General features: G+C 38.9%; 3 protein-coding genes across 4 annotated transcripts; 2 read left to right on the top strand and 1 right to left on the bottom strand.

Moving 5' to 3' along the window:
- Positions 1–105,097: 105,097 nt before the first annotated feature.
- Positions 105,098–215,531, top strand: ppargc1b (peroxisome proliferator-activated receptor gamma, coactivator 1 beta). The gene is made up of 12 exons (XM_047353847.1): positions 105,098–105,359; positions 176,317–176,502; positions 183,037–183,237; positions 195,090–195,215; positions 198,508–199,570; positions 200,157–200,202; positions 202,041–202,105; positions 204,202–204,847; positions 207,168–207,225; positions 207,519–207,637; positions 208,062–208,189; positions 209,252–215,531. Exons 1-12 carry the CDS (start codon positions 105,279–105,281, stop codon positions 209,341–209,343), a joined length of 2,811 nt encoding a protein of 936 aa, XP_047209803.1. The 5' UTR covers positions 105,098–105,278; the 3' UTR covers positions 209,344–215,531.
- A 12,253-nt stretch (positions 215,532–227,784) lies between these two features.
- pde6a (phosphodiesterase 6A, cGMP-specific, rod, alpha) lies at positions 227,785–270,266 on the bottom strand. 2 transcript variants are annotated; one of them, XM_047352769.1, is made up of 24 exons: positions 270,204–270,266; positions 268,625–268,958; positions 268,035–268,176; positions 264,116–264,268; positions 263,798–263,887; positions 263,433–263,573; positions 262,143–262,217; positions 260,824–260,888; positions 259,474–259,540; positions 257,928–257,975; positions 255,337–255,486; positions 254,251–254,394; positions 253,525–253,590; positions 252,261–252,407; positions 251,002–251,109; positions 250,364–250,473; positions 248,329–248,416; positions 247,974–248,074; positions 243,996–244,103; positions 243,857–243,920; positions 238,867–238,941; positions 230,842–230,925; positions 228,846–229,014; positions 227,785–228,701 (listed from the first exon to the last, which is right to left on the bottom strand). In XM_047352769.1, the coding sequence occupies exons 2-24, from the start codon at positions 268,951–268,953 to the stop codon at positions 228,661–228,663; spliced, it is 2,565 nt and encodes an 854-aa protein (XP_047208725.1). In that variant the 5' UTR covers positions 268,954–268,958; positions 270,204–270,266; the 3' UTR covers positions 227,785–228,660. The 2 variants fall into 2 exon arrangements, with proteins under 2 accessions (XP_047208725.1, XP_047208726.1); XM_047352770.1 differs by having other exon boundaries at positions 268,625–268,961; positions 270,204–270,260.
- A 4,382-nt stretch (positions 270,267–274,648) lies between these two features.
- slc26a2 (solute carrier family 26 member 2) lies at positions 274,649–286,942 on the top strand. Its single transcript, XM_047352605.1, has 5 exons — positions 274,649–274,784; positions 275,488–276,108; positions 276,288–276,578; positions 280,774–281,222; positions 283,766–286,942. Exons 2-5 carry the CDS (start codon positions 275,503–275,505, stop codon positions 284,595–284,597), a joined length of 2,178 nt encoding a protein of 725 aa, XP_047208561.1. The 5' UTR covers positions 274,649–274,784; positions 275,488–275,502; the 3' UTR covers positions 284,598–286,942.
- Positions 286,943–288,358: the final 1,416 nt, after the last annotated feature.

Raw genomic sequence — 288,358 nt, 5'->3', positions numbered from 1 at the left:
GGCACGTCCCAGTATCAGGAGACCCCAGAAAAAACCCAGAACTCACTGGAGGGTCTAGAGTTCCCGCTGGCCACGGAACACCTTGGGATCCCAAAGAGTAAGCTGGAGGGTGTCGCCAGGAAGACAATGGATGGATGAGGCAATTGAGGCTTTGAGCCACAGTTGCCTCATCCATATAATACTACTCCTAGGAAGAGTAGTCAACTTGCAATCTGAAAGTTGTGGGTTCGACTCCAGCTTCCTCCTGCCAACTGTCGATGTGCCCCTGGGCAATGCACTTAACCTCATGCTGCCTACTGATCTGTGTATTGGTGCATGAATGTGTTCGCGTTTGTGAGTGCGATAGGGTGAATGTGGCTCTAATGTAAAGCGCTTTGAGTGGTCGGTATGACTGGAAAGGTGCTACATAAGGTTCAGTCCATTTACCATTTACAAAATTTGGTTAAAAATGATTTAAACTTAAAACTTTAATGAAGCAAACATATACAGGGGTTGGACAGTGAAACTGAAACACCTGGTTTTAGACCACAATAATTTAGTGTGAATTTGTCTTGGGAATGACATATACAAGTCATGCACAGTGGTCAGAGGGATTTTAAGCCATTCTTCTTGCAGGATAGAGGCCAGGTCACTGTGTGATACTGGTGGAGGAAAACGTTTCCTGACTCACTCCTCCAAAACACCCCAAAGTGGCTCAATAATATTTAGATCTGGTGACTGTGCAGGCCATGGGAGATGTTCAACTTCACTTTCATGTTCATCAAACCAATCTTTCACCAGTCTTGCTGTGTGTATTGGTGCATTGTCATCCTGCTACATGGCACCGCCTTCAGGATACAATATTTGAACCATTGGATGCACATGGTCCTCAAGAATGGTTCGGTAGTCCTTGGCAGTGACGCGTCCATCTAGCACAAGTATTGGGCCAAGGGAATGCCATGATATGGCAGCCCAAACCATCACTGATCCACCCCCATGCTTCACTCTGGGCATGCAACAGTCTGGGTGGTACGCTTCTTTGGGGCTTCTCCACACCGTAACTCTCCCGGATGTGGGGAAAACAGTAAAGGTGGACTCATCAGAGAACAATACATGTTTCACATTGTCCACAGCCCAAGATTTGCGCTCCTTGTACCATTGAAACCGACATTTGGCATTGGCATGAGTGATCAAAGGTTTGGCTATAGCAGCCCGGCCGTGTATATTGACCCTGTGGAGCTCCCGACGGACAGTTCTGGTGGAAACAGGACAGTTGAGGTGCACATTTAATTCTGCCGTGATTTGGGCAGCCGTAGTTTTATGTTTTTTGGATACAATCCGGGTTAGCACCCGAACATCCCTTTTAGATGTCCTGTTGGATGTGGTTCGTCCTTCTTGGTGGTATGCTGACATTACCTAGGATACCGTGGCTCTTGATACATCACAAAGACTTGCTGTCTTGGTCACAGATGCACCAGCAAGACGTGCACCAACAATTTGTCCTCTTTTGAACTCTGGTATGTCACCCATAATGTTGTGTGCATTTCAATATTTTGAGCAAAACTGTGCTCTTACCCTGCTAATTGAACCTTCACATTCTGCTCTTACTGGTGCAATGTGCAATCAATGAAGACTGGCAACCAGGCTGGTCCAATTTAGCCATGAAACCTCCCACACTAAAATGACAGGTGTTTCAGTTTCATTGTCCAACCCCTGTAGATGAGTGTTGTAACTGCTAAACGTTTCACAGGTAAGGAAGGAGATTATAAAGATTACAAAGAAAGTAAAAATGAGCAAATTGTGCTATTCATTTTAGTACAGAAGGCCAAAAATGCCTTGACCAATAAAAATAATTGCTCCGTTAATTTTAATTCATCAATATTCTAGATAAATAGCTTTATGGAGTGCAGTCTTCCTTAACCGCTGCTAACAAGAAGTTATTTTAATCCTACAGTGCTCATATTTAGCATTAAAAATCCAGAGATTTAAACATTCTATTTAAATGTGGAAATGCTGTGCATGCTGCCCTATTTTCCAGTAAATCAATGCAGGAAATTTAACTTTAGGGCTTTCTAGCTCAACTGTAGTGATCATTTTGGATAAATATGCATCTATTTACCAATGGAAACAAGCTGTTTTTACATTGTGCCAGTCTGCTTTGTACATGTTTGTTTTGACATGTATGCATCTCTTTAAAATGTTTACAGTAGTTATATTAATTCCTGCACTTTATTGCACATTTAAAGCTCACTGTACTGGGATATGTCTTTATCTATGTTTTATGTCATAAATGCACCATCCCCTACCTGCATGATACATATGGATTTTCACTGATATTGTGTGAAATTGTTCTTTTTGCAGCAACACTGCAAATAATTTTATATTAATGCTTTGATACCCAGCGATCCATTGGTATATTTTCTCAGTTATGCCAAATATATGTTATGAAGCATAAGATTTCATATTAAATAGATTTTGTCTTATGAAAATAGATTCTGTCAGTAATAATTATGCTGGCCTTGGCCTGTGTTCGCTGCCGCTCTTACTTTCTTTATTAATCCCTTTTCTGTGGTCAGTAAAAAGTCATGTAAACATTTTTAAAACAGCCTATGGGGTGCAGAAGAAGGTGCCTTGCCCTTGCTCTGACTAAGACACGGAAATAAAATAAAAGAAAGAATAAAAAAGTGTGAAAGCTAGTGTCTTGTTGTATAACTTGTTGACAATAAAACTGTAGGGTTGATGATGGGTGACACATTTGGGGTCAAAGGTGGCAGTGAGTGACAGCCTGGGCCCAGCGTCTGGGCAGCCTACGGTCTGACAGCCGTAACAGACAGGCAGGACTGGTGGGCTCAGGGCAGATAAAAGACTGACAAACTGGGAAACAGTGGTCTGTGGTATAGGCCTGCTCTGCCAGTGTGATTATGACACATATAGCTTGGAGAAGGTCCTTGTGAATAAACCACACCCTATTTACCCATTAAAAATATAAATTTGTAACAGTAATGAAGAAAGAAACAGCCTTAATCACATTAAAGTAATTACTGATCAGTGTTCAGGGTCAGCATAAAGATAAAAAAGCACAGATAGAGAATGAACAATTAACCAAATATTCATATTTCTGAACCATGGTAGAAAATCGACAGCTCCTGAACACCGATGCATCAGTGTCAAACACCAGAACACCATGAAGTCCAGATCTAAGATAGGTAAGGTGGAATATGTTTTTTACATGCACAGCATCCACTTAAGCCATAACTAGAGCAAAAAGCTCATGATATATGGTGCCAATAACAATGCTAAAGGTGGATCTTAAAAACGGACAAAAAGTGGGCTGTAAATATTACAGCATAATTTAATCATCCTCCATTGGTACATACAGAGAGCAGACATTGCAGCACTATAAACTGCTTCAAACCCGCATAGATTGCATTCATTTTGCTAGTATATACAATTGCAATACACTAAGAATGTATAGCCACATAGGAATAGATATAGACACATAGGAAGTCTGAACTAAGCCCTTCCTTACTTCATGCAATAATTAAAGAGATAACATGAATTGGTAAGTCTTCATCAAAAGAGTCCCATTTGAATGTGTATAAGATGTTTTTCCAGAAGATAACCTATCTACCCTATGTTTTAATGATGTGGGAATAAATACTGCTGTGGACTATCACTGAAGCAGCACCAATATAGAGAAAGTGAGATGAGAGTCACAAGGGTGAGTAGCCCGAAGCCAGGAGCAATGAGTCAAGATGATTATTAAACTAATATTTTGTGACAGCCATTTTTCTGGCAAAAAGAGACAGCAATATCTATGCAATGCCTTCAAATAGTAAAAAACACTTTCTATGATTTGTTTCATGACACGAAAATTTGCTGCGTCAATGATGAGGACAAAAATTGCACAGACTCACTTAAATTGGTGAGGAAGAATTCTAATAAACTAACTAAAGAGTACAACAATTCAGCATCTGATTGAATCAAAATTTATTTAGCAGCTGGGAACAAAGTATACAGAATACATGATACAGAAAATGATTAGATTGTGAAAAATCAGCTGGGTCAACATTCTCATGTTAGAATTAGGGACATGAAGTTATGTACACTGCTCAATAAAAATAAAGGGAACACTCAAATAACACATTCTAGATCTGAATGAATTAAATATTCTCATTGAATACTTTGTTCTGTACAAAGTTGAATGTGCTGACAACAAAATCACACAAAAATCATCAATGAAAATCAAATTTATTAACCAATGGAGGCCTGGATTTGGAGTCATACACAAAATTAAAGTGGAAAAACACACTACAGGCTGATCCAACTTTGATGTAATGTCCTTAAAACAAGTCAAAATGAGGCTCAGTATTGTGTGTGGCCTCCACGTGCCTGTATGACCTCCTACAATGCCTGGGCATGCTCCTGATGAGACGGTGGATGGTCTCCTGAGGGATCTCCTCCCCGACCTGGACTAAACCATCCGCCAACTCCTGGACAGTCTGTGGTGCAACGTGACGTTGGTGGATGGAGCGAGACATGATGTCCCAGATGTGCTCAATCGGATTCAGGTCTGGGGAACGGGCGGGCCAGTTCATAGCTTCAATGTCTTCATCTTGCAGGAACTGCTGACACACTCCAGCTACATGAGGTCTAGCATTGTCCTGCATTAGGAGGAACCCAGGGCCAACCGCACCAGCATATGGTCTCACAAGGGGTCTGAGGATCTCATCTTGATACCTCATGGCAGTCAGGCTACCGCTGGCGAGCAAATGGAGTGCCGTGCAGCCCTCCAAAGAAATGCCACCCCACACCATTACTGACCCACTGCCAAACCTGTCATGCTGAAGGATGTTGCAGGCAGCAGATCGCTCTCCACGGTGTCTCCAGACTCTGTCACGTCTGTCACATGTGCTCAGTGTGAACCTGCTTTTATCTGTGAAGACCACAGGGCGCCAGTGGCGAATTTGCCAATCCTGGTGTTCTCTGGCAAATGCCAAGCATCCTGCACGGTGTTGGGCTGTGAGCACAACCCCCATTTGGGGACGTCGGGCCCTCATTCCATCCTCATGGAGTCGGTTTCTAACCGTTTGTGCAGACACATGCACATTGCACACTGGTCTGTCTCCTGGTAGCGCCTCCAGGCTCTGGACACTACGCTGACAGACACAGCAAACCTTCTTGCCGCAGAGCTGCACTACCTGAGCCACTTGTGTGGGTTCTAGAGTCCGTCTCATGCTACCACGAGTGTGAAAGCACTGCCAACATTCAAAAGTGACCAAAACATCAGCCAGAAAGCATAGGTACTGAGAAGTGGTCTGAGGTCCCCACCTGCAGAACCACTCCTTTATTGAGTGTGTCTTGCTAATCGCCAAAGATTTCCCCTTGTTGTCTATTCCAATTGCACAACAGGATGTGAAATTGGTTATCAATCAGTGTTGCTTCCTAAGTGGACAGTTTGATTTCACAGAAGTTTGATTTACTTGGAGTAATATTGTGTTGTTTAAGTGTTCCGTTTATTGTTTTGAGCAGTGTATTTTAAATGAGAGCATTACCTTTTTTTAACCCGATCATTTAGCTTTTTTCCACAGTCTAAACAAATAGTAACTGAATCCAAAAAAGAAACAAATGAACAAATGAAAAATATGTGAATATTACAGACACCATGTCCTTAAAACATGGAACAGTGGTAAACCTTCCAAAGAGTGGCTGTTCTACCAAGAACACAGTGACAACTAATCCAGGAGGTCAAAGAAGTACCTCATACCTCACTTTTCTCAGTTAAGGTCACTGTTCATGATTCAACAATTAAAAAGAGGCTGGGCAAACATGACATCATTGGGAGAGGTCAAAACCATTGCTAACCAAAAGGACACAAAAGGCAAATTTACAAAAACATCCTAATGATCCCCAAAACCTTTGGAAAAATATCTGTTGACATATGAGATAAAATTGTAACTTTTTGTAAGGTGGGCTTCTAGTTACACCTGACCTATCCCAGCATTTCAGAAAAAAACAAAACAAACAAAAAACATCATATTGAGTGTCAAAAATGACAGTAAATTTTGGTCTCTAGTTGAAGATCCTGAAGAAGGTCTTGCCATTGGTCTATGACTTTAAGCTTATGCAAACACGGTTGTGGGTTGTGTAGTAAGACAGTGATTTGAAGCACACTAGAAGACAGGAATGTTATCGGGCCCAGTTAAATTGTTTTTTAATCTGTTCAAGACGTGTGATCAGTCTTCGTCCAAAAATGGAAGATTTTGTACATAGCTGATACATCCTTCTACATCCTTTGTACAATTGTGGTTGCACTCCCAATTTTCTTAGATTCTTTCAGCAATATGATTATGTTTTTAGGTATGTCTGATAGATTTTTGTACTTGCAAATGATTGCAACTGTCAATCTCTGTTTTTGGTTATCTGTTTAAATTAAAGTATGTACAGGAATATAAGTATAATATAATAAGTATGGTCATGTGGGAGATTCAAAACCATGGAAACAGTTTTCAGATAATATTTGTTTTCTTAGCGGTACAATTTCGCATAACTTGTGATATTAATGGTGGTTGTAGTAAATGCAAACAAAGGAGATAGTTTGTCAGTCAGTTAATCTGCAGCTGTCGGATGATGAACTTTCTGACCTTTATAGCTGGATAAGGACACTGTAATCCCCACCCACACACACACGCACACACACACGCACCCATATTTATGAATAAATCTCTTTTTGGACAAACCTGAATGACTTTTTACTCTAACCCACACAGCTAAATACATCGTTCCAAAATCTAAGGCAAAATCTGAACACCCTGTTTATGAAAGCTAAATAACTTCTTTGAAGCTTGTCAAAAAAAAAGAAACTGACAAGTAAGGATAAATGTCCTGTCTCTCCCTCTTATTCACATTTTTTCCTGGACCTCACAATTGTAGATATCCAAATACACATTTTCCTGCACATGCACAGAGTAGCAATGCATCACTTCATAAATTAGTGCTGGTATGATAGTGAAACAATCACAAACAGAGGAGGAACATTTGGAGTAAACTGAAATTTACTATGAAATATTTGTGGATAAAAGTGAAACGTGTAAGGAATGTTAACCTGAATGCTGTTATGTTTATGTATCAAAAATTCCTATCGGTGTCATGAAATAAAATTGATAGGTTTCGATTCAAAAATCAAGCTAAGGGTAAATTCATCCTCAGCAGTGCAATGGTTTTTGCAGAAGCAGTAATTTGGGTTTCTTTCCAACTTTGGAGGAGAGAAAAAGATTTCTGAAAAGGATCCATCAGTTTCTAACCAGAATCGGCACAATCCTAGAACAGGATAAGAAAACAACTTTGGCTTCGGATTGGGGATCTGTCAGCTCTCTGCATTCTCGCTTTCTGGGCTGGAGGGTTTATCAGCCTTGGATCCAGCAGCCGTTTTGAAAGGATTTTCTTTAGTATTTTTTGCGGTTAGTTTTTGTGGTTTGTTTCCTTAGTTTTTTTTTCATGTGTTTTTGGTTCATTTCTTTACTATAAATGTTCTTGCTAATAAGAATTATTTTACGTACTTTTTTTTAAAGTTTGTTTTTGACAGATGTGTATGATTGATTTAATAATAAACCAGTAATCTGTCTCTCTCCAACTTGCTGCTGACCTCTGTGACAGCTCCCCTGTTCGCCCTTTGCTGTGGTGTCTCTCGCCCATCCTGCTGCTGATATGCTTACTGCAGCACTCTGCTTCCTCAAAGGCAAACCATTAACAGCAACACTACTGAATGACACTGTGGTGTCCTGATAATCATGCTACATCTTGTTAAACTCTCAACAAATACACACCCAGAGAGAAAGAAAGGAACAGCTTTGTTAAAAGATTAAATGGTTTAAGATAAGGAGATCCAATTGACCTGAGTCCTTTTTAAGAAAGGATCAAAGTCACGCAGAAGGGGCTAAAAAAGATTCTGTTTTTTGCATGGTTGTGCCAAATAATCTTTTTTTGTCCTTCACTTATCTGATTTATTATTTGTAAGTGCTTCCTGAAACATTTTAAAGCCTACATACAGACAGACATTTGCATACACTCATCATTTGCATGATTCTTCAAGGTTCTTTTTCCAGGGTGGATCATAGAACATCCACTTGTGAAAAAAAAAAAGAAAAAAAGAATTTGATCCAGAAAGTTTAATTTATAGAGGGCTTTGTATTATTAAAAGGATACATATATTCAGGTTCTTATTACTCTCATACCCCTATGTAAAATCCAGTCCAACAAATTGCCTTCAGAAGTCCCCTTAAGACTCCACATGTATTTAGATTCATCTCAGGATAAATCCAACTGGGCTGGGAAGACCTCAAATGTTGTTAGAGAACATAGTGAACATACAGCACCATGAAGACCAAGGAATACAGCAAACAGGTCACAGTTAAAGTTAGAAGAATGTTAAAGCAGGTTTAAATTTTTAAAAGCAATATTTTCAACTTTGAACACATTGCAGATTTATTTAATCCAACATCTACTTGGAAAGTATATGACAGAACTTGCAAACCTACCGAGATGTGGCTGTTCACCTTAGCTGACATTTTTACAGAATAATCACTAATATGGTGTTGTTAGCAAAGAGCTGAGACTGGGCTGGAAGTTACATTATAGCTAGACCACAACACTGAAAAAGACAATCAGAGCCTCAATGTAATAGTTTAGATCAAAGCACCTTTGTGGGTTAGAAGGACAAAGTCCAGACTTAAATCCAATTGGGAATCTGGAATTGGGCTGGCAGAGACACACCCCAGCTTTGCACCGACATGATATTTCAGACAGGATCTATGAAGGAAGAAACCTCTATCAGAACCAGGAAGAATACTAGATGGACTAAGTTAATGGTAGTCAACATGCTAATATTAGTAATTTAGCTAATATTAGCAAGTTTATTTTAGCTAGTATTTATGCTGCTCTTAGTGTACTAAATAAACTTTTAGCTGACCTTTGTACTCCATATTTTATTTTCTGCAGCTGACAAGTTTGCTTTTCCTTTTAAGAAATTTCTAATACTTCTTCAGATGTCAGTTTTGCTGAAATACAATTGCAGATTCCATCTAAGATGTTATATATGTCACTCATTTTTCTTCAGTTTGAAATCATTCTGCTATTGTTACCTTCATCATTTTCTGCATCTTCAAAGCATTTAACTGTTGTCCACCATTTTCACGTTCAGCTTACTTCTCACATTTTATTGTGTTCTTCAGCTAATTGTTGCTAATTGTTGTTAAATTTTTGTAAAATTCTTTTCCAGTTTCTTGAGAATCTTCTGCTGCTTTCATTCATTATATCAGCACTCTAACGGCTGTTTTGCAGGAACATCAGATTTCTAGTTTGTAATAAGCTTTTCCTTTGTGGTTTAGCCTTAATATTAGTTACATGTCTATCCTCTCAAATTCTTCAAATACAAGCTAAAGCTTTGATTTCTGTGTTTCATTTAGATGAGGGGTAGCTAATACCACGTTTCCACCACTGGATCAGATTCACGTATGTGTTTATCATGTGTGATGGTCCAGTGGCTACTAGCAGAGTTATTGATGTTCGTGACCTTGAGGCCCTAAAATAACAGCATCTACTCAATAATAGATTGCACTGCTCCTATGCGGGAAAACTGAGACCGAGTGCCCAAGTTAGTCTACGTCTGTATGAGCAAGTGAGAGGGGTGAAAAATGACATATATATGCTATGTTATAAACACTTTTGTGGACGAGAATTTCTCTGAGTCTATATGTTTATCTGAGAGCATCTGCAGCATGAAAGAGGAGATACAGAGGGAATTCACCATTACTAAAAACATGTTTTTCTCTCCACAAGGTGTGGGAAACAACTGAGGAGACACAGGAGAGAATGGCTTTGTCAAGACATGTCTAAAGAGAAAGATACAAAAAAGTCATCATGACAAAATGAAACAAAAAGAGCAGTCATCATAAGCAGAAAAAAGGGGATACATATTGAAAAGGATGGAGCTCTGATCAAAAGTATGAAATCTTATTTAGACCGTTTGTGTTTGGGTGTCAATCAGTTATTTAATAGTATTTAATGTTGTAAGAAATAATATCTGTAAAGTTGTGTGGTTATTGAGGACCCAAGCGCAGCCATTTGCCAATGGCAGACACATGAGATGTTTTAATAATTAAAAAGAGAAGGCTTGTAGATAAGGCAGGAGGAATAAAGAACACGGGACCAGCGTGGGATGAGTCGGGTCTACATGTGACATAAACAGACTGCTGTTCACTGATTTGCCATGGGACAAGGAGAAATGACAAGGTATTCGCTGAGGTAGTGCAGAGAAAAGTTAATAAAAGTCAAGAGCTAGTACAATAATATTAAGGACCACAATGGCTGGAACGAGTCAAATCGAAATATAATTTTACTGTTTACAAGTCCTAAACAATTTCGTAAAGCTGAAAGAAAAGAAAAAAAGGCAAATCAGCTTTCTGAATTATATGCAGGAAGGTTGCGTTACATGTAATAACATCCTGAATCAGCTGATCACACATAAAACCAGCTGTTCAGATGCACAAACATTCCCCCAAATCACACAAAACAATACCACCATGAAACAACGTGTTTGGTTCGGAAATTTATTGACAGTCCCCCTCACATCGAACAGTTATTGCCTTATTTTAGAAGTTCTGGCTGGGTTATGTTCCAGATAATTATCCCAGTTAATCATTTTATACAAACAAATATAAGACATATATAAAACATTCTTGCATGTAGAATAATACAAACATTTGTATTTCATTTATTTATGTTTTTATTTTGAATGTACAGTACAGACCAAAAGTTTGGACACACCTTCTCATTCAAAGAGTTTTCTTTATTTTCATGACTATGAATATTGTAGCTTCACACTGAAGGCATCAAAACTATGAATTAACACATGTGGAATTATATGCTGAACAAAAAAGTGTGAAACAATATGTTTCACACAATATGAAACAATATGAAACTACATGTCTTATATTCTAGGTTCTTCAAAGTAGCCACCTTTTGCTTTGATTACTGCTCCGCACACTCTTGGCATTCTGTTGATGAGCTTCAAGAGGTAGTCACCTGAAATCAGAATCAGAATCAGAATCAGCTTTATTGCCAAGTTCGTACATACAAACAAGGAATTTGACTCCGGTACACTTTGCTCTTTTGTTTTGTTTTTGCATTACAGAATATACATATTTACAATGTACAATATACACATATATAATAAAAAGGTGCATTTGCAACATCTGTATGCTGTTGTTTTGTACTCTATTGAATGTTCAATAGAGAAACAACCTGGGGGAAGAAACTGTCTCTGTGGCGGCTGGTTTTAGTGAACAGTGCTCTGTAGCGGCGGCCTGAAGGTAAAACTCTGAACAGTTTATGTGCAGGGTGTGTGGGGTCTGCAGAGATTTTAGCAGCTCTTTTCCTGACCTTAGACCTGTATAAGTCCTGGATGGAGGGAAGGTCAGCCCTGATTATTCTCTCTGCAGTCCTGATTATTCGTTGCAGTCTGGACCTGTCCTGTTTTGTGGATGAGCCAAACCACACTGAGATGGATGAAGACAGGACAGATTGAATGATGGCAGTGTAGAAGATGACCAGCAGCTCCTGTGGAAGGTTGAACGTCTTGAGTTGCCTGAGGAAGTACAGTCTCTGCTGGGCCTTCTTTCGAACAGTGTCTATGTGTGAAGACCATCTCAGGTCCTCAGAGATGGTGGTTCCTAAGAACCTGAAGTGGTCCAAGGCCGATACAGTGTTGTGGAGGATGGTGAGGGGGGTGTATGGGGCTGGTGTTCTCCGAAGGTCCACCACCATTTCCACAGTCTTGAGTGGGTTCAGTTCAAGGTAGTTCTGACTGCACCAGTGTACCAGCCGATCCACCTGCTGTCTGTATGCAGACTCATCACCGTCCTGGATCAGTCCAATGACAGTGGTGTCATCTGCAAACTTAAGGAGTTTCACGGACGAGTCCGATGAGGTGCAGTCATTTGTGTACAGGGAGAAGAGTAGTGGGGATAGAACACACCCCTGGGGGGCACCAGTACTTATTGATCTGGTCTCACCTGCTGCTGTCGGTCCATCAGGAAGCTGTTGATCCACTGACAGGTGGAGGCTCGGACGTTGAGCTGGGTGAGCTTCTGGTGGTGGATGTCTTGTATGATGTTGCTGAAGGCCGAGCTGAAGTCTACAAACAGGATCCTGGCGTACGTCCCTGGATGGTTGAGGTGTTGCAGGATGAAGTGTAGACCTAAGTTAACAGCATCATCTGCCGACCTGTTTGCTCGGTAAGCAAATTGCAGGGGGTCCAGCAGGGGGCCTGTGATGTCTTTCAGGTGCTTCAGCACCAGCCGCTCAAAGGATTTCATGACCACAGACGTCAGGGCTACAGGCCTGTAGTCATTTAATCCTAGGATGGTGGGTTTTTTAGGAACCGGGATGATGGTGGATCATTTGAGGCAGGAGGGGACCTCACATTTCTCCAGTGATTTGTTGAAGATCTTTGTGAAGATTGGAGCGAGTTGATTTGCACAGGCTTTCAGGCATGACGGGGAGACGTTATCAGGTCCTCCAGCTTTCTTTGCTTTCATGCACTGAAAGAGCCTGTTTACATCTTCCTCGGAGATCTTTAGTGCAGGCAGAGGATCTGAAGGTAGGAGGTTGGTTGTTTTACGGGTCAAATTTGTTCCTGAATGGGATGTGGAGGGGATCATTTGAGGTGTGAATGGCTTCTTGTCATGTCTGCAGTAGAAGCCATTCAGACGGTTGGCCAGGAGATGACTCTGTTCAGGAAGAGTGGGGGGGCTCCTATAGGCAGTCAGGTTTCTCAGACTGGTCCATACAGCTGAAGTGTCACCAGTAGAAAGGCTGTTCTTAAGCTTCTCACTGTAGCTTCTCTTGGCTGCTTTGATCTCCTTTGTTAGTTTGTTCCTGGCCTGCTTGTACCGCGCCCGATCTCCACTGCTGTGAGCTTCTTCCTTTTCCCTGCGCAGATTCCTGAGGTGTGGAGTAAACCATGGCTTATTGTTCCCAAAGGTGCAGAAGGTCTTGGTCTGCACACACATGTCCTCACAGAAACTGATGTATGATGTCACCACATCAGTTAGTTGGTTTAAGTCAGTGGCTGAAGTTTCAAAAACAGTCCAGTCTGTGCATTCAAAGCAGGCCTGTAGCATCTGCTTTGATTCCTCAGTCCATTTCTTAACAGTGTTAACCTTGGGTTTGGAAGCTCTTAGTCTCTGTCTGTAGGTTGGGATGAGGTGGTAAACTCACAGGTGTGCCCTGTCAGGTTTAATAAGTGGGATTTCAAGCCTTATAAATTCGGTTGGGACCATCAGTTGTGTTGTGCAGGAGGTGGATACAGTACACAGCTGATAGTCCTACTGAATAGACTGTTAGAATTTGTATTATGGCAAGAAAAAAGCAGCTAAGTAAATAAAAACGAGTGGACATCATTACTTTAAGAAATGAAGGTCAGTCAGTCCGAACAATTGGGAAAACTTTGAAAGTGTTCCCAAATGCACTCACAAAAACCATCAAGCGCTACAAAGAAACTGGCTCACATGAGGACCACCCCAAGAAAGGAAGACCAAAAGTCACTTCTGCTGCGGACGATAAGTTCATCCGAATCACTAGCCTCAGAAATTGCAGGTTAACAGCAGCTCAGATTAGAGAACAGGTCAATGCCACACAGAGTTCTAGCAGCAGACACATCTCTAGAACAACTGTTAAGAGAAGACTGTGTGAATCAGGCCTTCATGGTAAAATAGCTGCTAGGAAACCACTGCTGAGGACAGGCAACAAGCAGAAGAGACTTGTTTGGGCTAAAGAACACAAGGAATGGACATTAGACCAGTGGAAATCTGTGGTTTGGTCTGATGAGTCCAAGTTTGAGATCTTTGGTTCCAACCACCGTGTCTTTGTGCGGCGCAGAAGAGGTGAACAGATGGACTCTACATGCCTGGTTCCCACTGTGAAGCATGGAGGAGGAGGTGTGATGGTGTGGGGGTGCTTTGCTGGTGACACTGTTGGGGATTTATTCAAAATTGAAGACATACTGAACCAGCATGGCTACCACAGCATCTTGCAGCGGCATGCTATTCCATCCGGTTTGCGTTTAGTTTGACCATCATTTATTTTTCAACAGGATAATGACCCCAAACACACCTCCAGGCTGTGTAAGGGCTATTTGACCAAGAAGGAGAGTGATGGGGTGCTGCGCCAGATGACCTGGCCTCCACAGTCACCGGACCTGAACCCAATCGAGATGGTTTGGGGTGAGCTGGACCGCAGAGTGAAGGCAAAAGGGCCAACAAATGCTAAGCATCTCTGGGAACTCCTTCAAGACTGTTGGAAAACCATTTCAGGTGACTACCTCTTGAAGCTCACCAACAGAATGCCAAGAGTGTGCGGAGCATTAATCCAAGCAAAAGGTGGCTACATTGAAGAACCTAGAATATAAGACATATTTTCAGTTATTTCACACTTTTTTGTTCAGTATATAATTCCACATGTGTTAATTCATAGTTTTGATGCCTTCAGTGTGAAGCTACAATATTCATAGTCATGAAAATAAAGAAAACTCTTTGAATGAGAAGGTGTTTCCAAACTTTTGGTCTGTACTGTATTTATTTTTCATTTCCTTTTGCTGCCTCTAACATATTTTCATTCAGGATTGTCCCTAAAGAGGTTCCCTGTACCTACTGAGGAAAAACATAGACATCATGATGCTGCCACTATAATACACTGTTGGTGATGGTGTATTCAGGGTCTTGCAAGTAGGCCAAAAAGGTTACTCTGATCTGACCTGTGCACCCTCTTCCTTAAGAATGCTGTCTTCCTTACATGGCTTGTGGCAATTGGGACTATCAATAGCTTTTTGTCAACAACAGCTTTCTTCTTACTCTTCCATAAAGGCCATATTTAATTAATACAAAATTAATAGCTGACCTCCGAACAGGTTCTCCCATCTAAGCAGTGGATTTCTGCAGCTCCTCCACAGTTACCATGTGCCTTATGGGGGCTTTTTAATTTAAGCTCTCCTTGCCATGGGCAGCCATGTCTTTTCCAGATTGCAACTGTAACATACTCTATTTTTGGATGATGGCCTGAATATGTTCAATGCTCACAGTCTTGGATTTATACATTTGTTTCACTAAACTTGCTTTAATCTTCTCAAAACTTCATCCCTGACCAGTCATGTGTTCCTTGGTCTTTATGATGCTGTTTGTGTGGTAATGCTAGTGAACAAACATCTGAAATCTTCACATAACACCTTTGCATATACTGAAATTAAATTTCTCACAGGTCCACTGTATTTGCTGATTATTGGTAATGTATCCTGTTTGTTTTATGTCAAGTTTAAAGAGGGTCCATATTTTGACAAGGCACTGTAGATAAACAGAGTAGTGAGGCACTTTGTGCATTGGTTGTGGCTGTCTTTTAGATATATCTCTGAGGAACCACTTTATTGCAGTCACATCAAGCTGGGAGGACACCCTGGGGCACCCTACTGGAAAAATTATATCTTCAGCTGCCAAGGGAGTGCCAGATAGGGCATCTATTTTTTATTTTTTATGCCCCTACACATGGTCAGGGGTGTGTGAAAGTCACCACAGTTGTTTGTAATTTGCATGTAGTCATGCAACACATAGCATAATTTGGGGTTATTTAACCTAACAACATCCTTATCTTTTTTACCCTTATTTTTGTAGACATGTTAGTTGAAAAATAGAATGGCACCTTTCAGGGGAAAACAATCAAATTTCTTGCCTATGTCGTTATTTGTAAATGTCAGGATGAATTAAAGGTTGAGGGAGGGAAAAGAGAAAAAGCAGGTAATGTAGAGTTGAGTTGATAAAAAAGGGATGCTGTGTATGTGGTCACAATTTACCAAGAAATTCATAATATGAGTCATGCAGTACCCATCTGTGAACAAACTAGAACACTCTGGAAGACAACCTAGGACAGCTGTAAAAAGCAACATCCCAACAGCTGGTAAAATCTCAAGAGTGATTTAAGAATAAAATATTTAGTCAGATAAAATTAATTTCTCAAAAATATAACTATTTTCACACACAAATTAAGGAAGACATTTAAGTAAAAACAGTGACGCAAATCTTGAACAAGTGTCAGTTAAAAACATATTAAATCTTGTTCTTCAAATTCTCCAAATACCATACAGCAACAGTTTTATTGCGACACGGTAGTTGTCTCTATCTGCAGTTATGATTTTGACGAGTTCTCAGCAAAACCAAAATGTTTTATAAATTGCTGCCAAGCAGACAGGCTCTCTATTTATATTTTAAAGTGATCTTGAACAACAGTTCTTCAGATTAGAATACTCTTTAAACTTCTTGGGGCAGATTTTCCACTTAAAGTGCATGTTTCATTATATTTCCCCCATGGTATCCACTGCGATATCTGTTCCAAAAAAATATGTCTGCAGTGTTTGTCTATTTATTGAAATAAACTAAATAAACAGTAAAAAGTCAAGTAAAAATCTGTACATTTTTATTTGAACGAGTGAATAATAGCTTCATCTGTCATGATCCGCACCTGTTTGTGTTTTTGTTCATTTCACCCACCTGCCGTCTATGTTCTTCATTTCACCTCAGTTTTGTTTTCTGTCCCTTTGTTGTTGGGTCGTCTGGTGTAGTCCCTTTTGTCATCACTGTTGTTACTGTCTCCATGTTTCCTGTGTTTCTTTCATGTCCTGTAAGTTCATTATCCTTTTATTAAAATATTTCCATCCACCATGCATGCCCTGTTGCTGCTTTGGTCCTTCACCGCAAACCATCACATCAACAGGTTGCAATATGTCATTTTCAAATGCAAAAGTATAATAATGGAAACCTTTAAAAGAGTGTTTCCTCTCTGAATTTTGCATGGAGGCAAACTTGTACCATTGTTGTTATCCCATAGACATGAATTTCTCAGAGATCTATTTATCAGAATTTTGTGTTAATCTTTACAATTTAATGGAGATAATTTTTAAATAAATGCAAGCCAGACAAACACATATAAATTAACATTGCATTGCACTTTGGCTGCCATATTTGCTTATCATTTTATAAAGCCTTCCACTATTTATAAAATGAACCCAGGTTCATTCTATATCCCTTTAAATATAAAAATAAGAATCAGATCCAAGATGGCGCCGGTGATGGCAGCCTCAGAGCTTTGGTCTCGTTTTCTGCACACAAACTGTTTAGACTTTTACCTTCAGGTCGGCGGTACAGAGCGCTGACTGCTAAAACCAGGCGCCACAGTGACAGTTTCTTCCCCCAGGCTGTTTCTCTGAAGAACACTTGACAGTCAAAGTTTCAGAACAACACCATGAAAACTTGGACTGATTTCACATTATATTCTATTGTAAAATCAGTTGTGTATATATGTACATTTAAAAAGATATTTTCTATTTCCATTATTATATATATCTTAAAAAAAATTTAAATTCGGATTCGGATTCGGATAAGAGGGTAAAAATCACACTTTCTGTAATCTATGCCCTTATCCTCATCTTGATTCTCATTCTCAAGGTTTTCCTGTCAAGAATTCTTGCAGCTCATCTTCACAACTACTTAAATCCAATATGTTAAACTCGAAGTGTGCTTTCTACCCTGTAGACTGTAACAGTAGACTCCAGCCTATAGAATATAGCACCGACTTTACAGCAAACAGCATCAAACTGTAAAGATTAAAACATAATTATGATGATTTGTGTGCCTGCAAACACTATATATACCTCAGCACACAGCATGAAAATTTCATGCTGCCATGGTTACGCCTGAACAGTTCACTTTTGCCTCAAGGCAGCATGCAATTTTTCAAAAATGGTAAGTTGCTGTCTCAGGGAAACAGTTAAACTTTTTGAAGTTTTCCTTATTTAATTAGCAAAGACATGCATTAAAATGGGTGTGTCCAACTCCAGTCCTCAAGATCCACTGTCCTTCATCATGTGTCCGAACATAAGTGATTGAAATGGCTAAATTATTTCCTCAGCATGTCAGCAGCTAATGAAACATTCATTTGATTCAGGTTTGTTGCAGGACACTGGCGGGTAGGGGTAGAGTTATTTCCCCTTCCCCCACCAACTTCCACATACAAGTAAGGTTTACTCACCTTTCAGATCTATCTATCTATCTATCTATCTATCTATCTATCTATCTATCTATCTATCTATCTATCTATCTATCTATCTATCTATCTATCTATCTATCTATCTATCTATCTATCTATCTATCTATCTATCTATCTATCTATCTATCTATCTATCTATCTATCTATCTATCTATCTATCTATCTATCTATCTATCTATCTATCTATCTATCTATCTATCTATCTATCTATCTATCTATCTATCTATCTATCTATCTATCTATCTATCTATCTATCTATCTATCTATCTATCTATCTATCTATCTATCTATCTATCTATCTATCTATCTATCTATCTATCTATCTATCTATCTATCTATCTATCTATCTATCTATCTATCTATCTATCTATCTATCTATCTATCTATCTATCTATCTATCTATCTATCTAAGCCAGAGGCATCCAACTGGTCAGCTAACTTTAGTGTCAACAGGCATGTCTGGTGTGGGTACCATACCAAGAGTGTGGTAAAATACCAAGAGTTGCACGTTTTTCCAATCAAGTCAGTTTTACAAGAAGGTAATGGTGATTGCTAGTTAAGAAGACAAATGGCTGGAGGGCAGGCTGGTTAACAGAGTAAAAAACTCCCTGTTTTCTTTTTCCGTTGGCATCTTTGTAGATTTTACAGTTTAGTTTCTGTACAAATATACCTAACATGTTTTCACATAAAATTACATAAGATACAGGCTGAAGCTGGAATTGGACATTAATGTCAGTGCAATCCACCCCATTTGGATTCAAAGACTACCTAAAAAGGAGTATGGTACAGGTTTCACAACCACAATCCTGGGGTAAACATTAAAACCATCTATAGACATACATGATTGCAGTCAGTCATGTTTTTACTAGCCTTAAAAGCAGAAAAATGTAAATGCTCTGGAAAGGGTAGTGCTATACACATAATTCAGGACATTATTCTGTTGTGCACACAATGCAAGTATCTCCCCTTTCAAAACGTGCTCCTCCAGGAGGTGTAAATGCTATGGGAAGAAACTTGTGCCATCAGAAACTAAATTTGAATTTCTCAGACTGAATCTGTATTTGTTTAATTTGAAATTAAATGCATTGATTTGAAACTGAATTTAATGGTTTGAAACTGAATTTATTGGTTTGAAACTGAATTTATTGGTTTGAAACTGAATTAATTTGCTCTGAAAATGTATTTCGTTGTTTTGAAAATTCAGTTTGCCTACTTTCACTTTCAGTTCTAAAATTCAATTTCAGTTCTTACATTCAATTTCAGTTATAAAATTAAGTTTTTTGTGTCACACATCCGGGTCCTTGAAGATAGCCTCAGATTAATCAAACACAGATTCATGGATTTACGTTTCACATCAGGTTAAACTTCCTTTATGGCATTTTGAGCTGGAGCAGTGCAGCATACATGAGCTTAGCAGATGTCCATCACCAAGTCAAATGAGTATCTATAAGAAGTCATGTAAACAAATGATGGTCCAACATTGACACTTATGCTACCTGTAGCTATTAGCTAAACATGCCAGATCAGCATGGTGCGGCCGGTGTTATATCGGTCTGCGTTTCCCTGCCTTTACCTCAGCGTAATTTATGTTGCCTAGCAACAGTGATAGCGTTGCAAACCTGTTGTGAGGATGTCAAGGAAGTGGAGCAGTGAGGCTGTGGAGAATCTCCAGGCGTGTTTAGGCTGTACAGACTGGGATGTGTTCAGGACTACTACCAACAGTCTGGACGAGTACACAGAGGCTGTGACTTCCTACATCAGCTTCTGTGAGGACAGCTGTGTACCATCATGCACCAGGGTGAGTTACAACAACGACAAACCCTGGTTCACAGCCAAACTCAGAAGGTTAAGACTGGATAAGGAAGAGGCCTTCAGGAGTGGGGACAAAGACATATACAGAGAGGCGAAGTACAAGTTTGGCAAGGCAGTGAAAGAGGCCAAATGACTGTACTCTGAGAAGCTCCAAAACCAGTTCTCAGCCAACGACTCTGCGTCTGTCTGGAAAGGGCTCAGGCAGATCACCAACGACAAGCCGAAAGCCCCCCACTCCATCAACGACCGACGCCTCGCCAACGACCTGAACAAGTTCTACTGCCGCTTTGAAAGACAAAGGGACAGTCCTGCAACCATCCCTCACGACACCCCCCAACAGCTGCAGCCACAACCCACCACCCTCACCTCCCCAACCTCAAGAGGGGCCTTGGCACCTCCAACCCCCACCCTGAAGTTCCCCCCCACCAGCCCCCTACCCACGCCGAGGACGGCTCTTTCCATCCAGGAGAGGGACGTAAACAAACTCTTCAGGAGACAGAACCCCCGAAAAGCTGCTGGACCGGATTCTGTCTCGCCAGCCAGCCTGAAGCACTGCGCTGATCAGCTGTCTCCAGTCTTCATAGGCATTTTTAACACCTCACTGGAGACATGTCATGTGCCAGCCTGCTTCAAGTCCCCCACCATCGTCCCTGTTCCCGAGAAGCCAAGGACCACAGGGCTTAATGACTTCAGACCCGTCGCCCTGACCTCTGTGGTGATGAAGTCCTTTGAGCGCGTTGTGCTCTCACACCTAAAAGCCATCACCGACCCCCTCCTGGACCCCCTGCAGTTTGCCTACAGAGCCAACAGGTCTGTAGATGATGCAGTCAACTTAGCCCTTCACTTCATCCTCCGGCACCTGGACTCCACAGGAACCTACGCCAGGATCCTGTTTGTGGATTTCAGTTCTGCCTTCAACACCATCGTCCCAGCTCTACTCCAGGAGAAGCTCTCCCAACTGAGTGTGCCCGACTCCACCTGTAGGTGGATCACTGACTTCCTGTCTGACAGGAAGCAGCGCGTGAGGCTGGGGAAGCACATCTCTGACTCCCTGACCATCAGCACCGGTTCCCCCCAAGGCTGTGTTCTCTCTCCTCTGTTCTTCTCCCTGTACACCAACAACTGCACCTCCAGTCACCAGTCTGTCAAGCTTCTGAAGTTTGCGGATGACACCACCCTGATCGGACTCATCTCTGATGGTGACGAGTCTGCGTACAGATGGGAGGTGGACCATCTGTTGGACTGGTGCAGCCAGAACAACCTTGAGCTCAACACTCTAAAGACAGTGGAGATGGTTGTGGACTTCAGGCAGAACCCAGCACCACCTGCCCCCATCACCCTCTGTGACTCCACAATTGACACTGTGGAATCTTTCCGCTTCCTGGGAACCATCATCTCCCAGGATCTCAAGTGGGAGCCAAACATCAGCTCCCTCATCAAGAAAGCCCGGCAGAGGATGTTCTTCCTGCGGCAGCTGAAGAAATTCAACCTGCCAAAGACTATGATGGTGCACTTCTACACAGCCATCATTGAGTCCATCCTCAGCTCCTCCATCACCATCTGGTACGCCGCTGCTACAGCCAAGGATAAGGGCAGGTTGCAGCGTTTCATTTGGTGTGCTGAGAAGGTGATTGGCTGCAGTCTACTGTCGCTCCAGGAACTGTACACCTCCAGGACCCTGAAGCGGGCAGGGAAGATTCTGGCTGATCCCTCCCACCCGGTCACAGACTCTTTGAGACTCTCCCCTCTGGCAGGAGGCTGTGGTCCATCCGGACCAAAACCTCACACCACAAGAACAGTTTTTTCCCATCTGCCACCAGCCTGGTTAACAAAGCCCGGAAACCACCTTGACACTCTCCCTTTCCCCCACACCCCCCCTTTTTTGCTGACAGGACACCTGTAACCTGCAACTCTATGCATTACATTAACGCTCAGCTTGGACTCCTGCTTTACCTGCACTGCCAGAATTGCACAATGATCACCTGCACTGTTGTACTGCTCTCGAATCTTATACTGCTCTACATTTATTAGCACTCACTTAAAACTGTGCACATAAATTTATATTATATTGTAGATATGTTTATACTGTTTAATTTGTATTGTATTGCACCGACTACGCCAAAACAAATTCCTTGTATGTCCAAAAACGTACTTGGCAATAAAGCTTTTCTGATTCTGATTCTGATTCTGATTAAGCTGTGCAGCCGAACAAATGGAGCCCTAATGGTTTATTTTCTTGTTTTATAATCTTGTTCATTATTCAGCCATTTAAATTGTTAAAGTTTTGTGTTCATAGATAAAAAAATATGTAAAAGTCTATTTGTAAATCTATTTGTAAAAATTTTACAATTTAAACACTAACATATTAACTTTAGGAACAACGTTTAAATCAGTTTATTTGTAGAGCATAAAAATAAAAGAACCAAACATCGACATTAGATATCATCTGACTGAATTATATCTGTGTTTAACTTCCATCCATTGGGGAAAACCAAGAAGGAGCTTGAAAACAACGTGCCCGGGAGTCAGTTGTTCTCTCGGGGTTCATCGCACCTTAACCCCATGGTCAGCTGTGCGCTGGTGAGGCGAGCCGGCTGTGAGCCCGGTGTCAGGGCAGCAGAAGCGGACGTCTCCGAACACGTCGGAGCACGTGTGGAATTAAGTGAAATCTTGATAAACCGGTTTACACAGCTACATTCTAGTCTAAAAACAAGTTCATTTTGTTTCACAGAAAGTGCAATATATCCAACTTTATTCACAGCTTTTCCCTCTCCTCCAGGCTTTGCTAATTCCGTTAGCACAATGTACTTTGACCCGCAATGAATCATAGGATAGGGTGGCCCACGAAGGATACACCGGACCCATCCTTCATATCTGGGGAAAAGAAGGACGCATTTGTCGGCCCTATTTGGAGGAGCCTGCGAAGTTGTAGACTTCATTACCTCACAATGACGTAATCAGCTAACAAATGCGTCCTTCAAAAAAATGCAGCCCCTCAATTTGGACACAGCAATAGTGAATGACAACCGTGAATCGGTGAATCTGTGTTTAATTAATCTGTGGCTTCAAGGACCCGGATGTGTGACACAAAAAACTGAATTTTAGAACTGAAAGTAAAAGTTGTGAAACTGAATTTTCAGTTCGACAAAATACATTTTCAGAGCAAATGAATTTAGTTTCAAAACATTAAATTCAGTTTCAATTAAGTGAAATTCATTTTTCAAACCAATGCATTTAATTTCAAATTACACAAATACAGATTCAGTCTGAGAAATTCAAATTCAGTTTTTGATGGCACAAATTTCTTCCCATAAAATGCTGCAAGTCAATGCAAAACAGTTTCTTAAGACAGAAAAGTGGTTTTTTTTACCAATTTTAATAATAAACAGAATTTTTGTTTTTTTTACAGCATCGTTTGATAACTAGAATCAAACTGGAATTGACTTGGAATCTGTCTGGATGATTGGATTTCATTAACTTTTTTTGTAAAGTGGCTTGAAACTATATTTGTTGTAATTTGGTGTTAAATAAATAAACTGAATTTAATTGAATTATGTTCTTTAACTCAGTTGTAAACCTAGGTGAATTGAGATTAAAACATTGGTGAAAGGGATGCTGAAAGTATGGGAAAAATTAATTATATGCCATGCCCTGACATCTTTTTTACTGTACAGAATAAAATCATCACATACAGTATGTCAAACAAATACAGGTCCTTCTCAAAATATTAGCATATTGTGATAAAGTTCATTATTTTCCATAATGTAATGATGAAAATTTAACATTCATATATTTTAGATTCATTGCACACTAACTGAAATATTTCAGGTCTTTTATTGTCTTAATACGGATGATTTTGGCATACAGCTCATGAAAACCCAAAATTCCTATCTCACAAAATTAGCATATCATTAAAAGGGTCTCTAAACGAGCTATGAACCTAATCATCTGAATCAACGAGTTAACTCTAAACACCTGCAAAAGATTCCTGAGGTCTTTAAAACTCCCAGCCTAGTTCATCACTCAAAACCCCAATCATGGGTAAGACTGCCGACCTGACTGCTGTCCAGAAGGCCACTATTGACACCCTCAAGCAAGAGGGTAAGACACAGAAAGAAATTTCTGAACGAATAGGCTGTTCCCAGAGTGCTGTATCAAGGCACCTCAGTGGGAAGTCTGTGGGAAGGAAAAAGTGTGGCAGAAAACGCTGCACAACGAGAAGAGGTGACCGGACCCTGAGGAAGATTGTGGAGAAGGGCCAATTCCAGACCTTGGGGGACCTGCGGAAGCAGTGGACTGAGTCTGGAGTAGAAACATCCAGAGCCACCGTGCACAGGCGTGTGCAGGAAATGGGCTACAGGTGCCGCATTCCCCAGTCCCCAGACCTGGGCTACAGAGAAGCAGCACTGGACTGTTGCTCAGTGGTCCAAAGTACTTTTTTCGGATGAAAGCAAATTCTGCATGTCATTCAGAAATCAAGGTGCCAGAGTCTGGAGGAAGACTGGGGAGAAGGAAATGCCAAAATGCCAGAAGTCCAGTGTCAAGTACCCACAGTCAGTAATGGTGTGCCGTGTCAGCTGCTGGTGTTGGTCCACTGTGTTTTATCAAGGGCAGGGTCAATGCAGCTAGCTATCAGGAGATTTTGGAGCACTTCATGCTTCCAGCTGCTGAAAAGCTTTATGGAGATGAAGATTTCATTTTTCAGCATGACCTGGTACCAGCTCACAGTGCCAAAACCACTGGTAAATGGTTTACTGACCATGGTATCACTGTGCTCAATTGGCCTGCCAACTCTCCTGACCTGAACCCCATAGAGAATCTGTGGGATATTGTGAAGAGAACGTTGAGAGACTCAAGACCCAACACTCTGGATGAGCTAAAGGCCGCTATCGAAGCATCCTGGGCCTCCATAAGACCTCAGCAGTGCCACAGGCTGATTGCCTCCATGCCACGCCGCATTGAAGCAGTCATTTCTGCAAAAGGATTCCCGACCAAGTATTGAGTGCATAACTGTGCATGATTATTTGAAGGTTGACGTTTTTTGTATTAAAAACACTTTTCTTTTATTGGTCGGATGAAATATGCTAATTTTGTGAGATAGGAATTTTGGGTTTTCATGAGCTGTATGCCAAAATCATCCGTATTAAGACAATAAAAGACCTGAAATATTTCAGTTAGTGTGCAATGAATCTAAAATATATGAATGTTAAATTTTCATCATTACATTATAGAAAATAATGAACTTTATCACAATATGCTAATTTGTTTAGAAGGACCTGTATATAAATAAATAAATAAATAAAGAACGGGAGAAAAGTGAGCCAGTAAATACAATCAATACAAGCCAAGAAAACATGTAGGCGTTCAGACAACAATCTTACAGACAGAACAGGGCCAGTATCTTCATTTATTACTATTACAAAGTAAATTGATTCCTGAATTCAGCTAAGAAAATTTTTCTGCTTGCATTGTAAGTAGTTCCAGTAAAACCCAATGAATTGAAGACAGTATGATCAGCTAGATGAAATTAAGGCAAAATTGTCATCCGTAAAGATAGTCAACTACAGTAAAATAAAAGAAAAAGATTTGACTCCTGAAAGTATTTAGGCTCATGAGTTTGACTTTTAACAAGGCTCTCTCCAATCAGAGGTCAACCAAAATATTTTACCAAGCTATCAAATGATACTATTTTGTTTTTCTCACTGTCTGACATTTTTCTATATTAGGTCAGTTGGAACTGTTATGAATGCTAAGCACCAGATTGAAAAGCAAAATTAATTTTATTTTCTTCAAAGTCAGAGGTTTTCATACATTTTCTTAGTGTTTGGCAACATTGCTTTTTAGTGGTGTGACTTGAGTTAGACATTTTGGCCACCCTTCAATAATCTTGTAGTTTGCTGAAATTTTGTCCATTCCCTCTTGAAGCAAAACATGATGCTGCCACCCGTATACTCCATAGCTAGGAAGGTGTTCTCAGACTTGCAGGCTTCCTTCTTTTTCTTCAAAATGTAACTGGTCATTATGGCCAAACACTTTTTCTTTTTTATTTTGCATTTTGAAGTATAGCTTCTTGCTTTTTTTAATAGACGTTTGAGCTTATATGGATATATGCCTCTCACTTTTTGATGATGTTATGCAAAGTAGCAGTGTGTTTGAGGTGCTGCCTTAATATACATTAACAGGTGTGCCTCCATTTACTGAATTGTTTTGAATTAATCAGAACCCTACAAACCCTAGAAAGTTTAAAGGCATATTAATCTTGGCTTGTTATTCTGGCATTAGCAAATATAAATAATTTTGGTAATCCAAACAGACCTAAAATAGGAAACGTTTAGTGTGGTTTATTGCCAGACAGTGTTTCAGGTTTCATCCATTAATACAAACTAGCTCAGAGTCCCAATCAATGCTTTTTTTAAATAACCGATAATGTAGCGTAACACTCTCATTACTCATTACCTGTTGTGCCCTTACAGTTTATGATTTTATGTGAGCTGTACCTAATATAACGGCTGCCATACAACTTTATGATGGAATGTACCAACTAGTGTTGCTATGATGTCTGCAGTTTGGGAATATTTTCAAACTGAAAATGAAAGTAGTTCAGTCAGCATTTGCAAAGAGTTTACCAAGCAAACTCTGAACATGAGTAAGGTGAAATTCAGCTCTTTACAGAAAACAGAAAAGATTCCAAGCAACAGGTATAATGCAAAAAGGATTATAAAATATATGACTGATTTTATTCCTCTAGATGAAAAAACAATCGCTGTGTTAGAGAAATACAGTTTTTGGTGTCTCTTGCACCTGCTGAAGCCACAGTGTGTCTGTCTCCAAAGTACATAGCTGACGCAGTGCTTCGGCAGCTGGACAAAAAAGGTCACCGTCACTTACTGTATGAACGTCTGTTAATGCAAACATCAGTAGCTGCCAGTGGCCTTCACCATCATATTTGGAGACACACACTCTCTGCTTCATGTTGTTGCTGAAAGGGTGAAATGTCCATTGACATCTCTGGCTCCAGATGCTGTTGGCGGTCTTCTTCTGTTTGGCAGTTAATATAGGTGATAATTGATTCAGGGAGCAAATCTATTCTTGTCTTCCACCTCCTCTTGGTCAGAATAATCCAAAGTCTTCACTTTCAGCATCCTTACCTTTTTTAATCTCAAGGTCTTATTCATTCTTTTGTGTCTTTTTTGTTACTCTTTTTTTCTTAAAAATTCTTTCAACACAATCTTGCATTTTTTCTTCTTCTTTCCTCTGTTTGTTTCATTATTACTCTAGGTGATTGGTTGCATGTGTTGTATTACTATCATACCACAGGGAACATCCGCAGTGTCCGCTCCTTTTGAGGCCCATTGCTATTTACAGAGTGTATCACATGAGCACAATGACAAACACACACACACACAGACACAATGACCTTCACACACATGTGCATACACACAATTCCCAATTTGAACACACACATGCTGACACTGAAATTTGCAGACACTTATGCAGTCAAACACAAGCTACATGCTCCAGTTACAAACACAGGTATTCAAAGCACATCCACATTGGTCCATGCATAACTTGTTTGAACCATACACAAATGCCACCAGCATATATAACACCCTCTTGTCTTGTGGGACTCACCACTCCCACACTAGTCTACTCTGCTTCTCTTTTTTCCATTTCTTTCATTCCTCTTTTTCTGTTTCTTTCATTCCTCCCTCATGAAGAGGTTGATCCAAATTTACTTGAATTTACTCAGATCAATTTGAGACCTGATGCAGTTATAAAGTGATAACTCAATTCTATGTGTAAAGATATGTCATGGCATATGCTGGGTGGTCGTTGTTAAGAAGTAGCACATTCTCTGTAGTTTCACATTAAAACAAAGCTGATGGAAAACTAGGAAGTAAATCTCTCCGCCCATCTGTTCTCCCAACCTCCTCTGCAATAATTCAATTTCAAACTGCTTCCTGTTCTTACTATATCCATTCCTTTCATTATGATAACAGTCGCACATTTTGCCGTGCTATAATCACAGACTCTAGTGTAATATATTGGTATTTTATGTGATAGGTTTGTTGAACCAGAGAACCATAACATGTAGGGCACAGACTCTTTAGGTCTGGTTTTGGCCACCTCTGACCTTAACTGACAGTTTAGGTAAGATGATGAATAATCAGAGAAGCAATCAAGAGGCCCATGCTATAACTGGATGAGCTGCAGAGATCCATAGCTCAGGTGGAAGAATCCGTTGACATGAGAACTATTAGTTTTGCAATCCACAAGTCTAGCTTTTATGGAGGAACAGAAAGAAGAAAGCCATTTTGAAAGAAAGCCAGAAGATGCCCTGCTTGCAATTTGACACAGGCATTCACATTACACATGTAGAGGACAACATGGAATGAGTTTGTCTGGTCTGATAGGGTTAAGGGCAGGGTTAGGGTTAACTTTACCTCCTTGGAACTCTGCACCTCACCTTGAGCTCATCATGCCCATGATGAAACATTGTGGAGGCAGGATGATGGTGTGTGAAGGTTTCTCCTTCACACACCAACAGGGAATGGTGTGACAGGGAATCTGGTGAAAGTTGATGTGAAAATTCATGGAACTAAATAGGAGAAATCCTGGAAGCAAACATATTAAAAGAGACTGAGGCAAAGGTTTACCTTCCAGAAGGACATCAACCATAAACATACAGCCAAATCTACAATTTGCTTTAGATTTAAGCATATTTATTGATTAGAATGGTCGAGTCAAAGAATCCGATTGAAATTCTGTTGCAAGACCTGAAAACTGATGCGCAAAGAGGCTCTCCATCTAATCGTACTTGACTGGCGCTATTTTGCAAAAAAGAATGGTCAAAGATGTAATCTGTAGATGTCCAAATATGATAGACATATACCTGAATTATTGGTCTATCACATAAAATCCAATAATGTATATTGACATTTGTGTTTGAATTGCAACAAAATGTGTAAATGGTAAGTGATTTAAATACTTTTGCAAACCCTATATTCTGTATGTCTGAGTAATTTCTGAAGCTTTTAGTGAATAGTAAGACGTAAAACCGAGTTATACTATTGTGAGTTTATTTGCTTAAACAGTCGTATCTTTCTCCATGCTGCATGTGGCGTGTGTATGTATTGTTTAGTGTTGTACTGCCTGCTAGCTAGCTTCAGGCTGAATCAGATCTGGCTGGCCTCACCTCATGCTGTGAGAGACAGCAATGGAGACAAGGCACAAGGGACTTAGGAAAATGTCACATTTATTAAGAGGAATGCAATATAAATAGAAAAACACATCACGATGAAAGCACAAAAAAGAGGGATATCCAATTAAAAAAAAGATTTTAGGAACAATCAAGAATGTTATTCTTTTTAATTGTATTGCTGTAAATTTCCTAACTTTGAACATGGAATGACATCAAAACTCTAGGTTTGTTTTCTTTCTTTTTGAGTAATATGATCCTTTTGACCTTCATCCTGGTGATGTCTGGCCCTTGCCTGGGGGTTTCTACCACGTGTGAAGCCTATCAGCCCCTGGATCCAAGCATCCACCCACAGCCCCTCCTCTTACACCTGCCAGGAGCAAAGGTAAGTATTTGGCCTTTTTTGTTTTTCTCCACTTCGGCCGCAGTGTCCATTAGTGTGTGTTCACGTTAAACAAGCAGAATCAGACTTAGCCTTTACACCCTGTTATGAAAACATAAGGGGTGGGGGCTGAGCTGTGCTTGTGTCTGTTATTTTGCACGTCTATGTGACGATAACATGTCTCAGTGTGTGTGTGTATCTGTATAGAAAAGGGCTTATGCAGGCACAAATTCGAGTGTGTGTTAAGAAGGTTGGCTGTCCATGGGGCTCGTGTTTTGAATTCCTTCAAGCCAACTGTCATAATAGAGTTGTAAAAAAAAATAGCTGAGTTTGAGAAGTGAGGGGAGAAAAGCTATTACACCATTATAGCAATTTTTCTTTGTCAATGAATTAAGAGATTTTTACCGCACAAATTTGAAACAAAACACACATGCACACACTAAACACTTAAATGCATTTTGAAGAAAATTTATATTTTTTACATTTCTGCCCCTCACAAGCTAACCCCTACCATTTTGACAGGAAAGACACTCCAAAAATGTGTCATTTTGTTTGTAGCCAATCTGACCCACATGCAGAAAACACTCAGAGAGATTATGAAGTTTAAAGTATTTATTTTATCACAGGTCCGATGAAGGCGGGATCTAGGACAGGAACCTCTCGCCTACATGGAAGGGTAACAGGTACGTAGAGGATGGGGACAATTAGGATTTGCAGTGTTTGGTATCTTACAGTTTGTAGGTGAAGCTGGTTCGCCGGATGAATGTGATTCCGGGTCTGGTAAGCTTGGTTGGCCTGGTTACTTTGATCAACTGATCCTTCCCACGGATCGGAACTTTGATTCGGTGTTTCCTTACAGACGAGGTCCAGAGGTGCCGCTCACAGGAGGGTGGACAGGTTTCTCTTGGGGAAGCTGGGAGTATGGAGTCCAATGGCTGCCAGCAAAGCCAAACTGGAAATCTTGGCAAAGAAGGCGAAGTCGGGTAGGTACTTTCAAAAGAGCTTGAACTGGGTCCAAAGCTGAACCTGGAAATAAGCAAGGACAAGACTGATAAGTCGAAGCTTAGCAAAACATGAATGTCTTAAACTTGGCCGGTTGAATGTTACCACAGAGGCAAAACACTCAGGTGTCGAAGTGCTGGCAGCATGCTCTTTTTAAACCTCCCAGCTTGATCACGGAGATGAAAAACACCTGTCCTAACCCAACAGAGCACAAGCGACACGTAGGGGCGAAGCGTAGTTAATAGCAGGCACAAAAATACAAGCAGCAACTCCCAGGACCTGACAAAATCTGCTGGTGGACACTGGTTTGAGCTGGGATACGTGAAAGGTGGGGTGGATCCGGAACAGCGGTAGGGCTAATAACAGATATTATCTCATAAGGACTAATGAATCTAGGAGAAAGTTTCCTGGAGAGAGACTTAAGTGGGATGTAATGGGAGGATAGCCAGACCTTTTGACCAGTTTGATACAGAGGCGCTGGCAGGCGCCGTCTATCAGCAAACTGTTTGTTTTAGAGTGCAGTACTTTGAAGTGCCTGAACAGTGGAATCCCACACCTGCTTACAGCGGCAAATGTGATGTTTTACAGAAGGGTAGCTATTTCTTTCTAGTCAGTGGGGAACAATGGTGGTTGATAGCCCAACGAGACCTCAAACGGAGAACAACCAGTAGCAGATAAGATGTGGGCATTATGGGAATATTCCACCCAAGGTAAATAATTACTCCAATCTATGGGGTTAGTGGAGGTCAAACATCTGAGGATGCTTTCATGCTCCTGATTCAAATGCTCGGTTTAACCGTTGGACTGAGGGTGGTACCCTGAAGTCAGGGAAACCTTGGCTTCTAAAGCTGAACAAAACTGTCTCCACAGTTGGGAGGTAAATTGGGGACCACGGTCAGAGAGAATTTCAAGTGGTATCCCATGAAGCCGAAAAACATGTTTCACCAGTAAATTGGCTGTTTGGAAAGCGGAAGGCAGTTTCTTAGGGGCTTGTGTAACAATGGCCACCAGAATCTCCTGGAGATTAAACCCCCCGTCCAACTGGCACCTGGGTGAGCAGAGAACTTGGTCGAATTAAACCAGTGGATGAGTCATGCCCTGAAAGAGGTAGGAACATAAGTACGGTTAGGGGACCCAGTAGGATTAGGTTCATGGAGTAAAGTTTATTGAACTAAATTTTCAATTTCCCAGGTTAGGGGGAAAGATGGGAGCTGGTTTCTTCTCAGAGTCGTCGGAAGAAAACTGACGGGAAAGGGCATCTGGTTTTTGATTCTTAGAGCCTGGTCTGTAAGAGATGCAGAGGTTAAACTGGGAAAAGAAAAGGGACCAACGGGATTGGCAATAATTTAGCTGTTTAGCTGATTGCAGGTAAGACACATTTTTGTGATCAGTCCATACCAAAATGGGATGATCAGCACCCTCCAGCCAATGTCGCCACTCCTCCAGCGCTAGCTTGATGGCTAGCAGTTCTCTGTCCCCCACATCACATTTTTGTTCCGCGTTAGTTAATCTGTGGGAAAAAAAAGCACAAGGATGAAGCAGGTCATCAAGGTCAGAGTTTTGTGAGAGTACAGCCCCAACTGCCATGTCTGAGGTATCAACCTCCAACGTGAATTGTTTAGCTGGGTTAGGATGGACCAAGATGGGTGCTTGAGAGAACATTCGTTTTAACAGGTGAAAAGCGCAATCTGCTTCTGGATTCCACTTAAACTGCATCTTAGAAGAAGTTAGTGCAGTTAGGGGAGCAGCAGTTTGGCTGTAGTTGCGGATAAACCTCCGATAGAAATTTGCAAATCCAATGAATCTCTGGAGCTGTTTGTGTGAATCAGGAAGTGGCCAGTCCAAGACGGCTTTGATCTTGTCCGGGTTGGAGCGAACCTGTCCACCCTCTAGAATAAATCCCAGGAATGTGACGGAATCTTTATGGAACTCGCACTTCTCTGCTTTAATGAAAAGTCGGTTCTTCAGAAGACGTTGTAGAACTTGACGGACATGGTGGCGATGTTCGGTGATGTCCTTAGAATAAATGAGAATGTCATCTAAATACACAAACACAAAAATTTTCAAACAATCTCTCAAAAAACGTAATTTACTAGTGCCGGAAACATTGCTGGCGCATTGCTGAGTCCAAAAGGCATAACTAGATACTCAAAGTGCCCTAAAGGCGTCTTAAATGCAGTCTTCCACTCGTCACCCATGCGAATTTGGACGAGGTGGTAAGCATTGCATAAGTCCAATTTGGTGAACACAGTGGAACCATGTACCAGTTCAAAAGCAGAAGAGAGTAATGGTAATGGATATTTATTTTTAACAGTGATTTGATGAAGTCCATGGTAGTCAATACAAGGACGTAATGATCCATCCTTCTTCCCGACGAAGAAAAAACCAGCACCAAGAGGGGAGAATAATGGACGGATGATACCAGCTGCCAGGGACTCAGAAATATATTTTTCCATTGTGGCTCGTTCAGGATTAGAAATATTGTACAGGTGACTTGAAGGTAAAGGTGCTCCAGGGAGAAGATCAATTGCGCAGTCATAGGGCCGGTGAGGAGGCAGAGATAGGGCCTTTGATTTGCTGAACACCATTTTAAGATCACGATATTCGGTGGGGACTTGAGTGAGATCAGAAGGTTCCTCCTCCTTATGGTCCACAACTGGGATGTTTGGTGAAACAGCCGACTGTAAACAAAAAGATAAGCATTTAGAAGACCAGGATTCAACACGGACTTCAGTCCAATTAAGATGCGGGTTATGAATCTGCAGCCATGGAAGGCCTAGAACCACAGAACTTTGTGAAATGGGAAAAACAAGGAGCGTGATGAATTATCTGTGATTACCTGATAACACCAATTCGAGCGGATTGGTCTGATGAGTAATGGAATGGAGGGAACTACCATCCAGAGCCTGGACTTGGCGTGACACAGGGAGAAGTTCAGTCTCAATCTGGTATTTGCTGACCAGAGCCTGATCAATTCAATTCTGATCGCTACCAGAATCAATCAAGGCCGAAAAGCTGATAAGTTCACTATTATACAACAAAGTGGAAGGCAAGGGGAATCTAGGGGTCTTGGAGCTACAATGTTGGTTCGGCAGCTCCCCCTTTACAGTTGACGAACCCCCCCTTTTGGCCGAAGTGGGAATGAGCAGACAAAATGATCAGGTGAACCACAAAAAAAGCATTGATTTGCTTCCCTTTGATGCTGTCGCTCATCTGGAGTAAGCCTGGTCCTACCTAATTGCATGGGTTCGGATTCTGATGGACTGAACGGCTAAGGACGCTGCGGAAGTGGATATAGATCTAGAGAGTAATTGTGACTTATTCATTAATCACCCAGAGCAGATTCTTCTCCTTTCTCTCATACGTGAATTGATTCGTATTGCTAAGGCAATAAAGTCATTTAATTCTTTAGGTTCGTCTATCAGGGCTCACTCATCTTTTACAGCCTCATCCAGTGATTGGAAAAATGCAGCTTTAAGTGCCTGCTGGTTCCAGCCTGAAGCTGCTGCCAATGTATAGAAAACTCAGTTCGAAGTTTGTCTTGTTGTAGCATCCACAAGCAGTGTGCGATATGTGTCTGATCAGTCTCCTGAGTGAATGTTTGTTTGAATTCCTTAATAAATTCATCATAGGTGCAACCAAACTGATTACAGTCCGTGAACCTGGATTCAGCCCATCGAAGAGCCTTTCCTGTTAATAATCCTAATACATAAGAAATCTTGACATCGTCATGAGGGAATGATTGAGGTGACCGGTTGAACACCAGCTTACACTACAGCAGAAATCCTCCACAGTCTCTGATCTCCCCAGAAAATTTCTCCGGGTTAGGGAAAGTTACGTGATGTCCGGAAGGTAGCTGTTGAGACAGCGGGGGTTCAGTAGCGCCACCAGCTGAAGGGGAGTCCTTGGTACTGAGAACATGCTGTAAGAGAGAGGAAATCTGTTCAAACTGTTGGTTAGTTTGTCTTTGTTGTTCATGGAGAGAGCAGAGAGATGAACCTTGAACCTGAATTTGGTGACTATGTTCAGATAGAGTTCCTTTTAGTGTTTCTGCTGGGTCGGCTTGGCCTGAGGGTTCTGTCATTTTGTTTGTAGCCAATCTGACCCACATGCAGAAAGCACTAAGAGAGATTATGAAGTGTAAAGTGTTTATTTTATCACAGGTCCAATGAAGGCGGGATCTGGGACTGGAACCTCTCGGCTGCATGGAAGGGTAACAGGTAAGTAGAGGATGGGGACAAACATTGTTTGGTATCTTACAGTTTGTAGGTGAAACTGGTTCACCAGAGGAATTAGGGACCCTTACCGGGTCTGGTAAGCTTGGTTGGCCTGGTTACTTTGATTAACTGATCACGGATCAGAACTTTGATTCGGTGTTTCTTTACAGATGGAGTCCAGAGGTGCCGCTCGCTGGAGGGTGGACAGGTTTCTCTCGGGGAAGCTGAGAGTATGGAGTCCAATGGCTGCCAGCAAATCCTGACTGGAAATCTTGGCAAAGAAGATGAAGTCGGGTAGGTACTTTCAAAGGAGCTGGAACCTGGTCCAAAGCTGAACCTGGAAATAAGCAAGGACTAGACTGATAAGTCGAAGCTTAGCAAAACATGAATGTCTTAAACTTGGCCGGTTGAATGTTACCACATAGGCAAAACACTCAGGCGTCGAAGTGCTGGCAGCATGCTCCTTTTAAACCTTACAACTTGATCACGGAGATGGAAAACACCTGTCCTAACCCAACAGAGTTAGGGGCGAAGCGTAGTTAATAGCAGGCACAAAAATACAAGCAGCAACTCCCAGGATCCGAGAAAATGTTAAGATATTGAATCAGCACTTTGTAATGTTCTTGTGATTTGTTTTATTTATTTATTTTTATTTATTTGTTTTAATGTGTGTTTTTCACCGTTTTCTATTATAATAAAGAGACATACCTGAAACTGAGTTTGGCTGCAGAGATGAGCCCCTCCTCAGGCTGCTTTCGGCTGTTCATAAATCATCAGTTGAAATGGCCATGTCCTTTAATGATGTGAGCTCTCATAAAAAAAGCTCATTGCCAAATCAAAGCAGGCATTGAGTGCTGTGGAACTTGAGTAGTTATGCTCCACTATGTATAAAATGTGTGTCTCATTTTAAATCTCTTGACCGATTAGTTGCATGGATACTCTTTCATCACCGCATCATACTATCAAGTAGCAAAAATAGATTACCCTTACAAATAAGCAGCCTTTGCTTCTCTAAAATCAAATTGAGATTTCTGCAACTTTTATGATATAGATTGCTCATGGGTAAAGTCTGCTGAAGAACACTTTAGTCCTCCATGATCATCTTTTTATTCTTGAAGGGAATGCTCATCTGTTTTTATTGGCTAGTGAATGGAGCTAGGACAGACCATTATGAAGGTACTTTTTAAAGCTCCAGGACGTCAAAGACCAACTTGCTTGTTCAAAATCAGCATTGAGAAAAGATTTTATGCTTCAGTGAGTGTGTCAATAAAACAAAGCAGTTAAATACCACATCAGAGATTTATTAATCCCACAAAATAAGCATCAGCAGCTGGCAATTTCTATACCTGTTAGTGTCCTGCCAGATGAGTGATAGGGTTCAACATTTTCATTAGTTTGTTTTTCACTAATTTTGAGAGCATTATAATATTGTTTAAAATAAAAAAAAAGAAACCAAGTATTTTGCAACAGTAACTTCAAACCGGCAAGTGTAACTTTGCAGCTCAAGTAGACTTGGTTAAACTACCACTAGCCCAGGGAACTCTGACACAACTCCAAAACCTTCATGGAGCCTGGCTTTAGACTCATTGATGAGACTAATTAGGTCGTCCTTTTTCTCTTTAGTCAAAAAAGACAATCCCCTTTTACACAACCTCTTCAAACAAAGCCTAAGATGACTCTTTCCAGGATTTGCATTATGTGTTGAATGTTTGCCTGCAGAATGGAACGTTGACAATAAATTCACCGTTGTTGGGTCTCTGAGCAATCAATGAAACCAGAATATGTTCAGAATATAGTTGTGTCCATGCTAGACATGCATCATGGTGGGACTTGACTCACTAAACTCTAAACAATTGTGTGAATGACCAGAGGTCTTAACATGACCCTGTTGGTGCTGCCAGGCACCCGAATCACCGAGTAAACAGGGCTCAAGTTTCCACTTTGTGATGTTCTTCCCCAAATGCCTCAAACCCAGAGAAGCTGACCACAGCTTTGGTTAAGGTTAACATTAATATACAGCAACAATAAATTAAGTAAATAACAACTGTGATAATATCTTCAACTGTAACATGGATATTCTTGATGTAGTGCCATTCTAGGCTCTCACTCATATCTGTCAGATTATTATTTAAGATTCCTTTAATAGTTTTATAATGCTATGTGCTGAAGATGAAAAATATAATTGACAGAACATACCGACTATGTCGAAATCAAGGTAATAACATATTTTCATCTTCTACATCTCCCACATAGATAATTAAATGAACTAAATAAAACAGTCCTCTTCTCTGATGTCATCTCTGCGGGGAGAATAACGTTTTAGTGTTTTATCTGCTTTCCAAAACTTCATTCACATTTTATCCTGCTCAATGCTATTACTTATTGAATATCCTTACCAATATATTCCCTATCATTAAATTCCCTCCTGGTTGTGGGCATTCATACTGACTCATAATTTAAAGCCTCTGAGGGGAGTGTTGGCCTCCTAGTGACCCTTGTTATGCATGATAGAATAAAAACCAAAACCCCCATATCAACTCAATTACATGTGATGCACCTCTGCAAGCAAAAGGTCAAAGGGAAGTCAGAATGTGAATCAACAGTTTGTGGGGAATCCATTTTGATCTAAGATGCAAAAAATAAAAGCTGTACCAACAAATTTGTCTTGCTTGGTAATAATGATAATAATGACCTCTCATTTTAATTTCAAAACCATCACCTAGCTAAAATAGGCTTGCTTCTCTTGTGTTACTCTATGAAAAGCGGAGCAACAAAAATTTATAATATTTTGTGTAATAAGTTCTTATATATTACTGCTAAATTTAGTGGCTGTTTCTTGTATATTTTTGTCAAAATCAACACACCAAAATCAAGATGAATAAACGTTTTCAATATGTAAACATTCAGTATGTAGTTAATATGTTACATTATTTAGCAGCAGTTGTAAGAACTGCTGCTTTTCTTTATAAAATAAAACACAATATAAACTAATTGCTCTACACATATTTGATTAGCATTTGTTTAGAAACATTGTGAAATTGTGATATTTTTATTAGACTTAATTGCGCCATAATAATCTTAGATGTGACCATGTGTTTATGAGCAAAGAAGCTACTTGTAGCCATTTTTACCTTTTCCAGCCATTTCGGTTTCAGCAGTGCGGGATCATGTCTGAATATTCTCAGAAAAAAATTCTGGTAAAATACGTACTTTTGATTCATGTTAATTTGCAATAGTTCTAACAAAATCAAATGTTCAATTTCATTGAAACTACTTAATTCACCCTATGCAAATTATAACTATTTTATTAGGTTAGTTACACTAAATGTTTTCTGATTTTTCACAGACATGCACAAAAATAACCTGTTTTACACAAGAAGAAAATTGCTTTTGCTACAAAAATCTGAGGAATGCCTGCTCATTACAAGAGATTTTGTGAAGAATTTGTAAAATTGAAGAATGTGAGAAAACAATTTTCCGAACACTTCATTACCACAAATATCGCCAGACTGCAGTAGACCCAGCTAAAATAATTTGTGCTGTCGGTGTCTGTGACCACAGTTTTCTGTAAGAGCATTGATCTACCAGGAAACACTCCAGAGGAAACTGATGTGCCTTTGAGATGGCCTTGGTAGAGGCAGAATTAGATGGAGGCTTATTATCTTAACCCTGTCATCCACACACACACACACACACACACACACACACACACACACACACACACACACACACTATATGTTCAGCATGCATACAAATGTTAAAATGTTGGCAGGCTCAGAATCAGCTACACCTACCGAAGTGTACATCTGTAATAACACAACATTGATCAAAATCTGAGCTAATGGGAACTCATGACCAGCTATGGGATCAAAGTGGACACAAATGAGCATATGCTTTTTCATATGGACATACACACACACATACACACACACACACACACACACACACACACCTATACACACTTTCTGAGAAAAAGGACCTTCAAAGTCAGCCATGCTCATGCTGTGGTAAAATGCAAATGTAGCCTGGAGGTCAACTGGTCCAGACTCGGGCACACACATACACACGGCTGAGTGCAGGGCTCCAGTGGAAAGCCGGTCACTTGTGTGGAACCAGTTGACCTTTGACTGTTGATACTTGTCCTTGAGTCCCACGAGAAGGATTGGAAAGAAGTTAAAAATTACTTTACATGTAGATGTGAAAGCAAACCTGCTGAGCATTACATAACTGTTCAGACAATGACTGCATAACAAGTTTTTACTGATACAACCTGTATTTAGCCTGTATTGGTCATGTGTTAGCTTGTGTTACTGTAACAGTATTTTTAGACTATTTGTCTGAAAGGACAGCAACAACTGAAAAATAAAATTTTCAAATTACAAATATAATTATTTTTTATCACTCTAACTGTTGTCAAAAGCTGATTTCTAAACCATCATCTTTTCCAAACTTTATGAAACTGAGAGAACCGAACTGAACAACAAAGATAAATTATGTTCAGACACTTCAACTTCAGATTCCAATAAATCAAAAACAACTTTATACATTAAGGGCTTGAGCCATGTCTCCTTTTACTTCCCGTTTTTTGACCTGATAATTAGGCCTCTGCTGATAAAGTGTTGAGTAATGCATGATTTTCTGTCTTTGTCAAATCCTTTTGCATTCATAACTCCACATTCAGTAAATGAAATGCTGTAGGAATAGTTCAGATTTCAATTACATCTACAGTGCTCATCATACGATTGCATACATTCATCACTGGTATGTGTGTCTTTCTAAAACATCTTGAAATTATGGAATTTCACATTAATTTCAATGATGCTGAAAAATTCAAGGACTATAAATAAACAAAACAAATACATTTCTGGTAAGGAATATCTTAAGACACCTCCACATTTATTTAAACATATAATGGCTAAAATCACACACAGGCATGTGTCTTAAGGTGCACATGATTAGAACTTAATTACTTAGCATTTTGTAGAAAGGTGTATCCTGTTTAAAGTGTGGAGTTTAAGGTCGGTATGCTCCTGACTGTTTAAGTGAGAGTCAACATCATAGTAAGATTAAAAGAGCTGTCTGAGGACTTCGAATAGCCAAAAACCTTACACTGTGATCAAGGGACTTCAGGAGACCTTTGCAACTGTTGATATGAAATTAAATGCCTTTACAATAAGAAAGAGATTGTACAAGTTTCAATTTCAGGGGTTGTGTTCAAGGAGGAAACCCACTCTAAGAAAAACATGAAGATCAGACTGAACTTTGACAGAGAGAATGTAGACAAAGAACATATATGGCATAAACCAAAAACAGAATTCCAGGATTATAACCTCATACCAACTATGAAGCATGGAGTCGAAAGTGTCATGGTTTGATGATACTTTGCTGCTGCAGGACCTGAGGCAGAAATGGACCCTGCAACGCAACAGTGACCAAAAAATTTTAGTGAATCCACAAAGGACTGATTGAGATTTAAAAATGGAAAGTTCCAAGCTTAGACATCGGCCAGTTCTTGGTCTCATTGAGATGTAACGAGGTGACTTTAATAGGGCTGTAAATGCAAGAAACCCCTCAAACATCTCACAGCTGTCAGTAAGGAGTGGGGCGAACTTTCATCAGACCAATGTCCGAAGGTAGATGTCCGAAGGTAGATGATTACAAGAAGGTTCTCACTGAAGGTTTTCAACAAAGGAGTTAGGACTATATATCAGGGGGTGAAGTGCTCTTACTTTTCCTGAGTTCGAATACAACCAGTTGTTTACACCTTTTGTTTAATGTGTAAAATTATAATATTTCTTTTTGGTGTTTAATTAAATGTAATAACAATAAACTGTAATTAAATTATTTTCTTTTCCTGGGATAAAAAAGGATTAGACACTGATATGTAAATATTTCTTAATAAATGCAGCATCCAAATTTGTTTAGATAACTGTATGTGTGGCTCTGCTATGAGATCTTTTCCATACTGTTCACTAAAAGCCCTGGTCTCTGATTGTCTGAACTTAGATTAATTGAGGCCTGATCAAGCAATTCAGGATAGACGTAAATAATAAAATGGCTCTTCTCATCCACTTTCTTGTTCTTTCTCATTTCATCTTATTTTACAAAATTTTACCTCTTTTTCCCTGAGCATCTCGACATTTTTGCACATCTTCAAATTCTGCTCTCCTCATTTTCCACCTAACCGATTTTATATTTGTTTCCCCCTTTTTACACAATTTCATGCTGGTGATTCAACATCAGGACCCAGCTTTCTACCTTCAGCACATTTTAACTGATCTCTTTCCTTTTGTTTATTCTGGTTTGTAGACACAATGCTGCTGCATAAGTTTCTCGTCATTTCCTTCATTGCTCATGAGATCAATCAAATAAAACATTTTGTACAAGATAAAAAAAAACAGATGAAGATAAAATTGCTGATCCAAAATAATAATGTAATCAGCCATTGACAGTTGAACAGATAATATCTGAATAAATCATGGCATTAAGTGTGCTTGAGATATATTTTTGAATTTGTTGGTTTTTGCAGATTTTAAATGCCTAAGTCTTATGTGCTTTGGGTTTTTGTTACCATCACAGTGGTTTTATATCACTTTAATAGCTTGTTATAAAGGTGCAGAAAGATAGAAAATCAATTCAGCTTTCTCGGTTGTTGCCTCTCCCTCCTTTAGTACCCAAACACACCAGCATTACTTGGCTCTGTGTTTTTGCTCTTAGAAAGTCCAGACAGTCAGATTCAGGTCATTTCTGTTATGTTATATTGCACCAGTTCATGGCAGAGCTTTTTCTCTGGCAACATTCAGAGAAAGTACATAAAGAAGCTTACCTGAAACCAAAGAAAATGCTACTATGGAGATTCTGCAAATGGTTGATACAATGCCTAGCAAATGTATTCATACACCTAAATACTTTGTACATTTTGTCACATTAAAACTATTGCATTTTATTTTGGTTTTATGCGTTAGATGAACACGGTGTGACATATAATTGTGATTTGAAAGCAATAGGATACATGGCTTTCAAAGCTGCTATGCTTTTGTAATCAGACCCACATGGTTTACTTTGTAGAACCAGTTCTGCTTCAATTACAGCTTCAGTGTTTTGGAGTGTGTTTATATGTACTTGGCACATCCAGAGACTGAATTATTTGCTCATTTTTCTTTTGCAAAGTAATTCTGTTAGGTATTAATTAGTCAACTCAGAGGAAAGAAGTATGACACAGGGTCTCTGTTCTTCTTGCGTAAGAGGCAGCTCACACTCTTCAGTGCAAATCTACAAAGTGTTGGCACCCCTCTCTCTTTATTTATACATGCTGGTTCACACACATTCAGGGTGTGTGTGTGTGTGTGTGTGTGGGGTCAGAAAGGTTAGGGTTCATGTGTCTTGATTTTAAACAGAGAGGGAGTGAGGACTTGGTACGAGCAGCCCCTAGATGTTGCTGATAGTAGCATAACTCACTCCTGTCCCCCATCTCCCTTTCTATAGCATGTGGGAGGGAAAAGCACTTTGTCCAGACATGAGTGATAAACAATACAAAAGTTTTCAAACCCTAACAAATTCAAACACACTCAGATTGGATGGAGATAATCTGTGAGCATCAACAATCAAGACTTGCAACAACTTGTGCGACTTCAGTCCTCAAGGATTGGTGTCTTGTAGTTTTAGATACATCATTGCTCCAACATCATTGATTTAAATGGCTGAATTAGCTCGTCAACATGTCTTCGTGTTCCCCAAAAGACTGGTAATAAAGAAACCACTGGATTCAGGTGTTTTAAGCCATGACAACGTCTTAAAAATGAATGCAGATCCTCAGTCCTCAAGGATTGAGTTTGGTCACAACTGATTTAAACATTTCCATTGCTCAGGTTGTTTGTTTAGTGTGGTTGTCCTGCTGGAATGTAAGCCTTTGCCCCTTGAGTCTATTGCAGGTTGTCTTCCTGTATTGCCATGTTTTTAGCTCCATACAACTTCCCATCAACCATGACATCTTCATTGTCCCTGCTAATGGAAAGCATCCTGACTACACAATGCTGCCACCACAAAGTTTAACTCTGGGGATGGTTTCCTTGGTGAAGCACAATGTTAGTTTTCTTTCACACATATTGCTACTGTTTTTTCTTAAGGTCTTGCTATCTTATGTTAATTCCCCTATACTTATTATTGTTTTGTGTTTTCCTTAATTGTTCATTCTTTTGCTGCTTTATTGTAGCGTTCTTTTTACATCTAGAGTTTTAACTGTTTTCGTTAGATACTACCCTGATATTCTTTATGTTTTTGTTAAGTTCTGCTCTAGTTACTTAGTTTCCCTCCTTCAGCTTCTCTGCCTTCACTCTGCCTCAGCTGCTCCTCATTTACTTTGATTAGCTCTTCTGGTTCATTGGCCATCTTCCACCCCTACCTCAGTATATTAGTTCACTGGTCTTCATTGTTCTCTGCTGGATTCTCCTGTTTGCCTGCAAAAAATTCCAATGAAATACAATAAACATTGTATTAGTAATGCAGCAAAATGTGGAAAAGTGGGTCTGAATAGTTTTGCAAGGTGCAGAATCTCCATCCTTAAAGTGTGCTTTTAAAGGAATAAAAAATAAATAAAGGAAACTCCATCCATCATCCATACCTGCTTGTCCTTGCGAGAGGCCCATGAGACACCCTGGACAGTTTGCCAGTCCATCACAGGGCAACACAGAGACAAACAAGCATGGACACACACACTCACAGTCATGTTTTGGACTGTAGGAGGACAATGGAGTACCCAAGGAAATGCAAACAGCATGCAAAAAGACCCCAGGTAGGGATAGAATCCAGGACCTTCTTGCTTAACGTCCAATCAAATGAATTGAGGATGCTCATTTTAGCCGTTTGTACTGTGGCATCTGCACCGATCCCTCTGTCGATCTCTCACTCCATTCTCCCCTCACTCATGAACAAGACCCCGAGATACTTAAAATCCTGCACTTGATGCAGGATCTCCCTTCCAACCTTTTCCCTTTTCCAATCGACAACCATGGACTCTGGACTTGGAGAATCTGATCCTCAGCCCCACCACTTCACACTCGGCTGAGCACCAACCTAATGTACAACCTCTGTATGTCTTGGCTGGAGGGATCAAGCAGAACCGCAAAAAGTAGAGACAAAATCAGCCGGTCCCCAAACCAGACCGCTCCAGCCTTTGGCTGTGCCTTAGAATCCTGTCCATGAAAGTTATGAATAGGACTGGTGACAAAGGGCAGCCCTGCCGGAGTCCAACATGCACTGGAAACAGGTCCGACTTAACAGCGGTGATGACAACTAGACTACTGCTCCGCTTGTACAGAGACCGAGGGCTTCATACTCCTGGAGCAAACCCCACAGGACATCACGAGGGACACAGTCAAATGCCTTCTCCAACTCCGCAAAGCCCATGTGGACCGGTTGGGCAAACTCCCATGAACCCTTGAGCACCATGCAAAGTGTGTAGAGCTGGTCAGGTGTTCCATGGCCAGGAGGAAAACCATACTGCTCCTCTTGAAGCCGAGGTTTGACTGTTGGGCAGACTGTCCTCTCCAACACCCTGACATAGGCCTTCCCAGGGAGGCTGAAGCATGTGATGCCCCCATAATTGGAACACACCCTCCGGTCACCTTTTTTTTGTTGTTGTTTTTAACATGACCTGTCCGGCAGAGTAGCACTCAGAATTGTTGTCTGAGTGCCAAGAAGAAGACCAACCGATTTTCTTTAACAAGTGGAGCATTACAGCTTTCGCTAAAATGCTCTGGTTAATATTTATAAAAAACTTTATTAGAAATTGCTTTGGGATTATATCAAATGCAAGGGACACAGAAATGAAAATGAATGGGAAAAAAGAAGAAAGACAGTTAAAAGGGAGAGGATATAAGAATAGAGGAAAAAAAGAATTATAAAGACAGTACAAGATAACACCCTAGAAGTATGCTTCAGTAGAGAGTACATCTGTATAACTGTGTATCTGTAAACCCCTGAATCCAAACACCTGTGGGTGTATATGTGAGCCTTCCTGTGTATATAAGGTTTCTCCATGAGAATATTTAATAGCTGGCGTTAATAGCCACAGACTTGCCAACCAGGACCCAAGGCAGACACAGATGAGATCAGAGCCAAGGACATCCAAAGGTTCCCCAGAGACCCTGGAGGACCCCCCACCCATCACCCACAGTGCTGAAGTCCCCGGGAGCTGCGGTGATGAGCCCACAGGCCCCACTGGCAGCCAGCTATGCCAGAGCAGATCCTCCCGTGGACCCAGAGACCCAAGGGCACACCACCACCCAGCAGAGGACCGAGAGAGCTAGGGGGCCCAGGCCCCACCAAACTGCCACCAGGAGTGAGGCCGATACACACCTGAGCACCCAACCCTGGACACCGAGAACCACCAGCACACCGGTGGGCAGAGACACCAGCCACCGGGAGTGTGGCAGTGGGGAAATAAGCTCCACATTTGATTGTGGGCCTAAGATCATCTAGGAGCGGGGCAGCCCAAGACCCAACCAGACAGAAAAACGCACACACAGTCACAATCACACATTCTAACCCTCATGCATGCATACATACATATATGTGTATGTGTATGCATGAGGGTGGTGGTCCCCTTCATAAGAAGGCGAACCACAACTTCGGTTTGCCAGTCTAGGAGCATTTACCTTGACCACTACGTGACATCGAAGAGGTGCATCAGCCACAACAGCCCCACAACATCCAGAGACCTAAAGTACTCCAGAATAAAACCAAATAATTGGTTGGGTCACCTTTGGCATGTTTAGGTTTACAGCATCTCAATTGGATTAAACTGCAAGTTTAGAGTGAATTTGGTAGGCCTGACACTCCTGGGAAGGTTCGCCATTGTTCAATGTCTTACTTTCGATTGTGATAGATGTCAGTGAGTTTGTTTTCAATGTGTCTTTAATTTCATTAGATCGGGGAAATTGTGATTTTTTTTGTTTTAATTTAGCCTCCATCATGTTGAGAGATAGGTTCAAATTCAGCTATTTAATTTCACAGGCCTGACGGTAATCAGGCAAAATCATAATTTGGAAACTGCATTTTGTATTTACTCAGGTTATCTTGGATATAAAAATATATTCTGAAAATAAATGTTACAAAAATGAAAAACAGAAGAGTAAGGGCAAATAGTTTTTCACATCAATGCACATTTTTAAACTTTAAAGAAGATATCTTGGTGTGTTTTTTCTTCTTATCTATCTGCTTATCATAAATACACTTTCTCTTTTGTACTCAGGTTGTACTCAGTGACTCTTGCTGTGTAAGTCTGAGGGACAAAGGGACACAGCAGCTGATAAATAGATCATGAGAGGAATAACTGGAGCTGAATGTGTAAAACAGCAGCCAACTTACATTCAAAACACATAGCATTTTACCTTTACAGTCACTTCCTAATTATCTTCAGACTGCTGTGTAAAGAGCTTCTGCTTCCACACATAACCTTCTCCAAAAATAGTTAAAAGTCAAAGGTTAGGGCCAATGCAGGCTACACATTCTCCCTAAATGTCAGTGTCATGGTATTGTCAGGGTGTTGTTGCTCTATAGTGTAACATTCTTGTGCTTCTCTGTTTGTAAAGGATGTTTTTTTTCATTTAATAACACCCACATATTCTCTAATCAACTGGTTTGCAGGCATTTCAGTGAAAACCGCAGGCTAAAAACTGAACTGAAACTGAGCCCCAGCCAAGTCTATATGAAGCATGACTCATAACAGTAGCTTCATTTATGGTTTGATTTATTCATTTTTGTGTAGTTAGTGTCATGCATGTCATAAAAGGAAGATAACCTGATGACTGAGTGAGAGAAAAATATAAAACAAAACTGGAATGTTATTTTATCTAACCATGGTATGATGTAAAGATATGATTTGAGTTTATCTAAATAAAATCAGTATGACATTTGTTTAGGGTAATACATTTTACCAGTAAAATACTATGAAATCTGAAGAAATGTGGTGAAAATGATCTACTTGTTCTTTAGATCTAAATGCAGTTATATAATGAAAGTGTCATGATCCTGAATTGGTTGGGTTTTGATTTTCTTTTGTTTATGTATTTCAATCATTTATTTGCTGTTTACTATGTTCTTTAGGTCTTGCTTTCTAAAGCTCTTTTCCCTATGCTTGTTTTTGTTTGGTATTTTTCTTTTAGTTTATTATTTTGTGTTTTATTTTAGTCTTCTTTAGACATCTATTGTTTTTTCCTCTTAGATTGCTGTTAGATTCTTCCCTAGGTTTCTTTGTACATATATTTCTGTTCAGCTCCTTCCTGGTTAATTAGTCTCCCTCTTTCAGCTGACCTGCCTTTCTCTGCCTCAGCTACAACTTATTTCCTTTGATTAACTAAATCAAGTCTGCTTGTCATTTCTCCACCCTGTCACAGTATATAGGATCACTGCTTCTGATTGTTCTATGCTGGATTCTTGTGCTTCACTGCCTTTCCACTTCCGGTCCACTTTCTGAGCCTCATGTCTGTTCTCCATATGCAAGACCACTCTTGTAATTTCTCTTCATTTTTGTTATTAAAGCATTCTGCTTTAACTGAGTTCTACTTGAGTCTTTCATAAAACTAAAACATGCCAGAAAAGGCCTTTATTTCTGCTCCCAGTTTTTGCTGTTGAGGTAGACAAATGGTCTACCTTTTAAGAATAGGCTTAACATTTTCCTTTTTTATTAATCCTGTAAGTGTGGCAAAAGGCAATCCTAAGCTATCGTACTGCTATAGGCTTAGGCTGTTGGTGGATATATTGGCAACTTTCCAGCACTCTGCTATTTTCTCCTACTACTCTCCATTTATGCATTATCTGCAATTATAGTTCTCTCTCTCTCTCTCTCTCTTTCTCTCTCTCTCTCTCTCTCTCTCTCTCTCTCTCTCTCAGAGAATATCAGTTTGTTTGTATTTCCTGAACAAATGCATGCGGTCTAAATTCTAAGGGTCAGTCATATCATAAACACATAACCTAGATGATTAATACTAAACCTATTATTCAATTCAGTTTAATTCAATTCAGTTTTATTTATATAGTGCCAATTCACAACACATGTTGTCTCAAGGCACTTCACAACAGTCAATGAGAGTACTTTTGAACACAGACTTGAAATGAAAAGGAACCCCCGGGGGTCCCCTCATTTGAGAACTTTGGAATCAGGAACGTGAGATGGAGGTAACATGGGTGTTGTACAAATACACACCATACTCAGATTTTGATTTGTTAAAAAGCTTGAAAACCATGTATCATTTTCTTTCCACTTGATAATTATGTTTATGTTGTGTTAGTCTGTCACATAAAATCTCAATAAAATACAATGATGTTTTTCCCACTCCTCCAGCAAACAAGCACCAACACGTAAACACTTTTTGCATGTGCACTTTTTTCACGGGACGCCATTTGTGATGACAGAAGCAGTAGGTATAAAACATGTGATGAGGTCCACTCAATTTTGAAGCCTGTATAATGTAAATTTCGTCACTTGGGTCTGCTAGAAGTCTCTACAGATGTCCATATGCAGTCCCAACAAGCAAATTTGCACACTAAAAAGTACAATAAATCTACCATTGAAAGGGCTTTGCCAAACATCCAGTAGATAAAGAAAACAACGGGTGAGATCATAGGCAGAAGAAGAGAAACAATAATGACCCTTATTGTAAGAGATACAGTGTAAGGAGACTTGCTGTTAATATTTTGCAATTATTACCAACTGTGAATTTATTAGTTGAAAAGCATTTTTGCACATTATCTTAAGGCACTTTGTTGGTTTGGTTTAATTCAATTCAGTTTATTTATATAGCTCCAATTCACAACAATTCACAACCAATATTGTATTAAGGTACCTTACAAAGTATCACGCTAAACCCTGTAATGTGTTGTAAAAGTGTCCAGCATGTTGCATGTGTGATAAACATGTAGAAGAGGAATAACATGAAATTTTATGGTGCAAAATTGATTTTTTTATGCAAAGAAGAGCTAAAGTCAAACACACACATTAACAACATGTGCAAAAAACAAACATGCAAAACAGTCTGTCATTTTCTACTGCTTCTTCCATAGTGGGTGCCAGGGAAGCTGGTGCCTATCTCCAGTCTATGGGCAGGAGGTGGGGTACACCCTGGACATGTTGCCAGTCCATCGCAGGGCAACACAGATACACACAGGACAAACAACAATGCACACAACCATTCAAGGTGTGATTTAGAGTGATCAGTTTACCTAAGAGTCATGTTTTTGGACTGTGGGAGGAAGCTGGAGTACCCAGAGAGAACAAACACATGCATGGGGAGAACATGCAAACTCCATGCAGAAAGACCCCCATCTGGGAGTCAAACTGAGACCCTTCTTGCTGCAAGGCAACAGTGCTACCAACTGTGCCACCATGCAGCCCACATGCAAAACAACACATGAAAAATATAGAAGAATGTAATGCTGTTATGTATATCAGATTTATTTAATCTTATTTAAACTATTCTTTGTCTTTTTCCACTCTCTACTTATTCTGTTTTCCCATGACTTGTTCTTTTCTTTTTATGTCCTTATCCCTTCAAAGATGACTCATCCCTATCTCTGTTTGCCACCCCCTACTCTTTCTGTTTTCATCTTCGCTCTCATCCTTTAACTCCCCTCATATACCTTCCTCGTTTTTGCTCTCTGCTCTTCCGTCCACATCTTTACCTCTTTCTCCCCCTCTCTTTCCAATCTTTCTTTCCTCCCCCTCAGCCAGATTAAGTAGATATTTTGGTGACAGACCAACAACAGCTGTTTATATTGGTCGGAAAAGGTTTGGGATGTGAGTGTATGTGTGTGTCTCTGTGTTCATTGACTCTACAAATCAGTTTCTCATTTGTTCACCCACTTGCACATCCTCTCAGCTCAAATCAGACAGGCTTCAGTTACATGATTTCTTTGTAACCACCGTAGAATTTATGCACATTCTGCCTCTTACTGAGACTAAGACATGTGTGTGTGTGTGTGGACCTCATGAATCCAGTGATATATTTCAGAAATGCTCTCCCTTAGCCACACGTGACTCAGGGATTATATCTCTCCTCTAGAATAAAGCTGAGAGAGACAGAAAAGCTAAAAGAGAAGAGGCAGAGAGCGAGTAAAGCAAAAATACAGTAAAATAAAAAAGAACACCAAAGAGCTGCAGTATTAGTCAGAGAGTGAACCTTGAATAAAAAAAGCAAAAGCAACATATGATATTGCAGGATAGAGAGTAAAACAGAAATTAGGATAAAAATAAATAAAAAGAATTGGAAAGATTCAAATTCATCAGACAAGATGTTTCTTGTGCCAGTGCTTGACCCAAACTTGTAATGATCTCATGGACTTGAGTTTGATTCTGAGTTCTGTGTCTGTTCTGTGTGAAAAACTATTTTCAGTTGTGAAAACCTGAAAACCTAAGTGTTTTTGTATTGGGTCAATATCTTAAGTCAGTTCAGTAAACCAAGGTAGTTGTAAATTGTAGGTCATTACAATAGGTGAAAGTTCTGCTAACTTTCATACTTAAAATGTTAAATTTTGACAATAAAAATACTGCGAAAGAAATGCCGCCAAACAAAATTCTGTGGTACTTTCTGTACAATGACAATACAACTTCTTATTTATTCAAGTTACTACGATTTATAGTTAAGTTACTAATAATCAGGTTTCATAAGTTAGATGTTGCCCTACTGGTTAAAGAGCAGGGTATTCACATTCTGGAGACTGCAATGGTCACTGGTTCAAAACCCAGACCATCACTACAGATTGTTGTCCAAGTCCCTGAAAGCAGAATGCTTCCCAGGTGCCACTAGTGTATGCAGCCCACTCTCCTTGAGGAAAAACAAGGATTGGTTAGAATGCTGAAGACAAATTTTAAGTGAGAAATTTGAGATTTAAATTGTCCAACATAAAATTTTAAGTCACTACTACATTTAAATGAACTTGAACTGGAAAAAATCAGCATTCAAAGTTCTTACAGCCTAAACTTTTAAGTGTCTACAACTTTTGGTTGAGTTACAAAAACGAATAATTGAAAGTAGGGCAAACTCAAAAGCAAAACTTAAGTAGTTAAGTTGAAGTCCTAAACTTAAAAATGTCCTGAAGTTTGTTGCCTTAGAATTTTGATTTCTGCCAAATTTTGTTTTTTTTAAGTGTTGTGGTTCAGTAAATTCTGTAGTTAGTTCTTCTTTTATTGGTGTTTATTAGTGTTTGGTTGTAGTTCTAGTTATTTCATCTTTAGTGGTTATCCCTCTGTGCCTGCTGGAATTGTCTTTATTGCTCTGTCATTTGCCAGTTTCCCCCAGCCTCTCAGTCCAGCTCTCCGCACAGCTGACATGCATTTCAGTAATTATCTCGCCTGTGAAGAATTCCAGTAATCACTCCTCAGTATTTTACCATTTAGTTTTCTGTCATTCCTCGCTGGATTCTCTGATGTTCATCCATTATTCCTGATGATTCAACACTAGTGAGACTACCTAAATTTTGGGCTTTTCACCACCAACACATTTAACCCTTTGTTTGCCTTTGTGCACAAAATGTCCGCATGTAAGACATTTAGTGCTCTTAAGTTCTCTACGCAGCTCTAAATACTGTCAATCTCGCAACTCTACATTCCTTTTCTATTAGTCCTAAAATAAGAACGTGTTATATATAAACAACCATCAGTGGCAGTTTTCAAAATGGTCGTATGAGCAATTGCCCAGTGTAACATTAGAGAAATACAGACAAGCAGCAGATTAATGAATTCCAATTTACCTTACAGTTGCATCTTGAACAACTCAATGCTTTTATGCCTGTGCAGCCAATGCCACCTCCTTGATGCTAAGAAAAGGAAGACTCCCCCCCCCCCCCCCCCCCCCTTTAAGTACAAGATGCCTAAATTCAAAAGCTGCAGGATATGACAGTGAGGTGAAGGTTTTGAGCTTTTGCAAGCAGGAGAATGTGTGAAATCTTTTTGATGCAGCAATAGCATCACAGCGTGTAACATCATGGTGCACAGCAAGCTCCCTGCAGTCACTCTGTATTCCATGACTCACACCAAAACTGCTAAATAAAGCACAAGGAATTGCACGGCAACACAAAGACATACAATACTAAAGACCATCACACACACACACATAAACACACACACACACACACACACACACACACACACTCCAGTTTAGGGATACTACTGGCTTCCAGTATTCATGTTTCTGGACAGTCAGAGTTCCTGGAGAAAACCCACACATGCATGGAGAGACCATAGAAGCTGCATGCAAAAAGACCCATGGCCAGGACTTGAGGCCTATGACCTTCTTGCTGTAAGGTAACGGTGCTAAAAAAACTCTACCGCCATACAATCCATGGACAGGAATGCAAGGTAAAAATTAAGAAAAAAAAAAAAAAGAATCCAAGAATCTTAACCAACTAACCACAAACCAGCCCCAAAACCCACACATTATGACTGCTAACCTTTCTTTTGGTTTATATCACATATTTGGCAAGCTGGTAATTTACTTATCCTAGGTTACTCCTTTTATTATATGATTTAATGTTATGAGACACTTTACAAATAAGACAAGTTATATATAAATTCATGATATTTCCCTCAGATAATGGACTTGTGTCTGTACTTATTCCGTTAGATCTCAGTGCTGCATTTGATACAGTCGATCACAATGTTCTCTTGAAAAAGCTTGAAGATGACATAGGGATCAAGGGATTAGAACCTGGTTTACTTTATTTTTTCTGCTTTTAAATTTAGACAAGACAGACATTGTCATCTTTGAACCAGAGTCTTTAAAACAGAAACTGCTTAGTCAATCAACTAATCTGGATGGCATTAAATTGGTCTCCGGCAATGAAGTAAAAAACCTTGGTGTTATTTTTGACCAGGAGATGCCATTTAAATCCCATAATAAACAAGTTTCTAGAATTTCCTTTGTTCACTTCCGGAACATTGCCAAAATTAGAAATATCCTATCCAGGAGTGACGCTGAAAAACTAGTCCATGCATTTTTTACTTCATGGCTGGACTATTGTAATTCGTTACTATCAGGATGTCCACAAAATGCAGTTAAAAGCCTTCAGCTGATTCAAAATGCTGCAGCAAGAGTTCTGATGAAAATTAAAAAGAGAGATCATATTTCTCCTACTTTAGCTTCCCTTCATTGGCTCCCTGTTAAATCCAGAATAGAATTTAAAATTCTCTTCCTCACATATAAAGTCCTTAATGATCTAGCTCCATCATATGTCAGAGATCTTATTGGTCCAAATATTCCTAACAGAGCACATTGTTCTCAGACTGCAGATTTACTGATGGTTCCTAGAGTCTCTAGAAGTAGAATGGGAGGCAGATCCTCTTCTCCAGGGGAACCAGATCCCAGTTTTAGTCTGTGAGGCAGACACCCTGTCTACTTTTAAAGCTAGGCTTAAAACTTTCCTTTTTAATATTTGCTATCTTTCATCCTCTAGACTTGAAAACTGGCTCAGAGCTAACCTGCTTAGTTGTGTTTCTCTGCTAGATGAAGCCACTAAATGAGTGACTACTGCCTTTAACTTTTTACCTTTCTTTAACATATAAAGTACTCCTGCATTAGTGCTTCTGTGTTTTGTTGCGTGTATGCTCTCAAACCCCAAATCAGTTGTGGCAGATGGTGCCTCACGCTGTGCAAGGTTCTGCTGGAGGTTTCCTTCCAATAAAGGGTAGTTTTTCTTTCCACTGTCAATGCATGCATGCTTAGTATTCGGGATTGCTGAAAAGTCAACAATACAATGCAAGCGACCATCATTTCATGCTCATCCATGCTAAGTGAATGCTGCAAGGTACTGACTCAATGCAGTCTACTGGGTTTCCATAGATAGAAAATGTTTTAACCAATTTTAATACTAAACTGAAACTCTTACCCATAGCTCTTCCAAAACAGCACAACAAGAGACACGTGCGTAAGCAACTAAATGCCCCAATCTCACTGGCTGAGTAAAGGACAACTTATAGGATCCAAAAGCTAAGTACAGTCCGATGACTGTAAAGTGGCAGAAATTGAGACTAGCTGTCTGAAAAAGTTCTATCTGAGAAAAATAATCTAAAGCAGAGATTCCCCAAGAAAACACTATGTCTCTAATCATGCTGCCAGCACTCATACGTAGATTACTATTTGTATTAATGGTTTTTAAAAGTACATGTGGAACTTAAAGGGTTGCTACATAAATATTTCCTTTGTGTTAGCTGAACTGCTAACTCTGGATGTGACATCATCAACTATGTCCATTCATTCACCTATATCCACCTAAAGCTGCAATTTTAGTAGTCCATAACTCCCTGTGAAGGCTTTTAGCCAAATAATTCTAAAAATATTATTTTATTAAAATTATTTTATCTTCTTATTTGCATTGTGAATTGCTTGTTGAACACATACAAATTGTTTCAATTAGTTTTAAAGCTAATTTAACCTCTCTCCAAACTCCTCAAACTCCTGTGATATCCTTGCATCATTTTATGTGTTTATTATTTTGTTCCCTTTTTTATGGTTTATTAGTTTTCTTCATTCCTTTCATTTTCCCTTAGTGGTCTAGTTGAAAATAATTAGCCTAGTTAAAGAGCTTGTTGATAAAAGTATTTTAAATTGAAATTAAATTATTTGGTTAATAAATTCTTATTTTGGAAAGTCATTGTTTGTGTTCATTCTATATGTGTGTGCAGGGCTTGCTGTTTGAGAAAACCAGTGCTCAAATTTAATTTGTCATTTATCGTTCAATAATAGCACCACATTGGGCAGGTATTTACAGGACAATCCCTAGCAGATTGAGAGTTGTTTGGTTAAAATTAAATATTACACTTTGGTAATGATTTTGTTAATAATTATTAATTACAAATATTAATAGTTGCTAAAAGCCATACCAACCTATTGTTTCTCAACAGTGGTAGACATGTAGACTAATAGAGGTAATAGGTTCATATAATTTTCATGTCTCGTTCAAGCTTGTCTAGATGGCAAAACATTCGACATGGTTCCCAACATTAGTCAATGGTCCTGGGATAGAAGTAAATTTCATTATTTAAATCCTGTAAACCTATAAAGCCTGAAAGAAATCCTAGCAACCTACAAAAGAATATTCAGACAACAGACATTCAAAACTGGACAGAAATCATGTTTCTTGATATTTTTACATACCTCATTGTTTGCTCCACAAATTCACAGAACAACAACTGATAACTGAATGCCTACATTGTAGGTTGAACTTGAAAACAGATCAGATTTTAGATAAAAGGACGTTATGTTGGAAATTTTGTATTGTGTTCTGGTGAAGGATTTTGGAAAAAAGAATTTACTTAAACATTCATTTCTGATTCTGGATTCTATCGTCTTTAGAGGCTGCACACATTTTTTGGGTCTTTAAATTTTTTCCTTACAGTCTTCCTTTTGTTCAATCTGTTTTTAGCCTATTGCACTGTAGCTCTACTCCAATCTTAGTCCTTTAGTTCTTTTTTTCTATGCTTTTAAGCAGCACAGTCTCTGGTGGAATGTCATGTTGAGGAGTAATTAATGACACATCATGCATGACCTCTTTAAGTTTTGAAGTGTTTCAGAGCCTGATATAGACAGATATAGACACGGGAAGACTACCCTGAATGTGTTTGACCTATCAAATAGAACAGAAACAAGCAGGCCTGAGGTTTTGCAGGCGTTCAAACACCCTATCCCTGATCTAAACTGGCAGTGAATCTTACCTCCATGTTAAAAAGTGAGAGTAAGCTAGCCCCAACTTGTTGAAATCTAATGCGGAAAGACTGAATCTTATTTTGCGACACTTAATTCACAAAGATGCTGCATTTTTAGGGAGCTAAATTTTGACTGAGTTGATCTGAAGATGATTGGGCTTGATAACTAGCTGACCTTTCCGCCCCATCCTGTTTTCTGCCAGGCTTGTTGGGCAAGTTTCCAGCCTTGGCAAGCTAATGTCCAACTGGGGCATTAGCTGATGCTGTAGGTTACACAGAATATGAATTGTTATGTATGTCAAATGGATACTGATCTCCACTCAGTGGCCTAATAATTTCCTTCACTGCCTTAGGTTGGTTAAATCAGCCAGTAATTGACCTCCACAGGCTTCTCAGTAGTCTCAGCTTCCCTGTGCCATAATCTCCGTAAAGGGATGGAACCTACTGTTGATAGGATAGCAGTATATTACTTTAACTCTCATTGAATTTACAAATCAATACCTCTGTCACAATCATATATTATTAAATAAAGATAGAAAACCTGCACACACATGATTGTAGGAGGCTTCCATGTTTCTCTGTGGGTATGTACACATTATTTTTATAACCATGTTCATTTGTCTGGGTCCTGCTCTCTCTCTCTCCCATGAGTCATGTTCTATTTCTGTGTTTCATGGCAGTAAACCTCATGTAAAAAATATACAGGTGTCCTCACATAACCAGCTGCTTCAGAGGGTCAGTCTGATAGCACAAGAGCATCAACCAGGCAAAGGCAACTAATTATTTTTAAAAATACCCATTGCCTACATATGTATTACGCCGAGGAGATCTAGAGCATAATCTTTAGTTACACAGAAATTAGTAGTCCTTACCTACTACCTTTAATAAAACACCTAATTGAATCTATTTTTACCAAGCAACATCAGTCTGCATACTGAGTGTTTAGAGAATTTATCATATTTTTAATAAGTTTTCTGCTTTCATTTCTTTGAAGAGCACATACTCCAGCGCCATAGGTGATTAGTGTGGTATAAATCTTGTTTTTTCACTTTCTGTAAGTTGTTAAATGTCTTTCTTTCATTGTAACTTTTTCCCTTCCTCAGTTACTCCAGTGATTCATCTGTTTCTTATTGAGCTTAAATGTTAATGATTTCCCTTTTTATCTGACCTCTCTCATTCCTGCAACTTGATTCTCTGAATTGTCCCACTTTAACATTTAGCTGTGTCTTTATGTTTTTACACAGCATTTTTCCCAAGCCTTGTATCTCTTGACATTGCCAGTTTTTGTGCATGGATACACATAACTATTGCATGTACAACATGCAACTACTCTTATGATAACCCCTCAGGAAGATGTAAAAAAGGCTTTGAAATTAATCTTTTATTGCAATAGCATAAGCAAGCATGAAACATTTCAGAACAATATATTTATTATAAATACATTTATTCAGTAGGTAAAATCCTACATTTCTGCTGTTAATACTTCCTTTCGCTCATAGGACTGCCCTTACTCTTTAACATTTCACAAATTTGCGGAAGGAGCATTTTGACCATCTTTCTTTGCACAATCCCTCTCTCTGGAGTCATGGGTTCTTTCTTATGTTTTCTTTTCTTCAGCTTACCTCAAAGGTTTTCTAAAAGATTTGGGTCTGTAGAAAACCTCCTAGACACAGTTTGATTTTTGTCTTGGCAAACTGCGTGTTGATGTGGCCACAACAAAACGGCCCAGTAGCAAACAATTTTTCAGTTTTCTCTCAGAGGCCAGAGATGCGCTCAGAGATTTATATCTGAAATACTTTGAGTTCATAATGTCATTTGCTCTCACAAGGTTCCAAGTGGGTTTGTAAGAAAAATGGGCCCCTCAGGATCACAGGTCTTCCGCCATATTTGGTACTCACTCCAAACCCCACTGGAGTGTTTGTTGCTGAAAAGATGATTTGACCAAAGCACTCGGTTCCAGCTTAAGTCCTGGTAGAGTTTAGCAAATTACACACTTGTGTAATTTGTGACAATAACAGACTAACAGACTTCCCAAACATATTATGTAGAAGATTACCAGTTGTTGCTAGTGATCCCATGATGTAACTTATTGCTGCCATTGTCTATCAATGATATTTGGACATTTTTACCTTCACTACCACTGTGCAAGGTGCACAATAAAACTTAATCCAGGCCCAACCCTGTTTATAACTGTTTCAGTTGTTCAAACTTTAAACCTTGAATCATTGCTCTGACTGGAGAGATAGGCAAGTTTAAAAAATGGCTTTTTCTTGTAGTTTTTTCCTGAACTCTGACAATCAACACACATCTGTTTTCTTATCTTTGTCATTTTGATGAGAAAAGGGCTGTAAGTGATGAGCTATTTATCCCCCAGGGAGATTTACTCATTAAAGGTTCACAAACACTAATAAACTTAAAAAGAAAACAGAGAAGTCCTGGCTAAGCTCTCGTACAGTGCGAGGCAGATGCCACGTAAGGCATCAGAAAGACCTGCGCACAGAGTCGCTCTGACCACCAAAACACAAAAAACATCTAGGCCAATGGTCGGACATGTGATGCGGAGGGCTGTCCGCCGCCCAGCATGTGAGAAAACCAAAGAGACAGGGGAAAACTGGGTGCACCCCGGGGGCCATGCGACCCCTCCGGGACTGCGGGAGGGATTCTTTAGCTATGTTTACTTTATAGGATTTTTTAGAATTGCATAGAAGTGTGATACTACTCACACTAGGAAAAACATTTTTTAAATTGATCTCTTCATTCAATGTGCTTAAATTAATTGAGTGATTTTTCCGAAATTTTAAGTGAGATTATGCTACTACAATGAAAGATTGTTGTTTATTTTAAGGTTATTTGAACATTTTTACCAGTAGGTCCAACTTGCGTGGAGGGCACTGTGTAGCAAAGTGCATCTAACATCTGTCAGTGTGCCGAGTTCAACACAGTTGACTTGGATGCTCTCCAAGGAAATTTCAAGGAAGTACAATGAAACATTTAAGATGGCGTTGTGTAATGATCTACATGGATTCAGATTGCAGGTTCCTCCTCATGAAGAGGAATGTGAGCTTATCTGTAAAAATACAGAGTGCATGATAACGTACAGTTCTGATATGATAACAGATTACTGTGGACTCACACTGACTTGCATCAGAAAAAGCAGGTTGACAGTGAAATTCTTTCACAACTAAAAACTAACACTATTATTCTTGTCAGAATATCTGTAAATATGATATATCACTACTCTACAATATTTAACATTCAAACTCATTCTTAATAAATGCTTATTCTGGAGTGTTGGTGATTTTGCAGTTCAAAATGAAATTGGACAACTAATTTTACTTTCAGTTTTAAAATCCTAAGCAAAAACAATCATATCAAGATCTACAAGATTATACTCAGATGCAAAGTTGGGCTAGGCTGCTTTTAAGGAAAATTTGTAAGCTTGATATTCGTGGTAAGACATTAATGTCATACCTTTTGCAAAGATAATTATTATTAACAATCAAGTTTAAAGCAGATGGACCACAGCCGTCTGCAAAACACACTGAAGAAAACTTTCCAGATTTTCTAGAGCTGGACTTCAGTATTAATGCAACATTTTCTTATCGTGTTTGCTGTTTGTTTTTGTTCTCTTCTAACTGCAGACCTACGAGAATGTTGATATTAAGTGCTATGTATTGTATTACTTTCAGTGACCAGTCTGACACTGACAGACAATGTGTCATTCCTATCCTTTGAGTTCCTGTTCGGGAAAGAGAAATAAGAAGTTTTGAAATTCAAGAATTTCAGAAACATTGTTTTAGTAGTTTGTCATCTGAAATCTTTTGTAACCTCATTATTTGTCTTCCAATATTCTTATAGTGACGAAAATTAAGAAATCAAAAGTCCCCAATTTCTCCCATGTTGTTTAGCAGCACATAACTCCTATAGGTCTTCCATTTTTATGAGATTATTTTGCAGCGAAAAATTAACAATTCCCCTGACTGAGTACTTCTGCTGCGAGATTTTCCTGAGGAAACACGTAATGATTGAATGAGGCAGATGGTGGCTTACCAAGTACATACGATTTAAACAACAGTCCAGATTGCATGCTGTGGGGCGGAACTATGGACCAACAGCTGCATGCTCTTAAAAGTATTCAACATATTTGTGGAAGGAATTTCAGATGCTCGGACAAAGTGAGTTTAGCTCCTCAAGTTTTTTGAGAACATGTGCTTCTTGGCTGCTGCTGCTAAGCACACCGCTAGAGTTCAGTCATATTTTCTGAAGATGTTTGACACTACAAAGATGAACTTATAAGTGTTTTATAATTCATCTACCTATAAGGCTTATGAATATAGGAACGCTTTAAAAGGTTATTTTTATAGTATTGTAAAGCCAGAATAACCCCTAAAGGCATGAAACATATATAAATCATGATTGGCCTTTCGATGTTTCCAAAACAGCTAAGCAATTAACCCGCCAGCGGGTTGAGGTGTGTGTGGCGTGTTTAATTGCTTTTTGTTTGATCACACATAGATCAGACATAGTGACAATTGCAATAAGATCATTTGGAGCCATGCCTTTCTAAAACAGAATCACCATTACCATAAATGTATCATGACATCATCTATGCAACAACTGAGCATTCAACCACTTGTTTAAACACAATAAATATTTTTCAAGTGGGAATATTTTCAATGAATGTGTAGCTGCTTACTGATAACACTGCAAAGGACAGGACAGCATTCTTATTTTGTCCAAAATTCTTGATGCGCTTTATCAAATAAATTATTAGGTGCTTTTTGCAAGCCTTCCTCCTGCATCTTTACAAAAGATAATAAGCTTTATCAGCTGTTGTGTAATTCTGGTGATCTAAAATAAACATTATGAGAGCTGCATTACTGTCGTGCAGCTAAATACTCACCAGAAAACATCGATTGTGCATTGAAAATTGAGACTTTCAAATGCTTCCATTCACTACTGCTATCACTGGACAGTTGAATTGTGAATGCTTGCGTCCCTGTGGATCTATATGAAAGAGAGAATAATCAGGGCTGACCTTCCCTCCATCCAGGACTTATACAGGTCTAGGGTCAGGAAAAGAGCTGCTAAAATCTCTGCAGACCCCACACACCCTGCACATAAACTGTTCAGAGTTTTACCTTCAGGCCGCCGCTACAGAGCACTGTTCACTAAAACCAGCCGCCACAGAGACAGTTTCTTCCCCCAGGTTGTTTCTCTATTGAACATTCAATAGAGTACAGAACAACAGCATACAGATGTTGCAAATGCACCTTTTTATTATATATGTGTATATTGTACATTGTAAATATGTATATTATGTAATCCAAAAACAAAACCAAAGAGCAAAGTGTACCAGAGTCAAATTCCTTGTTTGTATGTACGAACTTGGCAAGAAAGCTGATTCTGATTCTGATTCTGAAACAATGCTTATCTGAACCACACTAGTCATTGACTAAATATGCGCTACAACGCGCTCAACCTTTGTTCAGAATCAGCTTCTTATCACTGCTAACGACACAGTTTTCCTTTCACTCATTCCCGCAGCTTCACAGTGCTTTATACAGTGAGTTCAATAGCAAAGCAAAATGAAATGAGCGAATCAGCGATCTTGAAATTGAGCTTCCCCTCCTTGAAAGACCAGCATCCGCCACTGGGACTAAGGTATGAATTGAATTTAGTTAGGTCTAGGGTATGGTATATACTGGCAAGGTTTAGATTTAGGGTAATAGTTAGGATTAGGCTATAGCACTGAATGGAAGCCAATACAAGATCCCTGTAAGGATAGCAAGAGACTACGTGTGTGTGTGTGTGTGTGTGTGTGTGTGTGTGTGTGCTGTTTGAGTGCTGAAAAGCAGAAATTGCCCTGAACAGATACCAGAAGATTGAAACATCATTGACAAGAATGCAACACATCCAACACAGAGTACACACTCGTTGCTCACACTGTCACACAGGTTGGACCCCTACACATTAAAATGCACACACATCTAAATACAATGTGCTTAAATCCTCACAGAGTGTGGATGAATCAGTGTTTTCACATGATTTCCCGGAAAGACTATGGTATACCATTGTGTTCTGTCATGCGTAAACCACAAACTGGACTTTTGATCTGAACACAGAAATTCCTTAGTTGAACTCAGACACACTCTTAGCCAATACAGTAACACCCTGGTCAAATTCACACACTCCCACAAACACCCTCTGACATCAGAGGTCAGTAAAACGATCAAAATGCTTCTGATAAAAATGTTTGTTAATAATCTCAATTTGCGTCATATTTTACCTGGTGTTTGGCTGAAGTATTAATGCCCCTTTATAACCTCAACTTTATGTGATACACCAACACAAAGTGCTGGATAATTGTGAAGTGGACTATAAATGATAGATGATTTTTACATTCCAATATTTCACATATTCTTTCTTTGCCATATGGTTCAAGCTTCTTCAGATTGAATGGATAGTGTCTGTGCACAGCTGTTATCTACAGAGTCTTAATTTGATTTAAATTGGACTTTGGCTTGGCTGTTCTAGTACACAGATATGCTCTGATCTAAACTATTCCATTGGATGACTGGACAGGTGAACCTCTGTCCCAGTTTCAGTTTTTTTCCAGACTCTAGCAAGTTTTCTTCCAGGAGTATCCAATATTTAGCTCCTTCTATCTTACCATCAACTTTGACTGGCTTCCCTGACTCAGTTTAAGAAAAGGATCCCCAGCATTATGCTGCTACTAGCATGCTTAACTGTGGGGATGGTAGGTTTAAGATGATTTGCTGTGTTGGTGTTTCACCAACAACAGCAGATTGTATGTAGATTTTTGCATGTAGTCCAAAAGGTTTTCTTTTAGTTTTATATAACCTGAAAATATAACTTGGCTTGGTTGTGGCAACAACCTATAGTTGTCCTGTCAACAGATTTTCTTACCTAACTGTGAATCTGCAGCTCCTCTAGAGGTGCCATGGGCCTCTTGGCGGCTTCTCTGATTAATGGTCTCTTTGCAGGTCTGTCAGTGGACAACCATGTTTTGCAATTGTGCCATATTCTCTTTATTTTCTTTTGATGGGTGGAACAGTTCTGTGTAAGATGCATAATATATTGTTCTGAAACCTAACTAGGCTTTAAACATCTTAATTAAACTTTATTATCTAACCTTTCTGCTGTGTTCCTTGGTCCTCGTTATGCTGTTTGTTTACTGATGGACAGCCAATGGTATGAAGATCAAGGGACATTGGTTCCAGGTCTTAGCTAATAAACCTCTTAGGCTTTTACAGAACAGCTGTAAAAAGTAATAAAACAACTAGTTTCTCTTTGCAGGCTTTAATAATGAATAAAAGGCAGCAGAGAGTTAGCCTTTCACACCAGAAACCAACTTTGTGAAACAAATGAATATGCTGCACTGCAAGAACTGGAAGTCAGAAAAGGCAGCGTTTTTTAAGTCCATGCAAGGACTACAGCTTCTGCTGCTTCTGTGCTTATAACTTGATAATGAGGATTTGTTTGATTGCTTTTTGACATCAGCACTGCAGAGCTGCTCACATCAAATGTCTGCAAAATGACAGGAATACGGAAAAGAAGATGTTTTAAAAGGAAGGTTTAATGAGTATAGCTCAGGCTGAAATGTTCTTGGCACTATTACATTTACTAACAGATGACTCGGTTATGATCCTTAGATGTTTCAGCTTTGAGTTTCGTTCATATCTCTGTTTCATTCACTTCCTTGTTTTTCATATTATCTAATTATTGCTATTTTTAATTCCCTTATATAAGAATTCATTAGTTCCTTCTTGTGTTCTCTGTACATTCAGATTTTCTCTGTTAGACTTTCCTAGGGGTTTATTCATCTCTTTTCTGCTCCTCTGTGTCAATCATTCTCCCTCTCTCCTCAGCTCCCTGCTTCACTCTCCGCTGTTTCACATATTCTCTGATTGCTCACACCTGCATTCCATGCCTTCTCTCCACACTTCCCTCAGCATATAAGCTCTGTGTTTGATGATTACATACAGGTGAAAGAGACAACTTTAAGGAAGACCGATCTAATTTTCTGTATGTAAAATTAGATAGGAGGAAAACAACACTATTTACTTGAGTTTAAAATGTTGTTTAGTAAAAGTCATCTCTTGAAGTGATATGCTGGTCAATAAGAATAATACACAATGTCAAAGACAGAAATCCAACTTGGGAAGTTAGACGTCACTCTTCAGCCCCCAGTTTGAAGTCAATATGGCTACCACACATATTTTAAGTCTTGAATCAGTTACACACATGCTTTACAATATTTATTTTTGAATTTTGCCTTTGCCGTTTGACAACAATTTCTGTCAAGCTTTGCCCAGAACTAAAGTTTTAACATTTACTAAATCTTTAAGTTTCAAGTGTCTTAATAGGCAGACTGTTGTCTTTTTCATCTATATTATGTACAATTTTTATTGTGCTTTTTATACAACATGCAGATGTTTGGTGGTGGTCACTTAATGTCGCTCAGACGTCTATACAATACGAAATATATAAGATAATTTAACAGTAACACATTTTAAGTGGACAGCACGGTGGTGCAGTTGATAGCACTGTTGTCTTGCATCAAGGAGGTCCAGGGTTCAACTCCTGGCTGGGGGTCTTTCTGCATGGAGTTTGCATGTTCTCCACATGCATGTCTTGGTTCTCTCTGGGTACTTCGGCTTCTTCCCACAGTCCAAAGACGTTCCTGTTAGGTTAATTTGTCTCTCTAAATTGCCCTTAGGAGTGTGTGCATGGTTGTTTGTGTGTTGCCCTGCAATGGACTGGCGACCTGTCCAGGGTGTACCCTGCCTGCTGTGCATAGACTGCTGGAGATAGGCATCAGCTTCCCCATGGTATAGAAAATGACTGACTGAAATGACATTTTAAGTGGAAGACTATTTTACATTCGTTCGAAACTGCAATGCTTTCACACATTTTTCATTTTATGTACTCTGTATGAATGCCAATGATTTGTTCTTGTGGCCATTTTAAAAAGAGCTCTATAAGTTTCTTTTTTTAACTTTTGCCTTTTTACACATTTTCATTCGGTACCTGTACCTCACCATAGCAGCATATTCTATAGCATGTCCCTACTAAAATGAGAAATGAGCTGGATGATAGACAAGGTTAAGGCTTAAAACTGCAGAGTTGAGCAGGATTTGAAAGTTGTGTCTTTTTAGAAATAAAAGATGATACTATAGATGAGCACGGGGACGAAGTATTGCAAGATCCTTAATTGCTCTACTGTATGGCAAATTTTAGGTTAACAGTTCGTTAAAGACTCATATTAATATAGATAACATTTTTATTTGGTTTGTGTCAGACTATGTTATTTTTGGTATTTGGAAGAATTTCTACAACTGATTATAGTTCTGTGACCGTTTTCTTGTAATAAATTGCCTTAAAATGAATTTGTCTCTTGTCTGTGTTCACTTGTTTATTTGTTGCAGTTGGAATGCTGCCGATCTTATATATTAAGTTGGTAACATGCAAGGTACATTTTTAGCATGTCACCAGTCTATCACCAGGCCCACAAATATTACAAACAACCTAATCAGACTAAAGCCCCAGACATCAACACCTGCCACTAGACTAAACCCCCCAGGCTTCACAAAAGCCACTAGGCCCAGTATCAGATAAATGAAAATCATATTAGAGGTATTTGGAATACATTAAATAGTATCATTAAACCTAACAGAAGGTGATTAAATTGCCCACATTATTTACTAATCAATAATCAAAACAACCTGTACATAACATGGCTGAGGTGTTTTTGTTTTCTTGTTTTTTTACAATATTGGACCAGATCTGGCAAACAAAATCTCAAACAAAGGGTTGCCAGCAGAAAAGGTAGATGAACTAGTTAAAATAAATCCTAATTTCACAGTACAGAAGAAGGAAATTATAGACATGGTAAGAAAGTGTAAAAGCCCAACCCCCACTGATTGGAATGAAATTGACTTGGTCATTATCACAAAGGTTACTGATGGGATTTCCAAGCTGCTTACATACATCTGCAACCTGTCATTTCAGTCTGGTACATTTCCAAATGAAATGAAAATAGCTAAAATCATACCATTATACAAATGTGGAGATAAGATACAGGCAAGTTTCTCTTCTTTCTCAGTTTCTCAGGAATAATAGAAAACCGTTCACTGCCAGAATAGATACATTTATTAACAAACACGACATATTAGCAGAAAGCCAGTATAGTTCTAGAGCAAACACATCAACAACTATGGCATTGACCGATTTGATTGAGGAAATAACAAATTATATTTGTCAGGATCTGGGTTTGTGTTTTTGTGCTGCCAGCACTTCATTGCGAGAGTGTTTTGCCAGAGTGGTATAAACTCTTTCCACACTCTAAGTTATGCTTCGTACTTCGACCTCGTTTAACTTTGTTTTTTGCTCCTCTGCAGATTTTGAAAGCCTAAGCTTTGGATCTATGTCACTGAGTTTTCTGGACTACGTTTCTAAAAGTTACTCTGGATGATCAAACCTGTCTTTGTTCTGAGGATTCCTATCCTGTGATCTACCTTCGTTTGGATTTGCATCAAGCTAGCTGCTTCCTGTCCTCTTCGTCTCCTGAGCCAAGCCACAAGCGTACCCTGTCCACCCTCCAACGTAAGCCACCACACATCAAACTTGTTTACTGTAACCTGAGCTCCACAGAACAGCACCAAGTGAACTTTCTACAGATTAATCTGCTTAAGACCTGGATCCTGAATCTCAATCCCCCTGGCGACCTGACCATCATAGCTCAGTAAGCCGATCTCAGTATCAAGATAACTATTTGCTCTTAGTTTCGTTTTTCCCTCTGTACCCGTACTCATCCATTCTCTTCACTTCTCTCCTTACAGTGAGATATTTCGTCCGTTCCACTCTTGACTATATCTTCAATAAACAATCTTTATTTTACTTCCTCCTCCTGAGTGTTCTGTGTATGTGGGTCCGAGCTATTTCGAACACAATGTCAGAACACTCTCGCCAACAAGACCCAGCAGAAGCACTCAGGAGGACTCTCTCTGAACAGGCTAACCAGATCCAGTTTCATGATTCCTCTCTTCGTTCCCTTACAGAACAGCAACGCCAAACCAACCAACAGATAGAACAGATCGCCACCATGTTACAGCAAACGCTAGGTACTTTATCCACCACTCCAGATGGTGCTTCTGCGTTTCCAGAATCCTTTCAGTCACCCCATTTTCGTGACGTCACATCCCCTAGTCTGGAGAAATTCTCTGGTGAGGTGGGAAATTGTGGGGGTTTTTTGCTTCAATGTTCTTTGGTGTTTAACCGGTCCACCCACTCTTTTCCTCATGATAATGTAAAGATATCATATATAATTGGATTACTGACCGGCAAAGCTTTGCAGTGGGCTGAAGCCCATTTCCCTGATTGCAGGGAGTTTGGTTGTACTTTTGATGACTTTGTTAAAGAATTTAGAAAAACGTTTTCACCTGTATTAGACAAATCCAGTGCTGGCTGACATTTAAGGGCCTTCAAACAACATCACAGACCCATTACTGAGTTTTTTTATTGAATTCCGTACATTGGCAGCTACATCTGGCTGGAATAATAAGGCTCTAAAAACTACCTTTTTGCACACCTTAGACGATCCTCTAAAGGATGAATTAACCATGGTAGAGGAGCCTCCTACTTTAGATGAGGTTATTTCATAAGCAACCAGGATAGACAGCAGAATAAGAGAAAGAAGAAGAGCCTGAGCAGAAAGGTCATATTTTCACCCCCAGTTAAGGAGTAATTCTCCATCCGTTGTCAAGGCCTCATCACAACAATCAGCTACCGAGCCCATGCTGTTAGGAGGAACCCGCTTATCTTTTGAAGAAAGAATTTCTAGGCAGTGTTTTTACTGTGGTTCCGCAGATCATTTCATAGCAACCTGTCCTGCCTGCCCTGGACCGTTAAAAGACAGGGTCAACCGGGGGGGTTGGTTGACCAAGCTCAGAATAGTAAAGCCCACAGATTCAGCTTACCTGTGACTCTTTTAGTGGGTCAGCGTACATTGACTGTATCTGCACTTATAGACTCCGGCTGCGAACAGAATCTCATAGATCTGGATTTGGTATACCAGGCAGGAATACAAATGAAGTCCCTTGAATCACCACGTTCAGTTTTAGCTTTAGATAGGAAGAGACTACAACAGATAACACAATGAACCAAGCCAGTGGAACTGTTATCTGGCAATCATAGGGGAAAAAAAACATCTTTTTTTTTATTTCCAGTATCTCAAGGTTCTCTGGTTTTAGGATTCCCCTGGTTACAACAACATAATCCACATCTAGACTGGTCAAGGTGTCATATAGAGTACTGGTCTGCTAACTGCCATTCATCTTGTCTAAGATCAGCGTTCACACCCAATCTACCCCCACAGGCTAGCAGTGAGGATGAAGGAATCGATTTGACTCATGTACCTCAAGAATACCATGACCTGAAGGGAAGGTTTAGCAAGAATAAGGCTCTATCATTACCTCATCACACACCCTATGATTGTGCAATTAACCTTCTCCTTGGCGCACCTTTGCCCTCTAGCAGACTCTACAACATTTCACGTCTTGAGCAGAAATCAATGGAAGACTATATCAATGATTCTTTATCAGCAGGAATTATTCGTCCTTCCTCATCACCACTAATGGCGGGTTTCTTTTTTGTAGGGAAGAAGGATGGTTCATTGCGTCCCTGTATAGACTATAGGGGTTTAAATCGGATCACCATTAAGAATAAGTACCCACTTCCCCTCATCACTTCTGCTTTTGATCCCGTTTATGGTGCCACGGTTTTTTCGAAATTAGATCTTCGTAACGCTTACCACTTGGTCAGGATCCGCCAGGGGGATGAGTGGAAGACGGCGTTGGGTCATTTCGAGTATTTGGTCATGCCTTTTGGGCTGTGTAATGCTCCTGCAGTTTTTCAAGCTTTGGTCAACGACATTCTCAGGGATGTTTTTTGAACATTTTCGTCTTCGTATATTTAGATGATATTCTGATTTACTCTAAGAATATGCAGGAGCATCGCAAACACGTTCGCCAAGTTCTTCAACATCTCCTGGAGAACCGCCTGTTTGTAAAAGCCGAACAGGCTTTTACGAACAGGTGGTTCGTAAAAGGTTACACCTCAAGGATGTAACCTTCCTGGGGTACATCCTTGAGGGTGGACAGGTACGTTTTGATCCAGAGAAAATAAGAGCTGTACTAGAATGGCCGGTGCCGGACTCACGTAAATCTTTGCAGCGTTTTTGGGATTCGCCAATTTTTATAGACGTTTCATCAAGGACTATAGTCTCATTGCTGCACCTCCAACAGCTCTAACTTCTTCTAAGATCTCCTTTTACTGGTTATCCGAAGCCAAAGCCAAAGTTCTCTCGCGCCACCATCTTGGTACATCTGGATTCTGCAAGACAATTCATCCTGGAAGTTGACGCATCGGACATCGGGGTCGGAGCAGTGCTGTCGCAAAACTCTGAAGATGGAAGACTTCATCCTGTGCTTTCTTTTATCGCAGGTTCATCAATACAGAGAGGAACTACGACGTGGGTGACAGAACTCCTGGGGATAAAGTTGGCCCTTGAGGAGTGGCAGCACTGGCTTGAGGGGGCCAAACATCCCATCCAAGTCTGGACTGATCACAAGAATTTGGCCTACCTACAGTCAGCCCAAAGGCTAAACCCACGTCAGTCTCGATGGTCCTTATTTTTCTCTTGTTTCGACTTATGTATTTCTTTAAGGCCCGGACCTAAGAATACTAAGCCTGATGCCCTCTCCAGACAATTCGCCACAGACGATTCGGTGAGGGAACCTGCACCCATCATACCGCCCAGTTGGACAGTCGGGGCACTTAGATGGGAGATTGAGGACACAGTGTTAAAAGCTCAACAACAGGAGCCTGATCCTGGCAATGGGCCACCTAACCGTATCTACGTCCCATCTACAGTACAAGCTCGATTAATTAACTGGCTGCACACAGCAAGGTTTTCGGCTCATCCAGGTGTTAGTAGAACTATCGCATTGGTTCAAAGGAGGTTTTGGTGGCCAACATTACATAAAGATGTGAAGGAATTTGTTCAGTCTTGTGCTACTTGTGATAGGAATAAGTCTTGTAACCAGTTCTGGTTACACAAAGTTCTGGTCAGGCTTTAAACCGATGACTTTCTTAGAGCAGGAACATAGCACAAACATCTGCAATACCTCCTTGCATAAAGCCTGCTTAAAGACCCAATGTCAGATTGGCTTTTTGTGATGACTCAACAGACATTTATCCTTTGAATTTTGGCATAGTTTTATATCTGTGAATGATATCTGTGAATGATTAATAGGTCACACTTAGGTTGCTTGAAATCAAAAGAGAAATATGAATTTCTCTGCAAATGGTAAGGTTATGGACTGAAAAATAGCAGCTAATGACCAAAGGAAGGGAAACAGAAAATTTTAATATCTGGAATGACTCAGGAGATTTTCTGTATATTTTCTGAGTATTTCATTGTGTGTAGGTTTTAGTGTTGAATGAACTAGAAAATGTTGTATAAATATTAAGTTTTTTCCACATGGGACTGCAGCTTCTCTGACTACCTTTTACACACATATCCTTTCACTCTGTCATGCTTGTCTACCTTGTGTGGGAGACCCTGCCTTTATATGGGCTGTTGACATGTGTGTGCATGCATGTGCATGAGTTTGCAGGAATGCAAGTGTGAATATTCCTTTTAATATTCTTTCTGTGGCCCAAACAAGCAGTACAATTTTCCTCACGTTCCTCCCCTTTGACAGCCGTGAAATGAAAACAAGAGAATATGGATCAGCACAGCTGCTGTTTACCTGCAGGATGTGTTGTGATGACCGAAAAGCCTATATGTGAGAAACTGTTCTTTATGCTTGTTTTGTCCTGTACACACCACAACAGGGGTCACGGATTGATTTTTAGTAAACGTGCTGCCATCTTAGGTTCTCCTCATGCATAAACCAAAAGGAACCATGAGACTCGAACGATTAATTAGCATAGCAAAAAGTTTCATCTGACAAGAAGCCGCTTCGTCTGTTTGTGCAAATGTGAAGGAAAAGAAAAATTATTTTGGAATACCCATTGCTAATAAGTTTCCCCATCCTGAACATGAAGTAGAATTTGTCTTCCTGACATGTTTTTCTAGGTCATGAAATGTTGTGAACCCTTTTAAATGATTGCACTAACCTAAAGGATGGGTAGACTGAGTCTCAGATATGACATCAAACTAAAAAAAAAAAAAAAACCATAAGCAAGGCATGCTGTTCATTTTTTAGATTGGATTGTAAGAGTAGGGTCCATTGTGGTACTCCTGTGCTGCCGACCACCTGGACAGACAAATGACCCTTCAGTTTCACGAATTATGATCTGTTTGTCAGATAGTCATTGGTCTAGGAGATTGTGGAGACATCCACCTGTGTATTATATAGTTTTCTGATTTACTTTGTAAGAAACTCCAAAACACAAAGGTGGATGCTACCACAACTACTTACATCTATCTTTTTTTTAGGGTCTGACTTTTTTCTTGGTCTCTGACAGCTACATATATAACTTCCTTTGTCTGATATATCCACTACTCCTCCTCTGCACATGCCCAAACTCAGCCTTGCTTCTAACCCTTTGCCTCCAAACTGATGTACCTATGATATACTTTTAACCTTATTTCTGATCTGGGGTCATTCTCCAAACTCTTGGGTTGCATAGAAAGACAGGCTACAAATTTACTTCTTACTAATTTTCCAATCATTATTTTAATTCTGAACAGACATAAATAACAAGCAGCACATAGCACTCACCAGAGCTGACACACTCTCACTAGCTAGAAAAAGGGTCAGGTAGGAAGCAAAATCCTCAGCTGCTTCAACTAAAAATTGAGCATCATTCAAAATTTAATGAATGATGCTTAATTTGTGCTACCAGCAGCCCGGTGGCGCAGTTGGTAGCACTGTTGCCTTGCAGCAAGAAGGTCCTCAGTTCTTCTCCTGGCTAGTGGTCTTTCTGCATGGAGTTTGCATGTTCTCCCGTGCATGTGTGGGTTGTCTCTGGGTACTCCAGCTTCCTCCCAAAGTCCAAAGACATGAGTGTTAGGTTAACTGGTCTCTATACATTACCCTCGGGTGTGAAGGAGTGTGTGCATAGTTGTTTGTCCAATGTGCTGCCCTGCGATGGACTGGCGACCCATGCTGCCCGTAGACTGCTGGTTGCTCCCCCACAACCCTGTTAGGGAGAAGTGGGTATAAAAAATGGATGGGTTTAATTGAAGTCCCAAAAATGTTGTTTATCAAAATACTTGCTGCAAAAATTAAAAACCAAGCAAAATATCAGTTGTATAAATTACCTGAGATAGGATACTAATTTATTTTCCTTTGTATTTTGGTCGTGCCCAGTTTCAAAAGCTCTTTTTGTTAAAGCCTCTGTCTCCAAACCATACATCACAGGAGGTCACACTAACATCCTGTTAACCTGTTTGTCTATAAGAAATTACCTCTGATGCTTGTCTCAGCTTGAGACAAGCAGACAAGTTGCTAGAAAATACCAGCAGGATGAATGTAATAGCTGGGGTCAAACCTTCTGGTATTTTTAGGATTTGTGCACACTGCCTAGGAAAACTGTAGGCTAGCAAAAAAGTAAGTTTATCTTACAGTATGATGATAGCACATAGGTATAATTGATGCATATTTATTTTTTGCACAAGTGGTCTGATGCATTGGCCATTTAGTTTGTCTAAACAAACTAACTAAACCTCAACAATCTCCTGGATCAAAGACTACCTGACAAACAGACCACAGTTTGTGAGACTGAAGGGTTATGAGTCTAACCAGTCAGCAGCACAGGAGCACCACAGGGGACTGTACTCTCACCATTCCTTTTCACTCTGTACACCTCAGACTTCCAGTACAAGACAGACTCCTGCAGAAATACTCAGATGATTCTGCAGTCGTGGGGTGGATCAGAGATGGACAAGAAGCTGAGTACAGGAAGGTAGTGGACCGCTTTGTGGCATGGTGGGGAAACAATCATCTCAATTTGAATGTGACTAAAACAAAGGAGATGATCGTAGTTTTTAATAGAAACAGGAATAAGTCAAAAACTATTTCCATCATGGGAGAAGAAGTGGAGGTGGTGGAGGAGTATAAATACCTCGGTGTTCACCTGGACAACAGACTAGAGTGGAGATGCAACTGTGAAGCCATCTACAAGAAGGGACAGAGCAGACTGTACTTCTTGGGGAAGCTTAGGTCCTTTGGTGTTTGCAGCAAGATGCTGCATATCTTCTATAAGTCTGTTGCGGAAAGTGTAATCTCTTCTGCCATCATCTGCTGGGGAAGCAGCATCAGAGCCAGGAACTTAAAAAAGCTCAACAAGCTGATAAAGGCTGGCTCTGTTCTGGGGACTCCTCTGGAACCTCTGAAGATCATTGTGGAAAGAAGGATTTTTTATAAAATGAAGAACATTATGGAGAACCCTGAGCATCCTCTTCGTGAGACTGTCCTACAACAACAGTGTCTTCAGTCAGAGGCTTCTTCAGATCTGCTGTAAGACGGAGCGCTACAGGAGATCCTTCCTGCCCACAGCCATCAGCATCTACAACGGCTCTTTGATGAAACCTTCATAATGAGTTACAACAACATTTAATTTCCCTTTGGGATTAATAAAGTATTTTTGAATTGAATTGAATTGAATTAAAGGGTCAGAGCGGAAAACCCCGGCAAACTTAACTGCCAGGCGGATTTAGCAGGTGACTGACTGAGTGATTGCATCACGGAGAAATATGGAAGGAGAACCTGAGAGGATAAAAAAAGAAAGGTGGGGGTGGGACAAAACTGATTATTGGAGACAACTGTGAAAAACACCAAGCTTTGTCATTGGCATGTCACCCAAACAGATAATAATTACAAGTTTTCTGAAGCACAGAGAACAAACATTAAGCATATGAGGATGTAAGGCATTGCCTCTAGGTTCATCATTCTGTTTCTGTAGCTTTCATTTGTTGGTTTCTGCTTTGCTTCATGGAGGGAGGATAAAGAGGTTGAGAGGATAAGAAAGTATGAAGGGAGATGGACAGAAAGAAAGTGGGATATATAATGCAGGAAGAGTGAGGAATGTGGACAGATGAGAGAAAATGGAGCACAGCAGAGAGGAGAGCGTGGAAAAAGCCCAAGCGAGGGAAAAAGTTCAGCACTGAGAGTCATGTGACACAGCAGCACGTGTCGGCCGGTAGTGTCAGCTCACCCTCCTCTTCCTCACTTTCCTTCTTTCACTCAGATACAAGAGGTTATCCCCAGCCAATCAGGACACAGCAATTCTGTTTTGCTCAGTTTATGTGTCTCTGGGTCTCTGTGTGATTCTGTCGTACTTTTTGTGCGAGAATATTTGATGAAGGCTCATTTGAGATTTTAATGTTCAGAGTCATGAATTCATGGAAACATCAAAGGCAACACAACCTAAACTCAGAACATGACCAGAGTGCACACAAATATGAACAAAATTAAGAGTCTGAAAAACACTTACATAAAGGAGAGCTTTATAACAAAGAGTGTTGTCAGAGACGAGAAAAACTAACTTAAACGTTACTCCAGCTGTAACATGCAGGCTTTTTTCTTCTTCTAAACCAAATAATTATGGAACTCAACATACAAAAGTGCCTATTCCTATATAGCAGATAAACTTCAAGCGCATTTGAAATTCTCCCATTCAATAATTTTCTTGCTTCTATATTATAGGTTTCTTACTTTTTTTCTTGAAAAGCTACTTTTATTTAAGACTTTACAACTTAGCAGCAGTTAAAGCAATACAATTGTTCTGTCAACTTTACTGTCCAGTGTGTCAGTCTCACTTCCATGAAATCTGCAGCTTTTTATAGTTGAATGCATTGTTGTTAATTTAGCTGAAAAAACAAGATTTTCCAGTGCTTAATAAAACAAAGGAGAGGAGTGTCCGTCTATTTCCTGCTAAAAGGTTAAGTTGCAATCAGGCTCCTGGCTTTGATCAGAGACGCAAACATTTACATAAATCTGGTATAAACAGTCTGAAGTCATGCAAAGAAAATTCATATATAAATTTTTTATCTTATTTTTATCTCTGGAAAACAAAGTTATTTGGCTACCATTAAACAATAATTCACCCGTTAAACATAATATACCAACAAAATGCATTTTCTGACTGAGGGAAAGTTAGAACTCCCTCCCCATAACAGAAAGTTTTATCCCCTTTGGCTGAAATAACTTCAGTTAGCTTCTTCTTGTAGCCAACCAGTGTCTGACATCGGTCTGAGGAAGGTTTCCCCCAATCCTCCCCTCTAGTTGTGAGATCTTTCAGGGATTTCTTGCATGTACAGCCTGTTATAAGTCGGCCCACATGATCTCAACAACCCACGTTTCATTTCACAGTCATTCCTTGGTTGGATTTTCTGGAATGTTTTTGGTCACTGCAATGTTGCAGGGTCTGGTTCTGCTTAAGGTTTAATTTTTATAATCTCACACAAGGTCTCACGTTTTCCTCTGATACACAGTAGAATTCATGGTGGATTCTGTAATGGTGAGCCGCTACTGCTGCAGCGAAGGAGCTTTCCTAGGGGTCACAACCTACTCACACTGAAATTTATGCCATAGAGTGCCAAATGGAACAAAAATCAAATGTTTACCAAAGTTTATTCTTATAAGCCATGAAATAAAATTGAAAAAGATACTTTATTGCCTTATCATTATGTTTGTTTCACCACTGCTTAGCCAAATGTGAAGGATGAATTTTGGCTAGAGATGTGGCAGCTCCCAGCTTGCCCTTCTTTTATTAGTATTTATTGTTGGCTGTTTTTAACCTAGAAATAGAAACAATCACCTATATTCCCTCATTAATATTAATGTTTTACCACATTGTATCTTATGAATTGGAAAGAAACTGGTGATATCACAGTATTATTTCAATTAAAAGCCATTGTGCCTCCAAAGTAAATGCTGGTGTGTGCTCCAAACATGCAAATTGACAAAACCCCTGATTTTATAGAGGTTGAAACCTACTGATGATCATCATCAAATTACATAATATTACCACAATGGTACCAAATAAATTCACCTACAAGAGGAAATCACATAGTCTAGTGCACACAAACACCTCAGATTTGACCTTTCACCCTTTTAACTGCTTTTCTCCAAGAAACTTTGAAACGTCTTTGCCAAACTTTCAGATTTTGTGAAAGTACTTTCCAATTCCTGCTTTTCTCAAAAATAAAAGAAGATATAAAAACAACCTGGCTTATTGTTAGTGTACTTTTTTATTTTTATGAAAACTGCCCACAGAAAAGTGAATAATGACTTTTATTCAAAAGAATTGTTACATTTATACAACATTAAATCCAAAAACAGTCCCAGACCCATTTTTCTTTTTATCAATCTAGAGAAAATGGTTTAGAAAAGACAATAAGTTTTATTTTCAATTTTCTCTCCAATGTGACATAATGCTAATGTTACCCTAAGTCCACCTCTGATTAGTTGATCAGCCCCTTGTGAGGCCACTTGACCTGGAAGAGGACACAGCAGAGGAGCTGAGTTGAGTCTGAGATTTAAGAAAGACTGAATATTCAAAAGTACCAGGAAGGTTATGCCCTATCAAGTCAGAGGAAGCTCTTAACCTGTCTGATTCAGATGCATCAAATGTTTTTGTTTGGATCATACTTGTTTTATTTTTGGTTTGCAAGGTTTGTTTTTTTGTTGTTGTGTAAGATCACAGTTTTTCTCTCTTAATACTTTGGATCTGACGTAACTTCCTTTTAAGAGCATCTCCCATTATATCCAACCTGGTTCAGAATCCAAAGTAAAAAAAAACCCAGACACACCTGTACCCCAACTGACCACCTGCCAATCTCTGAGTGACCTCTATGCTATCAGAATCAACTGTTTTTCACGTGACCCTTCAAGCCAGGAGATGGCGAAACCCCACATTAAGAGATCCATGCAGGGTCCATGAGAGAGGTAGTAGAGCATCCCATAACTGACCAAAAGAAAATATTATTTTCAGTTCTTTGGTGACAGTTTTGGTATTGAAAGCTGAAAGGTTCAGGTAGCTCAGAGATTTTAAATTCTAACCATCCATCCATTTTCCAGACCCATTAAATCCTTGCGGGGCTGGTTCTCATTGTCATTTGTTAATAAGTGAAAGGTATGGTACAGCCTGTGTAGGTCACCATTCCATCACAGGACTACGAATTCATTTCCCTTTCCCCATTAGAGCTCAGAATCAGGCCATAGAAATTATTTTAGGCTACAAAAAACCCACTAAACTCAAAAAGATGTCTGATTTTTAATAATCATTTAAAATAATTTAAATTTTTTTATTCCCTTATCACAAAACTTCTCTGTCAATAGTAGAATTAGTGAATTTTTTGTTTAGTCTTAATAAGGTAATTTTGCTTACATAAATCACTAGTAAGTATACGAATAAATACAATTCTTGATTTCATTTCATCAATCTAATTGATTCTTCTTGTAATAGTTCTTCTGTTGAGTCATGGGGCATGAAGAAATGAGAGCTGTTTTGTGTATGGACCCTCAGTTATATTAAAGTTTGTGTGTACATTGCTGTTTATCTCAGATGATAGTGTAAAATGAGCACATAGCTGTTTGGGTGTATTTTAAGTTCCTGTTCATTTAATCAGATTGCTGATGTGCAAAAGCTTTATATGAGGTAAACATTTCTCTTGGACATTTTTTTCTTCTGTTCATTCTCTCTATCCTCAGCATTACTCGCTGTTTAAATCTGCATAGATATTTCCATCTGTCTTTCTGTCTGCTGTTGAGATTTGTGCAGCCTGCTCAGTCGTGGATAAACAGCTGACGCACACTCGAACACACTGGGATGACTTGGTTGAATGTGGTGTGCCCTAAGCCTCCATGTCACTATGTGGCAGATGGAAGAAGAGACTGAGCGTGAGTGAGAGAGATAGTTGAACAAACCAAGGTATTTGCCTCATAAGACCATGTACAACTGATCTGCTTGTTTACAGTTAATTGTTTCTGTCCATAAGTGTGCATGTTTGTAGTTGAATGGCCATTACCATGCAAGCAGATCAACACACGAGTTTGATTTATTGAGTTAACATTATGTAACATACTGAGAGAAGCTCATGCCTGGTGATGGTGTGTGTGTGTGTGTGTGTTCCTGTCTTGGCATCAGAGTGAGAACCATTTTCCCGATTTCACCATCAAATTGAGGACCATTTGTACCAAAGTGAGGACATTTTGCTGGTCCTCACGACCTATTTTGCTAACGGTTAGGTTTAGGACTAAGATGTGAATTAAGTTTAGGTTAAGGTTAGGGTTAGGCATGCACTGGTAATGGTTAGGTTTAGGGTTATTGTCAGGGTTAGGGCATAGAAAGGGTTGAAAATGACTGATAATCAATGGAAGTCAATGGGAGTCAACACATGGTCCTCACTACATATAGCAAAACAAGAGTGTGTGTGTGTGTGTGTGTGTGTGTGTGGCAGATGTGCAATGGGATCATTATATTGAATGTAAATACCACATGCCCCTACAGAGATTATAAATCACGGAGAGTTAAATCATTTCAATCAGCTTTTCTTTTTAAAAATAATATTTTTGTGTTTGAGCAGCAAATAAATGTTTAAGTTGAATTAGCGGTGTCTTTGTTAGTACTTGGTATGTTTATAAAAACACTTTGAAAAAGCTCTGCTAAGAACAGTTCAGACATTCTTTCAGAGATGTTCAAAATCAGGTGTGAGGAAGGTACGTTTTAGCCTTCAAATTGTACATTTTTGCACATTTATTCTATCATAAAGTAAAGTGAAGTGAATCGTAAAGTGAATAAATGTTTATATAAAAGGCAATTAAACAGCCGTCTTTTATTCCTATTTCACTGGGTTACTTCTTTAACTTAAATATGGCGCTTTAAAACCTGGGGTAAACAACAGTTCCCTACTTGAAGTTAAATAAATAAAGAATTGATCAGTTTATGAACATTAAAGTAACATAGCGTCATCACACCACACGTCACACATCAATTCTGATGCTAAGAAGATGACTTACATGTCCGCCCATGTTTATCTAACATACTATATTTATGCATAAAAGGGTAATCCAAGATCTAAAACGTTAAATAAACTTTATTGATCTACCAAACTGTTTAATATAATAATTTTTGATAACTGACATTGTAGTTTGCACATCTGTAATTTATGCATCATTTGCTGCTCATCCTCCTAGACGCACCTTGCACATCTGTGACTTTGCTGTCAGCTGCTAAGTCTCTTGATGCCATGCAGGAAGAATTTGTTTTGTCTCTGAGGATAAAACTTGTGACTTCCACATATGGAACCTTACGGATGTTTTTCTGTTTTCCTTGAAACAAAATAGGACATTGTTTCAAAGTCTGTTGTCACTCTGGTTAAAAAGATTGTAACATCACATTTAGCCTAAAATCTCTTCTGGTCCGTTAAGATGCAAAGCAAAAGTTAAGAATCAGTTTGTGTTTTAGAGAAGGCCTAAAGTTAGTGCACAGTTTATTTTTTCATCAGATTACATGTGAACTAAACAAAGACAATAGGTTACTGGAACAGATGAGACATCCCATGTGATTTAGGGACACCATAGGATCCTTTGGGATTCACCAGAAAGACCTTGTGTTGGAGGGAATTAAACATCACTTCTACCTATCCTGTAATCTAACCATAACTTCACCTTTTTAAATGGAAAAAACAGGATTGATGCACGTTGGCAGGCTGTACTGGAAGATGAATTGACATGTATGCACACTGTTATTGGCTCAGCTGCTGCTTAATGAAACTAAAGATTAGTTCACCTCTTAGAAAGACACAGATTTGAGCCTCTGATTTTAAATACGTATATTTAAAACTTGGTATAAAGTAGATAACAATCCATCTCATCTTCTAGGATTAAGATATGAGATTTGGTGCTGCTATACAAGATGATGAAGAAAAAAACCTCCGGAAAATAAAAAATTGTGTGTACTTAAACCCAGAGTTAGGGTCAGAAATACCTTTTTATTTAACCAGGAAGTTGGTTTCTGATTGAAACATCTTCAAAAAATATAATAAAACATTTAACAAAGGGTATACATAAAAAGAATAAAAATAAAATCCTGTTTTTATATAAATAAAAAATTGCAAGTTAAAAATTGCATTCGAATTGGGACTCTGGGTGGGCAACACCAAATGTTGATATTAATTTCAGTCAGAAGAAACATGTTGGTTACATTAAAAGAATACCTTAAATCTGTGAGTGAAAATAATAATTTTGATCCTAACTGATGATGCACAGCCTCAGTCCAAACAATGTTTACTATGAGTATTGAAATAATATTTTGTTGTCACACACAAAGTCAGTTTTAAGTTATGTACATTGACAAGAAAAAGAAATTACACCCTCTTCATCAAAACATAATGAAAGTGATCTCAACCAGATTTGCTACACCTAACCACAAGTGTCAAAAACCTTGCTGAGTGAAAACATCTTTACTCTGGCCTCATCTCTTCAAAGGATGTTTTTACTTAAAAAAAAAAAAAAAAAAAAAAAAAAAGCGGTTCACTCAGATGCCATTTTGCAAACTAAAGTCATTCTACCATATTCCTTTTAGAGAGGACAGAAATTCTTCTTTACAATATCCCTTGGAGGTAATTTGCTTGGACATCTGCTCCTGGGAAGACTGGTGACTGCCTCTGTGGTTTTCCATGTGTGAATAATCTTTCGGACTGTAGATTGTTAGGAAATGTCCTCACAACCCTTTCCAGTTTGATGGACAGCCTAACTCCCTCCTAAATCAAATGTAAGCAGCAAGGGTTTATTTGTATTTGTTGGTTCTATTTTGTGTTCTTGTATATTTGAACTTAGTTTTTCTCATCCAGATATTTTGCTTTTTTAATGAAAGGAGTGTGCATTTTTGGTGGTCCATGTTGTGGTCACCATAAAAGCACTATGAAGGTTGGTGTTCCTCTTTATTAAAATCCTGATCAATGACCAGTTGTGAAATACTTTACTCAAATAATTTAAAGATATATGTGGATATATGTGCTGCTATTTTGGTTATATTTACCTTTAGCCCCAACCTGTGCTAAGCTAAGAAGAGCAAATAAGTTATAGTATACATTGTGTAATTCCTGTGCATATCTCCACTGTTCCTATAGCCTACAGCTGGTTTTACTCCTTGGCTAGAGACCCCAAATCACCACACAATAACAGACATAACTTTACATTATCTAAAAGTTTAGATGGTTAGAGTTTGAGCATATGGAGTTGAAATGAAAATTCAGAATGAAAGACTCACCTTCACCGCCTCCACCTTCCAATGACTCTTCTGTGCGTCTCCCGGCCTTCCAATCAGCATCCTGTCCGTCTGATTCTCCATCCAATCACCTTCCGATGCCTTGTTTTTAAAAGACCTTCAGCTGTGTTCCTCCTCGCTTGTCAGCTGAGCTCATCCCTCCTCCACCCCACCTCCACCATCTTCCTTCACATCTACTCCTGGCTTCCTCGCTCCCTGGCGCCAATCCACCACCAGTGTCGGATCAGGGGGAAGACATCTCTAAATCTAAGCCTTACAAATGTTCATCTTAGCTAATGTCATTCTCAGCATTCATGTCTTCCTCCCAGGTCCGAGCACCAAAGAAATAACCATGTCATTTCTCATCATTAAAACTTTTCTAATTGCCATCCCTTTCTTTGTGAGTCTTTTCAGATTGAATTAGTTTATGTCAAATTTAAAAGGGAGTAGAGAACTACTAGTAAGAGGTTTCTATAATCAATATGAACAGGTATAATTAAATTATTTTTTTTTAAAGTTAAAAGTTGGCACTCATGACTTGTTGTCTTTGAACATTGTCATGCACAACACTTCCCCTAATAAACAAAAACTAAAGGCTCATACCTTGATCATCAAAAAACTTGGAGGACTGGATTATGCTGACATGTTGTTTCATGCCCGATGACTAGATTAACAACGTTCAAGGTAACAAATCCACAGTTAATCCATTTTGAGTAATTGGACATGTGGTTTCCAAATGGGGGCAAGGTTCAGATCCCCCTGTTCTGTTCATTTGTATCACTCTCAGCAGGGGTTATTGTTTCAAAGACCATTAAATTGGAGCTGCCTTTCATGGCCAATGGCTGAGCTAGTAAAGGCACCTCACCTTAATTAAACATCAGAAGAGTCACATCTGTGCTGTTTTTTGTCAGCAATGGCAAACTAAAGCATGAGGTTATTCAAGTGCCTTTATACAGGCAAAGAAAAAATGAAACGGAATAAAAACTGAAAGAAAAACTGAAGACACAAACACATTGCAAAATGTTTCAAAAAGGCACTTTCATATGGTTCCTTCTGTTGATGCATATTCTGAAAGAAATCCAACAACTCCCAATTTCCATCTGAAACAAGGAACACACCTCATCTCAAAGAAATGAGGTAGCACAAGAAATGTGTCCTGTCCGTTTGTATAATGACTTTTACTGAAAGGGTGAACTCTTTTATTTCTATATTAAGATGATTGTCAAAAGAAGTTTGTCTTGTGATCCAACAGTTGCTTTCCTGCTCATGCAAGATTGGAAAATTTTGGCCTAAAGGAGGAAACAATGTCACAATAAGCAGATACAGTTGGATGTTTCACCGGCTGCAGTGAGTGATATCCTAACCCACAGTAACTGTTACATTTTACCAAATAGATGGCGACATGAATAAAGATCATTACACTGAAATATTAAAAAGCATGGGTGCCAATAGTTGTTCAAAATATACAGTGGCCATAAGCATGCCTCCAAATTAGTTACTAAGTGGCTTAAGGACAACAAAGTCAAAGATCTTTGGTTTTGTCAGGAGAAATGACCCAAAATTCAGTAAACGTTGTGGAAAGCTTTTGAAAGGATATCCAAAATGTTTGACCCAACTCATCCATTTTAAAAGGCAAAATACAAATGAAATTTATGTGCACTTATGAATTTAAAGAGAGTTTAAAAAATATCCCTTAAATGCTCTCGCTCATTATTCTTACATTTAGCAGATACAAATTACTTTGGTAATCCTAAGTGACATAAAGCAGTTAAGTTTATTCTGATTTAATGTCAGACAGTGGGGTAAAAGGTTATGTGCCTTTTTATACCGTGTATGTCAATATCTTGTGTCAACTGTAGTTGTAGGTCGAATAAATGAATAGATAAAATGTGTAAAATTATAGCCAGTAAACAAAAAAAGAGAAGCCAAGAAGCCTAATAAGTTAGGGAAAAACAAGCGAGTGAGCAAACCGAAGTGGAACGTAGAAATAACGGGAAGATGATACTTATAAGAAGAAAAAGACAAAACGAGCTTTGGGGAATAGAGGGAAAAAGATGAATGATGGTTGTTGGACAGGCGATAAAAAGGAACAAGAGATAAGAGAAGAGGAGGTATGGGAATATATATACAATGCAAAGAAGTGGAAGTAAATGTTCATGTGAAATGATTTTACTAGATTCAAAACATGAGCCAGAAGGCCAAAAGTGAATGATCTATTATGACACATGGGAGTTGAACACGGATTCCTAAAGTTACTGATATTTGTAAAGATCAACTTTTGATTGTTATTTAAACAGTTCTAAACTAATTTTAATGTTGGTGCATAGTGTGGTCTTCTGCTGCTGTGGTCCAGCTGCTTCACAGTTGGGCTTGTTGCGCATTCAGAGATGGTATTTTGCGTAACTTGGTTGTAACGAGTTGCTTTTTTTATTTTATTGAACCAATGTGTCCCTTCTCTTCAGACATCTGACATTAACAAGGCCTTTACAGCAAATCAGCTGCTGCTCACTGGAAATGTTCTCTTTCTTTGGGCCATTCTCTGTTAACCTGAGGGATGGATGTGGATGAAACATTCCAACAGATCAGCAGTTTTTGAAATACTCCAACCAGCCTATATGATTCCAACAACCATAACACTTCCAAAGTCGCTTAAATCCTCTTTCCTGCCCATTCTGGTACTCATTTTGAACTTCAAGTCGTCTTCACCAGGTCTAGATGCGTAAATACACTGAGTTGCTGCCATGTGATTGGCTGATGCACTTTGGTATTTGGGTGTATCTACTGAAGTGAGTGTACATTTCAGATAGAAATCTCTCACTGAAGCTAGTTCATACATTTCATAAATAGGCTGTTTCCAAAACTTGTAAAAAGGTATTTTCCAGTGTCAAAACTTTATCAAGGGCACACATGAAACTTTGTCAATAAGTCAGCCAATCAATTTGCAATGCTTTTAAACAAGACACCTACATTCAAGCCCTCATACCCTGAACAGATTAGTATGTAAAAGTACACCAACATCCAGTGTTTTTGTTCATTTGTGTAGATTAATCATTGGTTGAGAAGTCCTTCTAAACTTAGAAAATAATTTGACTAACAGAAAAAGACAAACGTTATGACACAAAAGAGTTTTGATTAAACCTTTCTTGACTTAAAAATGTCAAATCTGTATGTGAGTTTTATTGATTTTCTGCTTTTAAACACAGGCTAACTTTGTCCCTTCTCCCTGCTGATTAGTTAATCTTCCGTAAAACCCATTCTTTGCACTGAACCAACCAATATATAGATAATGATTCCTGGTTATTACTGTGATGTTCTGTATTAAGTTTGACTGAAATTGTATTTGATCAACATACATTTTATACACACGTTTAAAATGTAGCATGTAACACACAGGCTTCATATATGTCGCAGGATTTGATCTTTCACGGAATGTGTTTCATTTCATATTTAGAACAATATAAAAATGTTTCTTATCTTCCCAAATATGTTGGCTTATATATAAACAGTGCCACACCAGTCTAACCCCATAGATATAAGCTCATTCACCTTAATTGGAGGAGTTGTAGGAGATAACACTATCTAAGAAAAAGGTTGTTCGTACTAAAACTAAAGACATGCCAAGGCACAATGTCAGGGACAAATGAAATCAAAAATATAATCACTGTAAGGATATCAATAAAACGGACTACTTTACCACTAGGACAATGACCTTAGAATATGGCACACCACTCCCTTTACTCACTGAAGTGGCATGATACCATATTAAGTTCTTTGGCACAGATGCACATAGGCCACTTGTTCTCTGGTTATTAAAGGTGACCTATCAACATTGTGAAAATGTGCAATTTAAAGCTTTTCCAGAGCTGAAGGATATCCATACATGTAGCCATGTAAACACAGAGAGATACATATTTAGTATAAATGTATTCTATTGTTGTAGAATTGTGCAAAAAATATTTAACATGTGGTGAATTCATGTAAAAATATCTGCTTGAATTTAAAATGAGTCTTTACTGTGGATTAAAGGCCAAGCCCAAAAGCTAAACAAAAACTTTAAATGTCTTAATCTTACAAATTCACATTAGTTTGATTAAAACCCTTTCCTTACATTGTAGTACAACATAGAGCTCCATGTTGTGTTGTAAAACCCTTCATGTGATATGCTTCTTAAAGCTGTTTAAGCATTGTGTGCAAAACATTTACTTTGTCAAGTCAGCACATTTGCTATCCCATTCTAGGGCTTCCTCTGTGTGTCGGCGTATTTATGCTTCATTTCACTACAAAAGTTTTGAAATTATTCACGTGAGTTCCTTCTTGACCTGGCCTGTGTATTTTACTAACCAATCAGATGACAGAAAACATATTGAATCAGTATTCTTTATTTGGTTTTATAAAACAACAACTACAAGTTACACTGTTGCTTTACTGATGTAGCTGGGAAAATAGATTTTTTAAGGGAAACCGCGTGTGTGAATAGCTCAGGGCAGTCTGCAGCTGACGTGAATTATGTACAACTGGGAAATAAACAATGACAGAGGAGTGGCCAGAGAGAATGGGATTGAAGGTCAGACTATTGTTGTTTTTATACCACCCTCAGGTGCTATGAAGAAAACTCTTACTGGCTTCTGTTCTTTAAAATATTACTGGCAGTTTATTATGCAAGCGTTCTTAATAGCTGGTTTGGCAATATGTAATTTTAAAAAAAACTTGTTTTGCTCCCCCTGACTTTTTGTCATTTCATTGTTTTTCATGTAAACTACTATTAAATTATATAGGCTAGACAACACTAGACATCCGTTTGGACAGCTGGAATTGATTTATTCAATTTAAAAAAAGCAGGAATCAAAAGCAAGATTACTATTGAATGTCCATCCATTCATCCAGTCTATACCCCCTAATTCTTGGAGGGGGGCAGGAGACCTGGTGTATTTCTCCAGAAATCATTAAGCAAATAATGGGATACACTCTGGACATTTCGCTGGGCTACTATAGGATAATACAGAGACAAACAAAACAAACAATCATGCATGCCCACACATCCTTAGTGCACATGTGTATTAATGTCAATTGATTATTTGTTTGGAGTATTAACAGAGAGATTAGCAAACTTGTTGATAACATAAATGATGTATCTGCTGAGATAACCTTTTATTAATGGTAGAAAACCTTTACAAATTGTTATTTTACATCCACTAATTGCAAAATAATCACAACTCAGGCTGTGAAAATTATGCTGGACATTTATAGTAATAATAACCGAAAATATGTTGAAGCGCTATAGAGGAGTAACAAGAAGATTGAGCAGCAACAAGATCAGATAAAATATTATTTTAATAAAATAATGTTTTAAATAATGATCTGCTGAATAAAACCAACCTTCTGGATGACCATTTCTCAACGGTGTCTCATTAGCTGCCTTTATTAAAATAATATTTGAAGAAACATTAAGGGAATATTTTGGAATGAGCCAAATCTTTCTGGAGAAATGGGGCTTAAGGTAAGGTAAGTTTATTTATATAGCGCTTTTCAGCAATGAGACACTCAAAGCGCTGTACAAACTATTAAAATACAATCACAAAGAAAATAAACACAGATACAGACACAGAAAAACAAATCAAATGATAAAATCAAACAACAGAGGTAATTTAAAAAAGTAAAATAAAATAAGGAGAATAGAATGATGGACAAGAAAATGAAAGGAAAATTGGACTGAAAACGCAACTAATCATGCCTAGATGGCACAGTCAAAGGCCACTCTAAACAAATACGTTTTTAATCTTGATTTTAAAGCAACTTAGGGTTTCTACGCTTTTACAGTTTTCTGGCAGTTTATTCCAGATTAGTGGAGCATAAGAACTAAAAGCTGCTTCTCCATGTTTGGTTCTGGTTTTGGGTACGCAGAGTAGATTTGAGCGAGATGACCTGAGAGGTCTGGATGGTTGATACACTGACAACAAGTCTGTAATGTATTTTGGTGCTGAGCCATTCAGTGATTTATAGACTAACAGAAGTATTTTAAACTCTATTCTCTGAGCTACAGGGAGCCAGTGTAGGGACTTTAGAACTGGGGTGATGTGCTCCACTTTCTTAGTTCTAGTGAACTAAGGCTTAATGGTGTTTACTTAGTTATCAAATTTAGTAAAATGATGTTAGGGACATATTATGTACTGGATTGAAAACTAAACCTTTCTGGGTAAATATTATTTAGCAGCAAGCACGTGTCCTTAGCTGTTAGCAGTTAAGCTAACAAAGAAGCTGCTAGCTTAGCACCAGATTCAAACACACACCTTTAAAAATACCATTAATAAAAGGGTTAAAATGCATAAGCTCAGACGGCGCGTTATGATCAATCTTCTGTTTAATATCACCCTTTAATAAAGTTTGTCTTAACTTTAAAAATACACAAAGAACTCAACCTGAGCATGTGTGCTGCAGATAGTCTGCTACCACCAAGATAGCTGAGTTCAACACAAACAAAACTTCATAAAATGAAAAACATTTAGATCATTTCAATCTAAATCACTTCTATATTATTCTGCTCTGCCCAAACCTAACCTCTGACCATGCTGAGGAAAAGCTCTCCGGGCGACGATGATGTTTGAAGCTCTGTGAACAGAGGGTTAGCTTCCAGCTAACCTCCGTAGCTCTGGCTGGAAGACGGCTCATTCTGTCTGCTGACCACACTGCACATTGACTGCCGTAATGCGGCTACTTGTTTGTCCTCCTCTCAGGCAAGGAAAACCGCTTCACTCAGCTTGAAGAGACAGTGTCTCTGCAGGGACTTCTCTGGGGCACCGTTTACTTCTGCAGGCCTCAGAGAGAAAGTCAAGCCAGGCGTGTACCTTAATTCCCGTTTTTATGAATGAATACTGGGTACACAAACAGTTATTCACTCATACTTAACTTGTGTATATGATCAATGATCGTATGACATCCTTGGATCCAGTTGAAGAGTTTATGGCTGTTTGCCAGCAAAGAAACATCAGCACGCTTGTCTCCCCTATCCGGTCCCTTTCGAAGGCTGTGTGGAAGAGGGTGGATGTAGCAACAGCTGTGCTTTTATTTGGGCAGTGGCGTCACAGGAAGTTCGCAGTTATCCCGTTTCCTGGCTGTGCCAGAAGAAGGTTAATGCACTTTATTTTGAAAAGTTCCAGAAGAGTTCATACCGGAGTTTTAATGTTGAAATCCATGGCTGGGTCCCAACACCAACATTCATGATCACATCACAGGAAATGCCATGGACTGGCCTGATTTACCCATACAACACAAACATCCCACAATGCTGGGTCACCAGTAATGCACAGGTATTTTTTCTTATGCTGAACAGTTACTATGACCTTGATACATCTGTGGAATTTCCCCGTAAGTGAGAGGTGTCTGAATCTCCAACATAAGTTACAACCTGGCTGTTGATGAGGGGATATCAAGAGAGTTTCAAAGAGCTTGTCACCAACATGGGAGTTAAAGTGTTCATGTGCATGCTGCACCCAAGTTAATTGTTAAAACAATTTTAAACTGGGCACAGCACTCTGTACACATTCCTTGGTGGGTGCGGTCAGAAGGAATCATGCACATAGAATCTAAAATATTTCTGTTTGTGCACCAATCACTGTGATTCAACCATGAAGAGTCTTAGAAGATGAAAATGTTTTTTTTTTCTCGGTCATGCTTCAGCTTTTGTAAACTTGTGTGACAAACCCAGTTAGCTACTGCTGATGCTTTTTCCTCATTATTGTCATTGGTCAGTAAACCTTATGCTATGGCTTTTTGACAACTAGAAAGCTATGTACTGCATTCTAACTGCAGCCTGAAAAACTCACAACTTCGTTTGGTCTCCCAGCAACTAGCACCACCAAGTCTATAAACAGCTTGGAGGCGTGTGCTCCACTGTCCATTTGGGAGCCCTACAAAAGTAATCTAAAGTCGGTGCATACTGATTTTTATGTGAAGGAGGTCTAAGGATTCCATGGTGTCTATTAGTCTGGAGACTGGGGGTTGTTTATTGCAGCTGTTTGTTAAAATCCTTTTGGTTAAAACAAGAACATTGGTCGTTATCAACACAAATTGCAGTTGTGCCACCTACAACATTGCAACAACATAGAGTCCTACAAGATTCCAGAATGGTGTGGGTATGATGAGGCTGTTGCCAGCTTTAAATTCTCTATGACCAGGCCACTGTGGTGTTTGTGGGTCCCACATAATTGATACAATGCCACTACTGCTAACACACTCCCAAAGCTCTCTGGTGCTCTGTCCAGGACCCGATATGCTGCCAACACAAAACTCAATCAAAATAATATCACCATGGGTGTTCTGTGCATGCTCAACACAGTCAGGGGAAATGTAATATCTTTAATGTTCATTAGAGAGCTAACTTTGTATACCATTTGTCCAGATGAATAAAATTAAAAGTCATTCCAGTTAACCCACTCTTTTTCTCAGGGTCACATTTACTGTTATCTCAGTCACAACTTACTTGCCTGCTGCATTCTTTAACAAAACGACCCCAGTCAGGTTTGAACCCAGGACCTTTTTGGCACCCGGAAATACTGTAAATGAATAAAAAAAATACATCAATCCATGCTTAAGCAGGGTTATTCACAGTTCAGATCTCCAACAAAGATTTAAATGTTGTCACTGCTCGGGCAAATTTGATTTAGGGGTTAATCCAGTCCAAGGCGTAGGTGCAACAATTAAATTGTGTGATCCCTTGGATTTAAAATCAGTTCTAAAAGAAAGATGTATGCCCTAAAGAACAGGCTGTAACTAGAGAGATTATTTACTTGTACAGTTTACACTGGTCTCAAACACCAGTTCCCAGGTGTCATCCTTCCGAAATATGTTATTGAAATAAGAGATGTACCTTCTCAGCAGGTGTGCAGAAAGCAGGAAAACATCTAAAACTATTATAGCTTTAAGTTTAAGTTATAGCTTTTATATATTCCACTTTAACAGCAGCCTAACTGAGTAGCTGCTGGTCTAAAATAGTAAGCTGGAAAACAGAGAAGAAATAAATACTACAGAAATTGTCAAAGTTTTTCTTTTTTTTTTAAATAAAAAATGCTTTGGACGTCATGTAGGGAAAAAAGCTGTTACATGCTCAGGAATTTTAGCCAAGCCAAAGCAATTTGTTTGGGTGTGTTTTTGCAACACCTGGCTACAAGACACTCCTTAAGTAACCCACTTTGACATTAAATAGTGTCAACAAACACACACACACAGGGAGTAGGTTATGGGGTGTTGGGGTGCACACACAGTAATATAAGTGGCAAACATTGCATGAAGAGTCATTAATATAGCCACAGCCTGGTATAGGTCACCGTGAGGACAGTCGTAAAGGAAATCTATTTACAGCATGTCTACACATGAACGCAGGCTCTTGTGTAAAGGGTAATCATGGTGGTATAATAATTCCACCTCAGAAAAAGAACAATTCAAATGAATTATTAAAAATCCCCAAACAAGATACGATTCATAAATGTATTCAGTTGTAGAAGAAAATAGCTTCTAGTCATCAATGGGTTCGCGTCATTTCACTCCCTTCAAAATTTGTACCCTTGGAGATTTGGCAATTTTACTCTCCAGTTCTCACAAGTACGAAATGGACCATGTGCCATGGGATATTTCATATCAACCACTGTCATAGTAAAAGCCAAAGGAATGGTTCCAGAGTAGCCATCGATTGGCTCGTGTGGAGCGAATTTGGTGGTTTTCGCCACCTGCTTTTTTCCATGTATTTAACACCATGTTTTTTGCATTGCTCTTGAAAGGCAGGTTGTAAAATCTGAATGCTGTTCTCGCTGTTCTCCTGTCGAAATGGCCCTAACCAGGCATTTGACACCCAGTGAGATGTTGGTTTTATGTCATTTTTATATTAGTTGTTTTTAGTTGACCTTTAGGCTGTTTTTCTGTTGTTATGTGTTTTGTTTTTTGTTTTGTGTTTTAGATTATTTAATTGTACAGTACTTTGGCCCTGTGGTGGTTGTTAAAAGTGCTTTACATACAAAGTTGGACTGGATTGGATTGGAAATTGTGAACCTGCCACTGTGGTCAGTGGGTTGATCAAATATACCCACTACTTTACACATTTACCCAGATTTGGCCAGTGGCTGCTGCTAGTTTCCTACCTTGCAGAACTATATGTCGAAGGGATGTGATGGATGTGATGCAGAGAATATGTGACAATCAGAAATGGGGGCTAGGTGTGTGAGGAGAGCAGAAACCAAGACCAATAACAAGGAACCAAACAAAAAAAATAGAGGCACATATAGATAAAGAACGTAGCTACAACTAAACCAAAAGACAAGGTCCACCTCTGAACATAAAACCGACGGACTCTGGCAGACTATTGCAACTCAGTTGGTTGTTTACCTGTTTATTTGTAGGACTACCGCAAAAAACTAATTGGAGTAAAAAGAATGAGAAGTAAACAAAAGAAAATATTTCATTGTATTCCTTAATTTTGGGGATTTTTTCTTCACAGTTACAAAATGTAGTGGTGACAGTGGTCCTGGATGCATTGTTTCTATATTTCTGCTAATTAGTACCTTTTAAAAAGTAAGTTAAGCAGTAGTCACTTATGTTAAATAAAAAGTGTCTTATAATTCAAAAAAGGGCAGCTGCATTTTTATTTTTCTTGGAGATTAAAATATTACCATGACATTATACACGCTTTGATTTTTGGATTTATTTTTAGTAAATCTTTAAAGGTCAAAACACTACTAAGCATGCATTTAAAAAAAACCTGATAAGGGATTTTGTTGCAGTAATTGCAAAGTAAAAAATCATTAGTAAGAGCATCTAACTTTTTCAGTTTTAAACAGGAAAACCACATTCTTTGGCGATATTTAAAGCATACTGCATGTTGAGAGGGATGTAAGAAAAGCAAGGCTTTGCTGTGGTCAACAGCTGTAGTGTAACTATTTGGATGCAATGGCATTTAGCTGGACATACATATGATCTGTCAGCCGCGCTATGATAACTAGTGCAAAAGTCAAGGTCAGCCTGGTAGAGAAAGAGAGAGACTGATGAGGAGCATAAGAGGAGCATAAGTGAGTGAGTAAAAGTGTGGACAAGCATGTGCACTGAAGAATAACGCACAGCACAAGATAAATTAAAACCTATGTCACTCAGATTCATAACACACACCAATTTTCTAGCAGCTCTTCACCAGATTGGCCAAGCAAGTAATGAGATTCCCTGGTTAGATGTGAATGATGCAGGCTGCCTTAAATTACATACACCTATAAATCAGGATGCTCTTCATTCAGATATGTACTTTTAGGATGAAGAAAGGAAATGGATTTATGCTGAAAATACATCCAGTGATGTATAAGGGAATAGAACTGCAAAACAATCAGCGCTTAGGAAAAAAGCAGAGGCTGACCTGTTCCCGATGTTCATCTTCATCAAGCGGTTGTCATCCTGTAGTACTGATGTCCTAGAGAGCAGTGATGTTCTTGCTGTGCGGCTTACCCACCTGCAGGGTCTCACTACACTAAGCCACAGTGTAGAAGGACCAGTAGGATTCCCATCTAGGGTCAGATTGTCCATGTTGGATGTAGCACTCTAATCCTTCTTCTCAATGTGGTGAGATTGAAAATCTTACTTACTTCTTGTTTCCTTGAATCCTAGACTCACCCAACTGGACCTAACCTGGTGCCTCCTAGATAGCATCAACTTAATCCTCTGGTTACTTTCTGGTTGAATGTAGTACCCCCCTAAAATACTTGGTAACCTCCATGAGAACTGGCTACTGGTCCTACAATACAGATAAGACTCACATGCTTATTCTCCCTCTTCAACAACGCCAACTGGAGATCAGTCAGTATAGTTGGAGAAACAACTACCAGTCACCCTCTATCAGGTACCTGTCCTTCATCTAGTTCAGGCATCCATGGATCAATGGTACGTCCCCAATGTCACTAATCACTTGACAAGTTAAATGCTTTAATCAAATTTAGTCAGTCATTGTTTCTCCAGAGCTGCACTTAATCTTGCACTCCTCTTGTTCAGATCATTTGCCAGGCTGCTGGTTGAACGCTGTCATTCACCCACTTTTAAAGAAACCCAAGCTTGACCCTTCTATTTTCAACAGTTATAGACCAATTTCAAAATTACCCTTTTTATCTAAGATTCTGGAAAAGATTGTATCTATGCAGCTGATAGCCTTCATGGACAAACACAATATCCTTGACAAATATCAGTCTGGTTTTTGTAAGTTTCATTCCACAGAAACAGCTCTTGTTAGAGTTTCTAGCAATATCTTGTTGCGTAGTGATGCAGGAGAGTGTTCTGCTGTGCTGATGTTGGACCTTACTTCTGCCTTCGATACTGTTGACCATCATATCTTGCTCGATAGGCTGAGACATTGGGTGGGTGTATCTGGTTCTGCTTTAGAGTGGTTCACTTCATATCTATCTGAACGATGCTTCTGTGTGGCTGCCTCTAGGTACAGGTCCTCTCCGGCCTCCCTTTCTTGTGGTGTCCCCCAAGGTTCTGTCCTAGGGCCCTTGTTATTTTTATTGTATTTGCTTCCTTTACAGCATATCCTGAGCACTTTTGAGGGCATTTCTTATCACTGTTATGCTGACAATATTCAGTTGTATATTTCCTTTAAGCCTGAACATGTTTTTAAGTTACAGTTGCTGATTGTATGTTTTGAATCTATCAAAAGTTGGATGGCTGATAACTTTCTCCAACTTAATGATGAAAAAACTGAAGTCCTTGTTTGTGCCCCTGATAGATTTATACCCAGGATAATGGAAGCTCTTGGTCCTCTTGGCAAATTTGCTAAATCTTCCATCAGGAACCTTGGTGTAACCTTTGACTCTGCTTTCTCCTTAGATACCCACATCAAATCTCTGGTTCACTCTTGTTTTTATCATTTACGTAACCTTGCTAAGTTAAGTCCCATTGTGTCATGTTCTGAACTTGAGATTACTATCCATGCATTCATTTCCTCACGTTTGGATTACTGTAATGCTTTATTTACCTGTCTTAGCAAAAACTCCCTGGAACGTCTTCAGGTTGTTCAGAATGCTGCTGCTAGACTTCTGACAAAATCTTCTAAGTATTCCCACTCCACACCGTTACTCATCCAGCTGCACTGGCTCCCCATTAAATTCAGAGCTCAGTTTAAGATTCTGGTCCTGACTTATAGAGGTCTTCATGGTCAAGCCCCAACTTATATCAGTGAACTCTTATATCCGTACAATCCCCCCAGGTCTCTGAGGTCATGCGATAAAGTCCTACTGGCTGTACATCACACAAGGCTGAAAACTAAGGGTGATAGAGCTTTTGCAACAGTAGCTCCCCGACTCTGGAACTCTATCCCCTTGTGTATAAGGACTGCGGATTCGGTGGTGTCTTTTAAAAAACAGCTAAAAACTCATTTTTTTAGGCTTGCGTTTGGTTAGTTTATTTTTGATTTTATCTTATCTTCTATTTTACATTTATAAATATATTATTCCAATTGTACTTTGTATTAGTGTTGTGAAGCACTTTGTGATCTGTGTCTTGAGAGGTGCTATATAAATAAAATTTTACTTACTTACTTACTTACTTGAGACCACAGGTGTCTTTGGAGAAACATGTGTAGCTCTTACTTTATGTACAGTCAAAAACTGTACAGTATGTCCTTTAAGCATGGCTGGCCCAAGGTTGTATGCAACCCTACACAGAATTTTAGCTGAGGCCCCTCTACTGGGGAGTGGTAGTTAGAGCAGCACATTCTGCTCTAAGGAGGCTGCAAGTATCTGGTTTGAATCCCAGTTTGAACCGGGTACTTGCAACTCTTGATCTATGGGTGCTATGGGATTGGTTAAATGCAGAGGACACATTTCATTGGAGTGTACAATTGCAATAACAAATAAAAATAAAGGTTATTCCAGCTCAGGTCTGATTCAAACTCTGCAACCTGAGAAAGACATCTGTCATAAGGTTATTCACCGTATGTACAGCGAAGCTCTGACTGATCAGTAATGACCCCAAAAATGGTTTAAGTAATTTATAGCTATTATTCACATTGTTATAGCCCATTCTGTAGATGTCTGCAGTCAATGTTTCTGTGACCTACAACTAGCTCAGTGGATGCAAACCTAAAGGTTGATCTGGACGGCTGCTTTTTGATGTGAAGTGTACTAGAGCTTGAATTCTTTATTTGCTGCAAGCTGCAATTACAGGGCAGCAATGGAACAAGGCAACACACTGTGCCTGTTTTAGATTTGTCTGATGTCAGATTGAGGGGTTTAAAGAATTCAGCTTTGTGAGTTTGGATGTTCACTCTAACCTTTACAATCCACATAATCGTGATAATGGAATAAGATTATCAGCATCCTTGGTTCTTAATTTTGTGAACAGTGTTTCACCTCATTCCTGCGGAAACTAAATCTGTGTTGCCGAGGTGGGAATGCAGTGTAAGAGAGTGTGACATTCTGGCTATTGGCTGCCTCATGGACTGCAGGCAGTCTGTTTAGAATGAGCCAATTAATTCATATATCTTGGATGGTTATATTTGGAACATCCTTCTTACATGACGGGATTCTTTACAGCTCCTCACTGACTGTATTTGATCTCAAAGTCATAAAACAGTCAACGCAAACAGTTGGGCTTCTTTTTTCTGTTGTGGGTGTTTTTTTGGTTGTGGGCTCTTGTACTTCCCGAAAAGACCATAATGACTTGTTTTCTGCATGTGCAACAGATTTGAGGGCTGGCAGAACCATTGTTATTGTAAAACGGAATCACGGCTCATACTGACAAGGGATACTGCGCATGTAGAGTTATGTAGGGTTCCAATGCAGTACTCTACTCTTTGGACTGCTTTGAATCATTCACTTTAAAAAAGACTTGCAGTCATTGGCCACTTCTGCTTTAACCTCCACTTGTTACTGCAGATACCTACATGTGGATAAAAAAGAGAAAATCTTAGAATGACCTTTTTGATTCTGTCAAGATGTAATTTACATTTCCCCGTTCTACCTAACTAAATAAATCTCTACAAATTATCCATTATGTCATTTTGCTCACACAATATTCTATTTTTGAACCTTTAATAAAGCTCAGATGACACAGCTGTAGATTTGTCTGTAAAGAAATCCAAACATATCAGAATTATTTGGGTGATTTAGGTTGACAGTTCCTCATTTACTTTTATCCATCAAGTCAGGGGTGCATGCTGAAATTACATGTCCCCAGGACACAATGTGACTATTGATCATTGTGCCATGAAATTTAGACATAACACTAATGCTTGTCAGAACTCTTTGTAGACTCATCGAGTTTTATTCAAAATATATAATTTTAAAATCTGTAATACAATATTAATAGACTAAAATCTCATGCTTGCATTCCCACCTTTTCCATCCTTAGCTCTTTTCCAGTAATGATCAGAAGAGCTATTTCTAATAATAAATTAACATCACCAATGGGAAGTTTAATAGATAATTTTCCATTTTTCATACATTTTCTAATAATTCCAATAGTTCCAAAAATCCTGGGTTCTCAAGCAGTTTTTGATTTAATTTTAGTGCATTTTGGGCTCACACATGCGAAAAGCTGTAAGTTATTTCTGTGTTAAATTGAAAATAATTGATGAATGAGATCATAAGAAAGTTTTACAAAGTTGCATTTTTGACATGACAACCTTTTTTTTTTACTGCAACAATGTTTTCTTATTCCTCAGTTTTATCAAATTGTCTATATTATAAGTAGCTTTAATGTAATGTAAATGTTCAATTACACCATAAAATACTTTCAGAGTAAGAATAACTCAAACAACTTGCTTTTCTTTTTCTTTAAAAGCTCTTGGGTTCAAGCACATGAAATACCCTGAATGTCATGACATGGTGATGGAGGAACCTAATGCAAGCAGGAAGTAGGCAGAATCAGAATCAATGGATGGATGGATGGATGGACGGACGGACAAATGAAAAGAGTGTACAGGCATACACAATTTCGTGAGTTCAAAAATGGGGAAACACATCAAATTGTGTTTGCATGCATTATTTAATAGAAATAAAAAAATCATTATAATAAGATCCCTTTTGAGCTTTTGTTCCTTCTTAGTAGGAAAGTGTAGCTCCTGGAATGTCCTTTTAAACCTGAAGCTATCTGAGGTCAGCCTGAACCATTGCAGTAACATTAGAGAGTTCAGGAGTTTACATTTTTTTTCTAATTTGCACATTAAGGTACAGAAGCAGCTAACAACATTAGCTTGAGTGCAGCTAAAAAGTCTACTTAAAGGAAATACAGCAGTTATGTTGAGGACCACGTCACACAAACCAGTCTGGCTCAATGATAGCCTGACCTGAGATCATGAGCTTAGACTGGGAATGCATGACCTGAGGATAAAAATCTGTGAAATGTCTATTTAAATAGTCTGGATATGAGTGAGACACACACAGCGTTTATATTTCAGTGGTATTGATTGTTTTTGGTGTTTGCTGTGCTGGGTCACAGCTTAGTGTAAAATAGGAAGGCAATAATGTTGTCCTGGTTACTGTAGCTTATTGCCTGTTTGTCATCGTGAGCAGAGATTTTTTTTGGCTACAAGATACTTTTGTAAAGATCCTCTAGGTTTCATGTTCTCACAACATATTTTATTTCCCTTCTTTGCTGTTTAGCTCATATGTTTTGTACACAGAAAACTTTTAAAAACAAAGAAATAGTCCACAGTTATTTTTGGAACATTTTATGAAAGTAAGTACAAGAGATCTTTCTGCGCTGTTTAGTTCCTCTGTCTTCTTCTCCATCTTTATAGATTCCCCAATTAAATTGTGCTGCTGTAATTCCTTCTTGTGTTATAGATGTTTTGAAGTTGAAGGTTATGAGGTCTGTGGTTGACCTCACTGACTGTGTTTTAGGTTCAGGGAGTTAACAGGGGGCCTGCTCTTTAAAGACACTTAAATGCAGTATTATTAGATCAGGACATCACCAGAAAGTGACTGGGAGGACTTTGATGGCATTTCAGCTATGCTGGCTTCTTCTTCTAAACACTACTGACAAAACACCGTGAAGAAGAAATTCTTCAGTTGTTTTTCACTTGTTCTGACTTATATCATTAGTTTAGTGCTCCTGAAGCATACCTAAAACATTAGGTCCAACATGACCTCATCACAGTTTGTATTTTCATATTTACATTGTTGTTGTTGTCATTACCATCATTATTTCCTAAAGCCTTTTCATGCCCACAAGAAACGTAATAATATGTTGTGTAATGTGTCAGCCAGTGGGTGGTGAAATCCGCATGAGGAATGAATAATGTTGTACATCAAGATAAAATTGCCATTGAGTCTTTTAGTTATACAACAACATAAAGATTAGAATATGTAACTCACAAAATGTCCCCCTGCTCTCACAGTCGATCTGTCATACCTTCACTTTGTTACACCTCCAGGTGTTAAGACTGCCCAAGACCTAACGGGATAACAGTGGCACATTTAGACCCATGTTTCTTTAAAGGCATATATATCATCACCTTTAGTAATAGTACATACATGAACCACGCAATCCCCTCCGACCCAAAAACCCCATGGGACTCACATGTTGACAAAGCTTAACAGACCAGTACTGTGAAAAGAATTCTCTATCTTAAGTTTCTATTTCCATATGGATCAAAGATTAATGCAGTGAAATTTATTTTTGTTTATGGAGCCCAAATTCACAACAAACACATTTTTGAGACATTTTAAGGAAAAAATAGGTCCAGCCTATTTCCAAATACAGTAAAGCATTTGCCCCTTACAGATTTTTTATGTTATACCTTTCTTGTCACACTTAAATGTTTTGGATTATCAAATGAGTTAAACATAGAAGACAAATACAAAGTAAATTAAAGTAATAATTCATAATATATATATTTTTATTTACTATATCACTGTGTAAAACTATATTATATTTTTAACTACTAAAATAAATAAATGTGCATGAGTTTCTCATTCATGATGAGGACATTAATGAGGCAGCAGTTTCTTTCAGCAACACAGCTAAGACCCTTGCTTGTATATCAGATACACTGTGCGGGGAAAAAATGGCAATTGTGATTCCCTGTGCACGAGGAGAAGGTACTATTTCCTGCTCCCATGGTTGTAAAACATGATCCCAGTGCCCGCTCTCATGGTGGTTGATAAGTCCTTAGTCATTCACTGTCTTCACCAAGTGATTTAATGACCTAAAAACATGCAAAACTGAACTAGCTATTAAAAAATTTCATTTGGTTCCACATTTCTGCTCAGGATAAAACTAAAATAGCTAAGCATCAAAGTAAAAGACAAAGAATGTTATTTTTACAACTGTGTTGATGTAACAGGAAGTTAAGAGGTTTTGCTGTGTGCCACTTGACTCAACTTGTAAAGTCTTGGCCAGTTATTTAACTGATGTTGTAATACAGTTAAATAATGTGGCAAGTGGAGACAAATCCTATTTGTTTAAGTCTGTTTCCTTTGTTTTTATAAGCTGCGTTTTAAAAACTACCACCATTAGTAGATATGTTGTTTCTGCAATAAGTTGAGAGGAGTTGTTCTAATATATACTGTGTGTATGAAACCCATCAGCCTCTTGTTAATGGCATTTTCTTGAAACAAAATGCACACAGGTTGAAACTGTTTATTTGGTTAATTAACAATTCAACCTGTGAAGACTCACAATAAGACATAAGATGGCGATTAGAGAAGTTTATTGTTAAAAGTTAATATCTTTGGCGCTCTGACCCCGGAGGAAGACATGCATGCTGAGAATGACATGAGCTTGAATTAACATCTTAGGCTTAGAATTAGATGAGTCTTCCCCACTTGGGATCCAAGACTGGAGGCCTAAGAAGGTAAGGGAGCCGGGAGGAGTATGGAAGGGAGATGGTGGAGGTGGGGCGGAGGAGGGTCGAAGCTCAGCTGAAGAGCGGGGAATCCATGACTGGAGATCCTTAAAAGCGAAGCCTCGGAGGATGATTGATTGAAGACACATGTGGATCTGACGCTTATTGGATGGAGGAGAGACGCACGGTGGAGTCATAGAACGGCCGGGGGGTGGACGTGAGCCTTTCTATGTAATCTGTGCTGATCATCAATTCACAAAATAATAGACTGCATAGGATGGAAACAGTAGACAGAGTATTTATTAAGATACTATCCAGTTGTGTATTTGTTTGTTTCACTAACAAATGTGCAGACAAAAAAAGCAGAGCTGGATAATGAAATGTGTTTATCCACAGCAGGATTTCACTAGAAAACAAAAGTGCTCATTTTGCTTTGTGTATGTTTGGGCCAATGACATCACAGGAGGCACAAAAACACCTGATCAGCTTGCATTAATAAACACTATGGCAAATGAGATATATGGGAGATTTCAATGCAGAGTCTGAGGTATTTAAGATGTATTTGAGTTGTTTAAAACTTACTTGTCTGAACCAGAGTCAGTGTGACTGCTCTATGTGTATACTTGTAAAATAAGTACTTGTTGTATTGTGCTTCTATTTCCTTAAATAGTCATGTGATCTACCAGTGACTGTGGTTTTAACTGAACTGAAAGTGATGGTACAGGTTTTACTGCAAATACATGGTGGGGTTACGTGATGGGACTCATAAGGACTCATAGGTCTGTCTGCCAGGTGATCGTTTCGTCAGACGTAGTGGTTGATTCAATTCAATTCAATTCAGTTTTATTTATATAGCGCCAATTCACAACACATGTTGTCTCAAGGCACTTCACAACAGTCAGGTACATACATTCCAATTAATCCTAACCATTGAACAGTGCAGTCAAAGTTAGTTATTTATTCAAAGATGCAGCAGCTACTTTTAACTGAGCTGCTCCCCATTATTCTTCAGGGTCAAATTTGTTGACAACCTTTTTCTTTATAAAAATTGGATTCTGCAAAACACCTTTTTTATAAAGGAATTACTGTCCAATGTGACTATTTTACCTGGAACATTTTAAGGAAAACTACTTTGTGTTGTTAGTTTTTTTCCCTGACTAATAACAAAACACAAACTTGCCTTTAAAGAAAACTACTTACTGCTGCACAGCAATAACATACGGTTAGTGGTGCCAGCAAGCGAATGCTGAGGTATATTTTCCACTCTGCTCTGCATCTGGATCTGACACAATTCCAGAAACTCATAGTAAAAATATCCCACTAAAGAGCGTGTAGTGGGAGTGTACAATTGTGGATTGTTGACTGTATCGAAGGAGCTGGCCTAGTTTAGGTAATTGCTTTTACTGGTTCTAATAAGGCAACACGTGTTTTTTTTCTAGTTTCTTCATCTTAATGCAGATAACTTTGTGTTTTTTGTGGTATAATCAACATATTTGCGTCAGCTCTGGTAATAAATTGCCATTACAGATACTGATGTAAAATACAAGGCTGTTATGTGTTCAGGGACATCGGAAAAACAACAAGCAGAGCATAACCTGGATGTTACCATTATTAAGTAAAGAGAAACAGCTCTGGATCAATTTAAGGCATGTGCTGCAATGAACTCATCCACTGATTATATAACTATAAAGGATTAAGATGTAGGCTTGCCTCTGATCACAAAGGATAGAATCTGTTTTCAACCCATATTTCTTTGTGTGTGCAGACGCTTGTCAACAAACTGCCAGATGAAACTGCAAAGAATTAAGTCATCAATTTCAACCAACTGTTTGTATTCAAGGTGCGATTTACTCGAACATGCTGTTTTGCTTCAGGCTAGGTGTCAGGTTGAAAGCTAAGTTGGTTAATTCAGGCCAAAAACATTGCTTTCATTATCAAATCATAAACAATTACATGAAAACAAAAGGCAATGACAAAACTAAAATTACTGTGACATTGCATTTAAAAAATTGTATTTTAGTTTCTTGCTAACTTTCTCACCTTTAATTACGTTACAACCCCATCTACAATGTACAATGTATTTCATCTGGATTTTAAATGATAGAGCGACACAAATCAGCACATAATTGTGAAGTAGAAAGATAGTTAAATGGTTTTCCAAATCTTTTTACAAATATAAATTGGAAATGTGTGACATGAATTTATATTCAGCTGCTATTGCTTTTACTTTGATAGCCCTGAATAAAATCCAGTGCAACCAACTGCTTTCAGAGATCATCTAATTATTGAATAGAGTCCACCTGAGTGTAATTTAATCTTAGCATAAATACAGGTGTTCTGTGAAGGCCATAAAGGTTTGTTAGAAGAGTGATGAGAAGAAAGCTATTGTTAAAAGTAAATTATGAAACAATGTAGCCATATGGGGCACAACAAACTCTCCTCTCCTCAGATAAAGACAAAATGACATATTTTGGCTTACATACGAAATGGAAGAAAACGAACACTACATGCTTAGAACAGTTTCACAGAACGTCAGCTGTGCTGGAATAAATGACTGACAGGCGTCGATGTTGCTGTTTCCCAGCAACAGAAAGAGGATTTTGTCACTTAAAGCTGTGGATCGGAGACAAAAGCAGACTGTTTGAAGAGTTTTCAACTGTACAATCCATGTCTTTACTGATCAGCTCCTCGTTTTTCTGTGTGAGAACAAGACAATGCCCTTAATAAAAGCACCTTATTGCTTCGGTTGCACATTATAGTTTGGTGTTAATTTGCTGTTTTTTTAGTTTCAATGGTAAGACTACAAATCAAATTCATGTTTCAAGTAATTTATTAACTAATTAGGCATAGAATTCTGAATACTGACAGTTAAAGTAAGCTGATTATCTTTTCATTATGGTACTGGTTAGTGGGTATAGTATTTTGGAAGCAAGGGGAGGTTACGTCCTATAAGTTAATGTTTTACTTGCAGTAAAAATTGGAGAGCCTAAGGATTTGAATGATTTTGACAAGGAAACACATCACTCCTGTTTTAGCATCACTACAATGGCTTCCATTGTGTTTCTGGATTGATTTTAAAGTTCATTTATTTGTTTTGAAATGTTTACATGGTCTGTCTGACCAGATCCAGCTCTATGCTCCCTCACGCTCACTGAGCTCGCCAGATCGGTCACTGTTGGTCATCCAACAGTGTCAAAAGTCAAAGTCAAAGAGGAGATGCAGAGGTGACCGCGTATACGTAGCTGTCCCCAAACTGTGGAAGGAGCTGCTGTTGCATGTCAGACAGGCCAACTCACTTCCTGTTTTTAAATCTAACACATTTTTTCTCTTTTGCTTTTAACTCAGTTTGAGATGTTGGCTGTTATTGTTTTATTAACTGTTATTGTTTTTTTAACTGGTCAATATTGTTACTGTTTTAATGATTTTAATATTTTTATGCTTGTTAGAACATTTAAGTCTTTGTATTTTTGTGCTTTATTTTATGCTTTTACAAGAATTGGTACAGGAAATTGGTCATCAATGTTATTTTTAAAGTCCTTTATAAATTAAGTTGTATTTTAGTGTTTGTATTGCATTGTATTGTATTGTATAAGTGTGAGGGGTCAAAGTTACAACAAAAAATAACTCGAAATGAGCTGATAATGTGAAATACTGAACATGGTAAAACTGAGTGCTGTAAAAAACAAACGTGATTATTTTCCGCCTCTGTGAAAAGTAGAATCCGTGAATTTGGAGGTCATTAAAATGATAACATGGTAAATATAAATGTTATAAATATTAAGGTTATCAAATTTAACATTGCCTGTTTTCATTCACTGCCTTGATTTTAGCGCCTCCATTTTTACCACTTCAGTTTTATCATTCATCGCGTTCAGAGTGTAATTTCTGTTACTTCCGGTAGATCATAATATGCCAGCTGTTAAAGAGAGACTGAGGTGGAGTGTCTGGAGACTCAACCTGGCGCTCTTCGCTTGTGAGTCCCCCCTGTGACCAATGATATCGCTGCCGTACTATTGAAAATGCTTGAGAATGGCTATGGACTACAAGTACTGCGCTGCCGTGTCATACTTGTATATCAGATACACTGTGTGGGGAAAAAAATTGTGATGGCTAAATTATCAGAGTATCTCCACAACTACAGCCCTTGTAGGGTGTTCCTGGACTGCAGTGAACAAGATCTATCATATGTGGTCCAAGGAAGGAATCGTGGCGGATAGGTGACAGTCATAATGCATGTGGGGAGCAAAGGCTGGCTTGTGTGGTGCAGTCCAACAGACTTGCTAAAGAAGGTAATGCTGGTTCTGATAGGAAGTGGTCAGAATACACAGTTGCTTAAACGTTTGTTGCATATGGGGTAGCACAGTTGCGGACCAGTTAAGGTGCCTATTCAGAGCTGTGTCCATTGCCGAAAATACCCACAATGGTCATGTTGGCATCAGAACTAGACCATGAAGCAAAGGAAAAAAGTGACCAGCTTTAATGAATCATGCCTGATGTGTGTGTGTGTGTGTGTTGCTTACCACAATGCAAAATGAGATGGAGACAAGCCAGTGGAGGTGGTCTGAGCCTTTGGGGAATGCACTGCTGCAATACCTTCTGTCCTGCAATCAGTGTAGAGGTTACTTTGACACGGTGCCACCTAACTAAGCATTGTTGCAGACTATCCTGGAAACAGTATTCCCCAACGGCCTTGCAGCAGGATAAGACTCAGTGCCACAAAGAAAGAAAATGGTTCAGGAATGGTTTGATGAGCACTAGAATGATTTGAGGTGTTGGGCATCTCTCAGATGTACTGACCAACAGACTTGATCCTTTCAGGCCCCACATCAGAACCTACACAATTTAAAGGGTCTGCCGCAGGGTAGCGCAGGGTTGCTCAACTCCAGTCCTCGAGAACTACTATCCGGCAACTTTTAGATGCAACCATGCTCCAACACACCTGCATTAAATTGTTGAATTGTGTAATCAGCATGTCCTTCAGCTCTGCAGAGGCCTGGTTATGAGCCATTTGTTTGATTCAGGTATGTGGAGAAAGGATGCATCACAAATTTGCAGGACAGTAGCTCTCTGAATCTGGAATTGGGCACCCCTGGTCAAGCGGATTCCGTGCCTGGGCTGTTTTTGCAGCAAAAGATGGACACACCCACTATTAGGCAGGGCTGTCATAATGTTAGGCCTGATTGGTGTGTAGCTGTTTTATCTAATTCAACTACATCAGTTTTATATTAGTACATTTAACTGCTGTAAACTGTTGGATATGTTGCAGAAAGCATTTTCTTCATATTGACCAGGTTTAATACCATAAATAAGGTTCAGAAAATGTGTACCTATACAAAAAAAAAACAACAATAAATTTTAAACAGTTTCCGTTTTGAGGACTTTGTGTTTAAAATTTATTATGATTATAGCAGAATCACCTATTAATATTATATTGTTTTTCTTGTATATTGATAGAGTTTCAACAACACCCAGCATTGCATTTGTATAAACACATCTTTATTATACTTGGGACAGTGACATCGCAGTGAAGCACTCCTCATTTAACTGCGGGAATCCATACATTGACCCCTGGCCCTTCGCGGAGACCGCTTTTGAAGAGCCGCATGTCTTTTAATGTGTGTTTGTCTTGATGTGTAAATAGATGCGCCCTCTACAGTCGGCCCTCTCTCACTCCTCCTCCTCCTATACTCCGCTCTCTGACTCCGTAGCTCCTCATTCACTAGAAGATGGCGGACTGCGCTCCACTATTAGATGAGGAACTCTCGTCCTTTGTCTTCAGTTACCTGACAGAAAACTCCGGCAGCCAGGTAAGATCCCGGCCTTGCAGGTTACACGGGACGTCAAGCTTTGCAGAGCGGGGCGCGTCAGTGCACCTCGCCGGCCATAGTGCACGCTGTGCCCGGCTGATGGGAGCCGCTCTCTGGGCTGCTCAGCAGCATCTCCCCGGCACAGTGCAAGCCGGCTTCTCACTCTACATGCGTGTGTGACCGCGTGTGTGTGTCTGTGTGGATATCTACAGTGACTTAACGTCTGGCTTTCACGTGTCTTGGAGAAAATGTCATCATCCATCGACAATAAGGGAATTTTATGGATGAAAACGGATAAGTGTTTTGGTGTTAGTGCTGAAAGTGGAAAGCAGCCGGTGTGCTGCTGCTCGGATTATTTGGTATGCAGAGGGGCGCTTTGGAAACTTTAGACGTATTCTTGAGGGAAGTTTTAATTTCAGTGCTGGTGACGAACACGTGGTGCGCTTCTTCACGCGTGGACAAAGCCGGAAGATTATTATGATATGTAGACGTAATAATTGGCTTCTCGAGTGTTGTTTTTTTAAATGTGTGAAATTTTTTTAATTCATGTGTTGCAACCCTTGTTTCCCTTTTAATACTAATCAAATTTATTTAGAGGTCGCCTGCGGCACTGCAACACATTAGTTCTGTGTAATGTTATTCATCCACTTTATTATTAAGCTGATTGCCACGGCATGATGGGTTTAGAGCGCTGGGAGATCTTTGCATCTCCAGCTTCGGATCTCTGCTGGCTGATCGGGGCGCTCCAAAGTTGAGCTACACCGTTCCCACGATGCCTGTACGGCCAGCTCATTATTATTAGACTTTGTACCCCAAACCCTGCAGGGAGAAAAGCAGCCAGGGTTCTGGGTCAGATGAGAAAGTTTTTTTTTTTTTTTTTTTTTTTTCATTTTGTAATGGTTTGCGTAATCGCTTGGGAACGGTTACAAAACGCGTCTGGGTGAAACCCTGACTGAGATCTACTCGATTCTTGGATTGTTTGTCTGAAAGGGTGATGATTATGACAGCCTGTTAACTGATTGTGTTTCTGGTTAAGGGGGGTCCGTAAGGGGGTGGAGGGTGGATGGTCTGCGCTTTAAAGGGGGCTCCAATTGTCAAGTTATCTGAGAAAATTTGCAGATTCGACTCTAATTTAAAGATGCAACACCCGAAGATTGATCACCCCTCCAGGTTGTCTGCAAGAAAAGCCCCCCTCATGTGTCTGACACCGTCAATCCAGGATCCGCATCAGCGTGACATAATTGCATTGCGGCGATTGTTTTTGCTCTGGATGATGCATCGCGGGATATGATGCTCCGTGCGTGTGGGTGGGAGATGTCGGTGTTGCTCTTGGTGGTGGTGGTGGTCGGGGGCTTGTCACAGCTGATTGGCAGCCCGAGCAGGTTGAAAACAGTGCGTGGAGGGATGTAAGGAGACTGTGGGCTATTTATAAGTTGCAGCAGTGACATTTGCCTCCACATAATATATACGGTAGCTGTGAGCCTTCTTAATGTGGTGCATATTAAGGGGAAATAAGAGAATGCAAAAAAAATGCCTCTGTTATATTGCGGAATATAATGTTACACATAACCCAGCTACAAAATCCATGTATTCTCACAGGAATTGATCACCTATTTAGCTTTTAAAATGGGTCTGCAGCACAGCTGCACAATATATTGAATCACTTTCATCATGCAGTGTCAATGTATGCAATATCTCAATTTCCAAGCACTGTAATATTTGGTAGGTATCATATTTCATGTGCCACACATTCAAACTGCCTGCCAATAATCCTTATATGAGGTAGAACACCGACTGGCGTTGTGAATTACTATGATTATCTTTTCATCATGATGCCCATAAGTGGGTGGGATATATTAGGAGACATTTCTCCTCAAAGTTGGAAAAATGGATGTAAGGATTTGAGTAATTTTCACAAGGTTGAGATTGTGACAGCTGGATGGCTGTCAAATCCAAAACTGCAGCTCCTTTTGGGATGTTCCTGGTCTGCACAGATTAGTATCTATAAGACGTGGTCCAAGGACTGACTAGTACTGAACTTTGAAACACGGTGGAGTCAGCATGATGCTTTTGCATTTTGCATAGTAGGGACAGAAAAGCTTTACAGAGTTGGTGGGAGGATGGAAGTAGTTGAATACAGTGCTAGATACAGCGGTAAGGTTCACCTTCCAGTTGAGCAACAACCCCAGACATATAAACAGAGGTACAATATTCATGTACTAGAATGGCCCAGATAGAAACGAGACCTAAATCCAAATGAAAAAAAGTCTGCAAAGACTTGAAAACTGATGTTCACAGATGCTCTTTATCAAATCTGACTGAATTTGAGATATTTTACAAAGAAAAGCCAGAAACAGTCTCTAGATGTGCAAATTTGGTAGAGATTTTAATAAGAGGGGCACTGTCTGATTATAATGATATAGACTGATTTGACTTTACTGTCCTTTATACCTGATCTAGATCTGAGTGACTGAAATGCTAAAGCTCAGGAAGCATGGTGGGAAATATCATGGTCATGAAAAAGGCAGACAGTAGGGAAATACATCTGTAATATGCAACCAGTATTATTAACACTGTATTAAACAATAATATTGTAATATAATGCTTCATAGCATCAGATGTCAAAAGAGCTGATCACAAAAAAAAAAAAACTTCCCATTTTAAAATAATCCAGTTAAGATTTACCTCAAACAAGTAAAAACAGATGATTCCTTTTTTAGTTCCAAATCAGAAACCTTTAATTAGATAATACGTTCTGTGTAATTACCCATCAGCAATGTACAGCCATGCTATCCTACACTACTTACAATATACACAATACAGGGGGCACCCCTCCTCACTGACCAGTTATGTAAAATTGGGATAGAAGACCTATTCAGGTTGTAAATGATGGAGTTTTGTTTTAATTTTCCTTGTGCCTCCCCAAATGAAGTGGTGCTGTGGGTGGTGAGCCTTATCAATCAAATTGAACAACGCCATTGTGTATCAGGTTACTGCTGCTTTGAATAAGACTCGGTGTACTCCCTAAAAAAGTCCAAATTGGTGGACTGAATCATTTCTGTGTAAAAACATCACCTCTCCTTGGCAAACTAACACAACCAAACATTAGTCAACCAGCAGAAGGGATTTGAGAATGCATACCTTACTGAGTGAAAGGGGGCTAAATAATGACAAAGACACCTAATACACACTTCGATTCAGAAAGATGTGACTATAAAACAACAGCATAATCATGCTGTGCAGATCCAATAAAGAGGTGGATGTGGAATGTAAATGGGACAACTGCGAGGGAGAGAAGTACTCAGATGGAAATAGACATGCTGTTAAGTCTATGCAGCCCTTTACTCTGAGGCCTTTAATGCTGGATTGCTGCTAAGTCCTCAACTGGCACAGAAGAGGGAAGACAAACTTAAGTCAGAAACAGAATAAAGCTATGCATCGTATCACAGTGTGAAGTCCGTAGTTTATGTGTAGTCTTATAAGGTTATTTATACTGCAAGCGGCACACTAATATGTTAATATTTACTCCTGGTTATTAAGGCGGACTTATGGCTTTCTTTTACTCCACGTCACTCACTGTGTGTGTGTTTGGTTTGTGCGTGTGAAAGACACACTTGCCCCTGCCGGCTGGTTATTGTAGTACTCTATCCTCGTGACTGGTGTTACAGAACTGCTCTGCTGCAGTCATGTAAGCTGTAGTGGAGGGAGGGGCGGAGGGAGGCGTCACCATGACGTAGAGGAGGGACGGGCTGTCTCGCCTCCTTCTTCCTGCTCTTCCTCCTCCTAACATGTGACTGCTTCCTCCTCTGGCTGTCTCTTCAGTTCCCTCACACACATGCACACAGTATACAAGCACGCCACAGTTTTGCCTCCTTTTTTCCTTCTTATCTGTTTCCCACATACACCTCCATGCATATTAAAATAAATGATGTTTGTTTGGGCTTATCTTTCATTTCTACTAACCAAGGCAGGATTTGTCTTTCCAACATACTTAGCTTGTTACTTTTTTAAGACTTTTTCTGGTAATATTTGCAGAATTCACACCCTCTAGAGTAATATCTCATGATTTATCTGCCAAATGACACAAACTACTTTCTAAATTTGTTGTAATATGTCATTGTCATCGTTTCTTCAGGTTTTGAGAATTGGCTCAGTTCTTTGTCAATCAAAACATAAGTTTGATAATTGCAGGTTAGTCTCACATAATCTGCTGTTGCTTCGGGTGGTTTCCTGAAGTTGCTGCAACTTTAGTATTTGAAAAATGTTGCTTACAAAATCACAAAGTCTTTGACAACATGTTCCTGCAGATGCTGCTGTTGACGTCATTTGTGTTTTGGTTTTTAATGGACAGAGAACATAAAGATCCTTAGCAATGCAGCGCATGTTAAAGTTAGTCATCAAAGAGGCTAATTTCAGTGATGTCTTGGAGCATATTAAGATTTATTAAGTTCATTTTGAAATCTTTTTGTGCACCAACTGTTCCTCTGCTTTTATTGATGAGTAAGTCCATGTCAAATGTAGGTCAACATAAAAAGGTTGAGTCAGGCCTGTAAATCATAACTGAAAGAGAAATATTTGGTTCAAACCTTTTAAGTTGGTCTTCTTACAATGGAAACTTTATTGCTTTGGTCTCTGGTGGAGTAATAAGTAGTTGGTAGGAAAGACACTTAAGATTTGCATTGAAGCATGTCATAGAAGGTTCATTAAATGATTACCTGCAAACTAACACCACATTTTCTAAGCAAAATGAAAACATTTTAGAAACATTTATGAATAGATCTTAAAATTTCATCGACAAGACTAATAATATGATGCTGTGTTTCCAAGAGAATATAAACATGGTCAAAATTAGGTGGCAAAATGTTTTGAAGTACTGAAAATATTTCACTGTTCCTCTTGGTTTGAATGCATTCTGTCATTTTGGTCTATGCCTTGTTTAATTTTTTTTTAGTGTCACCAATTTGCTGATTGCAACCTGTATCCTGACAACTGCACAGGCAGAAACAGACATGAATCAAAGTTCTTTAGGATGTGTTTTAGTACGCCTGTCTTACGTCCCCACCCCATCTTGGATGGAAAACAACTTAGTGAATTACTGTCACCTTGTGATTGTGACATTAATAGTGTGTTATAACCAGTTTACTACACATCCTTTCATCAAATCTTACCCCTATTTCTTACTTTTGTTATGCATTTTCATCCCAAAAAACATCTGTTTTTTTCTCTCAAACTAAACATTTCAAACCAATGTCCTTAAGTATAGTTAATTTCCCATGTAGTTGTTTTGATGAAATGTGGAGGTAAACAATATAAATAAATAGTATACAACATAAAAGTAAGATATATTAAATTTGTTTTATTTTCTGAAGACTGAAACACACTTTTTGGATTGATTGTGGTTCTGATCCCTATTTAAAACACTTGACTTTTGTGAAACATGATTATTATGACCAATATACATGTTTTTTATTGGAGTCATCTAAAAAAATTCTTTACAGTATACCATAAATTAATTGCAGAAAATTTATATAAATCATTGTTTAAACAATTTGCAGAAGAGTCCTTTTTGCTTTAAAAAAAAACTACTAAAACACCAAAATTGCAAAAGTATACATACGGAAGGTCAAATTATTGGACCCCCCAAGTGTGGTTACAAAAAACAACAGTTGCCTGCAAGCATGGTCCAGTGTGAAATTGTAAGAATATCACAGTATTGCAGCATTTCTAAACAAATTTAGCAACATTTCATAAAAATTCGCAACATGGTTTGATTCATTTAATTTTAACAGAAACAACAGTTATTCCACCTGCTTCTAAAATAAGCTAACAGATCATTTTTTACAGTTATAACAATGTTATCTTAGGCAAATATATACACACTAAATTTCATTCTAGTTTTCAAATGGGTTTTGCACAGTTTGTCCATTCAACGAGCGAACGTTAGCTGGGTCGTTAAACAGACCATTTGCTTGATATTAACACACGCCACTGCTTAACAGACATGCCATTCCTAATTTGACAACTGTAGTTGGTAGTTCTAGCGCACTAAATGATCATTTTGCTCATGCTCATGTTAACTTGACAATAGCAAAACATGACCATTATTATCCCATGAGTTTGTTAGAATAACATCTAGTCAAGCCATCAAATTTTAAATGTGTTATCATTTTAAAGAGTGACAAGTTTTGGAGTTACAAACCTGCTCCTTCACTGGAGGTCTAATGCTAAGCTAACATGGAGCATTTAAAACTTTTCTGTTTCTGTTGACCTGACTGGACCCATGGAAAAGCTGCTTCAGATCACAGAAGGCTTCTCAGACTTCTCTCAGGGGTAATCATTGACCGGGTGTCGAGGGTCACTCTCAGCCCGCTCAGGGGGGTGACCTCAGGGGAGACCAGTCCAGCTTAACATCAGCAACACATCCTGCTTTGACAAGACACAACCAGCTACGGAAAACGTGCTGGTAAAATATTAGTCGTGGCACATCTAGTTCACTGGGCAGTTCAAAGCGCTGGTTGGGCAACCTTGCTTCATTACTGAGAAAATCACACGCATGTTATTTTCCAGTAAAAAAACCCAAAAAACTTAAAAGCATTTTTTGCCTCTGTGAGCACTATACAATAGGACAAGTATCATTCATTAAGAAATACTCTAAAATTGTAAGAAGCATTGTTTGTCAAGTTATTTTGAAAATGACAGTTGCGCTTAGACCATTAAAATTTACAGGACAGGTTATTCTGCACTACGGTTTAAAGGAAAATGTAAGTCACATTTGTATCCATAGATACTGTGAATTTTTAAAAGGCTTTCCTGCGTACTTAGGAAACTTGATTTTAATAATGCTTTGTGTACGTTTAAAGCACTTTGATTGCCCTTTCTATAAATGGTGTCATACACCATTGCCTTAAAACTGCTTTAGTTTAAACATGCAATGCAAAAAACAAACTTCAGATCTTGATTAAGCATAGATCAGTTGGCCTACATTGGTGCTTTGTGGCTTTTAATAAGCCATAGGGTTGTTATGCAGTCTTAAAAAGTCTGGAAAACAGTGGTACTTTATTAATCATTTTCCAAGTCTGGATAAGTATGGAAAAAAACCCTGAGTATAGAAATTTTTTTTGAGTGTCTAGAATTTTTTTATTAAGAAAGAAAAAATCAGAATCAAGTTATCCTAACCTGTTTCAGATAAGTGACACAGTCTCCTACTGAATGCATTCAGGCAGATAGCTTAACTTAGCATGATAATATCATTTTGCAGGGATGGACAGTTGTATTGACCTATGTTTATAGAGTAGAGTTAAAATTGCATCGTCATTTCGACTAAATTGAGAAGATTTTATTTCTAATTCAAGCCACTTAAAAATGACCTTTCTTCTAATGTGGGCTAGCATTATTTTTCTTTGCTTTTGTTTGCTGCAAGATTATTCTAATACACAAAACTTCTAGGTGGGAATTAAAATAAGCTTTATATAAGATTTGTGTGTTTTAAGTTAAATCTAAAATTCCGTATGATTTGTTGCTGTCAGTCACCTGGGGCTAAAAGCCAGTTGGCACATCACCTCCCTTGTGTAGGCTGATAAATACGTCTTAAACTAGTTGGTGACTGAGGAGTGAACGCTCCACACAGACAGCAGACAAATGAATATACATATCAAGGCTTTAAGGACCCTCTGAGGTATGATGGATGTGTTGGATACAGATGCTACTGACTGTGTTCCCTATATATTCTGTCCTGAGTTTTCTAATTTTCAATGATTTTGACTTTTAACTGCGTCTCCCTTTTTCTCTTTGGGTGCGTTGGTGTCCATGATCCAGTGTTTTATTCCCAATTTCATGCCATTAGCTCTCTTGCTGTTCCTCTCCTGTGTGTGCAAGTCGTGATGTGCAGTGCTGCAGTGCAATGTGTTCAGCCTGCAGCCCCACGGTGACTCACCTGTCCCTTCTGTCACTATGTGCTGCAAACAATCAGGAGGAGCACTTGGATTAATCACACTATTGTGTGGAAACAGTCTCCAAAATGGCATGCACTGACTAGTTTTTTCTTTTTAATATTTAATGTAGCTGGGGATGGTACAGTTGAGACTGCAGTTGGTGCAGGGTATATTGTGTTGGAGACAGAACAATGTGTCTGCATGACATAAAGTACTAAAGTAAAGTGGGAAAGTTTAGGTGCATTGTTGTCAGATTTACAGCTTATGGGCTGTGGCATCCTATTTTTGCTCAAAATAGTCACTGGCTCTGGTAAAGCACACCATCATAGTGCTTTAGAAATCCGATTGTATGATAAAGGGTACACCTGATAAAAATCACTCAGTTTTTGTCAACAATGTAAGTTAGTTGATATTTGGCTAATTCCCTTTGGGTCCATATTAGTCTGTGATGGTGTTGGGAATATGCTTGCTTCCTCTGAAATCCCTCTGTGGTTCATCAGGCATCCTGCTCAGACACAAGAGGCCCATGTTTGCTCCTGTTAACCATGCTCCTAAACTCTGTGTGTGTTGTAGGGATCTTTCAGCCCATCACGTGTTTGACTGTTGCTAGCTACCATGATAGCAGAGGCAGGTTAGGTGTGTGTGTGGGGGGGGTGTTCAATAATTAATTAGGTGGTGATTCATCAGCTGCTCACTCTGACTTTCTGGCATCACAGCAAAAATTCATGTTGGCATACTCTCATTTAGATCATGCAAACCTTGAATTAAATCTGGATTTTGTAAATTCTTAACTTAGAACGTTAAAGATCATAGATTCTTTGCCTTGCCTTATTAGGAATAGCAGTTGGCTCATAATTTATGAACTTTTCAGCGACGCATTAACCAAGCTGTTTTGTAACTTGGCAAGTACACACATCTTGACTTTGCACTACTGTCTGCTCAGTTTCTTGTACATGTGTGACAAAAACCACTTAGTGATTTCTCATAACTGTGGTCAAAGCCAGGCATAAGAAATTTACATGATATTGATTTCTCTTGCATTATGTACATAATGCAAGAAAGTAAGTACATTTTTTCTCAGCAAACATCAGTAGATGTGCAAAGATCCAGTACACCTTTGCTACATCCAAGGGGTTTATTTAGGGTATAAAGCAACTAGATGCTGCTAATCACATGCAGTTGAATAACTGACCATCAGTAAGTCTGTCTACCACTATAAAAGCATCAGATTTGGCACTATGCTGCTATGGAGAGAAGTCAACAAAAACGTTTGAGAGGTATCTGTTGCTGATAATCAGTCTGGAAAAGGTTATAAGGCCTTTTCCAAGTCCATCTTTTAGCAGAGAGAAAGACATGGTCAGCAATTATAACAGTTGACAAACTTTGCAGATTCAACTTACAATCAGGACAGGAAAATTATCTGGAACACAGCAGCAAATCTGCATCAGAATAGTTGATAAGAATACAGTTGGCTCAGTCAAAGTCCAGAATCCTTACAGAGTGATAAGGCTATACAGAAAATTACTACTTAAAGTTACTGGCTGTACAGCCACCTGTAGCAGGTGTGATGTAGTTGTGTATGTTTGTAAATGTTGTCCTCTCCCCATTTTTTTATTTTAAGTGTTTTAGTGCTTAAAATAAAATAACATTGTAATTAAGAAATTGCAATCAGTAATCAGAAGGCACAGGTTAGATGTAACAAATCACCCGTGGTAATTAAAACATAGGCCAACATCAACACTGTTGATTTCATTTAGCCTAGAAGGGCACTGTTTTAATGTGCAGAAGTAGTACAATTATTGCTAAAGAGTCAGACTCATTAAGTCTTTGCTGGTAGTCCTGGATGACTGATGTGGTCTATCTATCTGTCCAGATCAGATGCAGTTTCTTCTTTTAATCGTGTGGCTTTGTCTTTGGTATTCTGTAGCAGAACATGGTAAGGCTCTTGGGCAGTGTTAACCTTTAGCCCAGTTTTGAAACGGGGATAACGGTGCTAGCAAAGGCTTACAGTCCTGCATGGTTTAAGCCAAAGCACAGCAGAACATTATTTCTTCAGTTTTAATCAAACCCACATAAGTTTTGTTCCTGCCTCCCTTGAATTGATGTAAAACTCCTCTGCTACATTCCCCCTACCCCACAACAAGCTTTAGTTTCATTGGAAGGTCCTTGGCTTGTGATTCACTTATTTGAATTGAGAGTTTGATTTTGATTACTAATCTTTCCACAGTAACTCATGGTCCAATAAATACCGTTTGTAAAAGAGATCAGGGAGTGTTACAGGTTGCATTGTTAGAGAAAGAAACCTAGTTACTGTTAACACAACAGCAATCCATTGAAAACGCGTTGTTTTTTTTTGTCAGTTTCTGTTAACACATCTACATTAATTACAATCTCTGTTCACGCGACAACAATAAAGACATGAAAATGCTGTAAGTCCCCCACTACGCCACTAGTAGGTGGTATGTTCTTTAAAATTCAACAACATGCACAAATGGGGAAGTAAATGAGCACTTTGTTAGAGAACGGTCGTTAGAGTCAAAAGAGTCAGCAAGATAAGTTTGATATCTCGTGATATCGGAGACTGGGACGTTTTCAAGCTATTACACTCTGGAACCTGTTCACAAATTGTGCCATTTTTAGAGAAAATGTGTGCCGTTATCGTGTAGACCAACAGTAGAAACGCAACTCAACTTTTCCATTTTCATCAGAAAACGTTACCATGTAAACAGGGCCTTAGATCTTTGGATGAATCTGTGAAATCCATTTTACATCGTCTTTTGCTTGCATGCACCAGGATTTCATACAGTAGTCAGGTATTGCGGTGAAAGGCAGCACGAAAGATCTTGGAGAAATCAGGCAAACAGGAAAAAATCCAACATGAGTTATACTCAAGGGCTATTCCTATACTATTAGGAATTCCTTATTGCATTTTTCCACCTTAATTTATATGAAAATCTATTCAGACTGTTGCCATGTTGCAGGATTTTGCTGCTGTGACCGGAGTCAGATGTGAAGGTGTACATTTCTCCTCCGTCTCATGTTTTGCACTCAGTCCAAGCCTTTTAGTTAGTGTTGTGATTCACTGGTATCACCTCTTTCCGTTTCCTCTATGTGCTCATTATTCTTCGAAATTTATCTTTATGGCACATTGAAATCCACCTCAGAGGGTTTAAACATTTTTAGTCCTTTATTGTTAAATTATCTCTTACGCACCGTTTAACACAGAGGAGCTGGTTAAGGCTCTCGGAGAGATCTGTTAGAGCAATTCATCTGCAAAGAGCCGATTCATCACTGAGTCAAATTACAATAATTTGAGTAATTTATCAGTCACTAAAGTCATTGGGAAACTTCTTCGAATAAATCTTTTTGCTGCTTTTCCCTGCGACTGTAGGCTCCAGGCAGTCAGATATTTTGTACTAGTATTTGATGCTGAATAGACTCATAAACTGCTAATTAGATAGAAAAGTGATACTCTGAAGTCCTGACTAAAGCTCTACATAGTACCCCTCAGCATCTTGCATTGTAATGCATTTATAACACTTCTCAATCTCAAGCAAAGCTAAAAATGAACAAAAAAATACACATTGATAGGCATTTATTGCTTCACATATCTTAATGAAATAATTATTCTCCTTAAGCATGGTTTGGAGGCATAGGAGGAATCTAAAAGAAAATATTTGCTCTCTGACCCATGGCATATTAACTTCTCCACCTTTGGAGAATGTTTAGCAATGAATAGGATATTTTTGATGAATAAAAGTTTTGATGAATTTATATATTTTTTATGCAGAAGTGGTATGTTTAGACCTAGACAATCATCGAAAAGATTGCTTACTTGACAGTTGTCCAAGACAGTCACTGACTCCCTCACAAGGAGGGTTAGCCGCAAAGGGGCATTGCTAAAGATGCTGGCTGTTCAGTGTGTTGTGTCCAAGCATATGTGGAAATTTGAATGGAAGGAAAAACTGGTAGAAAAAGTTGCACATCTTGAAAAGATTGTGACACTCCTTTCAAATGACTTTGTAGATATCTACCAGGAAATTGCAGAGGACACATTTGATTTGCTGACAAGCTTTAAGGAGATGCTGATTTCACATTCCAGCAGGACTTGACTCCTGCCCACAAAAACAAACATACTGATACCTGCTTTAATGACCACGGTATCACTATAGGTAACTGATCAGCAAACTTTCCTGACCTATAAAGAATCTGTGGATTGCTGTCATGACCTTTAAGGTATTCAGAGAAGGTCATAACTGGTCCCAGAAACAAAAATAACAATGAATAAAATAATCTAAATTATCATTTTAATCATAACTTTTAAAAAATAAATTAAAATGATCTGAGAAAAAAAAGTCTGTGTAATAAAATGATTGCGAGCTTTCTGTCCAGTACTGCCCAAACTTTTCAGCCTCCTGATTTTCACTGTAATTATTTTTGTAATTATTCTGATGTAATATTGAATTTTTTTACACATCTGAATTTGGATTTTCATTAACTTTAAGTCACAACCATCAAAATATCCTGGGAATAAACATTTCAAATATATAATTCTGTGTTCGATGAAAGAAATACATTTTTCAGTGATATTCACTACGTGTCCTTAGCTAACCTTTATTTGTAATTTGTATTCATCACAACTGCCATGGTGGCTATATTGATAGTGTTAACATGAAAGTGCAGCTGTCATCCCTTGCACACTCAGACACACAGTGTAGTTGTGCACACCACCTGAGGGAGGTAAGGAAGGGTTGAAGGAGAGGGAATTCAGTCTCACCCTGCTGCTCTGGGCTTTGTTGTGAGGCAAGAGCTCGCTGGCTGCCCTACTTCTTTAAAGCTCTCCTCCTCTGCTGCCTGATTTATCATGGGGGCAGCCATTTGGGAAATGCCTTATTTTAAGGCGGAAAGACCCATACCCGGGATTATGTCTCTATCCAAAATCAGAGCTGAGTGAAAGATGAAAGAGATGCTGTAATCTGCCAACTCTCCAAGACTCTACAGCTTGCTGAGTAGAAAACGGGAGAAGCAAATAGCGGAAGATACTTGTAGACAAAACTGATAAACCGCTGTGTCTCTTCCCTCCCAATAATCCACTCGTCCTGCTGGACTAATGTGAAAGATTATGACCCATGCTACACAACTTCAGGGATTACAAGGTGCTTCCTGGGGTAATGCCACCCTGAGCTGAATAGGCAGTGATGCAAGAGCAATGCATATATTTTACTCCCTGTAGTATTTACCTTTACTCTGCTTGTGGAGCATCAACCTGTAGATTTGCACATAGAAATAGTTTGAAAATGTAGACATGTTTGAGGCATGCCACAGTTAAAGCTGTAAAAGTGAGAAATAACTTCAACATGATTGTACTGGCTACTCAGGAATTTGCAATCAGCTGTGATTACAAGATAATTTGGTCATATTTGCAGAGAGTAAATAAGTCTTTGTTGCAAAGGGTGTTTTAAGATTAATGAAACTATTTTTTCTTTCTCGCAGAAACCCAAAAGGGACAGTAATTTATTTATTTTTTTGGCTTTAGGGCCAATTTAGAATTAGACAACCATAAATACTTAAATATATGCACTAGTCAAAGATGGACTCAATTATTATACATGATGCTTTAAAGCACATTTTTTCATTTGTAAAACCTTTACTCCCCTTACTCCACATCCCAAAGGTGCTCTGTTGGATTGAGATTTGGTGACAGTCGAGGACAGTCGAGGAAATGAGTTTGATATGATTTGAGGTTTGTGACGTGGTGGATTATCATGCAGGAAGTAGTCATCTGAAGATGAATACAATGTGGTCATAAGGGTGTAGGCATAGTCAACAACAATTTTCAGGTTGGCTATGTGATTTAAACAATGTTCACTTGGTACTAAGGCACCCAGAGTATACCAAGAAAATGCTTCTCACACCATTACCCCACCACCACCAGACTGAACCTAGATCCATGTTTTCATGTTGTTTATGTACATTTTTCTCTCTACTCTTCCTCCTGAAATAAAACTTTTCGGCCAGGCAACATTTTTCACTCATTCTCCACAGTCCAATTTTGGCAAGCACTTTACAATTAGAATTCCCAGATTGATAACGTGTGTATCTGCACTAATTCAGCCTTGCCTTCTCTTTCTGTAAAATCACTGTATATATACATATTTACAAAATACAAAGACAAAATACATATTTCTTTTCGGTTTTTAAATAGCTGTATGAAAAATGTCTTCATTGACAAAGTGGAACTAAAGTCATTCTTTGTGTGCACAAACGTGGTGAACGAAAGGGATTTTGATTTACCACGTCAAACCTAAATGCATTCAGCAACTGCTTTGTGATGGGCTGATCTGGAGTTTGTATTAAAAGTGTAAAAAAGTGTACGTTAATAAAGTGCCTGGTGTTTGATGGGCAGAAACAGAATAATCTGACTTTTATAAGGTTGAAGCCTAAGGATTTTATTGTTTTTGCCTTGAATTTGGCAATGTAAAAGTGAAACTAACTGGAGTTTTAAGCCTGGTGCTAACAACATTTTGATTTGTTGATTGTTGGTCTCCATTAACACGTTAGGCTCCTATTTAAAGTACTCCTTTCCTATGGCTTAGCAAATTATTGGTGTTGAGGTAGCAGCAATTTTTCTGTTTTTCAAGCGAAACAGTAAGAACTGGGTTTAAGAAAACACTGGCCCCACTTGGAACCAGTTTGGTATCTTTTATTCACCATCGCCCCTCTATTGTTGTAGAAAACAATAATCCCAATTAATTCTTTGTGCCTAATTATAGAAAATATTATTCTGTGTAAGCTGTAATATAATTAAAACCAGATTTGCAATTTTGCAATATTTGTGTTTTTTAATGCAACAGTGATGAGACAAGTAGTGTTTTCACAAGAGAGAGTTTTAGAAGTAGTCTTGGCAGGACTAATATGGTAATATTAAAAGCAGCAATATTACTCATCATGTGACTTTTAGGAGTTTGTACACCTAAACGGTATCCATGGCAGTTGGTTTTATCTTGGCTGAACTGTTTACTGCCCTGACAGGGTAGTTTATGTTACATCGAGAGATCTCTCAAGGGCAATGGTTTAAATGAGGGAAAAGGTTAAAGGAAATTTCCATGGAATGGTGAAACAGTGCACAGAGACAAAAGGACACCAGTCACATGTACACTTGCCAGCATGGCATATATCTGTGGCAACTGTGTGCCAGGGGAAGGCAAGCACAGGCTGGTATTATAATGCACCTCTGCACACCTCCACACATATAGCAACGAGTTGCTTTAAATGCACAAAGAGTACAACATTATTGGATAAGGTTCTGTGCAGTATCGCACACACATCCCTGCACTTACAGTTCAGCATTCTCCTCGTGCTTTACTCCACTTTAAAAGCTGTTGTATTTTTAGATTTAACTTTGTTGCTTCCTCAGATAAAAGGCACATTATTGTCTCTCTTTACCTCAGCTTGTGTGCTCCACCAAGGAGTGACTGTTAAAAATAGATCTGTTGGCTTCGGAGTGCACCTCTTTCTGTCACATCACACACACTTAGACTTGTGGACAATCTCAGGCTTAATCACAATTACTAAAAGAGCTCCATGTGGGCTTGTGAAATAAATACCGCAGAAAAACTGTCGACTAATGTTATAGCTCACCAGAATGTGTTAAATTACCACTCTGTGGGAATCCAAAATCGAATTACTCTGATTTTGTGATTCTGATGATAATCTCATGTAATATCACTGATAATTCCTAATGATGAACACATTTGAGTGGAGTTTCAGTAATAGGCTCAGGAGTCTCTGTGGAGCTTAGTGATGGAAAGTTTGGAGGTGTGTGTGTGTGAATGTAATGTAAGCAAGCAGGCTTCTACTGATAGAGTTGGGTGAGGCTGTTAATGTTAATTTACGTGGCTTATGCATCTATGTACATGTCAGCATTCATGCCAAGTCTAACATGTGAGAATATGTTCCCAGTAAAAACATTCTGTTTCTGGTTTTCAGCTGAAAATTTCCATCTTCTTCCTGCCTCTTTGTGCAATCGTACTCCTTTATTATGTTTTATATTTGTCTTGTATTTGAGCTCATGATTTATTTTCACCTCCCTCCATTCATCAGCCTAGTGCTCATTGACCTACATCCCGAAGGCCGCTTAGGTTTGCGTGAGCACAGCTCACTACCATGGTGATATGGCATTACACACATACATGCATCCAGTACTTCTTGCACATTCAAATTTGCTGCTCGGAAGTACAGATCTGCTTCTGGATGCTGTGAAATTAAAGCCAAATCAGAGCTTGCAGTTATAGTTTGGACTGAACATTGTAACTAAGATCAATAAAAACATTTTTGTTATATTGTTTTTTACAAAATATAATTTTTAAATACATTGGAATGAGCCCAGTGTAGAATTGTTCTCAGAAACAAATTACAATCAGAGAGCTGCATTATACCTTTATTCCAAGTCAATACACATGGAGCAGTAAACTACTGAAAGTAATTTTCTGTGTTATTACATTTTATTGCCTTTATCTGTTACAACAGACAATAAAATGTTAAACACATACTGAACTAGTGTGACATTGCTTGAACGCTACATGGTGCGGGTTAGGAACAATGATGGCTTGTGCTGTTTTGTTTTTACTAAACTTTGTCAGACTTCACTGCAAACAACTTGGTGAATTGATTGGTGAACATGAATGATTTAGAATAAATGTGCAAATGGATTGCCATAAAAGGGCTCAAATATGATTATAAGGTTTGCGATATGCCACTGGTCCCAGTCCACTAGTGGTGTATAACAGGAAACCCAAAACCATCCTGTGCACTGCTAAATAAAACCAAGTGGTGGATATTAAACCTCCTGCATCTCATTGTTACCAGCCATTCTTGCATTGCTTTGGTGTGAAGTGCTTTAGATAGCAGCCTAATCTGACATCTACTTTGCTACTTATGCCAGTCCTGTTCTGGGTGATCCCTGCTGTTGTTTGTTGGGCTTCATCTCTATAACGCCTGAGTGCATGTACTGTTAATGCCCTACTACAGAGTATACGTATGTGTAACCTATATAGCTTAAAAATAAGGTAGCTTTATATTTCCATGTAAATTAGTTTCAGACTTTGTAGTTGACAGTATTTACTGTCATTCTTTGTCATCTCCACATAAAAGCAATATTGCAACAAAAGCTGGCAAACACTTTCACCATTTTACAATGCACAAATTATTGGGTTGGTTGGGCTTTCTTAAACCAGAGAATAAAAATGTCTTGTTTTGTAATTGACCTTTTCTATAAACCTTCATTTTTTGGCATTGGTGCATCCAACATGAGAAAGTAAAAGGAATTACAACTAAAGTTTGAAAATCTACCATTGCTCTGTTGATGCAGTATGGATTGATTCAGGAACGTTTCTCCTAACCTTTGCATTAATCGCTTTTATCAGAAAACTGAGATGAGCCCTTGGGGAGCCTCAGGTTTGAGTTAATGAGGAAATTATTTCTAATCAACTCAGACTTGTTATTAATGTGCCCAGTCCTCCTCTCTCACCTCTTCAGTCTGTCAGTAGTCGGAAAGTATCTGATCTCAATCAACAAATTAGAAAATGAGAAGCATCTTGTTGATTGCTTTCAGAAAATATGGGCACCCCCCGCCTAGGAGTGCAGCACCTTTGTCGCCTTCACGCTCTCTATTATTGGTTACCACTTTTGCTGCAATGTGGGGGCGCTGTTGACATAAGGAACATTTCTATTGTAATGTAATGGTGTTTGGGTAATGGGTCACATGCTTTGTTATAAGTGTGTCCTTGTACCTAGGCGGGAATGTTTTGGTGCATTTATCCTTCATGCTGCTCAGTTAAAATTTATCTTAAAAAGTTCAGCAGTTATGAAAAGCTACACACAGGACCAGGTTGTGTAGAAACCCTTGTTTATTTCCTCTTTAAATGTTGGGTGGTGGTTCTTCATAGTTCTTTTTGGTGTAAACACTATGTGTTTATTCACTACTACTCAGTGTTATGGCTAAATAAACATCATAATTGTCTACATTCAGCAGTCTAAAACCAGCTAGCTTTACCTCACAAAATGGACATAATGCCACAGTTTTCAGCATGTCTCATGTTTCATGTCTTTTTGTTAATGGTTTCTGCCTCCTTGTTTTCTTCCTATGACATATTTGACTTGTTCAGTCATTCTCAGTATGAGGGATTGCAAGCCACTGCCACTACATGCTCATCCAGAAGGAGTGAATGCTGCAAGTCACTGACTCGATGCAATCTCTCAAGTTTCCTTAGGTAGGATTTTTTTTATCAATTTGAATAATAAACTGAATCTGACTGCACTGTTTGATAGTGATAATTAATTGAAATGTATGTACCTGATTTGAAATCTGTATGATTCGATTGAATTGACTTTGTAAAGTGCCTTGAGGTGACATGTGTTGTGAATTGGTGCTATATAAATAAGACTGAATTGAATGATGTCTAAAGGGAAGCATTTTGAAGATCAGTCCTGTGAATTGTGCTTCCAAGTACAGAGTAGAAGTGATCCTTGTGATTTGCTTGCCAGGTGCTTGGTAAGGTTATACAAATTTATTTACACCTCATGTAAGTTGTGCTATTGGCAAACATGCTTGTATTTCCTGTCACTGCACACCTATCACACTATTTTTTGCCCACCTCTCTTGTCTTTTCTATCTCTCTCTGCTTTGTGACTTTCCAGCATCTTCAATCCCTTCTGAGCTTCTTGCTGGAGTCTGTGACCTTTTTACAACTGCCTTCCTCCTCCTCCTTCCAGTTTTACTCTTTTCAATGCTTTTCTTTATTTCTGTTGGCTTTGATGTCGGTGCAGCCTGTTCTATCTTTTACTGTCGCTCAGCTTGAATATTGCTCCGTGAACATCTTCTGGCTTCTGATAGTAGGGCAACACAAACACACACATACAGACTCACTGTGGCGAGTACTACCAGTCATTAGTGAGTCATGGCGATTTTGTCAACCAAATTCGTATTTGAATTGACACACACACACACACACACACACACAGCCACTTTACACAGCGTGAAATGCAGGCTGAAAAGAGGAGAGTGAGTCTGCGAGTCGTCGTGGTCTGATAGCTTATTGATTCCTCTGCAGGTGATTTTAGGAAGAAGCCAATCAGGGGATGGCGGGGGAGAAAGGAAGTAGACAAAGAGTCAGGGCAGGTGAGAAAAATAGTGAACCAGAGACAGACTCATATTATTTTAGTTGAGAGAAACAATCATTTTGAGAAAGGAAACCCCCACACACCTTTAGTCTCACTTGAAGGAGTGTGTTTTTCTGGAATTACCTTTCTAGGAAGTGTAGCTTGCTCAGTGTGTGCACTCACCTATTCAACCTTGAACTCCTAAAAACATTTATTGGTGGGGCAGGTCATAGACTAGCACATTTGCTACTGTCTCCTTCTATGTAAAAGATGGCTGAAGTCAGTATCCTGTGTTAATATGATATTAATAGGAAAGGGTAGCATAACATTTAGTTCTCACCAGGAAAAAAAGTTAATCTGCAATCAGCCTAAGAAATGTCACATTTTAGCCTCTGTGGTGGATTTTTAGGCTCAGAGGTAGCCATTATGGCTGTAAATTCTGCTGCAGTGTTAACTAGGTTAATTAGTAAAGCCCCCAAAAGCCCTTTGTGGCTATTTACGAGTGAAGCAGTCTGATGAGGAACTCTCCGAAGCCCAGTTGTTTCTTGCATGGCTAGTTAATATCTATGCTATGAAGTAGGTGTGCTTTACCTGTTCATGGAAAATGGACTTGAAGGGCTCGTGAACAACGCTTGACTGAGTTCTATATCCTTGCCACTCTGTTTGCCTTAAATTTATTCTATTTACCAATGAGCTCGTTTTGGCTCCCTCAGCACAACTCAGACCAGTTAGGAAGCCTTGTTGCTCCTAGTCTGACTGTGTTTCAGAGCACTGAGCAGCACTGTTTAATGTACAGGCCTTTTGTCTTCCCTCTGGGCCTTCTGTATGTGTATGGGTAGTAGTATTGCCACACTGTTTGATAAGACTGAAAGATCACCCGTTATATACAAGTGTGTTCTGGTCCCATCGACATGACAGCCTTGGTTTAGTTCATCAGAGTTATTGCCAGCAGCTGAATGAGTATCCGAACACCTTGGAAATCAACAGCAAAAAGCTTGGGCACACCTTCTCACTCAATGGGTTGTCTTTATTAGTATTCCAACTTCTGGGAAAACCTTCAAGACTGTTGGAAAACCATTCCAGGTAACTACCTCATAAAGCTCATCCAGCACACAGTACACTACACTTTTGGCTGGGGGCGGAGCTTCAAGCCATAACTCAAGCTGTCAGTATGTCAATAGAAACACAACAGGTTCTGTACCGAGTAGAGAGGGTCTGAAAGGAGTGGAGCCACAACCCCTAAAAAGAGCTAGTGGAAAAGGGGCATATGTGTATAAATGTCTGTGTAGGTTATGTTTGTATGCGTTATGAATAGATGGATGAGTGTTACTGTCACCTGATGAAGCCATTTTTAAAATATGTACACCAGCAAAGCAGAAAGAAACCAAGTCATGGAAAGTCTCCAACAGGAAGCCGTGTTGGAGGTTTTCATGTCCTAAAAAGTGGTAGTGAAGTGCTGATTGTGCATCTTAATTTGAGCGGCTCAGCTGAAGTGAAGAATTGTGCTGTTTACTAAAGGGTAATGAACTCCTGGAGGACATAACCTGAATAAAACAACAGGTTTGCAGGGGAGAGATCAACTTTATGGTTGGTGTGGTTTTCCCATTCATTATATTGCCTAATTAATAATCTGAGAGGTCTTAAATTGCTTCATGTCTTCCAGCCTGATGTAGGTTATTAAAACCACTGCATGGGAAAAGTGAAGGGAGACAAATGAAACGATTAACACGATACGGAATGAAATATTTCTGCACTTTAACGAATGCTTTCTGCAAACTTTGTCTGAGTTAAATGAAACAAATCAACTAGGGACCTGTTGCAGGGCAGATTTCAAGCTGTCATAGCTTAATTTTAAGGTGTCAAAACCCTTTAAAGTGTGAGATGTTAAATGCTCTGGCAGTGGTCTGGCAGTATCTATAAACAGTCATTCCCATCTGGATCTGATGATGGTGTCTGACATGGCTGTCAAGAGAGTAGCGAAACAAACTTGCACAGCTCCTTTTGAAGGCAAATGTACAGTGATTGATAGTCACAAGAAGAGATACGTTTTCCCAAACAAGTCAAATCCAAAGTGCTTAAAGCTTAAAATGTTGTATGTCAGTCCAAATTTGGCAGCTCATATACAAACTAATAGGCATCCTCCTGAGATGTCATAATTTGATGTTAAGTAGTCCCTTTATTAACACCAGGAACAGTCTAGCAGTGCTCGGTACTAAAGTACTATACTAGTCCTGAATGTGGATCTATAAGTATACTTCATGATTGACTGGAAGCAAACCTGCCGCAATTGTTTCTTGCATGGACAGAAATGCTGGAGATTTCGGTCATGACTAATACTTGCATAAGAGCTTCTTACACATACTTTAGCTCACACAGACACACAACACATACTCACACACTTTATGAGTCATCAAGCACTCAGCTTTTAAAAAGTTGCGGAGTGACAGAATCTATGTTCATATTTTGTACCATTTGTGCTTTATGTGTGCAGGAAACACTTGGTGTCAATCTGATATGAAATGCACTGTTTACAAAACTGATAATATGTGTTACAATACAAAATTTCAGATGGATTTAAAGCAGTAACTTTTTCTTTTTATTGCCATCTGTGATTCTCTTGCTGTTAAAGTTTTTCTTACCAATTTTGGACTCAACAATACCACATGTTGTTGCACATGTAATTAAACATTTGTTTAGTCCAACAATTTTTGTTTTTTCCATAGGTGATCCTAACATTTTGAATCTAAACGGCTTCTGTGGCATATATGTTCAGAGGGATGCTGGCTAATATGCTCCTTCGCCACAAAAATAAGACATTTTCATTTGATCTTTGTGTAAAATAGTTAGGTTGAAATGATGAAAGCGGAAAATTTAACTTTGAGCTATTTCTGAAAAACTGTTGTGTGTTTTCCAATCTCCCAAAATTAAAATGCCACAATATTTCCTCTCGAAGCAAAGTCTGTCTCCCAAAGGACTATCATTTTGCTATCAGTGTGACTTTGTCTTATGAAGTTAAATCTTCAGATATAATAATTATGAGTCCTGGATATGAGTGTCAGTGTTTAAAGTTTGACAGCATGTTGTATCTCTGTTTGAGACTCTGATTTTATAATAAGAAAGGAAGCTAACCATAAGCTACCAACAGTTAGCCACTAACGATGCTCCAGTTGGCATCAACTTCAGAGCTTCCAATCAGCACTAAAGACAATTTTTACAGTTTTAATTAGTGTGATCATCTGTGGTTCCAAATCTGAAATAATCTCACCAATCAGCTTTGAACAGAGATTATTAAAAACACAGTTTGAGATTTATGAAACCTTTATTTTATGTTGAGTGCTTTTTTTTTTGTCATATAACAGCTGGGCTAAAATATTATGCACTGATACAAATTGTTCAAAAGACAGTTTGTGATATGCAAAACTTAGTACACGCACAGACTATACACACACACACACAGACCTTTGTGTCCATGGGTGTATATTAAAGACAGCGGAATGACGGTAGCATAGTAATAGAATGAGGTGGTGTGAAGGTCGTTCTGCCACCATAAACATGATGTGATACACACACACATGTGTGCTGACATACACACAGCCTCTCATCAGCCGTCTGTCCCACTCTGCCTGCCTGTTATTTACTGCCACATTTTCAGAACTAACCCACAGCCCAAGCTCTGTCCAAGTGTGTGGTGGTGTGTGTGAATGCCAGTTCCAGTCTGCAAGGTGAAAGATTTGCTGCAGACATGTAGACACAGGTGGACATTCACCAAAGCAACAGCTCTAGGAGATGAAAGAAAAGAGCTATTTTTTCTTTAAATATTATTGAGTAGCTTATCTCTACCACTAATTGGCAAAATGGGGCTATTCTGCTTCCATCTTCTGACACTTAAACATTTGCATTTTCACCTTTTATGTAGTTTTATGCATTTTTACCTTCTATGTAAAAGTGTTTTGACACACGGTGAGAGCTGCTTTTCTGTTGCCTGTTAAAGCACGGCTTTAGTCTTCTCTGGTCACTAATCATGTGCATAAACTTTTAATGTGTTGCATCAGCATTTACAATAAAAAGTATCGATCACTTGTTGAAAGCAACACTTTCATATCGATAGTAATCAAAACTCTTGCAGATGGAAGATTTAAAGGCTTCTTTAGACACATGGTGGACACCTTTACATATTTGCATTGGGACACATATTGGTTTCTTATACAAGATTCCTATAAATATTAATGTCACAATGTCACATTTTTTAAATTTCCAAAGTTTTTACTCATTTTTTGGCCAAGCCTAAATACAAAACTTCTCATTGAGTTTATAGCAGTTTATAGCAGATAGTGGTCAGAATGACTGATGGATGAATGGTGCAAAAACACATGGAGAATGCAAAAATGTTTGCATGGATAGATGGATGAATGGATGGAAGGATGTATTTATTGAAATACATGGATGTATGTATGTGAATATTTATTAGGTTTATCTATATATAAGGCAGCAATGCATTGATAGGCACATATCTGCAGTACTATACGATTATTGACATTGGGGATCATGTATAGTGCTATCAATCTCTGCGTCATACAAATTTAATTTCAAGCTTTAAATTTAGACAAAAAACTCAGGAGTTATTCTAAAGAAACCAAAAAACTGACATGAAGAGTACAGCAGCATTTTTGTGCTGCCAAACAGTCTTAATGGAAAAATTTAAAGAGAACGCCACCCAACATTTGTGCGTTCATGTGATTTTGTAGATGCAGCGTGTATCTGTTACACTGCGGACCAGGCCGGACATAATGGCCTAAATAAAAAAGGATGTTGTGTGTGTGTGTGTGTGTGTGTGTGTGTGTGTGTGTGTGTTCTTATGTGTGAGAAAGATCTTAAGAGGAAGCAGATCTTTTGATGGGACAGCTGGGAAGTTCAAAGCCCACAAGGCTTCGCATTAGATGATGAACACACACGCTCCTATATAAACACACGCACACACAAATATACGTATTCTGGTGTACAGATCACAGCTGCAGCAATACACCCAGCCCCCCCCTCCCCACACACACACATGCACTTGCACTTGTTTCGTCAGGCTCTCTGAAGCAGGTTCACTTTCCACTGAACTGTATTTAGAGATAAACCAGGAGGTCAGAGGCTGCCGTACAAAGTCCATGTCTTTGTTTCCCTCCTTGTCTTCCATGCCTAATATGGATCTGCTGCCGCATGAGTCTTGCAGTCACGTGTGTCATCCAGCTGCAAGACCACACACACATAGAGAAACGAAAACGCACGCATAGAAATACAGTTCAAAACTATTTCACACGTGCTTTGGTTCTTATTACAGTGCTTTGTTTTAAGCAAGCATGATCGTGTTGTTCATCTGAATCATTCATGTCGCTCTGTTTAGGCCTCCTATATAATATTAGTCTCTTTCTTTTTCTGCTTATCCCGAACTCTCATCTTTTTGATTGATTTTAATCCTCTGCCTCTGTAGCCTAATTTTAAGGTTTGTTTTAGACATTCTACCATACTTTGAGGTTATTTACACTGGTCTTTCTCAAGCAAATAATTGCTTATCCTTAAAATTTCTTGGAAACATTTAAGATGATCAGTAAATCTGTCTTGATGACGTTTTGTGGAAAGTAATTTTGTTCTCTGCTCTTTTAAGGCAAAAACAAAAGAAATCATATGCTCACAGAACACCACCTCAGAATTTTTATTGCCTGACTTTCCTGAGCATTTGATAATTAATAAGCTCTGCAGCTTTTTTTAAAACACAACAAATTAAATAGATATTTGTCATCATCCATCTGTTTGGACCATTGACAAGCTGGTCCGAAACTCAAAAATCCATGAATTTTCCCATAATTGAGTGCACCATTCTAAGTGGTTACACTGACAAGACTGTGCAATGCAAACGCTGATCCAAATAAAGAAGATTCAAAGTTATTTGCAGAGATTAAATTACTTTTGAAAAGTAATAGCATATTCTAATATGTGAAGACATCTCTGTGGTTCAGTCGGGCTGTGAGTGCAAGCGAAAGCAGGACTTTTAGCAGATAATAGGAAGAAGTACAGAGTACCAATAAGTTGTAGTTTGCTATGGAAAACAGTAAAGCCTTGATTTAGAGAGACAGCTCTCTCATACAGTGTAGTTACCTCACTGCTCCTAAAACTAAATAATTTATTGGCCACTTACAACAGGAAGAATAGAAAAAATATTTTCTGTGCTATTATTATAAACATATTTTTGAAGATTTGTTTGTGGCACAAGTGGCCTTTTTCATTGTTGTTATTTGAAATTAGGCAGATAGGAAGTAGAGGTGAAGACATGCTGCACAGGTCGCCGGGGTCGGGACCTGAACCATGGACAGCTGCGTCGAATATTGAAGCCTCCGTATCTGGGTCACGTGCTCTACCGCTACACCACGCGCCGCACCCCGATTCTTATGTCATTTTATGCTATAGTTCTTTAAAATAAAATCTAATTTGGCTAAAATCTGCATGGGCAGGCCAAAGCTTTACAAAAACTTGAGACTTGAAAAAATTAATAATTTAAGTGTTAAATGGCTTAAAGTCAACGTTACAATGCTCTCAGAATACTTGAAATGTTCAGTGACTTTTCTAAATCTACATAAAGCTTATATGTGTACTTGACTGGAGTTTGCAGGGCATTGCAACTGGTTGTGCTGGACTAATTCTGTATGTGTTAAGCCACTAAGCCGCGGTTATCTGCTCACATTTGATTAAGCAGCCTAGCTGACCAACGTCTGGACTGAATGTAGATGCACCCGCCATCACTGGTCGTTATGTTAGAGAAGGCAGGAGCTTGTACCTGCAGGGGGTAATACTTCTTATGCTAATGCTCTGCTCAAACCTCCTTTTAAACTCTTTCCGCTCATTTCCTTCCTTTTCAGACTGAAACTGGAGTCTAATAATGCCAATAAATTGGAGGAAAATGACAAAGAAATGAAAATTGCCTGCCTGTCAGATTGAAAGGCGTGCATTAATTTTCAAACCAGAAATGTTACTTTAAAGACTTTTGAATGTGAAGCTAAAAGCAGCTTCTGAAAGGCATAAGATTGTCCCCCACAAATCTTTAAAAGCTGCTAAAAGCAACAGCACAAAAGAATGTGAGACAAGGAGTAAAGGAGAGAACATAAAAAAGTAAGTAAAAGATTATGGATGGGAGGATGATGAAGTATGTCTTGAGTTCAATTGAAAACTGAGAAGGTGCAAAGAAGATATCAGGAGGAAAATGGCAAAAAGGAGAGGGATGATTCTGTAAGATTCCTCCCCTCTGTGATGAAACTAGAGGAAATGTCAGAGGATTAGAGGTACACTGAATAAATTTGTTCATTAATCAGGTTAGAACTCGTAAGACTTTCTAACTTCTCGCAATGGTTGGTGTTTGTGTAAAATGCATGAACAGTTGAACCATGTATGTAATGTGTGTGTGTGTGTGTGTGTGTGTGTGTGTGTGTGTGTGTGTGTGTGTGTGTGTGTATGTTTGTGTCATGTCTGCAAGATGATTTGTCACATTTGGCATTTCTCACTGAGCTCAAGGATGGAGTCGCTTATTGCACCGGTCATCCTCTGCTGCCCACTCATTGTGCTCATGCGTGGGAAATTGTGTGTATGTATGTAAATATGACTGGGTGCCTGCTGGTCATGTTCTCTGTTTTCATTGATTTATTGGGGTAAAAGCATTCGTTTTTGATGTATTTATGCAACTGGTTTTAAGTGTGTGCAGCAGCAACATGTTGCAGGTGGAGACAGTTGGGATAACTTTTATTGCAGACATGTGTGTGTTTGTGTGTGTGAGCATGCGTGTGTACGCTACAAAACATTTTGATCAGACTTTTAGTGATCCATAGGCAGAGCCAATACATTCGTTCAGCTCTACTTAGTAATCCTGATCACTATCAAATACTGTTGCCTTGATCTAGCACCAGAATTTAATTCCTGAGGCTCAGCCAACCGATACCTTTGCATGCTGAACTATATATAAACTGTAAACACAGTTCAGTCTAACATTAGCCATACCTAGTATGGATGCTGCAAAGGTGTGATATCCAGAAACACATCCAGGGTTCTTGACATCATTACCCACCATATTGGAGGACCTGCGATAGGCCTGAGAACAACGGGTTGTAGTTATTAGGAGATAGAACTTGTCAGATGTTAGTATTTTGTGGTCTGGTTTTTCATTTTTACTGGTCTTTGGACCTCTGTTTTCAAGTATGACCATTTGTTGTGATGTATTCTTAGTTGTGCTATACCAAAGATGTGCATCTAACACACATTTTGACAACGTTTGCAGCTGTTATGAAAAATATAGTTTTTAAATTAAGAACATTACTTGAAAGCAGTTGTAAATAGCTTTCTCTTTTATGTTTCTTCTTAAATGAAGTTTGAGGCAATAAGTCTAAGTTTATTATAAAAGGACTAAGCAGTACATTAGTCATATGAATAGAAATGCTCAAAAGAATTTGGATGGTGACTGAAAATGTACAACTTTCAGCTTGATCAGCCATAAAGGCATGGAGTGATCTTTTTCTGATCAGTGAATGCACCATACATTGGCGCTATCCATGTTGACATCAACACTCATGAGTGGACACTGTTACTGATTGGTGGAGACTCAAGCTGATCAATCATTATTCAGTATCAGAGCTTTGTTTAAAATGAAGTCGGAGGAGACACAGATATGTAATAAGCTATTGAAATTGTTGCTAGGACAGTAGCGACAAGTCTGCACTTTATTTAGGCCACAAGGAAGAGGAAGACTTAAAGCAGATATAGTTAAAGAGTACAGTAACATTACTCTACTTTAACCTTTTGAGCTTTCAACTTTCAACTGTTGGCTATGGAACATGCTGGATTTGGAAATGTTTTCAGCAGCTTGTACATTTTAGAAAAGAAGGATCGACGTTTTCTGGGAAATACACATGGAGACTGCTGTTAAAGTATTGCTAGGCATCTGTTATTTGCTAATATAAAATGTTAATGACAAATTGAACTATATAAACTAGCTTCTTGTCTTTGTTCTGAAATAATAGGTACTGGTTTCTCGCACACATGGAGTGATGTTGCCTCTGTTACTAATATAAATAATAAATGAGTGTTTACTGCAAGAAGGCTAAAAACATTGTATTTTATGGTGTGCTTATGTACTATATGATAGTTGTATAGTTATATTATAGTTCCTAAATAAAAATCTAAATAGGCTAAAATTGGGATCGGCACATCAAAACAAACTGGTGATCGGAAATCCGTCACAATATTCTGGCAGATGCATCTCTGCACACATTACATCCTGATGGATGTTTTTTTTCTTCTTTTCTGACACTCTCAGAGCATAGGTAAAGGAGGAAAAAACATTTGTTTTGTCTTTTTTAATTGTATAGATTCCACTACATTACGTGATGGAGTCTGTTGTGGTCTTAAGAAAGACAACCTTTTTGAACACATTACCTCTGCCCTGACAAAAATCTTTAGCTGGTGGTACTGGTGTTCTCCCAAAATAGCCAGTGGAACGATCCCAGTCATCCTTGCCATGTACAAGTGAGTGGAGGAAGTGCTTTATAAGTCATCGACCTTATGTTTCTGAGTCTGACTGACGTGCCCTTTAGTGGCGTGCTCTCATACCAACTGCCTCATACCTGCAACAGCAAAAGATGGCCTTGTGTGTCCTTGCACTGCTTTTACTGTGGATATTTGAGTCCTGTGGACCTACATATATATTCATGGAAAAGCATTTCTTGTTGCCTTGGCTGCATCTGAGAAGGGCTAAAGAGGTCAGTAGTCAAGGCCCTGAATGTTTCTTGTGTTGTGTTAATGCAAGCCCGCTTTCCACTTAACTTTGTATCATGTGCATCTGCGTCAGCAGTTTAAGCCACACTGTAAGTGTCATTGTTTTAGGAACCGACTTGAGCCACATGCAGAAACACTCAGGATAATCTGAATAATTTAACAGGTTATTTTGAGAAAAGATGTTGTCCGGTCTGTACTGGTCGGGAAAACTCGCCAATAGGTCTTGGATTGAGAACCGCCAGGAGGAGAGTAATGTGGGGAACTGGAAGCAGCCTAAGACAGCAGAGGCAGGTACAAAGGTTGCCTTAGTTTCTTGATCTAGGAGGACGAGGTTTTGGTTCCGCGGCATCTGTGTCTGATGTAGGACGTGGAGTGTGGTGGAGGGTGGACAGGGTTTGCTGGAGGGGTTTGTAGTGGAAGAAGCTTGGTAGCGGCCAACTGGTGAATGAATCCGGTTGATTCACGGCTTGGTTGCGGCTTGTAGTCCTTCAGGTATCACCTGTAGTCCGAGAAACGAGGTAACTCTTGGAATAGTCAGCCGGAGGCAAGTCTGGGTAAGGGCCAGGTCGTCTCCGGCATAGTACTGTTGAAGAAGACAAAAACAGGTTGGACGAGGTCGAAACGAGTACTTAGGTTTTCTATAAGGATACTTGGCTTGAGCTTGTACCACGGTTGGCTGACACTCGCACAATGACATGCTGGCCGGTTCCTGCTTAAATACTCCAGGAATAATCATCGAGAATGGTGTACACCTGTCTCCTCACACACCACAGTCACCCGCGCCTTCTAGGGGCTAAACACAGACAGAAACAGGCAGAACAGAAACACTCATACCCAAAACTCCGACAGTAAGTAAATGTGTTATGCAGAGAGAGGCTTTTATTTTCTGTCCATGTGTTTCCATCCACCTGGTTGTCCTGACAGTGATGGATAGATCGGGCTTCAGAGCGAGAGGCTCATGTGCCGACATCCTTTTGCACATGCGCTCACACACATAACCTATTTATAGCTGTATGAGTGCATGTGTGTAAGGAGGAATATTATATCAGCCCTCTGTTTTGGCATGAGATGGGTTCTTGGCATACCTCAAAGATGTGCCTCAAAAGCTTCTGTTTGCATGCTCATGAGGTCCTATTCTGACCAGCGTTGTGTGTGTGTCGCCAGGGGACTCAGATCATGTGATGAAACTTGATCAAAGGTGGAAGGTGGAAAGTGAAAGCATAACGATTACTTTCTGCTTGTGTTTTGATCAACATCAACCGGATTTCTGCACATTATCCACCATCCCTAGACCTAAATCCAAAATTGAGTAACTTGGTGGTGTGTGTTGCATGAGTGGAAGCCACTATCTCTGAAATGCTAGTGTGTGTGGTGAATCCAGGCTGCCCAAAGGCCGCCCCACGAGCCTCTCTTGGTTTTTTCATCATGAACTTTCCACAAGCTGTTTTTAGGTTGAGAGGCAAATGCATTTGAAGCTGCCAGGACGTTTAACGCTCTGCACATCTTAATGTTGTTGATTTCTCCGCCGAGCCTTGTGTTGCTGCTGTGTCGTGGATAATAGCGGCAGCCAGATGATTAGAATTGGTTCGGCTTAAATTGGCTCTTAAATGAGAAAACTGTCATCATTTAGAGTTACAGCCCATTTCATTCTCTCAACATCTAGTTAGCATTTTGTTTGGTCATTATAGTGTGCGGGCACTATGTAATTGGATCTATTTGATTTTAACTTTAGCTGATGATAACATGTGACAGCTGCCATTGCTCACTTTCCTGACAAGTTTGTGCTTCTGAAGAGTTTTAGTGGCAATCTGATAAAGTCTATCGCAGAATTCTACTTACCACTAACTAGTTTATATACAGTGGCTTGCAAAAAAGTTTTATTACTCTTTGAATTTTGCTGTGCTACAACCACAAACCTTAATTTATTTTATTGGGAATTTGTGTGATAGATTAACACAAAGTGTGAACATGATTTGAGTCTTTTTCATTTTGTGGGAGTACTTAAGTTGTGTGTTTTTCGTTCCAGAATCTCTTTCTACATGCAAGGTTTATTATCTTCATTTGGACCCTCCAAGCGCACCTTCCTCTGCCCCTGAGCTATCCACAGCTTTAACACTGGCACCTGCCATTAAACCATTCCATTGTTGCTCTGGCTGTATGTCATTGTCCTGTTGTAAGGTGAACTTACATCACAGGGTTTTTTTCTAGTTTTGTCCCAAATTAACCTTGACCAGCTTCCACGTTGCTGCTAAAAAAAAAAGCATCCCCACAGTATGATTCTGCCACTAGTAAGTTTTCTTAGTGGAGTTGGTACATTGAGATGGATGTGCAGCATCAGCCTTTTGCACGTTGACCAAAGTTAAAGCTTGTGTTGTCTATGACATTTGTAGTTGTAACAACATGCTGTACAGGACTTCATGCTTAGTTTTCATGCTGTCATTAATATACATTATCAATTTTTTACATTATCAATGCTATAAAAAGCAAACTTTGAATATTTAAGTTATATTCACCATGTACTGCTTTTGCTAGTTTGTATTACCAGACTACATTACTGGTTTCATATTGCACCACACTGGGCTGTTACTGTTGGTTAGCCTTGTGTCTATCTGGGCCAAGCTCAGTGCTGTGAGCCCTGGGGAAGAGAAACAGTTTCTTATCCATCAGACCTTGGCAAAAAATAGAGCTTCAGGAAAATGGTTTAGATAAAGGTTGTACAGCACTTAATACACACTTGGCCTCATCAGTCTAAAAGTATTGTCTTCAATGCTTTTGCGAAATGCTGAGCTGCATAAACCATCTATCTTCGAACAGAGTTTTTCGACTTTTGTGCTTTCAGCAGCCCAGACATGATGAAATGCATCAAACCTAAGTCAATCAGACATTTCCCAATGAGGCCAATGACTGCAAAAAATGTTCATGTAACCTCAGATCTCTCCTGACCAGATTTCCAGGAATAGCTCTGTTGAAGTGAGGAAACATTGACAATAGAAATAACTCTGTGGGGTGATGTTTTATGCAAGGAGATATGATCTGGTGCTTGAGTTTTTCAGACAGAATGGTGAAAGTAATTTCATTCAACCAATTTTGAAAAATATGAGCAACTGTCAATTTATTAAAATCTAACAGGTAGGAACAAATAAATGTAATTACTTGACATATTCAGGTAAATAGAACATGACAGTCTCAGTTACCTATCAGCAGATTCATATTTAACCTAAACGTTATTGCATTTACACCTATACCAGCTGAATGAAGTTTGAAATATTTAAGTTTATCTATCTTAAGCTACAAGAAGCTAGAGTAGAATGAGACTGCAGTTTGTGCTTAATGTTCAGTATATACGTATCTGTTGACAAATGAATGGTTAAACTAGATACTAAAAGTTAAATATATTTGAATAATCTACTTGTGAATAAAGATGAGGTTTTACATTCTTCATTGCATTGTGCAGTCTAATGTTATAGGAAAAAGGCCACCTTTTGCAGCCTGACACATTTAATATTTTGAAAGTAATCTTTCAAGGCTGACCTTCAGAACCTATATAGGTGTGAAACTGGTGTAGAATACTGACTGTGTTTCATGTCTATAAATAAACAGACACAGAACAGATTACATAACTTGAAGATGAATTCAATATACCTTACTGTATTCCTGTTTCTTTAGTCTGTTACACTTGCAGGTAGAGCGAGCAGCTCTTCAGAGAGAAGAGGCAGGTTGCACTGCTATATTTATAGCTGCTCTGTTTCCATGCTAAGCTCTCACATGTTCTGCTGCATAGCGGCATATGCTGCATTCACCGCCACCATGTGTCCTTCAGACAAGGAGCTTTGTGCCCTTCATGACTGCTGCATATCAGCAGATATGGACAACCGGGGAGAGAGGAGTGGCAAAATGAAAGGATATGATGGGGTGACAAGGCAATAGCAAAGTGGAGAGGGGTGATGGGAGGGAGACAGAAAAGTGGAGCAAAGTTGAATAGGACAAAGTCAAGAAGAAGAAGAAAAGTCTGATAGAATATGACGATCAGGCATGGGCCAGTATGATATCTTAATGGTTTGATAAAATTAGATTAACAAAAACAAGGTTTCTGAGGATTTACTTAAACTTTAAAACAAAATCTATATAATCTGATATCTTAAATTCAAAATACAATTATTTTCACTACTGCTAAAAAATATACAGAATATTACTGTTATTTATACTATACATTTGTTGTTTTACAATGGGCTTTAGCAAAACCTTTAAGTATTTTCGCTAACTTCAGTAAACATTCTTCTTGCACCTAATATACCATTGCTCTTTACTGGCATTGGCTGGTTGACTAATCTGCTCAGCTTCCCAGCCTGTAGTCATCTGTTTAGCAAACATTCTGCTGATATTTTGCCAACTGTTGTATGCTGGAGGCTTGAAACTGATGGCTTTCCCTACTTTCTGAGTAATTCAGCTAATTTTCTCCTGACCACTTGGGGGAACTCATATAGCATTCAATTGCATTCCCAGATGGCCAGTTGAACCTTAGAATTCTAATTCTACACCCTTAATCCCAATACCTCTTTACTATTTAGAATGGCATTTGTGGTTTTGAAAACAATAACTTTTTAAACATTGGTGTACCTTAATTACGGTAACCAACCCAGGTGTTTTAAACTTATTTCATGACTGCCTTCGAAGATTTGACTGCAAAGAATTCATATGCCGACAAAATAGCAGGTTACAGGTTGTAACTGCTTCTCACAAGATGGCACCAAAGACACCAGACTAGAAGATCACTTCAGGTCTGACAACAAGGCTAAAAAAACAAGCACACTTGTTTTGAGGAGGAGCATTGTGTATAGTGCTTTTAGCTAATTTTATTTAAAGGAATACTCAGGGAGAAATCATCTAAACTCTTTACCTTTTCAAAGGCAGTTGAAAACCAGCTTAATATCGACACCTTTTGGACTGTCTTCATTTGATAAGTGACATGGTTTGCCATAGCTACACACATTAACCTAAGGTCTTTACAGGGAGTTTTAGGTAAGAACATGGGTGTGACCTAGAGTCGCATTCTATAAGGTCAAGGAAGATAAATAAAGATGGGATGAAGTAGAAATCAGGGAGTAGTTAACAAAAGCGAAGAGCAAGAAAAGGGAAAGAATAGAGTGGATTAGAGGAAATGAAGACTGCAGCGGAGGCGAGAAGGAACACAGATGGTTAACTGAGATGCAATAGATGAAAAAGGGAATGAGAAGGGCATTGAAATGAGAGGAAGAGCATTAGGTAAGAAAGAAGAGCTGAGAGAAAGATAGAGGGAAGTGGACTCCATTCATCACTTAATGCGTTTTCTCCTTTTTCTTTAGAGTGCAGTGGCTGGAAGGCCTGCCTCGGTGCATTGGAATGCAGAGCCAGCTCCCCTTTTGTCAAGCAGTTGGCCTCCCCTCTCTAACACTTTCTGTTTCCTTTACACACAGCAGTCTCCATGGGTGCGCCCACATGGGGACGCTATTACGCGAGTATGTATCCCCGCATGTGTTTGTCTTGCCGTGGGTCACTTGAGGACGGTGCTTGCAGGCTGTGTCTTCTTCTTCGCCATGTTGACTGAGACGATTCACAGCTTTAAATGCGAGCTAACGGGTATTTGGTGGTGTTTATGCATATGCGTGTTCTGCACATGCAGTACCACTGTGCTCATCATCTCCAAGGAGATGCAGGAGGTGAGAGAAGAAGCCAACAAGTAGTAGTAACCCAAAACATGTCCCTCTCTTCAAGTCCGAGTTTAATGTTTGGAGGAATGTGGCTGAATCGACCCTTTACCGGCTTGCTGCAAAGTAACTGTATATCCACAACTAATAAAAGCTGTGGACATCTTTAATCACAATGGCACCCCATGTGTTTTGAACCTGTGCTTCTGGGTAGAGTATCTGAGACAGCGTTAACAGTGTTAAATTGCCATGTTTACTCTTGATTTTTGCTTCATTTGCTCAAATTGGTCCAGTCTTCTCCTCATGTCAAATAGTTTGTCCTTTCTGCCTCTGTTCTTTCTCTTCCTCTTTCATCTAGAATGTTTTCTGTCATCACCTACAATCAGTCTCCTGCTTCCCTTCCACCACTGTGGTATGTAGAAATGTTTGAATAAAGAGGGGCAGATTGAAGGTTAATGTTGGTTACTTAACGTATACCGTGTAAACTAAATAATGTCTTTCATACAGATCAACAGCGATGCCTTGATTTATGTTTTTTTATCAAAACTGTTGATCAGTTAGTTGTTACCTCATGTTTTTTACCTAGAAGCACCTTTTAAATCTCAGTCATTGGTGTCAGAAGCCATTTGTGGGCTGGCTCGGGTTAGATTCAACCTTCCAGTTTTAAGGAAGGATACTCTGATGCTAGGACCAATCTGTTGGGTGTCACTCTGTATTTAGTCCAACGTGACCTCACAGGTACACACTGAGTGGTCAGGTGAACTGAGCTAATGTCATAGTAGTCTCAAAAAGCTTCCTGTGTATGTGGTGAAGTTGCTACGGTTATGCTTGTCCTGCAGAGGTCAATTATAAGTTTTTTTTTCGTTTTTTTTGCAGCACTAGTGGCCTTCATTTTTCCCAGAGCATTTGACAGCAGATAGAAAGGAAATGATAGAGGGGAAGACATGCGGTAAATGTCCCCAGGGCCAGGACCCAAACCCGAGACCGCCACGTCAAGGACCAAAGCCTCTTGTGTATGGGTCGCATGCTTAAACCCCTAAAACACCAGCGCTGCACCAGGTCAAAGAAAAGTTGATGACGATCTAAACTCTGAAGTTTTTTTTTTTTTTGCAGAGGTGTTTTTTTATCATTGACCAGGGGACTACATTGTGAAAGGAATGTTTAAAAAAAAACAACGTACAGTACAACCACATGCTGGACAAACCTTTACTTTGAAGCAAATATAGTGTTAAAAACATATTTGGAGGATTTCCATTGAGCTTGAAGGTTCAGTGGGAGAATTTTTTTCGCCCTTGGATTTTTGTTTGTAGTTATTTTAACAAAAGGATAAAAAGTGATATAAGGGAACAGTGCATATTTTCTTTGCTTGCTTTCTGCCTTGAAGGCTGTTTATCATCCTAATGACTGAGACAAATTAGTAATCAAATTGGTGTTTCTGCTGTAGCTGTCTGGAGAGCTATAATTAACAGTGTGTAAAGACTGAGTGTTTGTGTGTGGATGAAGACAGTTAAAGGTTTGTATTGGCAAGCAGCCCGTGATGGGAATTATAGTTCACCACAATAATTCCTATTTGTAGACCCAATAAGTGTGTGAATCTGCAGAGTTGGGTAGTAGTTTTTGGAGTTTTATTAATTATATGTTGGTGTCTGTTTACAAAACACTACCTGAAAAAAATAATGTTGTGGATCTGACAGTTTCGGAGTGTAGAAAGTTCAAATAGATCTCCTAAAAGGTCATTTAATTGCATTTTTCATGAAAATACACATCTAGTCATGAGTAGACATAGAGCCGGCCCAATGCATAAGCAAACTAAGGTGCCACCCAGGGTCCACAGGCCAGCAGTGGCAGCCAGGAGAGCTTGACTCTAGATCTCAAATAGTAAAAGTTTGTCAGGTTGTCAAGAATAAGCCTAACTTTAAATTTGGTCCTTTGATTTCCAAACATTTTATTTGATTTTAATTTTTTATTGTAAAATTTTCTGAATTAGTTAATATTTAAAAAAGCTGAAAATGCACTGGATTTATCATGCAAAGGAAAACCCTCCATAATTAAATGCCAAGAAAATTTAATTTAGGGTCTCATAAAATCTTGGACAGCAAAGAATTAATTTTGTACATTAAAAAAGACTTTTTATACAACAACATTTGCATAATTGTCCTAAAGAGCTTAGTTCATTAGTTCGAGGGGATCTTCAGTTTGGCTGTATGAGAGGCATATTGCCCACCTTTAGTGTGTAAAGCCAGATTTAAGACTGAACCATAAAGCTCTATTTAACCCTACTGTTTTACCCTCTGCTTTACCTCCAACGGTAGATCATTTAAACACTGCAACCATAATCACAAGGATAAAAGAACGCCTTAACAACATCCCTGCCGAGCTGAATCTATCCTGAGTAACATGACGCAAATTTGACCCATTTGGAAAAGAAGCTCATGATCTCAGCACTAAGCTGAATTCCTGTACTTAGGGAGAAATTGTTTGTTACTTGCGCCTTAAAATACATTTTTTCCGTTGGTTTACTGCTTCCTTTTATAGCTGTAAATCTCCCGTATCACCCAAAAAATGTTTCATTTTAATCTCTTCTCAACGACAGGAGGTTGTGTTCTCAGAAATTCAGCGTCCTGCAGGTGACTTTCTGTAGCATTAGATATGAACTGCATATTAGCATTCTGTTGTCTTGATCTGTATTTATAATTCAAACTCAGAAAATTTCTAAAGAAGAATAATTTTTAGTTGAAGCATTGAACTTCCTGATACCTGACCCCTTTACTCTTATGTAATATGAATCACATGTCTCAGTGAAGCATGTAGCTCTGAATGTAGCTTCAGCTGATCTGTCTGACCTCATTGGAGGTAAAGCCCTTGGAAACTATGGTCCCCAAATAAGGTTAAAGATTAGCAGTATCCAGGTTGTGTTCTCTCTAACTAAAACCAAACTAGTTGATAAGCCTGATTTAGACTTGAATGTCACACCTGAATGGTGCCAATATGACAAAAATGCAGGTTAGCATAAAACTTGGGTCTGGTAGTTGGAGCTCCAGTAAACCAATCACTGTGCACTATGTTGCTGACGAGCATTGATGTAAGAAGTTACTGCTGTGCAATTGGCTTGACAACAGATGGCCCTGCTGTCTGTCTCCACATTAATAAGATACTGATGAGATGAGTCAGTTAGCACACACACTTTCCCTGCTGTGTCTGTGCCTGTATTTTACCATGTGTACGTAGAAGCTGCATATTGGTTCGACGTCTCTTCTTTTGTTTAAAAACATACACCGGCAGTATCTCACAAAAGTGGGCACTCCCTCACATTTTTGTAAATGTTTCATTATATTTTTTGATGGGACAACACTGAAGATATGACTCTTTGATACAATATAATGTAGTCACTGTACAGCTTGTATAACACTGTAAATTTGCTGTCCCCTCAAAATAAATCAACACACAGTGATTATTGTCTAAACCATTGTCAACAAAAGTGAGGACAGCCCGAAATCAAAATGTCCAAATTGCACCCATAGTGTCAATGTTTTGTGTGGCCGCCATTATTTTCCAGCACCTCCTTAACTCTCATGATCATGGGCCCTGTCCCAATACCCACAATACACCCTACGCCCCTCTGTGAAGTGTTTACTTTGTACAAGTGCATGTAGGGGTTGAAGTGCGCAGGTTACTAGCTTGCAAAATTGGAGAATTGGGACAGTAGGGGTTACGTCATCGACTTGCACCTCTGCACCGTAACTGCAACATCAGGGTGGGAACCAGCGCTGTTTTCACAGTCTTGCTGCTAAAACAACTATTTAAAACTGCAACAAGCAATTGTTTTGAGGAGAAGAAAGTGCAGGAAGCGAAGGAGGCTTATACACCAGACTCTCGCCACGCCAGTGTTTGTTTGAAAGGTAACTTCAGTGTTATGGCCTACTGACTGCCCAGACTCACTTTGAACCCAGTGGTATCTTACAATGTTGAGCCTGGAAAACCAGTAAAAAAAAATATATTTGTCGGCTTGCTGTCTAAAGTTTACGTAGTTCTTATTCTGATTTGATGGCTGGTTACGTTGACGGTTGTGATTGGTTTTTGCTCAGAACGTCATCTGCAGCAGTGAATTGTGGGTAATAATTTAATTTAAGCGGCGAAGTCTGCTTAAATGCGGGCTTTGCCAAAGGGCGAATGTGGGGCACAAAGGGGGCGGGGCTAAGGACGACTCTGGAGAATTGGGACACACTACACAATCGAACCCATCAACGGGAACATGCAATTCAGGGACACAAGGGTGGAATTGCGAGTATTGGGACAGGGCCATGGAGTTCACTAGAGCTTTACAGGTTGCCACTGGAATCTTCTTCCTCTTTTCCATGACAATATCACAGAGCTGGTGGATGTTAGAGACCTTGCGCTCCTCCAACTTCCATTTCAGGATGCCATACAGATACCTAGTAGGATTTAGGTCTGGAGACATGCTTGGCCAGTCCAGGGCCTTTGCCTTCAGTTTCTTTAGCAAGACAGTGGTGGTCTTGGAGGTGTGTTTGGGGTCATTATCATATCGGAACACTGTCCATAAGTACTGTTTCAGAAGGGAGGTTATAATGCTCTGCTTTAGTATGTCACAGTATATTTTGGCATTCATAGCTCCCTCAATGAACTGTAGCTACAAAATACGTTTTAAAGGCACATTACATTTTAATAAACGTGGATGAGCCTGTTAATTAAATTTATATCACTTTGATTGGGAGTACTTTCACTCAAACTAACCCTCAGTCTGATGGTAAAGAAAGTCTCTCTGCTCAGCTGGTTTTCCATAGAACTATATCTGAAAAATGGAAATGTAGAAATATCAGAGGTTAGATGTGAGGTAGCTGGTGACTGCCTTTAATGTTTTATGGTGTCGCTCTGTCCCTGTAAAATACTGTTGCTGTTTCTTCTGTTGCTGTGTTTTAATGCAGAAATGCTTACACAGCTCCGCGGTGCATTTGGAAGTTTAGAAGCTGTGCTAGCGTGCATGTGTGGAGAACAGGAACTGCCAACCCTGTCAACAAGAAGACTTCTTACCAACTGCCTAACACACATAGTTAACTTAGTGCAGAGGGAATTTATGATGTGTGTTGAGCTTTTGAGCATTGCATTGTCTATTTATTAAATTGTCTGCCTGAGAGATATCTGGATTGAGAGGAAATAGGGAATTTTATGGATGCTGCTAAGCAAAGGCAACTCAAATAGAAACAGTTTATGAAGAACTCCTGTTTTTTGCTGCAGTAATACATTCTGATTAATGTTTTTTCTGCATATTTTAGGGTCCCCTTTTAGGATATTTAGAGGGTTGGGGGATGAGGGGTTGGCTGAATATCCTGGATGGATGGATGGATGGATGGATGGATGGATGGATGGATGGATGGATGGGGGATCATCGTGATGTTGATGTAGATGTTTGATCCCGCTTTAGTTAGCTTCTTAGTAGATATACACAGCCAGAGGCCAGCTCAGATCACACTGTTTTTTCAAGTTGGGTGGTGTTTGCAGGAAGGTGGGGGGCAAGTTGTTGGTTTTGCTGTTCAACATAAGGACATGGCAAGCTCGGATAAGGTTCAGAGCAAGCCATCAGACACCTTATTCTTTTCAGCAAGGTAGAGTTTCTTTGTTTTAGTCACAAAAGGTTCTTTGTTCAGAGCGAGAAAAAATTATTTCCTTAAAGAAAAACATAATTTCTTTCTGTTCAGTGATCTTGTTTTCCTTGAAAAAAACACATCCTGAATTTCAGCTTTTGTGCTTTGTTTATTGTGCATTGTTACTAATGTGCATCAGAGAGCATTTGCACTCATCAAGAAGGTGCTACATTATCATAGCATTATAAAAAAGCAGAATGAAGCTGCATAAATTCTCTAAATATGCAGAATCAGCCAGTCATTACCTGTAACTACTGCTCGTGTGCCTCCTTTTGCAAACATCACTGAATGTGTGGCCTAAGGTGCTGTGATAACATATTTTCCTCTCATGCATTTATTTTGTTTTTGCTTTAATGTCACACTAAATGTTTTAGATCATCAAACAAGTTTTAATGTCAGACATAGATAATGTGAGTAGATACAAAAAGCTGTTTTAGTGATAATTCAAATTCTAAAAGGAAAAAAAAAAAATGGTAGTGGTATTGTGATAGTCTGGGGTTGCTTTGCTGGTTCATTACATGGTTGATTGCTATACCTGAAGGGACCACCAGATAATGAGCTTTCGTTTAAGCACTTTTGAGTTATGCAGTAACACGATCCGCAGCATACATCCAAGCAAACCTCTGAGTTGCAAGAAACAAATTTAAGGTTTTAGAGAGGCTTAGTCAAAGTCTGGAACTTCAACCTGATTGAGTCCTGTGGGATGACCTTAAACAAGTGTTCATGCTCGAATGCATTATTATGTTGTTCAATTCCAGCTGTCAAAAACGCTTGATAGCAGTTGTTGCCGCCAAGGGTGCCTCAGCATAGTTATTAGGTTTAAAGGACAAATATAATATTACATAGGCCCATGTTTATGTGGATAGTTGTTGCCCCTTACTAAATGGATTATTTATCTGAAAACTGCATTTTGTATTTACTCAAGTTATCTTTCTGTGCGGAAACATTTAAGCCAGAAAAACAAAAATATTAAAACAAAAGAAATATGTAAAGGGGGAAATACATTTTTATAGCATTAAATGTGTTAGTTTTCACTGAAACACTAGCTTTCCTCTCCAGACTGAATGGTTTGGATCTCATGGGAGCATGCATGTATGCACAAGTATTGGAACAACAGCATTTGTGCAACTTATATTTCTGCAAAATAACAGTTTTGTTTGTTAGTAGGGAGTTTGTGCAATGCACAGAAAAACTTGCGAGTGTGTTTCTGTTATGCGATCAACTGGAAGAGAGTTTTAAATTTGCTCCACAATGTGTCGGCTGTTAGAGATCGAACGGGTGACCTTTCTGATATTAAACAGGCCGGCTGTTACATGAAAACAAAGAGGAGTCAATGGGAGACAAGCATTGCAGCCCTGAGGCCTAGTTTTTAATGCGTGAGTGAGTGTGAGAGAGTCCACAGCCACCTCTTTGGTATGCAGGCCTGTGTTTGTGAGCCCAAAATATTTTGTTCCCTGGAAAAGTGAGAGAACGCTGCTTTGGATGACTGTTTGTCACCTGAACACAGTCTCACATGGGTAGAGAGACCCCTGACAGCCCTATGTAAAGGTCAGAGCGCCACCTCTCTCTGCCAAAACCACCCCCTTATTAGAGATTGAAGTAAGGAGACAAGTTGTGCACAGTGACACTTATCAACACTACACACACACACATAAAATCACAGACACAGGCACACACAGCCTGGCTGGTTGTTTTGGAGACAAGATGGAATGATGCCTATATAAACAAGTGATGACCTGTTTGCCACAAACTGTGATCAAGTAATTATCCAGTATCAAAGCAGCTCATAGCCATCTCCTACCTTTTTACCCCTGTGTGACTGCCATGAAAAAGCAGCAATGATTCGAGCAGGGAAGTGTTTGTCAAAGGGATTTTTTAGAAGTCTGTCTGTGACTCTCACTCTCCCCGAGGAGAAGAGACGGGAAGAAAGAAAGATGGATGATGACTATGACAGCAAAACAACTTCCTTATTTAGACGAAGAGGAAGAGAGGCTCAAAGAGGGGAGATCCTTTGAGAGACAGATTAAGAAAGGAGCAGCACTGATTGTTAGGCTTTTCTGCAGTGCGCTTTAGGGACGATTGTGAGCTAAATTGTTGGTCCTAAATTACCCTGTAAGGTCTGTCCATCAGCTGCTGAAATGGAGCACTGGAGGCTAAAAACAGCCAACAGTGAAACAGTGAAAGTGTGATGTTCGTTGAGGTGTTGTATTTTAAAGTGCACACAAATTAATTAAAATGAGCTATAATTGAAAGGAGAATAAATTATCTTTTTTCTCCCTTTGTCTCACTGCTGCTCTGCTGGTTATTGATGTTTGATAATGAATACTTCTCAGACTCTCTCTGTTTCTCTTCTGAATTTATTTTTTTCATTAGCTGCAAACATTTGAATTTGTAGCCTAAATATTCCACAACATAACCACAGTAAACTTTCACCTTTATCCTGTTTGGCCTTTTACATTGTATGTATACACACACATTGTCTGATGGCTCCATTATATACATCCTGAATGCAATATAGGCCAATATGAGATTCTCACAGTATGATAATATCCAGTTCAAGCAAGAATGCATGACAAAATTTTGAAATAACATACATAAAACAAGGTTTTAGGAATATTTTGGGGTAAACTAAAATGCCCCGTTTTTTGATTTCACAGATAAAGATTTAACAAAGCACAAATTGTTTTAAAGTGTTTGTAATATGCCTAGAATAGCTACCTCAGCCCAGATTTGACTGTCACATATATTTTTGTAATCAGTTGCTTCCCAGACTCAATTAGAATTTGTTAAAAAGCCCCTTACCTTGGCGCCAATAGAAAGTTCCACCTTTAGCATCTTTAGCAGCTAACAGTTAGCCAGTCGCAGAATCCTCACAGAGTTTACAAATCATTTATGTCTTGTCTGTGACATTTATGTGCATGTGGAACAATCATTAGTTGGTGTTATGGTCTAATTTTACTGCGGCGTGACTCGTGGTGATACCAAATTGTGGCGTCAATACTGCTTGCAGTTCTACTTATGAACTGCAGGCTCCACTGCACGGATAATTCAACACTTGCTCAAAAGGTGCTAACAGAAGAAGAGTCACACAGGAAGTACATTTTTAATATACAAACCTAACTGCACAGATTCAATTTGTCAGCTTTACTTTGGAGCAGTTTTTGAAGTAATGTAGCATTAACAATAAATTGACCTTCTGACCAGACTTGGCAAAAGAAGATGATAGAGAGAGTCTTGCATACCTACAGTGGTGTTTTGTCAATCTTGCCTCATCCATTTCAGTTATCCACTGTCAGTTACCTTCAATAGTTATAATGTAAGAGGGGCTTACAAAATGGCTTGCATATCAATGTTCAATTTAGTCTTTAAGCGCACTTATTTAAAGTGAAGCTTTGTTTTCTCTTATTTTAAACGCATAAATCAATGTTGGATCACTTTCACTATGTATGGAGCCTCACAGGTTCTCTCCCAGACATTCAAATCTGAATAACCACAATAATCAGCAGACCAAAGTGTTTTTCACACAGTTCTTAAGTGCACTGGGAGCTAAACAGTTAAACAGCTCCGTCCAGGAGCTTTTTTAGAATAATATTATAGATATTTCTTCAGCCTTTCAAATATTTTCTTTGCATATAGCCTTATTTTTCAGCATTGAACAACCTACTACTAATTTTACAGTAGCTTTGTCTCAAAATTGTTACTAGAGCAGTGAAGTAACTTTAAATGAGCAGTCAAAAATTAAAAATCAGTTAGACTTGTTTTGGCAATTTTTCTTTTTACATTAAAGCCTGTTGGAAACTTGTTTGAATCTTTCACAGTTCATACTTCCAGTTTTTAGAAAAAAGTTTAGAATTTTTGAGATTTTCTTGTTTTTTCATTTTGTGTAAATTGCTTCGTACTGCGTAAACTACAAACCAGTTTGTTAGGACTGAAGAAAAGGTAATCCATCACATATGCCAACATGCGTGTTATTCAAAGTCATTATTGTGCAGCAGCACAGTGTAAAGCCAAGCTGGAAAAATTTCTCCTGGTTGCATTCATCAGCTTTCACAAAAAACATAAAGAACATTTCAACAGTTTAGATTTGCTAACACTGCCATCTTTGTTTTTTACTTTAATTATTTGTACCTCTGTGACTGTTTCTCTTCTCTGTCAGTTGATGTCTTTGGATGATTATGGAGTTGTGACTGAATGGGTGCAGGAGGGATGGAGGGAAGATGAGGGAATGGTTGAAGAGAGAAAAACGGGTGTGCCGTGATGTTCTGTTTCACCCCTGCGTTCTGGAGCGATGGAGAGGGTAAATTAAAAGCAGGGAATGGAAAAAAAAAACAGAAAGAGGTTGCATTTGCAGGGGTAAAGAGCACAGAAATTACGCAATGCTTTTAAGAGGTGATGAAAAACAGGGCAGATTCCTTAAATATGTAATAAAGGGATGGAGAAGAGGAAGGAGGGGATGAAGAAATAAAGAGTGACAGGGAGAGGTTGGGATAGGAGGGTAGGTTTGTAGACATACCGAGCACTGAATGAGAATGAGACAAAACGGAGCACACACACAAACACGCAGAGTCGTGATGCATCTGCTAGATGAGCCATACGATCAGGTGACCCAGGTCTGGTCCATTACCTTTTACCTGCCTCTCCTCTTCCCTTCTACTCCGTGTCCTTTAATTTTATCACCTCATTCTCCCCCTTTTCTTGTAACATGATCTCATTCATTTCTTATTTCTTTCAGCTTAGCTTCCTTCCTTCATTGGGGTCTTCACTAATGAAACTCGCTACTGTTCTCGCTGATAGAGCCACTGCAATACAGTAAGATCATAAATCAGTCTGTGTGTGTCCAGCCATTTGGTTTCATTGGTTAATCTGCCCAGATACAGTACCTCAACCAGACACACACACACACACACACACACACACGAAGGCCCAAGCATAGACAGCAGCCCAAAGACAGGAACCGAATAAAACCCTGAATTTGCCTCGACCTCACAACGATGCGGAACCCCCTACCGAGAAGTATCTGTGTGTGTCGAAACAGGTGTATCATTATCCAGCCTGCTGCAATGCTAGACACCTGCTGTCGCTGTCTTTGTGTAAAGGACACCAGGAGATAGATTGGGTATCCCCTGTAGAGTGCCATACATGTGAGGGGATATTTTCAACGTGCTTGTTTGTGGATGTCCGGCACCTTCCTGCAGGGTTAACTAACTGCCATGAATAAGATAGGAGGGTGTTTCACAACTGTAGGGAACTATGAGTAAAAGACATGAAGCGAAGGATAAATTTCACAAGGCTTCAGCCAGTATGAGATTCTCACTGTAATTCAATTCAATTCAGTTTATTTATATAGCGCCAATTCACAACACGTCGTCTCAAGGCACTTCACCAAAGTCAGGTACATACATTCCAATTAATCCTAATGATGACTGTTAAATAAAAATATTGTTTCCAAGGCATTAAAATATAAACCATGATATCATCACTAATTTGAATGCAAAAACAATTATTACTACTGCTTCTATAAATATATAACTTAATTAGTTATAATACCTTCTGTGATTTTACACTTAAGAAAAAACATTTAGACACCTGCAAACATGAGACACATTCAGTCGTATTTTCTAGTAGCATTCCTTCAGAAAGCGCATAGCAACAGGTGGGGGCGGGGTACAGCTTCATTTGGCTTCATACAGTTTTGTCTAGCCTCTTACTAAAATGATTTTAAACCGTGGGATTAGAACAACAGAACATTTTCGTAACAGGAACTTTTTAAAACTATGAATAACCAGTCCATACCTATCCATTGCTGGATTTCTTCTCTATCTGCAGAGACTGCACAGATACAGCAGAGAATTTTGCTTGTTCATCATCAGCTACTTTATTATTTTGTTATCTACCACCTTTCTTTTCTGACATTTTCCTCTTCAAACTTTCTGACCCCACAGTTCACATGTGAACTTGTGACTAGCTGTATATTTCCCAGCTATCTCAGCCATGAGAAACCACCGATGTTTTTTGGTTTGTGTTGCCAAGCTGGGATAAGCTTTTTTGCCTCTGATAGGGACACCCAGGCTGGTGTAGGAGGGACACATACCAGTCAAGCTGAAAGGAAAAGGTGTTGAATTTGCTCACAGATAATTTAATTTCTTATTATGTGTTTGCCTGGATTTATCATCTTCTCACATTTGGAATCTATGACAGAGACACAAAATGCACCAATCCATGGAGCAGAGTTTGAAATGGGCCAGTTTTGCCCTAATCGGCTTTTGTTTATTAGATGTTCCTTACAAACTGAGAACTCTCACTATTTTCTTGTCTGCAAACTCATCAACAAAAGGTTTAGGAAAATACGCGTTGTGGCATCAAGTGGTATAATCCCTTTATTTTGTTGGGTTTAAAATCGCTACCTCTATCAAGAAAATGGCATGATATTTTTTATTTTATGTTTGATGTTGGTTGCATTTAGTTGCTAAATTAAAATAATGCTTGAACTGATAAGTATATGTACTTGAAATAGAAAATGATATGTGCCATTACAGTGCTTTAACTGAACCAATGAACCAAAAATAGAAATGATAACAGTTTGTTCTATTTAACATGATTAGGTAAAATTCACTCTTTTTGATGTGTGTGTCTGTTAATCATCAGGCATCACCTTACCATGTGGAGTCAGTCTGGCCTGTTCGTTACTCTTCACAGTGCAGCAATGCACTGATAATCAACGGGCTGCAGCCAGCAGAGAAAACACAATCAGCTGCTATTTGTCTTTCAGTCTCATGCACACGCTTTCGCGCACAAATCCACAAGTTTGTTTATGTTTTTGTGGCGTAGCAAATAGGATGTGATTGGCTGTGTAATTAGCTGCGTGCGTTCAGGTTTTCGTCAGGTTTATGCTTCTGTTCAGGCTGCAGGAATTAAATGCTCTCACACAGACAGACAGAGCTGCTTGGTAGAGATTGCTAGAGGTTTACTTGTTTGTTTATGGAGTTGGGTGTCATTTGTAGAATTGTATGTAAATCCAGCTTTCCAGAATTTAAAGAATTTAAATGTTACACACTTTTATAAACAATAATATTACAGTGTTTAGTACTTAACTGTTATTGCTGCAGAGGGATTCATCTCAGTTTAGTCTTTTGGTGATGTTACCACACTATGCCTCATCAACTTTACAGTATTCTTCCTTGCTCTGTGGAAACCCCACCTCTACGTGTCTGATTCTGACATTAAAGAGCTGATGTTATGCTTTCCCACTGTTTTCAGAATTGGAGTTTGCAACAAAAAGTTCCCCAAAAGGCTGAGAGTGTTCAGGTCATTTTGCACACAATGGCATTATCTAATTGGACTCTTGATAATTGATGAAGCTCCATCGCCACTCAGTGATATCATGTTACAGGCCGCAGGGTCGCATTTCCCCTCGGTGTCCTTGCTCTGTTCTGGCCACCCCCTCCTCTTTCTCTTCCTTACACCCTGCCCCCCTCTCTGCAGCTCTGTTCGTCTGACGTTACACACCGTCTTAGCTGCCCTTCGGTCAGAATAAGCAGAAAGCATATGCAGCAACTTTCTTTGTCAGCAGACTAGACTTGTCTCTAGTCTAGAGTCAGGAGATGCGGGAAGATAATCATAAACAGACTGCATAAGGACAAAGGATGCCTTGAATTTTCTTAGAAACCATTGAGATTTAATTTACATAGTTTAAATGGATTTTAATAGATTTCCAGGCATACTATAAATACCTAAATTTAATTTGGCTCTTAATTTTTGCTGATGAAATTACGGATTAATTAACAAAAACTTGCACCCCACTGGTAGGTTTGAGCAAACAGTTGACCCTACCTAATATAAGGTCAACTCAGAGTCCAAGTTTAATCCTCCAAAAAGCTTTAAAAACACTTCCTGATTCCCAGCCAAAGGACGAGTTGATAGGATGGACAACAGAAATGATGGAAGCAGATATCTATCATTGAATATGGGTTGATTACAGATCTCAGTCACACTTAGCCAGCCTTTTGTGATACTGATGGGAATTCGATTTCTTTCTTAATTAGTTTTTTTTTAACTTTTGTTTTTTACATTTTTATTGTTGTATAATTTTTTTCTTCTTAATTTGTTTTATCTTCTTTTAATTTTCTTTTGTTTTTATTTATATATTTTTTGGTTTTCAGAAATTATACACGTCCATGCCAAACGCTATAGACAATCCAGAATCTGTGAAATGAGTAACTTAAAATCCTATGTACAGATTGACAGGAGCATGAAAGTGAGTGACAATATATGCATTACTGCCAATATGAGTTTAGATCAAAGTGCCTTTACAAGAGGAATGGAGCATGAAAGTCAATTTCAAGATGGCGCCGCAGATGGTCGCCTCAGCGTGTTTGTGCGCATTGTTTTGTTTTGTTTTTTGCTTTAAAACGGTCTTCTGTGATGGTACCCGGAGCTCTCTCACTAGAGAAGAACTCATGAACATCAGGGCTACTACACCAGAGGAGTTATTTCCCACTTTTCTGCCCACTGCTCTGGAATTTTTGGACATTCTGGTCAAAGGTGCGCTCACCTTTGTTCACGCGGTGAAACGCTGGAAGAGAGGGAAACGGGCTGGGGTGCTGGTACGTCTTCGCCAGCGTGGACTACGGACTCCGTTACCTGGAATATTTCTCTCTAACGTGCGCTCACTTCCCAACAAAATTGAGGAACTACAACTGCTGTTAGGGAAAAACAGGGACTTTTATTCATCGGCAGTTTTGTGCTTCACGGAGACGTGGCTGTGTGGATTAATACCGGACTCTGCGCTGCAGCTGGCAGGATTCCAGCTCTACAGAGCGGACAGAGACACGGAACTCTCCGGCAAAGCGAAAGGTGGAGGAATCTGTTTTTACCTCAACAGTGGTTGGTGTAACGACGTGACAGTGATTCAGCAGCACTGTTCTCCAGACCTAGAATCCTTCATCATAAACTGTAAGCCTTTCTATTCCCCCCGTGAGTTCGCTTTGTTCATCCTGGTCGGTGTTTACATCCCGCCGCAAGCTAACATGCAGGTCGCACAGCGCATGCTCGCCGACCAGATACTGAGTGTGGAGCGGACCAACCCGGACTCCTTAGTAATCGTCGTTGACGACTTTAACAAAGGTAATCTCACCCACAAACTCCCCAAATATAGACAGTTTATAAAATGTCCGACCAGAGAGGACAACATTCTGGATCACTGTTACACCACCATCAGAGACGCTTATCACGCCGTCCCACGTGCTGCACTGGGCCAATCCGACCACATCATGGTCCACCTGATTCCTGCATACAGGCAGAAACTAAAGCTCTGCAAACCTGTTGTGAGGACGACAAGGAAGTGGAGCATTGAGGCTGTGGAGAATCTCCAGGCGTGTTTAGGCTGTACAGACTGGGATGTGTTCAGGACTACTACCAACAGTCTGGACACAGAGGCTGTGACTTCCTACATCAGCTTCTGTGAGGACAGCTGTGTACCATCATGCACCAGGATGAGTTACAACAACGACAAACCCTGGTTCACAGCTAAACTCAGAAGGTTAAGACTGGATAAGGAAGAGGCCTTCAGGAGTGGGGACAAAGACATATACAGAGAGGCGAAGTAGAAGTTTGGCAAGGCAGTGAAAGAGGCCAAACGACTGTACTCTGAGAAGCTCCAAAACCAGTTCTCAGCCAACGACTCTGCGTCTGTCTGGAAAGGGCTCAAGCAAATCACCAACTACAAGCTGAAAGCCCCCCACTCCATCAACGACCGACGCCTCGCCAACGACCTGAACGAGTTCTACTGCCGCTTTGAAAGACAAAGGGACAGTCCTGCAACCATCCCCCACGACGCCCCCCAACAGCTGCAGCCACAATCCACCACCCCCACCTCCCCAACCTCAAGAGGGGCCTTGGCACCTCCAACCCCCACCCTGAAGTTCCCACCCACCAGCCCCCTACCCACGCCGAGGACGGCTCTTTCTATCCAGGAGAGGGATGTCAACAAACTCTTCAGGAGACAGAACCCCCGGAAAGCTGCTGGTCCGGATTCTGTCTCACCAGCCAGCCTGAAGCACTGCGCTGATCAGCTGTCTCCAGTCTTCACAGACATTTTTAACCCCTCACTGGAGACATGTCATGTGCCAGCCTGCTTCAAGTCCTCCACCATCGTCCCTGTTCCCAAGACGCCAAGGACCAAAGGCTTAATGACTTCAGACCCGTCGCCCTGACCTCTGTGGTGATGAAGTCCTTTGAGCTCTCACACCTAAAAGACATCACCGACCCCCTCCTGGACCCCCTGCAGTTTGTCTACAGAGCCAACAGGTCTGTAGATGATGCAGTCAACCTAGCCCTTCACTTCATCCTCCGGCACCTGGACTCCACAGGAACCTATGCCAGGATCCTGTTTGTGGATTTCAGCTCTGCCTTCAACACCATCGTCCCAGTTCTGCTACAGGAGAAGCTCTCCTAGCTGAGTGTGCCCGACTCCACCTGCAGGTGGATCACTGATTTCCTGTCTGACAGGAAGCAGCGCGTGAGGCTGGGGAAGCACGTCTCTGACACCCTGACCATCAGCACCGGTTCCCCCCAAGGCTGTGTTCTCTCTCCTCTGTTCTTCTCCCTGTACACCAACAGCTGCACCTCCAGTCACCAGTCTGTCAAGCTTCTGAAGTTTGCGGACGACACCACCCTGATCGGACTCATCTCTGATGGTGACGAGTCTGCGTACAGATGGGAGGTGGACCATCTGTTGGACTGGTGCAGCCAGAATAACCTTGAGCTCAACGCTCTAAAGACAGTAGAGATGGTTGTGGAATTCAGGCAGAACCCAGCCCCACCTGCCCCCATCACCCTCTGTGACTCCACAATTGACACTGTGGAATCTTTCCGCTTCCTGGGAACCATCATCTCCCAGGATCTCAAGTGGGAGCCAAACATCAGCTCCCTCATCAAGAAAGCCCGGCAAAGGATGTTCTTCCTGCGGCAGCTGAAGAAATTCAACCTGCCAAAGACTATGATGGTGCACTTCTACACAGCCATCATTGAGTCCATCCTCACCTCCTCCATCACCATCTGGTACGCCGCTGCTACAGCCAAGGATAAGGGCAGGCCGCAGCATGTCATTCGGTCTGCTGAGAAGGTGATTGGCTGCAGTCTACTGTCGCTCCAGGAACTGTACACCTCCAGGACCCTGAAGCGGGCAGGGAAGATTCTGGCTGATCCCTCCCACCCCGGTCACAGACTCTTTGAGACTCTCCCCTCTGGCAGGAGGCTGTGGTCCATCCAGACCAAAACCTCACGCCACAAGAACAGTTTTTTCCCATCTGCCACCAGCCTGGTTAACAAAGCCTGGAAACCACCCTGACACTCTCCCTTTCCCCCACACCCCCCCTTTTTTGCTGACAGGACACCTATAACCTGTAACTCTATGCGTTACATTAACGCTCAGCATAGACTCCTGCTTTATTTGCACTGCCATACTTGCACAATGATCACCTGCACTGTTGTATTGCTCTTGCATCTTATACTGCTCTATATTTACTCTCACTCACTTAAAACTGTGCACATATATTTATATTATATTGTAGATATGTTTATACTGTTTAATTTGTACTGTATTGCACCGACTACGCCAAAACAAATTCCTTGTATGTCCAAAAACATACTTGGCAATAAAGCTTTTCTGATTCTGATTCTGATTCTGAAGTGATGCTCTGTTAGATTTTGTAGTCCCAGAACCTGCTGCCAGTTAGATCCAGGTATTATTCCACATCAAATCCAACACTGTTTGCCTTTGGAGTGATTTAGGATGCCATCAGTCTCACAGTGATGGATTCAGTCCGTTTTAAGGCTCTGCATTCCTAAAACAACAATCGCGTATTTCAGGTTTATTGGCTCCCAATTTGATTTGTCAACAACGATAAAAGCAAGTGGCTTTCAGGAACAGGACAGGCAGTTAGGGCCGTTTTTTGTAGTTAACTAACCACATGTTTTGGAGGGTCAGATGATTACTCTGCAGCAGTTGTTACTGGCCTGCGGGTCCAGATAAATCTAGGTGTTAAAGTTTAGTATCCATAAAATAGTGTGTAAAGTGATAATTTAGATTATTATTTCTAGAGACTCAGAACAAATGTCTCTTTTTCCATTTAAATCACAGCTTCACTCGAATGCTGCATCAGTTTTTAAGATTAAAGGGATCCGTTCAAGGTTCAAGGTTCAGTTGTGATGACACAGTGTGAGGTGGGGGGGCAGGATAAAGGCTGAGGCTGAGAATGCATTAGTTAGAAAATGAAATGAAGATGTCCTCAAAATAAACTGTATTATAATAAAATAATGAGTTCCGAGGTTCTGGTGTGGCTGAAGGCTGGTTCTGAGAGCTCTGCATATCTAGATACTGGGATGGCAGGACATCTGAGATTGGGACATCTAAGACGCTAAGGGGTTAAAACCTGTTCAGTGGCAAATTCATCAAGTCTCAGAGTAACGGGTCAGCAGCTGAACATGCTGGAGAAGTAATCAGGAGTCAAACTGCTTGTTTGTGTCAGAAGGCACTGATACAACAGTGTAAAAAATAAAATGCATAGTGAATTGATGTTATCACAAAACCATTGACCTTCATCTGCAATCTGTCATTCACATCTGGATCATTTCCAAGTAAAATTAAAACTGCCAAAGTAACTCCATTGTATCATTACTCTGCCATTTCTCAAGATGCTAGAGTGGCTGTTCATTCAAATATTAGACCGATTCATAAAAAAGCACAACTTACCATCAAACAGCCAGCATGGTTGCAGACAAAACAGATCTACATCAATTGCATTAATTGAACTTACAGAAGAGATCATAAATCGCAATGACAACAAACAGTTTTCAGTTGGAGTGTTTGTTGATTTTAAAAGAGCTTTTATCACCTTTGATCATCATATATATCCCTTAACAAATGGACAAGAGTATGTACAAATACGAAACTATAAATCCACATTGTTAGATGTAACCTGTGGAGTTCCACAGGGATCAGTGCTGTGCCCTAAACTATTAATATTGTACATGAATAACATTTGTAAAGTTTTACACAAGTTAGAATGTGTTGTATTTGAAGATGACGCCATTTTTTCTGTAAAGGGGAAAATCTTGTCACAACAGAAATAAATAAATGAAAACAATGGTTTGACTTAATTATAAATAAATAAATAACCATTGAACTTAAACAAAATATAAATATATGATTTTTTGAAACCGTAAACTACCGGTTGAATTACAAAATCATGTTGAGATAGAGCTTATGAAATAAAAATTATGGGTGCACTACAAAATCTGCTGCAACCCCAAATCCAGTCATTAAGAACCAAACTGGCACAAAGCATAACAGTTATGGGAAAGACTCGATACACACTGGATTATAAATCATCGTTGATGCTGTATACATCATTGGTTTTACCATATCTGAATTATCGTGTAGAGGTATGGGGGAACACATACAAAATCAACATACAACCATTATACAGACTACAAAAACAGCCAGAATAGTTCATAATGGAGGTACAATTCACTTTCATTCAAAGAATGTTTTCTGACAGAGATGGGAGTTACAATCTGAGAGGAGAGCTAAACGTTTAAAAACATAGTGTTCTTACCACTATAATGAGCATGTGTGTATTTGTGTGTGGGGTGGATCTATGGAATTGGCTGAATGATGAATGGAAACAAAGCACAAACATAATTCAATTTAAAAAAACGATATGAAACACATTCTTGGGGAGTATATGGTGTAAAACAATTCATCAGGGATATTGTTTTTGTGCAAATTAGGTGGGTTGTGAATAAATAGCGGCAATATTTATGGACTTGTAATGAAAATGTATAAGACCTAAAAAGTTGATCATTTTAATTGAATGTTTTTAATGTAATGAATTTAGAAGGGGGTAGGCTGCACGGTGGCACAGTTGGTAGCACTGTTGCCTTGCAGCAAGAAGGCCCTGGGTTCAATTCCCGACCGGGGGTCTTTCTGCATGGAGTTTGCATGTTGCCCCGTGCATGCGTGGGTTTTCACCGGGTACTCCGGCTTCCTCCCACAATCCAAAGACATGCCTGTTAGGTTAATTGGTCTCTCTAAATTTCCCTTAGGTGTATGAAGGAGTTTGTGCATGGTTGTTTGTGTGTTGCCCTGCGATGGACTGGCGACCTGTCCAGGGTGTACCTCGCCTCTCGCCCATAGGCTGCTGGAGATAGGCACCAGCTCCCCTGTGACCCACTATGGAATAAGTGGTAGAAAATGACTGATTGACTAATGAATTTAGAAGGGAGTACAAACTTATATAGGTTTTACTTCTATCTACTACTTTTTTGGCTCCTTATTTTGTATGTTTGTGGATAGGTTTCTTTCTTTTAATAGTATTTTCCTCAGAAATAAATTAAAATAAATGAATACATTGTTTTAATGTGATCCAAACTGTCCATGCTAGTCTTTGCTATTTCATTTTTTTTAAAATCCATTTTTAATCAACATCTTCTGTCTTTTTCTGAGGATCAGCCACTCCACATCAATCCTCTTGAACCCCCAAGCTTGTGTTCTCAGCCATTTGTTTTCTTATTTCCTTCCAACACCACAACAATTGGTTTTCTTCTTGTACCATTCTCCTTTCACACTGAAGCTTTTCCCCTGCATGAACTTGGCTGGCAGGGCCACCATGTCGACTTAGCTGCTACCAACGCTCTTATGTCTGAGCCTTGAATCGGCTTTTCCTTCTCCGATCCCATTACTGGGCTGGCCCTCAACCTGCAGAGTCGAAACGGTAGCTCTCCCCCTTCTTTCTGTCCTTTATTCATCCCTTTGTCATGTTTTTCTCCAAACGGTTCTTTGAGACCTTGTGTGGATTTTTACAGTTTAGACTTCTAGAGAGGTTTCAATATGAAGCCGGCATCTTTGAAAGCTTTTTGAATAAATAACTTCAGTCTCGTCTACTGAAAGTTTAGAAGGTTTATGAATCATAATTAGAGATGCACCAATTAGAACTTACTGGCCAATTTCCAATCTATATTTTTTGTAAAACTTTGATCTGCCAGTACTAATTTCTCTTTAGAAAACATATAAGATAAAAAGTACCACATTAAATATATTCATGCTAGGCTTGATGCTGTGAGCGTTTATTAATTATTTATATTAGGAACAGAGGGCACCTCATGCCACATGTGGGAGATACCAGCCACTGAAAAACAGATTTCTGCTATTATTTGAAATACAAATTGAGTTAAAGATGACATTATTAGTACTGGCTTTAGCATCTTATTTAAGCGATTAGCTAGCTTAGCATTACAGAAACTCTAGTCTCCATGTGAAAATCCTATGAACTTTAGATCTTCACTTTAACTTGCCAATAAACTGAAAAGATCTCCAGATCCAGCATTACAGAAGGTAAAAGCTCAAATAGATGAAACAGAGCAACTTTACTTGATTTGGCCTTCCTGTTATCCGCTGAAATCCTTGCTCTCTCTCAAATACTGAATTACCTACAGACATTTATATACAGGACATAGAAAATACAGCTTTCTGTTAAATAACTTCTTAATAGAATTAATAATTTTGAATTTTGTTTACTCACAAATAATGCCTACAATGAAGAGTGTTATTAACAGCATGGTTAAAATGTGCTTAATGTGGTGGTTTGACAGACTGGAACAAAACCTTTATCACTGGTCAGGGTCAATCCAGCTGAAGAATTCCTTAATCTGTTAACCAGCTGCTTTGCTTTTCATGTTTCATTTCTTTAGACCTAAAACTCACTGAAGACACACTGATTTTGACATACACCAATCTTATAATTTAGTTAAAGGTCTTTTTGTTAAAACTTTTTACAGCATTTTTATTATCATGAAAGTTAATTTATTAATATCATATTTTGCTCATCATTCTATTTTACTTTATTTTTCTCTTTAATTTTTGTACTCAGCTCCATATGTTCTCTTTCCATCCAATCAGAACTACTGTCTTCCACTTCCCTTACTTGTGGTTGGCTGTAGGTTTATTATCAACCAGTGTGTCAGACTGATTTAGCTGTCAATGCTAATCTGACAACAAGCAAGTTCTTAGTGTAGTCATAAAGTGATGCTGGTGTGGATGTTACTCTATCAACTGGCTACTCTTAATGGAAAAAATCTGAAAAAACAGCAGTTGCTAGACAGAGGAAATATTTTTAACAGATTAAGCAGGCAGCAGGGATAAATACACCACAATCACCTACGTTTTAATCAGCCTTTTAATCTGAATAAAGACTGTTTGTTGCTGTGAGTATATTTCAAACTTAGCATCATTAGCCTCTTACACTATATTCAGTGTCCAGGGTAGGGTTCACCTGCACTGCTCCAGATCTTGCCATAAGTCTGTCACCCTTTAGGGGAGTGGGAGATGGTAAAAAAAAAAAAGCGGGGGGATAAAGCCAGATTAGGTTGCAGAGTGGCAGAGGTTGGCTGGAGGTGAGATCAGTGTAACGGATCTGCCAGCAGGAAGAAAGGCAAGCAGACTGCCTGGATTCCTTGTCGTCAGTAACCTTAGACACGCAGAGTTAAGAAGCAACTGTGTGGAGAGTATTTACTTTCCTTTTTTCCAATTTTAGAGCACCACAATGAATAATTAATTATATATGTGAATGTAATTTGATTATTATGATGACATTTTAGCAAGGCTCTTTTCCTTTCTAAGAAACTTCCTGCTTGAGCACAGACAGGACAAAAAGATAGGATTTTCACAAATTTCTTCAGCAAAAATCTCTCAATGGATTGATCAAAGGATGCCTGCTCTGTGTATTCCAACTTACTTCCCTGGCTCCAAAGGGTTTTATCTCACTTCCCCTTTTTAGTACATCCCCTTAACGGTTTTATCCTTTAAGGGCAGAGATAGATTGACCAACGTATTCAGGAGTGAGAAAATGAGCATTTGATTGAACTCTTTGAGATTTGTTTTCAGGTAAGACTGGAAGTGGCATCAGCAGCACTCAATATCATTTGTGATATTGACTCATTGAGTTCAGAAACTCAGTGTGTGCATGCATGTGTGTGTGTGTGTGTGTGTGTGTGTGTGTGAGTGTGTCTATGTCTGTGTGTAAGAGAGAAATAGCTACACCAAGAAAGTGAAAGAAAATGTGTTCCTGAGATGAAGGATGACAGGGGAAGGGAGCATTTGATCATGTGCATTTTTGTGAAACAGAGATGAAAGTAAATCCGCATGGAGAAATTTGGGTTTTTGACATTGAGTCAAAATGCAAGTGACTGAGATTGAGTACTTCCCTACATCTTAACCCTCATCATCTGTTAGTGACTTTTTATCAATCTAGCTCTCCCGCTGGCTTGTTGCCATTTTTTAAATTATCTCTAAGCAATAAGAAAGGTAAAAGGTCTACAGTTATAGGGTCATTAGCTCCAGAGAGCAAATAAAATACAATTTAATATTAACAGAACCACAGATTTTATTTTATTAGGTGTAATTAATCAGAACTGTATGTATTAAATCCCTTGGAGTTTCAGCTTGAATAGCTATGGTTTGAAAATGATGAAAAAACATAAAACACTTTCCAAAGTATTTTAGGAATAGCTGAACTAAACTGTAACACTTTAAAATCACACCATGATCTTGGCAGAAAAGCCATATACAGTTAATAGACATTTTGACCAGGATTATCATCCTACACGTGATTAACATCAAACCATCTGGACACAACTGAGTAAATACTCATTGATGATCTGAAACATTAATTTACATTAATGAGCAAGAGGGTTTCAATTGCAGTTGGATGCTTTTTTTGTGTTTATGAATGGCTATTAATTATTTGTCTGTTTTGGTTTGTCTCTAACAATTTTGTTATGTTTTGCTTTTATTTTTTGTGTGTATTTTGATTATTTCCTTGTTATGTTCTTGAGGCTTTGCTGTTTTCAGTGCATTTCTGAGTCCACCTAGGTGTTGTCATGCTTTTGTGTTTAGTTTCTTTATTTTTGTGCCCTGTCCTTTTGTGCTGTTGGATCTTTGTTACTTCCATTTAGTTATGTTTCTTTGTTGCTCTGTTACTCTCCTCTGTTTCCATGTCTGTTTTTGCCACATTTGTTCACATTTGATTGCCTTAGGTTTGGTTAACTTATTTATGGTGCTTATGTGCAACTCTTGGTTTACTATAAAGTGCATTACATTAACACAGGTTGACTATTTGTAACCCTTTACCAAAATAAGCAAACAACCTTGTATCACTGAAAGATTAAACCCATTTCACAAAAACTTTTCTTTTCTGCAGTAATGTTACAGTAATAATGTTTAGGAAACATAACATTGAGTTTTGGAGAACAAACCTCATTAAGTGCATGCTGCAAGAACCTGATTGTGCAGTGCAAGTGAAGCATTCTGATCATGGCATGGGTAGTATGGACTGGTCATCCCTTGAAGTGATTGCACATAGATATATGCACAAATGCATCAAACCATACGACAATATCACACAAATGCACAGCCAACACAGCCAAGGGGAACAGCCAACAGTTAGAACAGTTTTCAAAAGCATCGTGCTTACATTTCATTTGCACTCATCAGAGCTCCAACATACAAAAACAAATCCTGATCGTGTGACTCAAGAGCTGGTCACCTCCAGGTTGCATGCTAAATACATGGAAATGAACTTAAAAAGAAATTAGCATTCTACTATCTTCAAAACTTGTAACGTAGATGTGATGTAGCTGCTTCCTCAAGCTGTATCTCATTGAAGTACATGCTACACCCAGTGCTCAGACATGTAATGAGAAACATTATATGCCAATTTAGCCTTTCATCCATTCATTATAGCTGCCTTATGTGCACATGTGACAGAGAGAGGGTCTCATTCAAGTAAATCACTTCATGTGTCATGTGGTTGCAGCATTTGTGCAATGTCAAGGCCCCGCACACACTCACACATGCAGCCGCGTAGGCGGTTGCCACCATAGCTTGTCCGATTAGACTTTATTGGTTCCACAGTAATCCCTGTTCACTAGCATCATCAACCCTTAAGGTGTGTGAGGGTCATTGGCGTCTGGCACAGCTCCTCAGGTCACTGGCAGCCAGTGGAAGAACTGGTCATGAGACCAGGATAACAGCTAAATATAGAGACACACACTGTAGATGCGACCTGTTTGTTAGTGCGGTGTCTGCGTCAAGCCAGAGCTTATCAAAGACAGATTAGAATTCTTGTCAGTGTTTCCCTTCTTTTCATTTAAATATCCAGCCTTGTACGTCTTTTATTCCAAATGGAAAAGTAGTTCTTGAAGGAAAAGAGTGACTGACTTTTTTCTGCAAGTGTTACAGGATCAGACAGACTCCGTCTTTTGTCTGAAACACATGGTAATTAACATTTTGAAACTTTGTTTTCTGCTGTTGCCATTCTATTAACATGAATGGTTTATTTGCTTACAGGATCTTGACAATATTTTGTTCTACAAGAAGAGACCAATCAAACTTTTAATGGTTGATATCAATTTCCAGTTTTAATTGTGAGCAGCAAAGGCAAAGCCCTTGAAAGAGCCATTATTGAACACGTGTTTATTGCTGCAATATTTACATACACACAACTAAGGACACACAACTAACATGGAAGCTCTTGAATAGCAACAATTGGCTGTTCTTTCTGGCTTTATCATGTTCAACAGGTGATAATGATGGTAAATGTTGCAATTACAATATGACTTGCAATAAATAAACTAATCAGTGAACTGTCTTTATTTTTTTCTGCTTTGGCTTTAGACCCTAGTTAGTGAGTAGTTTATTCTGCAACTAAAGACGTCATTATTTCCATCTCAACAACAAGGTTTTATTGAAAAAGTGGCTTCTGGTAAATGCCTGTTGTTTTGTCAATTAAGCACTATAGTATTTTTTAATGACTTTACCACCATATCACCTCTTAATGCAGCTTTTAATGCTGCATTAAAAAAAAACTACAAAAACATTACAGGCATAGAGAGCCTTCATGGTTTCTAAATAATGAGCTAACATTTATTACAGTCCAAGCAGTTTCTCTCAATATGAATATTATCTACTGATATTACTATAAAAATAATTTTCTGATATTACTGTCCAGCCCCGGTATAATTGTGCATTTGTGAAAACTGACGATAAGACAGTTATTTCAATATAAACATAAACTCAATATAACAAAGATATTTTTTACAATTACATTTGTCACCCTAGGAGCAACCATCTCCTTCAACAGGCTGGGGGTTGAAAGGACAGATAAAACACGGAATCACTGGGCAATGATTACTTTCTATAGGAATAAGAGAACACAAAGATACCATAAATTACCATTGCTTTTCAGTACAAGTATTAGATCAGTAATACATAAATTGATGGAAATTGCGAATGAGTATTGAAGCAGCCATTTAAACATTCCCTGTGTATCTGTACATGGCATCAATTCATGTTAAACCTGTAAATGTAATGGTTTCTGCTGCTAATGAAGCATTCAAATTCTCAGTCAAGCTTTTCGAGATAAAAAAGACTAAAAGCCATGAGGTAATGATGTGCATTGATCTGTATTCTGATTCAGCTTTTTTCTGTATCCCTGGTGAGTTTTTGTTGTCAGACGTTGTACCTAAGTAATCAAACAGTACATAATTGGCTTTTTGTGGCCCTTATTAAACAGCAAGGTGGGGGTTGATGAATGGATTGGGACATCCTTTTTGTTCACTTTAATTAAGTACATCTCCTCCATATTGGCTGCAAAAAGGAAAATTGAGTTTTGAAGTATAAATTGTGTAGCTTTCCCTTCTCATTAGCTGTTAACAACTTATTCACAATACCAAACTCCCCCTGGTGACACTTAAGCTTTATTTGTTGAAGAATAAGGCCCTGCAGAAGGTCACACTAGAAATTTCATAGGGTGAGAACTTGATATGTTACGATTGTGTTAAAAACGCCAGGATTAAAAGTGAACATCCTTGGAATATGGCTTTGAAACACTGCAGAAATTACTGATAGAGCTGCTCCAAACATTCCAGATTTAATGAAATGAAAGGACTTTGTGTTGCTCAGAACCCTCAATCTTTGACCGTAACTTTCTGAATTGTTATTTATTAACCACTATCTGTCAAAGTGACCTACAAGAAAGTGTGACTTAAAAGAGTGAGATGCTTAACGGAGTCCTCGGCTTGGCACTTTGCCTTATATTTTCCATGTCCCTTCAATGTTTGAGGCTTGAAGGTGATTACGATTCTCCCTCCGGCTCCCCTCATAACCATCTTTCAGCTATATGGTCTGTGCTCTTGTCACTTAACCTTCACATGTTCCTTCCCCTCTCCATTTCCTGTATTATGGCATCTCTGTAAGACAGTGTGGCGGCTGTTTGGATTATTTGAAATTCCAAAATAAATGTAAATTTACAAAGTAGGACTAATTCAGGCAACCCTTCCTTGCTTAGTCTTTATTCTTTGACTACCCAAATCTGTTCTTGCATATAAGGGTGACTGGAGATTGGTCTATCCTTATTGAGCAGAGACAGGCCTCACTAGAACCGCGCTGTCCTGATGTTTTAAATGTCTTCAAGCCGGTATGTTGGCTAATGGAGACTCAGGTGTAGATGTAGTGTGAGGTTTGATGACAGTGGGGCTTTAAAGACAATTATAGGTGCACAACTCAGCCGTATTTCCACATTTGGATAGAAAACTACCTGAGTTTTGCCTCTTGGATATTCCACATATCTATGTGAAATCTAAACTTCCAGACCATGAAACAGACACATCTTCCAACGCAGCTAGTTATTAGGTGTTGAGTCAGATGATGGCAACCACTTCTACACTTAAGCAAACAGCAATGAGAAAGCACTCAGACTGGAGCTTGCTTACAAGTCCAGTCCAACTTTCCATTTTTTGCAGATTTACATTTTTTCCTGCAATTTTGGCTTAATTCTTTAAAATTTGTTATTCAGATGTTAAGATCCTCTCTAAAAAGTCCTTTTGGATAGCAAACCTACCAACTAAGCATCCCGACTTAAATATACTTTTTACAGTGTTTTTGTCTTCACAAAAACACTCATCTTTAATTATTTTTTGGTAACCATAACCCTTCTGGTTTATAAGGTTTTTCCAAGATGGTAGCATTAAACCCCAACTGGGAAATATTTCATGTTACAGACATACTAACCTAAGATACAGATTTGCACGTCTTACTACGACTTAAACATACTCCTTCTTACTTCTACCATCCTGAAAGCTGCACCACAGAGTTGAGGAAGCGTGTCCTTGTATAGTGTTGCTTCTGATCAGGTTTGCTTGTGCCTCAGTGTATTCTTAAAGGGAAGTTTGGACTGTCCAGACCAATGTCACATGACTGGGCTTGTGACTGACCTTACGTAACGTTACAAAAGTCCCCACTGTCAAGCTGCCAGGAAAGCAGCAGCCAGGGCTTTGATTTCTTTTTGTGGATCAATAAAGTGTCACATCATTATTACAGCTCTGGTGTAGCTCAATTGTTTTTTTCCAACAGTCCAACACCTGCATACATCACTGTGGCTGTCCTAAGTTATGACAAAACAGTAAGGTGTCCTTACCCAGATAGACCCAGCCTGTGTATCGGGTTCTACCACTTTCCAACTAAGTAAATTTAATTGTAATTTACCTCTTATCCTTTTTTAAAAAATTGAGAATCAAAGGTTACGTTAACAAAATTATTTTTTGTTTTCCATGATGACTGAGAAAAAGCTGGTTAGAAGCTGGTTTCTCCCCTAATGAGGTGATTTGAGCTTGTGTAACTGCACTTACAATTCATTGTTCACTCAAACATGGACATATCTACTACTTTATGTCAGTACTATGCTCAGAACTCATTGAATAGGTTGCAATTTCAAGTATGCCCCTTACATGCACGTGTGTGTTTATAGAAATCTGTGTGCATTTTTGTGCATTCACATGCAAGAGCATCAGCACAGTCTTGCTGGCTTTCCCACATCCATTTCATTTTTTTCCATATAGCTTTCCCACGTGCAAGCGTTCGTTTACGAGGATAGGTCTAATGTGGGATCATCCCGGCAGGCTTTTTATGACTGAATGGGCCAGTAGGTTTTTAGTGTTGTTACTAAGGCAGAGATTAACCACAAGAGGAAGTCACTGCGCTTGATTGTTTTCCCTTTAAACTCAGTTCTGCCAATGTAGCTATTAGGCTTTATTGTCATTTTTAAAGCAGATATTACTATAGGTCCAACTGGTGGAAAAGGGGTAAAAGATCTAAAACAGAGATTTTATATCTAGGTTTGTTGTGTTTTAGAAATGCCTGTGTGTTTAATTGGGATCAAAACAGTCATTGATTGTGTTCACCTAGTTTATTTTTCTGCCACTGGCAATATTGAGCTATCAAACTGATGCACAAATGCTGAATTCAATTGGTTTTTCATGTGCCATGTTGACAATTTGGTCTTCAAGCTGTTGCTTCGGAACATGTACTCAAGGGCCAATTTATGAGGTAGCGCTTGCTGTTACAGGGTTGGATCCCCTTTTTCCTTTCCTAACTGTCTAAATTCTTCAAGGCATAGATTTAATAAGTTGTTGAAAATATTCCTCAGAGATTTTAATGCACCTGGACATTATAGAATCACTATTGCTGTGAATTTTCCTGCAGTACATCTATGATCTGCTTCTCCTGTTCCACCATATGACTATAGTGCTCTGTTTAATAGTCGTTTTATTCAGTAAAAAGCGATTGATACTTATTTTTCACCCTACCGCCAACTTGATAGTTTTCTAGAGTTGCTTCCTTGTTGAACATATTTTTGCATGGGCAAACTAAAGCCATGTTGGTGTTTTTTAAAATCCTAATAAATAAAACTATGTTATTACACATTTTACAGTTGGTGATACATTCCACACATTCAAACACAAATAGCGTTTGTGCTTTGTGCACAACAATTTTTGTTGTACATTTTTAAAACTGAAATATGTCACTGCAGTTAGCAAATGACGAACTAACCACCAGCCACAGCTTTTGGGCCTTTAAATTAATAAATGCATTTCACTTTAAGATTTTAGAGGCCATCAGTGGCAATTCTGATCATACGTTTTCTAATAATATAAAGAGTCTTGCAATTATATATCCCAAAAATTCAATTAAAAATATAGTTTTACAATGATCTCTCAACTCTAAGTTAAATTGTAAAATAATCCAGGATTAAACATCCAGTTTTTTTTTGTTTGTTTTAAGTCAAAACAGTCAGCTTAGATAGATATGGTTTTTTTTTGTTTTTTTTTTCAGAGATGTTTAATTGAGATGAAATATAAATAGATCTCTCCCTAACTTGCTGAACAAGTTTTATTGACAGCATATAATCTTTCCAGTGAACGTATATTCCTTGGCATAACATTAAAATTAGGTAAGATAAGTGTTTAAAAATAAACTATAGGAGGTTGTTCCTCCTTAAGGGCCTTTGCTCTCAATCATGGTTCTTTTGATGTAAAAATTAAACAAGAACTACAGAGAAATGGAACTGCTCAGTCTCCTGATTCTTCCTCCTGGTGCCTGTGGGTCATTTTGTGAAGATGTCAGCAGCTTCATCAGAACTCTGTAGCACACAGCATGGTAAACATCCTGCAGCCAAAACGTTTGGCCACATTTAGACATACAGGGGTTGGACAATGAAACTGAAACACCTGGTTTTAGACCACAATAATTTATTAGTATGGTGTAGGGCCTCCTTTTGCGGCCAATACAGCGTCAATTCGTCTTGGGAATGACATATACAAGTCCTGCACAGTGGTCAGAGGGATTTTAAGCCATTCTTCTTGCAGGATAGTGGCCAGGTCATTACGTGATACTGGTGGAGGAAAACGTTTCCTGACTCGCTCCTCCAAAACACCCCAAAGTGGCTCAATAATATTTAGATCTGGTGACTGTGCAGGCCATGGGAGATGTTCATCTTCACTTTTATGTTCATCAAACCAATCTTTCAACAGTCTTGCTGTGTGTATTGGTGCATTGTCATCCTGATACACAGCACCACCTTCAGGATACGATGTTTGAACCATTGGATGCACATGGTCCTCAAGAATGGTTCGGTAGTCCTTGGCAGTGACGCGCCCATCTAGCACAAGTATTGGGCCAAGGGAATGCCATGATATGGCAGCCAAAACCATCACTGATCCACCACCATGCTTCACTCTGGGCATGCAACAGTCTGGGTGGTATGCTTCTTTGGGGCTTCTCCACACCGTAACTCTCCCGGATGTGGGGAAAACAGTAAAGGTGGACTCATCAGAGAACAATACATGTTTCACATTGTCCACATCTCATTCACATCACAAAGGACTGTTCGAAGTGCAGTAATTGTATGTTAATATATTCCAAGTCTTTTAAACTTGCATTTCAATTACTATTGTAATGTTTAGCCATTTAGACAGAGGCTGGGTCCAAATTCAGGTGCTGCATGCTTCGAAGGACTGGTCTACGTGGGCTGGGTCCTCCGATGGCCGTGAAAACCGCAAAGGCCCGAACTGATCGTCTGTGAATTTGGACGGTTTAGCCGTGTTCCCGGCCTTACCTCAGTGTAACTTCTGTCGAAGTTAATCTCCACTGAAAAGAACTGCACATGGTTTTTATTTACCCCTTTATACATTCCTGGTGCTTTATAAATTTGTTTTCTTCAAAATCTACTTGTTTTACAGTCTTTTCATTCTATTCTCATTCTTAATCAGCCATTTAAAATATTCAAAATACCTTTTATGTTAAAAAAAATAGAACACAACAAATGCCATTTAACATGGAAACATGGAATGGTTTAGATCAACGTATATTTAAATCAATGAAAGTTAAACTGAAGTCATAGATTTTTGGATGCACAGTTGAAACCCTCCCTGTAGATATGGGATCCTTGCCCACCTACACTAAGACACTATCACTAGCCAACCATCACTAATCTTGGAGTTAAAGTGTACAAGGAGCTTAACTTTGATTAAAAGATCAGGGCAGTCATCAGATTGTGCTTTGATCATGCTAGGCAGTTGGCTGAAATAAAACCATTTTTATCTCAAAAGCACTTTGAGATTGTAATTCATGCCTTCGTCAACATCTGCCTTGATTAATGCATTGCATTTTATGTAAGGGTTCTATTGTCCACCTCCAGAGTCTTTTAACTTACTCAAGTAAATATGAGCAAATTTTAGCTGCTCTCGAATGGCTTCTGAACATCTGAATGGTGTTTAAAACACCATTCAGATGTTTTATAAATAAAATTAGATTGGATTGGATTGAATTGGAGTGAAGTGGAGCAAATTGGTGTGTTAGAAAGGCCCAGCTTTATGTCCAAATCTAAATCTAATGAAAATTGATGATCACTGATACTCTCTTTTCAATCTGACTGTGCTTGAGATATTTAGCAAAGAATGAGCAACATTTTCAGTCTGCCAAGCTGGTAGAGACATACCCCAACATAATTGTAGTCGCAATTGTAGTGGAGGATGGTTCTACAAAGTTTTGACCCAGGGGGATAGAAATGCATTAGACAACTTCCAGATTTTTTTTGTGAAACACTTTCTTAATTATTCAAAGTTAGGCACTACTCTGAGTTTATCAACATAAAATCCCTTTATTGAATTTATTTCTGTAACATGGCTGGCAAAATGTGAAAAGGTTCACTTTGCTACACACTATATACTGTATACCTGTTAACCTATCACAGTGAGATTACAGTAATCATGCCTTTGAGTGTATGTGACAGTGAACAGGACACAGGACAGCAGACCATTAGCTGTATAGGACAGAGGAATTTTGCGTTGGTATGTGAATGGGCCTCCTATAACTAAACATGACATTTATTCCTGTTTTCAGGTTAAAAATTCACTCTATGCATCAGTGTGCTAGTGGATGTGTGTGCCATGCCCAAGGATGTTTTTATTGATTGACTAGTTGTAATGGACAGAGGAGGGGAACAAAAAAGGGATGATGAAAGAGGTCCAGCAGCTGAGTGAAAACAAAGGAATCAATCAGCTGGTCCTTTGAGTTTATAAGGAGAAAAGACTGAGATGGAGGGATGTTGGAAAAATGGAGAACACAGAGGAAGGTCATGGGAGAAAGCTGGACAGTTGTATAAATATGGAAGAAAGTTGAACATGGTGGGGGATTGATGAGTACAGAGTCACAAGGAAGAAAGGAGGAAGAAAAAAACACACTGAAGGGCAGATAATGGAAATAAGATGGAAGATACGCAGAGGAAAGTAAAAGAACAAACGAGAGAGAAGATAACACAGAAACATGCTGAGCAGCCAACAAGTGGTCGTATGGGTGAGTTCAAAACCACCTGACATTTGTGTGAGCTGCCTGCTAACTAGCATACAAATACAGCAAGGTGAAGACACACCTGCATCGGCAACTGGAAGGAGAGGAAGCTGCAGGAGGGTCTTATAGAGGACATCCTTTCCTCCTACGTCTCCCTCTTTTACCTACCTTATCCCCAGCGAAATCTTTTTTCTCCTCTGACCTAACTGTTTCTTTTTCTCTATCCCTCTTTGTCTTCATTCCGGCACCCAGATTCCTTTTGTATTACCTTTCAAGCGTCCAGTATAATTTTTTCCTAGCTTTAATATATCTGTTTCTTGCATCTTTCTCCCTCTCCATCCATCTTTTTATCCACTCCACTCTTTGATCAAGTCCTCTGTGGTCCACTGTGCGACTCTACTCCCTCTGATTTATAAAACCAAAAATGATATCAGCTTGCGTTATCCGTTCCTTGACCTAAATAAACATAACACACTCATGCACACTGCAAGGCGGCATGTTAAGTAATATGAAGGCATATAGTAAAGCACTGTGAGCAGCAAATATTTTACAGCGTGATAATTAAGATAGAAAGAGAAAAGAGAAACTGGTCGATTGTGGTTTTCTTGTTCATGGGAATTGGGAAATCTTTTTTTGTCTACACGTCCATTTTACTGTGTAACTTGAAATTGTGAAATATATTAGGGAGAAAATAAGTTATTAGGGACTAACATGAGTTACGTTAATTAAAAACAGCAAGGGTATTTAAAGTGCTCCTCAAATTGGTTTGTGAAAGAAAACATCAACCCATTAAAACTCAACCAGGACTAGGAGTCACTTTATACATTCCATTCCAGCTTAGAATGCAAGTGTGTGTTTCCATTTTATTTTATAATATATAAAATTACAGGTTATGTAAAAAACAAATAGCTGGTTCTACTCCAAATGCCAAGAAAGGCAACCTTGAAGTTGAAACTGGAATTCCATCAGGAAGAAAAATGCCTGTGTTAAAGAAATTTGTTGTTTTGTATGAGTGGCTGTTTAACTCGTTAGTCCTGTCTGCTCACCACAGAACAGACAATAAACGTGTTTTTTGTGTGGCTGTTTTAAAGCCTGTAACGCATACTTCCCCATCAAACTTACAAAAGCACATTGAGCTCTAGTTGCTCTCAGATGTGCAGTTACATGTTCAGGATGTAAACAAACTTTGCTGCGTCATTCTGATAATGAAAAACTGGTTGGTCGTCAGTGTTCCCACCTCTAATGTTCCCTCCTCTCTTCAGTTCTTTACTCAAAATCTCTTGCTACATCCTCCTACCCTAGGAGGCTGCATTTGGTTTCCCTTGCAGCAAGTCACGTACACCCACTTCCTGTTTGTCTTTACAAGGCTGTTCTCACAGTGACGTGGTAAAAGGTTTCTGTCTGAGACCACGTGTTGCAAAGCATGTGGCTGCTTTATCTGCCTTTAACATAGCTTTATAAATTATGTAGAGTGGTTTGGGTTTAGGCACGTGTTTGCATATGTTCTTAGGAGAATCTCACTCAAATTTTTAACCAAATTCTAATTTGGAAATTTATGTAAAACAAACGTCCAAAACCTGGGAAATTTCTGGAAAGCTAAAAACTTTACTATCACCACTGTCATTTACACATTTATTGCGTAATAATGGCTCTAAGGGAGCTACTGATGCCATGAGGGGAGGTTTTTTAGGTGAGACTTGATGATTCTTTTTAAGTAGCATAAGGATCTTTAGGGTCTAACTTGGTTTCCTTCAGGAGATGTGTGGATGCTATGGGATTCCTCAGTGCATCCAATAGTGTTTGAAGTCATGCTTCACTTGCATCATTGGGTTAAAAGGGTTTTCAGGAAACAATTTTGTGCAGATTCTTTTATTGGCCAAATGTAGGAGTTTTAGTTATTCTTCAGTACCGATAATGGTCTATTGGTTTATGTGACCAAAGAGAGCTTCCAGGATCATTGGCCCTTTCATGGATAATAAAGGAGGTGTCAAAGGAGTTCTTGAACTTCTAAAGCCTTAGTTTGGTAGGACAACCTGCAGAGATTCTAAGGAGATCTACAAAATCTCATTTGTTATCAAGTCCTTAACTTTGATAACAAATGTAGGATCTTAAGGCCTCGTAAAGGATGAAGAGCGTTGTTTGTGATTTGAGGAAAATTCACTTTTTAAGATTTTCTTTTCGATGTACGCGTTTAATAGTTCTTAAGGAGTTCTGGATCTCCTTGATGAGGTTCTAGAGCCTAATGATGGGACTTGTAAGGTCATTGTAACCTTCAGGCATTCTAGGACGATCCAGAATTTTTTGAACTGACCAGACTCTTGAGGTTTGTGTGCATATTTTGGAGGTCATTGTTTCAAGAAATCTTAAGAGGACCCAAAAGCTTGTGACAGTCCAGTGGTTTTGATTTCATTGCATACTGACTTGGAGTACATGAGCATCCACTTGTATTGGAACAAAAACAAAAAACAATGTGGAACTGTCACAGATTTAAAATCTTTCCATTTTGAACCAAGACCTTGCTGCGTTCATATTCTTTTGGCATTATCTCTAATAGCAACTGTTCATGTTCAACTGTTTCTGCTTGATAATGTCTTAAAAACATAAAGCAAATCCCTGTACAAAGTTCACTTGGGCAGCTTTTACAGAATAAATTGAACACAGAAACAAGAGGAAGATCAACAATCTGTGTCCACAACTGAAGAACAAACACAGAAAACATTGCAGCCTACTTCGCAGATAAACATCCCCCTCAGCCAGCAAAAGAAAACTAATCACCTGAAGACCTCTTGGGTAACTTTGCTCTGAGCCACAGGCAGATGTTGCAGAATAAATACATAATGTAACCTCCGCAGTAAATGTCGGTGTATGTGGCGTGTTTTCTGGCTGTCTCTGTTGGTTTCAGTTTTGAACCTCTAAACGTGGACGTCTCATTATATCTAATAAGTGGCTGTTGAGTGATGAAAAGCTGTTGGTGAGAGCTCCTTCTGACTCAGACAGTGAGCAGTGTAATAATATACAGTATTGGCCACATGATGGAGGCTTGTAACCAAAGTGCCTCACAGTGCTTCGCCTGCATGTATATTTTAGAAAGTATAGCCCAAGGAGAACTAGCTAAACCTGTAGTTCTAACAATGTGACAGCTTCACAAAGAAAAGCAACTGCAGCAGTATCAAAGGTGGGGCAGGATTACCTCACGTTTGGTAACATGTTTCAAAACGTTACAGGGGAGATATAATTTTCTTTGTTATGACATTAAACTGTAGATGATCATACTTGTTCAGATCTTACAGGAGATCTATCTAGCTGTGATCAGCAGCTCCAGTTTTATTATAGGTTCATGTTTAGAGTGAATGGCTTTTTAGTGTTTGTGTGTGTTTGAGTGTGTGACTCTGATGTGTCTCAGAAGACCCAAATGCCTGGGAATTTTGTGTAAATTTCAGTACTTAAGCAACGCAAACTTTCCCTCTTTGTTTCCATTTTCAGTATGGGGAGGAGGAGGTGTGTTCGGACCGCTTGGACACAGACTTCCCTGACATCGACCTCTCCCAGCTGGACACCAGCGACTTCGACAGTGTCAACTGCCTCAGTGAGCTGCAGTGGTGCACCGATCATCCAGTGGATGTGTCACCAGCCTCCATTCGCTACAGTACGGCAGATGAGCTCTTCGAGGTGAGCTTTGACCAGCAAAGAAAATTTCATGTAATCTGTAGTTGACTAATGGGCTTTAGTGTAACCCGACATTATTATAGTATGCTTTCATTTAATGTTTTAGGGATTAAGTTGTAGTGCTTTGCTTTGAGGTTCAGCATGCTGCTGATGGAATCTACTCCAGATTGCAGTCTATAAAGGAGAGACCTACAGCAGAACTGACCTTTTGTTTGTTTTTATCCCCGTTTAGGTTTTTTTTGTGTGTGTGGATATTCGCAAAGAGTCAAATTTGCCATTATGACTGTTTACTAGATGATCTGCCACCCAAAGGCTGGCTGAACTGTCAATTTCTCCATTTAATTTCACTTAGCTAAATGAGGGCATTTTGAAAGGCACAGCAACAATCCTGCAATAGTATTCTCCCACCCACCATCCTTAACTTCTCAGGCATGTTCAGGTTAAACACTTACATTATGCATGTCCAAACTACTAATAGATACATTTATAAAGTCTTATTTCTAAAATATACAACAGGCAAAATGATTGTAGAACACATCATTGTTTCTCAGTAAATATATTTTTAATGGCTGTATTGACATAAAATTCATAACAGATGTGGTTACCAAAAAAAAACTATTTAGTCCAAAAGGTTAGGTCTAATAAAGTTAATGGCACAAGGAATAAATATTAAAAACAGTTACTAAAGATATTAAAACTTAATACAAAAGCCCACTTAAAGACATCTTGTTAGGACTTGAGCAACGGAGGAACCCAGAATGCAGACTAGCAGGCAGCATGATGGTAAGTGAAGAAATGATTTAATTAACAAAAAACTCACTCAAAAGAGGAGGCAGTAACAAAACAATAAACGGGCAGGCAAGACAGGCTTGTCATGATACAAAAAACAAGACATGAGCAAGATCTGAAATCTTTCCGCGATGTGTAACTGAACAGGTGTGTATTTATGGAGCGTGAACCAGGTGGAGCAAGGAGACATATTAGCTTGGAGCAGGTGAACCGAATAAAGTTAATTGAAAGACAGAACAAAACGTGGCTGGAGAAAAACAGACTCTTGAATACAAACAAACAGAAACTAGAACAACATGAAACTAAAGCATGACCAAATCTAAAAACCAAACTTGACAAAACATGAACAAGACTAAAACATGACCAGAAAAATAAACAGAAACATGATTCAAAACTTCAACTGTGAAATAACATGTAAAGAAAAAAACCGAAACCCAAAACCAAACAACCCCAAATCATAACACATCTACTGTATGGACAAACTAGATCCATCCATTGCTCAGGTTTTCACATTCTCCACACAAACTGTCCTTGGATATAAAAGGTTCTGGTAACCTATTATATAGACTGATCTTCAATGCTTTGCATAGATATTCAGAGTCTACCAGGACCAAATGCTGAAAGATGGCCACAAACCATGTTGCTCACACCTCCAAACTTCACTGTTGAATATTGTACATTGAATATAGCCTGTTCAGACAACTTCCTTCCAGAATTTCGTTGGCTTCAATGTGCTTTTTCAACAGAAGTGAGTGTGCATAGAGGCCATTGTGGTTGAGGACAGAAAACTCTGCTAGTTTTATGTCCCTTGGAAACTTTCTGTGAGTCCTTGGCTCATAGACAACTCTTATGAATATTCTTTTGACTTCTTTGTCAGAAATCTTGTCAGGATTACCTGGTCCTGACTGCTTTATGGTGCAATGATGTTTTTAATCATGATCCAAAAGGTACTCTCAGGAACATTCAGAAGTTTAGAAACCTATATGTTTTACAACAATAAGATTTAGAGAGCCCTTTCTTTCCTTTTACCCATTATGAGATGGTTCTTATGAAATGTCATGGTAATAAGAAAGCTTTTTTATGGGCCACAATGTTAGTACCAAATCAGTTATTAATTTACATTGAAAGGGTTGGGATTTCTTTCTAAATACTGAGAGTTTTCAGTGGTTCTCTTGGCTTTCTCTACCTTTGTGCAGCTTATTTTCTTCATGTGTTCGATGCCTATTACCTGATTTATTCCATCCATCTCGTGTGAATTTTAGGTTAATATTTTTATAAGAAATATAATTACTAAGAAAATTGACATGGTTTATTCTTATATTCTCTGCTGCAGCTGTTATTTAATGAACTCAAATACTTTATTTCACAGTGCATACTGTATGTTGTTGACCTCAGAGACACCTTGTGCAGCAGCCAGAGCCTTTCTGTTTGTTGACTCGTGCAGGACCTCAACCTCTAAACTGATCCTCATTCTGAAATTCAGACATGCAGCAGGCCTCAGAGGGCACTGCCAAGAAACCGTCTCCCATTTACACTGTGTGTAACAGTAATGGAGGTAGGCCATCCGTTTGCACTGACCCAGAGTTTCTGCAAGGGGTCAGCCACAGCTTTCAGGCTTCAGTTTCTGGTACCCTCTACTGCGGGAATTCGGAGAATACCCATCTTGATTTTTCTGGATTTGAAAGTCAATACTTCATTATTGACCCAACAAGGTGTTGTGTTCCTATTACAAAGGATAAATTGAGTGCACTTTGCGAATAAATAGAACAACTAAGAGATAATATAGCATTTGGGTACAGATGTGGACCAGTTCTGCTTGGTGCAAATTGCTCTGATCCTGTGATTTAACACATTGTTGCTTAAATGAAACAGGCGAGGCATTATGGGAATGGAGATGACATAAACAGTTATTGTGTCTGTCTTTGCTGCACCCTAGGAGTCCCCTCAGTTTTTATCACCACTTTGATCCGTATTAGCTGACGCAGACCGAGTGCCTGTTCAGTGCTGACATAACAGAGTTTAATGACACAGTTTGGCCTTTTTTAATAACAGACTCACAAGTCAACATTATGCTTTATAATTTTATTTTCCTCTTCTCATATTCTTTGTTGCATCCTCTTTTGTTAAAAAATGGTCATTTGACGACCTTCCATTTCACCTTCTGGATGTTTTTAAGTTTCATTATTAGCTTCCAGGTTTTAGTCTATTTTATTATTCTGAGACTCTCTTTATATGTGCATTTCTATGAATTTATTCCTCCATAATTGTTTTCCTTTTATATGATGGTTATATTTTGTTTCTACATTTTATGTCGTTTTTCTCATTCAGTGGTTTTTGTTGTTTTTGCTCTTTACATTTTTACTGTTCTACCCCCAGTTTTCTGTACCTCTATACTTAATCCCCTTTCCTCCTCAGCAACATCACATTTTGGCAATATAGTACTATTGATCAGACTAATATAGCAGTGCCAACAGTCAGGCATCATATAATTATCTCCACTGAATACAGTGATAAGGACACAAATGAAGCTTCTGTCATTATCTTTTATAGCTCTACTTCCTGTCAATAGGAACTTTTTTTATTCCAGCATATTGGAATTTATTCCCATGTTGGAAGTTATTGATCGCATTTCTGTGATTGAACTCAATCTAACCTTGGCAACTAAAACAAAAGGATGGTCTTTAAAGGTTAGGCCAATTATAACTTTTTATTTCCTTTCTTATTGTAGTAAAATAGATGCATGCATATACTTCTTAATTATAGGAGACATAAATAGGATGTTTTCTGGATTGTTCTTTGTACAAACCTACAATTTTTGGAGATGTGAAAAGCCTTTAAATAAATTAAGCTTTAATGGAGAAACATAATCTCTCACAACAAAAATGGAAATGATAGGAAAGTAAACTCACCAGTGCAACATATATTGCTGTTAATACATCATGCCAACATGACAGTACCTTATCCTCAACTAGAATATTTCACAAGGTAAGAGCAGACAGAGAGAGGTTGATCTTGTGTCTGGTGAACCATTTCTGTAAACCAAAAGCAGGGCATTTTCAGTTCTCTGTTAGTCCACCAGATTTTTGTTTCTTGACGCCAAGGTTCCCAGGGCTATTTGAAGAAAAACAGGCCCACAACATCACACATGCTGGATTTGACTTAATATTCGGTATGAGATGCTTTTCTATACATTTCATCCTCATCTGAACACAGTGCAAAGTCCCATTAACTGTGAGCAAAAATCCACGTATTTATGTTTGTGATGGTAGGACAGGCTTTTTTTCTGGTAGGCATACCAAATGACTAATTGTCATTTAGATAGCATCTAATGTTTAATATGGAGACTTGGTTACCCAAAGCTTAGACTCTGCTGATGTTCTCTAAAGTTTTCTTTGAAGATTTATTTTACCTTCCTAACCATTCTTCTGTGTGTGTGGTGGAAACTTAAACTTGTGTTCTCGTCCAGTCTTGTTTGTCACAGTTCCTGTTGTTTTTAACGTCTTAATTGTTGCTCTGACTGTAGAAAAGAGTACGTTCAAGCAAATAACTATTTTCTGGTCATTTCATGAATTATGGAGATCCTCAAATGTCTGCCTTACTTGGATACCATGTTCTCTTGTCTTTCTGATTTTGAAGAGTTGGCCAATAGTCACAACATATTTATACCGCAGGGCATAGATGAATATTTAGATGTTTGTTGACATCTAATCAACTTTAGGTAAAGTATAAATTGCAAACAGTCTTCAGTTAAACTGCAGTGAAAGATTAATTTATAATGTTTTTTGCACATCTCTAAAAATAAATACATGTGTCATTGCTTATATGAATAAACTAAGCAACAAGACAACAAAACAACATAATTGTAATCATGTATATTAGTTTCCACAACTATTGTTGTCTGATTCCTGGATTTGTTACTATATTTTAAAGTCTATTATCCTATTCTAAATACTAAAAATCGGCTTCCAGCACAGTGGAAGTAGCAGCCAGCCTGCGACAGTGAATAACTTTTAAGATAAATACTATGGCATCGAGGGGCAGATGAAACGGGTTGGTAAAAGAGAGACAGATGAATGAAAGTTAGTGGCTTCCTGTAGGCCATCCTTGCTATCAACTCTCCCCCAGACACAGCTCTCAGCAAGGTGGCAGCTCCTCGATGGTAAACAACCCCTTGGTGGAGAGAACAGGAGGAATTACTGGGATTTTAAAAGCAAAGAAAGATTTCAGACATAAAATATTTTCTGCAAATTCCACTATTTTTTCAGGTGTTGTCATACTTTTAATAAAAATCCTGTTTTAGCAGGACTGTGTCTTTCTAAAGATGAAATCAGAGGTCAGGCTGATGTTATCCTGGACCAATATCAGAAATAAGAAAAAGCTGTGAACCCAAGCTGAATAGAGTGAGTGAAGAAGGCTGATTGTTGAGGCTGAAATTTAGTCAACAGTTTAACAGTTTACTTCTGATCTGATCTAAAGCACTTTCCGGCAAAAATATTTTGTGATATTAAAACAGTATTTTATTTTAAATATAAAAGCTAAAAGGTGTATTATGCATTAGAATGACGTTTTTGTTGAGCTCAAATGAAACCTAATTTATCCACTGGCTGTTGGAGGCCTAATACATATATATGTCTTTTGTTTCTAATGAGATCTTATCTTTTGTGGTAGATTAAAGATCACAGGTAAACAAAAAATGATTCACTTGATGATTGCCTGGCTTAAAGAATCTGGTGGTAAAGGACTTTCCTTTACCACTTGGAAAAATTGTCCAACTTGGCAAGAAATCTCTGATAAAAAGTGCTAACATTGTCTTTTATTAGTCTTAGTGTTATATAACTGTCATTGGAAGTGACTCTACAAAGCCAGAGGAGATGTAGGCTAAACAGCTTAGTCAGGGTGACTCCACAGAGTGATTCTGTAAGAAAACAAGACACTACATGCCTCTTTTTCCAAGCAGAAAAGCAAATTGCTCAATTGAGATTCAGATCTGGTTCGTCATCTAAACCTAATTACTTCCAAGTTGGCCCATGATGTTCTACAGTGACAACCTAATGCAAATTTTTCCATTATATGTTTTGCAATCATGTTCTCAAACAACCACATAATCAACAGCTACCTACATTGTTTCACAAAAGCTGTTATGGTCTTATAAAATATAAAAGTGATGTGCTTATAAATATATAAACATACATTTGGAGGGGACTATGTGCTCAGTGTTCCTTGTAAATGGTGATAATGCCCCTTTTTAATCCTCTAAGTCTAACAAATACATTTTAAAGTAATAGTCTTTGTTTTATGTACATAAGCGTTCATTTTAATGATATATGTCTCTCACCAAGACTTTCTGCTGAATTTAGACCAAACAGTGTGCAACATGAGACACTGTTTATGCATCACCGTCATTTTCTTAGAGATCTGATTGGTTCAGAGACAGTGCTTTCATGTTCCTGAACTTTAATCTGGAAAAGTAACCTGCTCCAAAGCAGCATCAACCAAAAGTGCATGATGTTGGTTGATACTTTCAAGAAAGTGAGAATATTCACTTTTAAATATTAATAAAAAAATTTAAAACATTATCTCACTGGTCAGGGCTAAACAAGGGATATTTGCCAATGTCTGTCATTGACTGATTGTGGCATCTTCCCAAATATCCAAGGAATATTTCCAAAAATTCATTCCTCTCTTTTTCTATTGCTTTGTTATATTTTCTTTTCTCACCTTTTTTTCTCTGTGTTCAACTCCCTGCAGATAGAAGAGGAGAATGCGGCTCTGCTGGCCGCTCTGACAGACAGTTTGGATGGCATGGTGGATGCCGAGGTGGGCGGGCTTTCTGTTTTTCCCACTCTGGAGGAGGAGCCCAGTCAAGAGGAGGAGGACGAGCACAGTCTTCCTCTGAGCACCGAGGACTTCAGTCAGCCCCTGGGGGCCGAGACAGAGGACCTATCTCTTGTAAGAACATCCATCAACCTACAGTCATTTTATTTGCTGTTAGATACATTTTGGGATGATATTATGAACAAGAACATCAGATATGAGCATGCACTTTCATCTTACTTGCCAGTCCTGTAACCTCCTGTTTGAGAAGATTAACACTAGCCTCCTGGTTGTGTTTATAAAGGTCTAAAAAATTATAAATCCCTTGCAGCTCAAAAAGCGACATCTGTCAACGTGGGTCCTTTAATTCAGGCTTCAAACGGCATTCATCCCCTTCTCACCCATGCTACAAAGTGCCTCTCCTTTCCCATGCTCTCCCACCTTCTTTCTCACCCACATTCTAATCTTCATCGCGTGTCTTAGCTTGATGTTCCCCTCAAGTTGGCCTGCAATGTTCAAAGTCTGCCTTTAACCTCAGAAAAACAGAGCAGCGCAGAGGCACAAAGTAGCCTTTCATGGGGTCCTGTTTGGTGAGTGTGGGTTGCTGTAGTTCCAAGGCCCACGTGCCTTTTCAAGGAGTTATTTTAAATGTGTCCAGTTGCATCTCATTAAATAACAATATTATTCACTTATTTAGCTATTTCAGTTCAAAATTATATTATATTGCTTAATTACACAAAAAGTGGTATATTTCAATAATTTATTATTGTTACTTTTTTTGATTATGGCTTAGAGAGATATCAGAGACAACAATAATTATGAGATAAAGGCTGCTATTAAAGCAATCTGGACTTCTTTAATTCATGCTAAAGGAGCCCATATGGGGTAAGAACGCTGTCAAAAACAATGTGTATGTAAAGACGGAAATGTGTGCATATTAGTCAATAGTTGTGCATAAGTAAAATCCAAAAGAGGTATTGTATATTTTCTCTATAAGAATACAAAATAAAATGTTACAACTTCAAGAAATTACAAACACAAAGTTCAAGTTTGCAGTTGTGGTTTATTCTTTATGAATACAATATGCTATAACAGTTTGTGAATACGATTTATTTTCTATGAGAATACGAATTTACATCAGCGACTTGGTGTCACGTGATCTCAGGCTGGTTAGTGGAGCACAGAGTTAGTCGATTCACGTTGCGCATGCGCTGTCACACTCCTCATCGCCAGTAAACGTAGTGCCGGGATTGAATGACGGAAAAAGGTAATGGGAGATAATTCAGTCTGAAAGGAATATTAGGAACAGAGGGGAGATGGGGGGGAAATCAAGATTGTTATAAATAAAGCATTGTTCTTATTTTATGCGCCTCTGAATTTGTTGCAAACCGCCAGCAGAAGAAGAGATGAAGAAGCAGCAGCACTAGCGCCAGGATGACGGACCAAGAGCATATATTAACGACATTAAGACATATATAAACTTTTAAACATTACCTGGCTTTGTACCGTAGTTTCTTGGTCCGTCATCTTGGCGTTAGTGCTGCTGCTTCTTCATCTCTTCTTCTGCTGGCGGTTTGCAACAAATTCAGAGGCGCATAAAATAAGAACAATGCTTTATTTATAACAATCTTGATCTCCATGTACTTTACAATGCATGGACATACTTTTCATAAGGTTGACATTTCTGTTTCAATTGTTTTTTTTGTATCCTTATAACACTCAAAGTTATAAGAACCATGATTTGGGGTTTTCATTAGCTGTAAGTTTTAATCATCAAAACTAACAGTAAAGACAACTTGTCGAAGCATAAGAAGGGGTAGGGGAAGATAGAGTGTGATTCATTTCAGAATATTAATTTCAAGACTTCTTTCATTTTTAATCATCTTTGACTTTTATTGTTAATATTTGCAAGAACATTAATAGAAATGTTCACATGGAATAATTAGGAATTGCCCTGGACAATTAGAACATTTCTGGATCAGGGAATAAATATACCCCCTAGTAAGCACACTAATATAAATACTTGTGATCGTGCTGCACATCTGATTGCTTGTTTTCAAGTCACTCTTTTCCCACTGCGTTGGTGCTTGCTTCCCTGCATCATTCCTTGAACCACATTTTCAGGAACAAGCCTTGTTTTCCTCTACGCGCTCTGTCTCCTCTCTATTATCAGCCTCTGTCTGCACCTGAGAACGCCCACCCCACCCCCTGTGCCTAACACCCTACTTCTATCATACAGGAACAACAAATTGTTGTATCCAGTTACGGGGAATATTGTGGCCTATTTCCTTTTGTGTTGGCTCAGCTGTCAGAAGAATGAAGCCCTGTACCCTGTTCTGAAGCCTAACTGAAGCAGTAAGCTATTTCACTGCCACAAACGACTTATGATTAGCGTTGTAATATGGCCTTATTGCACTTGTCGAGTTGAATCCACTCTGCTTCCTTAATTTGACTTAAATTTCACAGCATAAGGGTCCGCTTCCAGGGCTCTCTGATTAAGTGCCAGCCAACAAAGATGCCATTGTTTGGCGGTCACGAGTTAAGTTGGATGGCTGAATACCTGCAGCGTAAATATTCACCAAGCTGCTCCGCCATCCCATACTTAATTAAACTCTGAGCTGAGCCATAAAACAAGTCTTTCAATAGAGATTTGCAAAGCTTTAAATGAAATGTTGGATACTTTTCAACATTTGGTGGAGCAACAGGAAAGAATACCTATCCTCTTTAGATTAAATGGGTTCATTTAGACCAGGATAATTAAATCCAACTGAAGCAAAACTGAACTGGCTGTTGGATGTATGTCAGTTTGGGCTTTACATTTTTTTCCTTTTCTAAACACTTTAAGCCACAATGTTTTGTTACAGAAAAAATTACTTTGAAGCACAAGTAGGACAATTTGTATAGCTAAATGTTTTTACTAATTAGCCTCCATCCATCTTAAAGCACGCTTAAAGGATGGTGGACCAATAATTACTAATAATCCCTAGCCCCATGGGGAACATCAGGTGAAAGTTCAACAGGGCCATAGCAGATAATATATAAACAAAATTATTCTTGGCAGCAGCATTGTTGGAAAATCTGACAGAAGACAGAAAAAGAAACATGAGCATCTCATTAACCACCAAGGCTGCAGCCTGCCATGAACTGGAAACTGTTTTAACACAATCGTTACTGTCCACAATGAACCCAGTTTCATGCCTTTGTGGACGTTAAGGGTTCCAACCAAGAAAGCGTCTTCTGCTCCAAAACTAAAATGATCAAGCTCAACTAAACTCTGTAGTTGTCCAAATCACCAAGCAGAATGCCTCCTGGAGAAAAGTGTTATGGTCAGACCAAACGAAGATTTGTTTGGCCAGAGTGACAAGTTTATTTAAAAAAAAAAAACAGTGTGCCAACTATAAAGCATGCTAGTGGTGTTATTATGCTGTGGCACTGGTTTTCTGCCTGTACAAATGATGCATTTTACAGTGCCAGGAAGAACAGTGAAATATAAATCACAAATATTGAAATAGGTAGAATGATGTAATTATATTGTCTTTCTTTCAAAAGACTCCACCCTCTTACAAACAATATGAGCTCTCCTGTCCTAATAGTTAATGATCTATCACAACCGAAAGGCTCCTTAAGGCTCCTGTATAGTTGCAGGAATGACGGAATGAATGATTTCCTTTTTCCTCTTGGACACAGCAGTTTTTAGTTTAAATTGACTAGGCAGAAAAAAAGATATGTTGATATGGCGCACATCTACATTGTGAGGTGTGGAAAACACTTAGTGAGCGATATATAATCAGTTTCCTAATAGAGCCTTGGTATAGCTCTTTGTAGTTTGGTTTTATTTGTATAGAGGTATATGTCACATACCCTGGAGGAGATTACTGTGTACATTTCCTGTGATGCAAAGACAGCTCTGTATCTTTTGTTATCAGTGGTTTTTAAAGTCAAATTATAATCAACTAAGAGCTTTACAAAAGCAGTGATTGGTATCTGATTGGTTCGTCTATTTTAAAAGTCAAAACCTAATATAACATTCATGGCTGTTATAAATGTATGTAAACTTCTGAGTGTCAGTTGAAGATATCTCCAAAAGGTCCAGCCTAGCAGCAATAGCAATTGCTGTATAGGCTTTCTACGCTGGCAAAGTAATGGCATCCAGGACACATCATGACACAGAAGTGATTGTGCTTCAACAGTCTATTAAATGCCATGAAGGTATTATTTTTGTCTTAATAAAATGTCAGCAGTACTGAGAGGTCACCCTTCCAGATAGGATTTTCTTTGCAGTTCTGTTGCAACATACAGGTTCCCTTGTTTATCCTTGAAATCCCTGAGTTATCAGTGGATGTGTGTCCAAACAAGCATACTAGCAGGGAGGTTACTGAGTTAGCCATGTCTTTGTTTCCAGACTTATGGAGCAGCAAAAAGACAACAAGGGTCAAACAAGACACTTTGGGTCATTTTGCAGGTTTTCTCCCTTTTTAGCTGAAATGTTGATGTAAACACTATGATCGCACTTTCTGCACAACCTCGTCTTTGAAAGGCCTTTTACCAAAACTTATCCTGGACCAAACCCTCAACATTGACCTCCTTATGCATTCAAAATACAGATTGGAAAAAATATTTTCTGACTCTATGGATTAAACTTTTTATCAGCTTGGTTTTGCTTCTTATTTCTGCCGACAGCAAGCTCAGTTTCCTTTCCCAAACGTTTTCCAGAGCTGCTTCAACTGATTCTGAATCTGTTTCCCACAGGCGTATTTTTGGTTGTACCTGCAGGCAGGAAGTTTGTGACGAGCCGGTTAAGGGTTATTGCTTCTTGGAATTTTATTGCCTGAAATGGTATCATATCAGGGAGATAGGTGAACAGCACACTTTTCGTAGTCTACTTTGAAATACTCTTGAAAGTTTTGTAATCATGTTTCTCAACTATTGAAATAAATTTGTGGTGAGCCTCTTCAGTCTGCAGTATCTCAAAATTCCCTCATGTAAATCCAGCTGTGACGTTCAGCATCCCTGAAGAAAATCTGAATATTTCTCTGTACCAAATATAAATCATATCATCCTAAATCCAGACTCTGTTTCCTCTGAGTGCACTATCAGTGGCAAATATAGCAACCTGGCATTCACATCCACTGACACAGAAAAGCCTGGTGTAATAACATTAGGCCTTTTACTCAACTGAAGCTGCCAGATGTGTGTGTCTATGTGTGTGCATAATTCATCCCCTCTTTCCATCAGTTGAGTGGTTTATTGTCGCATGTTTGCTGTCACTCATGTTCTCAGGCCTGAGTCTGGCGCTGCCCTCTACTGTTAAGCGTTGGTGCTGCAGATGGCCTCACTAAGCTTTGCAGACTTCCTGAGCCTGTCTCATGCCTCAGGGTGCTTTTAATGTTGTTGTCAGCTGAATTATTCAGAATTAAGATGATTCTGAAATGTACACATGTGGTTTTATAATTACAGTTAAAAGTGTTTTATGGAGCTGCAAAATGATTGATGAAAAAGAAAAAAGTTAACATTTTGTACTTTTTGAAATAAACCCAATTTTTACCTAGAAAGCAGATGCAACTGAATAACTTACAATATTCGCAAAAAGTTTATTTATGTTTGTAATGAAATTCAAAAAGTAAAACTCATATTTTATATAATTGGTTTTACACAGGGTGAAGTATCTCAAGCATTTCTCTGAAAATTTGAATATTATAGAAGATATAGATTATATACACTCACCGGCCACTTTATTAGGTACACCTGTCCAACTGCTCGTTAACGCAAATTTCTATTCAGCCAATCACATGGCAGCAACTCAATGCATTTAGGCATGTAGACATGGTCAAGACGATCTGCTGCAGTTCAAACCGAGCATCAGAATGGGGAAGAAAGGTGATTTAAGTGACTTTGAACGTGGCATGGTTGTTGGTGCCAGACGGGCTGGTCTGAGTATATCAGAAACAGCTGATCTACTGGGATTTTCACGCACTACCATCTCTAGGGTTTACAGAGAATGGTCCAAAAAAGAGAAAATATCCAGTTCTGTGGGCGCAAATGCCTTGTTGATGCCAGAGGTCAGAGGAGAATGGCCAGATTGGTTCGAGCTGATAGAAACGCAACAGTAACTCAAATAACCACTCATTACAACCAAGGCATGCAGAAGAACATCTCTGAACGCACAACATGTCAAACCTTGAGGCGGATGGGCTACAGCAGCAGAAGACCACACCGGGTGCCACTCCTGTCAGCTCAGAACAGGAAACTGAGGCTACAATTTGCACAGGATCACCAAAGTTGGACAATAGAAGATTGGAAAAATGTTGCCTGGTCTGATGAGTCTCGATTTCTGCTGCAACATTCGGATGGTAGGGTCAGAATTTGGTGTCAACAACATGAAAGCATGGATCCATCCTGCCTTGTAGCAACGGTTCAGGCTGGTGGTGGTGGTGTAACGGTGTGGGGGATATTTTCTTGGCACACTTTGGGCCCCTTAGTACCAATTGAGCATCATGTGAACGCCACAGCCTACCTGAGTATTGTTGCTGACCATGTCCATACCTTTATGACCACAGTGGACCCATCTTCTGATTTTTTAATGAAAACATTCTTAGCAAATGCTTTCGCTTTTGTCCGTCTTATCCAGCAGGATAACGCGCCATGTCATAAAGCATGAATCATCTCAGACTGGTTTCTTGAACATGACAATAAGTTCACTGTACTCAAATGGCCTCCACAGTCACCAGATCTCAATCCAATAGAGCACCTTTGGGATGTGGTGGAACGGGAGATTCGCATCATGGATGTGCAGCCGACAAATCTGCAGCATCTGTGTGATGCTATAATGTCAATATTTACCAAACTCTCTAAGGAATGTTTCCAGTACCTTGTTGAATCTATGCCACGAAGGGGGTCCAACCCGGTACTAGCAAGGTGTACCTAATAGTGAGTGTAGATTTATATGATGTTCTGGACATGTTATTGCTTACACAATCATGGGGAATACTGCTGACTTGACAGTTGTCAAACACTCCCAACAAGGAGAAAAACCTCAAAATTGTTATTGGTAAAGAAGCTGGCTTTTCACTGAGTTCTGTAACCAGCTTTGTAATGGAAAGTTGAGTGGAAGGAGAAACTGTGGTGGGAAAGGATGCACAAGCAACACAGAGATAAATGAAGTCCAGAGAGGATTATAAAATAAAGCTAATTTCAGAGTTGAATGAGATTAACCAGCACCAACACTGCAGATAAGCTGAAGGCTGCTATTAAAACAACTCGGACTTCTTTAACACCTCAGCAGGGCCACAGGCTGATCATTGCCTTGATGCAGTGATTAAAACAAATGAGCCCCAACAAGTATTGAGTTCATAAATCAAAGTATATTGACATACTTTTCAGTGAGTCAACATTTCAATAATAAACATTCTTTGTATTGGTGTTTCCTTGAAAATGCTACATTTTGGGGGGATTTCATTAGCTGTAAGACATAATCATTACATTAACACAATATATGAGTTACACTTATGAGTGACACACAAAAAAACTAACTTTTTAATGACATATCTTAGATTTACTAAGAAGTACCTGAAATGCCAGATTTAGTCTCAGTATGTGGTTTGTGAAGATCACCATTTCAATAATTACTTGGCCTTCTAAAGTTCTTTTATGTGGTGACTTGGAATGAATTACAATAAATGAACTGAATATGACATCCTGTGTCCCAGCTGGACTTAAATCAACCTTATTTTAAGTCATAATCATTCAATGTTCAAATTCCTCAATGACTCCTTGAGTAATCATAGCAACGATTAGATGAAAGGAAAAAATGTACTACATGTTCACGTTGCTCAGGTAAAAAAAAACTCTAGTAAAACTATTACAGGCATCAAACATCTGATCAGAGTTGGTGTTTGGACAAACAGATAAACCATTTATTGATCAAATTTGTGCATTCCTATCTATCCACCTATTTATAAACAGGGAGTTTACAGGTTTCCCTCCAAAAAACCTAAAAAGGGAGGCATACAGAAAGAATCCCGCATTAATGAAGCTTCTTACCCTGTTTTTAAGTCTGAGGCTGGCTACCCAACAGAAGACCTAATTTCAGCTGTTTTTATCCACTTGTATTTTATATTCAGTAACATAACATCAATATAGAAATACTTCATTAAAACAGAAAACCAAAAACAAGCAAGTTGGAAAACAAAACCTGCTTCTTTTATGTCAATTTAAAACATAATACATTATTCGGGATTCAGTCTGAATTGAAATGGGAGCAAATTGGTGTTTTCCTGAAGCAAATCACAAAACTACAGGGTTACTGATTTGATGGGTACTCTAGTCATTATAGGCCTAAATGTAAGAAGCTTTATATTTTTAAAAATAATACTTTGTTAAATATTTGTAGGAAACGTGTGTGAGCTCATCATTGTTTTTCTGGTGTTGGTTTTCTGCCAGGTTATATTCCATACACTCTTTTTATGTGTGTGTTTCACTTTGCATTTGTCTCTCATCACCTGTGTTTGCATTTCCACCTCCATTTTTCCTTTCTGTGTGTGTTCCACCATGGAACAAGGCCTTTTTTGATGATGCCAGCGCAGTTCTGGAAAGCATCCAGAGCAGAGTAGCGTAGAAGAGTGGGGTATACTGTTAGGAAGGCCCCAATGCTGTCAAAGAGCTTGCAGCATTTCACACAGACTCAAACCTTCAGTCTACTCTTCACTTTCCTCAATGGGACTCTCAGAGGAGGATCATCACACAATCTAAGCCAAGTTGGCTCTCAGACAAAGGGCCACAGTGGCCCCATTAGCGGTGCAGGCAATCGTCCCATTTCAGTCAATTGACCCAGATAGTATTCTTTAGTTACAGCCAGTGCTGTTGAGTGGTGATGTTATGTTCATTAAAGCATTATAGTACTATAACAGTGATGAAACTTGTTTAAACTTTGACTCATGGCTCGGCACTTTTTAGCATAAGCTGCTCATATAAATACGTCAACCTTTGGTGCACTTTTTCCTTTAAACTCAACCTTTTTAAATGTTCTACCTATAATATTTCAGATTACCGTCTCATAAGGATGTTACCATAAAAAGTCTGTAAATATATATTAACAGTTCTCCTCCGATCAGTCAGTTGTTTGTGATAGCCCAACATAATGTAGTTCATTATTGTGAAGTTGACCCCAAGTCAATGCTCTGACTGGTATTTGTCCACTAGCTTTACAGATCAAAAGGCTCAACATTTTCTCTGTGGCTCTTTACAAAATGGCTCATTAACAGTGGATGGAGAGCATCTGTAAACATCAGTTTGCATCAATTGTATTTAGATCTAGACTTTGACTGGGCCATTCCAAAAATGCATATACTTTGATTTAAATTGATGTAAACCATTCTGTTACAGCTGTATGGAGGTTTACGTTCATTGTCCTACTGGAAGGTGAACCCTGAACCAATCTCAAGTCTTTTGCTCCATCCTTCTTCTCATCAGCTCCCCTGTCTCTGGTGAAGGCCATGGAGATGGCGTATGAAAGCTGATGTGTGGTTCTAGCTTTCTGCTACATATGGTCTATTGTATGAAGAACAAAAAGTTCAATTTTTGTCTCATCTGACCAGAACACCTTCATCCACACGTCTGCTGTGCCCCAATCTTGGATTGTGAAAAACTCCAAGCAAAGCTTCTTACTGTGGCTTTCTTTTAACAGTGGCTTTCTTCTTGCAACTGAATAAACATTTTTACTTTTGATGTTTCTAACCAGGTAAAACGAGAAATCTCTTTGTCTGAGTTGGTGGAATTCTTTAAATTGTAAAGGAAAAAAGCCAAAAAAAAATATCCTTTATATCTTAGCTATATGTTAGCTTTAAGAAGGAACGCTATTCCACAATTCCTGAGAACCACAGAATCAAAATTGATGCTTGATTGTTTTGAAACAGTTGTATAAATTGCCACAACCATCTCCCAAGTGACTCAAAACATCAATATGGCTGAATGGCCCACCGTCGACTATCTTCAAAACAGGTTCATTTAAATCCTCATACCTATCATTTCTGTATTTTCTGCATCATCTTTTGGAGCAAAGGCTGTAAAGCTTAGAGGCGGATTTTCTTTCTAAGCTGATTTATATCAGCTGATAGGCCTGCCATGAAGCTACGCTCAGGATTGAACGGATGAGTACACAGATGGAAAAAAAAGTAATGAAAGGATAGTTGGAGAATGAGGAGCGGTTGTGTTAATATCCATTTGAAAGGTAATACCCAGGGATGGTTTAAGGAGAGGTTCCTATGCTTTATGCCTTAACTTGGGCTTTGTGTTGGATCTGGAACAACAAGAAGATGGGAGCAGGGAGGAAGGGGCAGTAAAAAAGAGAGCAGAGCTGATGTGACAGTTTGGAAGTTAAGATGAAAATAAATGTTAAGGGTCGCTCAGATTGATTTTGAAAGGAGTCGTGAAAAAAAACTAAAAGATAAAACAAGATTGTATCTAAATCAAACAATAAAAAGTTGAACACGTAGAGAGTGATGGAGGGATGATGGAAAAAATAGGAGTTTGAGGGTGAAGGAGAAAGGAAGGAGCTGTAGTGACGCTGTGTTATAAAGAGAAAATTACTGGATCTGGCTCTTTAATAGAAAATGTGAATATGCCATGTAGCTGTCAGCTTTAGTAGTGTGATAAATATACAGTACCATGACCTTTTCTACATATTCCTCTATACAAACATCCATCAGTGGAGCATTAACAGCTGACAAAATATAGATTAGAAAGTGGGGTGAATGGCCAAAATAACTGAATGTTGTATGCTTTCATGTAAATGTGAATACTTCTTTCCCTTCCTGTTCTGTTTAGTATTATGACTTGTATGTTATCACATATTACTTCACTACATTCGCATTCTCATGATGTTGCCCTAATGTGTTATCTTCTTATGATCCAGCCATACATACAGATGCATTTCAGAAAGGTAGAATATCTAGAAAAGGTTTTTTTATTTTAGTAGTTTAATTCAAAATTTGTATTACATAGATTCCCTACACACAAAGAGTGATAAATTAAAGCAGAATGTAAAAAGCTTCTCAGAAATTGAAATATTACACAATACCATTTGAGAAAAAAGGTATTTTTAAATTCAAAAATGTGATTTATCGTATTGTTCTGGCAATCATGGGGGTGACTATTGACTTTACAGTTGTCCAGCACACAGTCACTGACATGCTTCACAAGGAGGTCAAGCCACAAAAGGTCAATGCTAAGGAAGCCTGTTGTATCCAAGCATATTAATAGACAGTTTAGAGGAAGGAAAAACTACGGTAGAATAATGTGCACAAGCAACACGAAATACTTGCAGCCTTAAGAGGATTCTGAAGCAAAACCTATTTAAGAGTTGGTAGCAGATTCATAAGGTATGAACTGCCACTCCAGAACCAAAAGCACCTGGTTCAAGGAGAAAAACCAACTACACTGTTGCTTGGTAGGGCTTCACACTATCATGAAAAAATTGTATTGTCGATACTGTTGCTTAATATCATGATGGCAATACCGAATAGGATTGTATCGCATTTTCCTGACTTTTTTTCTTAAATCATCAAAATGTCCCAAACATTGTTTGCAAGCTTTACTATCTAAATTATACATCTGATGTTGGCATCTAGAGGAATCAAAGTCTATCCAACAGACCACATATATTACTGGCATCTACAATGTGCTTGCATTACATTGGAAAAATAGTATGCTACAAATGTTGCTTCTATACAGTTGCTGAATATGAGTTGATATATTGTGCAGCTCTAGCTATAACCCAGTCATCAGAGTTACCATAAATATGTGCTGAAATTAGTTATATTTTTGTGTGTTATGAATCTTTATAACATCTGAGTTTCATCCTATGAACTGGATTACTGAAGTCATTAAACTATTTCATGCTTTCTAATTTACTGAGATACACGTGTAGTCTAAACCATTACCAAGAGAATGTGATGATATCTCCCTGTGTGTGTTGTTTTCTTTTTGTGCAGCTAAAGAAGCTGCTGCTGACTCCTCCCAATGTCCCAACTGGCATCGATGTGCACAAAGATGGCGTCCAAAGCCATCGCTACAGCAACAGAAGTCTGCGCCTACGGCCAGTCAGACCTCTGACGAAGGTGAGGTGCAAATTATTGTGAATAAGTGACAGGAAAATATGATCTCACACATGTGAAAACTCTCCTATCATTAACATATGTTCTAGTAAAAATACTCCCCTTCTATGGGGCTGAAGTTGAACTTAAGCAAAAAGCAAAGACACATCTCAGTATTAGCTGCTTGACGCCTCATTCCCTGTGTCCTCTGAAAGCTGGTGAGATAACAAAATTGGATTTTTCCAATCACTTCCTCTCAGGGTGGTGAGTTGAGGCAGAGGTAATTTACAGCTGTATGTAGTGTTTGCAGTCAGCATCACTGCAGCTGCAGGAGTCATGTTTTTACACATGTCTGAATTAATTCGCCCCCTCATCTCCAATGCACAAAAATTATTCTGCATTTCATTATAAATCTGTATCGGAATTTTGTATAGTGTGTTTACGATTGCTTTCCTTTCATGTTTGGAGCTGAAAAAGTTGATCAAGTAGATTTAGAGATGGATAACTAGTTTTACTTTGCATCAAGCTTTTAGATGCAGCTGAGCATCACTTCCCAAGAGAGAAAATCACTTGTGAGCATATAAACATTTTAAAAATGCTATTAGCAATAAAAGTTGATCATGCATGCCAGTCAACAGAAACTAACAAAACAATTTTCAGGTTGAAGCTTGAGTAGCATGCAGAAGTAGATTTTCCTGTAAAATCTCTTTGATGCTGCAGACTGGCTTTTGTTTGAGCAGCTCAGGAAATTAAGCTAACTTTTCTCCACTTCTTTATCAGTTAGTCAGTTACGATGAAGACATAGCAAATTTCTTGTTCACTTTTTAAAGCAAAATCTCCACAATGAAATGTAAAGTCAAAACAAAGAAAACAAATGGTTGTTGGTGATGCTGTTCTATATGTTAGACTTGCTGTGGTTATATTGTATTTAAAGGTATTGAGTCCAAAGTGACTGTCTTCTCTTTCCACCATGGATGGATGGATGGATGGATGGATGGATGGATGGATGGATGGATGGATGGATGGATGGATGGATGGATGGAACATTTAGACAGGAAATACAATCTTGAAATACAGATATTTTTTATAGTTATCCTGACATTTCCAGACTGTGTTGGAATGCTGTAAGCATGTGATGAGCATCCAAATATAAAAACTGATATTAGTGCCCCAATAGCAATTATTATAGGAATGTCAATGGGATTATATGCAGGCCATAGATGTTTAAAAGTTGTATTCTCTAAAATGTACTTAAGAGGCATTTAAGACTTCTGTTAGTTATCTGATGGTCTGTGGTACAGCACATAACTGGATGAACAATAAGATCTAATTAGCATTTAAAAACACTGTTACCATGCAGTACCGATGGTTGCATAACCACAGGAAAGAGTAGCATGAATGCTTCCTGTACCTTAGATTTTGAAGAGCATGATGTGCACACTTGGTGATAATTTGAGGTCTGAGATGTTGGCATCTTCCGTTAGCAACAATAACAACTGTCCCTTTTAAATTTTAACTACTACTTTTAATATGCGCTGCATGCTGTAGGTTTAATCCTCCTGAAACATATAAAGCACTTCTTAGCAGTTCAGTATCTGTCTTGGAAAATGTGACAAGTTTTGTGTTTCCATAACATCAGCAGAACCAAGCATTGCTTCTTAAATTGGCTTCCACTGGAGAGTTTAAGCATCAGAGAAACATTAGTTTAAGAACAAAAGAAATAATAAAATAAATCCAGTCAGATGCTGAATAAAAAGAAGCTGTTGTAGCTTCAGGACAGACCAGTTTCATCAGCACACATGGAGGCTTTAACATGGCTTCTGACAGCTCTCACATACTCTATTATGTTTACAAAAATGGAAAACAATATCAAATCTGTCCAGAATGCAGCAGCAGTTCGTCCAGTACGGTGACAGTTTTTATTTTCCCAGTGATAGATATTTCATTTTAGAATAAAAACCCTGAGCCTTCAAGCTTGCAGAGACCTTCAGCTGCTGCTCGTGATAAATGTGGTGTTGAGGATGAGAGGACATCTACAATAGCTACTGCTGAATGACTTAGCAGTAATTGCATGGCTGCTAGCATTGTGCTTCAAGTGGTCATTGATTACAAAGCTGGTCATTTATCTTGTACAAGCATAGGGAACAGGGAGCCTTCGTTCAGGCTCCTGCCTTTATAAGGAGCGTACAGAACCACTGCAGGAAGAAGCTCAGGATAAGCCTGTCACAAGGCTTTCTTAAAGTCACCGTTGATGGCAGATGGTGGAAGTATTGACTGACAGAACAGAAGGGTAACAGTGAATCACAGCCGTTCACTCTCTTCTCTGTCTGTATGAGTTATAAAGATCAGCCATTTTATTGCAGCTGCAGACAGAATTTTCCCTCACAAAGTTGGAAGAATATGTACTGTTGTGTGCTCCATGATCCTGTATCCAGGGCAAAAAACAGCTCCTTTTTTCAGTTTCTTTTGTTTGGTGGTTCTGTTTTGATTTGACAGAGGCGTTAGTTTTGTGGCTGATATGTTTCATTTTCAGCGAGATTTTCTTGAATACATGCAAAGTCACATTGTAGTGGGACATTTATACTGACATGTAGTTTGCAAACCCCCAAAAATAACAAAATAATTGTGACATTTTCCACATTTTCCATGAGAGCATCAATAAATATCAATATATTAAAATATAATATTAACATACAAATATGACTAATTGCAATTAAAGTGTGCTGTTTAGTGGCACAATTGTACAACTTTTAAGCTGAAGTAGCCAATCTGGAAAGGTACATTTTATGTTTAGAAAAATATGTGTGTGTGTGTGTGTACTATGTCCATTTTATTTCATTTTTGCTGTGAATACATCAAATGTTGTCATAATATTTCAAATCTATATCCTCTATCCCTACTTTCTGTGTAATCCAACCCTCTACCTGCATACAGTGAAAGACATTTACATGATGCCCGTTACCTCAGTGCCTTCCTTAATACACAGACCGAAACTGTCAGTCTGTGAAACTGTTTCAATATTTTGAACTTTTAACAATGGAACTAAAAGAACAAAATAGCTTTATATGCTGCAGAATGGCAAAATTCATAATACATTATAACCTCCATATGTCTAGCATAACCTCAGGCAAATTTGATCGTTGTCTCATAGTCTGTCTGATTTCCAATATAAAGAACAAATTAGAAGAAGAGGATTTTTTACTCAGTTGATTTAGAAAATCTCCCAGGTTGTGTTATATCCAAAACAATCATCCAAAAAACAACCATCCAATCCATTTTCATGTTTAGTTCCTAAATCTAGTTTTTGTTTTCTCAGAGCGACCTCCCTCAGGAGCGCAAGCCCCGAGCGGTGCGTCCCACAGGGCGCCTGTGCACCGAACTCCACCGCCACCTCACCACGGCACACGACACCGACGACTTCCCAGTTCATGAAACAGATGAGGGCGAGGATGAAGAGGAGGACGAGGACAGTGAGTCGGAGGAGGATGAAGAGGAAGAAGGGGTGGAGGAGGAAGAGGAGGAGTCTTCCAGCAGTGAGGTTGAGGGTGCAGTGGCTGCTGGCCCTGCAGAGCCTGCAGCACCTCAGTTTAGCTCGGAGAAAGAACTGCAGTCAGTTGTTGATCTGATCACATACATGCACACTTACTGCCTCCCAATGCGCAAGCAGCAGGGCTGGGACCGCAAGGACCGGGACCTCTCAAAGCCGCGGTTCAAACCCGATGTCCCCCGCCCAGCCAATACAAACTCTCACAGCAGAGTTGTACTGGTAAACGCTCCTGGGACTAGTGGGAACCTAAACGGGACAAGCAGCAGCACCCCCAGAAGGCTTCCCTTCGCCAGGCGGAGGGAGATGAAGGCCAACTCCCTTCTCCGTGAGCTCTTGCAACAGAACAGCTCCTTTGACGTGAGCAAGCCTTACAGACTGCACAGCCCACCTTACGCCCTCTCACACAGCCCCAACAGGGCTGCAGCATCTGTTCCTCCTCCTCCCCCAGCTAATAAATGCCCCCCAGCCCAGTCCTTTAGCTCCACCTATGCTAAATCAGAGCTTTGGAAAGTTTCATCCTCACTTGATAGGAGAAACGTTTCCTCTGAGCTGCCGCAAAACCTGGAGGAGCCTGCAGAAACCAGTGGGTCCTTCTCCGTTCGCCGCTCCAGACGCCTGGCGTCCTTTCCCAGCCGTTTCGCCAAAAGGTCGCGCCCTACACGAGAGAGGGACGGAGAGGGGAACGAAAATGATGAGAAAGGGGAGGAAAAAGCAGGGGATAGACTCCTGCACACCCATGCTGGAATGGGAACCAGGACGGAGGCGCATCCAGAAAAACTGACATCTAGCGATGGCAGCAACACCTCTGAGCTGACCAAATCCTGCTGCCATGGTTAGATCACCAACACACACAAAGGCTGCGTCTACGCCAATCACTTCACATCTTAAATTTATTTTAAGCAATATCAAAGATGGAACAACATTTTTTTAAGAGGAAATTATTTTCCTATTTCATGCTCACAGATGAAGAAAGTATATTTTGATTAATAAAATAAGGTTTTCTAACAAGATTTTCCTTCTGGTGTATTCATGGTAATATTGATGAACACATGAAAACCTGAGCTGAAGTTAACCAGCTATAAAAGAAAAAGTAGTCAACAGTAGGGTAAAGGCAGAAAGCAGTGACCTTAAAGAAAAATATTGTTAACTTGCAAATTCATTTAATGAATTTATGTTGTTCATTATTAACGTTTTACAAACATTTTGTCTTCCTGTTTAGATATTGCAGTTTAATATTTTAGTATCATCTCACGATTTATTCATATTGCTAAATTGCTTTCCTGTGGTATTATTTGTACTGTGGGCCATTAATTTTGTTATTTCTGCTTAAGATAGTGACTAAAAGTACTTCTCTTCATATTTTTACGTTAGCAGTAGCAAGTCCACCTGTTCTAAACAAGGTCTTATTGTAATTGCAGAAAAGCGAGCCTGTCTCTGTCTGCCACTCAACCCAAAGTCCACAGGGTAAGTATCTATGAAAAGCACCTGCTGTTTTACACCATGATTTTTAGGTGCTTTTCAAATAGTGCTACAGGCTTGCTAAATGGTCCACAAACAGAAAGAGGTCCACAGTCTTGAAAGTAACAGGTATGAGGTTGCTTCTTGAAGGTTGAAATACCTCCCAGTGGGGAAAGCATGTGATTGCGATACTACTACTGTATATTGTGATTAAGATATTATTTTCCTTACAATATATTTTTTTTCTTGACCACAATGTCCCTGCCACTCTTCGTGAGCCTAAGCATCCCATACATCAAGTGTAGGCATCAACGGTAATGAAAGTCTAATCAACAGGACAAATATACTGTTCACATGCAGACTTTGCATGCATGACACTTGAAATATAGAATTCTCCTAAATATTGCGTCCAACCAGTCCTTTGGCATTGCAATATTGCACATATTAAGGCTACATTCACACATCAGAAAAAATGTCACCCTAATCTGATTGTGTTTTCCCATATGCGACCCATATCCGACTTTTTGTGGTAGTCTAAACAGCCCGGCTCAGATTCTTTCACCTCAAAGAAAAATCCGAATTGTGTCACTTCCATATTTGTTTCTACCTCAGATACATGTCCAATGGTTTTCAAACATCTGCAGTCTGAACAGTACAGTACTGCAGGAAGCAACAGAAGGAGTAAATTTAATCTAAAACTGGAATAATATAGATATAGAGTAGGCTCCAATGAGGCTTTAACAATATAAGACTTTCTAACATAAATTACAGTGTGCATCACTTTTTTTGCATATTGCGAAGATCAAAAATAAGTTACTGACTCCCATTCCCAAAACAACTTCAGTGATGTGATGCACTGCTTAATTATTTGGTATTGTTGGGGAAAGCTTTTGACAAATTAGCAATCAGCATAACGCAGATCTCTGGGGATACCAAACAAAACTGAAAGCATGGTCCTTAGATGTGTTTCACCTCGTCAGTTCTGAGTTAAAAACGGAAATCAAATGAAGATATCTGCATGCTGGCTACTAAATTAGAGTAATAGTGATTTACTTTATTAATATCAGTTGCATGGTATACAGGAATGTCCTTTTTGTTTGGGTGATTCCAGTTTGTGTGCATTAAGTCTCTGCTATAACTGTCCTTTTTGTTTTGGGCCCTCTTAGTTTGAAAATATATTAGACTCACAGGGTCAGATTTGCAAGAGGAAAATTAAGTCAGAGTCTCAGCTCAGAGTTAATAAAATACTAAATACTTGTGTTCATTGGGCGTTAAAACATTTACTGTTTCTTTTTTGCTTACTGTTGGATGGAAATTTGCATCAGAAGTTGTGCATTTTATTTACACATTAGGTGTTAAACTCTGAACCTTTTCCTCAAAAAGAATATGTCCATCTTCTAAACAAATCAGTCCTCTAAAGGACATCAAAAGGGGGAAAAACATTTTTCTTCTGTATTTGATGTTTTCTGTGGAGAGAAATGGATCTTTCTGCCTAAAGCCAGTCAAGTCTACACACCCACTTCCTTTCACTGCAACCAGAGCAACAGAAACTGACAGCCACCACCACCAGAAGAAGAAAGGCAGCGGGGACAGGGGAGCACATATGGCTATGTCGATAAGAAATGAGATGAGATGCGCAGCAAAGTGCCTGTAGTCTTCACACTAAGACAAATAATTCAAATTCAGCAGACATCAGCCGAAACTGTCCTGTTCAATTTATGGAGGCAAAAAGCTCAACCTCAGAACCTATTGAGGGATTGTTGTTTTCTGTTTTAAGCCTGCAACATATCCCCACATGACAGAGCGAGCTGAAAATTCTCTGCTTTGATCTGTCTCTTCACCAGAGAGTCCCAGTACAGCACCAGGCCTTATGAGCAGACGCTCAGTGTGGATCTGTGTGGAACAGCAGGTAATCTCATCTCAGCCTTACTTGGTTGTTTGTTGTCCATCTACTTATGTTAATATCGGCTGGTTAAAGATCTAAAATAAAATGATTTGTGGTGGAGTTAGCAGGTTTTCTTGCATCACAAATGGATTGTTTCCAGAGCTCTGGATGTTTCAATGGATCTGAGAGAATATTTAAGCATTTAGTGAACTATACATGATCAAATAATCAGTGTGACTTACACTGTTTATTCTACAACCCATAGGACAAAACTTAGTCTTCACTTATAAAATTTCACAAGACTGGATCAGACATTCCTCTTTGAACAACCTCTCAATCATCCAGTCCTGAGTTATCTCTCATGCTCTCTTCTGTTCAGTTCAGCCCACAGCTATTCTGTAGGATTGAGGTCTGGGGACCTGCTGACACACGTTATGGCAACTTATTATCAGAGGCTAACAGACAACAATAAGATTCCATGAAGCAATGCAATTTCAGTGGTTCCCCACCTGGGTTTATGATTATATATATATTATATGCTATACGTGTTATAAGAGATAACAATAAGTACCTACTAGTAGGTAAAAGCAATACATTGGCTGTTTGTGCTGTTTGTTTCCTCATTATTCTCTTATTTAGTGGACTTGTATACTAGTCATGATTATTTTTATTGGAGTGGGGGGAGTGGAGTGAGAAAATTACTTCACTAATGAGATTCCCATGACCCTTGAGAGAGAAACAGCATCACGGATCCTCCACTGTACTTTACAGTGGGCAAGAGGTTTCCGCATATTCATTCTTTGTTTTATGCTCAAATCCACCTGAAGTTTGCTACTGAAAAGAAAAATCATCTGACTAAAGCGATCAGTCCCAATAGTGTTGAGCAAACTCCACATGTTCACATTTGTGATGACAGGAGTGAAAGTTTTTTTTTTTTTTTGGCTGGCATGCCTCCCAATCAACTGCTTGGCAGGTAGATGGTAGTCTCTTTTAGGAAAATAATTCCATTATAAATCCAGAACGACGAGCCAACTCTGATCTTTCTCTGGCCATCTTTAAATCACATGAAAACAGCGATTTCCTGCACAGCTGTTAGTTTTCAAAAATAAAACAAGCATTGAGGGTCAATTAAACAAAATGCGGGATCAAAGTCAGCACTACGCATAAATCTGTCAAGAATCTCCCCATAGCATTCTTTTCTAAACAACGATTCAATTAAAATCAAAATACTTTATTAGTCCCAAAGGGAAATTAAATACCAATAATGGCAGACTAACTCGGTGTACTGTTGTTGGGTGGACCAATGCTTTATATTTAAATTATACATCACCTTCGCACGCTTCTCATCAATAATTATTTCCCAGTCTTGTACTCTTAAATCCTGCGGCTGGCTGACCTCAACCCCCCTTGTCGCATTGGTCCTTTTACAAAACACATTGAGACAGTAAAAATTCCCTTAATCCCGCCTTGAAATAGTTTGTGAAATGGGCTAGTGTTTAATGGTCATTATGGAGAATTTGTGACCCTAGGGTGCTACTCAGTGAGCTTTGGAGATTTGCTTTACATCCCTTACTAGCCTCTTCACTGTGTGTGATTGGCAACACAAGCTTGGGTCAACACACATCTGCTTTTCTTAAATGGCATGTTCTCCTGTCTTTCCTATTTTACAGAGTGACAAAAATAAATGGGCTTCTGCTTTGAAATTATATGGATACTAAAGAGAAACAGGAATTAATTAGGAGCACTTTTACTCTTATAAATCTTCTAAGTATAAAGTAGTATAAAAAATAGTATAAAGTATAAAGAACAAATATGTTTCAGTCACATTTAGTTGATAGAAATTCTCAGGGGTGCCAATAGGAGTTGCGATGATAAAAACAAATAATAAAAAATAAGTAACTTACATTTACATGATAAATTATTAGATTTTTTCTAGTTTTTTGTTGTGAGATTATGCTATTGCAATTAAAATATATTTATTTTAAACATCGTGTTATATATTTTTACCAGCAGCCAACAAGTGATGTGTTATATAAACATCACAGGTTTGGGTAATGCCCAAGTCAATCTCTTAGAGGAACAAACATTTTGAATTGCTTATGTCTTTCCTCCTCACTCAGGTCTCACCCCTCCTACCACCCCACCTCACAAACCTGTGGAGGATGAGCTCTTTAAGCCGACGGAGGGAGGAAAGGGCAGCGGCAGCAATGATGTTGGAGGTGGTGGCGAGTCCGTTCACTCGACTTCAAATGCCAACTCTAACGTTACAGCAAAGGGCTCAGCCTGGCTGAGCCGCTCCCACCACCAGAGAAAGCTTCCAGAACAGACAGAGCTTTACGCCCAGTTGCGCCGCATGGGTCAGGCAGGCGATGGGGACACCCAGTGCACCTTCGGTGACCACGACTACTGCGCACTGAGTCTCGGGGAGAGCCGCAAGCGTAGTGCCGCCATTCTTGGTGCCATACTCCAGACACAGGGGGGCAATGAGGGAGATGACACCCAATCATCCAGTGTGGCTGATAATCAGGTTTTAGGTGAAAAGGGTAAAGAGAGGGAGGAGGAGAGGCTTGTAATGACAGAAGTCATAGAAACACAGGAACAGCATGCGACAATGGTGTTATCATCATCACCCCCATCAGACTGCCAGTCAATTGCTGCAACGCCTCCAGTTTCTGAGGAGGAGGCGGAGCACTCGTCGGCATCTCGCTCCCCTTCACCCATCCTCCACATGTGTCCTGACTCCCCCTCCAGCAAGACAGACTCCAGGTAAGACAGAAATAGAAAAAAAAAGATTTTGAGGGATTAGACTGCATAGTTTAATGCACAAAAACAGAAGAATAAAATATTTAAGGTTCTAAATGTATTTTGGTTATATGCAGTACATAATCATCACCAAACCCAACATAAACAACATTTAAAATGGCAAGTTTCAATTTTACAAATAATCCTTTGAAATTGATCTTGGCTTGTAGCTCACAATAGTTAGTTTAAATTGAACACAAATTAGTTGAAAACACAGCCGAGAGTTGCTAGAGTGATTTTGTTAAGTATCAATGCACCGTACAATGGCGACCCAAGACAAAATCAGTGACAGCAGAGTCCAGAGCTAGAGTTTGAGTTCAAAAAACTGAATGTTTATATTGTGATTTATTTATGTGGGAGAAGAAATTTAGGAGTACTGCTGTCTAAAACTAATAGCTCTGATACTTAACAAACCAGAACCCTATGAAGGAACTTAGAAGGTGAGCCCACTTGTCGTCACCACAGTGGAAGAACTCTAGTTCAAAACTCTAAAGTTTTTGAAACATTCAGATGGATGTAACAAATTCTGCTCTGGTTCAGTCTAGCATTGTTACTTTGACAAGCACAGGCATCAGCCCTCAGATTTTTCCCACAACTGTGTCACCAAAATACTTTAAATTAGGAGCCATGCAGTTTTTGTGCAAATTTCACTTTTCTCCACATTATCAATCCATGATTTATGGCACTACAGTATTGTAGATGTCAAAAGGTTATTTCAAAAACCCTGTCAAACTACAGTTGATGTCTCACAACAACTTCTGGTTTATTTGCATAAACTCACCTAAAGCCCATGCTACCCATGTGGTGGATGGAAAAAGTCTTTATGTTTTATACTTTCAAAATGTGTAGGTATTCTGGCTCTGAAATATGATTGTATGTACCCTTTAATGTATGCTGGAGGCAAACTTGGTTATTGACAGTGCCAGAAATAGTGACAATTCATGTGAGAGTCTCTTGGATTGCAGCCATTTGTATAGCTGCTTGCTCTGTTTATGAATTTTACGTAAAACCACTTGACATTTGACTTGTACTCGTACTCGTACTCGTCGTCTTCCAGATGCCCGAGCCACCTCAACTGGCTTCTCTCGATGTGGAGGAGCAGCTCTACTCCGAGCCCCTTCCTGATGGCCGAGCTCCTCAACCTATCTCTAAGGGAGTGCCCGGCCACCCTACGGAGGAAGCTCATTTAAGCCGCTTGTATCCAGGATCTCGTTCTTTCGGTCATGACTCAAAGTTCATGGCCATAAGTGAGGGTAGGAACGTAGACCGACCAGTAAATTGAGAACTTCGCTTTTCGGCTCAGCTCTCTCTTCACCACAACGGACCGGCACAGTGCCCCCATTACTGCGGCAGCCGCACCAATCTGTCTGTCGATCTCCTGCTCCATCCTCCCCCCACTTGTGAAGAAGACCCCGAGATACTTAAAATCCTCCACTCGAGGCAGGAACACCCCTCCAACCTGAAGAGGACAAGCCAGCCTGTTCCGGTCGAGTACGATGGCCTCTGACTTGGAGGAGCTGATTTTCATCCCAGCCGCTTCACATTTGGCTGCGAACCGCCCCAGTGCATGCTGTAGGTCTTGGCTAGAGGGGGCCAGCAGGACCACGTCATCTGCAAAAAGAAGAGACGAAATCCACTGGTCCCCAAACCAGAGCCCCACAGCCCGTGGCTGCGCCTAGAAATCATGTCAATAAAAGTTATGAACGGGACCGATGACAAAGAGCAGCCCTGCCGGAGTCCAACGTACACCGGGAACAGGCCCGACTTAGTACCAGCAATGCGGACCAAAGTCCTGCTCCGCTTGTACAGAGATGTGTAAAGCTGGTCCAGTGTTCCACGGTCGGGATGAAAACCACTTGACATTTGATGTTTTCAAAATTCAGTCCGTTTATGTAGCCCTGTGAATTGGGCTGTGAAGCAGAGGAATTCAGTCGGTTAATGTGTTGTGATGTAAAGCTTATAAGAAAAAAAACGCTCATCAAACTGCACTGTCCAAGTTAATAAGGTCAAAAATTCTGTTTGTTTTAGCTCAATGTGTAGATGTAACTGAGCAAATGCTCAAACTCAGATCTCAGGCAGATGCACAGGATGAGGTCAGCAGTCATGTTATTTCTTAAAAATGGTGACAGGGATTGTAACAGTAAGAGACATAAAACAGGAAGATACCTCTTTTGCCACCAGTGGGAGACTTGTGTTTACTTGTTTCTTCATGTCTCACATTATAGCTTCTCCCAAATCTCACTGTCATCTCCCCTGTCCCTTTGTCTTCTTCATTCTCCTTCAGTGAGAACTCTGAGAGCTGTCCTGACGACAACCAGGGGAATAAAGACAAGTCTGACGAGGTACACACCCTCATCATTCTGCAGCCTTCTGCAAACTGAAAAGCAATTCAAGAAAGTCTAATTAAAGATACCTTGGGTTTGACAAAGGCCCAGACTAACTTTTGTTAATGGTTTAGATCGTGAAAACAACAAGAAAGTATGTGTCATTACACCTTAAAACTACTTGTAAAGGAACGCATGTCCCCCCGGGTTGCTGTTGCACACTTCCTGCCTTACTGATTCAGTTTTCCATGTCTATTAAAATTCTGTATTCTCCTTTTTTCTGATTGTTGCCATGGTTTCCTTATTGCCAGGACAACTGCCAGGTGTTTTACATCCACAACCTGCCAAACAGGGTGACCGAGAACATGCTGAGGAGACGCTTCCAAGTTTTTGGCAATGCAGAGGACTGCAAAGTCATCATCTGCAACGAGTAAGTGTCCTGATCCGGATCACCTTTTTCTGAAGAGGAGCAGCAGAGATTAAGATGGTGTTGGTTATGATGGATGCATAAAATTCTGCACTTAGTGTGAAAGTTAAAACTAATTATTTGTTGTCAGCTACCGCTTCTTAACAGCTATTACCACAGTGTGGTTTTCCCCACCAGAGCTATTTAATTACAAAGTTAAAATATGCATTTCAAAATACTGTCCCACTAATGTTTCAAAAAACCCCAAACATGTGTTGTCTAGTATTTGTTTTTGTACTTACAAAGGAAAAAATGCTAATTTCAAGGTAGTCCAAAAAATGTACATTTCAACAAACTTTCCTTCTTACTGTGCTCTTTAGTAATTGTTTTATTTCCAGAGACTAATGAACAAAAATTGATATATCTTCACGTGTGTTTCTTTCTGAAGGGAGCGCTGTGGAGTGATAAAGATACGTCAGTCAGGGCCTCAGAGACATCGTAAGGAACGGGAGATTGTTTTTCAGAATGCCCCCGCAGGCCTAAGGAGGCTAACAAGGAAACGCTACATAGATCTTGGTAATTAAGAGACAAACACACAAACCTTTCACAGCCAATCCTAGCACTGGAACTTATTCATAGTTGTCTTGTTTACATTATCGGTTTTTCGTTGAGGTTGTGATTAAAATCTTTATTAAACTCAGAAATGGACCAGCGGGCTGTTTTCTCAGCTAAATAATGTCTTTGTCTACTGTGCGAAGTTGCGTCAGCAGGGGCTGACAATTGCAAGGACAATTTTTAAAGAAGTGCAAGTTGTGGCAGCCGACAGCTTCCAGCAGCACATCTATAGCTTATCAACGCAGACGTTGTTTGGCATGAAAAACACCTAAAAACCAAAACAGTTGCTTTCAAAACAGTTTGAACATTTTCAGCTTGAGTTGTATTAAATAGCTTCAATCGGCCAAACTGGTAGTATTTCTAATTAGCCATCAGCTTTCCACAACTTTGAGAATTTATTCCACTTTTTTACAAACTCCCTACTACAAATACGAACATTTACACAACACTTCAAAACTACTTGTTTTAAACTAATCTCAGGGTCAGAACTCAGGATGGAAAATGTTAATTTTTTGTCCTCCGTAACCAGAATAACCACAGTTTTTGAGACAAGACATAGTAATGTATTTCTCATCATTTCAGTAAGAAGTGCAAACAAACAGTTTTTAGCTTTGGGCAGCTTTTATACTTGTGGTCACTTTTTAGCCCCTTTTTGAGGTTCAGGATTCTTTGTAAAATGTGAAATGGAATTTTAGCGACACAGGAACACCTGTAACTTGGAACATCTAGACCTGTTGGCAACAACACTTACACCTAGTTTATACATACTAGAAAGCATGTATACATCCATCCTCTTTTTGTAAGAGCTAATTAAGTAATTAGACAATAAAATAAACTTCTTGTAGTGTGTGGTACGTTTTGGTCATCAAGAGTTCACAAGAAGTTAGCAATATAACAGTGATGCAGATATTTACATAAGCTCTGTGACTCTGATGCTTTAATGCTTACAATCTAATATGCAAATGCATTGGGTTTGTCTTCTACAATGACCTTTTGTGACCTCATTGTGTTTCCCTGTTTCAGATGAGGCAGGCCCTGGCCCTGTCAAGAGTAAGTATGATGCTCTGGACTTTGACACTCTGCTGAAAGAGGCGCAGAAGTCCCTGCACCGTTGACAGTCCAGCGCTGCTGACTGGCCAGCCTTAGTAAACTGCAGCAGAACCCCTCGGACAGCACCCACAGTACCTCTGTGCAAGGCAACCTCGCAAAATGTTTACATTTTTACTATTGGAATAACGTAACAAAGACCTTGATTTTTTAAGTCTGTTTCACCGGAGGATACTGCTTAAAAACAAGGAAGTCACCGCGAGGAGTTAGGAGACAGTAGAGGGGAAAAAGAACTTTAAACAGCAATGGTACATCACCTAAAAACTATGATGATACAGTTCTCTGAACAAAGGTAACAACACAGCTGCTTGCTGTCTGTACTGGTGTCGTCTTTACCCTGCCTTGGAAGAACAGGCATGAGAAACCTGTAGCAAATCCTTGCTATCCCTGCGTTGCGTTGGTCGTTGTAGTGTGTGTCGTGTGTGCGTGTTCTTCATTTTGTTTGTTTTGTAAGCAAAAAAACGAAAAAATGAGCAAAAACCCTCCCCTTTTCTGGTCACAAATGGTGAACCTGCAGGCTGTGTTTGCTTGTCTGGTCGTATAACCAGGACTTGAAAAAAAGACATCTGTTTTGTTTTAGCGAATAATTGTGTATGTTATCAATTTTTAAACTTACTCTGTGTGAGTGTGTGTGCGTGTATGTGGGTGTGTGTTTGTGTGTGTCTCATGGACAAAGTATATAACAAACACATTTAATGTAATCAACGGATGACCGATAAAAGTTTACAAATGTAAAATGAAGAAAAAAAGTCATGTTTTCTTTTTTGTAATTGTAGTGCTTCCTTGATTTGATCTATGCAGTGTAACAGAGGTAAATGTCTCCTCTGTCCCCCTTCTGTCTCTAACTCTGCCATGCTAAATATTTAGCTTCTGCTACTGGCTGCTGAAGGCTGTGTTTACTGTATGCTTAATTTGATATATTATTACAGCAAATTTAGACTGAGGAAGGAGTTGTCACTGGAGAATGATTCAGATTATAACCTTACCTTGGAATAGGATAGGCTTACAAATTGTCAGATTAAAATGATGGTTGATTTGGATACCTTTAGGATGTTGGCTTCCTTTTTCAAAGTTAAATGACCACCATTCACAATACTAACAAAAGGTTGAAATAAAAATGTTTCATGTGAAAACAGAACAGCAACTATTACTCGTATGGATACATATACAACACCACCAAATTTAGTATTAGTTTTCAAGTAGGCATACTTATTGTGCAGAATATTATCAGTTGTCACTGTTTCGCTCTTTATAGAGTTACCCAAGTATAAAAAGCTGATATTAGCCGATTAACTAGTTGGACAGTCTGCTTATGTAGCCAGCCAGCCATCAGTTTCCATCACTCGTAGCTTGCCAACTGTAGTTTAAAACAGCATTATCGTAATAACAGTGATTTGTTTCACTCATCACCATCTGTTTTAGCATCACTGTTTTCATGATGGCACATATTTTTACAAACAGCCACATTTGTCACTGTTGTACACAAGGGACAAATGCAATAGCCTTGTTTCAGCCAGCTGACTCTCAGTGTGCAGCTTTAGGTGGGCATTTTCTCTAGCATTTCATTAATAGGACCTTCAACTATAGAAACAGTATGATGTTTGACCTTGGTTTACTTTGATACCGGTAACTAACTCATAATTAGAAATATGGGATTGTGCTAAGTTGAAAGAAGAATGGTGGACAGAACTGAACGACGTAGAAGAAAGCTAATTTACAGGTTACGTATCCATTTTTAGTTAGTAAAAGAGAGATTTTTTAAAATTCTCTAAGCAAATTAAGAGCCACCCAGGTCTATTGCCTCTAACTTTATTGTCATATATTTTGACTAAGTAGGGTTTCCTGCCTTGTTTTAAATGGCTAAAATAAGCTGAGCACTGGTTGCCAGCTTAAGTTCTTTAAGAATAGATAAAGTATTTCTGCTTAATTTAGAGGAAGTGGAGTCAAGTCCTTACTATAATGTCAGTGAATCAGGGCAATTTTATTCTAAAGAGAAAGACAGCTAATGGCTCATTGCCATCACTTGTGAGTGAAATGTTTGCTGAAAATAAATTGCAATTGTTTTTTGTTTTTTTTATCCCTCTTATGCACATCAGTTTGATTACATATAGGTCAACATGCAAATGAAACAAGCGCATCAAGCACTGTAAAATTGCAGATTTTAATAAGAATTTACTTTACACCAACTTGAACTAGTTTGCCCTTTTTTGAAATTTTTCAGATGAGTTCCAACACAAGAATGGTCTCCCTCTCTTTAGTACAAAAAGTATTTGAAATAACCTGACAAACATTTGGAGAAATGTAGAAAAACTGGAAGTTAAAAAGTCAACATCCTTTAAAATCTCCTGCCTCACAATCTTCATGCATGTTACAGCCATGCAAGGTGTTGTCTACACCAGCCTATGCCAGTCCAATCATCCATCACCTTCAATTCAGTTAATACTGATCAAAGTAGTGATCTTTGAAAGTAGTGTGTTTATTTAAGGTTAGTGAACGGTTTTATAAGCACAAGATGCATTACCCAATAATATACTATGGTCACAGATGGAGTATGATTTTTTTCTATGAAGCTGAATGTATTCAAAGATTGTGGTGCTTCAAAAGATGGACTTGCTTAGTCATCGGAGACCAGATCTGGTTAGCAACTAGTTTACATTCCAACAGCAGCCAGCAGCAGCATGCCTTGAAAAACCTAGAGAGCCAGAGATCAGCTGATTAAGAACAAAGAAAGTAACCGGTTGAGAATTTGATTTCTCTTCATCTACCGGGTCAGATGAGCGTCTCTACCTCACATCCCTACATCCCGGACCTGGCCGTGTCTTTGTCATCGGTTCTCCTGAACGATCTCCCTCCACCTGATTTATCACACAGTATCCGTGTTTTTTGTTGAAGATTAAGGCTTTTAGAGCTGATGGGAGGTGTTGGGTGGTATAAGGAGTGTGGGTTTAATTTTGTAAGTTCCTTGCGACAGAAGTAATCTCTTTCGTAGTCTGTCCTCCGCTTGTCTCATAACAGTGTTTGTTGGAGTCTCAACGTTGTATCCTGGTGTAATTGAATGTTTTGTCTTTGTCTCGTGTTTGAGTTGGACACTGCTGACACTTATGCGTCGGTAAAAGGTCAAACAGTGGTCTGGTGAACTGGTAGCTCGTGTGCACTTCATTGGTGAAGATTCAAAATCTTCTTTGAATGCACTTGTTTTCATGTTTTCTTCAAGGAAGTGCCACTCCCTCTGTTTTTACCTGCTCGTCCTCTCCTTGCCTAGGACATCCAATAAAAACACAGCCTAACTCTTTCTCTATCTCTATCTCTAACTTTTCTGTCTCTTTGTGGGTTCAAGGCCTCATCTCCTCTAGGTCTTCCCTCACAAAGGTTCCACTTTTACCAGATAACTTTTACCTCATTCCCCTGTCGTGGTTCTTGTCTTTTCTATCTAATCCACATCTTGGTAACACACACACAAAAAATTGAATGTTTACATCACTAGTTTCTCCTTTGACTTTATTAGGAACGCACACTAAGTACAAAGGCGCCTTATTCAGTTCTTAAAAATAAAATAACAGCAAGTCAAGATTCTGTAGAGGATGCCTTCCTCTCCAGGTTCACAGATGTCCAAAACTAACACTTTAGTGCTATACATACTGATTGAAATCAATATGTCACCTGTTAAAAAGGACAAAAAAAGAAACAACTTGTGAACAACTGAGTAAGGTTTTGTGCTTAGTATGTATACTACTAAAAAGTGAGAGAATGTGCTGGTTTACATCTTAAAAAGATAATATATGAATATATAATTGTGTATATAGCACTATGCCTCATTGTAAACATAAAATGTATTGTGTGTTTTTTATTTAAATTTTTGGTGGTGGGTCACACTTGATTACTAATAAGACAGGTGATTTCAGGTCAGTTTTGTTTCAGTATGTTAATTTTGCTGAGTGCAGGCAGGAAATGAAGGGAAAATAACTTCACACAAAGTCCATCACCACACTGTAGCAAAAAGAAGATAAAAAAAAAACAACAAAGGTAAAGGTTTCACCATAGACTACCACACTAGAAGGTTGTATTTCTTTTCTTAATGTGTACTTTGCTTTTCCTGTTTTCTTAAAAAGCTATTTTCCGATGCAATACGTAATAATCTCAATACAGCCTGTGTGGAAAACTGAGGTAATATTGTACAGTGTGTAGTTGACTGTTGAGCTATTACACGGGGAATCATTAAGCTGTGGAATAAGTTTGCTGCTGTACTGTATGTAGACTGCCATTTTAAAAATAATCTACACGAAGAATGTGGTCAGTAAGCAGATAAATGGAACATGTTATTCTAACGTTCTCACTGCACAAATCATCCTACTTGGTGAAATACCTTCACTGTATTTTCTTCTGCAAAGCTGTTGTAACTATATTATTACCACATTTTGATGATGCACAGATTTGATTTGAATCTGAGTTGCTTACAGCACTTACTTTACAGCCAATAACGATACATGTATATCTTTGGTAAAGGAATGTGGCAGGGAGGTGTTGAAGAAACGCTAGTTTTAACCCCACTGAAAATGTTCCCACAGCTGATGCTGGTGCTGTAGAAATCCTAGTTTCACTGCTTCACCTTACTTTGGACAGAAAAAGGTCAAAGTGGGAGGGTACATTCTTCTTGAAAACATTTAGCAATTATGCAGTTCAGGGTTTCCTTGCGGATGACCAGTCGAAAACGTAAAGGTGGAGCATACACGTCTTTTCACGTAAATTAAAGTTCAGCCTTGAGCCTGCGGTACTTCTTGGGTTTCTACAGTGACTGCCGCTGTGCCTGTGAGGGTGTTTAAGGGTTAAATGGAATCAGAACAATCCAATGTTTATCATGGCAAGCCTTAAAACTTAGTTTGGGGGGGGAAACAAAGCTATCCTTAGCTTTTAATATTACTATTTAAACTTCTTTCCAATTCAACATGATTTATTATTAAATAATTACTGAAGTAATTTTTTCAATAGCCATACTATAAAAAAGGTATATACATATATATGAATATATATATATATTTGTGTGTTTGTGTAGATATCTAGATTATTATATACTTTCTTATAGAAAACTTTGATGTGGGTCATTCTTCGCAGTGTTTGGAGAACACGTTGACACATTTGAACATTAATAACTGCTGTCTATTTGGTCTAGGTTGTAGGTCAATAGGCAGCAAATCCAAATAAACAAAAAAAAAACGTTCTCTAAAAACAAACTTCCAAAGGGAATTACCCTCATAAGAATGCAATATCTTTTGTCCCACTCTTCATTTCAGAAAAAAATGGAAAATGGTCAAAAAACAAACTTCTTAATAGGCTAACTGATATATAAAAAAACAAATTATAAAGAGCAATGATCCACCAGGGGTCCTGAGATTCAGTTTTAGATGTTACGTTTTTAATGCCATGGCTCAGTAAGACTTTGCATCACTCACTGTTTGTTTTAAGCCATGAAATAACCCCCGACTACGACAGGAGTGCTTGCAATATGGGCCAAGTTAAAATGAAATATTTAAAGAACCTAATGGCTAATATGGCAAACTAATGTCGACACTGATGTCAAACAGATACTTATTTGGGACTGTAAACTGTCAAATCTGCTTAATGTGAGTGGGTGTTTTTTTCTTCATATTTTTTTTGGAGGGAAGTGGATATAAAGGGCATATGTTTATGTTGTTTTTCATTACTTTTCATTTCATTATCTCTTCACATCTAAAGACTATCAAATTTAAAAATGATTTTTTTTTCACTTCTTTTTTAACCTGGTTCTTTTTCTGGTAAAACAAAGTAAAAACTGCTAGTGAGATTTTATATTTTTACATATGTTTCTTTTATTTTATTTTATTCTTTATTTATATGCCACTTAGTTTTGATGTCTTCAAAGGGTGTTTTTTTTCTGTTGTGTAATTTCATATGTCTTGAGAATGTGGAGACAAAGGCATTTCAGTATTTTTGAATTGTTAAAATCTAGTTTCATAGAAGCTAAAGTATCTGATGTTATAAATTATATTTTAATTCATGTAAATAGTTTAAAACAGACGACTATGGCTTCCTTTTAAACTGAATACATTTCTCTTCAGAGATTGTTTACATTATGAAACTGTAGAGATGTGCTCCTCATATACTGTATAAAGTACATATATTCATTGATTTGCCTCCAAAAATAAAATCCTAATGAACAACATTCTGGCCTTGCCTCTGCTGATTCGTAACAAGAAACACATTCAATAAATTCATAAGATTTGCTTCAGCTTCCTAATGAATGTATGGATAGATTGTATAGAAGGTTGAATGTATAGAAGGTTAGGATTAAGTACTAAACAGCTTTTGTTTTCCGATCTAACCAAAGGAAACAGCAGTAGTTATAAAGGACAATGCAACTCTTTGTTGGGACTGATTCAATCCAGTCTCTCTACGTCCTTCTTGGATGTTTGTATGAGGCAACCAATCCAGACTTCATGGTGCTTGAGTTGCTAATTTGTGTGTTAATTTGTGTGCTTTCTGTTTCCACTGCTCTGAAAGACAGCTAAAAATTTTCAGCTGATCCTGTATCTGTTTTGCTGTGTGTGTTATGTTGAGCTCAGACAGTCTTGCAACAATTTTGGCATACACCCTATCATCCTGTGTTGCCGACTCATTTCCGCTGAATGTCTTCATCAGAAAAGACGCTCAAGAGTGCCTGAACCTCATCGTTGAGCTACTTGTCATATGTTGTCTTCATTTAGTCTATTCTTGATCAGAAAGGTAAGCTTAAATATGAATCTGATATAAAGCAGAAAACAACAACACGCAGATCTTAAATATGGCAGGTAAGGGAACATCAGAACACTGCAAGAAAGGGTCCACCAATCATCGTTGCTCAGCACACAACCCTGCCCCTCAACAATCCTGGGGTAATCTGAAATTACTCAGGTAAAATTGTGCGGAAACTCGCAGAGAGCTTTTAAAATGGCCAACAGTCCCTATAATGTAAAAAGGGCTATTGTCTGTTGACCTCAATGATCAAAAGCAATGCTCTAAGTGAAGGAGGGCCAAAAATGCCAAACAATAGTTTGACAAACTAATATTGCTGTAGAGACTAGTAGTTTCAAATATTTCTGTTAAAGGTTGGTTTGACAAGTTTTTGAATCAGAGGTGGGGGCACTTTACTCAGGGATTCAGCATTTTGGTTTTTCCTTATTGTAGAAGCTTATAATTTACAGTGGGGTGTATGTCACCTTTACAATAACTGAAAGTTTCTATAGTTTAAATGCTAAAACTTTTAGGCTGTTTGTTTACAGGTGGTCGTTGCATTGCAAGAACAATACTGGATGAATCAACTGAAGATGTACCTCGTTTGTCTTCACAAATCTGCATTCTAGAGCTAGTGTTCAAGCACATACATTGGCATGCTAACAGACTCTCCCTATTTTCAGTCCTCTTTTGGTTAACAATAGCCTATTAACAGGCCGCTGGCAATTATCCGCCTGGCTACACAGTGATTCACTTGTCAGTGACCACACCGATGATGTGAGTGCACACAAGACCCCTACACCAGCAGTGCTGTATGGATGGTCTCTGGTTTGTTGTAGATCGAACACCAGCAAAAACTGGAAAACCGATTTTCATGTGAAAACAGCTATTTGCTGAAGTATTGGCCTTTAAATCTGGTGACTGTATACCCAGAGCCAGAGGAGATTAGAAATCATCCTGTCAGCCATTTCCTGTCCTGCTGTCCTCTGACTGGTTGTTACTGTGGGGTAGTCGTGACTGCAGCAAAAGAAGGAGCTCTGCAGTGCAGAGATATCAGACACACAGCTTTATCCCCGTGAGGTTCTAAGTAACGGACAGAAACACCAGGAGGAGGACGTTACCTTGAAATGCAAACCTCATAATTTACCTGACTGCAAGGTTTATTTTTCACACAAATACAAACATCTTTTATAAACAAAATCAGGCTTACACTGCCATATGGATTTCTACAGCTTTTGCAATTTTTGTAACACTTTAATGCTTCAGATCATTAAACAGATTTTAATACCAGACAAGATATATAAAAAAAAGTAAAAACGATGGTTTCAATTATAAATGGAAAAAATAATCAGCCTGGTCCTCTGTAAAAAGGTAATTGACCCCTAAGCCTTTCAGCTTGTCTGGGCTCCCTTGAAAGCAACAACTGCTGTCAGGGTGTGATAACTAGCAAACAGTATTTAGCATAACTGTGGAGGAATTTGGGTCAACTCTTCTATTCAATTCAATTCATTTTTATTTATATAGTGCCAATTCACAACACATGTCGTCTCAAGGCACTTCACAACAGTCAGATACATACATTCCAATTAATCCTAACCATTGAACAGTGCAGTCGGAGTTAGCTTTTTATTCAAATTGGATAAAACGTTTTTCTATCTAAGGAAACCCAGCAGATTGCATCCAGTCAGTGACTTGCAGCATTCACTCCTCCTGAATGAGCATGTAGAGACAGTGGACAGTCACTGGCGTTGACTTTGCAGCAATCCCTCATACTGAGCATGCATGTAGCGACAGTGGAGAAGAAAAACTCCCTTTTAACAGGAAGAAACCTCCAGCAGAACCAGGCTCAGTGTGAGCGGCCATCTGCCACGACCGACTGGGGGTTTGAGAGAACAGAGCAGAGACACAAAGAAGCACTGATCCAGAAGTACTTTCTATGGGAAGGAAAAGTAAATGTTAATGGATGTAGCTCCTTTAGTCGTTTCATCTAGAAAGAAAGAACAGATAAACTCTGAGCCAGTTTTCAAGGTTAGAGTCTGAAAGAGAGCACATATAATTAGTTACAGTAAAAGCTCAGTCAATTTCCATGTCTAGGAGAGAGAAAAGGTTAAACACTAAAAGACAGGGCTATGTGGATCATCGGTAGAGGGTGAGCATTAAGTTGTTGCCAGCAGAAGATTGGACAATTCCCGTCTCCAGAAAGGTGTCACAGGTAGACACAGAGCCAGGCCAGGTGTAGCTTCTAGGAAGAGAAAAGAGAGAACAAGGTTAAAAGCTGAAATAACAGCAAACAATGCAAAATTCTATGTAGAATGTTTCAATTCAATCACACTGGATGGTTTTTGAGCATAAATACAGCACTTAAGGTCATGATACACAATATTCATAAGATTTGAGTTCAGACTTGGACTGGGTCACTCCAAAACCTTGTTTTACTTGAGCCATTTGGAGGGAGACCTGTTGGTGTGCTTTCAATCATTGTTATGCTGCATAACCCAAGTGTGCTTGAGTTTAGGCTTTAAACCGATGGTTGGCATTCTCCTTTAGGTTTTCTGCTAGACATCAAAGTTGGTTCCATCCAATGATGTGTTTTTGGAAATATCAGACATTGGTCTTCACCTTTACCTTTCCCATGGATGCTATAATTGTCTCTTTCTACTAATGAACACTGAGCTTAGCTGAGGCAAGTGAACACGGCAGTGCTTTAGATTTCATTCTTTGGTGACCTCCTGGATGAGGTGGCAATATGCTCCTGGAGTGATTTTAGTAGGCTGGCCACTCCTGGTAAGGTTTACCACTGGTACATTTATTTTCTGCATTTGTGGATCAAGTTTTTCACTGTGGTTTGCTGGAGTCCCATATGATGTTGAAACCCTTTCCAGACAGTTAGATTGCAATGTCCCTTTCTGACCATTGCTTCACAATTAACCTGAAAAGACAGTCCACTTTGTCATTTCACATCATATAACTAAATCGAGATAACGGGCCTTGCACAGTTTCACATTATGCAGCCAGGGCTGTGGAGCCAAAGCGGGGCCCACAACTTGTAGCATTCATCCGCATAAGAGGTTTAGGAGTTTTCCTTTCGGGTGCTTCCAACACTGAGCTCTGTGTCACGATCCTCATGCATGTCTGCTGTCCAAATGCAGTCACTACCTTAAATAGAGGCAGAGTTGTTGTGCGCCATCCCCAGCATGTCATCATCTGCATCAGAGTTCTGTGGATTGACTTAAATGCTCCATTTCATGTCAGGACATTTCAGTTAATAGCAAGGTGTAATACAAACCTGTAGATCATGGAACAAAAGGATTGTCTGAGAGGGGCTAATAATATTAATGACAATTATTAATCACTTTTGTGATTAATAATATTAATCACTGTTGTGGAATTTTCTTATTAAAGTGGGTAGAAGTTGACTCATAACAAGAGAAAATCCGGACTTTGTCTTAATAAGTTTTATTCAAAGGCATTCAGCGTTTGAATGACTCTGTCACCAAGCAAGTCAGTTGAACAGAGCCCCGAACGCTATTTACACACAGTATTTATACCAGAACAAGACAATGTTATCTCAACTGCAAAGAGTCTGTGTTTTATGACCCAAACCCTTCTTGAGTTCAAAGGTGACAAGGTTATCTAGGAACAGACCTAACTGCCCTTCCTGACATTGTCCTAAAAGATGGGTCTGAACCATTAAACTTCTGATAATGGCTTTTACAGCTTCTTCCTCTAACACAGATGTTCACAGAAGTGAGGTAACCCAAAGGTCACACACTTTGGAACACCTAATAAAATAATTTCCATTACATCACAAAAGTGATTTCTTGGGCAGTTATTAGGCCTGGATTAGGCTGATGAAACTGAATTGAGTTAGTTCACCATTTAACACAGAGGAACACAGGGTCAGTTTGATTTTAATAGCTTTTGTTTGTACTTTTTTGATAAAATCATAATATGAAAACTTATCTTTGTGTTTACTCAGTTTATCTTAGTTTACTTTGATTGATGATCTAAAACATTTAATAGTAACAAAAAAAGCAAAAAGACAAAATCTGCATGTGGCAAATCAATTTCATGGTGCTGTGGGTTAATCACTGCTTCTCTTTTGAAGCTTTCCTTGGGTTTCATTTTATTGGCATTTTCAGATCATACAGCAGTGGGTAAATTAGCTTGAGATTTGAATTTGCTTTTTGAGGATCATAATCCTGAATTTATTAAGCTTATGATTACATCATGATTTGATACCATCTGGCAAAAAGTGAGAGTTACTGTTAAATACATTGTGTGCACATTTGCCCTAATGATGTATAGCGTCATGGTGCACTATACCTAGCATTGTTGCTCACCAGAGCTATAATGTGCTCCAAAAATGCAAGAAACATTTTCAAATCTTGATTTTGAACATAAAGAAATTATACACATTTTAAAAAGCTGAAAAGAAGATCAGAATATGAGGCTTAATTAAGACCAGATATAGTACATTTAAGTTATTTATTTCAGGATTTGACCAGAAATAGAATCATTTAGGTTTTTATTAAGAATCAAGTTTAAAGTTTTGTTTTAAAACTTTACCTATTTTTGGGTATGACAAAAGAATTATCAGATTAACCAGGTGGATTAATCATCCTCAAATAGAACCAAAATATGTAACATTCTTTGCAAAAATCTTCGTAACCCTTCGTAACCTTTTCTCATTTTGTCATACATCTATATCAACAATGTGTTTTAGAGGGATTTTATGTGACAGACCAACACAAATAGCACATAATTATAAAGAAAACAGATACATGGTTTTGAGAATTTTGCCCAAATACAAATCTGAGAAATGTGACGTGCATTTGTATTCAGCACCCTCTTCCTTAATTTTTGCCAAAGGTTTTGCCAAAGGTTTCGCTCATGGAATGAGCAAAATAGAACAGGTTTAGCCAGATTGGGTGGAGAGTCTCTGTGTACATTAGTTTTTCTTGACAGATTCTCAGTTGGATTTAGGTCTTGACTTTGACTAGACAATTCTAACACATGAAAACGATTTTAGCTTAACCATTCCACTGTAGCGCTGGCTGTTTATTTAAGGTTCTTGTCCTCATGCAAGTTGAACTCCATCTTCTGACCTGCTTCCCTGGCCCTGTTAAATAAAAGCATCCCACACCATGATGCTAAGACCACCAGGTTTCAGTATGGGAACTGAGTATTTAGGGCGACGGGCAGTCTCAGTTTGTGTAGACATGTTCAGCCCCTACATGGCTTAGTGCGAGTGGCAAACAGGACTTCTAGCTTTCCTTAAAAAATTGATTTGTTCTTGCCACACTTCCATGAGGATTTGTGGAGCTAATATGAGTTTTATCAACTTGTCAAGCAGAGAGGTCTGATAGGGATGTGGAGACTGACCAGATATGTAGTTTGTTTTTAGCAACTGTTTTAAGACAATTTTTTAAATCTATTGAAAAAGAACTGTAAATTATCACTTCTATATTTCTGACAGTAGGAAGGAATGGCAAACTTCAGTGTCACCAGTAAACTGAAAGGAACTTCTAAAAATGCCCAGTGCACCTCAAACAAAGCCCTGTGGCAGCCATAGGAAAATGTTTGAAAAAAAACCCAAAAAACATTGAATTCCATAAAAAGTAGCTTTTGGGTAGATAATGCTTTAGTTTTCTGCTGCACATCAGGAAATCACTGATATCAGTTTCTACACCATCTGTAGAAGTTGAAAAATAAAAGAGGATTGCTCTCTAATAAAAGGTCTGTAAAGTCCCTAATCTGTAACTTTAGGGGTAGATCTTAGATGGATTTAAGACCTTAACATGAAGACGAAACTGATACTCTTCCAAGCACGGATGGAGGAGCAATTCCTGCCAGAAGGAATGTGTATAGGTTCTGAGAATGCAGTGTTCAAAAATCTATTTTTTCTTTTTATTTTATTCTCTTTAAGCTGAAAGTCAGGACAGCAAAGTCTCTTATGAAATATCATAAATGTGATATCTTCAACTATGTCTACAGAAGATCAATTTGGTTTATAAAGGAGCATTTATGGTTCATCCTACTGGTACTTGTATTTTTATGGTACATTTGACTTTGTTTTTCTATTTCGTTTTAAAAGGGAGGGATAACAATATACAGGTCCTTCTCAAAATATTAGCATATTGTGATAAAGTTAATTATTTTCCATAATGTCATGATGAAAATTTAACATTCATATATTTTAGATTCATTGCACACTAACTGAAATATTTCAGGTCTTTTATTGTCTTAATACGGATGATTTTGGCATACAGCTCATGAAAACCCAAAATTCCTATCTCACAAAATTAGCACATTTAATCCGACCAATAAAAGAAAAGTGTTTTTAATACAAAAAACGTCAACCTTCAAATAATCATGTACAGTTATGCACTCAATACTTGGTCGGGAATCCTTTGGCAGAAATGACTGCTTCAATGCGGCGTGGCATGGAGGCAATCAGCCTGTTGCACTGCTGAGGTCTTATGGAGGCCCAGGATGCTTCGATAGTGGCCTTTAGCTCATCCAGAGTGTTGGGTCTTGAGTCTCTCAACGTTCTCTTCACAATATCCCACAGATTCTCTATGGGGTTCAGGTCAGGAGAGTTGGCAGGCCAATTGAGCACAGTGATACCATGGTCAGTAAACCATTTACTAGTGGTTTTGGCACTGTGAGCAGGTGCCAGGTCGTGCTGAAAAATGAAATCTTCATCTCCATAAAGCTTTTCAGCAGATGGAAGCATGAAGTGCTCCAAAATCTCCTGATAGCTAGCTGCATTGACCCTGCCCTTGATAAAACACAGTGGACCAACACCAGCAGCTGACACGGCACCCCAGACCATCACTGATTGTGGGTACTTGACACTGGACTTCTGGCATTTTGGCATTTCCTTCTCCCCAGTCTTCCTCCAGACTCTGGCACCTTGATTTCCGAATGACATGCAGAATTTGCTTTCATCCGAAAAAGGTACTTTGGACCACTGAGCAACAGTCCAGTGCTGCTTCTCTGTAGCCCAGGTCAGGTGCTTCTGCCGCTGTTTCTGGTTCAAAAGTGGCTTGACCTGGGGAATGCGGCACCTGTAGCCCATTTCCTGCACACGCCTGTGCACGGTGGCTCTGGATGTTTCTACTCCAGACTCAGTCCACTGCTTCCGCAGATCCCCCAAGATCTGGAATCGGCCCTTCTCCACAATCTTCCTCAGGGTCCGGTCACCTCTTCTCGTTGTGCAGCGTTTTCTGCCACACTTTTTCCTTCCCACCGACTTCCCACTGAGGTGCCTTGATACAGCACTCTGGGAACAGCCTATTCGTTCAGAAATTTCTTTCTGTGTCTTACCCTCTTGCTTGAGGGTGTCAATAGTGGCCTTCTGGACAGCAGTCAGGTCGGCAGTCTTACCCATGATTGGGGTTTTGAGTGATGAACCAGGCTGGGAGTTTTAAAGGCCTCAGGAATCTTTTGCAGGTGTTTAGAGTTAACTCGTTGATTCAGATGATTAGGTTCATAGCTCGTTTAGAGACCCTTTTAATGATATGCTAATTTTGTGAGATAGGAATTTTGGGTTTTCATGAGCTGTATGCCAAAATCATCCGTATTAAGACAATAAAAGACCTGAAATATTTCAGTTAGTGTGCAATGAATCTAAAATATATGAATGTTAAATTTTCATCATGACATTATGGAAAATAATGAACTTCATCACAATATGCTAATATTTTGAGAAGGACCTGTAGGAGATGCTGTGATTTACAGATGAGCAATACAAATGTTTATCTGGGTCGTGAATAAAACAGATTAATCTGTAATCTGATTAAATGCCAGTATACATTGTAAGAAATGCATTTTCTGCTGTCTATAAACAATATTAACCCAACAACATCTGAGAACGCCTCAGGGTATTTCAACTCTGATTCATGGAGCACTGGTGTTACGTCACTGAACAAATGCAGGTAGACTCAATGTATTTCAGTTTGTGATACATTTGCTTTCTGCATAGATCCTGCTTATTGTTCAAGTTGTTGGATAAGCCTCTTAAACTGTCCTCATGAGTCATGCTGATCCAGGCAGCCACACATACAACACCTGCACAGACTGAGATAAATTGGCTTGGTTTTATGCATGTATAAAGAAAAGCTGAGACAATGATAAAGAAGGTTGCATCCAGTGTCCTCTTCAGATCATATTACTGCCATCTCATTTTGCTTCTTTAATATCCCTTTCTCATTTAAGACTGGAAGTGAACCATCTCTGTAATTTCACACCTTAGTGGGCATTTTATCTACTTTGCAACCAAGAGTCATGGGCACAGATACAAAGGTGAAAGCTGTTCTACTCCATCTTGTTTTTTGTTATTGTTAGACCTTCTTATAGTCTTACAGTTTCAGTTATATGTTATCATATCTATTAGACTCTATAAAAACGTTTGAAATCAGATAAAACTAAAGCTAAGACTTCAATAACATAACTTTCCAAGGATATGTCTACTCTATTACTGACTTTGTTCTGGTCCTTCACGCCTTCTCACACCTAAGACCTCTCAAGAGTGCAGAGTAGAGCAGCAATAATGATTTTGATAAGGTACAGCTGAAAAAGAAGTTAGAGATGTTGTGAAGCACCTTGCAGAGAAAATATCAAAGTAAGCATGCTAAAGAAGGTTAAACAGAATGCTTTGATATTTTGGGAATTGAATGAGAAGAAGGGATATTTATTTACCAATGTGGGATGGGGCTGCCATTAGTGGATTGATCAATTGGTTGGTTGAAGCTGAACTCTAAGCACGCTTTTAGGACATCTGTAATGAATCCAAGTCATTTTTACAAAATATCTATTTTGAGATGGATTAGAGTGAGTTAGCAGTTATATTATATTTTTTTCTTTAGTGTTAGCACTTACTGCAACAGCCAAACTTAATCATATATTAAAGTGCTTTCTTTTCAGTAGGACCAGATCCAGCTTGGGCTTCTAGGTACTACTGGATATATTCCTTATCATTAACTGCAATCTGTCCTTTTCTCTGTAGCTGTCATCTCCCGTTAAACTGGTCAAGGCAGATGAGTTCATGCCTTGACTGTGGTCTTTCTAAGTGTCCCCAGATGTTTGATTCACAGTGACTAATGTTCAACTGCTTTTCCAAGACCTGATTGTAGGAGCAACGCCCTTACCAGAGATCCTCAGACCTCAGTTTCATGCACACTCCTAAGCCAGCTGTGAAACACAATGTCCTAAAAACATATCTGTACCTCTATCATTTCCAAACAAACAAACACATTTTTGTAATTCATACTTTTTGAAGATGATCAAATAGTCTAAGAATTTCGTAATCTGTGGCTCCAAAGTCTCCATAACAAACATTAGTGGCTAAGTACACACTAACTGGTTGCTCACAAGGCATGCAAGGAAAAAGTCTGTTGTGTTCTACAATCATACATGGAGCTTGCAATGGATACTGGGACTTTCATGGCTTTCACACCAAACCCCTGGAACGCTTTCGACCTTGCCAGAGTCCAGTTTCTGGAGTGGATAACCCCAGTGTGTACCCATCCTGGACCGTAAAATGGACCATACACTGGCACAAAATCAACCTTCTTTCATGGCCAACTCCTCAGACCTAAATCCTGTACATAACCTGTGGGTTGGGCTGAACTGAAGAGAGTATAAGAGAGACCCCAGGACTTTGGAAGAATGATAGAGATTGTGTAGACAGTAATGGTCAATGTTACAGTCACTGGCCTCCAGGGGGACTCAGGATCGACCTTACTTTTTTCTTGTGTGTTTCAGGTTTACCTTGCTCCCACAGGTGTGATGTATTGCAGCTCGTCAGCCACTCCATAGAGCTTCACCTCAGATGTGTCGCCTGCCCCTCTTTTCCTCTGGGCGTTAATCTGGTGTGATCTTGTTTGTGTGGTGTACTTTGAAAAGCTGTACAGTTGTTTTGTGTGGATACCTTGTCATTGGGTAACTGAGAAGGAAAGTTTGGTTCTTTTGTTCTTCTCACAGTGGAAGCTGGTAGAGGTTCTCTGCCATTTTTGTTTGAACACTTTTTCTCCTGTTTTGTGGTCAGGCAGGGAGCTCAACCTTTGTACTTTTAAGTTTACTCTTAGCTAGAGATATTTTGCTTTCATACTTAGTGGGGGGGGGGGGGGTTGTTAATTATTTTGGAGACCATGAAGCTTAAAGCTTCACTGTGTTTTAAACTTGTATGTTTGTAATTTTACCATTTCAATATTGTGAAATAAATTGAATCTTCACTCACAGACATCTTAAGGGGTTTTCCTTGTTTTATGTTACACCCAGTGCCATTACTGAACTTCCTTAAGAGGGTTGTAACATAAGTGGGGGCTCATCTGGGATTTGAACCCGAGACCTCTCGCACCCAAAGCGAGAATCATACTCCTAGATAATTCTCTCTGTATACTACAACCTTGTCAAATGTTGTAGAAGAAGATGAAGTGTTGACCTTAGAAAGTGGGGTGTTAGACAAAGTATTACCAGCAGGGGTGCCAATAAGTGCGACACCTGTGTTTACCAAATACTAAACAAATAAAATTAAATATTGTCATGGTAAAAAGAAAGTACAACCTGCCAATTTTGAGGTTTGAAAGTGTAGATGATTTGGGCTTTACCTGGCTGGAAATCTATTTAAATGTAGTTCCAAGCGTACAAAGGCACACACCACAAATTCCACAAAATCGTTCCTTATTCAACAAGTTGAACATTGAAAATCCTACAATTTTAAGCAGGTGTACTTTATTTTCACTACAACTGTATATAACAAGATCATTTATTTCAATTCATGATCAATTAAATTCAACAACTTAAAGGAAATAAAAAGAAACAGAAATGATTTTATGTATTCATTCATTGCACCTGGGTAAATGTGGGTAAATCAGTTTGATGTGTGACACTGTATGAATTTCACCATTTCATAATCGGAACACTGGGCACAGTGTGGCAGAAACACTGGGCAAACTAGTCAAGTGACTTTCTCTGCTTGGAAACTGTAGTCAGCCCATGCATAGCTGTCCTATAAATAGTATTGCATTGCTTTCTCCACTGGCTTACTGGCTGCCAGCACTGTAGTCACGACTGCCCCCAAACAGTTAGAATGAGGCTGAATCTCCCTTCCTGTAGGCTCACTGGGTGTACTGCAGCTGCTGCTCTCCCCCTGTCTTGTTTGTCTGCAGTCACGGGATGTTCCTGCGTCAGAGCTGAGCTTTACAAGCTTCGCTGATCATCAGCACCGTATACGGCAATCCTTTGAGCTCCCAGCACAGCCTCTTACATCATGGGAACTTACGTCATACACCAGTGACGACACACTTTAGATTATGTATCCATTATTACAAAACTGCAGCCTCTAAGGGAGGGAGGGGGTGAGGAATTGGTGCGATGAAATTAGCACCTTAACTGCCCCCCTGTGGAGATTCTTGTTGCAATCAGTTTTCATTATCCTTCTCTGGCATCATGTTGAGTTTTTTAACAGTGTTATATATGGCTCTTGGTGGGCACATTAACTAAAGTTTGCACACACTAATACAAGCAAATAGTGCACCTGGTAGATAGTGTATATTATAGATGTACCCTGCAGGAGTCCTGCATCATTCCAGCAAAATTCACCGCTATGCACCCTAGTTTCAGTCATTTGCCCAGTTCAAATATTAGTTGCTTATATGTGACACATAACTTTAACTTTTCATAGAATAAATTGCATAGAATTTTGGTTTCTGATCTTTAATGGACAAAGCATCTTTAATTACTTCTAACAGAGAAAATCTGATGTCTGTAGTTCAGTCACTCGACCATATTAAGCAAGAAAACAATATATAAGAATGCCAATAACCTATTTTTACAAAGAGATGAAAAAAAGCTTCACATTTCTCAAACTGTAAAAAAAAAGCTTCTTTTTCGTACATAATCAATTTTTCTGCTAACCATTAAAAATAGCTTCAGTCAATGAAGTCAGAGAGATTTTAATGTACACAGCACAGAAACATTAATGCTGCAAAACTGAGAAAAACTCAATGGCCATTATACAAGCATTTACCTTTTATCTGGAATAATATAAAAAATATCTATTTTACAGCATGCAAACAAATGAGCAGGGCATCCATTTCAACACAGCAAATGTCACAAAATGTGTCAGCAATATAAAATAAATTACATTTAAGTTGAAATTTTGCAGCCTTGTTATTTATTAATACATCTTAAAAACTTTAAAAATAACCAATAGCCTGCACTGTTTTGGAAAATGCCACAACTCAACTACAAGCAGTTCATAGAGACTGGCAAAGTAATGCTGCATTACATTTCTGAAAAGACTCCCTTCATCATCAATATTCTCTGTCTTATGTGTGATTTTCAGAAATGAGCGATGCGCTGTGCAGAAGAAAAATAACATTCTGGCAAGAGAAGGAAACAGTGCAGAGGAAAAGCATAAGAGGAAAAATTAAAAGTTGATTTAATAAATTCATAAGTTAGGAGAACTAAAATTTATTTTCTATAAGATAGATTTTTCAGGTGTGAGCTGAAAAAGACCTTATGCTTTACACCAAACATGCAGTGGTCTTCCGGGGGTTACAGCAGACTTTCTAGCTCAGAACACAGGTCTTTGACTGGGATGCACTTGCAGCTGAAGGAAGGAAGAAAAAAAAGGAGAAGGTAAGGAAATAAATTACATTCATGATTCAGCCCATTTGAAACAGTTTGCTTCCTAAAATGTATATTAAACCTGGTAAACAAGACTTTTTTAGTCCCTGTTGAAGTGTTCCCCTACCTTGTTTAGCTGCTGCAGCGGTCTGAGCTGCCTCCTCTGTGGCCTTCTTAGCGGCCTCGATGGCTGCCAGTTTGGCTTCGTGCACCTCCTTGAGAGCGTTCCACTCCTTCCTGTTGTTCAGGAGACGATCCAGCATGGGGGTGATCTCCACATGGAAACGGCTGAACTCCTATGGAGGTTAGACGATATGAATGATATACAGTACAGATCAAAAGTCTGGACACACCTTCTCATTCAAAGAGTTTTCTTTATTTTCATGACAATGAATATTGTATCTTCACACTGAAGCATCAAAACTATGAATTAACACATGTGGAATTATATACTGTTCAGAAAAGTGTGAAACAACTGAAAATATGTCTTATATTCTAGGTTCTTCAAAGTAGCCACCTTTTGCTTTGATTACTGCTCCACACACTCTTGGCATTCTGTTGATGAGCTTCAAGAGGTAGTCACCTGAAATGGTTTTCACTTCACAGGTGTGCCCTGTCAAGTTTAATAAGTGGGATTTCAACCCTTATAAATGGGGTTGGGACCATCAGTTGTGTTGTGCAGGAGGTGGATACAGTACACAGCTGATAGTCCTACTGACTGTTAGAATTTGTATTATGGCAAGAAGAAAGCAGCTAAGTAAAGAAAAACGAGTGGCCATCATTACTTTAAGAAATGAAGGTCAGTCAATCCGAACAATTGGGAAAACTTTGACAGTGTCCCCAAGTGCAGTCGCAAAAACCATCAAGCGCTACAAAGAAACTGGCTCACATGAGGACCGCCCCAGGAAAGGAAGACCAAGAGTCACCTCTGCTGCGGACGATAAGTTCATCCGAGTCACCGGCCTCAGAAATCGCAGGTTAACAGCAGCTCAGATTAGAAAACAGGTCAATGCCACACAGAGTTGTAGCAGCAGACACATCTCTAGAACAACTGTTAAGAGGAGACTGTGTGAATCAGGCCTTCATGGTAAAATAGCTGCTAGGAAACCACTGCTGAGGACAGGCAACAAGCAGAAGAGACTTGTTTGGGCTAAATAACACAAGGAATGGACATTAGACCAGTGGAAATCTGTGCTTTGGTCTGATGAGTCCAAGATTGAGATCTTTGGTTCCAACCACCGTGTCTTTGTGCGGCGCAGAAGAGGTGAACAGATGGACTCTACATGCCTGGTTCCCACTGTGAAGCATGGAGGAAGAGGTGTGATGGTGTGGGGGTGCTTTGCTGGTGACACTGTTGGGGATTTATTCAAAATTGAAGACATATTGAACCAGCATGGCTACCACAGCATCTTGCAGCGGCATGCTATTCCATCCGGTTTGCGTTTAGTTGGACCATCATTTATTTTTCAACAGGACAATGACCCCAAACACACATCCAGGCTGTGTAAGGGCTATTTGACCAAGAAGGAGAGTGATGGGTGCTGCGCCAGATGACCTGGCCTCCACAGTCACCGGACCTGAACCCAATCGAGATGGTTTGGGGTGAGCTGGACCGCAGAGTGAAGGCATAAGGGTCAACAAGTGCTAAGCATCTCTGGGAACTCCTTCAAGACTGTTGGAAAATCATTTCAGGTGACTACCTCTTGAAGCTCATCAACAGAATGCCAAGAGTGTGCGGAGCATTAATCCAAGCAAAAGGTGGCTACATTAAAGAACCTAGAATATAAGACATATTTTCAGTTATTTCACACTTTTTTGTTCAGTATATAATTCCACATGTGTTAATTCATAGTTTTGATGCCTTCAGTGTAAAGCTACAATATTCATAGTCATGAAAATAAAGACAATTCTTTAAATGAGAAGGTGTGTCCAAACTTTTGGTCTGTACTGTAAATGCAGCTTTTTTGCATCAAAACCATAAAAACATTGCTTCATTTCTAATTACCTAATAAAAACAAATATATTGTGCAACTATTTTTAAAACGCTACTTGCCACAGAACAAATTTGAAAGAATAAATGTAAAAGAATAAATTGTTTGCATTTGAAAGATATGATGTTTAACCTTGTATACAAATGAGCAAACAAAGTCGATGAAACCACACTGCAGCTTTGGTAGGTCATCCGCTTTGTTTCTGTCCATCATAGGCTTAACAAGAGAAAGAAGAAACACGTTAATGAACCAAGACTATACTCTTATTATTTTTACAGTGTTGTGAAATCATGGCAAGCTTATGGCTTTAGCACATTAATTAATATGTTTTCTATATTTAACTCTATTCTGGTTGTGAAATATAAAGTTTTTGACAAATGACCACAGAACCCATTAAACAAAGTCACAAGAAGCTCAAAAGTTTCTCTATAAAAACCAAATCAAGCCTCAAAACTTTCGAGCAGGAAGTTGAGATAACACTGTCATGTTTGGTATAAATACTGTGTGTAAATGGTGTTCGTGGCTCTGCTTAACTGACTTGCTCGGTGACAGAGTCATTCAAACGCTGAATGCCTTTGAATAAAACTTATAAAGACAAAGTCCGGATTTTCTCATGTTGTGAGTCAACTTCTCTCACACTTTGATAAGAAAATTCCATTACACACAGCAGGACCTTTGCATTAAATGTCTAGATTACAATGCTGCAAGGAGTCAGATATTGGCTCTAGACAGTTGAATTATTGATTTTCTTTGGTGTTATTGGCTCTCTGTGTCGGGGTCTGGGTTCAATGTGTGTGTGTGTTTTGTTTGTTGACTTTGCTTTCAGTTTCCAGATGGTGCTGGAGTTTCTCAGGTGTGCTGGGTGACAGGTGTGACTGATCTGCTGATTGCTTGGAGGAGTATTTAAGCAGGAGCCTGCCAGCACTTCAATGGCAGACTGTTTGCCTTCAGTGGTAACAAGCTCAGCCACTACTAAGCTATGCTTCGTTCTTTGTTCTAAACTGACTTTGTGTATGTTCCCTCGCAGGCTAAAACCTGAATCTTTTGATTACCTTAGCTGAACACTGACTTCGGTTCCGGAAGTTTCTGGACGATCAAGACTACCTATGTTTTTGTGGATTACGTTCCCAAGGACCAACCAGGCAGCCTCCTGTTTTCCTCCGTCTTCTGAACCAAGGCATAAGCCCACCCTCCAACACAAGTAACTGAACATTGAACTAACTCCTGATCTCACCAAATCTCACTCAACAGCACAAGAGAAACCATCTGGATTACTCCGCTTTGTAAACCTGGACCCCGAATCCCTGTACCCCTGGCGACCGGACTGCACTTACTTAGTAAGCCGTTTTTCTGTTTATTATAGTTACTTTTTGTTAATTCCACAACATAATAGTTCTTGGTTTCACCAGTTCTCCTCCCCCTCTTTCCATACAGTTGCCGATTCACCCATTCTCGTTCCAGTCTCACTTGTAAAAAAAACACCTTTCACTGATTCAGTTCTCCTTCAGAGTGTTCTTCAGTATGTGGGTCAGATCTATTACGAAAACAATGACACTCTGTTGCAAAACTTCAATCCGTTCACATTTAAAATTTTCTATACATGCCTGTATGCACCTTTGTGTAATTCATGATCATTCTGCAAGGACAGTTCAAATAGTAATGGTTCTTCAAAGATCATGTTTCTACCCAGAAAGAGAAAATAGGTAAATAATAAGTTATGCACACTTATTTTTATATAATTATCTAGCCTTTTAGTTTTTAGAATATTTATTCTAATTTAGATTTAGTATACTTCTAATCTTCCTACAAATAAGAGAACAGATGTTCATGAGCAGATGATGGTGAGTCACAAACTCTGCTGGACAAGTGCAAACGGTATCAAAATGAAAATGTTTCCCTCCTGATAGATGCTATTAAATTTGGAGGTGAAAACATGCGGGATGAAGCTCGGAGTGCCTGGAGCATCTCAAGGACATGAGGGAATGAAACCAAGGATGCTGCAGAGAGCCAGGGATGGTATGGTGGGCTGGGTCAAGGCCACAGTGACCGATCTTTCTGAATCAGTGCTCCACATAATGGCTTCTCTCTGCTCAACACTGCCACCACAGGGAATTTAATCTGTCTTTTCATTTTGTCTGTGTTTTTGCCCCTTGTTCTCTGTCCTCATGTCCTTCTCTTTCTCTCTGTGTTAAACTGAAGGGCTAAAATATCCTGCTTTATAACCTGTAACTCTTGTATTCTGCTCCTGTCACATCCAACTGTATTAAAGAGAAAAAGATCTGCCAGAAAAGATTTATTATAAACAAATAATCTGGAAAACGACATTCTTTGAGATTGTATCCCATCTAAATACAAGACACCAGTTTTCTATTACTACTATATCTATGAAATATTTATTTTGCATTTGGCCAAAATATATCCTTTTCTTGTGGGCTACATTGATAATTGGCGAACATTTTGGGGAAAACCTGGTCTGATCCGGAGAGATGGCATCCATCCCACTTTGGATGGAGCAGCTCTTTCTAGGAATCTGGCCGAATTTATTAGTTCTCCAAAACTCTGACAACCCAGGGTTCAGACCAGGAAGCAGGGTCGTAGTTTAACACTCCTCTCTGCAGCTTCTGTACTGCTACCCACCCATTACCGTATTAAGACAGTGTCTCGCCCACAGCCAAAATTGAATAGATTGAAAAATAATCTAAAAGGAGGAAATCTGGAAAATCTAATAAAAATAAACACAACTCAGACCAAAGAGAAAAATAAAACAATTAAATGTGGCTTACTGAACATAAGATCTCTCTCTTCAAAGACATTGCTAGTTAGTGACCTGATTTGTGACAATCAGATTGATTTATTTTCTTTCACAGAAACCTGGCTGCAGCAAGAGGATTATGTTACTATAAATGAGTCAACTCCTTCTAATTAGATACATTTTCACATTCCTCGAAATACTGGGTGAGGAGGAGGAGTAGCAACCATCTTTCAGTCTGATTTATTGACTAGTCCCAGACCAATCAATAGCTACAACTCTTTTGAATATTTAATCCTTAGTTTTCCACATCCAAATTGCAAAGCACTAAAAGCACTTCTGTTTGTTGTTTTGTACTGTCCACCAGGCCCTTACTCTCAATTTTTAGATCAGTAATTATTCATAGGAGGCTAGCTCCCTGGTTTAATTCAGAGCTGCGTACTTTAAAGCACAATGCTAGAAAATTGGAGAGAAAATGGCGATCTACACACCTAGAGGATTCCTACTTAATCTGGAAAAATACCCTACTGTTGTATAAAAAGACACTTCACCAAGCTAGAACAGCTTATTTCTCATCATTAATAGAAGAGAAAAAGAATAATCCTAGGTTTCTCTTTAGTACAGTTGCTAAACTTACACAGAGTCATAGCTCTGTTGAGCCATTCATTCCCTTAGCTCTTAGCAGTCATGACTTTATGGGATTCTTCCAAAATAAAATTTATTCAATTAAAAAGAAAATCTTTGACATACTCCCGAAGATGATTACTTCATCCTCAGCAAGTGAGACAACATTGGAAGTAACTGTAGAACCTGATTTGTGTTTGGACTGTTTTGATTCTGTGAAGCTTCCTGAGTTATCAGAAATATTAGCTTCATCTAAACCTTCAACTTGTATGTTAGACCCAATCCCAACCAAATTATTTAAGGAAGTGTTCCCGCTGATTACCAGCCCCATTTTAGATATGATTAATTTACCCTTAGTAAATGGATATGTACCACAGGCTTTTAAGGTAGTTGTAATTAAACCTTTGCTTAAGAAACCATTGCTTAAGAAACCTTCGCTTGATCGAGATGACTTGAAAAATTACAGACCTATATCCAATCTTCCATTCTTATCTAACATTCTTGAGAAAATAGTTGCTAATCAAATGTGTGAGCATTTACACAGCAATGACCTGTTTGAAGAGTTTCAGTCAGGCTTCAGAGCTCATCATAGCACTGAAACAGCTCTGCTGAAAGTCACTAATAATATTCTTATGGCCTCAGATAATGAACTTGTGTCTGTACTGGTCCTGTTAGATCTCAGTGCTGCATTTGAAACAGTCAACCATAATATTCTCTTAGAAAGGCTGGAATATGCTGCAGGCATCAGGGGAACAGCGCAAGGCTGGTTTAAATCTTATCTGTCTGACAGATTCCAGTTTGTTCATGTAAATGATAAATCATCTTTAAACTCCAGGGTTAATTGTGGAGTACCACAGGGTTCAGTACTTGGACCAATTCTCTTTACTATATATATGCTTCCAATAGGTCAAATTATCAGGCAGCATAGGATAAATTTTCACTGTTACACTGATGATACTCAGCTTTACTTATCCATGAATCCTGACGAGCCCAACCAGTTGGATAGACTACAAGCATGTCTTGAAGATATAAAAACTTGGAGAACTTTAAATTTTCTGCTTCTAAATTCAGACAAGACAGAAGTTGTCGTCTTTGGACCGGAGTCTTTAAAAAAGAAACTGCTTAGTCAATCACTTAAACAGGATGGGATTAAATTGACCTCTGATAATAAAGTAAAAAACCTTGGTGTTATTTTTGACCAGGACATGTCATTTAAATCCCATATTAAACAGGTTTCTAGGATTTCCTTCTTTCATCCCTGGAACATTGCCAAAATTAGAAATATCCTGTCCAGGAGTGACGCTGAAAAGCTAGTCCATGCATTTGTTACTTCAAGGCTGGACTATTGTAATTCTTTACTGTCAGGATGTCCACAAAATGTAGTTAAAAGCCTTCAGCTGATTCAAAATGCTGCAGCAAGAGTTCTAATGAAAATTAAAAAGAGAGATCATATTTCTCCTATTTTAGCTTCCCTTCATTGGCTCCCTGTTAAATCCAGAATATAATTTAAAATTCTCCTCCTCACATATAAAGCCCTTAATGATCTAGCTCCATCATACATCAGATATCTGATTGTTCCATATGTTCCTAACAGAGCACTTCGTTCTCAGACTGCAGGTTTACTGGTGGTTCCTAGAGTCTCTAGAAGTAGAATGGGAGGCAGATCCTTTAGTTATCAGGCTCCTCTCCTGTGGAACCAGCTCCCAGTTTAAGTCCGTGAGGAAGACACCCTGTATACTTTTAAGGCTAGGCTTAAAACTTTCCTTTTTGATAAAGCTTATAGTTAGAGTGGCTTAGTTTATCCTGAGCTGTCTTCCTTATTTTTTACCTCCGTCTTCTTCCCTCCCTGTTGGATGGAGTAATGGGGAGTCAGGTTTAGCCTAAACCAGCTCAGTTATGGTTGAGGTGCAAACACACCCTCCATTTCTGCTACTTGTATGACCCCCTCTCTTTTCCAATGGTTATGGTCAATCTGACAGAGAAAGGTATCCCAATCGTTGTGGTTTTTAGTATAACAATGACCATCAGTGGGCTCTAGCTGGACAAACTGTCTACTTTTAAGGCTAGGCTTAAACCTTTCCTTTTTGATAAAGCTTATAGTTAGACTGGCTTAGGTTATCCTGAACTATCTCTGTAGATATGCTGCTATAGGCTTAGGCTGCTGGATGACATAATGACCACTTTCACCCTCTTTGCTACATTCTCACACTACTCTCCAGTTTTGCATTATTTGCTGTTATTTCAGCTTTTAACTTTGTTCTCCCTCTTTTCTCTTCCTAGAAGCTACACCTGGCCTGACTCTGTGTCTACCTGTGACACCTTTCTGGAGAGCGGCATCGTCCGAGCTTCTGCTGGCAACAACTTAATGCTCACCCTCTACCGATGACCCACATGGCCCTGTCTTTTAGTGTTTAACCTTTACTCTCTCCTAGACATGGCGATTGACTGAGCTTAACTGTAACTAATTATATGTGCTCTCTTTCAAACTCTCACCTTGAAAACTGGCTCAGAGTTTATATGTTCTTTATTTCTAAATGAAACGACTAAAGGAGCTACATCCATTAACATTTACTTTTCCTTCCCATAGAAAGGACTCCTGGATCAGTACTTCCTTTGTTCTCTTTGTGTCTCTGCTCTGTTCTCTCAAACCCCCAGTCGGTCGTGGCAGATGGCCGCTCACACTGAGCCTGGTTCTGCTGGAGGTTTCTTCCTGTTAAAAGGGAGTTTTTCCTCTCCACTGTCGCTACATGCATGCTCAGTATGAGGGATTGCTGCAAAGTCAACGCCAGTGACTGTCCACTGTCTCTACATGCTCATCCGGGAGGAGGGAATGCTGCAAGTCTCTGACTGGATGCAATCTGCTGGGTTTCCTCAGACAGAAACATTTTATCCAATTTGAATAAATAACTGAATCTGACTGCACTGTTCAATGGTTAGGATTAATTGAAATGTATGTACCTGACTTTTGTGAAGTGCCTTGAGACAACATGTGTTGTGAATTGGCGCTATATAAATAAACTGAATTGAAACTGAATTTTCATTTAATGTGCAGTTTAGTTTTTATGTGTTTTCTTTTCAACAACAAAACTATATTTTATTTAAATGCAGTGTCTCCTTACCTACATGCATGATCCTTGGAAATACATATATTTTTATTTTTATTTAATCTATTTAGTTTAATAACTTTTAATTTGTAATTTATTTGCTTACCTCGCCTTTTCTCTTATATCAAACAACTTTGATTCATCAGTTCCTATGTCTTTTTAAAGACACTGATTTTAATCGTATTACCAAATTACAAAGTGGTGTTTTTAAATTTAGTCTCCAAAATTCTTTAGTAGATTTAGTTGATGAACAGTGGTACCCCTGCTGTTAATACTTTGCGTAAATGCCTTCTCTGACACAGTGCAGAGAAGACTTCATTTAGCCTTCTTCTGTTGGGACATTCAGACAAGGGAGTTCTTGTGTTTTCCCCAAAGCTCTCTTCTCTTCAGCTTGCCACACACGTTTTTTATAGGATTCAGATCTGGGGACTGAGGTGGTAATTCTGTTTTGAAGCTAGTGATGATTTGCTCATAGGTCTTGTATCATTACCCTGTTGAAAAGAGCACATTATGCCATGGACTCTAAACAAGGTTCCTTGGGTCTTTGGAAGAAAACAAAAAGCCCACAGCATGACATATCTTCCAACATACTCAACAGTTGGTTGATGTGCTTTTCTCCATAATGATAATTTGTTTCACATGTGATCAACCTAGAATATTTACTGCCGAAAAGATTAATCTCTGTCTTGCCTGACCAAAGCATGCGATTCCAGTTAAAGTTCCAGCAAAATTTAGCAAACCTCTAACCTTTGTGGTGGTAGGACAGAAATATTTTTTAATTTGTGACCTTTGGGGATTGTTTGACCTAAAGTATTTTCCTCACCATCAGAGGTGGAAAAATAAAATTAGACTAAATGAAATTCGGGCTAAATGAAATTAATGTCTGTGTCAAGCCCCAGTGGAACAGAGAGTCATTGATTAGAAGTTCCTTGACACTCTGATCAACTTAAAAAGTAGACTATAACTTAAATATGTTTCAGTTAGAGTTATTTTAAAGGCATTGTAAGGGGTACCAGTTATTGTGCCACCTCTGATTTTGTTATTTCCTAACATGATATTTTTTTAAATGAAGCAGTTAAGTTAGAGATTGGTTTTTTGTATGAGTTGATGCTACAGCAATATTTTAAGGCTTTGTGCACATCTTCACCTGGAAGGGCAGAAAATGTGGCTGCACTATAGATTTGTAATTCCAAAGTTTATGTTCCTCCTTGAATGTGGTTTGTATAATGTAGTTCTAGCTGTGATGTTACAAGAACAACCTTTTAGCTTTGTGTAAACTGTTTTTCTCAGCAGATTTGCCTTAGTAACAGAAGTTTCTTCACAGACAGACTTGGATTCTTGCAGCTACATTATTGTAAAGGTCATCTATAACATCCTCTGGAGCAGGGGATACTCTCAGCTGAAGTCTCTGTTGCCTGACTGAAAACTGGCTGTTACGATGGAAGCATAATTCATTAAGGCTCAGGTTCTTTAGCAGCATGGTAAAAACCTTGGGAATGAATCAGCCTGATCTGACAAGTTAAACTTAATGTAAATATGCCAAAAAACAAAAATGCTTTAGAAAGTTTCTGCAATTTTGACATAAAAGTAACATAGACCAATAATCCCATAACACATTTGTATTTTACAGAAATATAACTTTGTACACTGATAAGCCTGCTTGTCTTGTTCAATTCTTACAATGGGTTGCTGTTCCAAGACGGTCCTCTCCAGGTCTCCCTGTTCCCAGAACTCTGCAGCCACAGACAGCGCCACCTAGAGGAAGGTTTAAGATGTGTATCTAGTCACACAGCAGATGTAATGGCCTCCATTACAACACTTGAGGCACTCAGAAAACTAGGATTAAATTTCTAAAGCAGCAAATATTCATCTTAGAATTTTAGGGACTCTCATACTCAGCAAAGATGTAAAAGTGTAAGTGGAGCAAGATTTCCACAATTCTGATATGATACACCTTCCCCCCATGTTGTTCAAATTATCCTTTAAAGCTTTTACAATAGTCCACAATGAGAAGGGTATTTGCAGATCACGAAGCAGTTTTCTGGCTTTGTGTCTTTGATGAAATGAAAGCCCATATTATCTGCCCTCGCAAACCAGAAAACTCTGCAGAGCGAGATCTGTTGAATAATATGTAAATTCTGTATTCAGCACAGAACACTCATTTTGAAAGAGTTAGTCATCAAGCCAGTTCTGGGGGAACAATTGCTCCAAGGCTTGTACAGAGACACTGTGCTTTTTATCCAGAACTGGATGAAAAGCATAACATATCCCCCAGTACAACGGCAGCAGAATGTCTTACACTGAACACAGCAGCTCAGGGTTTTGTAAGTAATATTGTGAACAGGCCTGTCTGCAATCAGTAAATATGAGTGAGATTCTTGTGCAGGTATTTAACAGCCGATCCGATATCTGAGCAGTTGCAGACATTCATGTTTACTCTACTGAAAGGTGTAACTTCACTTACTTTACTGATGGTTTGAGTTTGACATGATGATCTAATCTGTAAAGCTTCCACATTTGCACTTTTCTGCAGTCTTATTTTATTAACCTCAGAGTTGGGATGTCCTAATCTGATCCCAGGTATTGGATTGGGGCTCTGATCAAAATATTTGTTAATGATAGGTATCCTTTGTATCAGTCTCCTCTCCTGTGGAACCAGTTCCCGGTTTTGGTCTGTGAGGCAGACACCCTGTCTACTTTTAAGGCTAGGCTTAAAACTTTCCTTTTTGATAAAGCTTATAGTTAGAGTGGCTTAGGTTATCAGGGAGGGAGCCTTCCTCCCTCCCTGTTGGATGGAGTAAGGGGGAGTCAGGTTTAGCCTAAACCGGCTCAATTATGGTTGAGGTGCAAACACACCCTCCATTTCTGCTACCTGTATGACCCCTTCTCTTTTCCAATGGTTATAATCAGTCTGACAGTGAGAGGTATCCCAATCCTTGTGGTTTTTAGTATAACAATGGCCACCAGTGGGACCCTTTGTGGGGTGCCTTGAGACAAAATTGTTGTAAATAAATGCCCTTTAACTAAATAATCTGAACTGAAACTATCTGTGTAGTTATGCTGCTATAGGCTTAGGCTGCTGGAGGACATAACGACCACTTTCACCCTCTTCGCTACATTCTCACACTACTCTCCAATTTTGCATTATTTGCTGTTTCTTCAGCTTTTAACCTTGTTCTCTCTTTTCTCTTCCTAGAAGCTACACCAGGCCTGGCTCTGTGTCTACCTGTGACACCTTTCTGGAGAGGGGCATCGTCCAAGCTTCTGCTGGCAGCAACTTATTGCTCACCCAAGCTACTTTTAGCACAGCATGACAATGAGCTACAACAGAAAGATAGTAAATTTGCAGTTGAAAATGCCCATGAGCAAAGGTTGTGGAATTGTTTATGATTCATTTGTAGCTTTTTGTCATGTGACAACCATTTTGCAAAATAATTATTGTAGAAAGTCTGTTTATTAGTTTTCAATAAGGGTTTGGCTAAATAATATTAAATATTGCCAATAAAAAGCCACAGAAAGTTCATCTAGCAACAAATCACACTATCAGTCTGCTGTGCTGAATGTTTTATGAAAATCTATTTTGTGAAGGGTTTTAGCTTCATTATAATCATCAATCTCAAAATGTTATGCTCATCAAAGATCTATAAAGCTTCTAACAGTGACACTGCAAATGTTTGTTCCACTGAGGGAGGCGAGGCATAATAATGAATGGATAAACAGATTTAGATAAAGCTGCATAGTTCGTGCTTAAGATAAGTCTGAACAAACCACATTCTCATTCTGAACCAGTTGGTTGTTTTAACAAAATCGACAACCTTGCTCTTAAAAATAATCCAGCTCCGACGCAATGCAGTTATGCAAAGAATTAGTTTTTGATATACAGAAATGAGATGTTTCTATTATTATTTAATGGTTAAAAAGTCATTACAAAGATAAACCTCAAGACAGTAAGAACCAACTTTTTTTCTTTATTTCTTATTTAATTTAGTTTTTTGAATTTATTCAGTTTATTTGAAGCCACATTGCATTTTTTTCACTTTTTGATTAATTAAAAGATTCTGAGGACCTTGGTGTGAAGGAATGTTTAATTTTATCTTTACAAATGAATTTGTTAAATGCATAATGTTGAAATAAAACATTTACATAATTGCTTTAATCACATATAGTTAAACCTGGAGCTTTACGCGCTCAGTACTGTGGAAATGATGGCGGACTTGCAGAGAGCACTTCCTTCACTCACCATCCTTAACAACACTGTGTCCAATGTGGATCACTTCCAGGTCCTAAGAACCACAATTTCTCTGGACCTGAGGCGGTCCTCACACATAGACATTGTTCTCCACTAACATTATTCAGTCTATCCTGTGTTCGTCCTTCACTGTGTGGTTTGGCTCAACCACAAAACATGACAGGGCCAGACTGCAACAGACAATTAGGTCTGCAGAGAAGATCTTTGGGACTGACCTTCCTTCCATCCAGAATATGTACAGGTCTAGGGTCATGAAAATGGCAGCTAATATCTCTGCAGACCTCACACATCTTGAACACTAACTGTTAAGACTTTTGCCTTCGGGTTAGTGCTACAGAGCGCTATCAAAAATGAGCTGTCACAGAGACAGTTTCTCCTCCAGGCGGCTGCCTTTCTGATGAACAAAGTACCCAGATCAGTGCTATGCATATTTGCACAAATTCAACCTTGTCCTCTTCTTTAGTAAAAATACTGAATAAATGCACATATTTACTTAAAAAGGAAACAAAAAAGATACCAAATTTACATATTTATAATTAAAATGTTTTTGCTTTAAAGTAAAGTGGAACCAAAATCAGATTCCTTGTTTGTGTGTACAAACATGGCCAGTAAAGCTGATTGATTCTGACTTAATACATTTCCTTATTATTTGGTAGAACTAACTTTTAAACTGTATTTCTTGGGCCAAACATTTTGCTTTTCCACAAGCTTCTCACAATAGTTTGCTGAAAATTTGTCCCATTCATCCTGACAGAAGGGTCGTAACCAAGTCAGGTTTGTAGTTTTCACCATTTCAACTCTGCTCAAAAGGCTTTATGATGGCTACTCTGAAACATTGACTTTGTTGTCCTTAAGGCACTTTGAACCTAATTTGACAGTATCCTTAAAGTCATTGTCCATTTGGAAGGCCCATTTATGTCCAAGTATTAACTTCCTAGCTGATGTCTTGAAATGTTGCTTCAACATTTCCACATGATGTTCTTCACTCATGATGGCATGTTCTGTAGAGTGCACAACACCCACCTGCAGCAAAACACCCCTCAACTCTTGTTGATAGTTCACAGTTGGGATCATGTTCTCAGACTTCCAAGCTCCCCCATTTTCTTTTCAAATGTAATAACGGACGTTATGGTGAAACAATTTCATTACAGGACATGCAATTAACATTTAAGGTTTTTGTCCCTAATTGCATATGTAAACTTGAATCTGTCTCTTTATGTTGCTTTTGGAATAATGTTTTTTTCCTCTCTGAGTGGCCTTTTAGCCCATGTTGGAGCAGGTATTGTTTCACTATGGATAAGCGCAACTCTCTAACCAGCTTCAGTCAGCCTCTCCATGTGATCTTTAGCTTTTGTTTTAAGAATAAATACTTACATTTTTCACCAAAACTCATTTCTTCAACACAGAACCTGTCTCGTTATGATCGATATTCCAATGCCATTTTATACCTGCGTATAATTGTTTAAACAGATGTAGGTGGCGACTTTGAACCAGACTTGCTGAGGTACACAATTTATCTTCCTGATACCTAGATTTTTTCCATGGTACCACACAAGGAAACATAATGTTTGAGGTGTCTTAAAATACATCTGCAGGTGTGCCTCTGATTAACTAAAATCTTGTGAATTAACCTATGAGATACTTACAAAGACTAAATGTTTAGTAATCTTAGTGTATACTAGTGTCTGATTAGTAGTAATAATAAAAAATATCCTAAATGCTACATTTTTGTAGCATTATTGTAGCATTTAGGAAACAGAAATAATTTTGGAAATCCTGAGTGAAAGCAGGAAATGTTTGGTCTGATTCATTGTCAGAGAGTGAGAAAAAACATATATATTTTGTTTTTGCAGTGTATGTAACCATCTGTTTTTAACTGTAATTTTTCAATATCTATACTTTACAAGGCCACCTAATTTTCCTTTGATGCATTTGGCATGAATCTTTAGTCTGTGTTTACATTGAATAATATGAACCAACTGTTACTGAAAATAGGCACATTTTGCAAAACTGTTACAACCAAATAAAGATAAAAAATGACCATCAAGCACTAGCTATCAAGTGGCCAGATTTGCTTGCTGTTAATGTTGATATGCAATGCTCACTGTCTTGAAGGCAATGTGCCCATGACATATTTCACTAAAATAAGATACTGAGCCTGGCAGGCAGTGATGAGGAGAATGAAAAGCAGCAGGTTGCTTTTTGATGCATGAGGCCATCAGGAACCACTGCTGAATGCTGCTGAGAAAAATGGTAGAGCTGACAAAATACAATTTGTTTCCTACTTTATCGTAGGTTCTTGTAGAGTTTCCGCCAGAGTGTGTGCTTACGCTATTAAAAGATGGTTGTGAACTACACTAGAGAGATACTTTAAACCTATAACCCTAAAAGATCTTGTGAGAAAATCATGCATGGACCAACCTTGCTCTGGATCTCCCATGGTTTGGCAATGGCAGAAAGATCACAGGCAGTCATCATCATGGCCCTGCAAACACAACACATGACTGAGATCTGTCTTTATGTCCCTGTGGAAGCTTCCCTTTAGTGCATTTCTGCCTACATGACAATCTCTTTGCGGGTGGTCTCAAGCATCATGTATTTGGTCCAATCGTTCCAATTTTCGTAGGTTTTGGACTGGTCAACAATCTTCTGGAACATCGTTCTCTTTCTGCAGAAGAACAACACAACACAGAAAGATTTCACTTCTGATAGTTGACATAAGTGAATATTTGGAAACTTCCTTAGAATAGGAGTCCTCACTTTAATTTATATACAAATTTGATGTACCAATGTTAAGGTTGATTTACTCAAATGAGAAAGATCTTTAAAAGAAGTCTAAACAACAATTAGGTTGACAATTCTGATTTCAATTAAAAATGAAGACAAGACTAAAATTAGTGTTATGACAGTTAAGAAATCAAACAATAACAGTTTTAATTGAAGATTTATGGGAGTAACTATTTTTATTCTCTTTATGCAAATTTGTACAGCAAAAATACAGATACACAGTGATTTAGACACTCAAATGTCACAATTCCTCCAATCACAGCAGGTTGTGACGCCGCTGAAAACCATTTGTGCAGGCATGGTAAAATTAGGCAACCCCCCCTACATAATCTGAGTAGTATTATACAACTACTGCTAAAGCACAATACTGAATTGATTGAAATTAATCTCAGTGGATCAGGGCAACTTTAAACCGATCAGAGATCCTCTGTAAATCCTCTGTAATTTATTGTGTTTGATTTTTCTGCTTCTTAGGGACATGTCACTGAGGAATTGGTAATCGGGTTATTTATAATTCTGGAACATCCCTTTTTTTAAGAGTGAACAGAAAAATTATTTTGATTTTTCAGATTTTGTTGCCTTTTTAAGGTGTTGTCTTTTTCTTCTCAATTTCTTTTTCCCCATTTTAATAAGAAAGCTGTTCTGTTATAGGTTGTTACTTGTCAATAACAGTTTTTTAATAATACTCCTGAATCTGACTGTTCCCTTATACTGTCAGTTTTGTTCTCGCTATAACAACTTTTCTATTCAGCCACCATAGATGCGTTGATTTTTGACTGGATGACTTGTTGAGTTGAATAAGTTGTGCACTTTAAATGGACACCTTAAAGGCTCAGTTTGTCTGATTGTTTCATCCTTTACCATCATTAAGTACAGAAAGGACTTTTTCCTCTTCTACAAATTTGTCCTCTTAAAGCAAATGAAAATACAAAACAAAAATGTGATTTTGTATTTAATATTATTTATAGTAGTATTTATTCAATTCAATTCAATTTCGGTTCAGTTTTATTTATATTACTCCAATTCACAACACATGTCATCTCAAGGCACTTCACAAAGTCAATTCAATCGAATCATACAGATGTACATACTTATTGTATGTACTTATTTACTTTTTTTACTTTAGTAAAGTAAAGTACACAAGTTCTACGTTGTTTTATAATAAAGTTGAACTTTTTTGACAGAAAAATGATAATTAAAAGACACTGCTAAACCTATTTGGTTTTCTAAGAAATGAGCACAATGCATTTAATAATGATGTTAAGGTGCTACCTTTACTCTAGAAGCCATGCCAGGCTTCAATCATACTTCATTATTGTCCTTTGTTTGCTGTTTTTAACTTTTGTTTACAGTGTCCTTGAGTGTTATGAAAAGCGTTTTAAATAAAACGTATTTTTAAAAATGTATTATTCCAATCATTTGGCTCATGCTCACGGCTTCCACCTCAGTCATTCATCCTTACATCACCACCACTCATCTTCTCTCCCCACCCATCTCAACCCCTCATCCCTCTTTTTGACCTCTATTCATGCCCCTCATCCTCCTTATTGTTTTTTATGAAAAATCTCCATCTCTTTTATCCTCCTAACCAATCTTTACAACCCGTTTTCAGCCTTCTTATCCTACTAATCTATATTCATGATCCCTTTTCCAACATATTTATCTTTGTCATTCTTCTTTATGACACCTCTCATCTCATTCATCATCCTCATCCCTTTAAATGACCAATTTTCAATCCATTTAATATCACCATTCCTCTTTAAAACGTTTCATCCCATTAATCCCATTATTCCCACTTTAATGTCCCTTTCTTATGCTTATTCTCCTTATCTGTTTTTACAATGCTTTTTCTTCTCCATCATTAATCTCATTCCTTTTATGCTGGTCCTCTTGATCCCAGTCAACCTTCCTTTTATTGACCGATTCTTGCCATGATCCGTACTTGTGTGAAAAAAGCTTTTTTAATATTCAATCAGTTCAAGTTTGTTTAATTCAGATTACTTATACTATGCTAATTCTTAACAAAAGTACCCAAAAAAAGTGTTGGACCACTTGTTGGCTGAATGTTGGACTATTTGCACGGTGCTGGACGCCACCAGGCCTCCTGGTGTTTTCGGCCATGTTGTATCCAGACAGTCCGCTCCTACAAATCCCGTCGGACACTACAACTGATATGACGGGGCGTCCCAAGTCTGACGTCACAAGACACTATATAACAGGGCCTCCGTTTTGAACACTCGCCTTCAGCTGGAGATCGTGACACGATCACCAACATCTGAAGCATCACCTGGAGAAGAGTCCTGAGTGGATTTCATTTATTCTCTCTCGTTGGCCAACGAACAATTCATAACTGAGGTTTTTGGACTAAGAAGGCCAGAAATTTCACTTTGCCGATCGAAGACGTGAGTTTAACACGTAACTAAAAACACGGAGTTCGAGGAGACAAACCGCCACCGTGTTTTATTCTAAGTCAACTTTGATGGTCAGATCACTTTTTTTCCCTTTTCGAGAAGGAGGCCAAAGGACGAAGATTGACCGCTTTCTTGGAGTTTAACAGCGGACGCGCAGCAACGCTTCACCCCCCTTTTTCCCTCTCACTCGCTGCCCAAGAAGGAAACTTCAACAAGTAAAACCCATCCTTTATTTTAATCTTTTTATTTCTTTATTAGGAATAGCCGGGCAGGGTAGAGGAGATTTTTAGTGCTGTTAGAATCTAATGTGTTCTGAATGATATGTGCATGTAACCTTGTTATTGAAACTTTGATGTGCCGTGTTGATGTCTGGAAGCCGCTGCGCTCCAAGCTCTGTGCGTGTTTTGCGGGGTTATTGAACACCTGAGAGCAAGCGCAGGTGCGCTGTGAGACTGGACTGTTAAAATAACCTCATGGTGAAATTCCCCATTTTCTTTGTCTTCAACCTCACTGCTTGCTAGCTTGCCGCCAAAAGTTTTATAACCCTTTGTCTGCTCAAGAGTTGGGAGAGGTTTTATGACTGAGTATCACTGAGTTACAGTGGAGCTGCGCCCCACCGCCCCTCACCACCACACCCCTTTTTATATTATCATTTTTGCTATAACTGCTGGTTGATCCCATTCGCACCCACTGCTGTTTTGCTTTATTTTTGTTTAGTTAAATATTTTACCCCTTTTGTGTAGAACTTTGCATGTTTGAGTAGGTGAAGATTATTAAATCAGAAGAACGGATTGTATCAGGGCTGTGATTTAATAAATATTCACATAGATAAAGAGAAAGCGTTTCTGGGTTTATTTTGTGCAAGAGTGATTTGTCAGTCAAGATAAGGTTAAAAGTTCCACACGTTTCGGCAGAAACGGTCGATTAAACAGTGACATCTCCGGTAATAGTTATTAATTATTACTGAGTATTTAACGGTTGTAATTATCAAAGGCGTTGAGCCACAATTACAACACCAGAAACATCTCTGGTCTCGATTCATAAATGAGGATTTTGGTTAAGAAATTAATTTTGTCAAATTATGATTTTTAATTATAATTATTGATAAGGATTAATCAATCAATAATCATAACTCCCAACAAAAGTTTACAGAAACATGTGCAGTGCATCTCAAACTTTATACTGTATTTTTTTATTCTTATCTCAATTTCCCTGAGGTTTTTTGTATCCAACCATTATCTATTCTGTCAACATTTATTTGGATTACACCATCTGACTCATGTCATTGGGGTGTGGTCCTTGCTAGTGATTGTAATTTAGAAATAATATTCGTTACTGACTTGAAATAGAGAGCCAGGTCTGTGGCGATAATTGCAATGTCCATGAGGTGGATGACGAGGTCATGCTGGCGGCGGTTCAGATTCTGATAAATGTTTAATGCCTGAAACACAAGAGAAAAAGTAATTTTAAATGACAATACCAACTTAGGAGAAAGGGAATGTTTAATGGTTGGGGTATGAGAAGCCTGGTTGGGCATCCAGATATGTTATGTTTTGCCCTGATTCCTATTTAAATGTAAGCAACAAAAATGGTGCAGAAGAATTGTTTGGGCTAAATTTCTTAGTTTTAACTTCAAAGCCAGTTTAAATACAGGTGGGTAAACAATCAGGTATGCATGACCATACAACAACATACCTCATCTCTTAGCAAAGTCTTGCCAAACTCCAGATGGTGTCTCTCCAGGATAGACGAGCCATGAAGCTTAGCCAGAGGATTACCCGACCTGGAGACACACACACAAACAGCATGAAGGGAGGTTATACTGTGATAAATCATGAATGTTATAGCTCAGGGAGGGTCTGGCCGGGTGTGTTCATAGCTAATGGCAATACTCATTAGTTCATCCATCAGCAGGTGGAGCGCAGCAGCTGGAGGTCTATCTGGTCAATAACAGATAAGAGATGTTCTCTGTGATGTTACATTACTTTAACCTAAAGAACCAAGATCAGGTCATCCTTATGAAGGACAGAAGGAAGTGACAGCTGTTTGTCTGAGTCAATCGAATTGGCTCAGAATAACTCAACAATCTGATGTCAATAAGGTTTTATTGGATGCAACATCTGCTCATGAAGAATGTGGATCAATATAGTAATAACAGAAAAACAGAACCAGTTTTCTCGTGAACTGTACTCCACTCTTGGTATTTGATAAAATGATTTTGACTTAGATTAAATTCATATCTTAAAGGCTGGATTGTCATACTTTGAAGTGTTGAGATATTGCTTGAAAATATTCCTTTGTCATTCAGTGCCCAGACGTTTCCACTCAACTTCATCCCAAACATCATACTAATTTTGGGGTTTGAATGATGCATTTGAACCATTGGTTTTCTGGGATGATATGATCACAACATGAGCAAAACATCCAACTCAATCAATAATTTAAAAAAAACAAGAACTGGGTGCAGAGGTTTGAATTTACTGACAATTTTCTCTATTCCTCACAGAGTTAAAATAACAGGCTCCAATATATACTGTATAAAGACTCCAGTTTGGCTAAATATCTCTTAGCAAGTTGCAGATAAACTGTTTTTGTAGGTATCAATAAGGTTGTGGCATAATTCTGGTTGGAAATTTTACCATTCCTCTTGGCATAGGCATAGGCATAAAGCTCAAATAAATTGCCTGGTTTTCTGGCAAGATTTATAACTATAATACATAGATTTTTAACAGGGTTGAGATCAATGCTGTTTCAGAAGCTTAACTTAAACCTGCTTTATCCATTCAAAACCAGTTTGGATGTATGTTTGGGATCATTATGTTTTTGGAAAACCCAAGAGTATCCATGTTTGAACCAACTAGCTATTGGTTTTACATGAAGTATAAAAAATTGGAGTCAATTAACTCGTTTCATTCACGTTGTGCAAAGACCCAGTACCACTTGTAGTAAAACAGAACTTCAGTATAATACTACCACCATGCTTTACAGTTATTATACATTTTGTTCCTGTATGTTTGAAAATCTTTTGTTGACTCCTCCAAACATACTTGTCATTGTGGCATTGTTTGCCTCGTCCGACAATAAAACTTTTCTCGGTTTGTCAGCAGCAAGTTTCAGTCAGTCTTAAAGGTGTCCATTTTCTCTTTCATGGTGCACATCTTATCAGTCAGTGTAGGACATAGGACTGTTTTTATTGTGGACAGTCACAATGGTGTTCAGCATTATTTATTTCAAAGCAGGATGGATGTCCGGTCGTTTCTGGGCTTTTCCTTAACATCCTAATGAATTTCCTTTCACTTTGGTGGGCCAGATGGAGGGACACGAGTAAAGCTTGGGCATGATTGGGTTTTCCTAACCAATAATTTCAAACACACATCAAATCTGGCTTTCAAATGGATAAAGCAGGCTAACATTAAACTTATGAAAATTTTCTGAAACCTGTTAAAAGTATACAGAACTTGCCTAAACCTGAGACTGTGCCAGAAAACCAAATAATTTAAAACAACTCTACCATTTCTGCCAAGTAAAGCAATCTAATATACAGTCAGAACTATTCCAGGTGATCCTGCAACTTGCTAAGGGACAAAAATCCAAATAATAATGGGGGTGTATGTTTACATTTAAACTTGTACTTGTTCTGATAAAGGTCATCTTTTAGTTAACAAAACTAGTCGCAGATTACTCCCATCACCCTTCTGCAATGTTTCCCCTTCATTCCTGCAGCTCTTACTTCATCTGGTACAAGTTGTTGGTTCCTCTGTGGTCGATATCGTGACAGAAGCCTGCCGTCACCATTGCCATGCACTCCAGGTCTGTGTAGTAACGCTTCAGATCACCTGTCTGAGAGCACGAGCAACACCACAGTCAGAAATAAATAAAGATGTGGGGTTAAAACCGGGTCAGCAATACAAAGAGGTACACATGCATTTCATGATTCAGTCTCACAAACAAATAATACAAATACAAACTGGAGTTTTCCTAACAGGTCCACAGTGTGACAACAACAATTACTCTAAATAATGCTCCGTTCAGGCAACACTTCTCATTTAAAGACATACGCCATTGCCTCTGTCATTTACTCTTTTTTCAAGCTTCTAAACGCACATAAACACTACACAATTCATGCTCTCATTTACAGTACAATTTGGATGAAACTACAGAGAGGGAAAAACTCAGAAAGTACAGGGAAGAGAGAAACAATCTTTATCGCCTTCAATCAGGGAAAAAATAAAGGGCAAGCAAAATGAAAGAGTGGGTGTAAAGCATGAGAAGGGGAAGCGGAGCAGGAGGTCAGGTACTGATGAGCACTCAGGGAGGGAAGGAAGATGGAAGGAGGTGGAAGAGTGAGTCAGATTAGCCTTATGTGACCATCAGCAGAGTGAACATGGTCTGTCCAACGTTGAATCCGTGTCTCCAGTTGTGGTAGGTGATCTTCCTGTAGCCTTTACTGAGTGAGTACATAAATCTCACCAAGACCTGCGAAAGAACAAAAGAGGTAAATCATGGTAAGGCTCATATTTTAACTTTAAAACACTGGCATTTGATACATAAAGTATTTTTGAAACACTTACTTATGTATTACTATAACTAACAAAAGTGGCACAGCAGGAAACATAATTGTATTCATTTTCATTGTTTTTAAATTCAGAATGTTGATGGTGATATATAGTTTGTTAAGTTCTAAATAAATTCAATTTATTCTTATTAAACTGATATCTGAATCTTTCTTGAAACTTGAAACACTTTCTTGAAGTGTTTCAAGTTCACAGGCAGTTTGCTGTTTGTAAGTAATCATCTTCAATGACGCATACTAACTGCAACAAAATCAGAATCAACCAGATCAAAGAGAAAATAAAGTCCTGAATGTCTCTAGAAACATGGCTTCCTGGAATATTTTTAATTCACTGTACAGCCCTTGGGTTGTGTTAAATAAGTATAATGTGTTTATCTGAAAATAAAATCTTTCTCACATCAGCCTTGGACCCTAACCAAAGCTGAGAATATTACTGAGGTCATGTTGTCATTTGCAATAAGTGATGAACTAATTTGAAAAAAACCCTTCCATTTTAGGCGTTAGATAAATGCAATAAACAGTTTTTCAGTTTTTCATAGTTAAGCTTCATTAATCTTATTATATATGCACCAGTTTTAAAATGATTGCTTTAATCAGACAGGAAAGTCCCATGGTTTGTGGTGTTTTTTTTAGATAAAGCTCACAATGGAGTTTAAAATTCTACCTTTTCTGATTTCTGTAAGTAAACTGAAGCAGTGGAAGCACAATATAATTAATCTGCACCCAGTCCATTACAAGTAAATGAAAAGTAAAACCTGAAAGGTACATTGATAAATCCTCCATACTAACTTTTTTTTATATATGTAGAGATTCTATTTATTTTCCTTGTACGCTCTGGGGCTATCCAGTTGGTTGAAATTAGCAATGTATGCTGCTAGAATGTGTCAAGAGCTACAGCAGTAACTTTCAGAACAGATGCTACTGTTTTTAAAGAAATATTGATTAAGTTGCAGAATCCAGCAGCCCTTGATAATGCTCTGCCTTATATGCATTTCTGGAACTTAACCCTGAAATAATCGAGACATGGAGCTGTACTTGTAAGGAAAGCACCAACCTCTCTAGGAATGTGAAACTTGTCCACTACTTTCAGCTCGTAGTACATTTTGATGCCACATTTCACCAGGTCCAGCTCACTGTGATCAAAGTCGCAGAAGTGAAACTCGTAGATCTCAGATTTCTTGGCATTTGGTAGAACTTCTGACTGTGGTCAAAAACACATAAATATAAACATTTTAAATTCTAATATCACAGAAGTACAGTAGGGAGCCTAGCAACAGTATTCACATCCCTTTAATTTACAATATTTCATGTTAAAACCTCAATGTAATTCATTTGGATTTTATGTGACAAACCAACACAAAGTAGAGCATTGCTGTGATAAGGAGGAAAAAAGATGCATGGTTTTCAATTAGAAAGAAAACAAACTCTGAAAGTGTAGCATGCATTTATATTGAGTCCCTTTACTCTTCTTATCCAGGAGAGCATAAAATCAGGGAAACAGCCCAAACTCATGGTAACTGTAAAGGAGCTGCAGAGATCTATAGCTCAGGTGGAACAATCCATGAAAGAGTGACAGCAAACATGTGGTAGAAGGTGGCAAACACACAATCGTCACAGTAAAATATGGTGGTGGCAGAAATACATGCTCTGGTAATGCTTTTCTTCAGATCGTTCAGGGAACCTGGTCAGAACCGATCAGAAGATGGATAGAACTAAATCCAGTGCAGTCCTGAAAAAAAACCTGCTCAAGGCTGCAAAAGACTTAATACTGGGGCAGAGGGTTACTTTCCAGTAAGACAATGACTCTAAACCAGAGCTACAATGGAATTCTTTGGCTTAAAGCATATCCATGTGTTAGAAAGGGCCAATTGAAGCCAATTAAAGCCAAGACCTAAATTCAACTGAGAATCTGAGGCTGAGTTGAGTTGAATTTTAATAATCACAGATGCTTTCCATCCAATCTGACTGAGCTTGAGCCATATTGCAAAGGACGAATGGGCAAAAATTCAGCTGTAGTTGCAGCAAAGGCTTTCTCTACAAACCGTTTACCAAGAAAATACCACAGTTTTCAGATTTTGTGCTGTAAAAACTTGAAAACCATGTGTCACTTTCCGTCCACAATTATGCGACACTTCGTGTCGGCCTATCACGATAACAAACAATTCAAATTCCCAAAGGCATATGTTGGCATTTTCTGTTGTAAAATAAGAAGATATATACATATCGGAAATTACATTTCATGTAACAGAGGTATGAAACCTTCTCCAAATTGCTGTTCGTTAATTTCTTTTTTCTTGATAGACATGCTGTATGCTTACCAGAATATCCTGAAGTTCCTCCTCCTCACACTCATCCGGTTCCTTCCCCCATCTCTCTCTGGTGTCCTGCAGAAACATACATCATCAACACTCATCTTGGATGAAACTGTACAGCATCAATCAGCTCACTCCTGATCTAAGGTCAAAATAGGTGATCTCCCTTAGCTTTCGCTCTCTTTCTATCCTCTGACAAATCACCTCATAGAAAATCTGACAGCTTATTTCGGCTTATAGATGATGCTTGCCTCCATTTTATATCACCTCCATCAAAAAGCTGCTTCCAAATTGACTTGGTTGGTTCTGTTTTGGGAAAGCTTCTCATCTTGAAAAAGTGTTGTACAGCTTTGTCTCAGCGCCACAATCTTGTGGAACTGAGCTTTATTATTTTACTGCATTGAATAATTTCAATAATAATGCAAATCTCAGTACAACATAACAATTGGCAATTTAGAAAAATTCTTTGTTTTGTGTTTAGTAAGAAATCTTGACTAAATTCAGCTTTTTATGTCCTAAAACAAAAATCTTTATCATCCATCAACTTCATAGTTGTAACTCAAATGGGACATGATGCACACTTCATTATAAACTATTACAACTGGTGAATTCTAGTAGAATTGAAACATTTTGAATAAAAATATAAATTTTTAATGTGTCCTCAGTTAATATCCCCCTCAGCTTGATTTGACAATGAACACCAGGCCTCTTTCCTTTAATTTATTCACTAACCAGTACGTTCTGGATTTCGTCCTTACGACACTTGACGTGGTACAGCACCATGTCCTGGAAGATGTCCTTCCTGTTCTCCAGCTTGTTCATCTTGTCATATGTGTCAGTGTTCAGCACAGACCAGCCCAGGAACTGGGTCAGAGACTGGACACAAATGTAACAGAGAGATAGGTAGTAAGATACACTATATATTTACCACTTTCTACACACGATAGGATTTTTTTTCTAAGAGGGAATGCATATCCTAAAGATAAAATTCTTCCTTTGGCTACATTTAAACACAGGAATCTGCTGTTTAATTACTATCGCTGGTATATTTACATATTAGCATGCCTTTAAACTGTAACACTAATGCCAAGCTGTTTTATTGTTCATCACTGTATTTGGTATTTTATGGAGTAACAGGCTACCATAGCTAGTAGTACAGTACAATCTTGGGAAAACTAACTAAACCCCTGAAGTGTCCATGCAATTAAGGAGGCAAAGTAACAGCCATGTTCAGCTAATGCACATTATTAGTTAACCATCTATGTAAAAGCAGTTTGGCAGTACAGTAGCAAAATACATCTGTATTTTAACATACTGCCAAGGAGAATAGACATCAGTGATGACCTTAGAGAAGCGACTTTCATTGCTCATTTTTGGCAAGGATTATAAGGACCTTTCTAAACAGTGTCAAGCTACCAAAGTCCAGACCCTAACCTCATTAAAATGGTGCAGTGGGATTCCTGGCCTGTACAGAAAATCACATGATTTTCCTAAGATTGTATCCTCAGGATCCTCAAGAAAAATGGAAATACAAAGCTTCCTAAATTAGATTTAACCCATGTTGTATAATTTCCTCAGTCAGAAAATAAGGTAATAATGACTGAAGTTATTAAGTAAGGATCCAATAAAAGCTACATTTGATCAGAAAAAAACACCTGAGGATAACACCGTCGTGGTTTACGTTTGTGAGTTAGACAGATAAACATCAGTGGAAAGCCTTTAGGCACCATGATAAATAATGCAGGGCATCTGAATGGCCTGTAGTATATTTATAAACCAGTGAGTCAGTGCAGCCACACACACAGGCAGAACCCGTACCTCCATCAGGGTTTCATCCATTTCATCAAAGGGTTTCCCATCCTTCCTGTTATAGAACGTGGCCACACCCACTATCTCTTCTTTTTTGTTGACAACTGGCAAACACAGGACATTCTTAATGGTCCAGCCAGACTCATCCAGCGGCTCCGTCTGCACATAAAGACACAGACACATGAAAAATTCAACTTATTTTAGCACGCAGGCCAGACGGTTTTAACTTTTACTACATAATAAAGATATCAGTCATATGAATCTCTGCTAAATAGAAAATCTGAATACACGGCTTAGTTGGACACTTTCACAATAATGTGATAATAACATTGTGTTAGGTATACTTGCCAGCAAAAATTACAAATTGTTTTGATTTATCAGTTTAGTCTAATCTCAAATATGATGGAAATTTTACAAACCAGTATTACAGGGGTTGGACAATGAAACTGAAACACCTGGTTTTAGACCACAATAATTTATTAGTATGGTGTAGGGCCTCCTTTTGCGGCCAATACAGCGTCAATTCATCTTGGGAATGACATATACAAGTCCTGCACAGTGGTCAGAGGGATTTTAAGCCATTCTTCTTGCAGGATAGTGGCCAGGTCACTATGTGATACTGGTGGAGGAAAACGTTTCCTGACTCGCTTCTCCAAAACACCCCAAAGTGGCTCAATAATATTTAGATCTGGTGACTGTGCAGGCCATGGGAGATGTTCAACTTCACTTTCATGTTCATCAAACCAATCTTTCACCAGTCTTGCTGTGTGTATTGGTGTATTGTCTGATACACGGCACCACCTTCAGGATAAAATGTTTGAACCATTGGATGCACATGGTCCTCAAGAATGGTTCGGTAGTCCTTGGCAGTGACGCGCCCATCTAGCACAAGTATTGGGCCAAGGGAATGCCATGATATGGCAGCCCAAACCATCACTGATCCACCCCCATGCTTCACTCTGAGCATGCAACAGTCTGGGTGGTAAGCTTCTTTGGGGCTTCTCCACACCGTAACTCTCCTGGATGTGGGGAAAACAGTAAAGGTGGACTCATCAGAGAACAATACATGTTTCACATTGTCCACAGCCCAAGATTTGTGCTCCTTGCACCATTGAAACCGACGTTTGGCATTGGCATGAGTAACCAAAGGTTTGGCTATAGCAGCCCGGCCGTGTATATTGACCCTGTGGAGCTCCCGACGGACAGTTCTGGTGGAAACAGGAGAGTTGAGGTGCACATTTAATTCTGCCGTGATTTGGGCAGCCGTGGTTTTATGTTTTTTGGATACAATCCGGGTTAGCACCCGAACATCCCTTTCAGACAGCTTCCTCTTGCGTCCACAGTTAATTCTGTTGGATGTGGTTCATCCTTCTTGGTGGTATGCTGACATTACCTAGGATACCGTGGCTCTTGATACATCACAAAGACTTGCTGTCTTGGTCACAGATGCGCCAGCAAGACGTGCACCAACAATTTGTTCTCTTTTGAACTCTGGTATGTCACTCATAATGTTGTGTGCATTTCAATATTTTGAGCAAAACTGTGCTCTTACCCTGCTAATTGAACCTTCACACTCTGCTCTTACTGGTGCAATGTGCAATCAATGAAGACTGGTTACCTGGCTGGTCCAATGTAGCCATGAAACCCCCCACACTAAAATGACAGGTGTTTCAGTTTCATTGTCCAACGCCTGTATATCACCAATGGAAAGTAGCCAACCAAGAAATAAGCCCCTGTTCTGAAATCTACACCTACACATCAACCGAAATCTGCAGCTGCACACATGAACAAGCCAAATGTCTTGATGGTGACATGAGAAAAAGATGTAACTGTTAGAAAAAGAATTTTGCAGAAGTGAAGGTGAGGCCTTTAGACATGAGAATGCTGTACCAACAAGTATGGTGGTGGTAATATCATGCTGTTTTACTGCCAGTGGTACTGGTGCATCACACAGTGTGGGTGAAATAAAGAAGGACTACCTCCAGCATCTTAAACATTAACTTAAATCAGACAGCTAGATGGTAGAAACCTTGACAGAAGTTGCTGTTCCAACATGACAATGATTTAAAACACAGATCAAAATTGGTTTTGAAATGGAAAAAAAAAATCATGCCAACATTAAACTTCATGAATGGTCCAGACTTCAGCTCCATTTTAAAAACCATGGGCTATGATTGAGTGCTACCATTTCTGCCAACAAGAGGGATCAAACATAATCCAGAATTAAGACAGACGTTTCTTAATGGGTAGTTTCCCTACAACTTGCTAACAGACATTTTTAAATGTATACATGTATGTATACATTAAAGATTTTCTGTATAATTTGAAATCACTGTATATTTCACAAAATACATATACATTTAAATTAGTGCACTCCGTTCTTGCTTTTAATAATCATTTATATTTTATGTTGTATATTCAGTGTACTCCAAAAAAGAAGTGTTCAAATAAATCCTTAAAAGCTCACAATTCACAGGGCATTTGTACTGATGAGGTGAGTATGCAAACCTCAAAGTGGCTCTGTAATTTATAACTCAACATTCAGAGAATTAAACCAGGCCATCATCAACAAATATGGAAGAAAATGTCTCTTTTCTTACCTGGAAGTTAAAAAACTCATCCTCAGCAGCATTCATGATGTTGCAAATCTGTACAGAAAAGACACAAAGAGCAAGAGAAGAAGTTCAGGTTATGTTTCCACTTAAAATCTAAAACAAAACTGCTCATATAAGCTACCAAATAGAGACTGGATTTGAAAGAAGCTGGTTGCTACGCCAAAAACGAAAAGACATCAGCAAGTTCACCCATGATAAGTCATTCAGCTTCACCTTTTTGGACAGAAACACATGTTCATATGTAACATCCAGCCGCTGAAAATGTTTTATCGCTCCACTTCTAATTTCTTCACATACCAGTGTCACATCAACAACCCTCAGTGTCACTTTCACATGTCATTTTATTCCCAATTTATAAAAATGTGGCTCTGTAGATACATAGTTTTCACCTTTCACATAATGGCAAAAAGAGTGACTGTAAAGAAGGTAGATTGATGAAGACTTGAAAAAGTACCAAAAAAAAATGAGAGGGTGTGAGGAGATGAGTGAAGTCTCTTTAGGAAGAGCTCAGTGTTTAATTAATTATAGCAGTCACAAAAATTACAATTGTACGTGAGAGCGGTATGAAGCATCACACGTTTCATTTTACAGCGGTGTTTACACTTACAGCTGTGTTATAATGCCTAATGGTGTCTCCTCATCAAACCTCCAGCAGCATCCAGTGGAGAGGTTTCTGAATTTCTTTACACATCTAGGGGATAGTTTCATATAGACTTCCGTTCAGCAGAAATAAAAGCTCTGTTAAAATCAAATAATAAGGAAGAATACTTTGGTCCTTTCTAGCTGCATAGACTTCAAAAAATTGGTTTTTGAGAGCATTCCAAAATTTCTTCATGAGACATTTGTTTAACTTATTGCTTATTTTAATTTACCTTTTTGGCTGTGGACACAAAAAACTTTACCACATTAGACACAGTAAATATCTACCTCTTTGGATAAAAATTGGATGAGGGCATAAAGGTTTGTTGGTTTAAAACAACAAAATAAAGTGGAATTGAGTTTAAAATTGCACTGTCAGAACAACAACAAAAAGAATGTGCATTTCATTCGTACGAGTTATGTCACAGTCTAGTGTATGAATGTAAGCAAAGTAAAAACATAAATCAATTCAGAAGAACAAACAATGCGTACATGCAAAGATGAAGAGCATTCGTTTTCCCTTGACAGTAATGGTTAGGTTAAATATAGAACTATCACTGTTGAATTTCTCTTTTTGTTGATGCTGTTTTGCAATATGTAAACTCCTTTTTATGTTTTACTTGTTTTGCAACAACAAAAGTAGATATTCTGTTGAAATTGTATATTGTGTAAATCATTCAGTAGTAGCTGACTAATTAATGTGGTGGGAGTATATATGTTTATATTTCTACTTCCTTTTCAAACATGGAAAAAAGAAATTTGATATGTGAAGATGTGACTTGTTAATATTATCAATGTGTTTGTCCTTGTTTGCAATAAATCTAAACCTAAACCTAAAATTAGAACTGAAAGGCAATGCTTATAACAGATTGCAAGAGTCTTATTTACTCACCAGCCCAGTTTCTGCAACATAAGTAGGTAAACCACTGACAAGGGCCCAGTGATCATCTGGAGGACTCCTGGAGACAAAAATATAGAAAAACAAAATTATATTTTAAAAATGGCAACGCAGAAGAAATCCAGAACATAAACTTTTAAGCACTAAGGGTAGTTAGTTAGTCATAGTGGTCAGTATTTTTTAACAATTGTTGTAATGCTAGATGGTAAAAATAAATAAAAATGACAATATAATAAAAAATAGGCTTATGCGTACAAAAAAAGCAAGATATTTCATCCCCCTATAGGTGCTTACTTTTTGCTCAAAAATCCATAAATCTGTGAGTTTAGTTGTGTAAAGGAACCTGCTACGTCTATTTCTTATTGTCAATAAACAGGCCCCAACCCCCATGGCACCCCCAAAAAGGAAGAACACTGAGCAAAGTCCATCATCGCAACGTCACTGAAAAACATGTGACATGCATCCTTAACAATTAGGCTAGGACTGTATAAAAAGCTTCCTTGATCAAGTAGCTTCATCCTTGCACAATTTTTAATAAATTCAATTTGATTTTAAGCTTTTAACTTGTCCTCTTTTCTTTTAAAAAAAAGAACACAACAGATGTTGAATGTACTTTCCTCATAAAATGTTTTCAAATGCTGTTTTTAAAGTCTTTGGAGTTCCAAGTCTAGTTTTCTTGAATTCTGTAGACAGGACAGGAAGGATGCAAATGCTGCAGATCAGGTTGGATGCAAATTTAGCCTGGGATGACTGGCAGTAAAACAGAGCTGGAAATGAAGAGTAGCAAGAGCAGTTGCTTTTGGGCCAGCCGAAACAAATATCACAGTATGAAACAGCTCTTAACACTAAAACACGAAACAAAAATCAATGTCGTAGAAGTTCTTTGAGTCCAGTTTAAGACATGATTTTAAACTTGTGTATTATTAGGGGATGTTCCTTTCCATTGTTTTGTGTTATCTGTGGTGCAAATGCAAACACAGAAGAATCTCTTTTGATAAATTGTCTCTATGCTTCTTCCAAATACCCAAAAAACTATTTTGTCTAAACAGGCCTTATCGATTTACACACAACTTTAAATATGTTATGAAAGCAATCAGGTCACAGGGCTTAATGCCCTTTTTACCTGGAAACATGCTATGTATTTAGCCATTTAGAAGGTCATTTCCATTTAGATTTTAAACAGTGACCATCCAGGTCAGATATGGTATCAGGTGGCAGTCAAACTTTAACTTTTTAACCAAATCACAGCATATTTTGTATGTCTCTCATCATTCCAAACTCTTCTTAACCTGCTTTGCCTTACTAGTCGCTGCATTTCAAAGCTAAACTGTTGTCATAACTTACGGAATGACTTTAATATCTTCTTTGCCATGAAGGATGTAGTCGATCACTTTGTAGAAGATAATTTCCTGAAGAAGACAAAAAGATTTCAGCAACACACTTTATAACATGTAATGAGCACGAACACAAAAATCAAATCTTTCACATATAAGAACTGCAAAGTCCCTTCAAAGTATCCTTGTAGAATGTTTGGACTGCTTATCCTCCACAGATGACATCTTAAACTTTAAATAATGATTAATGTGTTAAATTGTGAAGCATTTCTGAATATTTGCAGAAGCCCCCCTCTGATTGGCTGATCATGTGGTCATGATAACAACTTCTCCCAGAAACTCCTGGCTCCCAAGGCAGCTGAGTTGTGAGGCTTACGTCTAATTTCCCCTCGGGGATTAATAAAGTATCTTTGAATTGAATTGAAAAAAAAAAGAAACAGGGCCAGAACTAGAAAGAAGTTGTAAGTCCATGAGAAGCCTGATTAACTTGTTGGATTCGGTTAAAGTAATTGTTTTTGTTTGTATTGCACACTTTGGTACTTTTGTCAAATGTGTGTAAATGTCTTGCATAGATTTTGGTTTTGATTTTTCTCCATTCCATAGACGTGTTCAGGGCCCTTTACTTATTCTCTTCAAGCATGTCTTACAGTTTGCGGAAGACAAACTGGGGATCATCTGTATGTCACAAAAACCAGTACCTGGAGATAACCTTTAGGAGTGACTTTCAGGCAGACAGAGCTGGTGTTGAAGCTGACTGTGGAAGGCTAAATAAATCTTAATATCATAAATATATTTCAATAGATGATGAAAGGATGAAAGTGTTTAAAAGTATTTATTTATTGTTGATTAGTATAATTTAACATAGGTTATCAGAACATATATATTTTGTCACTGGTCCTGGCACAATGCATGTTTTCTGATTCCTAACAGGAAACCGACAGGAACAACAACATGTAATTTATAGAATATATTTCCCTTTCTGGGTATAGGATCCAGTCTTTGTAGTTGTTGAATACTACGATATATTGATTAGGCAACAGTGTACAGGTGAGCTCTACATAGAATAATGCTGTTGATTACAGAAACCATGGAGATTTTGCAAAATCAAAATAGTTTCAAAACCCTGGCAGCATGAGTTTATTTAGCGGACTTCAGGCAAATCTGTCACCTGTTTTTTAAAACCCCATTATGATAAAAGATGTAAAATATAGCACTGTCTCTGTAGATGTTGAAAGTTTTGTTTTGTTTTTTCAACAGGAGTGGCATTCAGATTAAATGGACTTTTTATGCAAAGGAAATTTACTTGTCGTCGCCATGGTTCATCCTTACCCTGCCATCAGGTGTCTTGGGTCCATCATATGGTGGAGCCTCTCCCATCAGTATGGGCCACATGTCGAAGAACTCCTGCAGGCAAACACAAAATGAGAACGAAGGGGATTTTAAGATTTTAAGCAAAAACTGCTGATTTTCCTTTTTATTTAGATGCATTTAAACTAAATTTACATAAAACTAATAAGGACAGCATTGATTCACATACAGTAGATGTCAAAGATTTTTATTCTGTGTTAAGAAAATGCCTAATTTCCTATATAAGCACTTAAAGATGGATTTCTGTCCTTATTGTGCTTAATTAATGAAAATCCAGCGTTGGTCCATCTGTGCAGTTAGACATGCGTTTGTTCTCATATGGCAGGTATTTGGAATAAACTGGCAGCAGCTTGCAATTAGGTGACAGCCAATGCTAGCAAGTGGCTTTAATGGTAATGTGTTGTTTAACAGAAATACACAGTAATGCTCATTGAACATTTAAGCAGATTTAGATTAGTAGACTAGCTAAGAAACAATATCGCCTCCTGAAAGTTAAAAATGAAACATAGGAATGGAATGGAAAGCATTAGGATTAAATAAAAACAGCAACATGTTGGTATATTCTACCAAACTTCTGGGTGGAGGAGCATCAGAATCTAAATATTTATCGCTACTCCTGGGTCTGTTTTGGTACTTAAGTTTAGTTAAAGTTACTTTTTCCTTACAATTTCACAAACTGAACATTAACATTCAAAGTAGTAACTGATGTCACTATATTAGTATTTTAGCTCACAGAATCATAACAACTAAAGAAAAACAGCTTCTCGGCAAAACTAACTGAGTTTGACCTTTGTTAAAACTTATTGCAAACTGCCATAGAGGTGGCAAAAAGTACCATGTTGTCATGCTAAAAACAATGCAGACTCTGCACATTTGACACCCGTGTGACAGGGAGAACTTAGCTTGACCAACCTCCAATACAAGAGTGGAAATGTAACATTTTCTGTTTACTAATCCAAGGAGTTGTTGGAGTGTAAGAGAAAGAGAGTTTACCAAACAATAGGGTGGAGATTTTTTGCAGATAAAAAACTTAAATCCGTCTGAAAACCCAATTCCTCCAGGGGATCTCAACGTTTTTTATTGAGTCTGGAAAATAAAGTCTTTTTTTTTTTCCTACAGAAGTTCTGAAACTTTTTATAAAGCCGAAGATATTTTTTCAAATATCTCATTACAACGAACTTCTACCACTTCAACTGGCACTTCTGACCTACAAACAACAGAATATAATAGTTTGTATTAGTAAAAACCCACCTTGGTCTTGGTCATGTCCAGCAGACCAACAGAGTAGCGGTCACAGTTTAGGAAAGCTCTCACTGTGTACAAGGCCTTGTGGAACTGCCTCTCTATGTCTGTCAGCTCCTCAAACACCTTGCTGGCTGACCACAGCAGTACCTGAACAGTGAAATAAAAGAACAGATGGATCATTACCCACCTCCTCTGTTGCCTAATGATAGTTTCAATAAACACAACAAATGTTTATCTTATTTATGATCTGTCAGTGTCTATATGTGAAAAGATGGAAACTGGACTTCCTTCCTTGGTTCAGTCAGTTTCTTTTTTTCATCAATTTGGCATATCGAACTTCTCAATATCTTGTTTAAGAGTCGTTTTCTTACCTGACCCCTCCTGGTCTCGCAGTTATGCAAGTAGCTCAGATGGTAAACTCTCAGCACCAGGTTAGCAAAGTTGAGATATTTGTTTAGAGTCTAAAAGAAAACAGAACAAATTGAAAAAAATTATTTTAGTAATTATTTGTATGTTGCTGTCAGTGTCATTGTGATGCAGTCAACCATCTTTGCTTGCACTCTTTACATTTTCAAACTCAAGACAAGAGAAAATGCTTTAGAAAAATCTAAGAAAAACTTTAAAAAATATGTTATTCTGCTACTTAATGACCGATTGAACTGCGGGGTTGTTTCAGCTTAAAGTGTTACCTCCTCATCCTTGGCAGTGAAGCACGGTCCGTCCAACTTATTGACTGCCATCATAACAGCCACCATGTCTTTGCCGTTCATGATGGGAATGGCGAGGATGTTTTTGGTCTTATACTCAGTCAGCTCATCAACAAAATTACTGAAATGTGGATTCTAGGGGGAGATGCATACAACAATTTTAGTTTTTCTCTCTTAGATCATCCAGATACCATTGATAAACACTCCACTCTCATCTATAAATGACTCAAACTCAATGATCTCTGGGCCTCACTCCACCTACTCTTCCTCGTCTACAGCTGTGGTTATTAATTGTATTAGGAGGAGTGTGTAACAGGGTCATTAACTGCCAGCAGGTAACAAAGCTTAATAGGGATCAGATTTAGATAAGAAGAGGTAATGGTCCTTCTTTGGATCTTTGTGTTTTGTTTTAGAAACCTATATGTTTTTGCAACATATGTTAGTGTCAGACAGACAAAAAAAATCAAGAAAAATAATACTTTTTTTGCTTATTTAAAAAACCCATTTGCCATCTTTTTCCCAGTAGGATTTTCTCATAATGAAAAATGTTGTAAAAATCCAACCTATAAAATAAGCTCATTTATTCCATGGTGAAACATCCCAAGTAGAAATCCTCTTTGGGTCAACAAGTATCCACAACTCAACTGCTAGTTTGCAAAATGCTACTGGGACTTTAACTGGAATCATGTCTTTTCTTTACATGAGACTGAAGGTGTTTTTCTACTAGACCTGTTGAAGCAAACTCTGTTTGCCTGTTTACTACGAAAGTCTGCTTTGTTTAGGGATGTCTGAATGTGCAACTGAAATCTGGTATGGACAAAAGAAGCAAATACTGATCCGCCTAAAAACATAGTTCTTGATCCATTTAAACTGATCCAAAAAATAAATAAATAAACTGATCCAAGGAAGTACAGTGCAAGGTATTGTGGGAAAACAAATATTAACATTCTTTGTGCCAAAACAGGTTAGGAGTGAAATATGCTATTTAAAAGGTCCACTTTGTTTGATGAACTGTGGCACTCAATTGTACTACTAGGTGTAAAAATGATCGAAGACTAAACTTTTGTTGGTTTTGGCACAAAGCAAAAGATGAAAATTTAGAAACTGTGCACATATATTTATATTATATTGTAGATATGTTTATACTGTTTAATTTGTACTGTATTGCACCGACTACGCCAAAACAAATTCCTTGTATGTCCAAAAACGTACTTGGCAATAAAGCTTTTCTGATTCTGATTCTGATTCTGATTCTGAAAAGTAACTTAATCGCACTCTGTGAAAGTGTGAGTAGTTTCACCTCAAAAGGCACTATGAACATTGTTGGACTGCATGACCTCATGAACTCTTCAAAACACTAGGACATATAAAATAACAATTATGGGGTTTTCAGTAGGATAAGGATTCAGACCATAAGGCCAAATCAACACACAAATTGCTCACCACACACAAAACCACCCTTCTCCTATGCCCTTTTAGTTCCCATTTAAAATCTGTTGAAAACCTAGTGGGGTAAGGTGAGGTGAATAGACGCGCTCATAAGAGAGGACCCTAGGACTCTTGAAGATCTAAAGAGAGGAATGGTTATAGATCATACTCACTGTAGGTTTTAACCATGTGTGTTGTTCAAATTATTAACAGCGGGATGTTTCCTTTCCCCAATGAATGAATGTGCTCAATCAAAAAATGTGCTCTTTTAAAAATAATTCACTGTCGGATTATGCTGCTGTGACAAAAGATGAATTTATTTTGAAGCTTTTTACACATCTTTACCAGAGGTAATGAGGAGGGTGATGCAAACCTTGGATTAAGTTTGTTTGAAACTGTCTGTTGTAGATACTATAGGCCTGTTGTGCTCAGGATTTTAATGCTTTTTTATCTATACCATTTAAATATTAGAGATATATCATTATAATGTAATAATTTCAAAATGGTAAAAATTGCAACTTTACAACTTTGCAAATTTTACAAAGTGGACATGACTGGAAAAACAAAAGAAACAATGCAAAGAAAACACTCCAGACTATAACTTTATATATAACTTTTGAATATAGCTGTTGCAGGAAGCTGCATTTTAAGATTGAAATCCTTATCTTAACAAGGCTACTTTCCATAGAATAGTCAAAAAATTTAAGCTTTTCAATCCGCCTATGCATAAGGATGAACTGTCCAAATGATTCCTGTCCTGGACAAAGCTATATGGAAAAATGTTTTGACAGCTTGATATGATTGAAGTTGTTTTCTCTACAGATTGGCAAGAGCTGTGATGCTACTGTAGAAAAAAAGATACATCATTGTAAGGAAATGTTGCCTGATCTTGAATCAACAATGTGTAGCAAAGGCTTTAACCTGGCAGAATTTACTACAAAAACAGGTTGTTTCAGTTTTGCTCAGAAAATTCATGCTAAAACATTTTTTGTTATAAATATATATAAGAGCAACATCAGCACTTCAAAGCTTCCCCGTGGGAAAGGAAGAAATCATGTTGGTTGAAAAGTCAAAGATAAACAGAAACTTTACAGCATCTCATTAAATCTATAGTCAAGAGACCCATTTCTCCACTTAATATTTACGAGTTCTTTTAGCTTTTTAAATTCTTAAAAAATGTCACAAATTTAAGTTATGTCTCTGCCAAGAGACAATGATGAGAACAAGACAAAGTATTGCAGACTAGATTAAAGGTGTGTAATAGTGCTGAGCTTGGGAAAGTAGCTCAGGGCCAGTGTGACCCCTAGGTATAATCTGGGATCGCTCTAATTCAGGACAGATTAATTTTCTCTATGTTCAAGCACCCTGTCTTCCTTCCTCAAAGGCATAAACACAAAGTAACCAAACCTTAAATTGTGAATTAGATCCACCATGTAAATGATGGGAATTTTAAATGCAGCTGTATGAGGGAAAGACAAGCAATGAAGGGAAATTTAGAACAGCGCTTAGTCACTCACTGCATAATCCCGACTGATGGTGTAGTACAGGCCTCTACTAGATTGGATTGGGATGGAAATAGCATGCACAGAGACAGTGATTTCCAGTCTGTTACTTAAAAGCCATCCACCAAGCATTAACAACATAAAGCTAATCAATTAAATAGAAACATTAGCTGCTCCTCTGTTGCCACTAGGAAAATGGAGTCTTGGAGCCTTTGATCATTACAGATTTCTTTTATGTGCTGATGTGAGGCTGTGACTTCATGGTTTGAGGTCTTGAGAAGAACAAGGTATATTCTGTGAAAGAAAGGCACAACTGGCAGGCATTGCAGCAAAAGTGCCTATATAAAAAAAAAAATAATCAAAAAGGCAACAATTATCCCTGGTCTGTTTTCTTCATACAGCAGCTGAGCTCTCTAATCTCACATGAAAGGACGTGATTGAATTGATACAGATAAGTGCTTGTAATGCATCAATTAAGTTTTGTCTTCTGCTTTCTTATTACCAGTAAATGCCACAAAAACACTTTGGGCAGGTGTAGGTGGAGGGGTGGATGTGATGTGGATCTGTGGGAGTATGATGGATGCATAAGGAAAAAGCTTGCTGGCTATTTTCAAATGTCAAAGGTATTGGCTGTAATGCGATTGAGTTGGCTTTGGTTAAATGGAATTAGATGCTGCGGAACAATGGGCTCTTGGCGCCCTCTGGTGGTAAATAAGAAAGAAAACCAACAGGAATTTTATATTCATAGTGATTAAAAAAATTCTTAACAAATATTGCATTATTTAAAAAAAGATTTTAGGTATTCTGGTGGCCGCACTGATAATAAATAAATACATCGCAGACTAAATATTGAAGTTTTGTTAGCTGGCTTTGTATCTTACTATATCAGACTTGTATAGCTTATCTTAGACAAGGTAAGGATTTGAAAGTGATCATCAAAAAACAAATGAACCAGAGTCCAACTGGCCTACCTGTGACACGTCAGGAATGTTGACCATCTTCTTGCTAGTGGCCACATGGCCCACTATGCCCATATCCAGCGGGTACACAATTTCACTTTCAGGTTGCACCAGGCATTCATCGTATACTGCATCTTTATGGACATTGAATAATCTAAAAGGCAAAGAGAAAACAATAAACAATAAATAAACAATAAATTAACACAGCTGAGGGATGTTTCTTGATGCCTTTGATTGCATCTAATTTCCTAATGTATTTTCTTGACCTATATTTGTTCGTCGTCTCTGTAAAGTACTGAAATACCTTGTATAGGAATGATGCTGTACAAATAAACTTGCCTTGCCTTTATAATATGCGAAGGGCAATTTTTAAATGTAAAAACTGGATGAAACTCACTAAAGCTGAGACAAGCTACTGAGAGCTTGCTTTAAATGTGGGCCCTGATGCGCTGTAACTGTTTAAAGCCTCCACATTAACACTAACATTAGTGTGGCTGTGCTCTTGAGGTACATGAAATGTATCAACATAAAGAGTGCAAGTTAAAAAAGCTCATTACATATTCAGATGTACAATCATCTAGAGGTATTTGAGTCTTATTGACCTTGTGGCGAGCTCAGCCACACCGTTCCTCTGCCGGTACATGAAGAGGCTCATGCGGTCCGCCCTCATCATGAAGCTGAGGTGTTTCATGAGCTTGAAGACAGAGCGCTCAGTCTGCAAGTTGTCCTGTATGTCCCGTACCAAGTCGAAAAGAATCTCACTCTCATCTACCATCGTCAGATCATGGAAAGTGCGGATGTCCAACACAGGCTCTCTATTGCTGTCCAGCAGGTCTGAGATTATTTTTGGCTTTAGAAACGTGTCATAGTACTGCTTTGCAAATGCTGGGTTGGCATCCAGGAACTGCTCTGCTGCAGCTGCATCCACCATGGCTGCTGCTGTCAAAAAACAGTGTTTCAACACAGGGGTTAAAGTCCATATACTGCCTGCACATTTACTAGCACCCCTGCTGAAGAAACGTTGAAGCTTAAAAAACATACTTTATTACAGTACAATAATCTTAAATAAACCTTTTTTTAATCAGACCTTAGATGTGACTACATTTATTTGTAGAGGAACAAAAATCAACAATAGGAAATAACTGTTTTTAACAAAATGGCCTGTCCAAAACTCATTGGCATGCTTAACAATTAAATTAAAATACAAGTTACTGAAGAATTTTGAATTGATCAAAGTTTCCAGAAAAATCTTAATTAGTAAATTATGAATTCCTTTTTCCTTGGGGTATAAATATGATGTGACAGAGGCCTTTTTTTCTTAGTTCCCCTTCAAAATAGAAGAGACAAGAGAAAATCCCATTCAGAAATGTGTTGATCTTCATAAGTCAATTAATGGCTACAAGAAAATAGCCGTTCAACTAACCTAGCCCATATGTCTAGGGCGCCGCCATATGGCCAAATCAATATGGAAATTGTTCAAAAACCTTCTCACATGGCATGTCAGTGCCCAGACTTAAGACTTATAGAAACACTGCAGGGTAAACTGAAGAGAACAGACTATATTAGAGGACCCAGGATTCTGGACGATCTAGAGAGATTGATCTACGAAGAATGAGGCATGATCCCCCTGTATGCTAACTTTGTGAAATACTGTATTATAGAAGATTAAATACTGTTGGCAAAAGGGGGTTGTTCAAAGTATTAACAGCAGAGGTGCCAATTAGAGTAGAGGTAATTGTACACATACACAAAAACATGTCTGTAAAGTACTCAATCAACAGACGGCTTTAATTCAGCTATCATCTTTTCCTAATGATTTTGCTCTTTAATGAACAAAGACGACATTTTCTTTGCGGGGTTATTTGTGGTTGAGGGTTGGTACTATTACCTAAAACCACGTGACACTCGACCTCTTAATTTTGGAGTTGTCATCACAGGCAAACCATAGTAACATTTAGTGTATAATATAACATGCAATAAACACAACAAAAATAGCATTTTAGTAAATAATCAAATTGTTTTCCACCAACATCTACCCACCCTGGTGCTGTTATATCTCCCTATCAAAGTTACTTAAAATTATAAATGAAACATTAAAGCTATATCAATAATAAAATTGCAAAAATGAGGTGCATCTTATCTCTGTAAATGAGAATACCAATTTAAAGCAAATATCTGTACCTGTTAAGTCTTTGTATTGTAAAGTGTGTAATCCCTCTGTCCTCCTTACCGACCAAGGTGCAGGTGTCTGAGAAGAGAAAAGGGATTACATGGATGGCTTTAAATGGTCATGTGTGGACATAATCTTGCATCCAATAACAAACATGATGATTACAAAACTGACCAATGTTTAATGACACTATGAGGATTCTTCTGTCTGTCTCCAAACAATTAGCACTATAGGACCTTAGTAAAGAAACATGGGTTGAAAAAGGCTGTGAACCTGAAATGTTGTGTTTGAATACAAAAAAAAAAAAGAATTACAAATGGAAATCTTAAGATTAATTTTTTACCTCTTCTTTATCATGATGCGCTTTCATAAGATATGCATGTATATACATCTATATAATGTTAATGTATAATGTATACCCTTTTTACTTTAGAGAAGTTTTTTGGTATTTTTAGAAGCAATTATTTTGGCTCTGCCCTGTATATTGACATTAAATTTTTAGGAATTAAATGTTTATTTTAACTTTGTGCAACCAACAGACATCAGGGTCACCTAATTATCAGAATCAGAATCAGCTTTATTGCCAAGTTCGTACATGCAAACAAGGAATTTGACTCCAGTACACTTTGCTTTCTCGTTTTGTTTTTGCATCACAGAATATACATATATACAATATACAAATATACACATATATAAATAAAAATGTGCATTTGCAACATCTGTATGCTGTTGTTTTGTACTCTATTGAATGTTCAACAGAGAAACAACCTGGGGGAAGAAACTGTCTCTGTGCCGGCTGGTTTTAGTGAACAGTGCTCTGTAGCGGCGGCCTGAAGGTAAAGCTCTGAACAGTTTATGTGCAGGGTGTGTGGGGTCTGCAGAGATTCTTGCAGCTCTTTTCCTGACCCTAGACCTGTATAAGTCCTGGATGGAGGGAAGGTCAGCCCTGATTATTCTCTCTGCAGTCCTGATTATTCGTTGCAGTCTGGACCTGTCCTGTTTGGTGGATGAACCAAACCACACTGAGATGGATGAAGACAGGACAGATTGAAGGATGGCAGTGTAGAAGATGACCAGCAGCTCCTGTGGAAGGTTGATCTTCTTGAGTTGCCTCAGAAAGTACAGTCTCTGCTGGGCCTTCTTCCGAACATTGTCTATGTGTGGGGACCATCTCAGGTCCTCAGAGATGGTGGTTCCTAAGAACCTGAAGTGGTCCACAGCCGATACAGTGTTGTTGAGGATGGTGAGGGGGGTGTATGGGGGTGGTGTTCTCCAAAGGTCCACCACCATTTCCACAGTCTTGAGTGGGTTGAGTTCCAGGTAGTTTTGAAGGCACCAGTGTACCAGCCGATCCACCTGCTGTCTGTATGCAGACTCATCATTGTCCTGGATCAGTCCAATGACAGTGGTGTCGTCTGCAAACTTCAGGAGTTTCACGGACGAGTCAGATGAGGTGCAGTCATTTGTATAAAGGGAGAAGAGGAGTGAGGATAGAACACATCCCTGGGGGGCACCAGTACTTATTGATCTGATTCGGGAGAAGAGGCTCCCCAGTCTCACCTGCTGCTGTCGGCCCGTCAGGAAGCTGTTGATCCACTGACAGGTGGAGGCTGGGACGTTGAGCTGGGTGAGCTTCTGGTGGAGGATGTCTGGTATGATGGTGTTGAAGGGCGAGCTGAAGTCTACAAACAGAATCCTGGCATATGTCCCTGGACGGTTGAGGTGTTGCAGGATGAAGTGTCGACGTACAGGGGTTGGACAATGAAACTGAAACACCTGTCATTTTAGTGTGGGAGGTTTCATGGCTAAATTGGACCAGCCTGGTAGCCAGTCTTCATTGATTGCACATTGCACCAGTAAGAGCAGAGTGTGAAGGTTCAATTAGCAGGGTAAGAGCACAGTTTTGCTCAAAATATTGAAATGCACACAACATTATGGGTAACATACCAGAGTTCAAAAGAGGACAAATTGTTGGTGCACGTCTTGCTGGCGCATCTGTGACCAAGACAGCAAGTCTTTGTGATGTATGACATGGGACCCGGACTCAAAAGAGCCACGGTATCCAGGGTAATGTCAGCATACCACCAAGAAGGACGAACCACATCCAACAGGATTAACTGTGGACGCAAGAGGAAGCTGTCTGAAAGGGATGTTCGGGTGCTAACCCGGATTGTATCCAAAAAACATAAAACCACGGCAGAAATGCCCAAATCACGGCAGAATTAAATGTGCACCTCAACTCTCCTGTTTCCACCAGAACTGTCCGTCAGGAGCTCCACAGGGTCAATATACACGGCCGGGCTGCTATAGCCAAACCTTTGGTCACTCATGCCAATGCCAAACGTCGGTTTCAATGGTGCAAGGAGCGCAAATCTTGGGCTGTGGACAGCCCGTTTTTAACTTTTACTCACCTCGAACTTTAACAAACTCCTCCTAGGGATTTTGAGCTATCGGGTTCATATTTAGTCTACATGCAGTTAAGGGATGGGGGATTAAAAGTTATCAAAATCGTGAGTTTTTGGCCATGTTTAGGGGGCGTGGCCGGGGCACGAACTTGGCGTTCGCGCCGAAAGTGAAAAATTACAATAATTTTCCCAAAGAAATTCCAAATCACACTAAAGTTGGCATCAAGGAGGACCTTCGGGTTCCCGACAATTCTATGGGGTCATATGCTGACATCATCAAAGCCACGCCCCCTCAGAACCGGAAGTCACTTTTTTCACTTGGAAAGGTGCCTCTCTGACCCTCTTGACCCAATCAACTTGAACGTGTGTCAGAAGACAGATAACTAGTGGGTCTAACTTCGTTTGAAGCACAGTGACTTTTCATAAAAGGGCCTGGCCATGGCGGTGCGGCGAAGTCAGACGTCGCGCCATGGCCATACGTTTGCCTCTAAATTCCACATATATCATCTGATCTGCACCAAATTCAATGTGATTGAACCTTGCCAAGTCCCCAACAGATTTCTGATGACATATTCGGTGGGCGTGGCCTAATTCGTACACAGCGCCCCCTAGAAAATTTCAAAAAATCAGCCCCAAGCCATGCTTTGACCGAGAATTCTGAAATTTAGTACACATATGTAACTTCTCAAGACCTACAAAAAAGTCTATTGGAGCATTGGTCCAAACACCACAGGAAGTCGGCCAGTTTGGATTGAAGTTACAATTCTTTGGGCGATTCTAGCCCGCATATCTGAGCGAACTCTTCCTACAGATTTTGACTTAGAGACTTGAAAATCACTCAGTTTACTCTTAAGGGATTGGGGATCAAAAGTTATCAAAACCTTTTTGATACATGAAATCGTGTGGGCGTGGCCACGCCTCAAAATATGACTTCTCGCCATAAAAGACTAAATTGACAACTCCTACAAGGAAAGTCACAGACACATCAAAGCTTCTGGGATCGACCTGCCTCTAGGCCTGAACAATATTCACTGGTCAGATGCTGACATCATCGAAGCCCCGCCCCCTGCGAACAGGAAGTGTCCCCTTTTCCTTTAGAGAATCAATGTTTGATGATCTTCACCTTATCAATGTTAAACTGTCCCAAGTAACAGATAACATGATGGTCTTAGACAGTCGCCAGTACTTACTGCTTTAGCTGGAGAGTGTGGCCATGATGGCGTGGCGAATTATGATGTCACGCCACAGCCATACATTTGCCTCTAAATTACACATGCATGGTCCGATTCACTCCAAACTGAATATTCTTGATCTTTGTCAACCCCCAAACACCTCCATTGGATTGCATTGGAATTTGGATCAATAGCGCCCCCTAGGACACTTCAAGGGTTATATCTCCCTCGTACATCATCGGATCCACTTGAAATGTAGTATACATGATCATGACTTAATGATGCACATTTTGACACAGTCAATTGATGATGTTGTTTTAGCCCCGCCCACAAACAAACAGGCGACTGCAGCGTCCTTCTGGAAGATCCGATTTACTCCAAATTTTCAATGCTTTTTGCCAGACCGAAACTCTGCATGACCGAAGATCATATGACATGTTGCTCAAAGTGCCACCTACTGGCGACGTGTTGAAGTGACGCGGTGTCATCGTATGTGGCGTGTGATGCCAGGCTCCTGCGGTCGCTCAACAGCCCGAGTTGCGCTGAGGGGTGCGAGGGCCTTCAAAGCTGCTTGCAGGTTTCTAGTTATTATTATGACTATTATTAGTATCATTATTATTCGCTTAACTGTGTAACCAGAACGTTTATTGAGGATCTACCAAATGCACAAAAAATCCCGCAATATTTGTTTAGTTTCAGAATATATTACTCTTAATATTATAGTAAAAATAGTAGAATATGTATAATAAATGGAAACGTCTGTGCTATATTAACAACAAAATATCATTATATATTGCAAAACATAAATTAGGAATAATTTTAACTAATGCAAACCGATTGTACACGTTAAACGGTCAATTTGTCTCAATGATGACGTGACGGAAACACGTTCCCCGAAAACGTCATGACGTACGTCTGAACGATCGAGTGTAAAATGAATCTGAGGCAGAGTAAAACTCGACCGTCGGGAAGTAACAGAAGAAAAACTTCGTAACAGCGCTTCATTTGGTGTCAGGTTAGTGATTTTAAAAGTTAAGTTCTCCTCTCAGGATAGCATCCGGTCACGTTAGCTGACGTAAGCTGGTTTAAGTTTCCTTCGGTGTCCACGTTGACAGCTTGTTTACAATGGTGCTCATTCATAGGACGCTGGCTGTTGGCTAAACTAGTTCCCAGTGAGAGAAAGTAAGGGATCAAAACGGGGATTTATCTGTGTTTTGTAACGAAGTTGTTCAAAGTTCTGGTATAAGTATTGTCAACTTCCTAGTGCCCGTACTTAAACTGTCTACAATTTTAAGTACCAAAACTTGTAGCTTTTCCTGATACACACAAACACGTAAAGTGGAATTTTAATTAAATAGGGAAAAGTGCAACATATTTTGTTCTTCCTTTTGTTTTTGATCTTTTGAAATGAAGAAATGTTATCTCTCTAAATGTGTTTTCCTTGTTTGCCCAATAAAGCATACGGTATTCGACAATATCTCGCAAGAACAGTTAATTCAGTGACCTATATCGGTCTGAAATGCACAGGAATGATAACTTTCTATTGTTGATTTCCTCGCTCATGTTAACAGTTCTCTGTCATTGCGTTTGTCGCTGTCGGCCATTAAAACATTGAAAGTTTGTGCCAGGTTAGTATTGTTAGGCAAGTGGTCATAAGATTAATTACCTGACTGGTCAATAATGTTGGCTGTTGATGACTAGTGAATTTTGCCCTTTAGGAACTAAAACTCAACATGCTGCCTAAGGATGACTCCTGCACAGCTGTGGAGGACAGAGCCGAAGGTGACCCACAGCACCCACTGATCCTGGAAAGAGTTGAGAAAAAACCAGAGAAGAAATGGCATACTGTTGTGTTAGATCGGGTAAAGAAGCACCGCTCGTGCACCCCGGAGAAGGTGAAATCCAAAATACTGGGCTTTGTCCCAATTCTGAAGTGGCTGCCCCACTACAAGCTCAGGGACTGGATTTTGGGCGATCTCATGTCAGGAATAATAGTCGGGATTCTGCTGGTTCCTCAGTCCATAGCCTACTCTTTACTGGCTAGTCAAGACCCTATATATGGTATATACACTTCTTTCTTCTCATCTGTCATTTATGCGATCCTGGGCTCCTCCAGACACATCTCAGTGGGGATATTTGGGGTCCTCTGCCTGCTTGTGGGTCAGGTTGTGGATAGAGAGTTGGCCCTTGCAGGATACCTTCCAGAAAGCAGCATTGGCATTAACAACAGTGATACCTTGTTGGCTGGCAAGGGGAACGGCAGTAATGTAGAGTGTGATAGGAGCTGCTATGCAATAACAGTAGGAGCAACAGTCAGCTTCACTGCTGGCATTTACCAGGTAAATATAATATATCGGACTAAAAAAATAGTTGTTAATGTATAATTGTGCTTATTTTACTTTATAGCTTTTAGTAGAATATCTTTATAAAATTATTTAAAAAAAAATGTACAGTCAAACATCTGTCACCTGTTTAATTTTCACCTTGCTCCTTACTCCTGTTCATCTCTTTCTCTCAGGTGCTGATGGGCCTTTTGCAGGTAGGCTTTGTCTCCGTCTACCTTTCAGACTCCCTCCTCAGTGGCTTTGCAACAGGGGCCTCCCTGACCATCCTCACTTCCCAGATCAAGTACCTTCTGGGCCTGAAAATCCCCCGGCCTCAGGGCTGGTTCACTATGTTCAAGACTTGGTATGGTGTGTTCACCAACCTAGCAACAACAAACATCTGTGACCTAATCACCAGCTTGGTTTGTTTGGCAGTCCTGATTCCAGCAAAGGAGCTGAATGGTCTCTTCAAATCCAAACTAAAGGTAAAAATGTTAGAAATTAGATTTCTATTTCTATTTGCATATGTGAAGCACTGAGAGGAGTCCAACCTTTTACTCCATCGTCCTGCCTGGGTTATGGTATATCTGCTACTCTCTGCTGCTCTTTTCTTTCCATTTGTCCAGCAGACCCTACACTTACTAACCTGATTGATGCACTCATTAATAGACTACATATTTCTAATGCATGTCAATGTTAAAAGGTACAGTACTCTCAAGAAGCAAAGACAGCTGTGGAAAATAGCAAAAAGTTTCCAAAAATGTCATCCGTACTGTTGCGCATCCCTAAAAGTGAAAGTCATATAAACAGATAATCAAGAAATGTGTTTATCAGGCAGCATTTGATATAAAACTGATGGTGTAATCAGGATGATATAAAATATGAACTGGAAAGGATTAACTCTGCTCACAGGCTCAGTTTGGCCCCTGTGGCTGTGTGGAACTAGAAAGGTTTGTTTAAAGGTAAATGTATCCCATCCCGAATGAATTACACCCTGAGAGTCATATTCTGTCATATTCTAGTGACTGCAAACAATATTTCATCCAGTTTTGTTCCCTAATAGCAAGGCCCAGTGACAGAAAACTAATTTCTGATTAATTATAGAAATAGACAAACAATATTAGTTTTAGTTTACTATTGTCTATTTACTTAGTTATGTGTTAACTTAAGGTCTTATCTGAGTAATATGAATGCTCGCCACTACTGACTGGATGGATGGATGGATGGATGGATGGTTGGATAGATGGATAGATAGATAGATAGATAGATAGATAGATAGATAGATAGATAGATAGATAGATAGATAGATAGATAGATAGATAGATAGATAGATAGATAGATAGATAGATAGATGGATGGATGGTTGGATAGATGGATAGATAGATAGATAGATAGATAGATAGATAGATAGATAGATAGATAGATAGATAGATAGATAGATAGATAGATAGATAGATAGATAGATAGATAGATAGATAGATAGATAGATAGATAGATAGATACGTACAGTACATATACATTTAAGGTATCCAGTGGCACATTCTTTGATGCAAATAACGTAAAATTAGCCACATAAAAAGGGGCGGCAGTGACTACACAAATGAAAATAACTACACAGGAAGAAATTACAATATCAGCAGAACATACAGAAATTATATATTCAACATATATTGCATAAGCAGTGTAATAATATGCATGTTTTGAGGCAAGAATAGATCAATACATATTCTACGTATAGGTATGAAATATACGATACAAATATGCATGTATGTAGATAGTGCAAGTACACAAATATGTTGAGAAGAAAAAGGTACACGTCAGAGAATAATACATTCAAGTCTCTGGAATGCAGCAGAGTTTTATTTGCTGTGCTGGGAGGAGTTAAACAGTTGATGGGCCAAGGGACAAAAGACTTCCTGAATCTTGTCTGTGGAGCAGGACTGGGACAGTAGTCTCCTACTAAATGTACTCATCTGCCTGGTGATGATGCTGTGCAGAGGGGGGTGTATATTATCTATGATACTCAGCAGTTTACCGGGAGCCCTCCTATCTGCCACTGATGTGACTCTAGGACAGAACCAGCCTTCCTCACCTGTATGTTCAGTCGCTCAGCATCCGTCTTCTTAATGCTGCTTCCATAGCACACTACAGCATAAAATGGCATACTGGCTACATCAGACTGGTAGAACATCAGATGGAGTTTTCAGCAGATCCAGAATTACTCAAGCCTCCTCAGGAAGTAGATCCTGTATTGGGTGTCAGATACCCAAGTACTTGTAGGTCCTCCAGATCAACTGCCTCAGTAGGGATTGCCTGCAGGGTAGGCCTAGATCGTCTGATGTCCACAAGCAAAAGTATTTGGCTGCAGATGGAGAAAAAAAAAAAAATTTTTACCAAGAGAACGATGATTGTCACTCAGAATCAGCTTTATTAATATCTCCCAAAAGAGAAGAATTTTTTTTTACAGCATTGGTCATGTGCTCAGGAGTGCTGCCAGATCATTTTGACTACACAAAGCAAAGGTTGTCCTTATAACAGCTTCAACATCTTTCAAGGTGATTCTCATGGGACCCAGACTCAATGGGGAGGGAGACGAGGTGAAACCTGTGTTCATTCTCTCCTAAATATGTTGATGATGGAAATTGAGCCTTACACAGTGTGGTATACAAGTTATCTCATAAAAGTGCTCTGGAGAAGGCCATCTCTCTAAGACTAAACAGAACCATCTGTCCTAACCCTCGCCAATGATCCTGTCTGTAACAGAATAACACAGAAAGGGTTTGAATACTTTTATCAGGTCCCGCAGACTATTAAGTAAAAAAGAAGGCAAGACACTAAATCTTTCTATATCTTGTGCATGCCCCACAATTGCAGTGTCATCTGATAACTTCTGCATGTGGCATGACTTTGAGTTATATTTCAAGTCAGACATGTATACAGTGAAAAGGATTGGAGAGAGCACAGATACAGTGATCAGCAGCAAGATCACAGTATCTGAAATGCAGTCTTGGATCTTGACGTATTGTGGTCTCCTAGGGATTCAGGTAACCAGATGTGTGTCCACCTTCATCTCATTTAGTTTGTCACTCGGTAGGCGCTGGATGGTATTGAAGGCACTGGAAGTCAAAAAACATGACCCTCACAGCACCTTTCCCCTTGTTCACATGAGAGTGATCACCGTGTAGTAGATGGAGGATGGCATCTTCCGCTCCCATCATCTCACACCACCTTAGATGATGGGTCCTCAGCATGAGGGACATGGGATCTAAGGAGATTCAGCAGCAGCCACTTGGTCTTCATCATGTGGGATGTCAAGGTTAGCAACCTTTAGTCATTCAGCTCATACAGGAACCCTCTCGGTACTCAGGCTCAGGTTGCAGATGTGTTGGAGGGGCTCCCCAGTTAAGCATGACGTTCCCTGAGGGTTTTTACCTCCACCGATTCTCCACCTTCCTCGCCTTCAGCTTTTCGATCCAGCTCTGCAGCCTCGGGACTTCTGTCTCAGCTCCTCTGGGACTGTGTGGATGATGCCCTTGCTTCCCCTTGGGGGTAGGACCAACAGCTATTCTCGAGAATAAATGCAATGATCTCTGTTGTTCTGCATAAGAAGAATAAAACGATTCTTAAAAAAACGAACTAAGAAATGTGCATTTCGGCAGAGCTACTTGGAAGGCTGCCAACTAGTGTCGGCGTTCGACTGCATCACTGAGTGGCTTTTCTGGTGCATAAGGTTTAAACTAAATTACAGCATAACTGTTGATCAGCCAGTCATGGTTTTGAAACCCTTAGCTGTTGAACAAACACTGCAAAAACATTAGAACATCGGAGATCATCTTAAGATGATCACAAAGACTTTGGTAATTCACAGATAGCTTATTGGCAAGTTCATTCAAATGGACAGAGTGAATGTCCGCAGACCTGTGGTGAATACAACGGATTATTTTTTGCAGTTTTCACTGCAGTGATTTAAATGTGGAGGTATAACCTTCCTCATTGAGCCAGGTTACTCCTATACACTTTCACTTGGCTTGTCTTCAGTTTGTTCTTGTTGTTTTTACAATTCATAACTTTTTACAAGGTCTGCTATGCAGTGATAACTGAGTTTGTGTGACATTTGTCTGAATAGGAGAAACTATAGGTGGTCTTTGTGGGTGTGTTTTTGCTACAAGCCATCAGATATCTGATAAAGACAGAAAATGAGATCTTAGCACAGAATTTAACAAAGCTGACTGACCTAAATGCTCAACCAAAAACTACGTCTTTGGGCTGATTTGATCCATTTCAATTGACCTTCATAACTTCAACTCACTAAAACGTTTTTAATGAAGTGGGTGCAATCTCTGCTCAAGGTGGTCCGGTGCCACATCTTCATCTGTGATGACATTCAGTGTTAATATGAACCTTGTTGAAAATATTTTTGCATTGCACAAATCTGTGTGAGTTTTATGCTATTCCTAATAGAAATATATTGAGAAATAATTCTAGTCTTGCAGTACGCACCGAAAAGGCTAAGCATACATGAAGCAGGTTTATAGTAAGCATAATCCCCAGTTCCTAGGATATGAACGAACTTCGTTACACAGACATTTGACTCTAAATGCGAAATTTTTATTTTGAGCAAAAATGTTATTTAACCTTATTTTACTTATGATTTATTTTACTCCTTTTTCTGTTTCCCAGGCTCCGATACCTTTTGAGCTCTTTGTGATTATAATTGCAACTTTTGCCTCTCACTTTGGCCACTTCAGCAGCGAATATGGTTCAGGAGTGGCTGGAGACATACCTACAGGCTTCCTCCCTCCTCAGCTGCCAGCGTGGAAACTGATTCCTAATGTGGCAATGGATGCCTTTTCCATCGCCATTGTGGGATTTGCTATCACCGTCTCGTTATCTGAGATGTTCGCCAAGAAACATGGCTACACTGTGGACGCCAACCAGGAAATGTACGCCATTGGCTTCTGCAACATCCTGCCTTCTTTCTTCCGCTGCTTCACGACAAGCGCTGCTTTAACAAAAACCCTCGTCAAAGAGTCCACGGGGTGTCAAACCCAGATGTCGGGGCTGATCACTGCTGTTATTCTGCTGTTGGTGCTTCTGGTTATTGCTCCACTCTTCTATTCCCTCCAGAAGTAAGTCTGTCAGAATTTCTTGATGGAGTTTGTAATTCTGCAGCTAAAAATACAACTGGCATGATCTGACTTGTAGATTATCGAAGAAAAATTAACATCTAAGTTATATTTTTAGAATGTGACTACTAATTTTGCATACTAATATCATAGTTCACCAATTAATTATGGCCCTTGCCATAAGGGTATTAATGTAAGACATCTAATTAGGACACAGCACTCACCTCACAAACACAGAACATTACATTTTAATATGCCGTAGCCAGAATTTAAAACGGACCACTCTGTTTCAGGAAGCAGGAGGGTTGGTAATTTACCGTGGGATTTGCATGTGTCTGCATTTGAAAAGAGGTTTCAAAGGTAGACTTTGACAAATACGGATGACATCTTGTTATTGTTCAGATCTCATGTTGACTCACCTGCTTCTCAGCCAGCAGGAGCTCTTCTCAGTACAAACCCCGGATACAGATGTTTTAAAATTCCCAGAGAGCCATTCAGTTACAACAATAAATGGGAAGTGAAATGAAGAAAAGCATATAACAACCAATAATGAATAAATATACATTGACTCTCACATAAGGAGTACTCCTGCAATAGTTTGCATACACCTTGGACGTTTTTCACATTTTACCATGTTACAACCTTCAGTGTATTTCATGTGATTGACCAGCACAAAGTAGTGCATAATTGTGATGTGTAAGGAAAATGATACACAGTTTTTAAATAATTAAATTTTTTTTTTTAAATATCAGCAATCAGCCTTGATGCCACATACCTTTCCAGGTTTTAAACATGTCTTTAAGCAGATTAGCTTTGCTGCAGCTGTGTTGATAAAGTCATGCTCGCACTACTGTCTGGCACCTATTTTTCAGAGCCATTTATTTTTTATTTTTGTTAAATGCCAAAAAGCAGCACAAGTTACACACGCTGGTTGCCAGACCTGGTGGAATTGGCACCCGCTTCACGTTTACTCTTTCTCACCGTCTCACTCTGCCTAGACGGAATCCCTTCCAAACTTCATTCGAAGTTGGCAACTCTGGTTTACACACACATTGAGGTGAGCTCCTCCATGTGTGTTGTGACGTGCATATGTTCAAAGGTTTCGGAGCAGACAGCAGAAGGGCCTCCGAAGGAGCGATATGCCACATAGTATAAAAGTCTCTCCTCTGAGAACTCGCAGCTACAGAGTGTTCCACTGCTGTTGTGCACAGTGCATGCTCTTGTTGGTGTGACATCTGTTCATTGCTAGCACATTAAACAAAGGTGGAAAGATCCCGTGTTAAAAAGCTTGGATGGAGCTGATGAATTTGAAGTTAAATGTCAAAAATGCAACGTGTAATTTGAATAAGACGGAAAAAATATAAGAGAATTAAAGAGAATAGCTGCACTTGCACAGCTCTATGCACTGAGCCTCACTCATTAATCGGATCTATGTGGACTCCATCAGTGTCATCTTTTTTGTGACTTTTTGTTGTGGCTTTTTGTAGTCTTAGCAAAAATGAGCTGAAGGCTGTAAAAAAAAAAAAATGTTATTTATATATACTGTCCTTTAAAAATATGCACGTTTCTTCTGAATGCTTAACTTATTTTTTTATGGAGACAGTGTAACCTTTAAAGGTAAGTTGAGCGTTAAATGTTTTCACCACCAGAATATTAAAGTTACTTAAGGAGCTACTGATACTGGTTCATCTAAACCTGTGCAGCAGTAGGCCCAAAGAAAGGGAGAAAAAATATGATCACAGGTTAAAAAAATAAGAATGACTTAAAACATATACTTGCTTAGTAACATGAACAGTATTAGCATCTGTAATAGAAACATTGTCAACCTCTAATTAAGCCCCCTTTAATGTATTCTTTGTAGAACCATCCTTCACAGAATATGAAACAGCAAGTGTTTTAGGGTATCTCTCTGCCAGCAGTGCAGATCTACAGTCTGACATTTTTGTCCACTCTACTTTGCAAAATAACTCAAGCTCAGTCAGATCAGAGAGATTGTGGCTGTCGATATTAATTTTTAAGTCTCACCACAGATTCTCAATTGGATTTAGCCCTGTACTTTGACTGGGCCATTTAAACAGAGATGTGTTTTGATCTAATCCATTACATTGTAGCTGTATGTAAAAAATGTATGTCCTGCTACAAGATTAACTTCTGCTCAATTTCCATGTCTTTTTGTAGCCTCTAACAGGTTTTCTTCCAGGATTATTTTGTATTTAGCTCCATCTATCTTCCCATCGACTGTGACCATCTTGCATGCCATTGCTGATGGAAAGCAGCCCCACAGCCTAATACTTTCTTCAGGGTGCTTTGCAGCGTTTTTGTACATGTTTTGAGGGGCATGTTTTCTTTTTTTCTTGCATCTGGGTATTGACATGATTTTTTTTGTTTTTTAATCTGGCCACATACCTAAATACTTTTTAGGAATACTCACATCCATGTATGGAAACTTCTGCAGTGGAGGAATCTTTTTTTTTTCTTCCATATACAGTCCTATTAATAGTGTTTGGCTGCAAGAATGACCTCTTTCTTTTTTCTGCATCATATAGATGTGTTTTAGCGGTTATCATCGTGGTGAACCTACGTGGTGCTTTAGGAAAGTTCAGAGACATTCCCCAGATGTGGCGCGTCAACAGGATTGATGCCTCGATCTGGCTGATCACCATGGCAACGTCAGCGCTGGTCAACACAGAGCTCGGCCTCCTGGTTGGAGTGTTGGCGTCGGCCTTTTTCGTCCTTGGCCGAACCCAGCAGGCACAGGTCACGGAGCTGGGCCGCACTGCCACCAGGGAGCACTACGAGAATGTGTCATCCTACCGCGGCCTTCAGACACATTCTGGAGTGGCTGTTTTCAGATATGGGGCACCCATCTACTATGCCAATCAGAGCTTGTTCAAAAAATCTCTTTACAAATGTGCAGATCTTAACCCTGTGAAGGAGAAAGCACTGCGTTTAAAATTCAAGAAGAACAAAGAGCAGCAGGATGAGACCGGAAAGATACCAAAAGTGAAATCTGAAGATAATCTAAGCAAGGAGAATGAGGTGGAAGCTTCTGCGTCCATAACTATGATGCTGGATGAAAAGTCTTTCATAAACATACGCAGCTTAGTAATCGACTGCAGCGGCATCGTGTTTTTGGACACAGCAGGAATAAATGCTCTGAAAGAGGTCCGGAAAGATTACAGAGAACTTGGAGTTGAAGTTGTCTTAGCCCAGTGTAATACCTCAGTGCTGGACTCTCTGGAACGAGGGGGTTACTACGACAGCAAAAAGGACGGTGAGGTGGGAAAAAACAACATGACATTTTTTACCATTGCAGATGCCGTCAGCTACGCCCAAAGCATAAATGTGCCTAATGGAGATTATGACCAGAAATCCTGAAACTGAAACAATCCAACCAAAGGTCTGTGTTTACATGTATTTAATGTACATCTAGCAAACAAAACGGCAGCTCATTGATGCCAGCATGCCTTGCAATTCTGCTGCGACTGATGAAGTCCTGTTCCTGGTGTAGATCAAAAATATGAATTGCAGTTTCAGAGGATTAAATTATTCTTACAGAAGATTAACATTAACCATTAAACTCAAATGAGTTGTTTAGATTTTCCTCCAGGGGTTTGGAAATGTCATGAATATTTTTAAAGGCAAAATGATTCTATATTTTTATTCAGTGAGGTCCTTCTTCAAAAACTAGCTTTGTTTTTTTCACACGAAATTGTTTCTAATTTTTGTTTGAGAAGAGCTCCTAAATGTGATAGCTGTGACATTTTGTTTGTTTTTAAGTTTACAGGCAAAACAAAGACAATAAAACAACCAGAGGAAGATGACCTTCAGTACAAAAAACATCAACAATGCAGTCCTCTTCATAGAAGAAAACATGTTTCATGTAAGAGCCCACATCATTCCAGTCAAACTGGCTAGGGCCTTTTATAATAAGTAGAGTATGCTGACAGGAAGTGTCTGCTTCTGTCTATGGAGTAACAAAGTAACTGTAAATGATCCTAAATAATCAAGCAACGTGTTCAGACAATCAAACATTTAAGCGTGAGTTTGAGGTTAATGATAAAGGTTTGGTTTACATTAGAACAACAGCAGGGCCTTAGGTAATTTTGTACCACTTATACTGTACAGTTCTATGTATGTACATTAAGGATGTGTGATTTGGACTTTGAACTCTCTTGATATTCTACAGCATTTAAAAACCAAAATATTGCTTTAAAATGAAAACACCAGTTTTTAAAATAGGTTAGTTCTGTTCACCATTTACATTGAGTAGAGTAAATCTATTACTAAATGGCACACTGGTTAAATTTGATCATATTTTAAAATGTTTTTATATTGATCAATGTCTCAATGAAATCAGGAGAGGAAAAATAGTGACAGTAACAATCCCAACCAGTTTTTGAGGTTTGCTAATATCAGTTAAGATTTATCATAATTATTAGAACCATAATTATTGATCTCTAGTTTACCTTCTTTATCTGTGACTGTTTTCTAAACCCCTTTTGTGATATATATATATATATATATATATATATATATATATATATATAATATGTGTGTGTATATGGTTACTGTTAGCGTCACTGTTTTATTACTGTGTTATGTTTGGCATCAATCTCACTGCGTAACAGGGTGACGTCGCTGTCTTTTACTGTAACATTTTAAATTTGCAACTGAAGGTTATTTGCAATAAGGTTAATGCCAAGTCAGATTTATACACCCTCCTAATCAATCCTGTATTAGCTCCCAGTGTTTGATAATGGGTTGGGTTTAAGACTGTAGTAGGGTGTACATATTTATTCAGTCAACAAGGTGAAGGCAAAGCCAGAACATTACTGTATAAATAAATAACTTGGGTTTTCTTATGAAGCGCTGTAGCTCAGAAAATGGTTAGAAAGTGGAAGAAATATGACCTCATGTTTGTTCTCATCCAGAAAAAAATAAGGACAACTGAGTGATGTTTTAAATGCAGATTAAAAAAAAACATGTCTTATTCATGTTTATGTGTTAATGCACAAAACTGTTGCCGTGTCTGTTACCAGACATGCATTAACTTTGTATTTGTAGCACTTATAACCTTGTCTCTGTAATACCTGTATGCATGTTTTTTTTGTGGGAATGTTCACGTTACATTGGGTGGGGTGTCACTTTTGGTGTAAAAGTTCTTGATCATGCGGTTTAGCTTGTTTTGCTCTGATGATCAGTTATAGAACAAGACGAGTAAGAATATTATTTGTTGAGTTGTCATGGTGAGAGGTTGTCATTGCATTCCTGCTTATTAACAAAGGGCATGCATGAGGTCATGCAGGAATGTTTTGTAAATTTAAAATGGTCAAAGATGTACAAGACTGTTATTTTTCCATGCAACAAATTCCATTATATATGGTAGAAACATATTTAATCATTTAATTTTTATGCAATTCAAAGCCTTTTCTTATTATTTTTTACAACTTTATTACTATAAACAAACCTAAAAGGTTTAATATAAGCTCGAATATGTCTGGATGTAGTTTGGAGGTTTTTATGTAGTTAAATGCTGAAACCAGAAGAAGAGTATAATTATTTGTGATTGTTTTAAGGCTCAGGTTTATTTTTATTGCTGTTTTTTTATTTCTCAGCTTAAACAAGAGCCAGAGGAAAATCTATAAGGACCATTTATGAGTGTCTTATAACAAAATTGGGTTGTGATATTTTAATAAATAAAAGCATAATTCCACAATGTCTTTTTTTGTTGTTGTTCTTTGTTTTTGTATGTGGTTTATTCTGGTATTTGGAGGGTTTTATTGTGGCTTTCAGAGTCTATAAATGCCTTTTATTATTTGAGTTTAATGTTGAAATCCATGGTTGTGGGTCCCAACAAAGGTGAATGGATTTCCTTTCTTCAGCAACAGGATTGAACTCCCACTGTACCTTTACTTTGTCTATCTAGAAAATGTCAGTGTGTTTGGCACTAATTTAAATCCCGTTGTTTATGCTGGTGTTATTTGAACATCTTATTTAACTCGGGCAACAGACGGCTCTATCGGGCAAAACAAAATGCCCAATATTGATGTGGGGCTTTTTGTAGGTTGGTGAAGGGATTTTAGGTTTGAGGCTTCCATCTCCCTCATTCTCTGCCATCCTCATCCTCCACTTCAGGCCTGTAACATTTATCCTCCTCTATGCATGTATGAATTTCTATTTGAAATCATAAACTGAATAAGTGCTGCACCGATCAGGCATAACACTATGACCACAGACAAGTGAAAAGATAAACACTGATTGTGTCTCCTAGCACGTTAGTGGGTCGATTGCATTAGGCAGGACGCAAACCATTAGTGTTCAGAGTTGATATATTAGAAGGAGAAAAATGGGCAAGCTGATCTAATGGATTGAAACAGCTAATGCTAGGCTTAACCAATGTTAAGAAAATAGATGTAAATAAGCTGATAAGTCTCTTGCGAAATTGTAGACAGTTCATATCTGCTATCATAATGCAGTATGGCACCAATATGAACATTTTATTTTTATTTTAAACAGCTAAACTCAGCTAAAACAGACACGGTACAACTGACGAGCTTTTAGCTTCCAGCACTCTGAAGATGTACTATTTACACTTCCAACAAGTTCTTGTTATGTCTGATTGGTGTACAATTTATGCTTTAGGAATTGAGAGAGACGGAGTTAGATTTCCATTGTTAATCAGTTATTTTGCCTTTCATTTTCCATATGTATAAAAACCTTTTCAAAAGTGAGAAGTATTTTGTTGGTTGAAAAGTGTATTTTATTTAAGGACACATCTTTTAACATGAATATTAAAATACAATCTCTGAGATATATACAGTAATTCTAATCTATTTGATATTATTATTCAAATGTATTTAATATAATTATGTTTTTGTATTTTTTATTTTACTTATGTTCGATTTAATTATTGAACACAACATTTGTTGAGTCCATTTGGCCACTTGGTGGCACTCAAGACTAGAAAACAGGTTTGAATATATTGAAGTAACCTTGACTGTTTTTGAAACTAAACTATAGTAGGTTTTACACATTGACTTATTACATTTCTGGACATCTACTTGATTGTAGAAAAGGATTTGAGCTTTTAATTTACATTTTTTGTCAATTATCACTGTCTCTTTTGTTTGTTTTAT

This window comes from Girardinichthys multiradiatus, chromosome 23 (genome assembly GCF_021462225.1).
Source record: "Girardinichthys multiradiatus isolate DD_20200921_A chromosome 23, DD_fGirMul_XY1, whole genome shotgun sequence".
NCBI lineage: Eukaryota > Metazoa > Chordata > Actinopteri > Cyprinodontiformes > Goodeidae > Girardinichthys > Girardinichthys multiradiatus.
This window is presented reverse-complemented; position numbering and strand designations above follow the sequence as displayed.

What these genes read in the sequence shown, in the direction of transcription:
- pde6a (XM_047352769.1), bottom strand. Translation starts at nt 268,953, where the DNA reads ATGGTGGATGCAGCTGCAGCAGAGCAGTTCCTGGATGCCAACCCAGCA. An exon ending in AACAACTTGTACCAGATGAA is followed by an intron (nt 248,417 to 250,363) that starts GTAAGAGCTGCA and finishes GTGTGTCTCCAG; the next exon opens with GTCGGGTAATCCTCTGGCTA. An exon ending in TCTTGGAACAGCAACCCATT is followed by an intron (nt 230,926 to 238,866) that starts GTAAGAATTGAA and finishes TCTCTTGTTAAG; the next exon opens with CCTATGATGGACAGAAACAA.
- ppargc1b (XM_047353847.1), top strand. Translation starts at nt 105,279, where the DNA reads ATGGCGGACTGCGCTCCACTATTAGATGAGGAACTCTCGTCCTTTGTC. An exon ending in CTCAACCCAAAGTCCACAGG is followed by an intron (nt 200,203 to 202,040) that starts GTAAGTATCTAT and finishes TCTCTTCACCAG; the next exon opens with AGAGTCCCAGTACAGCACCA. An exon ending in TCCAGCAAGACAGACTCCAG is followed by an intron (nt 204,848 to 207,167) that starts GTAAGACAGAAA and finishes ATTCTCCTTCAG; the next exon opens with TGAGAACTCTGAGAGCTGTC.
- slc26a2 (XM_047352605.1), top strand. Translation starts at nt 275,503, where the DNA reads ATGCTGCCTAAGGATGACTCCTGCACAGCTGTGGAGGACAGAGCCGAA. An exon ending in TCACTGCTGGCATTTACCAG is followed by an intron (nt 276,109 to 276,287) that starts GTAAATATAATA and finishes TCTTTCTCTCAG; the next exon opens with GTGCTGATGGGCCTTTTGCA. An exon ending in CTCTTCTATTCCCTCCAGAA is followed by an intron (nt 281,223 to 283,765) that starts GTAAGTCTGTCA and finishes TGCATCATATAG; the next exon opens with ATGTGTTTTAGCGGTTATCA.